Below are 210858 nucleotides of genomic sequence, written 5' to 3' on the forward strand. Positions count from 1 at the left end.
CACCAACCTCCACATTTAATACTAGACCAGGCTGCCCAGGGTCCCATCCAGCCTGGCTTTGAACACCTCTAGGGATGGGGCATCCATAACCCCTCTGGGCAGCCTATTCCAGCACCTCACCACTCTCATAGTAGAGAACTTCCCCCTGACATCCAACCTAAATCTTCCCTCTCTCAACTTAAAAGCCATTTCCCCTTGTCCTGCCATTATCTACCCTTTCCAAGAATTGGCTCCCATCCTGTTTATAGTCTCCCTTTAGGTACTGAAAGGCTGCAATTAGATCACTCAGTAGCCTTTTCTCCAGGCTGAACAAGCCCAACTCCCTCAGCCTGTCTTTGTAGAGGAGGTGCTCCCAGTCCTCTGTTCACCTTTGTGGTCTTCCTCTGGATTCTCTCCAACAGCTCTCTGTTTTTCTTGTATTGTTTTTACAAAATAGGTCAAGCTATTTGCTAACAGATTTTAATGCAAAACTCTACTGTTTAGAGCTACTCAAAAGAATATGTGTATTATTGAAAGTTTCAGTTAAACATTCCTGTGCTTCTTAAGCCATCTAAATATTGCCATTTTTACTACACATCCTTAAACTCTTCAATACTAGCTGTGGTTGGAATGGGTTAAAAGAGTAAGATTGGCGAGGAGGATAAGAATTGAAGACTAGTGAGGAGGACTGTAAACATGCTCAAGTGACCTTGCAGCTGCAATGACCTGAAGTCTGGAGAGCAGTCATGGAGGAAAACATATATTTTTTGTTTATCCTGTGTATTTGACAAGCTAACATCTGTATATAGATCACACAGGTGTGTGGTAGGCTTGGAGGCACCTGTTGGACACACTTGAGCCCCCTGCCTTGTTACAGAGAAGATCAGACCACAGTGAAGATCGGGGCATAGTGGTAAACAACGTCTGCAGAAACCCTTGATCAGCAGGTGAAAATAACAGGATCTAATAGCATGGACTGAGCTTAGCAGTACCTGCAGCCCCACTTGCAAACCTCTACCCAGGTGCTGCTTCATGAATCCCCTGGTTGGTGAAGTAACAAAAATATTTTTTCTTTGCATTTCAGCAGTGGGTCTGTGGTGTTTCTGCTACCTATCTGTGTGGACTTGACACATTGGGTGTAATTGGTAGGATCACAGAGCTGCCAGAGGTGACTTTCCACATTCTGGAATGTTCCAGCACTTTCCTAGCTACCACAGTTCTGATGGAACCATGGCCTGAAACAGATGTCAAGGTAGTGGTTACCCCCCAGACGATTGAGACAGCTATGTATGGATTGCCATGGAAATTAGAATGGTTGTTAGTTGCCAGTCTTAGAGCTCATGACTGTGAAGTTGTCACATTATGGAGTAAAATGAGAGAGTGGGAAAGGGTAGTCAAGACTTTACAAGATGTGATGGCCATCATACAAGAACTAATTACTACTGAAGCAGAGCACTGCTGTGGACTGCAAGGCATTGCAGAACAGCGCATGGAAGGCACAGGTATGGAAAATGGTTTTGATTTCCATGAAACCTTCATGGGATCCCAAGGAACAGTATAGAAGTTTCTGAATGAGTCCTTGGATCCTGAGATTGAGTCTGAGTCAGAGTTAGAAGATCAGGGAGTGGTAGTGGCACAGCAGTTGCTTTGGCAGCAAATGTCAAAACAGCAGAAATTAAAGTTTAAAGTTTGGCAGATCCCCCTGCACTACTGTTACTGTAGCCCCTTACCATGAGGGAAAGCGATGACCCCATGTTCTTTTAGCTATCAGATGGTGATCTGGATGAATTTTAAAAGCGTTAGCTCTAGTAGATACTGGGGCTGAAAATTCTGTGTTATGTAGCAGTAATAATGATAAAGAAACTACACGCAGATCCATGATTTGGAAGTAAATCCAATCCCTGCCCTATAAAATGAGATTGCCTTAACAATAGTAAATACTATTCTATTTACCACAACAGTGTTAATTGCCTCAATTAACAACTATCTTTGGGGTATCGATGCATTGGCAGGATGGACAGTTGAAACATTAAACAATCACTTCTGCTTTGGGTCTTTGCAAGTGGAATATATTATATATTATTTGATCTGTGCATATTATGCATGAGTTCCCAAAAGATCCCACTGTGCTGCCCATGACTACCAAGGTGGTGACAATAAAACAATATTACATCTTGGGGAGAAGAGGAAGTTAGTAAAACCATCCAGACACTTCAACAAGTGGGAATAGTTAAAGAAGTCATGACTACTTGTAATGATCCTATTTGACTTGTTCAGAAATCAGACAGCACTTAGGCTGTAGATTATAGAGAATCAAATAGTCACCCAACACTTGCAGTTATGGTATTAGACCTAGTTATTCTCATAGAAAAAATTAACAAAAATGTACAATGCTGAAAGGTGGTGATATATCTTGCTAATGCTTTCTCTTAAACAGTGATTGGTTCAGAAAGCTAAGGCTACTTTTCAAGAACTACCTTGGGAAATAAACAGTCTCTCTATTTGCCATCAAATGATAGTGGCTAATGTCTGGCTGTTTATCTTTCTATTGATTATCTATTGATTACAGTGGAGTCACAACAAGAAATTGAAGTAGCTGCTGAAAGGCTGAAACTGCACTTACAGGACTAAGGCTGGGCAATTAATCCAAACAAAATACAGGAAGCTCCTATTTATTTTATTTCAGATATCTTTGATGAACATATGTCTTACCTAGGAGCCGTAGTATTGGAACAATAGTATTGGTGTCATAAACCCAACATCAAATTGAAGTTCATTCTGAAAAAGCACAGGCCATAGCGCTTCAGTTTGTGTGAACAAATTACCGTATCTCAAGTTACCAAACACAGAATAATATTAGCTGAAGGAGCTGGTATAAGAGAGTATGTATTACTGAAAGGAGATGACATTCCTATTTTCCTCCTCTATTACAGGCAGGCTTATCATGCTTCATAGTCTTGTACTACAAGCATATACCCTAGATAGATTTCTGCAAGATCAATGTGTAAATATTTGAGTTTGGTTAGCCTCTATTCTTATTCTTTCAAGTAGCAAATACAGAACACCTGGCACATGCTCCCATGAAAATATTTACACTGGACATCAAAAGTAATTGCTGCCTTAAATTTGGAAGTAATGGTTGTATGCCAAAGAACCTTATAACATCGATTTGCAGTGGTCTGCCACCCTCTTCAACAACATAAAATGCTGTTCTGAGTTTGGAGGCATGCATTGGTCCAACATAACTGATGGAGTAGCTAGCATGGAGGATGACATGACATTCAGCATCTCTAGGACTTAATACATCAAGTGAAACAATCTACCAGTGGTGCCTGGTGAGCTGAGTGGTTCAATGGCTTTGGTGAGACGTTTAATTCAAAACAGTATTGTAGGGATATATTTATTCCTTTTCCTATATGTTACACATCTCTGTAAATTACCCTCTCCCACACTGCCACCCCCAGCAGTAGTGGTCTCTCAAGCAAAGGGGGTCAAATGGAGGAAGAAATGAATTAAAAGTGGAAGAGTGACAAGGAGGATTGTAAACACACTTCCAGCTGGCAGTACGCAGTCTGGAGAGTAATCATAAAGGAAAATACATAAATGATGTTTATCCTTTGAGTGTGTTTGACAAGTAGAACATGAGTTATGTATAGGTAACATAGGTAGGGGAGCTCTATTAAACTTGGTTGAGATCCCTACTTTACTAAGGAGAAGATCAAAGCACAGAAGTAAACTACACCTCAGCAGGCATAAACAGTAAGCTTATAATTCTTTATCATGGACCAAGCACGGACACAGTGCCTGTGTCTCTGCCTGTGTGCCTTGGTCTGAGTGCTGCTGTAGGGATCCCCAGGCTGGCAATGAAAATACATGTACTCTGCCTTTTAGCTGTAGGTCTGTGGTGGTTCCTGCTGCCTGCGCTGCTAGCTCACATCAACACAAGCGAAGTTTGCAGTTTTAGGAAGGTGCTGAGAAACAACGAAGGCTTTCTGAAGAGATTTCTTCAAAGATCTGATTGTACTACTGTGAAGGTAAAAAATTGCACTATCCTTTCCTGACAGTGAGTAACAGCCAACCAAATAAATAAATAAGTACTGCTGAGTTTGATTGATTGTAAAGAACAATGAATATACTACAGCTTGCACAAGCTGCCTAAGAGAATATAGTGACTTTAGAACTTGTTAGGAGCAGGAATGCAGACTAGGAAATTGCAGTTTTCTGATAGTCCTGCAGAGACAAACTTTGTAAGGAGAGAGAATAGCTGCTTGCTTTTCATCTCTTCCCCTCTTCTTGTCCTCCACCTGAGGACAGCAGTGGCTTTCTCATAGAGCAGAAACTACCATACTAACATTTCAAATGGGGAAAGAAGTCGAGTGCCCCAGAAAGGCTCTTCTTGGGTCCCCATCTCTTACTTAACTTCACACTCCCCACAAAACCCACCCTTTCCTAGAAGTAGCACAGAAAAAACTGGAAAAACACAAATTGGGTTCAATTTCTTAAATGTTTTAAGGTTAATACTAGGATAGGTAATGACTTCAGTACCAATAGAGACCAACATCTCTTGCAAGGTACAGAGAAAATCATCTGAGGACTTGCTAAGTGTATGGTAATTTTATTTATTTAGGGGGGGAGAGAGGATTTTTGTACTTACTGCTGGACTGACATAATTCGAAGAATAAATAGGCAAACAGTGCTGTTAAGATAGTTCCCTGGGAAACTGAAACAAGACAGGTCCAAAGGAAAGAAATTGCTTTTATTAAAAACATTCTAAAAGGTTATTTATAAAATGCATTTCATCATCTGCATTGGAAACAATTCAAGAACATACTGCTGGTGAGGCAGCTTAGATATTCCGAATTTCAACTCGCAACACAAGCTTTAACTGTATAAATTTCTCATACACTTAACACCACAGGTAACTGTACTCAAGATTTCCAGGAGAGGTTGTAGAAAGATTTCAGCCTTTGAATATCAATTTATTTAAACAAAGACTTCTAATAAGCAGTACATCTGCATACCTAGAAATGTCCACTTAGTGCAGCGTCCCACTCATCTTTCAAATATGATGGTTTGTGCCAAAATACAGTAGTAAGATCAAAGATAAAATAGATAACTTGATTGCAGAATTCAGAAAAATTAATAAATAAGGATGCATTGGGAGATATCTGATGTACTTTTTGACTTCAATCTGCATAGAAAACTAAAAGAATAAATACCCTTTTGTGATTTTTTTTTAAAATTATTTTTCTTAATAAACAACTCACCCTACCCTTACAACTCCCAGATTAAAAATAGAGGTTTTATTTTTAATCTCTTCCAGACTGAAGGAATATGCTAAAGTACTTTTTTTGTTTGCATTGTTTAAACAGTTTAAAGTTACACCTTCACTTCTGCCTAACTTTTCCCAAAACTGCAAAAAGCTTTTAACAGTTTAGCTCAACTGCAATGTGGTTTTATTTTAATCTATTTTATTGCACTGTGTAAAATAAGCAGACCTGCATTAAACAAACAAAAAACAACCTAAGTCCTACAAGAATTCCACTATATTTTGAAATGAATTTGCAGCAGGGCAGCAGAAAGGCCACAATGACTCCAAATACTCTGGAAAAAAATATACTGAATGTACACAAATATATCTGCAAGGCAACTGCATATGAGAACTGTACTGCATATTGGCATCGACTTCACTAAAAAGACTTCTTTCAACTGAGAAGTTTTAGTTCTATTCACCTTAGTCCCTTACCTCACTCACTTTTATAAACATGCAATATTTTATTTTAATACATTATCAGATTTTATGAGAATTCCCATACAGATGTAAAGACAAAACTAAAATTCAAGAGGTTTTTAATAGGATTACTTCAAAGGTATGTTTAGACCACAGTTATGCAAACAGCTTCATCAGCAGAATTGGGAAGGCAGTGTCATAGATCTGATTTATGCCAGGAGAATAACAGGCCTATTTTAATGTGGTCAGAGGTTAAACCATAGATCTAAGCCCACACTTGATGTCTTGGCATGCTTATCAAAGTTATTTTTTGGAGCATACAAGAAAATGCTTAAAATTACCTATTACTAAAGCTTACCTGATGCTGTGCTGATGGATGATAGACAATCCTTAGTTTAATGCCTTCACTGGAGAGTTCTAAACAGATAGAAAATTCCTTGGCCCATTAAGTAATGTTTTAACTTTCCCAAAAAAAAAAAAAAAAAAAGCTGAGCTTCACAATTATTTTTTTCAATTTTATCATCCTTTTCTCCTCTTTCATTTGCTAGATAGATGAGTGGCAAAGTATTTGCCTAAAATAAAGACTGAAGAAACTTTACCTCTAATCCTTAGTTACAGGCACTGCTTCCTTCTTGAATGAACAGCTACCATCTCTTATCTATGCTGAGCTTAGAGTAGGAATATGACACAACTTGAAGCACAGATACTACTAAAATGTAAAGACAAAGCTGGATGACTTTTCATCAACGAGAGGAACTAGATTTCATCTAAGCAGTTCATTTGGTCCCACATTTCTTCCCCTGAAAACAGTAGATCTGGGGGGGGTAGAGGAGGGAACATGTCATATGCTTGTAATTGTGCAACAATTTAATTCAAGGGAAAATATACACATGTAGCTTCAAGATACATAAAATTAATAGGGTTTTCAAATAATGTGGAGAGAGGTATAAACAGTTGGTGATATGCACTTGTTCTTAAGTGTAAGACAGCAGCACCTATACGTTAACCATCCAGAATGTTTCAGGAATTTAGTCATTGCAGACACGCTAAGCAACTCCACATTACCAAGAGCTAAATTTCTTAATATGTTTTGACTCAAACATGAGACAGTAATTTGCCAAGTGGTCTTCGTAAAACTAGTATGCTGTTATGAACAGCAGAAGATTCAAGTGGATGTATAAATCTCATTCAAGCTGCAGTATGCCTTTTAGAAAGGTTTTTAAATGCTCAAATGATTCATTTTAATAAATAAATTTTAGCTCAACACTGCTAGTACACGTGCATTAACACTGCTTCACATTCTTCCAAATAAAGTATACTTGACACAGGAACATCCATACTACAATGCTGTATTATTTCTAAACTTTGGTCACACTCTCTTTAATTTTTAAACAAACACCTCTTCCAGATTTGCTAATAAAATTTAGCAAAAGAATATGAGTGTGTCATCTTCAGGATTTTCATTCCGTATCCAATCTAGAGGCAAATACAACTTCAAAGACAACTCCAGAGCTTTAAAAATCACTTGTACCTTTAAGATAACATTTAACCCAAACAGATTACAAAAAAAAAAAAAAAAGAATATTATATGGCTAAGGTTAGGCTCCACTGACAGTCAGATAGGTATGCACCATCTGAGTATGCTTTTGGAGAGATGGGATGCAATGGGAAAGAGTTTATCTTTAACTAAAATTAGTCTTTCGTAAATGCTTATTGGGAATTTCTATTGCGCTTACTTGGAGAGGCCAGGACCCACCAACAATTCCTGCTTGGATAGCTACACCCATTACAACTGCTAGATCAGGGTCTACAGAGGTATTGGGTTCCTTTCCAAAGAAATCCCGAATAACTTCACGTATTTTAGGAATCCGGGTGGAGCCCCCAACTAACACAATTTCATCCACTTCCTCTTCGTGTAGGTGGCCTTCCTTCAACACCTGTTCAATGGGAACAAGGATTTTCTTAAAAAGGTCTTCATTCAACATTTCAAATAGTTTCCTAGAAATTTCTCTTTCAAACACAACTTTGACAAAGTTGTTTTCTCCACCTGAAGCATCTCCAAGATTTTTCAAGTCTTTTGTTTTCTGTGAAGGCTTGCTGTTAGGAACAGTATTTGGCTTTACCTCACTGGCAGGCAGTTCTTTTGTAAGCTTCCTTTCTGGCATGGTCAACAACACCCTTAATGTAGATGCCTCATGAATAGTCAAATTTAACTTAACTGCTTCCACAGCCTGTCTGAGCCGATGTATTTCTTCTTTTCTTGATGGCAGAGAACCATATACTTGATTGAGTTGATTGTATAAATGCTGCATCAACCTCTGATTAAAATCTTGTCCTCCAAGTTTGTTGTTACCTAAAACATCAGAACAGAGTGCATCAGATATCACCTCTGAAAATTCAGAAAGCAGCTCACATCTCCTCTTTTCTGGCAAATAGAACTCAAGGGCCAGAACAATACCAGGACTGTAAGCACAGAACAAGAGCTAACAGAACAAGGAAAACAGAATTATCATCCACTGAAGAGTACATGATTCTAATTCTTCTTTTTTCCTACAGACAAAAATAAATAACAAGAAAAATCTGTAGCTGGTAGCATGTCACTGAAGTGCAGTAACTCACAGCAAATTATTTTCCCAGCTAAGATTCCCAGAAAATTTACATCTCTCTCCCTGCCCAGATGGATTTTTCTGTTAGTACTACCACAGTGCAGCTTTATAGGAGTTACTGTTCTAACATTTTCAAGTTATTCAATGGTTTCATCTATTCGCATGAAAAAGCTGCATACCACTGAAGCATATGGAAATATCCTAAAAAAAGCAAAAGAAAGTAAGTGCAAGTAGTGAGGTTCAAGTTCTATTAACAGGTATGTCTTACGTTAGCCTTCAGTAGTCTATATTCCCCATATAGACTACTCACAGTAGTCTATATTCTCCATTATTTTTAGAAGATTATTCTTGCACCTTATTTCCAAAACCTTTCAAAGAGTTGTTCATGCTTTACATTAAACAGATTTAAAAGTGGCCTGCCAGTTTTCATCTGTGTTGAATAGTACTCTCAAAGTTTCTACCTGTCTGCTATGAGTGAAAACAGGAATTCACTTAACGGACATCCATCCAAATAAGTCAGAAAGAAGTACTTAAGTATTGCTATTCCACTCTTACTGGACATCAAATGTTCATCATTCAAGGCAATGCTAAAAGTAGCACACCATCTCAGATCTGTCCAAATCTGGGTCATCTGCAAAGCAGTTGTGCATTCACTCCAGTTTTACTAAATGTTGCTGTCAAAGCTCTTTCCCAAGTGATGAATCACTGTGGCATATATGTATTAAAAAAACTAAACTTCTGGTTAACACAATGCAGTTATCAAGCCCTACACAACTGCACTGGAGCCAAATGCAAGGCAAAGATGTTCTAAAGCACTCAGCTTTAGTAAACTGACTTGGTAAATACTCTCAGCTCAAACAAAGATGATAGAAAGCTTTAGAACAAAGTATTTTCTGTAAGCAGCAGCTTACACTAGTAAATATCAACAGCCTCAGATAAAATTAAACCACAGTTTATAACTCGGAGTCACTTTAAAACTGAATTTCTCTTAACTGGTGAAACCAATTGCAGCCCTGGTTGCATACGAAAGGCAATTATGAACACTTCGTTGTGAGACTGGTATGTTTTAAATAACCTCCCTAAAGGCGATGTGAGGCGTTATCTTTCCTTTCCTACTACTCCTTCAGAAAAGTAAAGCATTTTTCTCACCTGCCATGGCTCGTGTGAGGAACATCCCTCCCTGCTTGTTCAGCAGAGACACATCCAAAGTTCCTCCACCCAAATCTACCACCAGGACATTAAACACATCAGCTTTGTGGAGTCCATAAGCCATAGCCGCAGCTGTGGGTTCATTGATTACTCGCAGGATTTCTAGCCCTAAAAAGAGCAAAGCAATAGTCACACACAATTCCAAAAACTATATTTCTCACTGTCACGACATTTACCACTAGTTATTTAGAACTAACCTTAAGTGAAATGTCAGCTATAAGGAAATAGTTCATCAAGTATTATTGCTTAGAAAATTATTTTCCTTATTTCAGCCAGAAGTAATACTATTTCACTGTCAGGATGAAGGCATCTACACAAATATGTTTGAGAGACCCTTTGGCTAAGTAGATTCCACAACCTATTTGTGTTTTAATTATTGTCCAATTGTGCTCAGTATGCTCTCTCTATTTGGAGATGACAAAAAACAGCTAACATCCTTAGACCAAGGGTCAATTCTCCTAGCCACCTATGCTTGCATTAGTCTGCTGCATCTGTTGGTACCCAAGAGTTCTATGCTGTTCTTCACAATTGTTAGCAGTCTTAAAGAAAAAAAAAAAACAAATCCATTCTAAGGCTTTCTATTCTCCCTAGACTTTACCACTAGTGAAATAAACATAAAGATAATGTAAGGCTCCACAGAGCAATTCTGGAATAAAAAGACAACACCTGCAAGGTTAGCAGCCTTAACAGTGGCATTCCGTTGCCTTTCATCAAACTCTGCTGGCACAGAGATGACTGCCTTCGAAATGGGCACACCAAGATGGTCTTCTGCCATTCTCTTCAATTTCAGTAGCAGCTGAGAGCCAATATGTTCCGGAGTGACACGAAAGGTTTCATTAGTTGTCACAGAAAATTCAGCTGATCCATTGTTGTTGAAAATCTATGAGGAAAAGCGACACAACTCACATGTCAAACATCTTTTTCTTACATTCCCTCCTCTGCTACCACCAAATATTAGATTCGTATATTGCTTGTTTATTCTGGGAAAGATATGGATGTATCTATCCAGTGAGGCTGTGGACACCCCCTCCCTGGAAACATTCAAGGCTAGGCTGGATGGGATTTTGAGCAACATGGATGACTGGGAGATGTCCCTGCCTATAGCAGGAGGTTGGAACTAGTGATCTTAAAGGTCCTTTTCAACCCAAACCATTCTACGTCTCTGATTCTTTGTGCTTTCTCCACTTCATTAATCACTTTTATTCCTTGACTGTAAACAACTGCTTAATCATCCTTAATGCTACGTGGTACAACCACACATTTGAAGATGAAAGCAACGCTTCTTAATCATTAAGTTAATCCTACTCACAAAGCTTCCCATGGGTTCTTTATTTTGAAAGGAGGTAAATAATCTGGTTCCTCTTTATAAGAATTCAAAGACTGTTTGTAGTAACCGAAAAAGTGTCTCTTCTCAGCAACTACTGCATCAGGCTAAATGAACACTTTTTTTTTTTTTTTAATTAAAAAAATGCAGTTTTCAAGATCTGCTGCTACTCAAACTAGCACTAGAAAAGTGCCAGGAAAAAGTGGACTGGGACAGGAAAGAAGTCAACTTTTACACATATGTCAAAGTAAAATAAGGTACAGTTAAAATTTTGAGTTGGAGCTTACGCTGGAACATAACCTAGAAACACATTTCAAAGTGGAGGACAGGGTTCCCTAGAAAATCATCAGCTCTCATGCTGAAGTACACCACTTCCACCAGCATTTCCTCCTCTTCTCTCTGGGTACATCTTATGGTTTTCCAGCCGTATCAGATTTAGCCAAATGACTCAGAGTCAGAAGAACTGGTTCTGCATTACATATTTCAAGCTTCCTACATATCACTGGCCTGGAGAGAAGCAAAGATGATGTTTGCTCACCTTAAATGGATACCTGCTACTTTCACTCTTCAGTTCTTCTGAAGTGAAGATTTTCCCAATGAATCTTTTTGCATCATATATAGTATTCTGAGGATTTGCATCAGCAAGTTCTAGGCCATCATATCCGACGTATACATCTCTGTCTGTGAAAGACACTATACTTGGAATGCTGTTGTGCCCGTTTTCATCTGCAATAACCTTCACCTGCCCTGTTCCAGGAAGAAAGACACCGACAGAGCAGTAAGTTGTGCCAAGATCAATCCCAATTACTTTTGGTGTGGGCATCGGTAAATACTGTTGAGCTAGGTAGCCAGCTAGCAGAAGAGCCAGAATTGCCGAACCTGAAAGACAAATCAATAGGTCAGCTACTATTCTGGGGGAAACTGCTTATGAACAATTCTCACAGGAGACCTAGTTAATGAGGCTGTACAAGAATCACACACAGCTAGCTCCTGCTTCAGCCCCAGCTCCCTAAGAGCACCCTCCCACAGCCCTGAGTCTTCCTTACGCCTCGAAACAAACAGGTAAACTAGCTTAGGAACAAAGAATGATTTTACCATTTTACACGTAACCGATGCAAAAAAGAAATCGAACGCGGCAAGGACGGTCACGGCTGTCTTTCAACAGAGCAGAGAGCGCAGGTTTCTGCCAGCTACTTCCCCGCACAACACCTATCTCCACAAGAAGCAAGGAAACACCCCGAAACCATAACGGAGCCATCATGAAAAGCCGCTCCATCCTGGCAACGCACCCACCAACCCTGCACAGCCCGAGCGACGAGACCCGCCCGGCTCAGGCCAGGCCAGGCCACCCTTCCGTACCCGCTCCCAGTCTTCCTGCCGACCCCAGCACTGCCCCGGCCCCCTCGGCTGCCCGTACGTACCCAGCACCGCCATCTGCCCGGCCATCGCTGCTCACCGGCTGCCGCAGTACCGGCCAACTCCGACTGCTGACGGTTCCTTCCGGGCCGCGCCGCGTGGCACGCCGGGAATTGTAGTGCGCGCTTCCCACGCGGCCTGCCGGCGCTCACGTGCTGTTTGTAGGGAAAAAAACTACACCTCCCAGGAAGCACGTGGAAACGTGGCCCTTTCCTGCTGGTGCTGGCCAATGGGCTGAGAAGAGGGATCGCAAACCAACGAGTCGACAGGGAGGATGCGTGGTGTTTACTTTCGGCATGCGCAGAACGGGTCCGGCTGCCTCGTGGTGCTTACTGGGAGTGGTAGTTCTGTTGGGGGGGGCGCGGCGCCCTCTGGGCGCGACGGCCATCATTGCGGCCTGACGCTTGTGGCGGGGAGGGCGCGCTTTGCGACGCCGCCGTGAGGCGGTGGGCTGGCAGGCAGCCCTATGGGCCCTACATAACTTATTTTCCCTACATTGGTGTTGAATACTTCCATTGCGTCTCTTTAAATGGCATCATTGTACAAGTGGCCATTCTAAAACTAATTGAGTGGAGGAGAGCTTGTATTACAGAATCACAGAATCATTAAGGTTGGAAAAGACCACTGATGCCATCTGGTCCAACCACAAATACGTCACACCATGCCCACTGACCACGTCCCTCAGTGCCACATCCACACGGCTCTTGGACACCTCCAGGGACAGCGAGCCCACGTCCTCCCTGGACTGCATGTGCCAATGGTCGTTTTACTTCACCTCTGTGAAGCTAGCACTTTTACATATAGTAAAATTACAAAAGCAGAAGCTTGCTGAAATTTTGATATTTGATAGTCACCACATGCTTTAGTACATATGGACCCTATTGAAATCTCACACTTCTGAAGACTGACGTGCAGGGATGCTTTAAAAATACTGTGACAGATTTCATCCTTTCTGAAGCGCAGGCCAGGCTCTGTTTTTATACCTGAGGTTAAAACTCTGAGAGGCATTGGGGTCACTCAGTGAGCTGCATGCTGAAGGAGAGAATTCACATGCCCTCTCCTATACTGCTTCTGTTCCATCTCCTCAAAATAAAGCTGCCTCATAAACACAGCGGATCAGCCAAGGCCTCTCTGCCTGACTGTCTCCCAGGAGGCCTGCCTGCTCCCTACAGAATTACACAGCACAGGACACCTGCCTGGGAGTCAAACCAAGGAGAACGTCGCTGCTCACTGCAGCAATTGCACATCACACCAGACACTTCTTCAGGAGACACCTTGCGTCTGTTTTTGACTTTTGTCTCATTGAAGCCTGTATCCACCCATTTTTTTCTGTGATACTTTGAAGGCAACTTTTGTTCTTCAGCACCTGAACTTAAATGAAGTCCAGAAGTAGTGCCTATTTTTAATCCTACATCTCCATGACGTATCAGGGTCTACTTAGGGCTAATCCATGACCTACAGAAAGATGATTCCTCTTGCATTTGCAGAATAGCCAGAAATAAGCCTAGCGAGCTTGCATTTTTTTCTGGGGCAGAGTGTCTTCTGGATGGAGTTCTTAGTGATGTTAAAGCCACTTCTTTTATTTACCGTCACACAGCTCTCATTTTCTTCCCTTACCTCAGGGCATGCTGCATTCAGGGTTTCTTGAGAAAAGTTTGACTTTGCACAGAGTAATTTTTTTTTTTCATTGGTCCAGAGGAAGAGGCTTATTTAGTTGGAAAGGGAAGACTGTGGGTAGTTCCTGCCCCTCTGACTGCCTGGTGAACACAAGCATGGTTAGGAGCAGACACTGGAAGGTAGATCTTTTTTTCCTGAAATGATCTGTTAGCCACATCCCTGTAATGGCAGGCAACGCCTATATTGCAGTGCTTAGCACTCACCCAAAGGTAGGCAATGCAAGCTCAGACCATACACCTCAACTCCAGTAGATCAGGGCCTCTGACGACACTTTCTGGTATCTATGCTGATTTGTCTGTTTGTGCTGGCTGTACAGCGCTGATAAACCCTTGGGAACAGCACACCAGGCTATCAACATTACCTGCCACTTGATGTGAGCCAAAGGTAGACATGTGATCTGTCTCTGGGGGTCTGGGCCGAGAGCCTAGTTAGGTTTATTAGTGTATCTATTCGCTCTGGTAGTAAGCTTTTTAAAACATTTCAAAAGCTTTTGGGGGATTAATTTCCTTCAAGGGGATAATGTTTTTTCCTGTGCTTTAACAGGTGAAAGTAAACACATTTATGTCTACAAATAGCTTGAGGGGGAGAATTGTTCTTACAGTGTAAGTGCAGAGACTGGTTTTAAAGCAATCTCGCATCAGATGGGAACTAGTATCTGCAGGAAGAAACTATTACACCAAGGAGTACCCATGAAAACAGACCTATAATGTGTTAAACACAGTTCAAGCATTTATTGAATCAAATAAAGCTTGTTTTCATTTCTAGAACGCTTTGCATCAGCTGTATTCCTGCGCTTTGAGAAAAGGGAACTGAGTTTGCAAAGCATTCTCTTTCCTGCCATTGCACAGAATGGGGCTTCCCCTTCCTAGGGAAGACTCAGTGAATTCTTTCTGCACCATTGCAGTAATCTCCAAAACATTGTCCAAAATCGAAACACAGAGTACCAGAGTTTGCTCCCAGCAGTACTGTTTGATCAAAGTGTTTGTACTGTGCAGGAACAAGCATGAGTGAGATTGGAAGCCGCTTCCAAGGTGGAGGGTGTGGTAAATGTCTCCTTGAGAAAACAGACAGTTTACTTAAATGCTATAATATGAAATCTCATGTTTGAATTTTAAATTCGATAAAGGTGGCTTCTTAGCCTTGGTGCAATCATATCACCGAAATTGCAGAAATGCAGAGTACTGTCTCCTCTACATAATTAAAACATTGACCTTCTCTGGCTGTATCTAGTTGGGGAAAGAAAGGATTTCATCAGTGTCCAATCTTCCTCTGTGACAGACAGTTCAATGTCAGGCAGTTGGAAGAAAAGTATAACCTTCAATTGAGATGCAAAAGTTTCCATTTAAATTCCCGAGTATAGCTTAAAGATTTTTTGCTCCCACTGCCTGGATGTTGTGAAGGTGTGCAGCGAATCTTTAATTAGTCAGGAGCTGGCTCTCCGGCTGGCGGCACTGTGAGTTGCTGCAGGGCTTCTCAGAGATTCATAGCCAAAAGCAGGGGTGAGACACTGGCGTCAAGCTTCCAGCAGATGTCCCTGCTATGCTGGATTGCTTTTTATATTTAAGGGTAACCTGCAGATTCATATAAGGCATATTAACCTTTTGCAGTCGTTATCCAAATTCTTGTAAAGGCATAAGTCATGAAAATGGTGTCTCATTTTTCAGTGCAGTTTGTTTAATTCTCTTAACATCTCCATTTCACTGAACCCTTGTGAAATCATTTTGAGGTTAACAATGAAATTTTTATTTCCTCTCTCATGAATACAGCTGCAGTCATAGAAGCAGTTCAGGAAAAAAAGTCTGCGAGCAGAATGGGATTTTTACTGGTCTCTCTCCTGCCTCTATACTTGAATTTTTTTGGTCTACACACTGATTACGGCTTGCTGTGATGTAGGGGAAAAAAAGAAAAAAAAAAAGCTAAAAGCAGAGACCTCTTTATTTAAGAGATGAGACAAGTTTGGCATTTACTGGTCTAATAACTGGGACATTCTCTCTTGCTTCACTGCAGTGTCGTTTATGGCAGATGTTGCAAGACCAAGAGCTGAATGCCACTGTGAGATCAGCTACTTCCTCCCCACCCACCAGCAGCCTGACTTGGTGGGCCTGGATCTTGGATTAAATTTGTCCGTAGGTCTGGAGCACATAATTCAACTTCTGCTCAGCTGAGGTGTCCCATCTAGAAGCAGAGACAGCCATATTGCAGTAACTGTGTGACAGGAAAATCAATCACTCGTACAGTGGTTTGGTGGAAACAATGTGCTGCATATCACAACCTGGAGCACAGGAATGAGGATATGATTGGAAGTCTCATCATCTGCTTGAATCATGAGAGTGATAATGATAATGAACAAGAGTCCTAGAGTCTCCCAGGAGGCCGTTTTCTCATTTGTGTTGTGATGTGTATATGAAATCCATACAGATGTCAGTCATACGTATCAATTTTATCTATTGGGTGACCACAAAAAGATAAACAGAGGAATGCACTCAGATATAACTACTTTAACACACAGCTCCCCAGGCCAAGGTTGAGAGGTTTTGCAAAATGTTTGGATAGAGCAAAGTCCTTCTTTTCTGTTTGTGGGGTACTAATGCTGATGTCTCGGAATATTTATTTTACAGTGATTCTGTTATTTTCCTGAAAGTATCACCAAGAAGACATCAGTGAGTTTGTACATGGGATGGGAACATTTGGGTCTTTCTGATGAATCACTGGCACATAGACAAACTATTTCATTTAACACTTAGAAATAGTATTCTGATACGCTAGGAGCAACTGTGCTGTGTCATACCTACTTTCACAGAAGAGTTATTCCACGGCCTAAATTATTTCTAATCTAAGTATACAAAAGAAACAATAAGAAATAGAATAGAATAGGTTGTTCTTTGCACAGTGTGCAGTGGAGGAACACAGAAATTGACTATACAACTCAAGAACAGACAAGGAGTGTGGAGACCAAGTATGGTTTGAAATGAGCTGTATCAAACACCACTCAAGAGAAGTCCTTACAGAATCAACTTTCTTCGATTCCTTTAAGGAAAGAGACTTGTATCAAGGGTAGCCATCAAAAACCTAATGGGTCAGAAGTGTCCACATTTATTGCTCTTTGGGGAAAGTGGTATTGGCGTTCCCTAATTGTCTTTAGAGTACAGGAACTAGAGCTTTGTGCAGGAACTGGAGTTGTCATTATTTTCTGAATGTCCAGCATACTTCAGTGTAACCGAGACATAGTTCAGATATGACTAAGACGTGAGCAAGCGCATCTAGCGTTATACAAACTCAGTCTGGTTTTATTTCTGAAAGCAGTATGTGGAACCAATAGCACTTGACAGCATATCCCACAATGTCTCTTACGTACTCTAGTCTATCTGAAATGGAGAAAGAAATTTTGAGAGCGCACAAAAAGAAAACTCAAGCTCATCAGCCTGAGTCAAGGTCCTTAATGTTGCTTCCTACCTTCCCTGCACCTCTAGTCAATTGATGTCTGCTTTGCCTATGCTGAGGCTTACAACATACCTGCAGGGTTCTTAAACCTATTTCTGACAATGTTGATGGAATCATTCCGACATTAGTCAGATTACTCTTACAAGACAAGCAAAGATGTTAGCCACGGCATGTCTTCTTTTCTCAACATCATTCCCCCACACACTGTCATGTGAGTAGCAAGTGTCTGTTTAGCCTGAAGAAAAGTTTGTTGGAAGCAGATACTGTAAAGTTAGAGCCATTTTAGAAAAAAAGAGTGCTTTGCTGCTGAAAATGATCCATCCACCAAAGCAGAAATGAGCCTCTCTTTGCAATCACAATAAAATAAAAGCTCCGTGCCAGCTCTCCCTCTCTTTCTTGAATGATTGTGCTGTGTATAGGTCTGCTGGACTGCATCAATACCTTCTTACAGCCAATAATTCATCCTCATGCTTTTGGCTCAGTCCTGCTGCTCAAATATGCAAGTGCATGCTTCTGCCCATTTGAAAAATCAGCTGCTACGTATGCACACACCAGCACCATAGTAGCTTTAGAAGATATGTGCAATCTGCATGCCAGCAGATCTGTGGGCACTGAGCCCTTAAGCTTCAGAATTTTTTTGCAGAATACAAAGTAGTGTTAAAAATGTAACAGTATGTTTACGTTATCATTCTGAGAAACATTTTGATAATGTGCAAACAGTCTGATTGAGCAGGGAGGGTCTGTTTTTCTTTTTTTGCTCTTTTTAGCACATAGCAAAAAAGGGCCTGGGGCTGTCAGCATGCCTAGGTGCTCCCGCAGTACCAATAATAAGAATTAAACAGTAGAATGAGGGAGACAGAGGGATTTTACAATCTCAGAAGAATGTAATAGAAGTATATTAATTTCCACTGAATTGCTGGGCAGAGAATGCATCTCTGTCTGGACAAGCATCTATGTCTGGACAAGCTCCAAATATTTCTAGTCTCAGTATAATAGCTCATTTCTTGCTGTCAGTCAGTCCCAAAGTGAACAGAGCTGACGGATGTTGATTCTTTCAGATTTTCCCTTTGCCAAGGACCTTGACAGCTTATGCTGCAGGAAAAACAAGCTTATTTCATTTTTCTCCTTACCTGTTACCTCCCCCAATAGCTGTTTTCTCTCTCACAAGGTGTCACAGATTTGGTTTGTATCAAGAAACACCAGTACCTTAGCCCTGGTTCAGTAAAAGGGATCCGAGGAACAATGCAATGTGCTATCTGTCCTCTCTCTGCTGTGTGCTACAGCAACCAACTTCCATGCTTTCATTTCAAAAGTAGTTAGGTATGACAGGAAAAGTGTAGGGTAGATGTAGATACATAACGATGCTTTACTTAAAAAAAAAAAAAAAAAAATAGTTAGATGGCAGCTACAAATGTATAGTACCTGCAATAGATATACTGGTAGGTATTGTAGGTGAATTAGCAAAATAAAAGCAAATGATAAAGAAAGGTTTTGCAAGTTCAGTGGCGATAAATAGTCTGAATTGAAAGATCTGCATCAGAATCCTTGTTGCTATTTCATTCATTTAAAGCAAAACAGAATTTGTATATCATATATCATCCTGTGTGTGCACAGTCAGTAGCACGCAGCTTTTTGAAGTTCTATTAAATGTTTTTTTGCTGAATCCAAGGGGAAACATGGCATGTCTAGATAGTTCCAAAGAGTACATGACTAGCAGCCAAATAGTTAAGCCTCTTTGGTAATTTAATTTCCTATGGTAGATCTTCCATAAAATAACACTGAACTGAGTGTTACCTGCAGCCACTGGAGGCTGGTAATTCATTGCCATTCCATTTCTTCCTTCTGACTTCTGTGTGTGAGTACAGATGTTATGGATTAGCCTTATTCTGTGTGAGTGGTTTAGATAGTTTAGTTTAGTTCATCAAGACAAGCAAAGCATATCCACTTTTTTTCTGGAATTTTCATTAGGCAAAAGCTTCACTAGCTTAAACCTTTCCCCACTTCTCAGAAGAGCTCTATTATTATTTTTTAAGTGCAAATTGGTAGATTTTAGCTGAAAATTGTGATCAACAATTAGGAGCAGAGCTCTTCCTGTATAAGGATGTCCTGAGAAAAATGCAGTTTTGTATACAGCCTATGATAATCTTAATGAGATAATTCATGGAGAGTCTGTGAGGAAAACAAGCTTAGCATCTCTATGCTGTTTTTAAACAATATATATAATCTATCATTTTTTTTTATTTTTTAATTTTTTTTAGCTGAAGCATGATGCTTTCCTTGTCCGAAAGGACAGCAAAGGCAACAGAAGCAATAACAGTTTTCTTTTTATGCACAAGTTCAGGGAAGAGATTTCTTCTGGGAAACTCTTCTGCGCCTCTGTTCTTCCTACTATTGGTCTCCATGCAGCTTAGCCTCTGCACCCTCCCTAGTGCTGTGTGCTGCCAGCAGCTTTCCAGTTCACAGAGCATGGGAAGTCCAATGCACCCAGCATCCTGATTCACCTGCCTGCCTCTCTGAAGGAGCACAGCACCTTCGGTAACACTCAGCCTGGCTCCTTTTGGAGCACTTTACTACTCAGCAGTTAACCAGCCCTTTGCAAACCCATCTATGCAACAGTATTTAGAGCCTGACAAAATTCTAGAAGTCAGGATTGGGGAAAAAGTTGTTCACGGTGAAGGAAAAAGACTGTATTTGTTGGATAGTAACCACCACTATGCCTTTCTACATCTGTTTTCTAACTCTTCTATTAATTTAGAATAAATGGTCTCAATCTGCCTTTACATTTAAGTTATTCTATCTGACTATAATATCTGCTTTTCTGTCTGAACAGGCACTCTTCTGTGTGAATGGTAAAATGGATAGAAGATCACAGTCGTTAGAGGAGGAAAAGCTGTATTAGACTGGAGTCCATCATCCTGTAAGGGGCTGCTATAGTACCATGAAAGAGGCTGTATCAGATATTAAATTGATATTAATATAGAAGCATTTTACATTATCTGAAATAATGAGAGAGCAGCCTGGGAATGGATTTTTCACTGGCGTAGTCCCATGAGCAAGAAGCAGTGCCCGGGCCATTACCAGGAGTGGGCTGCCAGGTGAGCTGGTGCTGCTTGTGCCTGTCCAGCCTCAGCCTTGGTGCCTGGGGCTGCCAGCCCTCCTGGATGGCTCCCTCACCACCCCATGTTCTCGCTGCACAAGTGAGAATGGGCAGATTGTGTCCTTAGGATTTGATCTAAAATCCATCGGAGGCGGAGGGAGTGGAACTTAGATTTATGAGCAAGGTTCAGTGCTTCAATAGTTGTCATTGCCCAAGAAAATCACTCCTCTGACCCCACAACCCTGCAGGCGGCAGGGGGCAACTGCAAGCAGTAGGACCTGCTTAGTCTCTGAAGGTTTGCTGGGAGCATGAAAAATCTCGTGGCATTTTTGCAGAAGAATGGATATAAACCTTTTGGCATCCTGGCTATATTTAAAATCAAAAGGATTTTTTTTTTTTTGCTTAATTCAAATTTCTCCCACATTTTAATTGATGCAGCTTTAATTAATTCCTTGCTTCTTCCAGAAGAAGGCTGAAGAAGATTTGAAACAGCCCTTCAAATGTTCCCTTACTTCCTCTCCCCCCATAGATGTCAGGTAAAACATAGTACTTAACAGTATTTAAAATTTGTATTGCACTTTATGACAGTTTTAGAAACTGGCATCATAGAAATATCCTCTTTCATAACTATTTTCTGTAGATTTTTGTCATTGGAATATGAAACCATGGGAAATAAATGCTTTTATTAATGGGGTTAGAATTACGAGACAAGGAATATCTTTAGTGAAGTGCTTTAAACATTCGGAACAATTTTTTTCTCTCAAAATATTTGCAACGAAGTACATTACACCTGGTGCCCTGCTTTCATTTCTGCATGCTGTCTTCTTAGAGGTTTCACATAGCTTACAAATGGAAAGTCTGGCTACACACATACATTTGCTGCTGATGGCATAAATAGTGGGTAGAGTAACAACAATACCACATTTCTTCTCAGTATAAATTTCCTGTTCTGAGTAAATACTAAACACAGTGGATGAGGTATCCTGTTACTAAGGCAACCAATTCCTGTGTTATCTTTAAATATATATATATAAATTCCCTGTGCTATTCAATAAAAAAAAAAAAAAAGTACCTGTCAAGACCTAGTGAACTGAATTCTTGATGTGAGCTGTCTTGTATAAGACTAAAAGTTGTGGATGCCTCAGACTGGACTTTCAGATTGACAGTAAGAGTAAATATAAGCAGTGATGACTTTCAAGTTGCAGTGTTGGCCAACTTGTACAAAACAGGCATTAGGACTAACTTTTCTAGGGCCTTCGTATGCTATACATACCTTCCAACAATTTATGTATTTTAGTGTTTCATAGCACCTCCGGAGGCAGTTCTTTTGCTCATTGCATTAGACAGACCAGTATGTTCCTCAAGAACGGTAATTTTTATTAATAATGAGCAAAACCAAGAGAATTATCAGCTGCATTGGTTATCATATGTAATCTCTAAGCCTTGATGTTTATTTTTATTTCCATGTACGTATTTTTAACACTAGAATGAATCATTCCATAAAGAAATGCACATAACTCAATGCCATTTCATAAAGAAATGCACATAACTCAATGCTGCTCCAAAAGAGTAACTATAGCCCTACTTACACAGCAGTTCTCATGTTCTCTGTCTCTCTTTTACCCCAAGAGAAGTGTCTGTCCGTTCTCTCATCATTCCATAATGCCAGGAGGTTTTTATCAATGTCCCTCAATGGGTTGCTTTCTTTCCATGGCTGGAGTCCAAGTAATTTCAGCTTTTTCTAACGTCTCAGAGGTGATGTCTATTTTCAGAAGATGTCAGTGATACATCAAAACTGAGAAGAATCCTTGCTCCTGATGAGTCTGTTCTTGAAGAAACTTTCCTTATCCTGACTCGATCTCATCCTTTTCAGATATATCCCTTGTGTGGTCATAAAGGTGGTGCTTGTAATTAGGGAAACCCTTCATTCCAAGCACAATTGATGCAGTTCTTTGGCCAATTATCTCCCAACAGGGATAACAGTATTTCATGACCCTTCAATTCAAAAGTTAAATATATTTTAAGCGACATGCTCAAAGCCAGTACTTTACTGCAGTGTAAATGAATTGTGTCTCACACATCCCTTTCCTTGCTCACTCTCAGATGCTGGAGCAGAGCTCCCTCCCCTTTGAGGTCTCTATCTGTCTGGAGTTCCCAAACAGCCCTCAGGCTGTACTTCTCCCTTTTCATAAACAATAAACTCCTTGCTCTCAAAACCTACGGGGAACATGGATTACACATGCATGGAAATGGAGTTTTTAATAACAAGTGGCCAAATCCTCAGACGTTTCCTCTACAGATATTTGTGCATCTAGTAAAATAAAGATAGAAAATAGAAAAATAAAAAAGGCATGATCCCAATAAGGAATGTGTTTCTAAATTAATAATTATTTTTAAAAACCCTCAAGTCTGAGATATATTAAAATTTAAGGTGATGTTTGAACACGTACTGTGGGTCAGGCTCTGGTGCTTTAAGGTGCATTGAGCAGTGTTTTACTTGCAAGCAGTTCCATTAATTTCAGTGACCCAGTTATAGAATAAGACACCACTCAGCGAGAGAAAAGATGTTAAAAATCAGCCCACAATATTTGATGATAATTTGATTTCTGTACTGCCTACCAGACCCAGTCACCCCGTTCCGCTTTCACCACAGTGCAGCATTTCTTTCATAGATGCTGACATCTCTAGACGGCTGTCAGCCTTTGTAATGAAGAATATTAGAATAACACTGTATCTCTTTCAATAAAGCCCATATGCATCCATTCATGAGCAGGATATTCTTTCAGTGATTCTTGTAAAACTCCATGGCATTTTTAAGTTTGATATTCAGGTTTCTGTGACTGTGGTAACTTCTATGCATTTACATATTGTAGGCTGTGCAGCTACAAAGCTGCATAGAGATAATTGATTTTCTCCCTCAAGGAATTTGGTGCTCCACTTCAGAGATTGTCCTTTGGATTATCGACTCCTTATTATTAGTCATTTCCAAAATTATTGCCATGGCTATGAGATTCGCAAACCTGTCAGACTTCTGTCTGCTTTTCCTCAGGGTTTGCTTCTTGACCAGGCAGGTTTTAATCCTCTTATACTTATTAGAAACAAAGCTAGCTAGTTCTGCTGGCACTTTCTCCCATAAGGCTGACATTTCAAATCAGTTTTTTATCAACACATGCTTCTTGCTTGCCTTTACGATAGCCTCAAAAACGTTGCAAAGAGCTTGGTCAGTGATGATAACCTCTGTGGTGCACTGACCTACGGCAAGGAGAGGAGCCTTTCCAAATGACTCCTGCATATTAGCAAATAAGTAGTTTGTGCTTGCACTTGGCCCCACTGTCGCCATTTTCAGTGTTTCATGGTTGGGCTAACAGTTCGTTTATAATACCTTCATCCCCATTTTCATTTTTCAAATGATTTTCTAACTCCAGAATAAACCCTCACTCTAGGCTAAATACTGCATACACTGCCTGCCCGTGATTAATTGAATTATTTACTCCAAAATATCAAAATGATTCAAATAGCCCTTGAAGATCCACTGGAATGGGTGTGTGTTTTTGTTTTGGATTGGATGGTCTTTTAATGACAAAGGATGAAATTCATGTTTTATAAATATTTCACCAAACACGTTGACAGCTATTTACCTTCTAAAGCATAGTAGTTTTTTATGTTGATTTTCAAAGCATTTAGGACTTCACAGAAGTGGTAGTGATCATGCAAATGTAATACAGTATCTGAGTTTAAGATACTGCTATTTCTCTGTGTTTTCATGCTGTTTTCATAGCAAAAAAGTGCTGTTTATCAGTGCAGTCTCTGCAGTTTTCAAACACCACAGGTAGCAATAGGAGTGACTCAGTGCTTCCATTAAAGTCTGCGGTTTCCCCTTTTGTACCGTTCATGAATTCTGGCTTACATTTAAGGTAATCGTTGAGTGGGAAGGATCTGGTTTTCATTTTGCTCTTGTATCTGACCAAGGCATAAGGCTGAACATGATGGAGCTACAGCAATATGTCCCATGGCGGTAGTTTGTTAGTTTCCATGTTATATGTTCTTTTGTTTGCAATCAGCTCCAGCTACTACTGGAGCTACTACTGGTCCCCTACTGAGCTTGTCATCCTCTGGAGACATAAAAGCAGAATTGGGATTCAAAAATGTAGTGACAATTTCAGAGTCATTGTTTCAATAGCACAAGAGAAAGATTGATATGAAGGCATGGTGTTTTGGGACAAAACAATAAGGGCTGTGACTATAAAGAACTCTTAGCTGTATAACGTCAGCAGTATTCGTGTACATGCACATGTTCGTATAAATGAACCCCACATTTTTCGTGGGATGGTTTTCTATTTACAATGCCTCTGCTCATCTAACTGCAAGGGAGTCCAGAATGTCCCTGTATACTAGAAAAGGATTCTGAACTTTGCTGTTAGTCTTAAACTAGCCATGACAGATGAGTGTCTGTTCTCAGCCTCATATTTCTCTGGTAGTGGCAATTCTGCAGTCTTCTCAGTTAACTTGTTCCATTGCCTAACTTTTCAAATAGTTACAGTGTTTTCCTAATATTAAATCTAAATTACTCCTTGCTGCATCTTCAACCCATTAGTTCTTGTTCTGTCCTTGTTCTCTAATGAGAATAATTGGTCTACGTCCTTTCTGTAACAACCCTTTACATATTTGTAGACAGTAATGCTTCCCCTCAGTCCTCTTTTCTCTAGACTGAACAGGCCCCGTTCTCTCCAACTTTTCTCAGAGGTCTTATTTACTAACCCTTTCATCATTTTTGTTGCTCTCACATGAACTCACTCCAATTTCTCTGTCTGTTTTAAAATGTGGTGCCCCCAAACGAATGCTGTTCTCCATATGAGGCCTAACCAATGCTAAGTAGAGCAGAATAATTATCTTGCTTGTTTAACATGAGATACTCCTGAACATGGCTCTCATCTCCTCTTTGAAAGCTTGGTGATCTTGACTCATGTCCCATTTATCATCCTTTATAACCCCACAGAAAACAGAAGCTTGCTAATGCAACCATTTTTACAGCAAAGAAAAATAGATTAACTACTGACTTCCTAAGTATCCCCTTTTCCAAAGGAGAGGCTTTCCCCTTCCTGCTGGCTTACACTGCCGACAACCACAAAACGGTCAAGGAGACTTTGACATCCCTCACCCCACCGCACAGGTGCTCCTCACCATAAAGCTGTGGCTTCACATTACTCCTCCCTACACTTGCATGGGGCCTTAGGCTGCCACTCCTTCGTCTTATGTGTCCCCCAAGGTCTCTTTCTGCCATCTGTGGCTTCTCTTGATGGAGACCAGCACTCCTCTGAACGGCCACAGTGGACAAGAGCAGTGACAGCTGCCAGCCTTCACCAGGTTTTGCTCAGCAAGGTTGTTTCAGCTTGAACAAACTTGCAGGCATGCATGAGAAGGAAAGTGCATTAAGTGCAACTACGTTTTAAGGATGGCTGCTGCAAGCCCAGTGCACAGAGTGGTGCCTGGGCAGCACTACTGAGAGCCCACCTGCAAGCATCAGCCATTCACACAGCAATTTTTAGTGAGGATTCACTACTGCTCTTGGTTTTGTTTGTACCCAAGCTATCATAAATGCAGGAAACATCAATGAATTGTATTTAAAAGAAAAAAAGTTCATTAAAGAGTAAAAGAATACAGCCTCTATAATGCAAAGGTGCTTGCCTGTTTTTCACATTGATAGAGGAGCTTGCACGCTGATGTATGAGGGCTGTTCTGAAAGTAATGCCTCTTGTTTTATTATGTTTGTCCACACTGTCTAAGGTGGATATTGGTGATATGGCAGCAGATGCTGAACCTTCCTGCCAATATCCCATTACATTTTGTTGCCATGTCACAGATAGCAGCAGAGGGGCAGTCTGACAAAGTGGCATCTGACATGGAAGCACATCTGAATCAAAGGTGTGTAGTTGAATTCTTCCACACGATAAATGGCACCCACTGGCATTCATCAACACCTGCTGAACGTTGTTGGAAACCAAGGAGTGGATGTGAGCACAGTGAGATGGTGAGTGGTGCATTTCAGCAGAGCGACGGTGACAGTGGGTCACCTCCCCTGGTGAAGATTTGTATGAGTACGGCATGCAGGCTCTTGTCCATCGCTGGTGAAAATGCATAGCTAATGATGATGGCTATGTTGGAAAATAGTATTTTGTAGGTGAAAATTTGCTCTATCAAATAGTGTTATTGTGATTTTTGTATTTCTTGTAGTTTCCACTGAAATTAATAGGAGGCATTAATTTTGGAGTGACCTACATATATTAATGTGCTCCTCATGCTTCTAATTCTATTGGGCTGCAATTAGTGCTTTGTTCCACGTAGAGTACAGGCTTTTAGCTAGGAAATTCAAGACACCCACCATATGACATTGCTGGTCTTTAGTTTGTTTTTTTTTTCTGGATTATCTGAAGGTTTGGCTTTTGAAAGAGCTCCAGTTCAGCTGCTTGGGGCTGTGCAAGCACCCCTGTTCACATGCCAGAAGTCAAGCCTTGTGACTTGCCTATCTGTTTTCCAAGTCCACTTTAGCTGTGGAAGCCTGCAATGAGCAGATGAGCAGAGGTCTGGGGGCTGGGGGGGTGGGAAGGGAGGGGAGGTCAAAGAACTGCAGCCAGTGTGCTAGTGACAGAAATAGTAGCAAGAGGAGGAAGAGCACACTACTGTTTTGAGTCACACTCAGGGAGCGGAGGATGCATTTATCTTTATCTTTACTCTGAAATGGTTATCGAGGCTGTGGTTTTGTTTTGTTTCCGTGTCTGTGCTGTGAATTCTTTGCCTAAGCATCATTCCTGATGCTTGTTTGGGTACTTTAGTAGGAAGGATTTGGGAGAAACTGCTCTGGGCTTTGAGGTGCTGCAGTAAGTGGATGCTTCATCAGTGTAAGCACTTTTCCAGGATTCCCTCACAGGCAGCTGAGAGGTTACCCCTAAATCCTGCCCCAGTTCTCCTGCCAGTGAGGGCTGAGGTGCTGACACCCCCAGAACTCCCCTGCAGGGAGAAGGAAGCCTGATATCCCACTGTAATGCCAACTGCTACCATTTTACTTTGGAGTCTTAACCAAAACATGGTCTCCTTACCTTCCAATGTATGCATGTGATGCAGGGACAGCAATGCTTTCCAAAGACTCTGTGTGATACTAAATGTCTACCAGACTTTGGGGTTGGACCCAGACACCCCATTGCCTTTGCTGAGCTTAGACTCAGCCCTGGAAATCCCCCCACCTGAAGGTACTGCTGAAGATTACTTTTTTTCAGAGAGCAAGGCTTAATCTGCTAACACACCAATTTGTCTGCAAATAATCAAAAACTCAGCGAGTGAATCCTGAAGAAATGTTTCACTTTTGGACTTGGAGGAAGGATGCAAGTGGCACAAATCCACCTACCTCCCCGCCCCTGCAGTCAGCAGAGGTGCTGGGCCAGAGCCTTCACTTTGCTGAATCTGTGTTTCCCAAGGAGGGCGAGGCACTCTGACTTCTTTGCCTGGCTCTCGATCTACAGTGCAGCTGCCAGGAGCTGCTTTGGCATGCAGTCTTCAGCAGCTCCTCCAAGGTCATAGCCACAATGAGTACAGGCAAATAGTGGTATGGGTTGGGTGCTTCTCTGTGCCCTTCTTTCTCCTGCCTATCTCTGCCTGCCTTACCAGTGTGCCCCTCAGAGCGAAGGGGCAAAGAAGCGTGAAGGTATGCATTGGTGCTGATGATCACTCGTGCATGCAGGTAGCACATCTCTCTTTTACCTCAGCACCTTATAAGCAATGAAGAGAACATGCCCATGATTTACAATGCTCGTGCTGAATGTAGCGGCATCATTGGCTGCTACATTTTTCCAGATCGGTGCACCAGTATGTTGCTTAATAGACCTCTAGCGTAATGTGCAGCGGTACACAGCTTACACAGCTCTGTACCTTGGAGCTAAAGCTTAGGAGATAGAACAGTGCAGTTGTTTTTCATACTGCATAGAGTGAAATTATACAGGAAGTAAGCCACCTCATGAAGAGACTAGATACCAGAGGAGTTATTTTTCTCAGATAAATTAAAAAGAACGATTAAATGCCAGATAGGTAGGTCACATGAATACTATAGAAGTGCTTTTCTTGCTGGGGAACTGGCCATATACGTTACCTACTGACTCTGAAATGACTGGAAAAGTGTACTTACAAAAATCGCTACTGCCGATTTATTTTCTGACAGAAGAAATAGAAATGAGGTTTGGTTACACCACATAGTGCTAAAATACTGTGGCTTGTAAAGACCGCCTGAATATGTGAGGACACGATGACTGGGTTGCTCTGCGCTTGACTGATGAGCTTGCATGGCCTAGCAAAAACCTCATGCATTGAGCAAGGAACCATGAAACACAGACCCATCTGTCTGCAGTCTGCAGTCTTTTTTGGCTTTGCAGTGCAGTGCCTTGTATGTATGGGATGTTGAATGCAAATAAACCTGACTGAAAGCAGGAAAGGTGTCCCCAAACTTTTCAAATCCAGCATCTTTTTGGCATCTCTTGTTGGCCAAGGTCAATACAACTCCTGGGGAATTTCTCCTGCCATCAAAACTCTGATCCTGTTTTGGGCCAGTCACACAGACATTGAGGCCCTGCAGCAAAGCTGGTGAGGGGTCTGGAGCACAAACCTTATGAGGAGCAGCTTAGGGAACTGGAATTGTTCAGTCTGGAGGAGGCTTGGGGTAGACCTTATTGCCCTCTACAGCAGCCTGAATAAAGGCAGAAAGGAGGCTGTGGTGAGGTGGGAGCTGGCCTCCCAGGTAACAGTGGTAGGATGAGAGATAATGGCCTCAAGTTGCCCAAGGAAAAGTTCAGTTTGAGTATTAGAGAAAAATTACTATCAGAAGGAGTTGTCAGGCACTGGAATGGGCTGCCTAGGGAGGTAGTGGAACCACAGTCCCTGGAGGTGCTCAAAAAACATTTGGATGTGGCACTAAAGGACATGGATTGGTGGGCAGTATTGGTTGGCAGGTGGATGGTTGGACTAGGTGATCTTACAGGTTTTTTCCAACCTTAATGATTCTATGACTCTATGAACTTTTTCTGTATGAATCATCATATAAGTAGACCAGAATGGTCCCTTGGTCTACATAACAAATATATTTAAATCAGATCTTGTAGACAGTGAGATTTTTTTTCACCTCTCTGATTTTGTCTCTTTCATTTGTCTCCAGATAGGAAGTAGCACGTTACTCAGAGGACAAGTACAATTCATTTTAAAGACCATCCCACACTGTATCAAAACCTTTTCATTCATCTCAGCAAATGTTGGCAATTTGTAATCCTGACTATTGGCAACTCTATAGAAAGAACTTCTTGTGTCGTGCGTACTCATGCCGTCTCTAAACTCTCTGATTGTGGAGTTTAGCAATTTCCTCTTTGCAAAGATTTGCCTCCCACTCAAAATACATACCTGAATATTGTAATAGTCTGGGGCTTAACTGGAATTAATCACCACAACACTAGTTTCTTGAAAAATAGGAAAGAATAAGTGTGTCACAGCAGAGTATAGTTGTCTGCATAGAGACCTGGTGCAGTATTGCTGTCCCATATGGGTCTGCTTCATGCAGACACACCTTATGTTAGGATCTGATACCTACATATGGACTTCCCATTCAGTGGGAAGTTTGGTGGAATTTCTTTACGGGATCCTGCTCTTTCAGACTTTCAGTGTTCAGAGTTCAAATTCTCTGACTCAGTGGAATAGAAGTTAAAAATAAAAGAAGGGGCTCTGAACGTGTCTGCCTCGTGTTCTGGGATGGGAAGAGAAGTGGAAAAGCTTTGTTGTTCAAATGAGTAACGTGCAAACACCATTCTTCCCTGTTTGTTTTTAGTTCTCTGACTGCTGTTAGTGCAAAAGAGGAAGCAGAAAGACCACAGCCTAGTCTTCTGAGTTCACATCAACAGCTAACCAAGCCAACTTGGCCTTTCTCCCCACACTTGAAAGTGACGGAGATAACCTTTGTGGAATGGGGAGGGATCAAACAGTTGTTATCATACCACACTCCTTTGAAATATGTTCAGTTGGTCACGTCTACTTTGATACTCAGTTCTTAACAACTTGATAGGCAATCCATAACTTTAAAAAAAATCTTTAAAGTGTGAGTGTGACAAGAAGCCCCTCAATCTTTTAGAGACCAGCTTCAAAAGCAAATTCCTTCTAAATCCAGCTATTCCAGTTAGCATGATGGCACAACACTGTTCACTCTCTCAGACCTTAAAAGATAATATATTGGAGCCTTGAATATTTCCTGGCTCAATGCATTTTTTAATATCATTTGCTTCAGTGTCTCTGTTCACCTTATATTTCATGAGCAAGTAAACTGTGGAATGTTAACCTTTTCTGTAAAAAAAAATTAGCGCTTTAAGTGGAAGTCAATATTGGCACAGTCTACAAAAAAACTGTCTCAGCTGTCTGGGTGAATGCTTTGTCTGGTCTTCCTTGCAATTCTTTGGGTTGTATTCGATGTTCTTTCTACTCCTTCTTCTTTTAAGGCTGGAAAAAAAGAAGTTTCACAAACTAATATTAGTATCAAACTCTCTAAATTGTCAAGTCATGCTCTGGCTAGTTTTTCTCCTCTACAGCGCTATGTGCCACATTGAGCATTTATGCTTACAGTACATCTCTTCTTGTGTAATTTATAGTATTTAAAAGCTCAGATGATCCTGTGGCTTCTTAGTTCCTCAGTGCTTAAGTGGACTCTTGGCTCTGTAACAGTGATTCCAAATCTAACAGGCAGCCACTTGCCATTACACTGCTTGATGGCTCCCATACTCCAAGAACGTAACTAGCAGTACGAAAGATTTCTCCAAAGACTGATGCATGCAATTAACTGAATTACTTCAACAGGGCGCAGATAGGACAGATTTAAAGTGGAGCCTGTTACTGTGCCAGTGGCTGGATGACAATCCTGCTGTACCAGTCGAGGGAGAAGAAAACCCTTCTCTGCCAGTTCTCAATGAGGAAATTCATGCTGTGACAGCAGATCTAGCGTGCATGCTTGATTTAATGCCCTCAATTACCATATCTTTGTAATTATCATCCATGCCTTGTGGAAACTATCAGGTCTTGAGTAGAGGATCTAGGAGTCTTGTAAGAATATAATGTCTTGAATTGATCTTTGTTTAATGTTTCACCGCTCTGCTACCAACTGATCATTCTTTGAATAAAATGGTAGCATAGCTGTATGCCAACAGCTGTGATTCATTTTCACTTAGATAATCAAAATGTTGTTTCACAAGACCCTGATGATGTTCAGGATGCCTTTTAGGAGGTATTACCTTACTCCAAGCTGACTTAGATAGTCTGTTTCTTATAACTCTATCAGACTAATCCTATGGTTTATGAGGCATTCTTTTCTCTTGCAAAAAGTTCTGATGGGTGCAAAACTGTTTCATTGCAAAGTATTTCAACCTGATACTGAGGAATCAGAGTAATTTTGCTTTTTTCTCCGCTTGAAGGATCTCAGCATATCCTATACCAATATCTATATGTTGGAACTTTTTTCAATAAATTTAAGGGTATGCATCCTGTTCCATGTGGATCAATCATTCATCCAAGCATCTGTTTTCTCTCTATCACATTAAAACCATAATGCTAAGACTCAAACATTGACTTTTTTTCAGGAGGGCATCTTTCAGCACTGCCAACAAACTAAAATTAAGTTTCTCTCTCCTCTAGCAGTTATGAACAATAGCTTTCCTGTTTGTAGCTGAATTTTGAAAGCACATATCCATCTGCCAGGGTATGTGCTTTTGTTATTACTATTGTTTAATCCCAATTAAATAATTAACTTAAATAGCAATGGAGTTTGAAGCTTGCATAGTAATAAAATGATATGCAAAGATCACTTTTAGGAGGATTTGAGCTTAGAAGCAGGAAGGACCAATGAATCTGGATCCTTTAATGTAGTTAAGAGACCTTGTAGTTCTCAGGTTGCTATAGTAAGCAGGTATTTCATAGACTTAGGTTAGGGACAAGTGAATTTTACCTAGGAAACAATTTTCCTACAGTTTTATGTCTGAACGTAATGATATGCTCTCGTGTTTTAGCATACTTTTTTGATATTACATGAGACGCAGTAGCATCAGGAAAATTGCACTGTAGCACAGACTGCTGTCTGCCTCCAGCAAAGACAAAGTTCGTATAGGACACAGAAGGCACAGAGCCCCTGCTGACCTTCTGTGAATGAAGTTTTAAGTACACTCCAAGAAAGCAATCTTTCTCCCCATGGATCTTTGTAGTATCTTGTCTGCATCGCCTTTTTTTCCTCTAAAGAGAGAGGACACCGCTGTAATTTTATAAGAACTATCAGCATCAAAAAGACTCTAAAAGCATCTGAAAAGGTCAGAATTGTTATTTATTATGTCAGCCACTTCCTTTCACTTTAACACAGACCAATTGGAAATCAGCCTGACTTGGTGGTTGGTGTGGTCAGCCTGAGTGGTGTGACTCAATAGCTGTGGCTGGCATGGCCAATTGTTTGGGTCAGGTAGCGCAATCAATATTCAATACTGGGGTTTGTTTTTGTAATATTATTATTTTTTACTGAGCAATGTAGTTTTATTAACATCTGATAAAGCAAGCTTTCCTCTTTGGCTAGTGAGTCTCCTGTATTTTCGTGAATGCAATTGCAAATATTCTCACTTGAAGTGCCACCATCTACCTCTTTCAGAGACCGATATGTTGAGCTTCTCGCCACTCACCTTTGCTTTCTACAACATTGATGGTCCTTTGAGTTAGTGATGCTTGTATAATTCCAGATGATAGCTTCTCATAGCCACGTGATACCATTTCTTCCTGATTAAGCAGAACAACTGAGCACTTGATTGACTTTTACCATAAATGCTGACATTCTGCAGCCAAAGGGGGACACAGGGAAAAAACACTTTGATAGCCTTTAATGCATACAGACCATTTTCAACAAAGATTTCCATTTCAAGAGATTTGTTAGTATAGTCTTGGATTAGTGTATGCATTGAAATCTTTACTTAGGAAGATTTTCATCCTCTGAGGCACACACATCACAGCACCTTGTTGTTCAGAATCCATATGACTATATGCTGAATAATGAATATTTTTAAAAGCTTTATCCAGCCACACTGTGACACTTTACCAATTTCAGCTAATCTGAAACCCTTGCTTTATATTTTTTTTTTTTTTTGACATTTCCCAACATAAAACTTTTAGCAAAGACTTCTAGCTATTTAGAAATTCTTCAGTCCCAGGCCAATGAAGTGCTAAGATGGTGATTAAAAAAAAAATAAAAATACGGTATGCTGAATTTGTTTTAGAACAAGCTGACTAGCTGCAATTGAGGTTAATTGACCTTTATAATGGATACACAGGACAGTACTAAAGCTATATACATAAACCACAAGTTTATTTGAAAGCAAATTGTGTTAATTGACATTCATTGTGCATCTTTCTGTTGTTTATTGCTAGTTGCTCATGTGAATAGTTTGTTGATATTACAGATAGGGCAAACATTTGTTTCAGACAAATAGGATTTTCAGTTGAATAGGTTTTAATTAAATGATCTCCTGTACTCAATTTTGAAATTGTGAAGTACTGTACAGTATGTAGCTAATCCTGTTGTCTAGGATCTTAAATTGTTGACTCACATCTCACACAAATTTGTTAATTTTTGGCAAATAATATCTAACATTTCTGGCAGTTGCACAAGATTCAGGTCTTTTCCCAGAGTTAAACATGAGATTATGGTGCTGTAGGGACAGTTAATGCCAGAATTATAGGTGGCTTGTCCATCTCACAGGACAAATCAGTGTTATAGTAAATGTGCATTCACCACTATTTAAAAGCGTAAGTTAAGAGTATATGCAGCTGCTCTCATGTACTGTTCTGTTGGACACCTAGCTGTTGTCTTTCCTTTCATAGACCTCACTAACCATCTGCACAGCCTCACAAACATAGCCATAGCATTGATGTTTTTATTAGCATACAATATTTTTATGATACCTAATTTTTTTTTTTTTCTAATGAAGGGAAACAGTGATTACAAAGTTGCTGTTCATATGGCCACTTCCATTAGTGATAGCTTTCTCTTCACTTTGAGAGAAAAAATAAGTACCCCTTCAAAGCACCAGATAGAAGCCTTTTCTAGGTTACAAAGCACATTTTGCTTAAAAAAGTTAAAGTGAGAAAAGATTGCTAATACAGCTAATACATTTTTTCTAAAAATAAAGCTGAACTAAGAAGAAAGGTAGATGTCCTGTAGGCATGTTCATGGCATTAATTCAGTGGCACAGAGCTATCAGTTACGCTAATAATCTAGATCCTTCCGATTCTACTTCACTGTCTTTAAATAGCCGCATAGCTAGACATTGTCAAGAAAGTAAAAGAAGTATTTTCTGTACATTTTCCCCACAGAAGTATTTAAAGAGAAGTAACTGTTGCACCACTTCAGTTTGTGTTCCAGTGAGTAGTTCTAGGACTGGGTAAAAGAAGGAGCTCGACAGAATCAGTGGTTCGTTGTCAACCTGCAGCAAGTATGCTAGTGCCAGCCCTTAGGCCAGCCCTCAGGACATCATGGTCAAACAAGCAGCTACAGACTGATAGGTTCATCATATGGAACAAATACTAGAGGAATACAAGCTGAATGCCATGCACACTCACTTTACAGCACACTCTTCCACATTCACAGGAGTTGTAGGGGATGATCTGCTCATTACCTACCAGACACAAAAGATCAGGGATGGAAACTCCATGCAGAGGGAAATATTGGACAAAATATGCTTATACTCATCTTAAGTAACTTATTTCTGGAATTGATCAAAGACCGTCATTGCATAAAGCAATTGTAAAGCATACACAGCCAACAGGCATAACAGTTTGATGCAAATAACCTCTTCGGTGTGTAATGTAACCCATAACCTCAGTTTTGAGCTGTGAATAGGAGGCAGAGGCATTGCCATTCTGTTACTAGATATGAAAGATCCACCTCCCTCTGATATTAAAGAAGGTGAAACCATTCATGATGATATATGAATCATTTGGGAAACTGGCATTAAGACTGTTAGGATAGACTCAAAGCTGCTAACAAGGCTTTGAAAAGGCTTCTTTCTTCCATTATATTTGCATCGCAGAGTTTTGCGTGTGTGTACCTGTGGACAAAGAGCTAGACTGACCCTGACCTGCTGGAACAGCTAACTCCAAGGGAAAGGGGCAGGTTGTTCTCATACTCAGAACCTAGTTTTCCGAGAAACAAGGCTACCTGGTCAAAAGCACCTGAGGTATTTCTTTTTTCAGCATTGTCTTGGGCTCTCACCACCACCTTTTGCATCATCACCAATCATGCAGGTACCCTGATACCAGAAATTATTTTGATTGCCACTGTAACTTTGTTATGAAGGTCTTTTTTATTTTATAGACGGTAAGCCGTGGACTTCCCCACATCACAGGAGAAATTGATCACTCAGTGAGAGGTGTCAGGGAACCCAGAAAGTAAGGGTTTCTCAAAAATATTCTTTTGCAGCAAAGCAAGTCTTGTCTTCTAGCACCAATTATCTCATCCTAATGTTAAGCAACCATTGGATGCAAATGTGTTAATCCAGAAAGGGTACAAATTATCTTCTCCCAGTTTCATCGCTGAATGGGAGACAGTGAATCCACTTGTGTTTCTGCCATTACGGTCTAGAGCAGGGTATTTTGACTAGCAAGACTTTTGACATAGTTTCCTATGGCTCCCTCATCAGACTGGTGAATTATATATAACTGGGAGATAAGGGAAATGCAAAACTGACTGGACTTCTGAGCTCAAAGTGTTGTGTAAGTGTTCCAGTTGGTGGCCACTTGAATCCCTCAGAGACCAACTGGTACTAATGCAGTTTAATGTCTTCATTGATGATCTGGATAATGGGGTAGAGTGTGCTCTTAGCAGGTTAGCAGACACCACCAAATTGGAGGAGATTATTTAATATCCTGGAGGGCAGGGCTGCTTTTCAGAGATACCTGGATGGCTGAAGAAATAGGCTGATGAGAGCTTCATAACAGTAAACAGAAATAAATGTGAAATAGTAATTTAACTACTTCACTGCAATAGAGCAGATTGTCTGTAGGGGAATTTCTATGGGAAAGCTGCTCTGCAGGAGAGGCTCTGGGTGCCCTGGTGGATAAGAAGATGAATGCGAGCCAGCAAAGAGATCTTAAAATAAAGTTGGTAAAAAAACTGGTATGTGTTGCCTAGAAAAGCTGTGTGATTTCCATCCTTGAAGGACTGCTGGACATGATCTGAGAAACCAGATCTAGCTGGACTCAGATCTCTATATTAGACTAGAGACTCCCAAAAGTTGCTACCTGCTGTGCTGTTCTTTGACTAGAATAAAGGTAAAGACAACATCTGTAGAGGGTCATTTGTAGCAGTCTTTGATACCTAACGTACATTAGAAAGTAAGGATATGAACCTTTCATGTAAATTATATTTTGACATTGCAGGTTTTGTATTGCCCCATAATTTTGACATTGCAGGTTTTGTATTGCCCCATAATAGCAGTAACAAGCAATATGCTATTGGATAGTGGAAAGCTGTACACAGGGAGACATTGAGGACCACAAGGTAAGTGAAGCATGGGGTTGGGTGCACAATATGGGCACAATTATTACAGTAGAGTTCAAATAAGCATAGTTGGCTGATGCAAGTTTTCTTCTGATGAAAATTCAGCGAGAAACAAAAGAACGTGTAGACTTCCTAGCACTGAAAACATTTCAGATTTGCATACAGACAATGAAGTATTAGAAAAAAAAAATGACTTGCTGAAGGGAGTCAGAGAATAAGGAAATCTGCACTTTCTGATCTGATGTACTAGCAATACTGCAATGGTATCCACCAATACACTTAGTGCTCTGCTGCAGATAGGAAAGGGGAGCAATGGGCACAAAGCTTGAAACAGAGGTAAATGACCCAAATGCAAGAGGCAAGAATTATATTTACATTGTGTACAATCAATGAATATACAGATGTTATAGTATAGCAGAGAGCTTAGCTATGTAGTTGCTACACCAAAGCAGAAAACAGAAAAGACAGGGACGCTTACCCATATCCTGGGCTCACTTAGGAAACTCCAGCAGAGTGGATCTCCAGAAAAGACCCTTCCCCACTGGCAGTCAGCTCTTAAATGGGTTTAGGAGAGGTGCAGCCAGGCTCCACCTGTTCCGGCAGCACAGGTGAATTGCCTTCACCTGTGCTCCAGTGGCTGACTCATTGCTCGCCTCAGGTGGTCAATGAGAGGTTCAGGCTGTGATTCAGCAGTTCCCATACACATTTGAATTCCAAGTGTTCAACTATAATAAAGTGCTCAGTAATGTTTGAATACGTTTGTTTTCATAAGCAATTGCATCAAAGGAAGTCCCTTCAAATCAGCTCTCTCCACATCTGGATTAACAGTGAAATAAAAACACACTGTATTTTATGTAGCAAGAGAAAGGAAGGTTCTTAATTTCAATTGCATATGATTTATACAAATGCATTTTATTGTATTTCGACAACAATTTCAGGAATTTCAAGTTTAAGAATGACCTTGTTCATTTCACAGTCCTTGTCCTTCCTTCCTTAACAACTGTCTGAATACACTTATACATGCTTCAAGCTTTCCTCTCCAACCTGTTTGTTTTTAGGTTATTTGCTTTCTTTTGTGTGTTTATAGCTGTAGTTGAAAAAGAATAAAGGAAAAAAGTTTCCTGTAGATTTTCCTTTGGAATATCTGCATCCAAGTATTCATTCATAACTCTGCAAAATGAATGCAAATGCTCCTCATTTCTAACCTCTGTGCTGATCCTTTTATGTCTACCAGCCCTCAGAATTTTGGTGGCAAAACCTAGAGAAGGGGATGCTGATTCAGGACCTGCAGGCCAGCCTGCCTTGACTTTGGGACTACAGTCCAGCACACTGCCATTCCTTTTGGTGACAGAACAGCCCTCCTTTAACGTACTGCCAGCTGGGATGGCAAACAGGGCTGAACATGAGGCAACAGTGCAAACAGCAGTGTTAATTTTGACCAAAGGTGATGCATCCTTTGAGGATGTGGGGTCATCAGCACCTCAACTTTTTTGCTTTCTGTACCCACTGGCTTTCTGCTGAGGACGAGTGGCTGCACACGTGCCAGCAGTGAGCCCTGAACCACAGCCCCAAGGGAAGTCACTGCACCTGCGCTGCAATCTCTGCGGTGGGGAAATCCCCACCAGCTGAAGTCCACCACTGGCCGCAGAGAGATTGGCCTTCTTGGCCTCGTCTCTACAGTTCCAGGCTGGTTTTGCATCTTACTGTATGCTTTATAATTACAAGGAAGAGCATACTCTCAGCTACCTCTGAAAGAAAGACTTACGGATCTTGTATTCCCTCTCAATCACAGAGGAAGGTTTATAGAAATGAACAGGGGCTTGACACCACTGAGCAAACGGTAGAGAGGAACAAAACCCTATCCACTTGCTTCTTTTCTGTGTCTCTGGGACGTTGCAAAGATTCCTCAAAAGCAGCTCAGTTCTCCTACAGATCCTAGAATTGGAACGGGTTTAAAAAGAAATACATATGTATATCTACATAAAAATTATACAGATTAGTCAGCATGAAAGCCAGCCAGAGAACTGTTTATGCTCAGGCAGCTTAATCCAAGATCAGAGTGATTAAGACGACCACTGAGAGATGAAAGGAGGTTGGTACGCTTCACGTAAAAAACACATTTTTTTCCTTTGTGGTACAAAATTTCCTCTTTTTCTCGGAATAGCTTGAGAGAGCGGAAGTTTCTCAGTTTGAGATCTAATCTGCTCTGCCGTCACAGGAGGTTACAGACGCGTTGAATAGACTTTCATTTGACACATTTATCTCAATAAAAAGCCCTTTGGACAAAGTCTTGCTAAATAGAAGCTGAAGCGGTTAAACTAAAGCTTATGCTCATGGTTAATGACTAGTTAACCTCAAATGTTAGCTAACCTCTTGCCATCAGTCTAAGTTCGTGCAGGGTTTGACTCTGTGAAAAAATAACAGCTGTTGGGTGTTTTGCTCTGTAGGTGCCTTGCCTGTCTCTTTGTAACAAGCTAAGGAGACCTATCCTCGTTTGCAAACTCACGGAAATAAACATTCCTCAGAGCACGTCATTGCACATCTCTGGTCTCTGTGGTTGATCCAGCTAGCTTATAGCTGTGTCGGAATCATATTTACATGCACCTCAAGGTATTTTTTACACGTTTAGTATTTTCACAGATGTCTAGAGAAGGAATACAAAGACTAAGCATTTCTGCTGCAAAAGCCAAAACATATGCTCATGTTAGATGAACTCAAGCAAAGTTATTTTCAGTAGTCCTTCTCTATGATGAAGAGATGGCAGAAGCTAATCCAACAACATTATTTCAGGAAATGTTATTCAAGTCATATTAAGTCAGCACTATGTGTGATGACACAATAAAGGTTAGAAACACTTAAGAGAAAATACAGCTGCCTGATACAGTTTGTCACAAATTTCATCCCTTGAAAGGCCTGTTCATTTCCAGGTACACCTGGAAATATGGGGTCATTGCTGCTAAATAATGACAATTGTTGACAGCCAAAGTATAAAATGAGAGTTAAAAACAGAAAAAAAATCAAGCAGCTCCCAAGCTTGTTTATTCTACTAAGCCAAGTTTATTTACACCAAGTCTTTGAAATTTCTAGAATTAATGTTTTTATACTGTAACCCTCAAAGCAGATCTGTCTGTTAGGAGTCTGACAGCAGTACCCTTTTGAGGAGTCACGAAACTGCAGAAAGCATTGCCCATGGGGAAAAAAAGGATAAGAATTTTCCACTTGTTTACAGTTTCTTTAGAAGTACTCTTCTGGGGTGGAACTTTCCGTGTTTCATCTCTTGTGAAAGTGATTTAAATTGTCAGGAGTCTGTGGAAACTTTTTAGCATGAATGCAAAATGCTTTAAATTATGAAAATGGTGTGACTAATTGGTGAGCAGGAAGTTTCTGTATTGATTTGATACCAAGATGATTATGCATGATAAAAATGCTCAGTGGATTTGCCATTTACTGTGCTAGTGTTAGAACAGAGCAATCTTTAAAATGTAATGACCACATTAAAAATCAAGTCGTTTTTAAATATAAGATTTTGTTTATTTTTGAAGGAAGACAGGCAGATGTAATGTGTATTCCAGTGCAAAATATCGTGGGAGATGACAATTAAATCCCATATAAAAGACAATACTGCATGATAACCACGTTAGCTTCTGAGTTCTGTACACAAACAAAAATACCCAATGAACAAGCATGACATCACGCACAAAAGGCAAAAGTTGCACAAAAAAACAATAATAAAAGCATAGCATTGAAACTGCTGTGTTTGTTTGTTTGTTTGTTTTGTTGTTCCAAGCTTGCATTGTCTTCAGAATGCTTGGAAAGAAATGAGAACAGCTGTGAAAATTACAATATACACATTGGCAATGCATGAGGAATTCAGATGACTACACTCTCTAGAAGATGACAAACACAAAGAGCTTGATTCAGACTGACACGACAGTTCTTTTGTACATCCAGGATAAAATGTAAGACAGCCTCTTTAGAGACCATTTTGGAGAAGAATAGCATTTAAAAGCTTTAATATTAACAGGAATTAGGTTAGTACTTTTCAAAGTAGGATGTGAATGTATCTAGTTTTTTATTATGATGATACATCAATGCAAATATTTTCTGTACAAATCTCAGCAAAACCCATCTGAAAAAAGAGACAGTGCGATTAATCAATCTTTTAAAAATAAATATATACAGTATTTACATTTTGGAGAGTTCCACAGCTTAATATTTAGACAATGTATCACTATCCAAAACAATTCCCTATCATTATACAAAATGCATTTGCTGTACAAATATATATAAATATATATGCATCAACTTTTTCAGTGAAATGTCGGTGGATTCGTTGAAAAGCATGAGATACTGTTATTATCAGCAAAGATTTAGTTCTCAAATGTCCGCATATTAAGCAGTCTAGAGCATTATATATCAGACAGAAGTAGATTTTCAGTGTTGAGAAATGTTTTGTGTTCTGCTTCTGTACCAGCAAATCAGCTTCACTTATCTGATTGTCTTTTCTGAGCATCTGCAGAAACAGCTTAACAGAATCAGTTTGACTCAGTGATTGTTATTGACTGCACCATGTCAGACAGGGTTTCTGGGTCTACTTCTTCTTTACCATTATCTGAATTTTCTGATGAGATGTAACAGCCGGAATCTCTTGGGCAGTCATTTAACTGTGATTTGTCAAAACTGTGCTGAGGGCTTAAGCTCCGTGTCTCCTGACCACCCTCGCTTATCTGCTCTTGTTCATCTGGAAAGAACAAAATAAGAAAGAAGTAAAGTGTCAGAATAAGTATCCTGTAAAACAGTTTGAGACAGCAATGTGGCTGATCTTGAAGAGCTGTAGAAGCAGAGTTAGTAACATACACACGCTAGATCAATATCTTCTGTCTATTGGAAACAGAAAACAGCATCAAAGAACTAAAAATGTGATGACACAAGCACCTAAGTTCCTGTTGAGGTTGGCTTTGATCCTGTGCTGTGCTGCTCAGATGTGAATGCCTGAGGCTTTGCCTACATCCTTTAGGCTGTGCCCAGGTGCACCAGTCACCATGCACAGTCTGAAGATGTGTGGCAATCGGATCTTCAAAAGCACTTGACTTATCAGTGGGAATGGATGGCTGATAGGAACTTCCTAGAAATTTCATTTTTGGTGTCCAAAAAGATATTTTCCAAAATACAAAGGCCTCAGAGAAAACCAAGATGCTTAATTCTTGCTGCATGTTTTTTGAATACTGTCCAAAAAAACTAAGTAGAAGCAGATAAACTTGCAAATAATTCGTCCTTGTTTAACTGCTGCATGTCTAATCTGCTCAGGCACAACAATCTGCACCTCAGGAAGAGCTCAGTGAGCCAGCATTTTGTGGACAGGATATCCCTGTATATCATGTATCAAATATATCTCATGGTTAAAATTCACGCTCATATTTTCTGTAAAACACGTGATGTTCACTCACAGTAAATTTCTTCAGAAAACATGCTATAAAATATTACATCTCTCTCTTTCATTCTCTTTCATTCCCTATGGCTCTCCTGTAACTGTGTTTTTTTACTTCAAGCTGTATCTTACTTTCCAATCAAAGTAGGAGAACCAGGTGATACAGGAATAGATTGCTTCACCTCAGATTTCAAGCCTCAAGAAAATGATGTCTTTTTTATTTGGGGGAAAAAAAAAAAAAAAAAAAGGTATTTTATTTCAGCCAACTTGTTCCTTCATGGTTATGTCAGGAAGGATTTTATTCCTCCTGAAAATCTAAATCTAATTCAGTTCCAGGGTAACAGCCTAAAATTATCACATTTCTGAAAGGAAAGTGTCTAAAGTGTCTAGACATTCGTTTAAACTGTTAGAAATTATAACATGAGAAAGGTTTTCACTGTGATTTGTTTGTTTTAAATATTGCGTAATTAAGAATAAATTAGAAATTATATAAAAAAAAAAATAAACCTGCTATGAAAATGTTGAAATGGAATAGTCAGGGCCTTTCTTTGTTGTGTAAACGAGATTCCAGAGAAATCATTTCACAAGGCATTTTGATATATTTGACAACACTTGCAGGTCCTCATGACCCTACTCTTGTAGATCTGTTGGGACTTATTAATTCTATTTAATATTTTCTACATTTTAATTACCTAATTAAGTTAATAAACTAATCCAGATTTTGAAGAAAAGAATCCAAAGTCTCAATGTAGTCATTTTTCATTAAGTCTGAGGTTATAGGCATAACCTTACGTATTTTAAAAAATGATTTCTGATTACTTTAAACATTTTCCAAGGAATAAAAGTCCCACCTTCTCCCCACATAAATTAATGGTTAATTGCACTTGCATGTACAAATACACATTTCAGCAAATTCAGTAAAGATCTGTAACTATTTGATCTCCTTCTCACCTTAGGGAACGTAGTCCACCACATCAAATGCTACCTATCTTTGTAGGGAAAATATGTGATCAGATAGGCTCCAACTGATTTCTGATTTAAGTCAGAAAAGAATTACAAAATGAATTACACCACTGAAGGTATTACTGCTGCTATTAGTAGCAACATGAATAGTTTAGCACAAACAGCAGATGCCCCAGTAAAGCCCTTCTAAACTGTGTCATTAGCCCCTTGCTCCCATTCCACCAGTGCCAATAGGTCCCAGGCCTTGGTCACTGTGGGCTGACAGAGCTCAGGTGGTGGCTGCAGGCAGGGCTCCCCTTCCCCCTGCTGTAATCCCCGATCAGCCCTAATGCTGCTTGCTAGGACTTTTATCAGCTTCTGGGGCATCATCTGCTGCCCTGGAAAGCAGTGACCTAAAAAGAGTTAATCCTGTTTACATTTTCAAGGTCAAAGTGGAATCTCCATTCACTTTGTTTGTTTTGCAGTGGAAAAGAAGACCAAGTAACTCGTCTGCTGCTGTCAGTATATTAGTAGCCTGCAAGTAGCTGCAGTCATCTAAGTAGTTTCCTACCTGAAAAACAGATTCTGTCTTATTTTTTAGCAATGCTTTTCCTTCTGTGTTCCAGGGACAGATGCTTCATATGGAACTTAGATTTTTTAAAATCTGAGTTTAAATAATTTTCAGGAGAATGTATATTTAAGAAACATGCAGACATGTAAAACTTCTGTCTCCTCCCAAAATACTATCAGATTTTTTTTAACATCAAAAACCGAAAACCAAAAATGTTCAGGTGCTTGAGAAAGTGAAAATGTTATATTTTTGCTTTTCATTACAAACAGAAAAAGTTGAAGAAAAAGAACATATTTCAGAAGAGAGGACTGAAATCACTCTTCAGCTTTTTTCTTTGCTTTTGATTCTTTTAATGATGGGACTTAAATATAGCATAGCAACTACTAAACAACTTAAAAGGATACTGAGTATTATAAATATGTGTAGCATACAGCTTTAGGTGTTCTGAGAAAAACAGCTGCTTTTGCCTTCTACATTCAGTTCTATTTAACTCCTTTCCCTAGCAAATACGTGTTCAAGTCCCATACTAGTAAAGGTAAGTTTACTGCCTTAATCATTTGGACATCAGAAAAAAGATATAACGCACAGGAAACAGGAATTGATAAAATTAAACTGCCGCTAAAAGCTGCAGAATCATCAGAAACCACTACCTTATCAACAAATGGAAGCCCTGTTATTTTTCTACAGTAAAGCAGTTTCATAGAAGATAAGTAGCTTTCAGTCACTGTTATCAATGATATTTTACAAAAGTGTCTAAAATATGCATCATTTTGACACGTATTTTCTTCTGACTGCAGGATTATATGCAGACTCGTGAAAAAAATGTTAGGGCTCTAGACTTGATAATGAATGCGTGACACACGTGTATCTTCCTTGCTATTAAGATTTTAGAAATTAACATTTTTTATCCAGTGGCACAGTTGTGTACGACAAAGATTTCCCTTTTCCTTCACCAGCTTTTCCCACTTCTTAAAATCAGGTTAGAGTCCTGGTTCTGAAAGCACTTTAAGCTTAGGACTAAGTCAATGCTGCTTAAGAATATACTGAGGTCACTAACTCCAGTGCCATTATTATGTCAGTTTAAACCAGATGAGTGGTGGAAGGCGTAGATTTTGTCTTGGAGAAATAAGGTCAGCCTGCATTAAGCTGTATTTCATAACCATGCCCTCTGAGAGTTTGCATTTATGAGCTTAGCCCAGAAGATGAAAGGGGCTATGAGCATGATACTTTAGGTTGAGTTGCCTTCCTGGATGGTGCAGTAGTGACCTATTGAGAAGCACAACAGAATAACTAGAATGACACATTTCATTAAGGCTGAAGTTAGACCTCCTAGTGAGGTATGAAGAACACATACCAACCTGCAGTACCTGTGACAGTTAGACCACTTGATGATAGGAAGAAACAAAACCTAATAGAACACCAAACTCAGATAGGATGATTTTAAAGTAGTAAGTGTACCCGAAGGAGAGAAATGTTAAGTGGGACTGTATACACATGCAATACTTCAGGGAATCAAAGGAATAAACTTTTGGTGGGTAACTACAAACAAACAAGGTGAAAAAAAACCACCTCGCTGAAGTCAATGTCATATCCAGGAGTTGGATTTTATGACTTTTGGGGGTCCCTTCCAGCAGGCTGCTCTATGATTTTGTGATTTATGATGATTCTTCTGCTTTCAGTAGCAGAGGTTGCACTGGCATCAGTTGGCCCTTCTCTTCCCACTGGCAAAGATTCTGCAGCACTCAGAGTACAAGTGGGAGGGATACTGAACTGGTATGAGAGGAGAGCCTATGGTGAAAACAGAGGTGAGAAGCTTCTTTATCTCTAAATTCAGGAATCAAACAGACATGTCTGGAAAAAGGTGAAAAACACTAATATTCATAAAAGGCTGCTTTTCCTGGGAAAATCTAAGGTCTTCATGTAAGGAATGCAACTGAGAACTGAATGTTGTGTTATTAGCTAACTGCTAACTTGCTGTTCAAATACAATAAATAAGAAACAAATCTTATATGATACTTGCAGAGGGATTTGGAGTATGATCAGAGACTTAAAATTGAAAAATATAATAAGGAGATTGGATTTGGGGAAATAAGAGTAAAATAATTATCCCCAAGATTGCATGTACATATCTTTTTTTTTTTCCTATATATGAACTGTATGTATACATCCAAAGGAATCAAGTTTATTTTACAGACACAAAAATGTGTGTCCTAGGAAGCAGTCAAGAAAAAAAAGTTACAAACTTCTTTTATTACTTTATTCATTAACCGTTCAGCAACTGCTTCACTTTAAAAATAGCATCCTACAAAAGCACGGACATCCATCTCCTGTCTAGAAGCCATCTGGGAGAAGAATGAAACGCTATTAAGAAATACTTTATGAAAAAGAACTTTTTTTTTTTTTTCTTCTCCAGACATGAATTCATGGAAGCCAACCACTTTGTACCAAAATATATAGGTCTGATCAATTTATGGCAGATCTAAAAAGAGATCTGTGGGGGTGGGGAAAGGTCAAGAGGAGCTCAAAAGATCTTGCAGTTTTACAGTAATCTTGCTATATGACATACTTGAAGATGGTGAATTTGGTTCTTGGCTCATAGGAAAGGTAGAAAGCAGGCAGTATAGTATCAAGAAGAAAAAACTGTTTTAAAAACACAGAGTAGTAGCATTTTCTAAATAAAAGTTAGTTTTTAATTCCTGTTGTGAGATGAGCAAAATTATTATCTCAAATTCATTTGGATCTAAACCAAATGTAAGATGAAAAATTCTTACTGCCCAGAATCCTGCATTTTGGACAGTCTTAAGAAGCACATAATATGAAAACTATTTGTGCAAGTACTTTTGCTGGAAAACACAATAACTTTATTCTGCAATATGAATTCTACAGTCTCAAGCATACAGCATAAAGAAACTACTTAGTATAACATAAAATAAATGTCAAGAAAAAAAAAAGACAAAAAAGGAAAAAAATGAATAGGCTGTAAAAACAACTGTCCATTTTCACTACATCAGGTATTGCATTAAAGAAATATTAAATCATGTTTGATTACATCTATAGTAGAAACAGGTAAAATGAGGCTACCTTCCTCCATACTTAGCCTTTATGAATAGTATTAGAGTCACAAAAACTCATAAACCTTGCATTTCAAATCTGGAGCATACCTTCATGGATGAGACTCCATCCATGAGTCAAACACATGCTTCATGGAAGCATAGATATAATGCAAAGAAATGGAACTGTTCCAAGCTCTGTGAGAAAGATGGGATTAGAATAGTAAATATCATCTATGACCTTAGAATTATTATTATTTTCTTAAACAAAGCTCGTTAGAAAAATGAACTTTTACCTGGAAAAGTGCAGAACTTCTATCCAGAACACTCTAGGCCAGTAAACAGATTACCTTGTAGCTGTGGGTAATTATGCTGCTCACTTCTAAGCAGTGCAGAAAATCAATTTTAATTAAGAAATCATTTATGCTGGACTCAGTCATGCCCATTTAGGAAAAAAAATATTGACCTAGGAAAGTTCAGTTCAGATGCAGAATTCACTTTCACAGTAACACTCAGCTCTTTCAACTCAATTTTCCAATTGGACTGACAGAAGCACAGAGAGGTCAAATGATTTGGACAAGGTCAGACACATGCTGAGCTTTTGCCCAAGATCATCTTGACTCTCCATCTTTCATTATAACTACCTGACAGATGGCTTCCATCAACTTTAGTCTTTAATATCTTCTTTTTTTAGAGCAAGCTGTTAAATGTTGTTTTTGTTTGCTTGCTTGCTGGAGAAAAGTGACTTAATCCCATACTCCCAATTTGTAAGAACTCTATTTTGATAACTAAGGTAAATTTGCTGATGTTCAACATACAGGATACATAAGAACCTTCTAAAATTTGCTCCTTGCATGAATGTATGTAGAATATTAAATGGTTAAGACATTTTCAAAATAAGAAAACTTTGGTGTCATCTTTTAAAAATGCAACATGCCTGCTTGCTCTACTTTTTGCTCTACAGGGAGTATAAATAGTAAACCACATCCTCACAGTCCCAGAATACTTTGGCACTTTGGTTGTCTGTTAAAAATCGTATGTTTTGGTTTTGTTTTTCACTCTGATACAGAACTGTAAATTTACAAATGAGCCTTTTTCTGTAATTCTTTTTGTTAAACACTGATAAAGAAACACCTGCAATAAAAGACGCAGAAAATGTGGTAAAGCTATAATTAACAAGAAGTACATACTATTCAAGGGCAAACTAAGGAAATTAATGTATTCTCGCATGATTTCCAGCTCAACTTCTGCAACACAATACTTGGGAAATTTAACCTTTTCTTTCCCACATTCACTCTATCACAGCCTCTATGTAGACAGCCCTTCAAGAGTTCTCTTCTAGCCACTCATCTCACAAAGCTATAGACAAGAAAGTAGTACTGATCCTACTGGCAAAGAACACCATTTAAATGCTTCTCAAATGTGTTTGCAAGAAACTTATATTTCTGTGGATGCTGAAATATGATGTAGAAATGGGGAACAGAAAGACCCCAGTGTAGAATGAAAAACAAGGTCAGCAAAGAAACCAAGAGAATTAGAGAAAATCTTTGAGGGAAGTTGAATGATGAGGATGAGGCAGCCAAAAATATTCTTAGAAATTCAGAAAGATTAATGTACAGAAAAATTTGAATATATCTGTGTCTTCAGGTATGTGCATATGTATTGTACATGTTCTGGAGTGAGAAATGGAAAGCCACCAATACTGAGGACAGAAAAACCAAACAGTAAACAAGAACTAATATTAAAACATCCCAGGAAGGAAAGGATACCTGTTTTTCCAGGTATCCTTTTTTTCTCCTTAAGATGCTTCTCAGTTGAGAAACACATCAGATAAAATAACTGCTCATGATAGAGTTGAGTATGCACAAAGATTAAGAAAATATTTCCTTTTTTGGCCGAGTATCTAGTTAAGCTGAAGTTTCTAGTCATTGTCATAAATTCTTTATTGTACTTATTCTTGTTAAGTACTAAACCCAGAGTTTGGAAAGTTTGATTTTCTGCAGTTGCAGAGATCTTTTGACTTAGGGGAAATCATTTAACCTCTCTTGGGTTTGGTTTCCCCATTAGAAAAAGAATTGCTTCCAAGCAGCAGTTGCTGTCAACCTCTAGATTAGGACCTATCAATGGAAAATCTTAAATCATTTATGTGTTACTAGGATAGTAATCATGTATATGTCTAGAAGAGATGTAGTTATCCATCAGGACAAATAAGGAAACTATTCAACTCAATTTTTCACATTTAAAAGAAAAATCATTAAATAGATCAATGTGAGAATCACTATTTCTTTGTCTTTCTTAGATAAAACGTGCACATGACTCTTAATGCTTAAACACTTACTGTCATTGTCCTGTAGATTTTCAATTGCTGATAACAATCTTGCCCTGTCCTCTGGGTTTGAAATATTCAATTCAATCAGGTGACTCTCGTGTAGATCTTTTAAATCCTCAAGAGTTTCATAGCCATTTAGCAAGAGGGTTGAGGTGTATTCCTACGAAAAGAAATGAGCAAATCCATCACTTAAACAAGCACTATGTTTAGTAGATGAATAGGCACAATTTTTCTTTTCCTCTTTCATCAGGTTGAAATGGGCTCTACTTTTCAGCCAGTTGAAGATGTCTTTTGAACAAAATTAGAGATTGAGAGTGAGAGGAAACAGGCAGAGATGTCTTGAGATTCTCTTGACCATCCTTCACCTGCAGCTGAGTTATCTACCAGAACCTGGCAGCAGATTGGATCAAGATAGGGTCTGGACATAGGGAGCCACTGAAGGAGAAAGGCACAACAAGAGCATAGTGCAAAAAAAAAATACTGCTTCCACAGTTCATGCAAAATTGGAAACTTATATTCTAAACATTAGCAGCTGAGTTACACTGCAGTTCCGCCCAAGATTTCCACATAGTTACACGTCTCCTGCCCTAAGGCACACAGTCACAGGCAAGTTAACAACGATTTAGCAAGTCATCATTGTGTCTCTCTGCAAGGACCATTTTAGCTTCACAAAATTTGTGATAAAATGTAGTTATATATGCCACTCGTATCAGAGACAAAGCTTCTTTGCATAGCTGACTGAAAAACTGCTGAAATCCTCCATTCCCATTCTACTTCTGCCTGTAAATTACATCCAACCCAAATGCACAGAAATTAAAGACTTCAGATACAACAGGGCAATGTTTGCTGACCTGCAGACGGACACGTTCCAAGAGCTCTTGCAGTGTTTTAGGCTTGTTCCTTTTGCTTCCTCTGTGCGGTTTTATCTTCCTGGGTGCAGCTTCCTCTTCCAAAATAATATCCACATAAATGAACTTGAAGTTTCCTACTTTGTTGTTCAGCATGCCTGTCCATATCCCCATGGGTGTTTTACAGATGATATCTATAATGTCTCCTTTCTAGAACAATAGAAATAAACACACCACTGCTTAACACCTGGTTTATGTGACATTTCCTCTGTAGAACAAAATCCACACAGAATCTTAGCTAGGCAATGTGAAGTAGCTTTTTAAAATTATCTGCATGTAGTTTTTTTTGCTTTTATAAAATCCCAGCAAAGTGTTACAGGAAATAGAGCTAGTCCTTATCTCCAGAGCTCTGTGAAGGAGAAGAGAGAATAAGCAACACCTTTCAACCTTTTGTGCTCCACTTTGGCCCTGAAAAGGCATAGCATTGCATCCAGAAAGCAACTTTTGCCATCAGTAATGGGCATAGCTTTGGTAAAAAGCAGGGGAGCACAGTGAGGTTACTTTCCAAATGCTTTACGCAGCTTCTCACCTAGTTCTTTTACCCTAATCCACTTATGCAATTATCTTAATATCCATTGTCCCAGGGATCTTCTAAAACTAATAGCTGAACTAGATGAAAAATGGCCTCTTACCCATTTTACGCTCAGAAACACCAGCTACTTTTCTCAAAGGCAATAAAGAACATTTAACTCTCTAAATACTTAATATCTTCATGGCAATGGTTCCCAAAGGACTGAAAATGAGTGGGAAAATAAGGAAAATACCTCATCAGACAGACTTAAAAACTTCACTTCTCCAAGTTTGTTCATGCACTCAAAAAGGCAAGGGAAAAAGATGAGTAACAATATAGCAACTTCAGGAAGGCTTGTTCCTAAAGGTGTCCACACCAAGATGTGGGAATTGGATTCTCAACTCAAAACAACAGTAATTCTGAGTAGTTTGGTAGTAAAAAGACTCCCTTGTAAGTCATATCCTCTACAGAGCTTGCTCCCATGATGGTAGACTTGAGTCTGCTCTTCTGGTCAGACACTACAGAACTTACAAAACCACTGAATATAGAGTTCTACAACAAATCACAGAATCACACCCTTACATACATACTTAATTTGGCAGATTGTTGTAAAACTGAAAAATTGAACTCAGTTTATCAACAATATCTTTTATTATCTCTGAGATTTTTCAATGTTTCTGTTCTGGGCAAGAAATAGTGAGTAAATAAAGCTGTCACCCTAGTCTGGTACAAACCCAAGTGTGAAATTCGCTGTGTTCAAATGATTTCATTAAAATATGAAGCTGAAAGCTATGAGCATGTTTGGAATGGAAACTAAGCAAACATTTGTTTAAAGCTCTATAAGCACATATATTGCTTTACTTATTTATATAGTGCTCAGGAACTTTAGATGTGGAAACAGATCAGGATTAGGTGGTATCTTTAAGGCAAGCTGTAGATGCAACCTGAATTCAGATTCAGGGTACTGGAATTTATTGCGATATTCTTAGGGCATTTCAACGCTAAGTATTAGCTTATAATTATAAAATACACTACCCCATTGATTTTAAAAGTAACTGAGATAAGGCAGCAGAAATTTACTGTTTCATGAATTATTAAACTGTTCTGAAAGAAAGGCCATGGACATGTGTGGAAGTGGAGGGCACGTGGTGAAAACTGCAAGTATTCACTGAGCAATTGTAATATAGGCCTGAGAGAAAAAGAAGACTGCAGTGAGATATGAATGAGGATCTGGACAAGAAGAGGCTATGAAGAAGGGAAAAAGATGTTGAAGTGTGGATGTAGTCTTGGTAGGAAGGTGTTTACAGAGAGAAAAGGAAGTTGTTCAGATTACATAGCTATGCATAGTTTGAACAATAATGTTACTGATTGTATCTGTGCATGGATGAAGAAGGAAAAAAGATGGATCTTCTTAGTACTGTTCACGTATCTGGATCTCCTTTTTCTCACTCCCTCATTCTGGACACCTCTGCCATGATATCAGAGCCAGAGAAAATCCATAGTTCAAAAGTATGCTTAAATGAAGGCCTAGTGGAAAGATGGGCTGTTTGGATTAAAGTCAATGAGTACCACCATGATTTTGAGACATCCTAGCTGGGGAAGAAACTTCACATCCCATGAGACTCATGTTTTTCTTCCTCCAAATCTCCTAGTATGTGGAGCAACATGAATTTTACCCAAGGAAAACCATGGTGAGGTACCTATTGAATCTATGCCTTAAAAATGTGCTGTCAGAACTAAGTCATTATAGAAGCCCAGCAGAAGCAGGTCTGTTCTGCTTTTAGAGTGGTACATGTGCTTAGCAGTTAAAAATGTTTTAGTAAACGTGTTCTCACACATAAAACATGCATCTCTGATGTTCTCACCAGAAAAGAAGAAATCCTGATGGTTATCTTACCTTAATTTTCAGAGAATCCGTGTCATAAGGACTTGGTGTGAAGTCAGTGTGCACTTTAGCTCGGCCGCAGAATGGCCCACTGTAAGGGACTTCATCATCAAACCGGAGGCTATCCCTGTTGCTTGTTCCATCAGAGCAGCTGGTCACCCCACCTTAAAGAGATTCAAGTGGAAATTGAGGTCTCCTGCACTAACTGTGCAGACATTCTATTCTGTATGGCAGCAGAGAGGGAGGTTTTTAAAGGCACAGAATTAAAAAGAACATACTTCACATGGTTTTGACACGTTCCAGGCAAAATACATGCAAAAAACCATAGTGTAAGAGACTAGTTGGAGATCATTCATTAACATCTTCCCTCCAATGATCTTTTTCTAGTGATGACACTAATACATTACACATTTTACACATACAGACTTTTTAAAATATTACTCTGCAGATAAATATCATGTACTCTAAATTTGCAATTTAGGGAATTAATTCTGCTGAACTTCTCCTGTTTATTGAGAGGAATGAAAACAAGTAGTGTAGAAGTTATTTTATTTCATTACAGAGCGAGCTAAAGCACTAAAGGAACCTGCACTGCAGAGGGAAATTTTAATCTTATCAACATTTCTGCCCGTCATTTTATCCAAGTTGAGCAATAAAATATCAGCAGAGTAATTCAAGCAAATTTGAGCAAGCTCTGCAATATCCCATCCAAATATGTTTTTAGATAAGAGCAGCAGTGTGTTGGAAGTAAACTCTCATATACAATTTTCACAAATCACATCATATAAAATGATCATAAAAATGGTTTTGTCTGAAGTGATTGCTTAAGTGTACAGCTCTGTCTCAGGGCCAGATAAAAGACTAAGTGCAAATGGCTGGGACTGCAACGCAGGGCTCCTCTCATAGCTCACGTGAAGCCTGCAGCGATGGCGTAGCAATGTCACCACGGACTGCTGTAACTTGCTGCCCATTGACTGTCCACATTTGAGCAATGGATAGACAGGTGGAGGTAAACTCCACTTCTCATCAGAAGTTCCAACAGCTCTGTTGGGGCACGGGATTTAGTGGATTTGCAGAGAAGCAGATTGTGTCAACATCATGATCTGAAGCCACCAGCTCAGGCTTTCATCATTCTTCATCTCAGACTATTTCTCACACTGTCTGTCTCACATCTGCAGAGTGAAGAATGAGCTCATAGCCACTACTGTCAGAGAAAATGCTTCTGTGGCTACACTCAGGATTTGTAACTCTGTGGATGCCAGTACTCCAGCAGTGCTAGCCCTCAAAAACATTCCTGGCATATATACCTGTATCATTCCCTATAATCCATGTAGTTTAAAAATAATAATAATAATAATATCTTCACTCTTAAAAACACTCTGTTTATTTCAGGAATTTCTTCCTTAGCTACCACCCGTTTGATCAGATTATACTTTTGTCTGCCAGACTGAAGAGTGCACTAGTATCACATTTTTAATCACTGGCTCTGATACCTCAGAATTCAGAAATAACCATATTGAAAATGTGACTGACTAAGAAGTCTGGATATCTTGTACTTACTAGATGAGCTCTGGCCACTGTTTAGACTATAGAGACTTTCCATAGAGTCACTGGCTTTCAGAGAGACCTTCTCAGTGTGTATTCCACCACCAGGATCACTGTCATCTTTTCCTTCTTCATTCTTTAACAAAAAGAATCAGTTATTAACCACCAAAAGATGTATTTTAGAAAATTTTATTTTCCTTTTCAATCGTCATTGCACTTGAGGATTTAATCATAATTACATTTTATTAAGAACCATTTTATTAAGAAGTTGATGACTGGACATCTATCCAGTACCAATCTATCCAGTAGCAAGGATGCTCAGTACCAGCACTTGCCTCTTCTCTGCCCCATTCAATTTCATTTCTGTTCAAGTAATTCTCCATCTCAGAAGATGCAATATATGACAGCAGCACAAAGGCTTAGAATGAGAAATTTACAGGTAGACAGATGTTTTTTTCTAATTGTCTCTGGAGAAGAAGTATAAAGATAATTCTGTAAGCTCATAATGAAGGGCAAGCTGAGACATCTATGGATTGTGTTGAACTTCTGAAAATCGTGGGCCCTTAGAGGTGAGCTGGCACCTAAGCAAGGGCATTTCAGAGACAGTTTGCACGCACATACGGCATCAGTGCTTTAGCACCATGCTCCCTACCTTGCTCAACCTATACACTTGCCTCAAAATCCAGGGCATTCCAGAATTAACAGATGCATGTTTCTCTTACAAAATCTAATGATGTATGAAATTGGTCCCTGGAGTTCGTAACATTAAATCACGCTTCAGAAATCACAGCTTATACACTTAAGGAATTTAAAACAACAAGGTCCACATTTCAATCACAGCTAAGTTAGGGATGATGTAACAGCTAAGTGAAATAATAATAAGCTTTCAAAAGTAGGACTTTCTTTAGCAGATTGCATCACGTTGTCAACGTGCGTAATATCTTCACGCAACTGAAAGATCATGCAGTACTTAAAATGTTACATCATACTTGGAACATGTTAATCATTCATCAGTTCACTGGTGGAGTCCATTTGGATGGAGTCAAGCAGGTATGAAGAAGAGACAGGTGCAAGTATATACAAGGCATAGCACTGAAATGAAAGACTAATGGTTTTCAGCAAGGACAGTGTTTGTTACACCAACCATTGGCCAAGCCATCCATTAATCAGTGGACCAGTATTGATTGTCACCATCTACTGCAGGAATGAAGATCACAGTAGATATGTGTCCAGCCATACAATTCATTGAATTCCTGTCATGTGAATAGTTGCTGTAAATGTCCAGAAGCTAAATGTCACAATTCTAATTTTTCTTTTCTATACTATAAAATTCATGGATTGCAACCTGCAGAATTTTAGCAAAAAAAAAAAAAAAAAGGCACCAAAAAAAAAAAAAAAAACCAAAAAACAACAACAACAAAAAAAAACAACTAAGCAAATGAATTATGAACTCTTGTCTTTGACCTCTAAAACTGCCTACCAATATCTGTTCAACACATTTTTTTCAATTTGCGAAGTTTTTTGCTTGTTTTCCCTTGTTATTTGATGTTGACACATGTATAAGATAGAATACAGATCAGCTAGATTTTTTAGGGACATTTCATTTTTCCTTATGTGCTTTAAAATTCAGAACTGAAAGACACGAGATAAGTGTAAAATAGATAATGTTTTTATATTTAATGAAGATAGCTTCACTTGGATTAAATAAAGTAAAAGCAGATAAGTCAAATGAGTTGTCATGCTGTAGGATGCTGGCTGACCTGTATAAAATGGACTTCGGAAAAAAAAATTGTATTTGAAGATTAATTCTCCTAATGAAATTTTTTGTACAGGTTGAGTATCAGACTGACAACTAAGTTCATCCAGTATTTCTGTGTTTCCATATTAAGAGATTTTTTTTTGTGATGCTTATGCAAATGTTCCATGATGACAAAGCAAAATTCAATGATATAAAAATCTTTTGTCTAACTTGATTCTTATCATGTGATGCTGTAATGGTGTCTGTGCATGTGTTTGTACGTGAGCATGCACGTGGAAGGAAAGCTATATACTAAAAGCTATTTTTATTCAGTACTTGTAACCATGTTTTCATGGAGTCTCACGACTGATAGCTGCCTGAAGCATGAATAAGTAAAATGCACATAACATTTTCAAATTGTATGTATTATTAAAGATTCTTAAGCTGTAATTACCATCTCCTCAGAGAGTGCCTTGATGTACTTTTTACCCATCTTTTTCTTCATGGTAAGGGAAATGGCTCTCATCTTCTTACCCAAGCTTCTTCCATTATACGCTGCTTTGGTCTGTGCTGCATCTCCAATGTCACTTACAGTCTCCAACTCAGACACCTGATTTGAAGTAAAAATGTATGCAACATACCATGAAAATAAAATCTGGTGCAGAAAAACAAGAATTACAGAAAAATTTTTAGGACACCAATGCAATTAAGATGACAAAAGTCAATCATGGCCATTTTATTGGGGAATACTAAAACAAGTTTGCAGCACACCACTGTACTGTGAATGTCAGAAAGAAAATACATTTTATGCTAGGAAACATTGTTTCCTACTGTTTATTATCTTTCATCCAAGCAACAATTGTGGGGATTTATGCAGGTTGCTTAAAACAAAAATGACACATCTGTGGGCTGCATCCAGGTTACTTTGGGAATACACCAGTCTGAAAAGCATTTTTGCCTTTTTGAAAAGTTGCTTCTGATATTCACATTGAAGCAGCAATGTTAAAATGTGATTCTTTTGTTCATTTTGGCAAGAACTCAATCATCCAGACAGACCTAGGTACACCAGCAAAGTTCTTCCAGTGTAAAATTCACACAGTGGTTACCCAAAGTTTTTGTACAATTGTCACGGGAAAGAGAACTGAAGAAAGCAAAACAAACTTTGTTTGATACAGACCTCAGCTGAATCGTCTGTCTTTGATACTGAGTGATATCTGAAACGGTCAAAGCTTCCAAAACTACTTGTGCGCTGTAAAGAAAAGAAGACAAATCTTGACTCACTGTTGGTAATTTGCTCTGTTATGAAGACTTAAATACTACCTCCAAGTCATTCATTTATGTTAAAAATTCCTCCCAAGTCAGTCGACCATGAGCTGCTACATCCAGCAGAAACAAACTAGGAAGTGACTGCAGGGAAAAGAATTATAGCTCTACTGCTGGAAGCAGAAAAATGAAGAGGAGCAATACTACTTCAAATACAAATTAGATAATGGGTGTGATTTGAGTTCTTTTCATCCATTCCACATTAATTATATGCAGATATTTATGAGAAGCTTCTGGGTTAGATAGCTGTCTGGAGCCTCAGAAAAAATCCCTACTTGCATAAGTACAAGAGGAGCCATAGAGCTGGTTATGGTGGTGGAAATTGTCACCACTGTTAAAAGTTTATGGTTGTGGCTGGGAAGCATGTCCAGGCTTCTTTACCAACAGGAATTGGCAAGGACTGCTGAGTAGCAGGAATGTGTTTTGGCCAAAAGACGTGTTGTGGGAGAGTAGCAGAATAATCAGGCCACACACTTTTGTTGCTGATATGTCAGAAGTCCGTTTAAGTGTGCTCCTAATAACAGCCAGAATTCACCAACTACACAGTGTTTTAACAGCTTGTTTTTACATCTTCTCTAATACTCAAAGCTAAATCTAGAATGAATCCATTTTTTAAAATTCTTCACTCTTGCATACTAAATGAACAGCTTTTAATGAGGCATCAGATTTCTCAAAGAGGATTTACTATCATATAATATGCAATATCATTTCTATTTATTTCTGAACACTCAAAATTCCTTCTAGGGTAAAACCTAAACAGTAATATACAAACAGACTATCTTGAAAGATTTAGTGTTTTCAGACTGTGGTTACAGACTTTCCTGTAAGGAAGGGACTTTTTTGAGCTGACATCCAAGTTACAATTTCAGCTTCTGGCAGCTTTGTGAGTGCCAGCTCTGCCCACAGACACCAAGCTGCGTTTGCTGCTCTGCTTCCTGACACTCTCTTTTCTGGCAGCAGTTAGTCCTCTGAGGGACTCATCGGTAACGCTGTCATACTCCCAATGCCGTGCAGGGTGATGAGCTGGCATCCAGGCTTCACAACTGTGGTCTTAAGGAAGGAGTTCATCTGAATGATACTGGCAACGCAGAGCACACGCGTACCTCCCCTGGGTATTTCCAGCCAGGAAGGACTCCATCTTATTCTGTCCCTGCTCATAAATCACAGGGTTACTATCCATATTAGCTTTTTTATCGCTTACACACAGTCACTTTTAAACTAAAAATAGTTACCAGAGGGGAAAAACAATAAGACGAAGAAAAGCTATGGGAAGCCAAGTGAGAATATTTTGTCTCTATTTGAGAGGAAAAAATTTGCCTCTCCTGAAGCACAGCTGAAAGTAAAAACTCCTAATTGTTGCAATATAAACATAGCAAGGGCAGAGACCTGAGCACAACTAAATAGGAGAGGATCCACATTTTGGGTCCACGTTTCAACCAACTGGAGCTTAAGAGAAAAAGAAATAATACCTTACAACTCTTTTTCTCATAGCTTTTTTTGTTTTGTTTTGTTTTGTTTTGTTTTGTTTTCCCCACTAGCCTTTCTGGTGCCAATCTGACCTGGAAAATATTTCAAGCCAAAGGTTATTTGTAGATGTTGACCCAGATTTGTGAATATTTTTGGACAAATGGCATTTATTATTCACTGGAGTGGAGGAAAAAAAAAAAAAAAAAGGAAAAGGAAAACCACACAGCTCTTCTCTTAATTGATTGTAATCTCCCAAGGAATCTCTGCTGGCTAAACACTGGTTTGTTTGTTTGTTTGTTTGTTTGTTTTTACCCCATGATAAGGGCAATGTAGACTGCACACCTTAATTTCATCTAAAATTTCCATGTAGAACTTTACTATTCCCTAGATTAACAATATCCTGTGACAAGGGGGTTAGCTCAATAGTATGATATGAAAACACAGCCCCAAGGATTATGGTTCTATTAGACAGGATTAACACCTTTCACTGGCTTGTCAACCCAGCCAAATGTGCCCTGAAGCACAAAGCAGGAGGCTGGGATTCACAGCAGTATTGGGGAAGTATAAAATCGTCTCTCTCACACAGTGATCTCTAAACATACACTGACCTTTCTGTTGCATTCAATCACTTGAGGATGTCTAGTAGGAATAACTGTATATTAAAGTGCAGATGTGCTGCAAATACTTTAAAAAGAACAAGAGGAAAAACATTGTTTATTGTTGATCTTACCTATAAACAGCCTGAGCACAGGGAAATCAGTTATTCTTTTTTTGACCCTTGAAACAACCTTATATCCTACACGGGCAGAAGCCTGGGGCTATTTTGTAGTATACTTCAGTGTTGCTTCATCCCTATTAAATATTAATAAGGGTTACAGGATGATTTCCACTCTTCTAGATAATGGTCTCGTTGCACTGGAGAGTACGAAATAGGGCTGCTTCAGCACTTCTCTATACTAACTTTTTCCATTAAGTAATCAATAGCTACCACCTTTTAAAAATGTATTCAACCCCATTATACTGATAACAAAAGACTGATTTAGGAGCTATGGGCTGCTGGGGAGCAGGACAGTGACTTTCAGTAGTTTCAGTCACTGCATTAATGTCAGGGAACACCAACCCTGTGAAGATACCACCAGGCCTTATTTCCAAGTGCAGGGAAGCTTTTAAAGTAAATGCAAAGCTACTAGGAGAAAATATGCATTGACTTTTGATACCACTGTTCTGCATCCTGTAAGATCAATCGACTTTACCGGCCGGATTCATTGAAGATCTACCAATGGATACATTAAGCAAATACAAATTTGCTCAGTAAAATCTAATGGAGACATGGCCAGGGACCTGGTGAAGGAACATATTTATTTTTCCACACAATGACCAATCAACTAATTTCTAGAAGTCAAAGCTCAAATCCTTATTCTTGTCTCTCTGGTATACCTTGTTAGCATAATGGAAAATGTCAAAGGTGTTTCAATATTTCAAATCGGCCTTCTGTCCTTTCCAGTATATTTACTTCTCTGATATCCGGGAACTTTAGATAATAATTTTAAAAGAGGCAAACAGCATCAAGTAAGAGGTAAATGGCATCTAATTGCTGTTGATTTTAATTTGGATAGTCTGCAGTTTGTGATCTGTTTTCTCTGCAAATAGTTAATAATTTTCCCCAGAAAATAGTACAGTATACAAATAGAAAAGCAGCAGCAAGAAGAGGTTCTGAAAACCATGTCTTCATATTAGAAAACATTCAAGATCAGGCTGGATGGGGCTCCGAGCAACCTGATCTAGCTGTAGGTATCCCTATTCATTGCAGTGGAGTTGAACTAGATGACCTTTAAGGGTCCTTTCCAACTCAAACAATTCTGTGATTCTATGATTCTGTGAATGCATCCTTCCATTGTAGAGCAAATCATCACAGAAGTCAGGTAGTTCTTGTCAAAGGACAATCTTCGAACCAAAGCTGACAGACGACATCCTGCTAAGTAATCATTATGGGTAATATTCATCTCATATTTTCCTTTGGACAATTTACACTGCTCAGAAATCTGGTTCCCTGCTGTGAGAAATTCTGGCTTGTTATTTTTTGCTTCAAGTCCCACTGAAAATAGAATTTAAGTTCAGCATGACGCAATGGCTTTGTACTGACCCTCTTACATAAATAAGTCTCTTCAGATTCCTCCGAGCATTTTCATTTTTAGCTTCCATTCATCCCTAGACTACTCAGAACATGTAAGCTGTAAAGGGGCAAATGCAGTTGCTGAGAGTAACAGAGACTTCAGCCTGTTGCAAGTTTCCTCGCCTGCCTCAAACACCTGTGTTTTTCCCTCTCTGCTCAGAAGGAGCCACAGCAGCTCCCAGGAGGACAATCGCTTGCTTCTTGGATCAATGAAGATAAGTGGAGCTCAGGATCTGATTCAATTCACCTGTTCCCTCATGCTACTAGTCCCTTCAGAATCAGGGGACTATGCTGGGAATGAAATTAAGAGCCATCAACATAGGGGTGATATAATCACTATGCTACCTTATCTTATTTCTGTCACAGATAATCAAGAAAATTGTCTCCTACGTTCCCTGAAGGCAAGGATGTAAATTTCTGCTTTCAGGATGTTCTAAAGAAAAAAAAAAAAAAAAAAAAAAAAAACACAACAAAACACAAACCACCACCACCATCAAGAGCCCTTCTCACTTCTTTACAGAGAATGGGAATTTGCATACAAGATTTAGTAACTCAGAAGTGTAATAAAGAAGTTAAAAAAAAGAGACATAATGACCTCTCTACCTCAGACATTTTTCCTATTTACACATTAGTTACACATATAGAACATCTGACCACTAACCACGCTATTAATATAACTTTATAGTCAACACGAAACATGGCCTAAACCTTGTACTTGGCCAGTCAAAAGCAATAAAAAAGATACAGCTTGTTCCTGCTAACTCAAATAGGGCAATCTACTGAAATGGCATTTTTAACTGGCTTAAAAATGACTCCATAAAAGACTCTGGTTGTTAATGTGGTCTGGTATTCTGCTCCTGCGTGGAGGTGGGGAGCAAAGAGAGCAGAGCGGGCTTAGAGCAAGGCTGCTACCTTGGAACTTCAGAGCAAAAACCCTAATTTTAATGGCAGAAAATGACTGGAAAATAAAAGCTGTATAAAACAACAAATCATACTAGTGCTCTCCCAGGTCAATACATTTCACTTTTGGAAGTAAACACCAAGCAGATGTTTTATCAAGACCTCTGATGGGTACCAGCCTTGGCCACTCCAGCCTGGACTGACAGTGCACCACAGCTGGTGATCCATTTGTCAGGGCTTCTACCCAAACACCAGCTCTCCAGTGATATCAGAGACCGGGTGGGTATGAGACACAGAGCTGGGGTTGAGCTGCTGTTCATGAGGGTAAACAAGAGTGCAACAGTTCACAAGGTCAGCTCTCCGCTTGTAAGTTTTTCTTGGGAAGGGGCAAGATGCACGGAGAGGCTGAGCAAAAAAGGAGTGATTTTCACCAGTTGTGCTGGTGAAACTAGTTCGTGAGGAACAAAATGAGGAAGCGATTTAAAAAATGTCGATTGCAGCGCTAAGAATGGTCTGTTTGCAGCCACGTTTTGCAAAATGTGCAAGGGGAAGTGAAGGGGCCTGTATTTTCCTTTAAATGCACACAGGCCCTGCATGTTAACCAGCAGCACTTACTGCAGAGCGCTCTAAGATCCCATTGAAAAAGGCAGTACAAGTGCTCTGCTGGCAAGCTGTCCAACCCTGGGAGCGTGCACATGGGTATCTGCAATAATTATGTAATTAAGACTTTATTATTTATATGACATTTAATTAAAAGTGACTTTCAGTGGCACACAAAACCATGAAAAGAAAATGACTTTAAAAGAAGGTTAAGGATGTGTGACAAACTCAGAGGAGCTATGAAAGTGACAGTTAAGGACTTGGCATGATGTGCACCTCTCCTGCACCATTATCCCTTTCTACCTTTCACTTACATGTGGGCAGAGACACCGAAGCCTGGAATCCATCTTCCATAAGCCCTGACTGCAGCAAAGGGGAGCAGCACTGTCTGAGCAAAGAGGGGTTAAACTCTGGGTAAGCATGGCAGGCTTTGGTCTGTAATCCCTTAAATAATGTAATAATAAAATCCCTTAAATAACTTCTTTTTTCCTATCCTGAACCTTCCTCCCCCTGAATCAGAGAAACTCACATGCAAATTTTTGTATTTTAAAAACAAATCACCTTATTTCAATTTAAGTCCCATCTCTGCTTCCATATACAGCATGATTTTATTAATGCTGTGCGTTATCCAGGCCCCGACCTTGCAGGGTTCCATTTGATTTCTCATGTGAGAGGAATTATTCACATGTGTGTTTGTAAGACGGGCTTTAGGAGAAGATGAAAATATAACTGCCAAAAGAGAAGCTGAGGAATACCCAGGGAGCCAGCTCTGAGGGAGCCCCGTGCCTGTCCTGCACGTGACGTAGGATGGGTGCTTGGCTAGTGTCCCTCCCAGAGGTAGGAGTCTGCTATGTGCAGTGATCACAAAAGCTCCTGCAGTTGGAAAATTCCTTCAGATGACCTTCCAAAGGGGAACAAGATGACAAAATGACCTCTAAGTCACGGTTAAATCTGACCATCCCAAAAGCTCATTTGTTTTTTTGAAGAGTAAGCAAACTTTTGAAAGCCCTTGTACAAGTTTTACTGCAGTCCTGCAGCCTTACCCTTGACAACAGGTAATGACCAACAATAAGCTAATTCTAAGAAACTTGGGGGGCAGGGAAGGAGGAAAGGGAGTTAGTTTTTATTACTTTTAAATGAGTGTTTGATACATCATGTTGGTTCCTCTGATTAATGTTCACAGCAAAGTCAGCCATTGGAGTTGTAATGTTTCTGCAAGCTTCCCTACAGCAAAGCTTAGCCATTAATTCAGTGGCATATGTCAGCTCAGCAGAGCAAGGTCACTCTTCTCTTTCAAGGGGAACCTTTTTAGAAATAATAAAACTGACAGAAAGTTCTTTTTTGCATGCTTTATGTCACCTGAGGTTGAGTGCTGCAGTTAATATCACAGAGCTTATAAACATTCCCATCTTCAGCAGACTCCAGCCCCACTGGGCTCTTGGAACCTAAACTTTTTTTTTTTTTTTTTTTTTTTTTTGAGTAATATAGCGACAGCTTTATGTGAGGCAGATATACAGTATATAATCCTAAATGAGTAAAAATGAGTAAAAAATGAACAAATCTTTTCTTAGGTTCTTTAGAGGAGAAATTTTGGAAGTCACTAAGAGACTGCTGATACTGCAGTATAGATTTAGGATGCTAGCGCTTAGAGGAAAAGATTAAGGACTTTGACAGTTAGGCTCCATGAATGCTTGCACCTTTGGCTAAAAGGGGGGAAATTTTGAAATGTTTCTGGTCCAGTCTCTTTCCATTTCATTGTCAACTGATGCTGCCAGCTGGAAATTTGTATAGGCATGTAATGTAAAGGAGAACACAAAGTTAATTGATGTGTTTACGGAATCATTTTGAACTTGCAAGTAAATAAAGATATTTTAGTCATCTGTTACGACCACTAATTGCAACTTGAACTTATTTATCGGTATACATGTATTATGAGACATGAGAAACAAACTAACTACTGAAGAATAAGATCCCAACAATAGGTCAACTTCTACCCCCTCATTATCTCCCTTCAGACATCCTGACTACACTTGATTAATGAACCCATAGTGAGATTAGCTGAAATTACCTTAATGGAGATGCAGTGCAGTGGAGAAGCAAAACATAGTGTAGTATCTATCGTCAGTCACTGTGAATTTTATGTTTCATCAAAACTATATGTCCATTTATTTATATTAGTTTTATCTTGAGGAACAATTAAAATCAGAGAAAAGACTTTTCTCATTACAGTGGGTTACCTTTGACTCTTTTAAAATGATGACCAGTGTCACCAATTTTTTTTTCCCTTCATATAACCTCCCTTGTCAGAAGGCTGAACTCCAGTGTTGGCTTATTGCCATCAATTGGCCAAAGTTATTTTTATTGTCCACTTGAATAAAGTACGATTAGCATTTCATTACAGCCTCACAGGCTTTAAAAACTAGACAAGCTTGCAGAAAATATGCTTGGGAATCTGTGGCATGCTTATTAGAATTTTGAGTGTAAATAAATTCTTTGTTGTTGTTATTTTAAACCAGTAAGTAAGCTGAAAAACTGTTTCCAACTCAGATTTTCCTATTGATTTAGCATTGTCTTAGTGTACAAGATACGTAGATTCTGGGTATTCTTTGTAGTGCAAGTTCTATCACTGCAGTCCTGGTGTGGGTAAAAATGTCTAGTCTCTCAAGGCGAGATAGCATCATGATTTTGTTCAGGTAATTTTCATGCCAGATAGGAATGAATGCAATCAACAGCTCATTGCGAGCACTGGTTATGGCAAATAGTACTCATCTAGTATCATCAATTCCCCTTTCTCTATTTGATTATCTCTGTTGGGTGTATCTGGCAGTTGGGTGATTGTGAGCACAGCTCAGTGGAAAACGGAAATTTCATTACATAAAAAACAAATCCACCAAACATTTGGAGTGGTTTTTTGTTGTTGTTGTTGTTTGTTTGTTTGTTTGTTTTTCTTTTCATTCTGATGCGGGTCAAAATTAAGGCTAAGCTTCTGCACCTTCTAGGAAAACCATGCATAGTTGAGAGATACTAACCAAGGCACAGATAGCAGCAAAGGCTTTGTGGGGTTATATGAAGTCAATTCAAAGCTATGCTTGAAATCCTCTGCAAATCTAGCCTATCACTAGAAAGTAAAGTGGATTGCATTAGCTACAAGGTTGCAAGCTTTCATGAATGGTAGGAATGTCTACTTTTCTCCATTCCTTCAGACAATAACCAAAATCCCAAACAAACAGTTTTCAAATGTTTTACCAATGTAGACACAATTAGCAAGAGACAGTAATCAAGTAAATATAAATTCCATTAGAGAGAAAAAGAAAATCATGGAAATTCAACCAACAATGTCAGCAGAGCCTTGCCAGGTACTTGTGGATAGAGCTGAATGACCTTTCTGTCACCATCAGTCATTTCAAGCACTCACTACACAGTCTCTGAGCTGTTCATACATCACTGAACCATATCCCCTTTTCAGCTTTGTGAAGCAGTTGTTGGAGTTAACATATGATCTTTAAAAAGAGGCAGACACACAGAAGAATGAGAGAAATAGTGCAGCTGTGGAAAATGAAAGCAGTCCATGAGTGGTAATACTCAAGATCCTTTTTGGACAGGTGAAGGCAGCAGAGAGTCAAGCTTTGTAAACTCATTCAGCTGTCCTGGTTACTTTGTCATCTCATCTTCACCCATCTGTGTTTGGCTGTGCTGCCAAAGCGAAGCTGATTTCTTTATCTTATTACCACAGGCTGACAGTTACAAAGATCCATCTCAAACACAACAGCAGAGGGAAAGTATGAGACAGCACCATAGCTTTTCCATGCTTTTCTCATCGAGCAATGCTCCTACAGAGCTTTTCTTATCCCTGAAGAAGCCATTAGAAACCCAGCAGGAAAACCTAAGCTAATATAGTATTGGCCCCAGCTCTTGCTTGTCTGTGAACATACCCGAAGGCACAGCCAACTTACCACACCTTCTGAATGTAATCAGCATGACCAAGTAGAGGAGCTCACCACTTCCTACAGTTCTCACTAAGTAACCTTTTAGCATCTTATGGAAATCAAGTGTGGGGTTACTTGGTTGTTCTTGTGAAGACAATAGATTAAGACATAAAAGGTTAGAAAAAGGGCTAAGACTCCATTCAAAAGATCTAAAGGTGCAAACATTAGATGGATCACTTGATTTTTTTCTCAGAGAAGGGCTTCCTTGTTGGTCTCAAAGCTAGTGATGAAAGATCTTTCACTGTCAGTAGATCCAAACCAAATAAAAAGTGACAGTATGGTGCATAATACATATAGTCAAAGAAGCAGCTTCACAGAAGTAGTTCAAAATCTCCAGACATTTTCAGAACTGGAATTGCAGCCTCAAGTTTGAGGAAAAAAAAATAAGAAAGAAGACTATGCACATCCACTGTGCCAGTACAATAAGATATAAACAGCTAAAATTGCATGAGCAAGCAAATACAGAAAAGATTTCACTTGGGAAAAAGGTAAGAAATCTTTCATCCTCCTCTGGAGTACCAAAACACACGCACACAAATTCCTTCCTTCATGAAGTACAAGCAAAGGTTTCCATTATGATGGTTCTGAGGACATGTGACTTGCTAAATATGCAGAGCATGTATAATCTGTAGCTTGGTATCAAGCAGAAAAATGACTAGAGCAAAACCACTGACATTGCTAATTTGTGGAAATGAGTAAAACTACTTCTAACTACTGAAGTAAATCCACTGTCACTCTCATAAGCTTTCAGAAGATAAAAGTTAAGGGATATTGTGATTTCAGAGGCCCAGAAGACTTTTATTTTTATTTCCTGGAGTGGGTGAGAACTCCTTTAGTGAGAACTATTGGTGATAGGTGGATGGTTGGACTGGATGATCTTGTAGGTCTTTTCCAACCTTGGTGTTTCTATGATTCTGTATTGCCAGAGATTTTCACAGCAAGGGGTTGATTCTTCTGGCTTAAGTGTTTGTAGCCAGCCATAAATAGCTTAGACCTGCAGCTTTACAATTACTTCAGTGTGGACTTATACAAAACACAGATTTCTAGAAGTGTTGAAACCTACAAAGAACTTTAGGCCACATCCTCTAGCCTGCCCTTACACAGCTACTGCTTTTTACAAGCGATGATGGGTATCCTGGACAGTGTTTCATTTAGAGTACTTTGTGTTTCCTAGAAACACAGTACTGAAGCAATCAAATGCTCAATAAAGATAATTAAAGAATTAGAAGAGAACTAATACTGATTTATATCACCTTGGTGTTTGTCCCACCACACTTATCAGAGAGTACAGTCACAGCTATTGTGATCGAGTTTCCAGGAATGTGTGGAGAATGAAATTTGGACAAACTTCTTAAAATGCTATTGCTTGGTTGGAAAAAAAAAAAAAGAACTGATAGTGCTTTTCACTATAAGCAAATTTCACATTATAGGTGCCATAGTAAGGCAACTCTGCCACAAAAGAGGCCAGGATGAGAACAGGACAAAGATGCCTTTTCTATTATTTTATATGAGAGCTACTCAATAATTGCATGAGTCCTAAAGGAACCTTTATGTTGATCTGAGCATCAAAATATGGTTTGTATATCCTAATCAGCCTCCTGGCAAAGGGGAGAGAGATGGCTGTTGTTTCACCACAAAAAACCTGGACCCTTACTTAATGTTTACTGAGAAAATCAAATTCCAGGAATTTCAAACTCTTATTAGAAGAGATATACTAATGTATATGTTAGGACAGAAAAGGTCTCAAAAAAAGCTTTCCATGCCTGAGCAAAGGGAAAAGATTTTTCTTTTTTCCTGATAATCAATAGTTAGAAATAAAATGTGGATATAAAGAAGGAAAAAAAGAAAACAGTTACGAGAGGAGCTGCAATATGGTTGCAGAACTTTCCACTCGTGCAAGAAAAATACCCCAAGGTTAACTCTAACCTTGTTCTTGTTTTTCCGAAGTCTGACGGAGACAGGAAACACCTTCTGACGTGTCACCTGCAATCCCTTTTTCCCCGTCTGCTCATACATGGTTATAACAGTATCAATTTTTCTTTCTCTGAACACTTCCTGAAAAAGGCCCACAGGTATTTCCACTACAAACCAGATTCTTAAAACTACTCCTCAGATGTTGTCATCTGCTTCTGCTTATCTAACAATGTTAAAATGGATTTTGACAAACACTCCTTCTTCAAGAGGCAATGGAGTAAAGACCTTTAATGACAGAACTACGTGTCATCTTTGCCTATGAGCATAAATTTGCACAGCGGGCAGTATGGTGAAAACAGCTTATCGCCTCGCATCACTGTTAGAATGAAATGCAAATGGAAACGAACATCACTTCAGTCATGGCTGTGAAAATTAGCATCTGTGACATTAGCAGTGGTTCATTTATTATACACTCCAAATTTCAGGGAGAAAGAAAAGAATTTTAAACTTGCTATATTTTCAGAAATCTGCCTGTCCTTACCTTTGAAATAAAATTAAAACCCTCAGTTTTTACCACTCAAAGATAAAACCTAGTTAATATTCATTAGCAATGAGCAATCTATTCACTGCAGATCTTGTCCTACAAAAGATATAATTATATGCTGAATTATTTTTGGCTTTTAGATTTGCTGTACCTATCTCCTATTTTCTCTTCAAGTATTTCCCAGTACAGAGTATTGCACAAGCCATCGTCTCAGAAAGCTGCACCAAAAAAACTTGCTTATAGCATTTGTCTACACTACAGACTCCAAACACAGGCAAGTGATAAACATGACTTAGATTACGAAGCCCATAGAAATCAATAGGATCCCAGCTAATTTATTCATTTACATGTTTTGGGGATCAGGCTTTCTGTGACGAATATATACAAAAGGGAAATCTGGGCCTCATTAAGTCCATGGCCAAAATGTGCATGGATTTCTGTGGAGACAAGCTTTTGTGTGAAGCTTATAAAAAGGAAAACTAATGATATGAAATACTACTAGAGAATAAGGTTGCACAGTAAATGTGTGCAGTTTACACATTTAAATTGTAAAGTGTGTAAACACAATGGAAGTAAAAATTGCCTTCCACTGGATTTGCCACTAATTTCTTATGAGGCTGAAATTAAGTTTATCACATTAGTAAGAGATTATTGATTTAATTAGAAGCTTGGACATATTTTTGCCTAAACAAAATGCACAAGCATTGACCCTGAATTGTCTTACACCAGAAGTAAGCTGAGTTCCAAGCATCAAACACATTTGGAAGCAGAATAAGGAAACAAAAATGTCTCAAACCTTTAGCATAAACATAGATCATCTGTCATGTAAAATAATGACACAAGACTTTCTTCAGTCAAGCCAGAAAAAAAAAAAAAGCACAAAATCTTATTTGCTTCAGCTTGAAGTAAAGCCAAGAAAATCATCAGGCAGTTCTCAAGTTTTCAGTGTGTATAGGAATTTGAAAGAGAGAGACAAAAGAAAACCTGCTGCCCAGAACATTACATTGTGTGAAGTGCGCGGTGCAGTGCAGGGATGTTTTACAGATTATTTGCACCTTTCACTCTTATTTACACCTGGTCAAAAGTGTTAAACAGTGCAAAGTGGAATGCACCCTTGCTGCAAAATGTTTTTGTTTTTGTTTTTGTTTTTTAGCATTGTTTTATTTGTACGGTGCTGCCTGGAGCACATCAGAGAGACCATGTTTAATTTCTTTGAATGTTTTTCTTACCATTTTTCTAAACCTACTTCATGCTATTCCCCAGATGCACAGAGATCTGTAGTGCCATTGGGGCAGTGAAGATACAATCCAGGTGATGTTAGGGGTCCTTGACATCTTCTGAGTGAGCCACTCTCCTCTCCCCCAGCTTTGTGAGCACTCTGGGGTAGGCTGTAACAAGCCCTGGCTGAAACACATCTGGCAGCAATATGTTGCTGCAGACCTCTCCTACCAGTGCTGCAGCAGTGCAGATGGAATACACTCTGCTCTGCCCATAGTACTCCAGCTATCAACGTGGGCACCAACTGCAAAGCTGGGTGCTCGACCTTGTGCGCATGACCTCAGCTGCCCACTGGTAACTGTGCAGCCCAGAGGGCCACACCATATAAACCGAGTCACATTCAGCTGATGGAAAAGGACAGTGATGGCTGAAGTGAAGCACCAAAAGAGAGCTGTGGTGGATGGGCCGATTGGAAGCGCTCAGCCTGCACCACGATATAAAGTCATTTCAGGACCTGGACAGACAGAGGTGGGTTAGGGAGAGGACAGGCTTGAAATAGAGAGGTTAGCCCTTTGATAAGGTTGAATTTCTTCTATTTTAGTCTGAGTATTTTTAAGCCTTGGTACTTCTCCTTTATAATTCAGCTACCTGGGCCCTCAGCTTTTGTAAAATTTGTGTGTGCAGGCCCATAGCAGTACATGGAGCTACAAGGACAAACGTCAGCAAAGGATCACAATCCTTCTGGTGCCTCTTTTGAAAACATTTATCTCCCCATTTTCTCTGGAATGACAAGTGGTGTCGATTTTTTTTGCTCACAAATGAATATTTATTTAGTTTCTGCTGCATACAGATCATATAGTAGCTATATGCACAAATACGCATACACAAAAGCTGCAAGATGAGCATAGAAATTATGAGCACGATTGCGGTGCCACAGAAATCCTTGATGTGTAAAGAAAAACTGCAACACCAGTTCTTCATGGCAATGTACAGGTATCGAAGTTTTAATAATAAACACCAAGAGTTTCAAGTCGTTTCTTTTTGCCTATGTAGCACCTAACACATCTGCAGAAGTCTCTGAAGCAACGCAATAATAAAGCAAATGCATTGCACACAGAGAACAGGCAGTTAAATATTGAGAATCTGTATTGCTCCACTAGCCACCTTTCCACCACTAGCAGTGGCTTTGTACAGGGACAGAGAATTGTCTGGGATAAGGTTTCAGCATCAGCTTTACATGGTATTCTTCCATCTTTATCAAAAGGCATAACTGTATGCCAGATACTGTTCATGGGCATTAAGTAATTTCACATTAGAAAACAATAAAAGCAGGAGGATTAAAAATAAAATCTAGGTGTAACACTTGAATAATGCACAGAACTTCCCACAAATGTGATAGAGACCAATGGTCACTATCAGCAAAACTCAGCTGCCTAAAAAGATATTTTGGTTGTTCTGTTCGCAGGTCTCTGGCAGCAATACAGATTTTCACTGAATAATCTAGACTGATGACTTTCTCCTTTATTATATCCAGGACAGCCACCTAAAGATGAGATGAGACAGCCCAAGACCTCCACACTGATGATGACATCCCTCCCTGTGCGTACAAGAAGACGTCAAATACTGCCTACGCAGAACAGTGGTAGCCAGGAAACCATCCAGGGGCACCACTTGTGAAATTTTGTAATTTCTGTTTGGAGGTGAAGACTTGCACCCCATGTTACTCAATTCTGTATTGAGCAAGTTAGGTATTTGCATTGCTTACACATGCATATTTCAAAACATGCTGCAAAATTTCTCTTCTATGGGAGGGGGAAACTGTCTCCTCCCATGACATTTCTGTCAATAGCACATTCAGCAAAAGATTGTAATTGTGGAAAGTTTACAGAATTCTGTGCAAAAATGGGACTACAGTAGGTGAAGTGTTTCAAAGTACGTTACTAAGGCAGAAAGAAATCCTGATCTGCTTCACCAAAACCTTGCATTTTTTTGCATAAGAATTTACAAGAAGTCTAAGTCAGTCCAACAAAATCATGCAAGTCTGACAATCAGTCAAGTGTTTAGACTCTTTTTATCCCTGCTTTATACACACAGTGAATCAATATATATATATATGTACACCATATTCACAGAATTTATATTCACATAGATTCACAGGTTTGAGAAGCCATAACACTAGCATTTTAGTAGCATGGAGTGAATTCATGAATGAATAACCAGCTGTGTGAAAGGAAAAAAAATAAATCATAGAATCATTAAGGTTGGAAAAGACATCTAAGATCATCTAGTCCAACCATCAATTCATCACCACCATGCCTACTAAACCATGTCTCTCAAATCATATCATTTGTTAAGGAAGATGTTATTCTGGAAGAAAAAAGTAACCAAAACTTAATTTTGCGAGTATTCAGTGGGGAGGAAAAAACAATGCTCATCTACAGGATCTATTGTGATCTTTTCACCTGACCTATAGCGTAACTAGATATTAACTATGCTTCTTTCCTGGCTTTAAGACATGAACAGAAGAAAACACATATACCATGTAAACAAGCCTAATGCTTAAAAAATGTAAATCTATGGAGAAAGTAATTAAAGTATGTTTCAAATTCATGAAAAAAAACCAGCAAAAACATTAATTGTTTACAAATCATAGTCTAAAACTATGTGCAAGTGGGACACATAAAAGCCAATGTCATGTAAAAACAAATGACATTCCTTCTACAGAACTGCCTGCAATAGTCTCTTAGGATACAGATGTCACACTGCAAGGTGTGCTCCCAAACAAAGACAAGAAGGATCAGTAAACTATTTCTCACTGCATTTCTTGGGATAGCATCAGTTTGTCATAAATTCAGGGGGTAGAGGAAATTTTTGTGAGTGTCTCTGATAAAAGACTGATGAAGAACATGCAACAACAAACTCCAGTAGCAAGGCTCTTCAACACAATAGCAGCTTTGTAATGATTTCCTGGATTGGACTGTTACATTTATAAAGTGAGTATATAAAAATAGATTGTTGAAGTTATAGTACTGAAAGAGTGCTGCGGAAATCCTGAAGCATTCAAGGTCTTATTTTTCAACTTCACATTTTCTGTAGAAGCTGCAAAATCTTAGGAATTATTCCACTGCATTACAACCAGTCCTGGGCCTTTCAAGTACCTAAGCACTTCTTTTAGGAATTCCTGTTATAATTTACTGGCAATAAAAATTAAACTTTCTTACCTTAGGTTTTTGACTTTTCTCCTTATCAGACACATTAGATGGTTTTCTCTTCAACATTTTAAATTTAAGATTGTCTGACTGATGTGCAAAGTCTACAAGCTTGCAACTTAACAAAGATAGCAACGCGTGCCGCACAAGGGTACACCGTTTACTGCAGTTCCTTGTTCAGTCAGGATGTGACCGTGCAGCTGCTTTGTAGAAAGGGCGAGCAAGTTGAAATAGCAGTCTGGGGAGGGAGTGAGGAAGGAGAGGAGGAAGTGACTGCGGAGAGAGAGGTGCACTAGAGATGAGTTGAAAATGAGTACAGAGTGCAGAGTGAGAAACTCTTCAATATGTATTCTCCTTTATGTCACCATGAGACCTCAGGAAGATTTTTGCACAACCTCAAGAAATCAGGCTCTTTTCCCCTCTCATTTACCACACTCAACCTCATGGCACTAAAAGCACCCTCCATTTCAACTTGTGCTGAGACTTGAATGTGAAGGAGTGCTGCACTCAGGAGCATCCAAGGATTTTATTGCCCAGCAGGTGTGTGCTGTGCTGTGACACACGGTCTAGCTGGTCCCTAATGCCTCCCACTCATTGCTCTATAGCCATTCAATAAATGCAGCAAGGTTAAAGACCACTACGTGGAAGAGAAGAGAAAATTTCTAAGGCCATCTTCTTTTCTATGGTCAAATAATTTTTTGCCTTTCGTCAGGGAATTTGGACATCCTGAAATAGCTTTTTCAGTTCTCTGCTGTCACTGATTAGGTGAAAAGTAGAAGGGAGAAGGATCAACTCTAGCAGGAGGTTTACAGCAGAGAGGCTACAATGAAAGTAGAGGTACTAAGTGAGTTCTGATTGTCTGCTTCATCTTGTTTGATATTATTTGCCAAATTCAAACAAACAATTATTGAGTATCCTAAGTAAAACTACTTTGTTGTGAATCATGCAGTATAAAATCTGAAACTATGAAAAAAACCCATTGCCTTTTTATTGAGATTCAGGCAAATTTCAAACTTAAATTTGAGCCACCCACAGAGTTTCAATGCTGCAGATGAACAAAGAAAACTATTTCTAAGTAAGCTGCAGAGCTGAAAAAGTGAAGAAGAATTAGGTTAAAAATACATTTTTTTTCAAAAATTTCTGACATTTTTTCAGAAAAAAAATGGTTTTCAAGAAAATCTATTTGAAGTAATTTCCTCATACATTTTGCAGTTAAAACTTCTTTTAGCAAGCCTGTGAAAACGTCTTCCATCAGATAGCAATTCATGAATCCTTGTGGATCCAAACACTCAGTGCACACACCCTGGTAAAGCCCTGTCTGTTTTTTCTGTATATGTATTGAACCTTAGCCCAGCACCCAAAATGTCTTACTTCACATTTTAACTAGAACTACATTCCTTCTGTATAGAGCTGAATTTTATTATCAATATGATATCCCTCAGAGTTCATCAGCATTATTATTAATTAAATATTGATTATTAATAATAATTATTATAAACTCCAAGGGATATATAATTCATTATTATTACTAATAGTAATTGTTAATAAAACTGATGAACTCTAAGGTATATTTTTCTTTCATATATCTGATAACAGCACTTGAAAAGTCTATTTAAGTTTCTAACCCTAAGGAGGTTTTACCATTGATATTTAATCAGCCTTAGTAATTCAGTAAAGCCATATGTTATTAAAAATGCTGTACGTGTGTTTTACAGTAATTAAACCCTATTATTTATCTACATAGCTGTACATTGCAGTATATTGCTTTTCTTTTTTATCTGATCCAAAGCTGAGGATTAAATAAGACTGTGCAGATCATTAGAATGTGATTTCCTGTCTCAGACCACTATTAAAATCTTCATGATTAATAAAATGGGAACTCATCTGAAGAGTAATATATGAGCTTCCTTTCTGTAGAATATTTATTGTTAAACAGGAAGAAAGAGGCCATTTCAAGAGATATAGTGCCCACCCATATCTATTTCCTTTCCTCATCCACATATCAGAAAAATTATAGCAGCTTGAAAGCTGACCTGATTATGTTCTTGCCCTTGGAAGGTTGACCCACACTAGTTTTAAAAAGTAACTAAGTGAAAAAAAAAAACAAACGTATAACAGTAAGTTAACCAATACATTTCAAAGAGGGCCCTTCTCTATTAAAAAATAATAAAAAGCTTGGTGCTTGTATTCTCTGTATTTCAAGATGTATTTTCGAAGAGGAATGAATACCTACGTAAAACAGCAATTAAAATTCTCGTACCTAATTTTCTATTGGACATAATTGCACATAACTTATTTCATTTCCTTGCTGGTCTTTGGACCTGATCCAAACTGCAGCAAAATCAATAGAAGTTTTGAAGATTAATTTTATTGGGCTCAGATTTGAATCCTCCATCCTGAAATACTCAGGTAATGCTGCTCTCCACTCTGCAAAGTCCAATGGGAAGAAAAGTGTTCCACTTAGTAATTAAGATGACCCCATGAAAATGATTCCTTTTATAAAAGGCAATATACGTTATAGCTTATTATTATTATCATTATTCAGTTTTAATGAGTGGTCCATGATAAATAGTCCTGGATACTCGAGTGCTTTATGTGTCTTCCACCCACACAGTATCAAATGCCACAATAGTGTCAAAGTCCTCAGTGGCTCCATCCAGTTACCTTACCTTGAAAGAAAAAACTACCTATTACCTACACTGTAAGCTCATCCTTTCAGTATTTGATTATTTTTATATTACCAAAAAGTAGAGCAAAATTAGAATAAAGAAGTTAGCATAGTAGCCAAAAAGCAAACGAGGAAAATTTTATATCAGTCCATCACAGAAATCTGGCCCAAGTTTAAATGGAGACTTAGATACCTTACATTACTTTCCCTTATGCTAAGCAATTCTGAAGTGTGTTAGGCTATTTATTTCAATTAACATAGGGCTTCTATAATGTACCCTTTGCTTTTATGTCCATGCCTATACTCTGTCTGGTCTAGGGTGCCTAGATATAGCAGAAATCTCAGAATAGCAAATGGAACTGAGAGAATAATTTGCAGTGAATAATTTACTTAACAATTTTAGTCTTTATTTCCTCAAGGAATGTTCAGGAGCAGAACACAATTTCCTCAAATGTACGTACTAATAATGGGTCATAACACAGCTAGATACTTCCCTCTCCTGGTCTAATCTGTGCAAGAGCCAGTCATGGTTGCAGTCACTGTTATTTGTCAGTGCAGTTCTCTCCATGAACCACCACAGCAAAGATGTAAAGAAAGAAAGTAAAGAAACAAGTGTGAAAAAGCCTTCCCACCCACAATAATAATCCATGAAAAAAGCCAGATATTGCTGCCTGCGTTGATTGTATAAGTATTTAAATTAAACACTGAACATTGAAGCTCTGACTTTTCCTTGAGCTTCTGGGGAATGGAGTTGGAGTTCCATTTTATATCTATCCAACACTCAGTGCAGTCTCATCATTGTGAGCACCCAGCACTGAAAATTGGTCCATAATGCCTAGAGGTTTTTATTCATGAAATGAGGTCTGTAATTTCCCGGTGAATAGGCTCCTCGCTGCTTTTTGTCATGAGGAAAAAATGAAGTAATATAAACTCAAAATTTTTTGAGAGACGAGACAGGATAAAAATATTCTAAGCTTACACTCTCAATGTGGCAGAGGGTTGACACTATATCACGAACACTCACTTTCTGTACTAAGTATGATAATTCTTATGGAACCTGTATAAAGTGGCTATTCAGCAAACTACAGGGCTGTTCAGAAAGTGACACCTCCTATTTTACTATGTCAGCCCACAACATCAGAGGCGGTTGGTGGTATGGCAGTAGAGGCTGAACCTTCCCACCAATTTTCCATTACATGTTGCTGCTGTGAGACAGATGGCAGCAGAAGGGTAGTCTGACGGAACTGCATCTGACATGGAAGTCCATTTGAAGCAAAGGTGTGTCAATCAATTCCTCCATGTAAAAAAAATGGCACCCACTGACATTCATTTATGCTTGCTGAATGTTTCTGGACACCAACCAGTGGATGTGACCATAGTGATGCAGAGGGTGACAGCAACATTTCATCATTTCAGCACGGTGACAGCGACAGAGGAGCACTTCCACTGGTACAGATCTTTACAAGTGTGGCATGCAGGCTTTTGTTCATTGCTGGCAAAAATGCATAGCTAGTGGTAGTGAGAATGCCAAAAAATAGTGTTTTGTACCTGAGAATTTGATTTATCAAAGTGTCATTGTGCTTGTAATTTCCATGGAAATAAATAAGAGACATCGCTTTTGGAGTGACCTACATAATAACTGAAGTTTGCTACAAAAAACTTTATCTTGTCCAAATAATTAACATTAGAAACAGAGCTTTTTTTTCTTAATGCCATATGCCTACTGAAATAGCATCAGGGAACAACAGAGTGGACTCCAAACTTGTTTAAGAAACAGAGCACAAAGAAGCAGAAATATCGTCATCTTGTTGAGTCTTGGGAAATTGTGAATTCAACTTTCCTGAGACTCTCAAGCTTCCTTTTCTACCTGAAAAAATATTTTCGCAATTCTTTCTTTTCTTATGCTAATCCTTTGCCTTTAAGGTCAATGGAGTCACAAAGAAATATGGCAGGGACAGGCTGTAGAACATCTCTACTAAAACTCCACTGAATTGAAAGACATGTCTAGTACAAAAAGCCGTGCCTAGTGGGTAAGAAAAAAAAGATGTTTCATGGCCAGGCCCTCCAACTATGTCCTTGGCATGCTCCCAGTATCACCTGGCCTAAAGGGAAAATGAAGCACCAAGAACTTATCTCAAACTTTGATCCCAGCACATCGTCTTGTATGAGCAGTAGATGAACAGATCACTCATACCTGCACCGTCAGGTTAGCACTAACACCAATAAAAATCTATACTATTGTGACAGAAGGATTTTCAAGGAGATTCGTTTTCACCTATTGAACAAATCCCTTTCTTATTATCTTTAAGAGTAAAGCCAAAGTTGTATCTATATCTTCCAGGTTGTCCTGTTGGGAAAACTCAGAGTCAGCAAGGTTGGTATCTTGTAAAACAGCCACAAGCTTACCCAGCATCTGTGTAGTAATTTCCATCAAAAATATGTGCGTCACTGGTGGTTTTCTTGTACAATTTATTGTAAGCAGAGCACAGTTTACAGCCTGTGAATTATAGAAAGTAAGTGGTGAGACGCTGCTGCTGTGGGTTCAGGCATGCTGGTGAATTGCATGTTGTTTCTCAGAGTGAATGTTAAGTTGTAGCTCAAAGCTACATTGCAGTGTTTGTGCCTGAGACATCTCAGTGGATTCTGTTAGTGAACACTGGGATTACAAATCAGACATGAGGACATTTTACTCCACGTAATTTGCAGGCTTATACAACTGTTGTTTTATAATTATTCAGCTGATGTTTAGCCTCCCAGAAATGCATTTACAGATAAAGAATGACAGTTGCCTTGTGTATCTATTCAAAAAGCTCAAATATGAGATTTGTGATAAAGGGAACGAATACAACAATAAATTCAGGCTCTCCATTCTAATCTCTCACACAGAACATGACATGCTTCATTCAGCATTTAGAGGACCAGCTTAATGCATCAGCATTGTCGGTGCAGCAGGGGATTTTCTCAAGGTATGTACATGATGTCTGCCTATCTCTGATTAGAATCAAGATCAACAAAAGTAAATTCTGATAAACTGTAATGTGCAGCCTGCTGTCAGGAAACTCTGTAGTTTGAGCTATCTTTTACTAGTAAACATCTCCTGCTGAATTTCTTCACTCATGTCAGAACGTCAAGATGCTGTGCCACCACAGCATTAGGATGGTTCTTTAGATCATAACATGAAAAGGAATAAAGGTTGGCATTCACTTGCAGGGCTTCACTTTCATTTTGTTAACCAAAGAAAAGGTTATTTCTCCTTTATTTCTTGAACATGTTTTAAAGTGGGAGAAAATAAAATTTGAAAGTGAAAGAGGGGGACAAATTTGCTTTACATATAAATCTTACGAGCAGGAGGTGGATCAACTTTTTACACGATCTGATAGTGATAGGACAAAGAGGAATGGCTTGAAACTAAAAGAGGAGAAATTTAGGTTATTTGTTAGGAAGAAATTCTTTATTCAGAGGGTGGTGAGACACTGGCACAGGCTACCCATAGAAGTTGTGGTGTCCCATACCTGGAGGCACTCAAAGCCAGATTGGATGGGGTCCTGGGCATCCTGAGCTGATGGGGGCAGCCCTGTCCATGGCTCTCACTTCAACGCCTGAATCTCACTGCAGGGATCTCTGTCTTCTGCTCTGGCAGGCATAGATAGTTCACCCAATCTGTCAGCCATCTCTCCACTGAACGGTGACACAGGATGGGCAATCTGTAGCCAAGCTGAGCTCTACCATGCAGAAGAGAAGCTCTTTTCCTGCTGGAGTTCTGTCAGGTGATCTCTCCCTTTGCCATTCATGGTTCTGCCCTGCTTGTCTTGCTCAGGTCTTCATGGGATACTTCAGGCTGAATGATCATAATTGAGCAAGTTGCCCCAGGCCAGCTGAGCCACACTGGCGGGGAAGAAAAATGGTCTTAGCCCATCACTGAGATGAAGCACATTCTCATACATTTGTTTCATTAAGATCTGAGATAATGTGTGTTATCTCAACCTGTCTGTTGGCTAAAAGCACTCAAAGGAACAGTCACAGTACTCAGTAGCTGTAAGGTAATGACCTACGTGTCAGTAACTTGTCTTTGGGGAGAGAAGGGAATGTGCAAGGGAGGATATCTCCAAAACTCTGCTTTGTGGAGAGAGCTGGAGTGCTTTGCCCCTTCACAAACACCCCACTTTTCTTCAGGATTTCCTTTACCACCCTTGATTTTTTTCAGAGTATTATTCACTCCTTCCCCTCTCACTTTCCCACAAAGGGTATGAGCTTTCAAACTCAATCCTTGCAAATCAGGAGTCTTCTAATTACTTCTTACTCTCACTTATGTGATCCCTGTTATTTCTTCCACACAAATTGTCCTGGGTGTTTTCTATCTCCTTGTCCTTGCTGCTGCCAATGAAAGCAGAAGTTGATGTAAAAGAGATGAAATTTCTCTCTCCAACAGCTCCATGATTTGCTACAAGCTCTCCTGAGCTACACACCAGGAATTCCTGGAGAGGAAACAAGTTTGGGTTCAAGCACCCCCATAAACCTAAATTATAAAAAAAAAAAGTAGCACTCTCAGGTAACATAATCCATTAGATTGAAAAAATAAAAATCAAACCCAAGAATGCAGGATTTAGGGAAAGCAGAATTAAATGCTATCTATGATACTTCAGTTTCACTCCTTTGCACATATATTTTATGATGAAGTTTTAATAATGTTATTATTTACTATATTTTCTCTGCTGTTTGATTCAGTGCAAAGGACGAATCTGAATGGAGGTGTCAGAGTCTGAACTCCTGCCTGTGCCACAAGTTGGAATGTGCATTCTTGCTGGTGCAACAACTATCTGATGTGTAAAATAACATGCTGTCTCCATTTGCCAAACAAAGCCTGAGGCAGACAAGTTATTTGTCTAATATCACACAGGAGGTCGTAGAAGTGCAGGGAATTGAATTGGCAGTGTCTACATCCTTAATAACTGGATCTTGATGCACAGAGTTAAGATAGCTGAGTGCTACTATGGATTACTGGAATATTTATTTCACCACTATTTTTCAGTGAAAAGCTAAGAAAGTTTGTTACTACTTGTTCATCTCACCATTTACCACTGACTGCCTGCTGTACTCCTCAGTTTTTGGCCCTGTGGTTGGACAAGCAGAAAATTTCAGTGAACATAACTGCAAACAAAGTTTTAGGCGTTTGACTTCAAGGCTTTTGGACTGAAAAATCTGAATAACATCCTGGCTATTTTAAAATGTCATCTAGATCAGTTGATTTCACCATTTTCCACTTGTATAAATCTATCTGTAGGATGTGAGCCATCATCTGTATGTATCTGTGATCTGTCTTGTGAACTAGTGCAGTGGCTAACACAACAGTCAATAACCGAGGCCACATGTACTCCTGTATTGTTACACTGATTAATTTTTACAGCAGTAATTAGGAAGCACAGTTCATTTGTGAGACAGGAAATTGTGTTTTAAAACACCTACAAAACCCAGAATTAAATATCGAAAGCCCATAAAGATACACAATATTGTCTGCCTCTGTCTGAACTCCTGCTTTTCCCACTTCCCACGCACTATTTGTTGTCATTTCTTATAGAATGCTATTAAGTGTAAGTTGTACGTAGAAGTGAAAAAGAATTTTCATGTCACTTACCTAATTAATTTGGTTCTTTCATGAAAAATAGTCAGCCAGATTTCTTCAAATGGATTAGAATGTGAGCACTTCCAACAAGAATTATGCTATGTTAAAGTTTCCAATTCATTTTCCCCATATATTAGTGAAGGCAAACTTTTTCAAGCAATTAAACATCTACAGAAAGTCAGTCCAGAAATTTCATTACTATAGGTGAATTCCTTTCAAAATAATATTCAAGTAAAAGTAATTTACTAATTTTTTAATGAGTTTTTGAAAAAAACAAACCTAAGCTCTATATTTTAATGATTTTAATGATATTTAAATAACAAAATTTAAAATGTGTAGCAACAGTTTCATTTCAAATCTTGTTATTTAGAAGCCGTTCTTCATTTTACTCACAATTATTTTTTCAAAGCTGGATGAAAAGCCAGTATTCAAATTCCATTTTCAGTTTCTAAAAAGATGTTTGAAATTATGCAAAAAATGCCCTGTTTTTGGACAGTGTCAGAACAGAAGAATTTCTCCACTTGGACTCAAAAATAGATAGGTCACTCCAGAAGTAATGCCTCTTATTTATTTCCACAGAAACAACAGCAGATACAAAGAGTACAATAACGCTATTTCTTAAAACAAATTCTCAGCTACAAAACACTATTTTTGCAACACAGTCATCACTGTTAGCTATGCATTTTCATCAGCAATGAACAAAAGCCTGCATGCCACACTTTCAAAGAGCTGTACCAGTGGAAGTAACCCACTGTCACTGTCACCACTGCTGAAATGTACCACACTTTGCATCACTGTGCTCATACCACTAGTTAGTCTCCAGAAATATTCAGCAAGCATTGATGAATATCAGTGGGTGCCACTTTTTCACATGGAGGAATTCAGTGAAACACCTTTGCTTCATACATACTTCCATGTCAGACACCATTTTTTCAGACTGCCCCTCAACTGCCACCTGTCACATGGCAACAAAATATAATGGAATATTGATGGGAAGGTTCAGCCTCTACTGCCATATCACCAACATCTGCCTCTGATGTCATGGGCTGACATAATAAAATAGGAGGCATTACTTTTGAAGCAGCCCTGTACTTTTATTCTAATAACGCAGCAGCCCTAGAAATCTTAATGTCTTTCTGGCATTGAAAATCCTTGCTAGTCCATTTATGCGCTGCTGAGAACTGGTATCATGCAACATAACCAACACTTCTATGTGAGGGAGACAAAATCCGAGCCAATTTCCTCTAATTTATAAAAAGCTTATTTCACAAATAACCTTTAGCAGAGTACTTTAAAGTATAAAAAGGTGTCTTACCAAAGAGAATAACTAGCCTAATCAACACTCACAAAACAAGACAGGAAACATGATAATCTCCTGAGCCAATTTAGTAGTTCCAGAAAATTAATGTTCCTTAAATAGTTCCAGAAAATTAATGTTCCTTAAATGGAGTCATTTACATTAGTTGGGGAAGTAGACAAAGAATATGAGACATTTTTATATGCACCTACCACCTATGTATTCTTGTAAATTAAGGCAAATAAGGATCCTTGAGTCATCCTAGGTTGTGGCTTCCTTAGTCCTACATTCAGTCAAATCCCTACCAAGTTTGTCAAGAATAAGGTATACTGAACTAATGAAGACTTAATATTTTGACTACAGAAGGGGAGTTTTTCACCGATTTAGTAAGCACAAAATTGGGCCGAAATTTAAGTTTCAAAAGTGAATCTACGCAGAAGTAAAACTTCATTATGCTGTGTAAGGAGATAAATTGTGCTTAAAAAGTTCCAGTATTGGGTAGATCTGAAGGCACATGATGGCTTCATTGGTCACAAGGTTCCTGCCAACATCAGGAACTAATGCATTATCACAGCATAGGAACAAAATACAGCCTATAGCAGCTGATTTTCAATAGGAACACTACTCAAGCAGAGTAACGTATACTTTGTTTTGCTGTGTATGACATATGGGAAGAAGGGACAACTTTTAATGTTTTTTAATATTAAAAAAGAAGAAAAATACCATTTATAAAATATTGGACTGAATGAAGATAGTGATCTGCAAGACGGATAATATTATCATAGCATAGGTATATGAAGCAGCAGACAGGCAGTACATCTAATTTTCTCTTGGTATGCAAAAGTGCATCATTTTGGCAATTCTAAAGGATGCTAACAGGAAGTCATCCTTTCATCAGACAGTTGGTTATCAAAAAATGCACTTAGCTTAATTATATTTTGACTCTTAATCATGTTTCATGAAGCAGGTACCATTTCTTTTTCCTATTATGAATTCATATGCAATTTACAAAGAATAAATATCTGAAATGCACAATTTTCCCAGCACTTTTAACAATTACATTTCCTTTCATACTTTATGCACAACAGCAATCAAAAATAACCTTTCATTTCTCTCTCCAGCTATAGCTCTGCATTACATAACAGCTACATTGAAAGCAACACCATGAAATCAGCTGAGGTGAAGTGAAATGCTCTTCTGCAGCTATCTGAAACAATATTAAAGACGCTGTGGTATTTTAAAGTACCTTTGCTGTAAATAAATTCACTTAATTCTCATTTAGCCATATATATTCTAGCAAGTACTACCTATCAAAACATACAGAACAGCCCAGCAATATTAAGGAGAAGCTTGAAATTGTTAAGCTTTTTAGTAGTCGGGTACATATACTTCTGAGATTAACAGAAAATGTGGCATAATTCCCTACATAGCTATGAAAATTTCAGTAAGGTATTAAAAATATAAAGTAGGACAACAGTTACCATAGTGAAGTAGCATCAAATTTTTCATGTTTTTAAAACCTGCTCTGAGAGTGCATATTCAAAGTCATTGCAGAGAAAGACACTACTAATTTCTAAATTTTTCATGCTGCTATGTAAGAAGGTGGCTAGAATCATTTTGGGAAGCAGAATGGCAGCAGCAGGCATACCATACCAGCGCAGCTCAGTGATGCAACTATAGCTAGGCTGGAAGAGTGAATATTGAGTGATGCCATCCCAAACTCCCCTCCTCCATGTACAAAGCCTGAGGGATGAGTCCTCACTTTAAGAGGTGATTTTCACTCTGTATATTGTACTAAAGCAATCCATATGATATTTAACAACTTGGTATAACATTTTCTTAAATAAAGCTCCCGATGATAGGAGATGTAGTAAGATTCCATAGATGCTGGAAATGAGAGATCTACAGACATTAGGAAAGACTGCAGACATGAGGAAAAATAAGAGCTCTCAACTTCATTAGTATTCATGTCTTTTCAGGTAAGTTAATATTTTGCTTAATATGTCTAAGAAAAGTAAACAGTGAAATTTCAGGCATGGATCTTGACTTTCCTCCAATTTTAAAATCAGTGCCACTCCAAGTTCACAAACATTTGCCTTTAACAGACACATATAAATATACCTCAATCCCCATCCTCCTCACAGGGCTTAAAATTCAAAATAACCTTTAACAGAGCTATGGAACAGGGTTTGAATCAGGAAATATTGAGTGCCTTTGAATTTAACCACGTGCTAGATTTAGATGTAGCAATATTCTCTTTTGTCTATCAGCTCAGAGAACACCAAGGGGTTTCTAGCTATCTCTCGGCCCTGTAAGAGAGGTGCAAAGTAAAAAAAGGTAAAAGGCTGAGCTGTGGTACACCGATGGGGACATCATAGTAGCATTTGAACTTAGGTCAAAAAAGAAACAGGAAACCTGATGGGGGCTTACAAGTGAAGATATGATAGAGAAGCAGCTGGAGACAGTTTCATTTCTTAGAAAACCAGTCCTGTATTCTTTCAGGTCTCAGCCACAGCTTACCAGCTGAACACCCATCATGGTCCTGACTGCTTTCAGCAGCTGTTTGCTTCTTTTCAGGGCAAAGACTTTGAGCCTCAACAAAGGTACAAGTGAACTGGACTTTCATAACACCAGCAGAACAAGGAATTCGTAATAGGTGAGGATCTGGCTTCCTATTCCACCACTGAAATAGAACAAGAGCTGCAGATTTGAAAAATACCACTTATTAGTGGTACTGAAATAACTAGAAAAACTGGAATTGTTTAAAACTGGTGTCTCAGAAATGCAATTTTATGTATTCCAGGCATTCTTATGGTGTTATGTTTGCACCAAATAGTGATTCCACATATAACTGAGAAAACTTTGCTAAGATCTGTATGGACCTCTCAACAGAAAGACATAAATGAAAGCAATACGATCAGAAAACAGTGAAACTTCTTCAGAAAACTGAGCACACACACACACACAAAAAAAAAGCACATTAAAAACAGTAGTGTTCTAGTGCACAGGAAAGACTGTTGCCTGGAATGAAGAAGAAATCCCTCAGCCATTCTCTGAGCAGAACGGGTCAAATGCAGGTTTCAGTTTCGAAAACATTTTGCTGGAGAAGAGCACTTTTTGTCCCTGGTCATTACTGGCTGTCCATACATTCATATCCTTCCTCCCTACTCCACTAACCTAGAAAATAATGATCCCTAGAACACAAGAGATCCAACAACCTGCTTAGGCCTCTAGGCATTACACAGCACCTCTTGGAGAGCCATGATGATCAGGAGCAGCAGTCATGGCACAGAGTGCAAGATGTGAGCAATCATATCAAGCAAGCAAAGCTGTGAGAAGGAATCAGGAATCAGGGCCTATTAAGTAGACCATGTTTGGAGAAGTTTGTATGTCAGTAAATAGAGCTGAGGAGAAGAGTGTTTCTTCAACAAAGAAATTAGTGTCAGAATGTACGTGTCTACTAAGGGTAATGCTGAGAAATGGTTTGTCCGGAAAGCAAGCAAGTCAGATCAGAAAAGCAAAAAGCCACGTAGTCACTGAAATAGAAAATAGAAAAGCAATAATTACAAGGCTATTTCTCTCTCCAGTACACTCTGGTAATATAAAACAATCTTCAGCATAGCAATTTCTTTATCTAGGACAAATTGCTTCTTTTTTGCTTTTTTCAGTATTTTCTTAAATATATTCATCTACATTCCACAGAAGAACTATTTACAAATTACTTTTTATACCTAAAATAGCAGTGATGTCTTTAGCACAATTTTGACCAGTCCCCAATTATATTGTAAACACCTGAACAATCCAGGAAAAAAATGACCTATGTCTAATCTAACTTTTCAGAGAGCTGCTAATGGTGGCACTGTGGCTATAAAATGGTAGCATAGCATATTTGGTTCATTATTTAATTAAGGGCCAGAAATACAGACTCCTAAAATGTTTTCATGTGGGCAGGATGGGTGAGACAGGACCTAACACAGGCATTTAATGTGTGCTCTGAAGGAAGACTAGCTGGAGGAGTTTGGTGAGTGTTGTAGCTGACAGTGCAGGCCTGTTCTCACAGTTCTTGCTTAGGCGACCAGTGTGGATGACCTCTGCCAGCCTTTTGCTGATTTAGGTGAAACAAACGTTGGCAATATAGAATGCCATAAGGAAGGCTGTGTAAAGAGCAAGGGAGTAAGAAAGGAAAGAAGTCTGAGGAAAAAACTAGGAGAAGGGAATTAAGATCATTCATTAAGTTTTCTCCAAATAGCAGTTTCTCTCTAAGAGATCCAGGTCCTTTTTTCTTATGACTGTGGGAGAGCATTAATGATTTACTATGTATACATCAAGCTTTATAAATCCTAGGCTCCATTAGATTTGTACGGGTTGACAGGATGAGTCGAGATAGTACGCATCCAACCTAGAGATCTATTTCTGCCCTAAATAAATCAGCCACAGTTTGCTAAAAGAATAGGCAAATCTTGAACCTTAGTCTTACATATTCCAGTGTTGCCAATTTTCCTTAAGTTAGGATGTAATTATTAGCATTTCAGTATTACCTCAGACTATCTACTCTGTATCATGCTACAGACAATAGAGCAGTAGCCAAGCCAAGATCAGCCAGGAAAATGAAATGTTGCTTTACTTTTAGAATCAGAAAGAGTATTATGCAAAATATTGGGTTTACTCTAGTAAGTAAATCAACATCAGAAAGAACATCTGCATCATCCTTTGTGCCTAATCCTCTCATAGCAAAACCATCAGTGCTGGCTTTTTTGATTCTTAAAAAGCAAAACTGAAAATCCAGTCTTCATAATCTTCAATTGAGCCAGTTGGTAGAATGCAAATGCAAAGAATAAGATGTCTTGCCTGTAATCTAAATCTGAAGAGACTAAGCCCAGAGAGTTTTACATTAAAGTCAGGAAACAAACTGTCCATCAGGAAAGCAGATGGCAAAATAAACAATAATGCAGAAAAAAAAAAAAAAGCACTAAAGCTCTTGCTGGCACTTAATAGTAACATGGGTAGGATAAATCTCAACAATGTAGAGAATGTTAACAGACTGTTTGCAGCAAAATGAAATAGAATTATTTGAATCAACATTTACGCTCTCATAAATCTGACCCACACATCAATACTATTAGCATTTTGCAGTGGGGCTTCATTCAGTCTTAGCTTGAGATGCTGAGTTTCTTTCACTAGGATAAAGCATATGATGGAGCCCAGCGTTCCTCACACAACCTGGTTTCTATAGGGAATCCTGCTTACTTGTAGATGGGGACTCACACAGCACAACAGTCTTTCGTGCACAGCTTCCATCCTATTTCTACCAAAACTCTGCCCCAAAAGTCTGTTTACAGGGCTCTCCCTGAGAGTCTGCACTGCTGAGGCTATCTGGGATTTCACTACAGCACCTTCATTATCTTTTTTTGGGGAACAATTTTCTTTCTGTCCTAATTACAGAATCATCAATCAATGCTTTGGCTTTTCTGTTTTCTATGCCAAATCCCAGGAAAATCTTCCATGCTACATTTTGCTCTACAAATCCCATATATCAGGTACTGCTTTTTGTTGTGCAGGCTACAGCATCATTTAAAAAAAGCTAAATGACTACTTCAGTATATTCAAGAATATGGTTGCTATATTGACCTACTTCACTGCAGCAACGATGTATGTGTGTGTACCTTTCCTAATGATATAAAAGCACACATTAAAGACAGTGCTGTTTTCAGCATATACCAGAAACTGATTCAGATCAGGCTCTGGTTACTCAGGTCTCTATTTGCACACACAGCTTGCAGGTGCCTGCAGCTATCTTGCCTCCTGTGATTTAGATTCACATTCCTGAGAGCTGGTGTTATTGCAGAGCGTGAACCATCTCTGTCCCTGGAGCACAGCATGAGGGAATGAATGAAAAGGCAAAGGAGTCTGCTGTTTGCTTTTTCCCTGATAGTTTTCAGTCAGTTGATCACTTTCCACGTGTTTACCATCACTTTGTGCAATGCCAGAAGACCTGCTGTTTCCAGTATTGAGGGGCAGAAAAACCTCACAGCAGTGTCCATTGTTTATATATCTCTCCAACTAAAGTTTATGTTTGGTTTTTTCCTAGTTTTAAATTGCACTTAAAAACAAAACAAAACAACAACAACAACAACAACAACAAGAACAACAAAAAACAGTAGTTGAAACAGAAAAGCCTCTTCTAGATGGCTGTTCAGAAAGACTGTTTTAGAACAAGATCGAACTCTGCTCCCCTGCATCCATCCCTAAGAACTTGTTGCCACAAAGGTAATTGCAAAAACAGGTTTCACCAGCTGACCTGATCCAAGAAGACAGATACATCAATACTTCTTCAGCCTCTGACCTTTCTCCAAATAACTCTAGTGTCCCTTACTAGAATTGCAGTGACCTCTAGGGGCCTGATCCAACACCGCTTGTTTCATTGACCCTTACTGACTTCAGTTTACCCCAGACTTTCAAAAAGTTTTCCAAGCCTGGATGAGTATTTAACGTACAGCTGAAAAAGCCAGTGTGTCTGATGAGAAACAAAATGATCTAAAGCTGGTTCAATGCTGCCAATGCCTGCACGGTTGAAAATGAACGACCTCAGGATAAGGAACCCCTGGTATTACTCTGACTGACGTGTCCATTCACCTGAAATCCAGATCTGATTTACTGCATTCCAGAACTATATGTAAAATGACAGCATCTTTTAATGGTGAACCAGAGCAAAAAGCTTCTAATTTTTACCCATTTCAGTACAAAAAGAACCACTTCCACTTACCCAGGAGTACTGCAGATCCATATCAGTTAAGGAATTTGTAAGATGTGGCTGATGAGAAGCACAAGTACATTTTTCCCATTCTTCTATTTTTGAAATCAAGAAATCACAAGGACAGAGCTGGTTATCAGGAAATGGCTTCCAGTCACTCCACAAATGAAATTCAGTTTCTGAATGGATTGAAATCATTCCTAAGTTACTAAATTTGGAAGTATACGATCGGCCCAAAGATGCAGAAATAAACTCTGCCCTAGTCTCAGTCTCTTCTTTTCTCCTCACATTGTCTTTCCAGGCTTTCTTTTCCTGAGGTTTTGCCAGTTTCATGCAAGAAGTTAGTGCCTCTTCATCCTCTTCTGAAAGATAAGTATCTTCTAATGTATCTTTAAAAATACAAATACTTCTGTTATGATATATTGCAAAACCTACAGAAAATAGCGTAATACTTTTCTTAAATATTGTCTTTTGCATTCTATGTAATGAAATAGCCAAAGACTCCATTAAAAAAAAACATATAATAACTACAAAGACAAAAAGACATCTGAGCCAACAGCAAGATTTATTCTCCTCTTGGCTTATTTGTGTTCCCTCAAAATCCTGGAAATTTTTACTGTTTTTGCAATGAATACAAAAATTTACTAAGTCAATGTCATATTATTGCAATAATTGCGGAGAGTATATGCTTAGTTTAAATACTGGAAAGGTTCAGAAAGTTTTTCTACATAATTAGTCTCCTACCCCTTCCTGTTATGTATGTTTGAATTACAAAGTAGTTGCTGAAATCTATCCCACATCTAAATTTCTTCACAGTGATTTGATTGGAGTAGTAATTAATCAGATCACTAAAAGTCATTTGCTGGGATTTGTTTAAAAAATATCTCTATACCAAATGCATGCAAGGTTAAATAAATGTTGGCAAAATAAATTTGGATTAAGAGCTGCTGCACAGTCAGATCAGTAATTTATAGGAGGAGACCCAACATCATACCTTAGGCATCATACCTTAGGCAATCAGGTATGATGAGAGACTGACTGATGCAGCAGACCTTCTTGCACTCCCAGCTGCTACTGACTCATGGATGAACACTGACTGTTAACTTTGCTTTTGTAAGCTTTGCCTTCCTGATATGAAATGAGATGCAAAACCAAGAACTCGTTTTAGAAACACTGTCCTTAGCACGGAGGCCCCACTGTTTAGCTGAAATTCCCACTTGCAAGATATACTGTTACAAAACTCAAGCCAACATGACAGGAAACAGGTTTTCACACTATGAGGATGTCACCACAAAGTGCTATCACAGTAACATCTCAGCTGGGGTTTGAAAATCGTGGGTGGTGAATGACAGATCAGGAGAGGATTGTTCATAGTTATGTTCAATACAGTGACATTTGGCACATATTGGAAAGAATGCTGATCTGATGTTTTACTTACTAAGGGGGATCAAAACATGTTTGACATCCTCCAAGCTTTGTGTATTGGCTTTTTTGGTTCGGACCAATTTCTGCAATCGTTTTAATGTTCCCATGGACTCTGCTTTATCATTTGGTTCTGCACCCTGCCAAAAAAACAAAGATGTTAAAAGTAAGTATTAAAAATTCACAGAAAAAAGTACCAATTACCTCAGTCTTTCTTCATACGATTGGTGCTCCAGACTTTTGATTATCTCTGTGGCCCTCCTCTAGACCTGTTCCAACAACTCCACATCTTTCTTGTGCTGGGAGCTACAGGCTGGAGGCAGCACTCCAGATTTTGTCTTAGAAGAACAACGTATAAGGGACAATAACCTCCTTCTCTCTGCTGGTCACTCCTCTTTTGAAGGAACCCAGGTTACCACTGGCCTTCCAGGCTGCAAAGGCACACTGCTGGCTCATGCCCAGCTTTTTTGTCCACTAGAACCCCCATAACCTTCTCCACACAGCTGTTCTCAATGAGTTCTTCTCCCAGTTTGTATACATATCTGAGATTTCCCTGATCCAAGGAGAGCACCTTGCACTTGGCCTTTCAAACATCATTAGGTTCTTGTTGGCCCACATTTCAAGCCTGTCCAGGTCCCTCTGGATGCTGTCCCTTTTTTCTTTTGTATCTCAGCTTATAGTTGCTGAGTGCGCACCCAATTCCACTGTCCGGGTCACTGATAAAGATGTTAAAGAGCACCTGTCCACAGATGGACTCCTGTGGGACACACTTGTGACCAGACTCCACCTGGACATAGAGCCATTGACTGCAACCCTCTGGCTGCAATAATCCCACCGTCTCGAAATACTCAAGTTCTCTTCCAATCTGATTGTGAACTTCTCTTTAAGAGAGACATGTCATACAGCAAATAACTTATCTTCCACAGTCATGTGCTGTATTTCACATAGGATATCTGATTTTCATTAGAGACAAGGAAAAGTAAGTATACTAGAAGTGCGTAAAAACAGTTCAGCAATGACTATTTTATGGAAAAATAATGGCTGCTGTGTATATTCATCTATTTACATCAATAATTAATTTGGCCTTTTTAATGTATCTTTACTGATATTATGAGTGATTAAGTGCTAGCGCTGATGTTACGGTAGGAATGCAGAAACCTTTAGTGCACTCTCCCCAACAATTAGGTCACACATCATAGCTCCTTTCTGCTTTCTCATAGACATAATCTTTTGAGACAGAGTCATCAGGGAGGCTTGCCAGTACAGTCTAATGTAGATTGGGTAGGCTACTTAGGGGTGAATCTTGAGAGACTGAACTTCTCTGCTTTCATTTATTAAAGGTTTGTTTAAATGGGTTAAAGGTTTTTTTGCAAAGCCTTAGCAAGAAGCACTTCTAATTCACATTTACAAGTTACATCCATCCAGTGATAAGGGAGAGTAGAGTGTGTATGTTACTTTCATGTGAAGAAAAGACACAGTTCATTTGACAGATAACTGCTTAACTTGAAGTTGCCAAAGAGCTAGATATTTTTTTATGAAGATGTGAGGTTCTATAAGCAGAAAGAGAAGTCCAGGAAAAAGGCAAAGGCATTTTCATGTGTATTTACTCAGTTTCATGTCACTAGGTGTGAGAATACAAGAAAAACTGTTCAGAGCAGAAGCTGTGGAGCAAGATAAACTGCATGAGAACCAAGGACACCTCTAGAAGAAAAAAGAACATCTCACAGCTCTGATTGGATAAGCTCCTGCATGAACAGTTGAAGAGTGTTTTGTAGAATGCTCTGTTGACATGTAAAGGTGGATGGGAAAGTTGTAGGGGTGGATGGGAAAGCTAGAAAAAGAAAACTTGTGAAGATATATAAGTGATGTGAGAACTTGTAATAAACAATTTGGATCGTTCACATCTGAGTCTGTGCTTCAGACGCTGCAACTAGACAATTGCATTAAAACTATGAATTAACCCATCTCTAGACTCAACTTCAGCTGATTCCATTATGGCTGTTACAAATTAATATGGTTTCATGGACTAACATAGAGCTATGCTGACCTCCTTCCTAAGGACAGGACCTTACAATTCACAAATACACAAACAGTATGTAATGCAGGAGGTCCCATCATGGACAGCACTTGAGTTTATACTCCCTTGTTCTTAGTGGCACATTACATTCCTTTAAGAGTAGCAGAAGGGGTATGATCAAGGGAACAGGGGCTTTACTGAGCTTGCTGACCACAGGTCTTGTGAGCAGTAAAAGAAGATAAGAGAGTCCAGAGAGGCAGGTGTAGGCTTGCAGCTCAGCAGAGGTATGGTGGCTGCTGTAAGAAGTGGTGAACATAGCTGGCATGACTGGAGACAAGACTTTTCCAGAAGTGGAACAGATAGCCTTCAGGCTGTCCTGGATACTGAGACTCACTGACAGAGACAGAATTTTATGTAAATACTTTTTGGTATTTGCAGTGTCTTTCGCAAGTTCACAGAATCATAGAATAGCTTGGGTTGGAAGGTACCCCAAGAATCAGCAAGTTCCAACCCCCCTGCCACAGGCAGAGTTGTCAGCTGCTAGATCAAGTACTAGACCAGGCTGCTCAGGGCCCCCTCCAACCTAGCCTTAAATACCTCCACAGACGGGGCATCCACAACCTCACTGGGCAACTTGTTCCAGCTTCTCACTACTCTTTCAGCAAACAACTTCCCCCTGACATCTAATCTAAATCTCCCTTCTTTTAGTTTAAAACCATAGCCCCTCGTCCTATCTTCCCTTGAAAAAAGTTGATTTCCCTCATGTTTATAAACTTCTTTTAAATACTGGAAGGCAGCAATGAGGTTTTCCCACAGCTTTCTCTTTCCCAGGCTGAACAAGCCCAGTTCCTTCAGCCTATCTTCATAGGAGAGGTGCTCCAGCCCTTATATAATCTTTGTGGTCCTCTGGATCCTCTGCAAAAGTTCCACATCTTTCCTGTGTTAGGGCCCCAGACCTACATGCAGTGCTCTAGCTGGGATCTCATGAGGGAAGAGTAGAGGGAGACAGTCACCTCCTCTGCACTGCTGGCCATCCCTCTTCTGATGAAACCCAGGATACCACCTGCCTTTGGGGCTGCAATAGCACACTGATGGCTCATATTAAGTTTTTCATCAACAAGAACCCTTTAGTCCTTCTCAGCAGGGGTAGTCTCAAGGAGTTCTTCACCCAGTTTGTATACATAACTGGGATTTCCCTGATCCAAGGAGAGCACCTTGCACTTGGCCTTTCCAAACATCATTAGATTCTTGTTGGCCCTCTTTACAAGCCTGCCCAGGTCCCTCTGGACACTATCCCTTCTTTCTATCGTATCTCAGCTTATTGTCACCAGCAAATTTGCTGAGGGTACACCCAGTCCCTGGGCATCAGGTCTTCAGAATGAACTGTTTTACTGGTCTGATACTTATATTTCCCAGTGCTAGTTAATAGACAAAAACTGGTTCCTTCAATTTTTTTGCCATTTGAAGAATTAATTATTTCACAGACCAATAAGATCTAGTGTCTTTGAGTTTCTGTCTTCTGTCTTCTTAAGGATCTTGTAGGATAAGGACTAGGCAGATCCACCTTAAAGCTTTTGTCAGCTTACAGTCCTTTTACAACTTCTATCTGAATATTCATCATCAACTGTGGGCCAAATCCAAACATCCTTAGATTAGTCATGACTTGTTCAAAGCCCCTTCTCCCATCCTCCAAATTCAGGAGAACAGGACTGCAGTTTTAGTTTATTTGAAGACAGAAATTGAGGTGTAATTTTTCAGTCTCCTACTGTGAGATGTCTTTGCAAAATGAATCACAATGGGTTTAAAATGCTAATATGGCTCAGATAGATAAGAATTCTCACAGAAATAATCATTTGTTCACTTATAAGTAATGATACAAAAGCAACACAATGACTTGAGTTATGATCTAGGATTTCCATCATGGAGACATGAAGATAAACAAATGATAATCTATTCAGATAATTTTATTAATGGCAAACTCTAATCCTCTTTACTTTAAGAGCATTCACTGTTAGTTAGTCTTATGTACTTAAATACAGCAACTCCCCTTTTTACAGAGAAAATATAATCTCATACAGTACCACTGATGGGACAATTTTTAAATTGAAAGCAGTTTATTTTGCTTTACCTAAGTATCAAAATCCAGAATTTTAGCTGCCTACTCATATGGTAAATTAAGTAAAACACTATTTTGTGTAGATAGACTACCAGGTGAACTGATCATCCTTGTTCTCATTGTTTTGGTGTGTTGTCTTGACTCAGTCAGACTTTTTGAAAACATGCATGAAAGTGAGAAAAACTTGAATTTTATTCTGTGATTTCAAGCAATTTTCTTCTCTCTGTCTGTGTTATCTGGAAGCTAGCATCTTTGGCTGCTACTCTATAGAATATAACAGAAGGAAGAAATTGTTACTGACCGGACAAGTAATTTGTTTGACTAATTTGGAGTATGCTACTTTCCAGTACCTTCTTTCTCTATAGGAAGCAAATGATATTTAGCAATACTGGGGGGATAGTGAAACCTAGTTCACAGAGCAATAAGACTACTCGCAAAAACTGTTAATTTCAAACATGTTTAAAGAACTTCTAACTTTCTTTTTCCTTCATGTTTTAGGGTCAGAGTAGGGTACCTGCTTTAGGAGGGGTTGGATTTGATAATCTCTTAAGGTCCCTCTCAACCCGTGCAATTCTGTGATTCTGTGATTACAACACAATTTGTGGTGTAAGCAAAGGATTCTTTCATGAACAAGAATATTCTTTATTTCCACGCTTAAGGGATTTCAGTCATGAAAAATGGTGTCACATCATGAATAAAAAAATAAATTGCCTAAGAAAATAAATAACAGGCTGCATTTTAGTTGAAAATAATTTGCATGAAGTGTACATGAACAGTTATGGTCAAAAGTGTACATTTTAAAATGTCCTTATAAAATTGGATTGCAGACAGAAATAGCTAAATTGTGTCTGACAAACAGTTTGTAGTTTGTCCTAATGCTTTCTAAATACCTCAGAAATCTTTGTTCACTGAGATGCTATGAGGATTAACCTGGTGACAGAAATACAGCAATTTGAAAGCTTAATGAAAAAGACTGTTGGCCTGACTCCAGCTATCTCAGTCCTGTTGAGCACCCCTTTTCCTGGGTTAACTGCATTAATTTCAATAAAAGTACTTGCACAGCACGTCACTTCTCAGTGTAAAGAATTTAGTCATGGCAGAGCCAAGTCTCTGTGATTTTCCCTGAACTGGTTTATCTCTCCTAAAGAACTGCAATGATTTAATCATGAATAGTTATGCATTCATATTCACAGTATAGTATAATAGCAAGAAGAGAAAAATCACTATGTGTTTATCACATCTGTGGTATTACTGTTACAGTACCACAGAAATTTTTCAAAAGTATCAGTAATATCCCTGCTGCATATAATGAATATTAAAATAGTACACTGGAATAGAGAACATTCTGCTCTATTTATACAAAGGGTCAGCTCTGTAAAAGGCACTGATTTTGGATAAACTTTATGTTAAAAAATGTCAGTAAAGCCACAGTCAGCCAGTATATAGACAAGTACTGTGGAAACTTCTTTCATATGCTCCTGGCCATAGATATCAGCCTGACCTTTAAATATCCCCATTATTTCGGTCTGGTTTTCTGTCTGCTCAAAAATGATTTCAGAGTCAAACTAACAGGCTAAAAGTTTAGATAGATTTTCCCTTGGGAAATCACAGAGCAATTATAATTTGTTCTATAAAAGATAAAGAAACATAATGATTAAAAGCATGGATATTTCAACTTTTGGGAAAGCAACATGCAGTAAAGGAAACCATTTTAAAACAGCATGTTCTTCATGTGGCTGCCAGCCACTGTTGAAATAAAGTGAACAATATTCATGGCAACTCACCATTTCACCATTACTTGCCACTCGTGGATTGTAAACTCGTGGTGGAATCCATTGCTCGTAATTTATCACCTAGATGGTAAGAAAAGTTAAAAAAAAATCCAATGTAAATAAGATGAATAGGTATAAATTACCTATGTTACTATCATGTCATTAAATGAAGGTTGAAAGCTCAGCAGTCTTTCAACCAAACACTGTGTGCGTACAAACGTGATGGCTGATAGACACCAGCTGACACACACTGAAATCAGTTTGAAACCAAGCTGTCTTCATTTCATCAGCTGCCTGGGATGCCCTATAAGCATCACAGTGCTTGCATTATACCATGGGATGCTTGGATTGCATTCTACATCCTGTCTCTTTTTTCTATGAGCAGGAAAGCCCCATAAGTCTTTCTTCAGCATCAATTCCTCCGCTGAGGAGCAAATGTCACTGATGCAGTTCTAAAAAGAACCTCATTCAGTTTGTCTAATTTTGCCTCTGATGCTGAGCCCCAGGGATGTGAGTTTGATTTGAATTAACAAAGCAGAGAAAATGGGAGGATCTTCAGAACTAAGCAAAGACAAGACTATATACTCTTTCATCATCTGCTCATAATCCATTTCTTGGTCAGAATGTCCTCATGACAGGAACATCAGGAGAATACTTTCCCTAGGGCACTGGTGCAGTCCCTGGTGGGTAAGCCTGACAGTGCTTATAGCTTATCAGTGAAAGTAATGAATGCTAGCCTTTTTTTCTTCATGAATATGAATGACACTTTGAAGGCTGAATGCAACCTAAGAATTTACGTGAGAAATGAGGCATGAAACATTTTTGAAAATGTATTAGCCCAAAGACTGCATTACTTCATATTTTATGTCCTTCTCAATATGCTACAAAGGGTTTGAGCCATCAAGGGGGCCCTGCTAGACTTGAACAAACAAGAGCAAAGACAAGAAAAATAAATGCAAAAGGTACAGTTATTTTCTTATGGTAAAGCTCAATTATTACAGTGTTGTTCTTGTTGTGTCTGTCAACCTGTGCTTCTGCTCCAGGCCTCTTTTTGCTAGTGCTTTAAGATGGAATGGAATGGAACAGAATGGAATGAGCACCTACTTAGGAAATGGATGGGGAATCTCAGTTTTCCTGAAGCACTTATAGAAGCTTGATTTTCTGGGAGAGAGAGTGCTAAAATACTCATTTCTTTAATAGCTCTTTCTTGTAAACGTGGCTCTTTTATGTCTCATAGAATCACAGATGCACTTGGGATGGCTGAGACAGGAAGTTACTTCTGGGGAACTTCTAGTCGGAACAGGTCTGCTAGCCCAGGTCTGTGTCCTGGCAAGTTTGAATCATTTCCAATCATTTCCAATGATGGACATTCCACAGATTATATGAGCAACCTCTTCCAGCGTTTGCTCATCTTTGTAGCAAAAAAAAAAAAAAAAAAAAAACTTTCTTTACGTTAGAAGGAATTTTCTGTATCTATATTCCAGTTTGTTCCTATTGCCTCTTGTACTGTTCTTGGGCATCCCTGACAGGAGTCTGACTCTTTTCTTTACTCTCCCAGAAGGTATTTATACACTTGGGTCAGATCTCCCTGATCCTTCTCTGCTGCAGGCAGAACTTGAGGTCTCTCAATTTCTCTATGTATGACAGATACTCCAGTTTCTCAATCATTTTTGTGGCCCTTCACAGGATTTACTTCAGTATTTCCTTGTATTGGCCCTTGGACTGGAGGGCCAATAATTGGACCCAACACTCACAGGTGGTGGGTCAGCTCACCAATGCTGAGTACAGGGCAAAGATCACCCTCTTCAATCTGCTAGCAGTGCTCTGCTTAAGGCAGCCCAGGAGGTTGTTGACCTTCTTTGCTCCAAGGACACATTTCTGGCTCATGGTCAAGTTGGTGTACACCAGGAATCACTGGTTCTTTTCTGTAAAGCTGCTTTCCAGTCAGTTACCCCTGAACCTGTACTGGGAGAAGGTGTCATCCATCCCCAGGTTCAGTACTTTCACTTGCATTTATTGAACTTGATGAGGTTCTTTTTGGCCCATTTCTCAGAACTGTTGAAGTCCATTTGAAGGGCAATGTAACCCCATCACTTTCTTTTCTGGCTCTCTGCTGCTCACTTCTCACCAGCTGATGTGTTGTTAACTACTTTTATATTACAATTATTATGCAAACCCAGGGGTCAGAACTCTTTAATTGCTCATAGTAGTGGCCTAATTAATGTAATATTCAGAAGGGGAGACACAGTATACATTTATATAAATTAAGATAGTGTTAGATATACATGTGCCAACATGGATCACACAAAACTAATACAAACACTTACTTGTTTGTAAGTAAGGTCTTGCTTGTTACAATTCAAGCACATCAATTTAACAGAAATGTGTTTGTTCAAGAAGACAGGAAGTTTTTTAAGTAATAAAACCTATTTGTTCTGCATAATGAAAATAGTGCACAGCTCAGATAGCCAAGTTCTTTTAAACTTGGCTTCTGAAATACATACAGGTATACTGACCATGAAGTGCATGCTTCGCAAATTCATATAGAATGGAAGCAAGAAATATGCTTTTTGTTTGAATGAAATTTTAGAAGCTGAAGACTAGTTCTTTTACCTGGCATGTTGTTTCTTCTATCTTCTTTCCTTGCAGCAAATGTATCCCATCACCAACAATATTATCTTCTATGAATAATGAAAAAAGCAACAAAAGACATGCTTTCAAATGTCCTGTTTTCAGGTTTTTTTTCTGACGAACATCATTTGAATTGCACTTGATAGTTTGAGCTGACTCTCTGAAGTTAACGCTGTATCATGTAAACATGCGTTTTTATCTCAAACTAATTTGCAGTAAGACTACAGAGCAAACTGACAAGATGATGTACATAAATATAATTCATTCATGCTTACTTCTTCATCTGAACTTAGTCCTCAGTTTACTAATGCAGAATCCCACCAAGCACTTCCTCGAGTATTTCAGTGCAGAAGCATGTGAAATATTTATATAAAAATTTGAAGTTACTAGACGAAAATGGTCATTACAGTTGAGATATGTTTAATTTCAATCTTTGAAATAGTTGGATGAGCATGAAATTAATGCTTTGTTTGGGAAGAATGTTTACTTTCATTACAACAATGCACAATAATTAGTCACATGACTTTAAAAGTCTACATTTTAATAAGACTATTTTGAAAGATCTACTCTCACTTCCATTTTTAAGTCAAGGCAAAGCATCCACCATCACCTAGTGAGTGACCCTAGTGATTACATTCGATCAACACAGATATCACCCTGATTATGATTTTCTAATCACAGAATTAAGTGCTACCTTGGCTTTCCAAAATTAATAGAAAATAATCTTAACTTGGTCTTATTTTTGCCGCTGAGGAATGCCTTGCAACATTGATAATAATTCTTGAAAAGCGATGGCTAACTTAACATATAGATTTACAAATGTTAACTGTAGGCAGGCAAGACCAATTGCATTATTTTCTCTCTAATCAACAGAAAATTTAAAAACTGACTGAAATTCTTCAGCTATAATATGAAGGAAGACTTTTAACATAAGCATGCAACTTTATATTCAGAGAGGTAAGACCCCAGTCCTCAAAATGTCTATACTTATGTTGGAATTAAAAAAAACAGAAGGTGAATAAAGTTGGTCAAAAAAACTTGTAAACTCATGTCAGTGAAATAATCAAAGCATCACTGTACAGACAAGTTAATACCTATATTTTTATGTGATTTATAAAGAAAATTCTGAATCAAAGAAATACTTAGTATTGTTAATTTTCTTAAAAGACAATACTTTGTAAATAAAACCAAAAACATTCAGTGCTTCCGTAATTTTGCTACTTGGATATTGTAAGACTGAGTTAAAATCTGATCTGAGCATCAGGCATAAAAGAGCAAAATTCAGTTCATGCATTACTTCCACCCTCAAATCATAGGTCAGTTGCACAGGAAACCCCATTAAGCAATTTCCTTTATTTAGCATATGCATCAAAAGGAAGAAGGAAAATGAGTCACTTTTTTTTTTTTTTTTAAATTTGTTTTAGAGGTTTCTATAAGAGTTTAAATAAACTTAGAAGACAGTATCTTTCTCCTGCATACCTGATTGTTACAGCAATACCAACAACTTTCTCATAAGCATATTAGAGTCCAAAATCTAACATGACCAGATGTCTCAAGCACCTACAAATCTCCTTGAAGTCACTGAAGGCCAGGTGTCTGATAACCCACCCATTTATTTGAATGCAGAGCTAGTTAGACTTCCAGAGGCACTGCAACTCATGTCAAGCAGTGCTTATGCAGTCAGATTAACATAACTGGGAAGTTTCTAGTCACTTTACTGTGGAGGGAATTAGGAGCAGGGGAGAGTCATGTCCACTATTTCTGCAAGGTGTCCGTCCTTTTCTGTTCGTCTCAGGAATGCATTTGCATGGAAGCTCAATGACTATGACTCTCATAGTCAACTTTTTCAACAATGTCATTTTCAGGCTGGCAAATCTGGTTCTGATGATTTGGATTTGGGCTTGTAAGTGAAGATAGGTATTCCCACTATTCTGTCTGTGAGATATATATGGTCTCATTGTACTATTATAAGTAAAACTGAATTTTTAGAGATTTTGCACACAGCCACACTAAGGACCTAATGCAAAGGCTACCAGAGTCATTGGATGTCTTTTCATTGATCAGGTTTGGATCAGGCCCATGAATATAATTCTGAAGTAAGCAGAGGATTCTACGCTGGCCACCACACACGGCCTATTGCATCTAACAGAAAATCATATTATGCAATAGATCTGCAGACCTTGAAGGATTATCTCTCTTAAGAGAAGGTTTTAATCAATAGTGACAAATTATCTTGATCAATAGTGAAACACTTTAAATCTCCTTGTAATGGTTTTCACCACTGTGTGAAGGGGACTTCCCTTTTAATAATTTTACTGCAGAGGGGGAAAGGGAGATTTTTATTTAGCTGCCAGCTTTGCTTCCTGTTCCCTCTGGGCCCCTGCCCTTCAATTACAACACTTGTCAGCTTTTAAAATGTGCACTGCTTCTTTTGCATGCTTTGGATATTTAAAAGGGTAAAAAAAAAAAGTCTTGAGTAGGAAGGACTGGAGGAAGGTCAAAAAGTTCTCTTCTCTGATTCAACTTTTTTTCCACCTCCAAACTGACAATCTGTACAGTAGGTTGAAGAATAATTTTGAAATATTTTTTGTTACAAGTAAGACTTGTTCAGAAAGAAACTCTAATTTTTTTTTTTCAGTTATCATTAGAATCCTTTCCCTTTGAAGCCAGCGAGACTCCTTTTCTGCCCATTGGTTCATCACAAGGGCAGAGTTCCTCCTTAGCAGGGTCTATTGTGATAATGCAAGGAGAAATTATTTCAAACTAAAAGATGAGAGATTTGGTTTGGATATGAGAAAAAGTTTTTTATGACAAGGGTAGTGAAGCATTGGCACAAGTTGCCCAGAGAAGTGATGGATGCCTTATGCCTGGAGACATCCAAGTTCAGGTTGGATGGGGCTCCACGTCCACATTGGATGGGGCTCTGAGCAACCTGATCTATCTGTAGGTGTCCCTGTTCACTACAGGGGAGTTGGACTAGATGATGTTTAAGGGTCCCTTCCATCTGAATCGATTCTGTGATTCTCTGATTCTGTAAATTTTCTTGTCATCTTTTCATTCTGGCTCTGGTTTGTAGAAATCCAGCCTACTCATACACAAGCAAATGCAATAGCATTTACAATTTCAAATCCATTATTTTTCAAGCATTTAAGAATTCATCTTCAAGTGGTGAAGCAAATCCAGAGGGATACCTGGCACTTTGTCCTTTGCTATCTTTGGCATATCCTATTAACAGTAGAATCATTGAACAATGGATGATTTCTGGACCATTTTTACAAGAATTATTAGAAATAAAGGTACTTCTCCTCTTGCCACTGTGTTGGCTTAAGTAGAGAATGAAAGATACATCCAATTTTATCTCACATATCAAAGATTCTGTTTATGCTAATACAGATGTTGAACTTTGACTGCTTTAGCCTCATAAGGCAGCTGTATCGGGTCTACCTTGACTTTAGAAAGTACAAATACAAATTCAATTCCTGGAAGCAACATTAATCAGGTTGTCAAAACATTTTGATTTTTTTAAAGTCTAGTTTAAATAAACAAAGTGAATGCTCACATGTTATTTTTTCTAATTTAATGAATTTATACTCGTTAGTTCATAAATAGCATCACTAGCAAATTCCCATACACTAGCTGTAAGATTGTTTCAATTAAAGTTAGTTGAAACACACCTTAAAAAGCAAATTGGATAAGAGTAGCCTAGAAAATTTGTACCTACCACTTGGAGCAGCGTAAAGTACACAGGGAACCATAGGATCATATTACATTTGCCAAGTCCTGTACAACCCAAAAATGACAATTTACCATAGGGGAAGTCTTTTTTTGCACATGGACCACAGAGAGAATTATTCACATAACATGTTCTCAGCTTCCCAGTTTTAAAGTAAGCTTTATTTAAACTACTTTTTTCCCCCCTTTAGGACAAAGTAGATCTCAAAAGGATTTGACAAATTATTTAGTTTGATTATTCGTGAAAAATAAGAGATTTTCCTAGGTGCCCTTTAAAATACTTCGTGAAAAATGCAAAATCAGCTGAAATACATTTAGCAATTACCTTCAAGCTGACAGGGCCTTCTGATGTACGAATCATTCTCCGGCTTCCTGGAACCCTGCCAAAGTGTGCCATTCACATTTTTCCTGTCTAAAGTAAAAGCACAGACAGCAGTCACCTAAATTCATAGCAAACCTGTGAAATAACAGGAATGTCTATAAAAATAGAATAAGAATGCAAACCAAACAGGTTTGCAGAATACTGTAGAATCTCAAACATGGAAATAAGTAGATGATTTTGCAATATAGGAAATCTGACAGATGGATGGGCAGACTTCAAATTTTGTTGTCTTTTGTCCCTGTCTAGGACCTCATCTAACACTGTTAAAATCTGATCAGAATAATTTTTATCTTAACCTTGATTTTAATACCTTGCAGCCCAGAGAACATGTGTGCCTTTATTTGCTTCCAGGAATTGCACAGAAAAGACTGAATTTGATTCTACCAGAGTGATTTACATTTTTTTTATTTAAATGTTTAAAGAATCACTGAACATGCTAAGTATTTTCTTATGCTGTTCCATTATAGGTTCTTAAGTATAGGAACTAAACTGAAATTAAAATAGTTTTGGTTCCAGTATCTAACAACCAATGTATGTGTAGAAAGCAGAGTGGGGGGAGGAATATGTTGGTATCTTAGGTGTATTCTTCCTTTCCTTTGCATTTGCTCCAAGAGTTGTAAAGCAAATCAGACCCTTAATTAAATCTGGCTCTGTGAGATTAATAAGTATATAGTGAATGATTTAAATAGTTACTAACCAAATGCTTCATTTTCAGACAGAGACTTCTGGATGGATCTAAAAGAATTAAAAGAATTAACCATTAGCTAAAAGTCAGAATGACAAATGAAAGCACATTTAATCAAATATGGTTATTTTCAACCTAATTCTTCAATTCCCAGGGATTTGGCTGTGCAATTCATACTGGCTTCAATTGGAGTTAGTTGTCTTTCTTCATTTACCCAGTCATTACTTCCGCATGCCACAGAGGGCTCTGAAATCTTTTGAATTTTCACTTTGTAGAAGTATTTTATTCAAGTTTCTTTTTGTAACAGGGATCTCATGAATGAATCAGGGAGGCCATCAGAAGGAGAATAAGAGATACATTTCTTTAGACATGATATGAAATATCCTGCAACTTACAGAAATTACTACCATCTGAAGTTTGGTGACATGATAATAAATCAAAGCAAACAGCTACAGGAGAACATACAAAACCCACAGGCTATGCAGGGACATTTTATTGCTCCAATAAACCTTGAGCTCTTTGCATGTTTGCATCAAGATATAATGCTAACTCATGCTTCCATCTGCAGTGAGCGGTTCAAAGATCCTTACACAAAGAATACGTTAACAGAAGAAAAAAAATCTCAGAATGAACATTGATTTATCCTGTATATTAATTTGTTTCTCTTTACCCATTAAAAAACAAAAACGAAAAAAAAACAAAAAACAACCAACTTATAGTAATTTGTGAGCTAGAGGATGAATCTAGACGATTATACTACTTAAGTTTGGAGACTCTTCTATCTGTGACAATAAGCAGAAGGGAAAGAGCACAAAAAATGAGATCCCTCTCCCCTACTCAAGCAGGTGGTGAAGGGTTTTCTGAATGAGAGGATACAACTGAACTATTGTTTCATCTGTGAACACTAGTTCCTTTTGAAACTGCTTAGAATTTTTTTCATTTCCAGAGATTCACTATTATTTTACTGTTTATAAAAAGCATACTTCTGTTACTTCTGCTACTGATATTCATTTTTCTCTTCCTTGTTGCCCTGATGTAAGGAAGAGAATGATCATTTGCCTGCTATAAGTGAAGATCAGGTTCAAGACCATCTAAAGAATCTGAAGGTGCACAAGCTCATGGGACCCAATGAGATCCATCCCTGGGTTCTGAGGGAAGACGAAGTTGCCAAGCCATCACATTTGAAAAATCATGGCAGTCTAGTGACCCAGACTGTTTGGAAAAGGAGAAACATAACCCCCACTGTCAAGAAGGGAAAAAAAAGAAGATCCAGGAAACTACAGGCCAGTCAGTCTCACCTTTGTGCCTGGCATAGTCGTGGAGCAGATCTTCCTTAAGGTTCTACTAAGGCACATGGAAATTAAAGACAAGGTGATTGGTGGTAACCACGGTTTCACCAAGGGCAAATAATGTCTGACCAACCTGGTGGCCTTTTATGGTGGAGTTACAGTGTCAATGGATAAAGGAAGAGCAACTGATATAATCTACCTGGACATGTGCAAAGTGTTTGATACTGTCCCACATGACATTGTGGTCACCAAAGTGGAAAAAAAATGGATTTGATGGGTGGATTATCCTCTGGATAAGGAACTGGCTGGACGGTCGCACTCGGAGAATTGCAGTCAGTGGCTCAGTGTCCAAGTGGAAACCGGTGATGAGTGACGTTCCTCAAGGTATTGGGACTGGTGCTATTTAATATCGTTTTAAGCAACATGGACAGTGGGATCGAGTGCACTCTCAGCACGTTTGCAGATTACACCAAACTGAGTGATGCAGTTGACACATAAGAGGGAAAGGATGCCACCCAGAAGAACCTGGATAGTCTTGAGAGGTGGGCCTACCTCATGAAGCTCAACAAAGGCCAAGTGCAAGGTCCTGCATCTCAGTCAGGGCAATCTCAAGCACAGGTGCAGGCTGGGGAGAGAATGGCTTGAGAGCAGGCCTGAGGAGAAGGATTTAAGGGTACTGATGAAAGATTCAACATGAATGGGCAATGTGTGCTTGCAGCCCAGAAAGCCAACCGTATCCTGGGTTGCATCAAGAGAATTGTCACCAGCAGGTTGAGGGAGGTGATTCTGCCCCTCTTGTGAGACCCCACCTGGAGTACTGCATCCAGTTCTGGAGCCCTAAACACAAATAGGACATGTAGTTGTTAGAACAGGTCCAGAGAAGGGCCACAAAGACGAGCAGAGGGTTAGAGAAACTCCCCTATGAGGACGGGCTGAGAGAGCTGGGGCTCTTCAGCCTGGAGAAGAGAAGGCCTGAGAAGACCTTATAGCGGCCTTCCAGTACCTGAAGGAGGCCTACAGGAAAGCTGGGGAGGGGCTTTTTGTAAGGGCACGTAGTGACAAGATGAGGGGAAATGGTTTTAAACTAGAAGAGGGTAGACTGAGACTAGATATCAGGAAGAAATTCTTTAATGTGAGAGTAGGAACAGGATGCCCAGTTTGGTTGTGGATGCCTCCTCCCTAGAGGCATTCAAGGCAAGGCTGGATGGGGCTTTGAGCAACATGGTCTAGAGGGAGGTGTCAATGCTTATAGCAGGGGAGATGGAACTAGATGATCTTGAAGGTGCTTTCTAACCCAAACCATTCTATGATTCTATGTGATTTCTCACTGACTTTCTCCGTATCTATGGAAAAGGCCAATCAAAAATTTCTACATTGTCAAGTAGGAGTTTGATACCAGTTGTAAAAGATTATTCTTTTACATCATTGTCTCAAAGCTTGCTGGGGACACAGATGGACAAGTCCAAGCAAGTCCCGGGCAAGGGTTGAGAAATCCTTTGTCTGAGGGACACAGATGGACAAGGCCAGGGGCAACAAGAGAGATAAGCCACAGCTTAATGGCCGTGAAGTGGTCTTTTGTGTGGGCTTATCTCGAGGAAGATGGCCACCTCAGGAGGTGCTGCACATGACTCTTGCTCAGGTGCCCAGGAATGCCACACTGGCAGAAGAAGAAGGATAAAAAGTGGACCTACAACCATGAGGTTGAGGTTTTCTGGCAACAGATTCCTCATGAAGAAGAACAGAGGTTTTCTGGCAATAGATTCCTCATGAAGAACAGGTTTCTGCCATGAGAAGCCTCACGAGCTGCACTCTCTCCCTCCTGGACTTGCTCTGTGCTCTACCACGATGCTGAAGAAGAACAAAGGTGTCTGCCATCAGATTCCTCACTGCAGAATTCCTGCATGCTGACGGACTCTCCTGGGCCTGCTACCTGAGTCCTGCTGCTTCCTTCCAGATTGGCTCTGTGACTTCTTCCTGCTACCTGCTTGCTACCCAAGGCCGGCCACGCTGCTGCTCTGTTGGTCTTCCCCTTCCCCCTCCTCCCCCTGCTGCTTCTACCTCGGACCTTCGAAACATCATGCAACAGGACGGCTGCTGGATCCTGGTGGTGACTATCCCCGCTTTACACAATTCTTGCTTCTTTCCTATCTTTTCTATCGCCCTCCTTCCCTTCCCCGTCTCCCTGATTAGGATTTATAATAAACTGGTTGGACCAACATTTGAACCATTGTTTCTTAATCTCATGCCGGGTATACAGATATTAAAAGAACCTCATCTCCCTCCTATAAATCGGAGCAAGACACCAGTACAGTGATGTCTGGACATTCATAGCAAAATAATATTTGAATGCAATTGACATTGGGTGAAATTGTCTTAATCTTATTTATTATTTATATTGATTATTCAAGTGACCAAGACAACCTTTCTAAATTCTGATTAGTTAAGTGGAATTGAGTTAGTTTTAGAATAAAATAATATTATTTGTATTGTAAGGTTTGAGAGTGGAGCCACAGATTCCTATTCCTATCACTAGGGTAGACTTGGTACTGAACTAAGCAGGTGTCTCAGGCAGCTTGGTGATAGCATCATATTTGGTAGAGCTATTATAAATTATTTATGCTGTGGTAATTCCATGCCAGCATACACAGCAGTTTAGCTTCTTTAAAAGTATTAAATGGTGATCAGAAAAAATGTGAATAACAGAATTATATCCATACTTAGATAAATGGAATTTTGGAAAGGAAGAGCATTTTCACAAAGCCCCTTCTGGTCACAGATAACTAAGATCTCAAAGCTCTGAGTGTGCATGTCTGTGTTTCGAGCCAAGAAGTTACTAGTAGTTGTAACTGACAACGAAAACTAGATGAAAACTGTCTATTAAGACAAATGAGATTTTCAATGAAGTTATTATCTATTTTGAAATTTATTAGCAACATACAGAGATGGCATTGATGATCTGAATTTAATGATGCCCCTCCTAAAAAAGAAAAAAATAGAATGACGTCTAAGCATTTTCATGCCACAGCCAGACAGATAAGATCTGTGTTTATCATTCCATTAGGCAGGATTTCATTTGAAGGGAACTTCAACGGTAATGCAAAAACTGCTGATCTCAAGACAAAAAAAGAAATTTTCAAAATAAACTCCTCTGCTTGCTAATATATTAGTCCAAACTGGTATCGTGCCTTAACAAATGGACATGAAGTATGCTGCTGCCTCAAATGTATTTGATTAAATAAGGTTTGTCCTGCTTAATCTGAATCATTTTGCAAACTAATTTTTTATTTGGATTAAAGAACACAACTCTCCAGAAGATTATCAGGTCAATGGTACAAACATTCTGTAAAATAGTTTACTACTTCAATCTTTCAGAAAAGTGGACATACGGTTAAAACAAACTTAGATTAACTGCATTTGATTTCAGCTATCCTGGTCCCAATATTTTGTAAGATTTATGTATATAAAAAAAATAACAGCAAAAAAGCTTTACTAATATTACAAGCCTGTTACTTGCTTCCCAAATGCAATATTAATACATGTACTCTGTGAAAATTAAGGTAACATTGGCAAACACATTAACAAAACAACAAGGGTGAAAAGAACAGATAAATATAGTGACACTGTATAGACCTTGAATTGGTCTCAACTTACTTTCTCTTTTTGGTCACTGTGTTCTCAAAATCAGGAAATTCCTTTTAAAAAGAAAACAGAGAAAAGATATGAAAATCATAATTTTTTAATCAAAATATAATATTTTCCTCACTGTAAGGACAATGTAAGATAGTTTTATGCACATTTGATATGTGTTTTTAATATCCACTAATATTCAACAAGTGAAGCTATAGAGGACACAGTGCAGGAGAGAATATACATAAGTAAGTGTCCTGGATTCTCAGAGATTTCAATATCAATGGCTCCCAAGAAGTTGACACTGAGAGCTGTAATAGGGCTGAAAAATCAGAGCACAGTACTCTTACATCAAAAATGGGTATTTCCAGCATAATATAATTCTTTTAAATACTGCCTACAAAATGTAAAATTTTATGAGGATAAAATGCTCACAAATTACAATGGGATGAATCTTTCTAATGGACACTCTCTAATGCAGACTCTCTAATTCCCTTACATGCAGAGGATGTGATCATCTCTCTGTACTCAGCACTGGTGAGACCGCACCTCGAGTACTGTGTTCAGTTTTGGGCCCTTCACTGCAAGAAAGATATTGAGGCCCTGGAACATGTTCAGAGAAGGGCAACGAAGCTGGTGAGTGGTCTGGAGCACAAATCTTATGGGGAGCAGCTGAAGGAACTAGGATTATTCAAGTCTGGAGGAGGCCTCTTCTCCCATGCAACTAAGAATAGGGATAGAGGGAATGGTCTTAGGTTGTGCCACAGTAGATTCAGGTTGGAAATTAGGAAATACTACTGCTCCAAAAGAGTAGTCAGGCACTGGAATGGGCTGCTCCGGGAGGTAGTAGAGTCACCAATACTGGAGGTGTTCAAGAAATGTTTAGATGATGTACCAAGAGACATGGTTTAGTGGGAACTATGGGTGATAGGCGGACTGTTTGACAGGATGATCTTGGAGATCTTTTCCAATCTTGTTGATGCTGTGATTCTATAATAGAGTAGGAAGCAAGGCAAATAAAACTGAAAGCTGTGTAAGTCAGCCTAAGTGGCACAAAAGCAGAATGTAGCACTGGGCTTGAAAGAAGATCATACAGCTGCAGGTGCTCAGCTGCTGGGCTCATGCCTGTTTTTGATGAGCATGAGCATTGGCTGAATATGTGCTTGAATGTTTTTTCATCATCTGGTTCCTGTTCTCCCCCTGTGCCACTCAGAAATTCTCAGAACCTAGTTATCTGGATCATAATGGATTAGCTAGTCCTTTTTTGGAGACCAAGCATCATGGGCTGGCAAGTGCAGAATCTAGGGCTTTCTTTAAATGTAGAAAAAGGAAAGAGGTGGCAAGATGTGGAAAGGAAGAGAAAGGTTATGTGTGTGTTGAAAGACTGAACAAAAGGATACCTCACTCCACAAGGAATGCTGTAATTTCTCACTGCTATCATAGACACCTTGGAACTTGAAGTTAATTTTAACTTTGAGAAAACCTGAGGATGTCATTCTAGGGTAGAAGAGATCTCTGAGTGCAGTACTATTTTGATATTTCTTAAGACAGAGTATCAAAGCAATGTATCACTTTCATATCTATTTCTTCCAGCCTGGAAAACAGAAACCGGGGTAAAAATGTCCATGAGGAATGTCATTTAGATCTGCTGGGCAACAACACACATTTAAAAAAATAAATATGAAAACGTCAATTTATAGATCTATTTCTCATATTCTTACGTTTAATTTTTTTCCTTTATGTAATATCATCTAAACAGCTCTGACCACAGTAATTTAAAAAATACCAATCAGCTTGCAGGATGAAAAGCCAAAAACACATACTACATAAAATGATGCAAGTGTATAACTGAGAATTTTATATTTTTTTCCTTCTCTTGGTATAATCCATCAGAGATTTTTTAAGCTTCTTCTGAGAAGGCTTTTCCATTAGGAAAAGGCTGTTTTATTGCACTGAGTTTATTTTAGCAGAGTGCAGGAGGCCCCAGTAGTATCTGGATATCTTTGAAAACTAATAATTGTAGGCAGTTTCCACAAAATATTTTTGCAAGTATAGTTTCACTCTCAGATACTGTATGCGGATCAAAAGAGTATATACCTTTTATCCTGAAATATTGCAAGCAATGGAAGACAAAGTTCTTACTGAAATAAAAAACAAACCTCTCAGCATGTCTTAGGACAATCTTTTCAATGGTTGAAAGATGTTGAAAAAGTGATTTTGAGGCTCTTTAAAAAGGGTAGCATCAACATCTCCTTTAAAAACATCAACCTTTTTATCTCAAAAAGGCTCATTAAAGGAAACAGTATGCATGAAGGTCAGAGACCACACAGGGAACATTGTTAAGTTAGAATCTCTATAAGAACCAGAGCAAAAAACTGAGATATGGCATTCTCTGAAGTTCAGTGTGGTCTCATACTTGGAAACATTATTAATTCAAGTCTAGACAAGCCAAATATCTGGTGTGGAACATGTAGGTTTAATATTTGCTCCACAATTTCAAACAAATGCTTCACTACCTGTTTCCTAAAATGCAGTAAAAGATGCATGTATCGCATTGCTTCACATGTTGAGGCATTACTGAAGAATTCATTAGATGTCATGGGATGCAGTGTCACCATGGAATATGATGGTGGCTTTCTATGGACATTTAAAAATGGGTCCTTTTATTCAGTGCACCTCTTTTTGTGATGTCTGAATCAGCCATCTGACTGGGGTACAAAATAAATTATTCTTGTTAGTACTTACTTTTTAAGTTTTTACAGTACTTGAATACACTAGAAAATCCTACAACTGTGATCTGTGACTAAGAATTAAGCAGTTTTGCAAACATGTTTTACCTTTAATTGTAAAGAAAGTTTCTTCTAAAATCTCATCTCTATATTCTCTGAAGTTTGTTATTACCTTTTCAATGGAAACTAGAAAAGTTTCCCTATTCCAAATATGAATGATTTATTTCTTAAAAATAAACTAAATGTATGTGGAAACTCAGCATTATGAAATTGCAGTAAAGTCCTTTCCTCCCTGTTTTCATCAAATAGCTCTGAATTAAGGAAACCTCTGATGTTTACAAGTAAGCTGAAAAAGCTAGAGCTCCTCTGTTTGTTAGACTTAAACAGGGAAATAATGAGTTCAGGTAACTAGACCTCTTCTTTCCCCCAGTGGAATCAAATGCCAATTATAAAGTAGGTAACTTAACTGCTTGTGGTTTTGATGACAGTAGCTTAGAAAGACTGATAAATTATTTGGCATTTTTCTGATACACAGGGTAGTCACTCATATCACAATTAACAGTTGAAAAATATGTGGACATTTGTGATTTCAATCTGACAGGAAATGTATGAAAATATTTTTCATGTAGAAGATTTTTCTTGTGAAGCTTAACACAGACCATGAGGTAGAATATGAAGAAATTCGGTTTTTCAGTTAACAACACTGTTAAGCACAAACTGTACCCATATGATTCATTATGCACTTTTGGCTACCAGCTATATCTGAAGAAGACTTGTTTCAACACTGCTAAACTTAAGATTCAGAAAGAGCTCTGTAAATCTAGTTTTTGCTCTCTGTTTGAGAAGACAACTGAAAAACTACTGAGAAAGTACCCCAAAAGTTAACAGACATACCCCTGTGAGAATTAAAATCAATAAACAAGTGTGTATAACAGGCACAAGCCATTACTAGAGGAATCCAGATTGGGAACACCTCAGGCAAAACACTGCATGTACTAAATAAGATAAAGAGAGTACATGAAAGATTATTCTTCATCAACAGTGTGTCGGCATGTATTTGGCAGAAGCAAAAATAATCACTGTTCAAAAAGGTATTCAAAGAGTGTGCTTTCTGAATTATGTCCTGCACAGCTCCAGTTGCCACAACATCCTGTATTTTCCACATCTCTGGTGGAACATCACAACCCAACTATGACTGAGACAAATCACAAGAGACAAGATAACAGCAAGAAAATAACTGCTTTGCTGCAGTAAGAGGAAAAATTTCCACTAGTTCTAACTTCCATCTTCTGAATTGAGGAGAGCAGAACTTGAATGCCTTCTATGGTGATGTAATACGGAAAAAAGAAAGGGGGAAAATTCTCCCAAGAAAGACAAGCGTCATGTCAAGCTGCTCCATCCTGAGGAAATATAACAGCTCTATGGAATCTACACGGCCATGGCTCAGCCGATCATTTAAACATACTCTCAAGCCCATATCCATTAGCGATGCACTTAAGTATATGCATTACTGAATAATGATAGATGGCTGAATCAGGGCCTGAGGGAGCCAATAATGCTCTGAATTTATCATGCTATGGGGGCCGCCCTGCAGCATGGAACTAAGTGACGGAATTAAAAATGGGAGAGAAGTACAAATGGGCTCAGTTAATAAGCTTAACGGCTTCATCCAAGGTGTAGGTCTAATAACTCACATGCTAGAAATAGCAGATAAGATTACACATAGTCCTTTGGCCTTAGCAGCATTTTTCCATAGGTCTTACCGCTGACACGTCATCACTAATCTTGTTTCCCATTTCTAGAGAGTATTTTATAAATAACCACGTTGATTCTACAGCCAGCACAGTGACACAGCATTGAGCTGTTATTTTTAGTTAAGTGCTGAGCTGAATATTCTCTCAAAACATAAAAAATAAAGCTCACAACCAGTCTTATGGGGATTCTTGTTAATATTTAGTGAGCCAACAGGTTGCTTCCCGCTTACCCTTGCTTTTATTGATGATGAATTTAAATTTATGATGAATAAGTGTGCCGTCACTAAAATATCTCCTTTAGGAAAACAGAAATATATTATTTGAGTTAGCAGAAAAGAAAGCGCTGGATTCTTCTATTCACTGCTGTATGTATCTTCATGGTCTTGGCACTACCACAAAAACAGCACTGAGTAATATGAGAACTTTGTTTTTTTCAGATTGATATCTATCATTTTCTGATCCTACACTAGCAACTTATCTGCTTCTCTAGGCTGGCTCAATGAAAATAAAGCTGCATTGGACAGGTTGTTTACTTGTATAGGGTTTAAAATTTATGAAGTTTCACTATATATAAAGGTAATAAAGAGTCTGAAGGAAAGTTGCTGAATCAGAAAACAGAGCAAAATAGGGAAAAAAAGCAAGAAATAAAAAGCGTGAGGTCACTGCATCTTTAAATTTTAGTCTTACTCGCTGTAATTAACCTAGTGCTGAGCACAGTGTTATGGATATGACTCTCCCATACCTTGGCAAGATACAGGACAAGTCACGGTAGTTATCTGTTGTAAAGTACCGTGCCACATCCTGGACACAAACCAAAGAACAATTCTATTCTTCGCTTTGTCTAAATCCAGTTCCTAGCAGATAAGCAAAGGACAAAGAAATAGCACAGCTGCCATTAGTTGGTCAGCTGGTTTGACATCATACAGAAAGAGAAACATTCTGAATGGACGTAGGAGCTGAATGTCACATATTCATTAGAATAACAGCATGTTTCAATACTGTTGTGTACCACAGCCCTAGCCAAATAGCTAGATCTTTACATATCTGAAATACTACAAGCATACTAGGATCAGGTCACAGCCATATTTCACAACCATGATTAAAGACACTTAGGTGAAATGGTGAAGAAGTGGCTCATTTTTCTAGTAACGAGGTCACAATCAGATAATGGAGAGAAACCTGTCACACAAGAAAACATCTCCCACTTCCTGTGACAAAACTGTAACTCAGGCACATCCCAGAGCCCAGGCTCACAGATCTGTGCTGATGAGATCTCTTGAGATCTCCGCGCTACTATGCTCTCAAAACCAAACCATTGCACAAAGCATCAAGCTGATAATCCAGAAGAGAGCACGCACAGAATAAAACAGGTCTGGGAAGAATAAGTTATTTCCATTCCTTCAGGACTCAACAAATGCATGCAACAATTTCCCAGCCATTTTCCTGTTTCACTTGCTCAGATACTCTCTCCACACAAGTCCCATTCACATATCTTCTTTGCATCACTGCAACACCATAGGCCCAACAAACATACTGGTATGTGGTAACTAAACCCCAGCACACAAGGGTAAAGGCTGGTATAATTTGTGCTGGCAGGACAGTCTCTCTTCCTTTAATAATGAACATTCTGGTTTCTTTTTATTCCATCACGAGGCTGCATCATATGTCACTATTTTGCAAAGTTAGAGACAGTAATTACAAATAAAGGAGGCACTGTTAAGCAGAAGAAAAAAAAAAAGATTATTAAATGAAATAGAAGAAATTATTTGATGAAATAAATGAGATTATAAAATGTAATATTATCCCTATTATTCCTACTACTTAGGAAGAAAAAAATACAGAAGACAATTTCCTTCACATTTGCCTAATGATTTTTTATCAAATGTAATGGTTATCCCACAAAAGTTTTACAAAATTTATTAACATTTACAAAATTCATACAACTACTCTTTAAAAATGTAGTTTTGTTAATAAAAAGGACAGCTAAAGGCACAGATACAAACACAGAAACCAGGTGATTGGGTTCAGGGATGAGATATCACAGAATCACAGAATCGTAGGGACCTCCAGAGATCATCGAGTCCAACCCCCCTGCCAAAGCAGGTTCCCTACACCAGGTCGCACAGGTAGGTGTCCAGGCAGGTCTTGAATATCTCCAGAGAAGGAGACTCCACAACCTCCCTGGGCAGCCTGTTCCAGTGCTCCGTCACCCTCACCGTAAAGAAATTCTTACGCACATTTGTGCAGAACTTCCTATTCTGGCCATTTCCCCTTGTCCTGTCTCCACACACTGCTGAAAGGAGTCTGGCCTCACCACTCTGCCCCCCACACTTCAGATATTTATAGACCTGGATCAGGTCCCCTCTCAGTTGTCTTTTCTCAAGGCTAAACAGACCCAGTTCACTTAGCCTTTCTTCATAGCAGAGATGCTGAACAAGACCGGATCCAGCACCGACCCCTGAGGAACACCATTAGTTACAGGTCTCCAACCAGACTCTGCACTGCCAACAACGACCCTCTGTGCTCTGCCAGTCAGCCAGTTCTCAACCCACCTCACTGTCCACTTATCTATCCCACAGTTCCTCAGCTTTGTTATAAGGATGTCGTGGGAGACAGACAGTATCAAATGTCTTGCTGAAATCAAGGTAGACTACATCCACTGCTCTCCCCCCATCTACCCAGCCAGTGACAACATCATAGAAGGCTACCAGGCTGGTCAAGCATGACCTCCCCCTTGTGAACCCATGCTGACTACTCCTGATAACCTTCTTTTCTTCTAGTTGTCTGGAGACGGCATCCAGCACAAGCTGTTCCATCACATTTACAGGGACAGGGGTGAGGCTGACTGGCCTATAATTACCTGGACCTTCCTTCTTGCCCTTTTTGAAGACCAGAGTGACATTGGCTATTCTCCAGTCTTCAGGCATCTCCCCCATTCTCCAAGATCTCTCAAAGATGACAGAGAGTGGTTCAGCAATCGCCTCTGCCAGCTCCATCAGCACCCATGGATGCATCCCATCGGGTCCCATGGATTTATGAACATTTGTGTTGCCTAGATGCTCTTGGACCGCCTCTTCCCTGACTAAAGGAAAGTCTTCCATTCTCCAGACCCTCTCACTAACCTCCAGGGTCTGGGATTCCTGAGGCAGAGCTTTTTCACTGAGGACAGAAGCAAAGAAAGCATTCAGTATGTCCGCCTTCTCAGCATTCCCCGTTACCAGAACACCCCTCTCATTTAGTAGGGGAGACACATTCTCCCTGGTCTTCCTTTTACTATTAACATACTTAAAAAAGCCTTTTTTATTACCCTTTATCACCTTTGCCAGATTCAATTCCAGGCGGGCATTAGCCTTTCTCATCGCATCCCTGCAGGCCCTGACAACATTTCCATATTCTTCCCAAGTGGTCAGACCCTTTTTTCACATTTCATGGACCTTCTTCTTTCCTTTGACTTTGTGCACTAGCTCCTTGCTCACTAGCTCCTTGCTCATCCACACAAGTCTCCTGCCACCCTTTCCTGATTTCTTGCTCACAAGGATGCACTGATCCTGAGCTTGGAAGAAGAGCTGTTGAAATGCTGATCAGCTCTCAGAGGCCCCCTTACCTTCTAACACCCGAGCCCACGGGATAGCTCCAAGTAGGTCCCGGAAGAGATCGAAGTTGGTTCTCCTAAAGTCCAGGGTAGCAATCCTACTTTTTGCTTTGCTTCTTCCAGTCAGGATCTTGAACTCCACCATCTCATGGTCACTACAACCCAAGCTGCCCCCGACCTTTACTTCCTTGACAAGCCCTTCCTCTTTAGTGAGAATAAGGTCCAGCAACACCCTCCCCTCGTTAGTTCCTCCACCACCTGCATCAGAAAGTTGTCTTCAACACATTGCAGGAACCGTCTGGACCGTGTTGTTTACCCAGCAAATATCTGGATAATTGAAGTCCCCCATAAGCACCAGTGCCTGGGATCATGACGCTACTTCCAGTTGCTTATGGAAGGCCTCATCAACCTCCTCATCCTGATGAGGGGGCCTGTAGTACACACCCACAACAGTGTCTCCCATACCAGCCCACCCCTTGATTCTCACCCACAAGCTCTCCACTGCTACACCATTCTCCCCCAGGTGGATTTCAATACATTCTAGGTGCTCTCTCACATAAAGAGCAACTCCACCACCCCGCCTCACCAGCCGATCTTTCCTAAAAAGCACACAGCCCTCCATTACAATATTCCAGTCACGCGAGCTGCCCCACCACGTCTCCGTGATTGCAATGAGATTGTAGCCGTGTGACTGCACGCACATCTCCAACTCTTCCTGTTTATTTCCCATACTGTGCGGATTAGTGTAGAGACACTTTAGGGAAGCAGCATCCCCCTGCCCCTCTCCATCTCTTTGAACTCCACCCTCATCACCAATCAAGCTCTGTTTTGAGCCTTGAACTACCCGCTCAACCCCAGTGGCCCTCATTTTGTCCCCTTTCCCCTTCTTACCTAGTTTAAACACCTTTTAATGAGCCCCGCCAGTTCCTGGGCTAGGATACTTTTACCCCTTGCAGACAGGTGAGTTCTATCTGCATCCGTCATGCCAGGTGCCGAGTAAATTGCCCCATGGTCAAAAAAAACCCAAATTCTTGTGCCTCCACCAACCTCTAAGCCATTTATTTATGAGGAGGGTTTTTTTGATCCTCTCAGTATCCTTCCCTGCCACTGAAGGGATATAAGAGAAAACTACCTGCAGGCTCACTCCATCAAGTACTCTCCCCAGTCCCTTGAAGTCATTTTTGATAGGCGTCAGGCTTCTCTCAGCAGCATCATCACTGCTGACCTGAACTACCAGTAAGGGATAGTAATCAGATGGGCGAAAAAGCCCAGAAAGATTTCTAGAGATATTCCTGACCCGTGCCCTAGGGAGGCAGCACACTTCCCTCCAGGTGGGGTCAGGCTGACATATTGGGCCCTCAGTTCCTTTTAGAAGGGAATCACCTACGACTACCACCCTCCTTTCTTTACTGGAGGAGGCAGTCTTCAAACATGGAGCCGACCGCCTCTCCTTAGAAAAGCTTGGAGGCTGTCCCTCCACCTCATTCTCAGCCATCTCACCCTCCAGTTTCAGGGCTCCAAACCTATTACACAGAGGCACCTGAGGAACCGAGGTAGGTCGGGATGGGCACCGCCTGCATCGCTGAGGCCACTCCTCCTCTCTTCTCAAGTTGGCTCTCTTGGTTTGACCATGTCTGAACGTTGGCTATAAAAAGCCTAAATATTTCAAACTAACATCCAAGCCAGCCGAACACACATGAATCTGGATACACAGTAATGTTTTTTATTATTATTATTTTTCAAAATACACTTCATACTTTACAATTACAGTTTACTTACCAAAGACATAGACCTATCAGGCAGTCCACAGTTTGCACGTGTGCTCACTGGAGTGCTGGGCTGGCTGGAAGTACTGATTGTATCCTTGGGTTCTTGACGTTCGGGGACAGGCTCATACAAGCTGTCCATTGAACCCTCCTAAAATAGATTGAAACAGAATTATAAAGATGAATACTTGTAAGTCCACTTAAAAACAAACAAAAACATTCATTTTGCATGATTTGTAAAATATAAAGACTGATTTTCCTCCATTATCTTTCAAAAAACTTAATTTCCTCTCTCTGTAAAAAACATATAATGCTTATGGTAAATACCAGAATTTTGGAGTTCACAATATCAAAACACAGATTCCACAGATTGGCAGGAATAAATATGAAAGTACAGTGAAAATGAGACTTACCTGCTCAGAAGGAATTTAATCTGCTTTGAATATTTTCCCAGTGAATTTTAATCATTGACTTTAACTGCATTAATTAAGGAATAAATAAAATTTTTCGCAGTATGACTTACAGCAGAAAAATGCAATTGAAATTAATGTGATATATTCTATAAAAACATTTATTCCTCTACAGAAGATAAATACAGATGCAGCTTCGAAGCTAGGCTGCTGATACATAATGTTTGACCTACTGACCACACTCCTTTTAATGCACTCCGGAATTCCATTGGCCTTCTTGGTCACCACGGCACAGCTGGCTCACGGCCAACCTGTCATCCACCAGGACCCCCAGGTCCTTCTGCACAGAGCTCCTCTCCAGCAGCTCATGCCTCAACCTGTACTGTTACTTGTGGTTACTCCTTCCCAGGTGCAAGACTCTACTCTTGCTTTTGTTAAACCCCATCTGGTTTCTTAGTGCCCAGCTCTCCAGCCTGTCCACCAGGTCTTGCTGAATGGCAGCACAGTCTTCTGGCATGTCAGCCACTCCCAGCTTTGTATTGTCAGTATATTTACTGAGGTTGAACACTATCCCCTCATCAAGGTCGACAATGAAGACACTGAACAAGACTGGACCCAGCACCAACCCCTAGGGAGCACTGCTTGTCACAGGTCTCCAACCAGACTCTGCACTGCTGATCATCACACTCTGAGCTTGGCCAGTCAACCAGTTCTCAATCCACCTCACTGTCCACTCGTCTATCCCATGCTTTATCAGCTTTGTTAGGATGAATAAAAGATAAAGCACTTGATTTTGTAGCGAGGACTGCAATTCAGATGGCTTCAAGAACATCACTGATTTTGTGAGACTGCTTTCTAAATTTCTAAAATATCAAATAAAAACACAGGAACCAAATAGAAGAACAGACGAGTTGTACATCTCCTGTTCATTCAAACAGCAAAATGTACTTTGTGTCTTTTCTAGTTGGACCTACAGAGCAGCTTCTGGGAGACCACTGACATGGCAGAGCAGTGCCTGTGCACACAGCTACTCCCTTACAGAAGCTGTGCAATTGAAATAAAAATACATTTGCAAGAAATTGTGTCAGACTGGGAAGAGACTGCTATTTTCTTCTGTTGCACAGAAAATGATTTCCACTCCCATCTGGAGAACCCGAAGGACACCGTGGAGTCCAGAAGGGAGAAATTCAGGGAACCAAACAGGGAGGGGAAAGCAAGGTCTGGACAAGGAGTGATCCCATTCAGGTACAGTTTTATTTGCTCCTTGATTCAAGTGAAAATACCCATGGCTCTGTGTAGGACCAGCAACAAGGGCAGGTCAGTAACGCCTGCTCTGACTGCTGCACTAGATGGGCCATAGACACTGCAGTGATGTCACCATGATGACACATGGGCACCATGGTGATTTTTGAGCCTCTCCCACTGTAGCCCCTTGACAGGTCTGTGGGATTTCACTTGCTAGCTGGGAGGGTAAAAGGTAGTTCCCTGCAGAATTGGCTGCAAGCACAAACCACAGACTGAGACAGTAAGGGAAGCTGTCTGCAGGACAGGAACTTCTGGTTCTGATCCAGAGGCTCCGGCTGCATTCCCAGGCTCTCCTTCTGATCTTCTGGATCAGGATAAAGGAACAGTCTGGGCATCAAATATGGATGAAAAGGATGCACTAACTTATCCTCATCACGAGGAAATCAGAAGTATAGCCCCTACTTCTTACAAGGAGAGCACACGCAGAGGCACTATTATCTCTGCAGCCCTCACTTTTCCTGAGAAACTCTGGGTACTGGCTGAAAATCACCAATTTAAGAGCATTTGGTGGGGTCAGAATGGAAGCTGCGTTGTAACTGACCAAGCAATGTTTCAGATCGAAGTACTGGGAAAGAAAGGATCTTTGAGAGTATTTGGGACAGAAAGTATGAAATACTTTATTCGTCAGCTTAATGTGTACAGATTCACAAAAGCACAGCTTGACTCCAGAAGATCTCCCTCGCTTCCCGAGTTTCTGGCAGAAGAGGCATTTGTGGCTCACAGGAAGGTACATCAGCTGCTGCGCACACCAACCAACCCTCATAATATTCTCCTGGAAGAGATGAAGGGGTCCAATAAAATAAACCTTGGTAACAGAGGAGATGAGGATGACAGGAAATGTTCTGATCCTAATTTCTTCCTCTGGCTGTTTGCAGGAATTTTAGAGGTAGCATTGCTGAGTACGAGTAATGTGGGAAAAATATATTTGGGTTTTATCCAGTGAGTCTGAACCATGGAACAGAAAGATATATAAATGAGGGTATGAAGAGTCTGTTACTTCAACATATCTTGCTTTAGTCAGCCTAGATTTAAAATGACAGACATTTTAATACCCATGTTTGTCTTTAGCAATTAAAAGTTAAAGTTTCTGTTTCTTGCTGTCTTTCAAATCACAGCTCTTCTGCTTTGTATTTTCAGTTACTTTGCTACTACAACCCATACTTCAGGAAAGATCACCCAGAGCTGCTAGAACTCTGCAAGCACAGAGTTGCCCAAAAGAGAAGAGCTGTGGCTGCCCACAACCCACAGGAAGAGCTGAATGAGCGGCCCCCAAGAAGCAGCCCAGATGCCCAGCCCATGAAAAGAATGGCTGCTGGGCCAGAGCAGAGCCTGCTGACAGCAGATCCACAAGCAGGCACACAGCCAGTGCCATCCATGGGGCCTCCTCCACCCAAGCAACCCAAGAAAGCCCGTACCCAAGCCCAAAAAGGCAGTGCTGCAACTCCACCAGACCCTGCTGCTGCACCAGAGAGAGAAGAATGCCAGCCTCTGCCCCCTCCCCCCACTGCCACCTAGCAGCAGCCCCATCTTGGGTGCAGTTTCAGCTCCTCCAGCTTACAACTCTCTGCCCTTCAAGGCACCCACTTTTACACCTGGCTTAGTGTGACAGGCATTTGCCCAGCCCCAACAGGAATCAGAGCTGCAGGATCCTGGGGCTGCCCTGCATTACCTCAGCCACTGTTTTGCCATGGCCATGTTGGCAGCAGCCAAGGTGACATCAGCTAACTGGGAACCCTGGGCTGTCTCACATTGCCCAACATGCACCTGCAGCTCCCACAAAGCAGCCCTGCATTGCCCAACATGCACCTGTGGCTCTGACAGAGCAGATGCAGAAGAGCAGCACGCATTTATAGGTTTATAACTTCATACTTCATAGACAGGTATTTCTGGAAATAGGAAGTTAGAATAATAAATCCTTTCTGTTGCCATGTCCTTTTCATTTACTCGTTCTGGTGAAATCTCAGATCACATTTTTATTTTATTTTCAAAAAGAAATGGAAACAATGGTTCTCTAACATCAAATAAACAGTTTTCTGTAACAGTGAAGCTCTAGACCCTTAGCCATAGAGAGTAAAAGATTGGATGGTGTTTGCATGCTGCGTGCACAGAGAATGCTCTTCTTAATGACTTCTGAGGGAAAGTAGAGACAAATTAAATAGCAGCTTTTTAATTATTGAAGACTCAGAAAGAGAATGCCAGCTTCGTAGGATGACTGCTCACAAGATACTGCTCTACACTGTCAGGCAATAATAACTCTTGGTTTAATTTCTGGGCTAACATTTACCAAGGGTCTGACAAACCAAGTGCTTTGGAGAGGCCTTCTCTGGAAAATCAGAGAACATTGTTCAGAAGACCTGGAAAGATATTTGGCCTTACTTGCTACAGAAGGGTAATGGATATAAATTTGGCAACTCTCTTATATTTTTAAATCTCATTTATTTAACATCCTAAACCCTTTGTATTGTACTAAGAAGGCAGTACAAGAAATAACTGAAGACAGCATAAGGCAGCATTGCCACAGACTGACTGCTGCCGTGGATTTTGCATATCCACGTAGTGAGCAGGAAAGCTGAAAGCTGGCCAGGCTTTTGGGGGGTTAGTTTTAGAGCAGATCATTTCTCTCATCAAGTGCACCACTGGATCAACACTGCCTTGGTGACCAAATGTTTGGCAAGAGAGAATTTGAATGGAAGTGAAATGCAGAGGTGAAACAAGACAGACTTCTTAACCCTTCTTTGGACGCTCTACAATAGTTTTACATCCTTGTATTTTCAACTTGGATACGAATTATAAAACAGCATACACGTGAATCAAGTCATTAAAATTATTTTAGCACAGCTTTTAAGAAAGAATTTATTATAATGTTGTTAGATATGTGAAAATACAGTAAATAAGGCAGCTGTTGGAAGCATACAAAACGCATTAGAATCATCCAATATAGTCACTTTTATAGATCTGCTGATCATGTGAATAAACAGAAATGGAGGGGAAAAAAGAGTTCTGATGGTTTCATTAGAAAAGGGCATTTTTTTCCCTCAGGCAATCTCAGTATAAGAAGGTAACTGCACTGAATGAAACTTGCTTTGTTTTCAAAGTAGTTTTAAGTCTTAAATGTATCAACATCTAGAAAAATATTTCACTGCTTTTACCTGCACCGTTCTACTCACTAAAAATACCACTATCTTGTGGTCAGTGACAATCGCATTAGCTATAGTTCTCAAATATGCTGGCATACATCCTCAATGAAAGTACTGTTTCCAAAATATATGGAACATTTGCATTTCATATCTAATATGAAGGAAATGAACAATATGGGATTCCAGTCTCTGCACAAAACAACCAAAATTGTAAAGCATTAACCTTATATATGCACACTATATAATTTCCAGATCTTGAAAAGTTACTTAGATATTCCCAAATAATGTCTTTCAGATAACACATGTACTATTTTCCTTAAATTATAGACTTACACATAACTTCAGAAAGAAATTCTACCATACAAAAAAAGTATGCCAGTTTGCATACATATTTAAGTCATGGCATCTTCAGCCAAGCTTTGGGTTCTTTTTTATTTGGTTGGTTTGTTTTGTTCTTGTTGCTTGTTTGTTTTGTTTTCTATTTATTTTTGTGGGTGGGCTTTTTTAAATCTTTACCTCCTTTATTCCTTAATACATAAATTAATCTGCACAGTGTGAATATACAATTACTCTTCCTGTAAGGGACATCCTTATTTCATTCTGTCTTGCACCCAGACACCATCTTCATATCATCTCCATGTGAGATGTGGGATTGAAAAATGTGAAGGTATTGAAAAAGTGAGGACATGAGAAAGAAAGTGTGGAGCATACAAGCAAGAACAAGTGTACATAAGGAATAATGCAAGGGAAAGTTAATGCTCAAGAAAGAAAGCATGCAGGAAAGATCCAGAGGTTTGTGGCCCAGCCTGTGGCAGGGGGGTTGGAACTTGATGATCCTTGGGGTCACTTCCAACCCAAACCATTCCATGATTCTATGAGAGGGTGAAGAAGAGGAAGAAGAGAGAAAGAGCAAGGGAGAGAAAAGCAGAGAGAGAAAGAGTGTGAGATCTGAGCAGTGACTGGGAAGTGCTTGAGAAAAGGAAAGAGGAAGAAACGGGATGAGAGAGAAAGCTTGTATGAGAAAGGGTGAGCACAAGTGGTGCGAGAAAAGGTGTAATCCTGTGAGAACACATGAGTGTGTGAGATTGAGAGTATGCGTGAGAAACAGCAAGTACATGGGAGGGAGAGTGATAGCATGAGAAAGCATGAGAAAGAGGGTGCAAAAAAAAAAAAAAAAAAGGTAAGGACATGGAAAGGAGCAAGGCTGCAGTAAGGGGGAGCACTCAAAAGAGTGAGTAAAAACACACAAGTGTGGCCAAGAGAGAGCAAGATAACAGCAAGCATGTGAGTAAGAGTGTGTGTGCGCAAGAGAAAGCATGTGGGAAAAGCACACAAGAAAGAGTGTGCAGGAAAGAGTGAGGAGACAAAAGGAAGAGATGGTATGGGTAAGAAAGCAAGCACAAGGGCATGAGAAAGAGCAAGCCCGAGGTTGCAGGAAAGGAAGTCAGAGAGAGACAAACAGCATAACAAAGGGAGCATGGGCCATGAGGAAAGAATGGGCTTGGCAAAAAGGATGTCAAAATTAAGAGAAAGTGAATGGGGGAGAAATAAAGAGAACGAGAATGAGTGAGAAAGAACAAGGGAAAAGGAAAATTTAAAAAAGAGAAAGGAAAGCAGCAAGGGAAAAAAAGGCATGTGATTCTATGATTCTATGTGGGAAAAAGAGAAAAAAAGGTTGCAAGAATTGATGCAGGGTCGCAGGAAAGAGGATGAGGTCACAAGAATGAGCTGTCAGAAAGGGTGTGTGGATGTGAGGAGATACTTAAGAGTGCAAGAAAAGGAGTGCGGTTGAGGGAAAGGGAATGAACGCACAAAAGTGCATTGTTGTACATGGGACTGCACAAGTTTGTGTGGGAGAGAAATTGAGAGAGGAAAAGCAAGATGGTGAGGAGCTGGGCAGCGTTAGCAAGGGCTTCCAAGAAAGGGCCTGTAGGCCTGCCCTTTGCCCCCAGGATTAATGAGAGAAAATAATTTACAGATTTGAGCTCGTGCAGACTTAGAATTTATTCAAATCTTTAGTAGTTCTGAGCACATTAAACAGCACAAGGCAATGTGATAACAGGAAAAAAACACTTATTTCTGTAATGCCTGCTACTTTTTCCTTATGACAGAAAAGATCCTAAGTCAGAGCTAGAGGAAAATAATTTTCTGCATTTCTTTGCATGTTATTTCTATCATCATGTGCAGAGACTATGTGGATCATAAGATGGAGAGAAAAACAGCTGTTTTAGTTTACAACTTTAAATATAATACATTTTACTGAGTTGTCAGCACATCTTTCTATCAGCTATCAAAATAAAACACATAACTAGTTCTATGCTACTGAAAATCACTAAAACTATTAGACTCTCATTCAGTACTTTATGTTTCACTAGCAAAACTGGTAGCTAGAAAGCTATGTATGGAAGAGAAATAGACAAATGTAAGGAAACCTATTTGGCTTACACCAAATTGGTGCTCAACTTGAATATCTGATCCGAGACCATGTAATTAGGAGTGTTGTTTACTTTTCCTAGCTCCCTTCTCTTGTAGGTTTCTGACATATTTGATGTTGGCAGCGCTTCAGCAGGGAAGAAAATTCTTCCCTGTCTTCATCACTTCCATTGCTATCAATACTGTTTCATATCAAATAAGGTTGTAATTATCCTTTAAATATCACCTTCTATAAGAAGGGGTTTTTTGTTCCTCACATATCCACTGGAAATTTTCCTGAAATTCAGTTTTTCTTTGAACCAGAAACATATCTGGATGTACCTCTCAGCAAATTAAATTACAGACAAGAATGGTCCAAGGCACTGTAATGTGATCCTTTGCACTGATGTCCCCTTGCCTGCGCAGTCCCTTGCTCACACTCGTCTTATGGCAACTAAAAGGCAGCCAAACTAGTCCTGAGCACAGTTCTTGAAACACCATTGAGGCAATACTCAACAGTCAGGTTGTATGCAGCCTCTTTGTTTTGGAGAGTTTGGTAGAAAAGACCTATGTTCTTGGGTACCAAGAAGTCTCAATATCTGGACATACTCCTGGATATGTGTACCTTTCTTCAGAGGTGGTTCTTTGTCTTTCTTGTGGCTCCAAAAGTAGAGAAATAACAAAAAGCCTGTAATCTGTGTTAAGTGCATGTTCATGTTCAAAGGGGATCCCATCAAAGAGAATATTCTGCTGTTTTCCGGGAGAATGCTATCAAATAAGTAATAAAAGTATACTTTCTCAGAAGAAAAGAACCAGCTAGGCCAGGATTAATTAACAGAGTGTTCCTGGTGAACTAATGCTAGCAGCAGAGTGTTGATGTAAACCTAATGATTAAAAGAGAAAGTATTATAGGAAGCATATCTACCTTAATTGAAGGACTATAATAGAAATATAATATTTCTCTTTCTCAGGTTTGTAGGATGTTGTCATTTAGTAGACAAGCTATCAAAACAGATAATTTGGAGACATAACATCTTGCAATTGATACAAAAGCACTGCTTGATTTGGGCACCTCTCTATATAAAGTCCAGAAACAAACAGTAGTGTTCTGATTTAATCATTTGACATGCTAAGCACCCTACGGTGGAAAAAACACTACAAATTTGGAGTCTAAGGTTGATATTTGAACATAATATGTCTACAAAAACTGAGACAGTTATACTTTAGACTGTTCCGTAAAATGGAGAAGGGACATAAGATTTTGAAGGAAAATTTAATTTTTCTGCAGGTTTCCTTAGACTATGTTAAGGAATCCAGTGCAAAGTTGATCTCAATTTACAAGCCAAATCACTCTGAAATTAAGTCAGGACAAGATATACTGCAGAGGAAACAACTCATGCTGGAGCACCACCAACAAAACCAACAATGATAATAATGAGAAGAGCTGGAGATCATTGGACTCCCACAGCAACAGGCATGGATAATTTCTATCTGCTTCCCTCGGAAGGGCATAGTACCATCCAGGCTGAACAACTGCTTACAGCCACCTTGTGAATCTTGACTGTATTCAGCCTCCTTGACATCACTTGCAGGACTGGCCTGTCACACTGGGTTTCTCATGCGAAAAATCTGTCTCAGCAGTTTTTAAAGTCCAAAAGCAAATCCAAAGAAAGTCATATCTGACTGTATAAACCAATCTTGTTCCTTTAATTACCACTTATTCCACCACTTTGAATCTGCCAAAAGCTGCTTCTACCATACCTTTAAACAAAACATTCTTGGCATTCCCTAAGATTATAGCTTACTTTATTCAGTATGCTCAGTAAGGGAGAAAATAATTGTTCAACCTATAAAACAGTGTCTTTAAAATAAGTATTCATGTGTACATACACACACACACACACACACACAAGCACACACTCACTGCAGGCAGTCTTCTCAATCTATGTGAGGAAAACATTCATGAGATACCATTTTTGCAAAACTACTTCTGTTCCATTTGCAGTCAGAGAATCTCTTCTGTGGTTTCAGGTTGAATACTTACTCCAGGTATTCATTTGGTTTAAATCAGAAGTGATTTCAATTGATCGGTGTCCATTTACATCTGCAAAACAGCTGGCTCCTCTAATGTCTTTTAATGTTGTTTTGAAACCTAATTATTTTGTTATTATGTGTTATTTTTGGCTTGCCTTTCTCGAAGAGAAAAATATCCTCCTATCTTGTTTGCTAGCTCAACCACTGTGCCGCCAGCCTTTTCACAGCCACAGACTGACATGGTAAAAGTAGCCAGTGTACATACTTGGGTCACTAGCTCATTTCTAAGCTAGACAATCTGATTACAGAAAGCAATTGCACTACGTTGCATGCACAGGGAGGAGTACACAGGGCTCTGATTTTTATGAAATATAGATCCATGCTAGTGACTTCTGAATTATCTTTAGATCTTGATAACTTGTAAGATGTTTTGCCAGCTGCTCAAGAGATTACTGCAACGGACAGAATGGCTCCCATGGAAAGCTTGTAAAGAAAGGAGGTTATCTTCTTAGCAGCAATCTTTAAACAGAACTAATTATTTCATTACAGAAACTATCATGGCAGTAGCTTTCACTTGTCTGAACCATCCATAATTACTGCCCACAGCATGTCTCTCACAGAAACTTTAGTTGCTGCCCACCCTACAGAACAGGGATACCGTGACCCGACTTGCTCTTGCCCACACTTGCTCTATCCCACATTGTATCTATAAGCTGATTTCTCAACTGATACAGCGAGCAATACATACTTTAAAAGTCAACTATGCAGAAAGCAACAAGCTGTCCCAATGGAAAAAAATTTAATAGAATAATTCTGACCCAAAGAACTGCAGAAATGAGTGTTTTCAAGCTGTTACAGACTATGCCAAAAAGCCATTGCTAACTTTGAACAAAGTCACAGACTCTTTAAACTGTGATCAAAAGTGTCCCTGAATTCACATGGAATTATTTTTTATGAAGGGACACTAGTCACAGAATCTCAGTATATCACTGCACTTTAAGTACTCCAAAACAGTTTTTAATCCTTATAATCTGGAGGGCACCCATACTCTGTGCTTAGATAGCATTAGCAACCAGTAACAATGGTTCCTTATTTGAATTTGTATCAGTGTGGTTTTAATACTGACCTTTATTTTTCTTTTAAAACACATGGGGAAGATACACTAAACATCTGTACAACAGATGAGAAAAAGGGCCAATAGATCTCCTTTGCTGTATAAATATACAGCAAATATACTCACCTAATTACCATTACTAATACCGAGCATTGGTACTGGCAGATGGTTAAGCTCTGAAAACAGAAGCAGTTTCTGTGGATTTCCTATCCTCATTTACCTGTTCATTCTGACCAATTGTGTTGGAGTAAGAAAGAAGGACAATTTAAAAAAAAAAAAAATCAAAGAAAGAAAGAAAAAAAAAAAAAACAAAGAAAATCTGGAGGTCTTAGATTCTTAGATCAACTCTTCTGTCCTTGAGTACATAACATCATATGACTGGATCAGCCCAGATGGCTATGTATTCACGCTTGGCTACTAGAAAACTAAGGTTTGAAAAGTTCTAGCAGTTTTCCCAGACTACTATAAAAGGAAATCAAACTCCACTATCTCAAACAAAATAGCATAAAGCAAATTATTTGCTTACATATATCTAGCAATTTTAAGACACATAATGAGATGTTTCACTGTGCTGGGTCAAATGCTTCATGTTTAAATCTGCAGATTTTTGTAATAGTCTCGGCACACAGCATATTTATAATAATTTTTTTCCTTCATCTTATTTTCACTGAATCATGATTTGTGATGTGTAATTTCTCATACATAAAGTCTTTCCTCTATACTACAGGGTCTCACTGTCATTAGACAATTCTTGCACAATTGGTGATTAAAACCTTGATTTTTTTCCTTCCATACACACCCACCAGTTCAGATTGACAATTCAGCAACCCAGTAAAGAAAAATATGTGGTGGTACACTTACCAGAGAGAAACAGAAGAGATTCATGTTGCTACTGAGATCTACTCCAGCACCCCAAAATTCTGCTCCAGAGAACTCCTGCTGCACAATGCAGTTCCTCCTTACTCTCCCAGCTGTTTGTACATTTCTCCCTGGAGATTACTGCAAGATAAAATCCCTGCAATAATCCAGTGGATTCAGAGCCCATTATCAAATGAGACAGGCTTTCTCAGGACAGTACAAGCAGTTTTCTGAATTAATGAATAACATTTACCCATGGAACAAAAGCATGGTCTGAATGATTATGATGGACTTGGGATATGTTCTCTTGCAGGCTGTTGTTTCCATTTAGTTTCTAAATAAAATAAAATTACTTATGCTTAAGGCCACTGGAACATATAGCTAACTCCAAATCTCATCGTGCTCGTATTTTCCAAAGACACAGAAATTCTTGGACAATGCTACATTTCTGTGCAAATAAACTAATTTATAAAATACAGCAGCTACTGTTGACTGCATTTTGAATGGAAGCATCTTACTTATATACCTTAAAAAGAAGGGATCATGCCATGATCAAATTATATAAAATAAAATAAAAAAAAAAGTACTCCATTTGGGGCTGTATATGACAGAATAATTACCAAACCTGTTACTGTTTTGACTGCTTGATTATGCAGATTAGGAATAAAACAAATTTGCTATTGGAAAATATGTCAAATTTGAAAAATTAAAAAACTGAACATACTCAAAGCAGATTTATGGGTTATAATGAAAGGCATTATAGTATATACAGGAAAGCAGATGAGAGATAAGAAATCTGAAATAAAAACAGTAGCCCATGTGATTAAATCAACAAAAATATCATTGTATAAATTGACAAAATACCACTAGACAAAGGAATTCCTATGTATTTCTCTGATATGGAGTAGAGCTATAGTCTGAGAAAGAAATAAAGACATATAGACTGTGAGTCTCAAATTGTTTCAGATTACGAAACACATAGAATTATATTGTTCTTGGAATAATGTTCCTTCCCAGTTATTTTCCCACAGCTTACATGTGAACAGGATACTATTTGGTTACGTGAATAAGCAGTAGCTGATACCAAAGAGCAGAGCAGAACTTTCCTCGAAATGAGAGATACTCTGAGATACTCTCATTTTGTGGCCAAGATCTCAATTTCCTTTTTCTTATTGTAGAAATTTGTATTTGTAAATGTCAAGTATCTCTTTTATTGCTCATACATCTCACTACACTGGTTTGTTCCAGTCATTTTGCAATTTGATTCTGCACTGCAGTGAATTCAAAGCCCCCAATTTTATCAAGATAACTAAATTTTAACATATTCTCTATCGTGAACAATACCCAAACAAGACACATAAAGGCATTGAAGGCAAACACAAGAAGATAAGATTCACAACTTCAAAATGAGAAGATCTTCAGTTTGTGCTTCACCTGTTTGCTTGACATACATAAAAGTCTTGAAGGTTTTTTCCAGGCCTTCTTCGCAGTTATAATTTTAGGAACACTAACAGACTTTGCTACCACCAAGTGACACTCCCCTAACATGATTATGAACGTGTATGAGAGTCTTGGCTTACCGCAGATGGGCAGATGGGTTTGTGGCTCACTCACTTGTCTCCTCAAGGGAGCAAACTTTGGTCATTCCTGTTCCTCGGCTTCTTCAGGTGAAAAAAATGAAATAATATCAAAAACTTCATGTGCAAAGTACTATGAAAGAATTGTGATCTATGGTGGTGAACATGCTTTAGCGGGGGAATTGGACTTAATGATTCCCTGAGGTCCCTTCCAACCCCTAGAATTATGTGATTCTGTAATGATGAAAAGCACTATGACCCAATTACAGAGAATTACTTTTTTTTTAAACATCAATTATAGCAACAGCTATCTGGAAGACACTAGGAAGACTAGAAAGCTGGTGAGATGACGAGATACACTATGGAATCAAGCCCCAAGAAACTCAGGGTGATGTGTTTTTCATTCAGACTGGTTTAATCTCTGGATTTGGGTTTTGAGGTTTTGTTTTGTTTGTTTCGTGTATGTGTGTGTGTTTGGTTTTTTTTGTTTGTTTTGAAGGGACTGTGCATATTTACTTGCAAGCACTTCGGATGAGGATTTCATACTATAGATCCTCAAGGTAAGCATAGCTAAGAGTCTGGATGTTAAACTGAGCTATTCAGTTTACATTTTGCTTGTATGAGCAGACACACTGAAAAGAGCATAGTTGAAGGTAAAAAAAACAAAGATAAAAAGCAGCCTGTATCCATGCTTACAAGCATACACATATATGGCAAGAAGTACTATAGCAAGGCAAAAATGCAGAGCTGTACAAGGAAATATTTTATAAAGAGAGATAAATGTTCATCTAGTAACTTTCTAAGGCATTGGGCCAAATCTTGTTTCAGTTGTTCTTGATTCACCATTTGGACAGGTGCAATTCATCATATTAAACTTGAAATCATGTGAGCTAGGCACTAGTCTACTAAAGTAAAATGTGAACAGCAGAAGCAGACTTTACTCAAAAGCAAGCTGGAGTCATACAGGTTTAGATTCTGCAAACATGCATACTGAGTGCATGACCCAGATGGCTTGTCTTCCTGCATTCCCTTCTTCATTCTCCAAAAGGCAGATCTCCAACATTCAGTTCCTCTCATTTCATGTCGTGGTGGATTAATCCTTCAGTTTCCAACTGTACTAGCTATATCTATATATCTATATTGAAAACACTGCAGTAATGAATTAAAGTTATTCAATTTGGGTGTAAAATATTGTTCAGTATTGAAAAAAAAAGTTCAAATATCCTGCTTAAGAAGCAGAGATAATTAAACCTCAAATTTCCATTCTGTTACCATAAAGCTTTACAACTAATAGCCAAAGCACAGCTACAGATATTCTAGATACTAAGCCAATAAGACCCCTAAACAAAAGACTGCAAACTTATTATTATATGTTTTTAAGTAATTGTAGGTGACTTTTACAAAAGTTAACATTTTAGACCTATACTAATTCACTGATACAGCCATCTGTAAGGGACAAGTTGATATTTCTAAACTATAAATGGCATTACTCATCAGATTCCTTTACTTGACTAATGCATAAATTAGTAACTGTGAGGAATCATCTATTATAATAATTAAAATAAGGTGCAGTACCTTATAATTTTGTTGGTCAGGATGGATAATACAAAAAAAAACCACTCAGCATGACTTTTTAATGATACTCGACACCACAGCTGTCTCTGTAAAGAAACTGAACTTTATAAAGAAAAAACAAACAAACAAACAAAAACCAAAAAGTAAAAAGAACAAATTAGAAGGTAAAATCAGTGTTTTTAATTTTACCTGGCATAAACAGAGCCATTTGCTGCAGCATCAATGCAGTGTCTGAAGCATGGACTCAGATGTGAACGGTCCAAATCGTTTATTACAAGTTCTCACATCACTTATATACCTTCACAAGTTTTCTTTTTCTAGCTTTCCCATCCCCCCTTACAACTTTCCCATCCACCTTTACATGTCAACAGAGCATTCTACAAAACACTCTTCAACCGTTCACACAGGTGCTTATCCAATCAGAGCTGTGAGATGTTCTTTCTTCTTCTAGAGGTGTCCTTGGTTCTCATGCTGTTTATCTTGCTCCACAGCTTCTGCTCTGAACAGTTTTTCTTGTTTTCCTACATAGCAACACACCAGAACAGTAAAATCACACGTTAAGAGGGGTAGAGAAATCAGTTTCACCAAACAGGAACCATGTGAAACCTTCACTTTCTAACTCTTATCTTGCCAATCCATGGTTTCTAAACAGTTGGGATTTACATCTACGCAAGTTGTTCGAACACCACTAAAAAATAAAAAATGCCCACAAATTGAGACTTTCATATATTGAGGTTTCTATTCCTGCACAATGAAAAAACTGCATAGCTGAGATCTTTGGGCATCCTTGGCCTCTTCAGGAGGCTTGGTATCAGCTGTGTATTCACAGTAAGTGGCAACATACAATTTAGCCTGTCATACAAGTAGTCAAGGTCAAGCTATGAATCAAATACCTAAAATTCAGTCTCAGCTGCAGGCTCCTAGACGTATGCTAGCCATTCTAATGGTGCAGTTTCATCTGTCACTGTGAAAACCCACCAGCAGAGTGACTCAGATTTATTTGGTTTTCTGGATAAATAAACCCCTCTAGAATAATATATACAATAATAGTTAACCCAGACACATTTCAGTAAGCCTGGAACTAATTATCCTTTGTCTTCCCCCTGCTTTTTTTCCTCCTACAGCACACCTACCTTTAATGAAAATGTGCATCACCTATTTGTTATCTGAGCATCTTCACATAGATTTAAAATGAAGATCAACAATGCTATTGTAAGATAAAGTATGAGTGTTAAATATAATCAGGTGGTAAGCATTTCCTTATTTCCTCCACATAAAGAATATGAATTACTACTTCATCGTGAGTTCTAAGTAAATGTTGTGCAGTACGACTTTGCTCCAGAGGCTATGTTGGTAAAACTTAGGAGTCAATTATATAATAAAAATAAATATAATAAAAATAATGAGTCAATTATAGGCTTCCTCTTGGTTCTGCCATTTCTTTGGAAAGGGGCTGTGTATTTACATTCACAGAATCATAGAATCACAGAACCATAAACCAATAAACCATGTCCTTTAGTACCACATCTACATGTTTCTTGAACACTTCCAAGAATGGTAACTCCACCACTCCTCCATGCAGCCTGTTCCAATGTCCAACCACTCTTTCAAAGAATTTTTTTCTTAATATCCAATCTGAACCTCCACTGAAACAACTTGAAGCCATTCCCACTAGTTCTATTGCAAGGTATGGGGGAAAGAGGCTGACTCCCACCTCGCCACAACTCCTTTCATGGAGTTGTAGAGAGCAGTAAAGTCTCCACTGAGCCTCCTCTGCTCCAGACTAAACAATCCGAGCTGCCTCAGCTGCTCTTCATAAGATTGTGCTCCAGACTCCTTACCAGCTTCATTGCCCTTTTCTGGACACACTCCAGGGCCCTAATGTCTTTTGTTTATTGTGAGGTATTCAAAACTGAACACAGAACTCAAGATGAGGCCTCATCAGGGCAAAGTACAGGGGAATGATCACCTCCCTGCTCTTTCTGGCTACACTATTTCTGATACAAGCCCAGATCCATTGGCCTTCTTGGCCACTTGAGCACAGAAGCAGCTCATGTTTAAATGAGCATCAACCAATACCTCCAGATCATTCTCCTCTGCACAACTTTCCAGCCACTCTGCCCCAGGCCTGTAGGACTGCATAGGGTTGTTGTGAGCGGCATGCAAGACCCAGCACTTGGTCTTGTTGAACTTCACCATTGATCCAGCCTGTCCAGATCCCTCTGGAGGGCCTTCCTATTCTCAGGTAGATGAATGCTTCTCCCCAGCCTGGTGAGGGTGCACTCAATCTCATCTAGATTATCAGTAAAGGTATCAAACAGAACAAGCTCCAGTACTGACCCTTGGGGAATACACTCATGACCAGTGGATTTAACTCCCTTCAGCAGCACTCTCTGGGCCTGCCAGTTTTTTACCTAGCACAGTCTGTACTCATCCAAGCCATGGGCTGCCAGATTCTCCAGGAGAACAGTGTGGGAGACACTGTCAAAGGCTTTGCTAAGGTCTACAGGTGTCTACTCAGCAAGTGCCTACTCAATGTTCTTTAAAATATGAGGGCAACCTTGTATTGACAAAATGAATAAAATCCCCTGACTTATTTTACCTCTTTCTATTCACTTTCAACATGGAGATAACTAAGTTATTTGCAGAATACTTTTTATGTTGATCCATTGCCCACGTTGAGTGCTCTTTGATAAACCACTTTTTGATCCTTGGAAACTGCTGTTAGAAAGTAAGTTTTACCGTGAACATCCTCTGAATGTATTCCAAATAGTAGAAAGCTCCATCTCAAACCACAAACACAACAGTAGCTCTAATTGATACTAACGTTTGATATTCCAGATCAAATGTTTCAGTGTTCCAATCACTGTCTCTAAATTACAACTACTTAATAGTTTGGAAAGGACTCATGAAGTACTAACTAAAAATCCGATTCTTTAAATGTTATTGATTTTTTTTTCTTTTAGACTCTCCTTCAATTTAGAGACAACTCCTTCATTTCCTCTTTTTACATTCAGCAAATAATTAAAAATTGGTAAGAAAAATGCTTCTCAACTGTTCTTACCCCTGCCAAATTGCAGTCCTCCCTTTCTGCTTTGAAAAGACAATTTTACAGTTGAAATGATTGATTCAACACAGCAGCTTTTACACATTTGCAACAAGAATCTACAACAGTGCTTAGCTCAGTTAAAGATGATTTTAAGCTCACTCAGCACAAATAGCCATAACATTTACTTCAGCTCAGAAAATCAAGCAAAATAAGACACAGAGAGCCAATATTCAATAAGTCAAAGAGGCAAAGTAGAATGCTTTCACATTTCCAGAATCCCAATGAAGGTCTATGCCTATTAAAGTCACTGGCAAAATTCCCATCAAATTCTGTGCAATCAGAATTTCATGTACCTTCTGCTAACGGATTACATTTAGTTACAATATTATAAACGCACATGGTGTTTCCCATGTATTCATTACAATACTCTGTGATATCTGGAAGCCAAGATTCCTTTTTAGATAAACAATCACATTGTTCATTCCTCTGCCCCAGAAGATTTACTTTTTTTGTAGCAGTTATATTTTAATTAATGTTTGAGAGAGAAAAAGTGTATTTCTTAAAATGGAGGGACAGATCCTTTGCTCTATAATTTTACTGAAACTCCATGAATCAGGCCCAAACATTCTTTATTACTATCTCGATATTGAAATTTAGAGTGAAAACTGCTAGCTTCTCTCCTCAGGTCAATTTATACATTACCAGACAAAACTGATGTCTACAGTGAATTATGGGTATAGGAGTCATTATCTTCCAGAAGCACCTTGAAAACGAGATGTCTAATCTCAATAATGTAAGTTTCCTGGTTAAATAAATCCCCTGTGCTTAGTAATTCTATGCATTTATAGAAGAGATGTCAACCCTCCACCTCTTTAGACCTTAAAAAACAATTTAAAGCCTCAAGGGGATTTGAACCCTCACTAACAGAATTGGTTTTTGTACTTACTACTTAGTATTCTTAATCACACAGTTAATACATTTTTGTTATGTAATGGGTAAGAAAATTGAAAGAAACAGATTATTTTGCAAACATTTGACTTTACTTCACTTTTACGTTATTTTTTGTTGTTGTTTTGTGGTTGGCACTGGATTTGTTGGTTGGTTGTTTTCTTTTAATATGAAGATGATTGCCTTAACAAGAACACCCTGGAAGAACTGGCTCTTTCATTATTGCCCTATGAGTTTGTAGCTAGCCAGTCCTTGTGTGGGCATTTAAGAACAGAATTTTGAAAGGCCAGCAAAGGTTTTCCAATCCACTCTCAAGAAAAATTGCCTCATCACTTTTTCCTAGGAGAATTTAAGTTAAGGATTTTAATCATCTATTCCTTCCTTGAGGGACTGATCCAAAGCTAAATGAAGCCAAACGGAATCCATCTATTGAACTGAGTACTTCTGGCAACTTCAAATACAGTAGAGTTCCTCTACTTTAGTTAGAGGGTACATGCTAAATCAGATGCAGCCTGAGGAGAGTCTTTCTAACTTAACTTACACCCATTGTAGCCTACTCCTGTTCTTACACATTGCCTGACCTCCAGGAGATACCCGCAGGCAGCTGTTGAAAGACCCAAACTCCAAATGAAATAGAAAAGAGCCAGCTGGCTTACATAGCCAACCAGATAAGTAGCCTTGGATGAGAATATAAAATTTTATAGACACTGTCCCATAGGTGCTCAAGAAAAGGGTAAATGTGGCACTGAATGACATGGTTAATGGTCATGGTGGTGATGGTTTGATGGTTGGTCTAGATGATCCGACTAGTGTTTTACAGTTTTAATGATTCTATGATTCTATGATTTTGTCCACACCACCACCTCATCTGCAGTTTTCTGGCCTGGAGCTGGTTCATAGCCGGACAATTTGAACTTGCATCTGCCTGTATCTATAGACACAACACCAGATTAAAAATCCCCTTCTGTCCTTAAGGAGTCTATACTAAGTCTCTGGTCCTGTCTCTGCTCTCGCTCATACAAATCAGGAGGAATTCACTGAAAGCCAATGAAACCATTACAGCATCTACAAAAGAAAAACTAAAGCTTAACAATTTTATTGGTGACCTCCTACTAAGTGTCTTAATTTTCATGTTTGTGTGAGTTTTGTCTTTTTGAAAACAGAAAATAGAGACTCAGAAATTCCTAATTTGGTTTTCAAATACTTCATGGTTTCATATCTGACTGAGATATGCACCTGCTGCCAGTAGCAGTAGTTCTACAAATCGTTCCAAACGAATTCTGCTGTACAAGCATTGCATTTTGATCACACTAAGTTTGGCTCACTAGCTTTTTAAAACCATTCTCCTGATAAAAAACAATTCTTTTTTACAGTCAGAGAAGACCAGCAATCCATACTAGTTATACATTAAAGGCTATGCAGCTGTTTTTGTGCCAAACAAAGCTTTTCTCTAACTTTCTGCAACTTAGGTTTCAATCTGTATTTAGTAAAATACAATGTTAAAACCCAATGTTCTAGACCAGTTATGAAGCTTGAGTACAAATGAATCAAGGAGTACAAAATTTGCTTAAGTCACAATTGTCTAAAACACTTCACTACCGCAAATACACCCGTTTGTTGGAATTAACCACATAAAGTTGTTCATGTATCAGAAAGAAATACACCCTGCTACACAAAGCATCAACAGCTACCCACTGTTTGGACAGACTTTTATGGTCTTCAGAAAACAACCTGAATAGATTCTTAGTAGATTGACACGAGTGTGGTTTTTTTCACCTCATTTATGTCAGCTTACCCAATGTCATCAAACTGTTACTGCTGTGCAGCTAATTTTTACAGTAGTGCTGCTTTTTAGAGGCAAGGATACATCAGCTGATGCAGTGGCAATTTGAGCTGTTTACATGTTTGTGCATGTGATTTGCAGAGCCTCCAGCTTGGAGTGTCCTCGTTTTTGACTATCTATCACCCTGGTATACCATCTTCCTGACTCTCCATGTGTTACAGCACTTTCATTTCTACGAATATACTGTGCCATGTGAAATACAAACTCTCTTTGCCACTTAGGACCCTTTTAAAAAACAAATGTCAACCCTTATTCCCTGTAGCAATTCACTCCTTTATGTTCCTGCAAAATAGGCTCTATCTATATCCACTCTTGTGTAAGTTACTGGGATTTATTAAGATAATGAGCATGCAGAAAAGGTGGATGCTAAGGGGAAGAAGTCTGTGCACTGCCATCAGGGCATGTCACAAGAACTACACATAGAATATCAGTGTGTTCTAAAATATTTGGGGAAAACAAAATTTAAATTTGATTATCACATGCCAGTAAAATTGACATCAGCTACACACTGTCCTCACCAATCACATTAAAACTAGGCTTATACAGTGGGAACCGTAGATGCCATCTGCAGCCCTAGAATAACCTTGGCAGCATACCAGCATATATTCTTTTCAGTGGGGAACTGCCTTCCTTGATGTAGCTGAGTCCTCATGGTACCTCAGACTGCCAAATTGTCTCAGAGATAGTAACTGGATATTACCACACACTTAAATCCATTCTAGTTAAACAACATGCTTGGAGATGGTGGTTCCAGAAACTTTATTAAGGACTGAGTCGGTAATGTTTCTCCTACAGCTCTCCCCCGATGAACTTAGAAGAACATGATTACTCCAGACAACCCACCAAAAACCTAAGATGGATAGCTTGAAAACTGGAAAATACATGAAAAATCAATCCAGAAGAAGACCTGTTGAGGTAATTTCAGTGTTATTCTGCTTTAGGTAGAACAGAGTCTTTCAACAGGAACATTTTTTATCATTGTAATGAATTATAGATGGATTGAGAGTCTGAGAAGAGATTGTCATGCACAGCAGTATTGCTATATTTGCATAGAAACTTCTACCTGACTATTGAAGCTTTTTTAATCTATGAGAAAATGGAACAATCTAGAGACCTACAAAACTGTACAATAGGTATAGTTACAAATCAATGACCTATTTTCAAAGAATAACCCAGCCCCTGTGACTGCCCTGTTACTCTAACAGCTCACACACACAAAAAAACCCCACTGCTGATTGCAGAAATTTATGTCAACAAATAAGCCACAGATGTTCACCAGGAATAGACTGGTGAATCACACACACACAGTTGTTTAGTTCTACAGAAGCAGTTTTACCCTATGTGCTCATAGTGTAAATAGAACTTCAGAGATGGCTCTGCTTGACGTACATCATTGACTCACACATGGTATCATTATTATCACATCCAAAACCTAACAAACTTAAGCATACCTACCCTTTGAAAATCCCTATGACAAGAAAAGTGGTACTATTCCCATGATATCTCACAGCTGAGCCTATTGTCTGTATCACTGAAAGGTATAAACAGACACGTTGGTAAAGGGCACTGAACATAGAATGCCTGAATCCAAAACACCAATTTTCAAACATTCAGTTTGAATGGCTTCCTTGTTCTTTAGATGCTGAAACATACTTAGAAAAGTAAAATGTCTCTGTGAGGAAGTTCCATAGAAATCTTAACATTGCTAGCAGTTAGACATCTACCCTACATTTCAATTAATTTAAGATCTATTCATGTTTCTGTATTACTTCATCAATTAATCCAGCTGCCTTCCTCAGGGCAAACATACCCCCAAAATCTTTGTAGACAATATAAGAACGGCTGTGGATGGACTTCCTTCTCCTACTGCCTTATATTACAGAAGCATTGGACCATAGAATGGGTTAGATAGGAGAGGACCTTAAAGATTACTGAGCTCCAATCTTCTGCTGTGGATCCCAGTCAGATTGAGTGGATATGGGAAATCTTATTTAAGAGAAAACAATACCATGAGAAAAATTGAGTAGGAGAGGATAAATATCTGTGCATATGTCCCAGCACAGAGCCATAAACTGCTACTGCTACTAAGAGTAGTGCTATCTGCTGCCACAGCTTTGCTGGGTGTCAGTTTACACTTACTTAAAGAAGACATATTATTTATCCCGCATATCACAATCAAAGCAAAATTATTATGGGATTAGATAGTTAAAAAAAAAAAAAAAGCACAATATGAGGGCTGGAATTATCTTTCTGAATATGACTAACAACAATTACAGTCATTGTTGGAGACCAGATCCTGATCCGTTCTTGCTCACACATCTCTGTGTACCCTGGCATTATGTCTGCTGACATGGTCTTAGCATTCAAGAGATGTTTTTCTGCCATCAGAAGGTATCCTACACTTGCATATAAACTATTGATTTTATATTAATTCTACTAGTGAAAGATAAGACAGAGTTCAGCCTACAAAAAGCCAGTGGGAGCAAAGATGAATATCACAAAAAGTAGGAGCTGAGAAATAGATCTAGTAGCAAACATTTCCAGTGGAGGCTGAGGCAAAAAGCCCATCTAATAGTGAGATTCAAGGCAGCTCTGTATGATATTTCCAGTTTTCATACAGAAGTCTGACTTGAATTTCACAGAGAAACCTTACGGGTAATTTGTAAATAACCTTCTCTCTTTCAGGATGAAGGGTATACTTGTGAGGCAGAGAAGTATGTATATATGTATATATATGTATACACACTGAATTATACACTCTTATTTTGTAAAGCAGTTGAAAATAACAACTAGAAAACCTTGAAAGTATAGATCTGGTGCTCTGTCTTATTATGATGCATGTTATCTTAATAGGTTTACTGACAAACTGAACAATAACTCTGTGATGTCATCTGTTCTACCTAAAATCACAGCAAAGTTGCCATTTGAACATTATCACTTTGGGTTTGTAGAAATTCAGAAATAATTGAAAGGCTATGGAGTTTTGAAGCTCTGTGAAGTCTAAATCCGTAACTTGAACAGAAGTGTCTAGAAAAGATACAAAAGCTTGCAAGTGAAAATAAACACAAGGGGATATAATTACAAGGGATAACGAGACTTTGGATGTAATCTCTTGCATGTATTGGTATTACCAGCTGAATCTTTGGATAGGCCTGATCCAAAGTCTGCTAAATGTTAATGAGGGTATTTCTTTCAATTTTAATAGGTTCAGAACTTAATCCTGAAACAAATAATTTAGTTCAGTAAGTCATTATTTTGTAATGTGAAGCATGGTGTATGAACACAAACCCAGTATGACATAAAGTTCCACAAATAGTCCTCATTATTCTTTATTTCTGATACAGCAAAAACCTTTTTAGAAACATAGGCTGGAAAGATTACATTTCTCAGCAGTCTATTTTGTAGGTACATGCACTTAGAAGCACTATGATCAATATTTCCAGGTGAAGCAATTCATTTCCTGTTTGGCATGTACATAAACCTTGCATTGCAATTTTGGCTTTCATTTCAGTTGCAGTGTGTTATTGCTAATGAAAAAAAAAAAAAATTGCTAGCTTTTCTAATGTATAAGCTAGACAAATTGTTAACACTTAAGAACTCTCCAGGCAGTAATGAATGACACAGTTTTCTGTGTTATCCCTGATAAAGTTTAGGATATGGAAAGCAGTTTAATCCTCTTTCTACACTCTCCCATCTGTGCTTTAGAGCTACCATAGTAAATTGCTACATACTGAAGCATTGCTTCAGATGCAATTTCATATTTTCAAAGCTGAGATAATTTCATTCTATGGTGTATTTTTTAATCTTTGTGGAAAAAAAAAGAAAGTTGAATGTTTAGGGAAGCAGGTCAGATAGAACTGCTGAATTTAAGAAATAGATGGTAGTTTTTCTAGTAAAATAGATCTTTCATAAAGGTTGCTTGAAACACTGAGTTAAGTCAAACTAATCACTTTGTTTACAGAAAATCTGCAATGCAAACTGTTATGATTTAGCTCAATTGTAATCTTCTGTTAATTATAAGACACTTTTTATGCAGGAATAGTTGCTGACAAATATGGTTTGAGGGATTCTTTTTGTTTTACCTTAAACATGTCATTACTTATGCCTAATGTTTTTGATTCAGCTTTAATACTGCAGATTGTATTTACTTGGTGCAGTTTTGCCACTAACCTGTCCAGGTTAGGGCTCATTTTTTTTTAATCTGTGAGGGAAGCTTAAGTTTTGTGTTGATTTCTCCACGTTTTATCAGGTGTGCATTTTGCCCGTTCTGTAATCGTTATGGGTAAAGGGACTGATTTAATATCTGTTGGAATAAACTGACTACTCAGTTCAGAGAGTGAGCATAAGCAGCTGCTCCCAAGAGAAGTGAATGCATAGAAAGAGACTGATTCAATGAACTGTTTATGTTGCTTTTTTTTTTTTTTTTTTTTTTTTTTTCATCCATCTAAGAACCTACATTCAATAACACCACAGAAATTCATTCAATCCAGTGTCTTGGTTAGGTCACCAAATGGTTGTGGAACAGCTGGTTAATGTTAATCCTCCACAAAACTGAGATTATACTTACAGGAAGCTGCAGATACCTTGAAGAATCTGCAGCCACAGTGAGGCATCTACACATCCAGGGCAGTCAGCCATAAATCATCACAACACTGTCAGAGAAGAAGTTCCTCTGTAACCTTTATTATTTTGACTTCCAAAAAGACATCTTACAGTCTGTCTTATATCCTGGGACTAACCTGAAGAATACAGCTCATACAACCTGATCACCTAAACCCAGCTAAACAAATGCCTGTCACCTCTCAATCAGATTACAGAAGTCCTGCACTTTCTCTGAATCATCATAGGTGTTTCTGAGACTACCAAGTTATCAAAGTTAAGTTAAATCGCCTGAGTTCAGGCTGAAGATAAATCTTTGGCCCAGTGTCCTTTTTCAGCTACATTTGGGAGCCATGGATTATCTGAGTGAAGGTGAGATGCTTACTGGGATCCAGAGCAGCTCCAGCCATACAATCAGGCTGCAAGCTGTGGCTCCATTCCTCTTCTTTTAGTTGTCAAAAATATGCATGTGTCTGGAAGGCAGCCTGAGTTGCTGCAAAAAGAAATGGTGGGTCCATGACCTAGGGGAATATGCATAGGGAAGCAAAAAAAAAGCAGCTCCATGAGGGCCCCCAGTTCCTCAGCTCAAGAAAGATATCGGTATCGGATATGGAGTTTTTGGAAAAGGTCCAGAGAAGGGCCACGAAGATGATCAAGAGGTTGGAGAGCTCTCTTATGAAGGAGAAGAGAAGGCTCTGGGGAGACCTCATTGCAGCCTTCTGGTACTTAAAAAGAGCTTATAAAAAGGGGGAAGACCATCTTTTTACAGAGTCTGATAGTAATAGGATAAGGGGAAACAGTTTTAAACTAAAAGATGGGAGATTTAGATTGAATGTCTAGAGGAAGATTTTCACTGAGGGGGCAGTAAGGCACAGGCACGGATTGCCAAGGGAGGCTATGGATGCCCCATCCCTGGAGATGTTCAAGACCAGGCTGGATGGGGCCCTAGGCAGCCTCATCTGATGCCTGATCAACAGTTGGCAGCACTTGTGAAACCACAGAAATTCTGACTGGGAATTTAGTAGCCTATTTAATAGTAAACATTGATTATTATTAATGTTCTTTAACCTATATGTTGCTATATCTACCATGAAAGTGTGCCATATTTCCAAGCGTACACTTTTTAAATAGCATTCATGTAACTTTGTAGAAGGAAGAATTGCATTCAGAAACCATTAGAGATCTACCTAGCCTACAATTATCACACAAGCCACACTTCTTCACTGGGGCTTGGGACAACCAAAGATTGACTGTGAAACCATTAAGTATGGCATGAAAAGTTGAAAGGAAAAATGCTTAATAGAGTTAAATGACAGGCAAAAAGGTCTTGATAAAACTATGGATTTATTTATTTATTTATTTATTTATTTATTTATTTATGGTGGAAAATAAATTTGTGCTTCCTCTCAAAATGCTTTTCAGAAAATACTTATTTTCTAATCATCTCTAATCATAAGCTATTAAGGGCACTAGTCTTTTTTTTTCTGCGTCCGACAAGAAAGAAAAGCAATTAAATGACACAGATGTCACTTGTTCTCATGAGTCCAACTGTGCCAAAATAGTATTACCCATGAAAGACAGTAAGCAGCATCTCAAAATATTAGTGTAGCCAGCCAGGGACAGATTACAGTCAGGCTCATGAAGACACAAGAAGAATGGAAAGGAGGGGATGTATGTGCTTGGGTCATGAGGAGCAGGCTGGAGAGGAAGCAGGGGCAGAGGATACAAGAGAGCTCCATTGTTTTCAGCCTTGAGTTCACTTACAGACACAAGAGACAGTCTGTTTTTTGCAGCTTTGTAGAAACGTCAAGAGCATTGAAAACTGCATCCATCATTTCACCAGAGGGGACAGGGATTTGACCCTATTCACTCACACACTGGTCCGCAGAGCTAGTTACTTATATACACATTGTGTGCGTGGTACACTCTATTAAGAAGACTCTGTCAGGCTGCTAGGGGGCTTTCAGGAGAACTATGTAATGCTCTCCAAGTGACTGCCTCTGCTCTTTGGAGATGACGTGTCAAAGGGGTAGCTAGCCCAGACAGAAAGAAGTCTTGGACATCTTCATGTTGGTTAACAGTGTGTTTTTTATACAGCAGGTACAGTCAGTCTAGACACTACGTTGAACAACTGTGTTAATCAGTGCCAGCCTTATTTAAACTTCTGCAGAGCAAATTTAGTTAATCGTTCAAAACACATTTGTGAGATTCTCCAAAATGAGCAGCTTACCCTCCACCTTTGTGAAATTACTGTTAATCATTCACTAATGTCTGCATCATCCTATTTAAACCTTCCCCCTGTGGTTTTAGAATTCTTTCTGCTTACTCATCCACCACAGGGGAGTGATATGTAAACATGCAAACATATTTTATAGGCTTTTCCTGTTTGTGATGGTAGGTTCTATCAAGCCATATTTATAGCCTCACTGAGAATTATTTATAATTCATTTGCTTCACATTCAATTGAATTAATTTAAAGGTATAATTCAATTTAACAAACATGCAGTTCTGTTTACATGTGACCGAGAGACACTGCAGCTGTTTCAGGCATGCTGCACTTCACCCCATCTTTCTGTTTTCAGCCAGCGTCCTGGCTTAGTAGTATTCTTATATGGCAAACAAAAGGTACCACACCAGAACAATACTGGTTTTTAAACCTCCAAGATACGTAACTGTTAACTAGCTACCTAAAATTTCTCTGAATTCTCCTTCCCCATGAACAGTGTGTCCTTTACTGTGCAGCTATCTATTACAAAATCCTGTTCATATCAACTACTGCACTCTTGCTGCTAACTCTGCTGAAGTCCATTATAGCCAACCCTTTCCTGTGATTTATGCCTCATTATAAAAATCAAATTTCTTGGTTGTCAAAAGTAAATTGACTGCAGCACGCTGAAGGAACAAACTCCCTGAGACACAGAGTCATCACACCAGCCTGAGGGTGCAACTCCAAGTGTGACAGAAGGATATTCTATGAATACCATGTTCTCAGAAAAGAAAAACTGATTATCGGGCTGAGTAAAGAAAATGCAGACTGTCTCCTAACCCTAACCACTAACGTGGGCTGAGGCTCGGCCCACACCCACAAGCCACTACTCAGATAAAAAACTCTTGGGATAAATTGTTCAGCAGGATACTCCTCTCACCAGCCTTTTGGCAACTGCACTACAGCTGGATATCTAGACATCATCAGTCTCCTAACACTAAATCTAATCTTAGCCGCACTTTTAATCATATGCCTAAATTGTGTTATTCATCAAGTAACCTGACCCCCAAGTTGTGGTTGAGGTGAAAAAAATAATTCAGGAGATATCTTTCTGCAGCCTTCCCCATCCCTTAGCAATCCTCCGTGCAGTCACTCCACCCACAGCCCCAGAATGATCTCTGATCTCTCTCCTAACCCTTTGTCTAAATTTAAACACTGACAATGATCTACTGTATGGGGAATACTTTTAAAATGAAACAAAGGATCTAGCTTTATGTTTTTCCTTTAAAAAACAAAGATATGGTCATAAATTTGTTTTACTGGAAATAAATATTGCCACTGAAATTAATAAAAGCACTTGCATAAAGATACATAGTCTTTCTTTCACAAATACAAATACAGTCTGTCGCACCAGCATTTTTCCTCACATTTTTGGCCAGTGTCTATTGTCTATTTTTTGTCTACTGTCAGTTTTAAAACATTGGTCTCTTCTGCCATGTAACTAGTGATAAGACTTGAGCGGAATGGCCTGAAGTTGCACCAGGGGAGGTTCAGATTGGATGTTAGGAAATACTTCTCTGAGAGAGTGATCAGGCACTGGAACGGGCTGCCCAGGGAGATGATGGAGTCACCATCCCTGGAGGTGTTCAAGAAACATTTAGATGTTGTACGGAGGGCTGTGGATTAGTGGGAACTATTAGTCATAGGTGCATGATCAGACTGGATGATCTTAGTGGTCTTTTCCAACCTTGGTGATTCTATTTTTTTCTTCTATTTACTTTCAGGGCATGGAAGTTAAATGATTGAATGCACCAATACAATAGGTTATCCATATATCCCTGACACTTTGTTTTCAGTTGATATCACTCCACCTTCTGCAACTAATAGCTCTGAAAGTGTTATATAACCAGCTGCATTTCTGGTGCCTCTGACTTCTCCATGCACATGATCAAGAAGCTATTCACATTAAGGCTGTTAACACAGGGTCTGAATCTGGAACAAGCTATGATCTCGTACCTCTAGGTTCATAGTGAAACACCTCAACTTCTGGTCAAAAGGTCACAGTTACAGTAATATTACTTATTATTCTAAAAAGTATGTCCTTATTTACTTATATTACAGGATAATAGATACATAGACATGTAGAAAACATATTTTTCCTACTTTCTTGCTTGGAAAGGTTCAGCATACTTACATGATTCACATCGTGCTCCTTTTGCCCATATCTCCTTTTTCTCTGTTCATACGTAGATAAAATTGCTTACTAACTTCAGCCTCATTTTTTACTGTTGTTCTTTGTCACTGGCAATCTATCTTAGAAAACAGCATGTGTTACTGTTACTGTTCTGCGTATCCCACACCAACAGAGCAACTGACATAATCAAAGCAAAAAAGCTGAACATGTCAAATGTATAGCATGAAGCTCAATGAAAAAGAATACAACATTATGTCTACGTTGTTCTTTTACTTCTAGACTTATTATCACAACAGAGGGGACCATATTTATACCCTGATAAGCCATTCTTGAGTTGATATGCCCCTTCAAACTTTAAAGCCAGCCATTCCCTTAGCACGCATCCCTACTGTAGTAAAAACTGAAATTAGCAACTGTACTACAATTTGGACCAAAATGGTTTATTAGCACTCTGTCTCCTAACCCCATCATGTATGAATGATGCCATGGCCTTACAAGTGGCTCACATTTTGAATCCTTTCCAACTTCAGATATTTCCTCTCTCTTAATACCCACTGCTTGTGCATCAATTACAGCATGACCTAGAGCTACACTGGCAGTGAATATGATATAGACTGGAATTCATTTAAATGAATTTCTGATGTTAGAATAAAACTGTTAAAGAATAAATTTACTGCACAGATTTATACAAATCCTGTGTATGCACTGAAATCCTCTTAAAGAAAAAACTGATGGAAGATTAAAATGTTAAATGAATTAAAACCCAGCATCCTAGTGAAATATAATGATTATTTGACCTACTAAATGAGTAGCTCCAATGACCGTGTAGTGGTAAGTATTCAAATATATGTCAATTTTAAATATGTAGTGACAAAATGGAAGGCAAACAGTGATCAATGGGAATATCTATTAAAACAGTAAGCTTACTAAACAGCAGTGAAATGTTCTTGAAAAATCTGTTCACCTAGGCATGAAGCTTTCCATTTCTGTTGAGAAAGACAGACTTCTAATGACAATTAAAAGTTATTAATTGAATAGCAGCAATGTAATTTCCGCTTTGTCCAATTTCCACATACTGAAATGTCTGAGAAAGTCATTCTCTTCCCCTTCTGTTGGGTTCTCCACCTGGGGCAAATTTTTAGGGATCTGTTTTATGAAAGACATTGACCAACACCTGCCATTAGGGCTGGCTGTATTCTGTTTAATGGAAAGTATCTTTTAAAAAACACAAATCTATGGATGTTGTGATCACTATAATGTTTGTTTAGCTTTTGTAATGAACGTAGCATATAGATACATTTCTGACATATATACTAATGTATATATACCATGTATACCAAAAAAATATATATTGTTTTGTATTTCCCCATAAGAAGTGCTATTTTAAACAATAAAATGATTCCATTTTGTAGAAAAATATATGCTTTGCCCATATAACTTGGTTTTGGCCATCTCTTCAAGTAACTGGTTTCAGGTTTAAATCCCAGATTAAACCACTAAAAATTCTAAATCCCCTGCTATGAGTTTAAAACAATTTTATACATCAGCTTCCTACCTGAGAAGAGTTGAGCTCATAATCAGTCTAGGTCATAGGTGAAATGAGTTTGTCAGTCGCAATCTAGTCTGTAATGAGTTTATATCTTGATCACAAAAATTACTGTACTACCCAATTAAATATTGCCCGAAGCCACTGTTCATTAGAGATGGAGATTCAGTGGTGGATATTAGGAATTGAAGTGCATTTTCAGTGTATGAAGATCTGTAGTGTCCCTAGATAGTCCTGTAGCAAGACGCTGTGCTTGGAAACGGCATCCTTACTTCAGTCAAGTCTTCATATTTTTACTACATCATCTTTGTATGACCTTACTAATTTCAAAAATGGTACAATGAAATATTCAAACTTTCAGTCACAGCCTTGTTTGCAGGGTATGTTTTGCAGAAATTCAAGGTTTTTTTGTAGTGACTACTTCTGTGATTAGCTTTGTGCCGTTTAACACAAAGCCTGTATTTTTGAAAACAGGATGTCTGGATAAGACAAAGCCTTTACTGAAAGGTTCTGGCTGTCAGGGAAACAATCTGAAAGCTAGAACTTATCTGTACAGAAAGAACTAAGAATATATCTGAATGGCAAGCCACCACAGGAATGCACACAAAGGATGCAAATACAAAAGCTCTCGAACGCGAGTTCAACTTTGTGTCCTATGACTTTATCTGGTGACTCTCTTGTTAGTTTCAGCATAATGTGGGAAAGGGAAATTTTGACTGCCTCACTGACAAAATCCAAAGAAAATATATTGAAAGACATTGGGAAAAAGTTTGAAGGCAGAATTTCTTCTTGATTTTGACAATACTTCCCTTCTTTTCCACACATGCTGAGATAGTGAACTACAGATAAATTTTTAATTTACCAAAATGCCATTTATCATTATTTTCTGATATTGGATATACAGTAACACCCATAAACAAGAATGATAGAAACAACTGTGAAAACTCTCCACTCGTTTCTAAAACTGTGGTTTACTGTACCTTAGAGAGCAAAAACATACACTGAAAATACAGATGATAACAGGGAGATACAGAAGATTAACTCACAGAGACAGACATATTGTGTCTAGGTTTTGCAAATTAAGGTTTGATGAAGAGATTATCAGATTAGAAACATTTAAATTTAACATGTAAGTCTGTTCAGAAATGCATACGAGTTGAGAGCTGGGTGAAAACTAGTTCCTGTTGATAAGCTTCTGAAATAACATGAGATGGCTGGATAAAATCAGGAAGTATCCAAAGCCAACTAGCAGTTAGCAAGCCTCCGGTAAGAAGTTGACTGTTTTACAGAAGTCTGCTTTGGTGATGGTTTAAATGCAGTACACTGAATGAGCATTTTTCTTGATTTAATGACAAACTGGATGGAGTATGGAACATGTTATAAGGAGCAATACAAAGCAAGGATGGGGAGGATGCTGCACATGTTTGCAAGACTTAAACATGTTTTGAGATATACACAATTTTTTTTATTATTTTTTTATTTATTTATTTATTTATTTTTTTTTTTTTGCTTTATGAGACAGCAGTAAATCATTAATATAAGTTAGGTCTTGACTATTCGCTTGTCACATGTAAGTCACAGTTTGCACAGTATGATATTCAAAATAAAATCTTTGGCCATATTCCAGAGAAAACTGTATTTCCACCCTTGTCTCTCGGGACTCCTCCCAGAAGTCTCCTCCTTTTTAGTAAGTCAGCCCTCATCTCTTTCTGCAAATATAAAGAGGAGAGAGAGTCAGCACACTATCTCTGGCTGTCATGCTGCTGTTTCAGCACTAAGATCAGGTATTAGCAACATGTCTAACTCTTCACCAAACTCTTCTCTTGAATGCTTGCTTTTCAACATTGATGAAGAAGACAGAATCAACACAAGAAGGACTGCAACATCTTTTAGCTATAGGAAAAGAAATAACTGATTCAAGATCTTAAATTATGCATGGTGCTCAGTGACTTAATCCGAATCAGTACAAGAGAATCAGACTCAAACCATGCTCATTAAGAGTACTTGAATATTTAATTATTTTTTTAAACAACCTAGGAAACATTTGACCTTCCTGCCAATCATATCTCTGCAGTATTTATAAGCATTTTTGAAGGTGCTAATTACAATATTGAATGTCAAAAGGATTCTATCTACTTCTAATGTTCTTACAGGACTGAATGTCAATAAGATTCTATCTACTATTAATGTTATTATTATTATTGCTGCAGTACTGAAAAGGTGTAATTATAGAGCACGGCCTGATGCTACTTTGTGCTGCACAGACCTAGAGTAAATGACAGTTACTGTCAAAAGAGCAGTATGAGAGACATTAATACTTAACACAGAACTACATAAGGAAAAATGTAGAACAGTTAAGGTCAGATTGAAAGAATGCAGTTGGACCACCAGCGCCTTCATTAAAAAAGAGAATTTTAAGGAATATTTGAAGCATGATAGAACAATTTTTCTTATGTATTGGGATCATTGCCCAAGGATGAGAACAATCACAAGAAAGTTTTGAGATTGTAATTAGTGTTCAAAGGAGGCTGGGTATTTCTACTAGCTAGAAACAAAATGGGCATCTCAGTAACAATCAAGGTAAAGATAAGCAGCTTATATTTGATATCATAGAATTGTAGAATCTCCAAGGTAGAAAAAGACCTCCAAGATCTCCAACTGTTCACCTACCACCATTATTTCCCCACTAAACCATGTCCCTCAGGGCCACATCCACACGTTTCTTAAACACCTCCAGGAACAGTGACTCAATCACCTCCCTGGGCAGCCCATTTCAGCACCTAATCATTCTTTCAGAGAAGAAATTTTTCTTAATATTTAACCTGAACGTCCTCTGGCACAACTTGAGGCCATTCCCTTTAGCCCTGTCAGTGATAGGACAATCGGCAATAGGACTAGGGGGAATACAGATGGCAAAATGGAAAAAGGTGACAACATTTTAGCTGCATACTATGACAAGTTTAGTTCCATATCGACAAGATAGGCTGGAAATGGAAAGGTAATTATTAGAAACAGTAGTATCTGCATTTGCTGGTAAACTTAGAGAGTGCAGAGAGTAGAGGGAAAGAGAGCATGTTCTCCTTTTCAATGTATGTTCCAGATAACCAGAAAATTCACATGCTGAAAAGATGACTGAAGACTCCTACAGAAATCCAGAAGTAAAAAGCAACTAGGAATTTAGGGGATAATTTCAATAAAAGGAGATTTTTGTCAAAAGTAGTTGATATTTCAAGAAGAATGAAGGCTGAGTAACAGTTTGGAGCATTACAGAGAGAAAAGGTTTTAGTAAGTTTGGTGGGAGAGGACTGATGAAGCAAAAGTGGACAAAAAGTAAGGATATAGCAGGAAAAATGGACCTTCAACATTCTAAAATATACATTCAGTTGAACAGAAGAAAAAAAAGAGAAAGAAGACATAGAACATACTTGCACATGTGCACAGGCACATGAAGAAGAACAGAGTAAAGGGAATATATACAGAGACAAAATTAGGACAAAATAGGATGGTCTTGAGGCAGTGCAGATGATTCGAGAAGGTGCAGGACTGAAGATCTTGTACCTGAATCGGGGGAGAAGATGACACTCACAGACCAATATGAAGTTGGAAGGCACAACTTTGGTTGTGGTAGGACGAATTGTTACTTTATGGAATAAAGGCACAAACAGTTTTCATTGGAATAAGTTGCTGACAGTGTTTGCGGAGATGTCAATGGTGGGGGTACAAAAGTTAAGTGGGGCGGACCTTGCAATTAGAGAAGACACTGGAAGAACGTGTGGTAGAAGACATTGGAAGAACTTACAGTAAAGAGAATGAAAAGAAAACAACATGTACATGTATGTTAGGAGAAAAAAGGGCCTGAGAATAGATGACAGGGAAGGCTTTCAGGTGACACTGGCCTCACTACCTTGATAATAAATACATTCTCCATTTCCATACTTCAGTTCTATTAATGAAGAACAGCAACGTGTAATGATTAAATGATTTGTGTGATGTCACATAGAAATCACACCAAATATTCACCTCAAGACTCTAAACTCCCATGTGATCCCAAGTGTATTGGTTGGTATGAACACAAGTCTGATATTCTCCTCTTCTCTGCAAAGTACCTATTTCTTTTCTCAGTATGGGTCTATTTCAAGAAGGATATCTTAATGAAGATGCTATTCAAGTTTAAGACCAGAATAGGCAAAATATTTTGAGATATTTCTCCATTTTCTGTATTCCTTTTGAGCTCCAAAATGATAAGAACAAACATACATCCAGAAATCAATTTGTTTATTTTTTTAAATCTGTTGATAGATGGGCAGAGAGGAAAACATACTGTATTCCATCATATCACAGACTTTAATGCTTCCCATAGTATAGACAAAAGGTAAAAATTTACTACTAGTGAAGTATCTACCTATGCTGACAGTTAATTTAGGCACAATATACATGCTATGCAGAGAGAATAAATTCTTATGACATCAAGTCTGGAATCCAGGGCAGGCTGCTAGTGATACTGAAGCAATACACTGTTTGCATACTGATCTCCATGGCATTGCTGTTTGTTTGAAAAAAGCTATACATAGGCAGTTTCAGCGGGACCATCGGTGTCATATCCAAATAAATTAGGAAACCCAACCAGAGTAACCAGTTTGTTAGCAGCTCATTATGTAACTGGGAGAGACACATTCTGTAGCTTTGGGGTTCAAAATCTGTTTTTAAAATATAATTTAGGAAGCTTTTTTTTTTTTAACTCCTTTCAGATTATGAAGATATAAAATATCTCATCATCTAGTCATACAGTTTTATAGATTCTGATTGAGTATCCTATGGATTCATTTTGCATATAATTTTGATTTACTGATAATTTGCTGAACATTTAGAAAAATTTCACTAGCTTTTTTATTTAAATGATCTTTGAGACTTTTAATCTGCTTTTTAGACAAGTACTTCTTTAGCCTTTTGTGTTCAGTATTTTGAGAGCTGCTTTTAATAGATCTGATCTTGCATGCATTTCATTTGCAGGACTCCTCCTCAAAAAATCTGCAGCATAATAAACACTAAGGTGAAGTTCTTTTATTTGTATCTCCTTGTGCTTTCGCATGACTTTTACTTCACCTCTTGAACCTCTTCAGCACACTGTCAAACTGACTGTACTTTCTGCTTATCTGAGATTACTTTCTCTATACTGAAATGCAGTTCATTACTTTCTTCAATAGAATTCTAAATCTGTTCCCTAATAGATTTCTAATCCTTAGCAAGCCCACGCATTACAAAGCAACCACCATGTTTGCCATATGGCTAACCTGATTTTCAGTGACCCTGCCACATAATTTTCATTAAGAGCATGTGATTAGGAAAATACCACCCCACTCCACCAGCAATGTGATTTCCCCTTCCAGCTTTCCCATATTACTCTGAGTAGATTCAGACAGTTACACAGTCTCTAGTCTCTATGGAGAACTGCAAGTGCTTTCCCTCAGAAATGTTATTTACTTGTACGTATATTTGAGAGTATCATAAGACGTTGCTTCTAAAGCTTAGGATGATGAGTGCACCATTCCCTGGACACTTGTTGTTCACCTGCTGATAGAAGAAAAGAGATCAATAGATTTCCTATATTTTCCAATAGCAGTGAGACTACAATGGGAAACATCTTCCCATACTAGCATACTGTTAAAATAGAAATACTGTATGCTGTTTTATCGTATTTCTAATCACACACAACAATCTTGTGCAGCTATCCAAAGAAATAGAGGATTTCATCAAAGTGTTTTTGGAGAATTCCTACTAATATAGCTGTACATCACTTAATTACATCCTTATTTCACGCGCTGTGGGGAGGCACATCCTGCCATTTCCAAGATACTGGATATTGTTCAATTGTACCAGCTGCTAACTTCAAAAGTACAGGATTTTCTGCACTAGAAAAAGCAAACAAACACATATGCACTAAAAATATTGTAGTATCTGTTGGAATATGAACACAGTATTGAATCAGAATAAGTTGTATGCTTGATGTTTGAAGAAAAATATGTCTACAAAAACACAAATGAAGAATGCTTAGAACAACCACACTTAGCAAGTGCTTTGAGATCTTTGGGTTTAATATACATAAAATATTTTGTCTAATTTTTTATTTGTTCATTTGTATTGGGGTGGAGTTTTTGAATTAGTTACTTTGATATTAGTTTTAGAGCTTGTCTTAGTTTCAGCTAGGACAGAATTGTTTCCTTCAGAGTGTCTGGTTCTAAGAGAAAAGCAATGCTGATAACACACAGATGTTTATAGTTGCTGCTAAATAGTACTGTACAGAGACAAAGCCATTTGCAGCAAAGGGCCCAAGGAGCTGGGAGGGAACAGAATTGGGACAGCTGAAAAACTGGCCAAAGGGATATTCTATACCATATGACATCATATAGAAGGAGTTTCATAGAGAATGGAATTTATCTCTCTCTCTTCTGCCACTCAGGAGGTAAGCTGGGCACCGATCGGAGTGATGCTTGTGCATCACTTGTTATATGCAGTCATATATATATATATACACTCATAACTACTATTCTTTTCCTTTTCTCTTAGTAAACAGAGAATCTCACTGCTGCCTCAGTAAAGGCATTGCTAGGCTACCTCAGGCATCTTGGGAATGGGTCCTACTTAAGACAGAAAGAAATTAAGTACTCATATTTGTGAATATATTGTTCTTTTCAACATTAAAAGAATAGAACTTGGCTTACAGTGAATGTTCTGTTACTATGACTTAAAAACTTCCCATCAAAGAAAAAGTTCAAGATGCAAGCCTCAGTGTGTAAAGTTATGTACGCTGTCTTTAGGGATAGGAAAGCGGTTATTCTTGAAGTACATTGCCCATCTTGGCTGGACTGTCCTACCCCCACCATATAGCCTGGAGTTGACACCTGATTTCCATCTGTTCAAACCAACAAAAGAGACTGTGTAGGCAACACTTTCCTAGCAGTGACACTGTTGTATCAGCTGTGAAGCAGTGTGTCACCTCCACTGGTGCAGATTTTTATGAGCAAGGTTCATAAAGGCTCTTTTTCATTGATGGTTAAAATGCATAGCAGATGGCGGTGACTATGTGGAAAAATAATGCTTTGTAGCTGAGAATTTGTTCTGTCGAATAGGATGAATTACTTTCAGACTCACCTACATAGCACTGACTGCAGTGGAGGAGGTTTCAGCACTAAAAGTTGCTATCAAGAACTACCTGCCTTATAGATACAAGAACAATTGTCTGCCTCTCTTGGCTTCATTAATGCCTCATTGAACCCAGCTTGGACACGAGATTCCAGAGCCTTCTACTTTTAGAAAGTTTTTTCCTGTCAGAACCTCACACTTCCCAGGCAGGAAGTATCAATTTCTATGAAAACTGAAAGGCATGGGTAGCTTATGATATAAAGTATATATGAAATAATATGAAATAATAATTATGAAATAAAGTATATGTATATATTTTTTATATGCATCCTTCATTTATGCTGGTAACCCTTATATGTGAGGAAAATAAGATGATCCACAGACCCTAAAAGACTCACACACACATTAAAGAGTCTTCTTCTACATACCTTGCTGACAAGTTAAAGTATGAATTATGTACAGGAGCAATTTGACAATTAGTTTAAGGTGAGGAACAACTGAGAAAACTGCAATGTCTTCCACAGACAATTCATGAAGAAATGAACAGAAAAATAAACATTCATCTGTTACATTATTAATGAATAATTTACTCCTACAGTTCACTTCTTTCTCCATTCACTGCCACTAGAGTATATGCCATAACTAAATTTTTCTCGTTCTGTATTTTTATATCTTACAGATATAACTCGCCTTTTTTTTTTTTTTTTTTTTTTTTTTTTTTTTTGGTATTGTTTTGTTTGCTTCTGCACTTTATCCAGCTCTCCTCCGATGGCAGCTGTGCTTGTGGATGCATTCAGATTCATCAAGAACTCAGAGAAAAGGCATCCTCTGAGACCTTACAGATTTTATATGAGACTTTGACCTTTGTGGATATCTCAGTATGTCCAAATGATGGTACACTGGAAATCATGATTCATCTCACTATCTCTCTGTATCACTGGATATCCGCTAAATGCATGCCTAGCGTCACTACTCCTAGCAGGACTTCCCTTCTCCTCTGAAGGAATGCAGCACACACAACATTTGCAAAATAAGCACCATTTCTGCCAGCATCTCATTCTTAGAGGCTTCTTGGCCGCTAAGGAGCACACAGAAGCCTGAGTTTAAAACTGTAAAATGTAGCCAGCTGCCATCAGGTGAGCTTAAGGTGCATTTAATCTGCAGCATCTGATTGCCTTCCTCTTCATTTCAGATGCAAAAAGAATTACTGTGCGAGACAGGAATTTTTTTCAATTTCTCGCAGGAGAATTATCCATTGCTTATAGTCTCTGAAAACAAGCCTGTCCTATGAACCTGTAGGCAGAAAGAAGCCAAAGGTACCACAAGATTAAGCATTCAAGTTCTTAAATGGTGAGGCCAGAAGGTGGCCATTACATTAAGGAGGCTAGCCCGTACTTAGGTCAGATAACTATCCACAGCCTTTTTGCCTGTTAACATTTTTGCACTGCTGCCAGAAAGGCACTAAAGCATCAGGAGTTGGTAAGCCCACTGCCAATAGATCTTGCAACAACTACTGAAATCCATGAAGTGTGCCTTCTGGATTTTTTTCCCCCTCCAGCATTACCTTTGGTGACATTATTAAGGGAAGAGGATCACTGGATTAACAGGTTATACAACCAGCAGCAGCTTGGAGTAATTGAAATACAAAGCTGAGCTCAAGACCCAGAGTGGAAGGTGAAGACTTCTCATTGAGCTAGGGCAGCTTTAAGATCTCTTGAAGCTACGCTGAGTTGGTTCGTGTCAGCGCATCTCACAGATATTTTAAATTGGAGTCTGCCAAAATCTCTAAGGGGCCATTATGACAGAGATCACCACTGAATAAAGATTTCTGGTCTGTCCCCTTTATAATACTTGCTGCGGGGTTGTAGGATGAAAATTAAGGACACTATTTCCTTAAAGCTCTCCCATGTTTTCTGACTTCTCAGATAATCTTTCTCTTCCTCAAATCCCTTTATCATTTTATCTCACTTCCCCTGGCTCCTTCCTTTGGCCTGACCCCTGGTTTGTTCTACGATCTGCATGCTTCCACTCTCTTCCTGCCCTCAGCTGCTCCTTTTCTCACTGAAAGCTCTCTCCAGCACTAGATCTCAGATTTGCCCGGTATCCTTTAGGCTGCTGTCAGGTTTATTCACATCTTTTGCCCTTCTCCCTATGTCTTTCCCTCCACACCCATCAGCTGCTGTAAATTTTCACAAGCTTCCCTCATGAGCTTCTTCAAAATATGAGCTGCAGTTTCTTTCTCTTTAGTATCTTCAATAACCTGCATTCACAATTCTCAGACTGTCTGCACCCAACAGGTGTTCACTTCAACTGCCTAAAACTATTTATTGTCTGAATTATTCTCTCTTTTCTTCTTTGAAATTATCAGTTGTCTTAAAACACTTTGTACAGCCCTCCTGTCTGCTGTCTCCTGAAATCACAGTCTTCTTTAATGGATGAGTTGGAGTTAGTACAGTCCAGTATAAAGCTTTAATTTGCCTATACCATTTGTGCTTTAGAGGTTTCAATTATATTCAACAACAACACTTTCCAAGAAAAATGAATATTCTGAAGCACGCTCTATTTACACCTGTGTTCTAATGCAGTGCCTCAGCTGGATAGCCAGGCATGTTCCCACATCACTTTGATGTCACAGAAACTTTCATTCTCATTCCTTGTTTCATGTTCCTAAAGTACTGTAGCAGAAATGCTAAGTCACAGCCTGAAGCAGTGATTAAGCACCTGGTGGGAAGGCAGGGCCAACCCAGGGGAGCTCAGGTGCAAGCAATGCAGCTGACTGATTGGAAGGGGTGGAGCCAGGATCCACTTCTTCCTAGACCTCATTTAAAGGTTGACAGTGGAGATTCCTGCCTATCTGAGGCCTTCCAGCTGTAAGCAGTTTTTTTTTCTTTTTGGTTCTTGTCCACAGTTGCTGAATTTGAGCGTATCCTCACTTGCTGCAGCCTAGGATTTTGCTACCCTGCTATTATTGCTGTGCTTTCCATTGCGTTACAAATACTCCACTTAATTTTAGTTTTTGTTTTAATATCTCCTAGGATAAAGTTGTCTTAAAAAAAAAAAAAAATTAAGTATATCACACCAGAAAAAATAAGGAAATAAACAGATCTCTTCTTAGTTAGACCCATTAAAAAGCACCACTAAATGATAAAAACACTCAAGGGATTGTGAGCATCCTACATATTTTAACTATTTTTGAAGCCCTCTCTCATTTACAGTAGTAAAATGTGTGTTAGTCTGAAAGTAATACCTCCTGTTTGTTTCCATGGGAACTGCAACGAAGAGTACAATAACACTAATTGATAAAGAAAATTCTCAGCTACTAACCACTGTTTTCTTCACTGCAGTCACCACCATCAGCTATGCATTGTCACCATCAGTAAACAAGAGAGAGTGTATTCTGTACTCATACAAATTTGCACCAGCAGAGGTGACCCACTGTTTCACAGCTGCTATGATAGCATAATTGCCAGGAAAACGTTGTCTATGCAGTCTGTCTTTCATTGGCCTGAACAGATAGAAGTCAAAAGGTGTCAAATCTGGACTATATGATGGTTGTGGTAAGACAGTCCTGCCAAGGCTGACAAGATGCTCCACGGTCTATAAAGTAGTATGGGACCTGGAATTATTGTGGTACAAGAGAAAGGTTGTTGTCTTCTCTTTCTTGACTCTGGATGTTCAAGGTTTTAGCTTAGTCAGAATTGTGATGTAGTGATCAGAGATGACATTTTTTCTGGGTACCAGGGAATCCAGAAGTATCCCCCCTTTCCTATCCAAAAAGATACTACACATTGCTTTACCTGCTGAAGGCTTTGTTGTGATTTTTTTCTTCAACAGACAGTTCACATGTTGATGCTCCACTGTTTGTTGATTTGACTCTGGCTCATAGTTGTGACATCACATCTTGTCACTGCTAATGATACAATCCAGAAAACTGTCACGTTCAGCCTTGTATTGGTTCAGTAGGTCCTGACAAAACTGCACATTATGTGTGAGGATTCACAGGACCCATTTGGAGTGAAGTTATTGGTATTCCAACAATGCCACCACTGTTTCCAATGCACTGAAGCTGATATTCACTTCCATGCACGGTTCCCTGGTCATATTCTGCTGATTCATTCAGATGAGCTGATCAAAACACTGCTCATTTTGTGGTGCAATAGCTGTGCAAGGCCATCCAGAAAATGATATGTCTTTCACGTTGCTGTCGCCACTGCTGAAACACACTACCCACTGCCTCACTGTATTCAAACATCTACTGTTTGGTCTCCATCAACATTCAGCAAGCATTGATGAATGTCGATTGTTGCCATTTTTTCTGCATGGAGGAATTCAGTGACACATCTTTGCTTGCATTCATGTGATGTCATTTTGTCAGACTGCCCTCCTACCGCCCTCTGTTACACAGCAGTAAAAAGTAATGGAATATTGTCAGAAAGGTTCAACCTCTAGTGCTAGAACCAACATCCACCTCTGATGTCGTGGGCCAACATAATTAAATAGGAGGCATTGCTTTCAGAGTAGCCCTACCTTACAGTATTTTCCTAAAGATAACGGAACAGTGCAATACTGTTTTCTGTCCTTCCTTCAGTGGATTTATTCTTTCAATGATATGATCCAAAATGGAGCTCTAAAAGCACCATCTCTCTTTTCTGCTCAGCACCACATGAAGTTTAGTTCAGTCCCACCAAAGTTGAGTGAGCGCTGATTCTGCAAGAACCAGATGTGGCCCAGAATAGTTACCTGGAGCTAAATCAACTCCTTGAAGTTTTCTGTTTAGAGGAGCATTCACATCTGATGTTACTTTATCAAAACAGGAGCCCTACTAAAAAAATCTTTCCTACTGTCTCACTGCTTTTACCTATCTCTTTAAATAAACATTCCTACTAAAAACAAACAAAAAATACACCTGAGATAAAGATAGGACTGCAACTGTTTGATATTTTCTCTAACACTTAGTGAGGTACCTGGGAGTTCTTTTTCTCACTCAGTGGCCTTTTAACATCAAACAGAGTATCTATTTTAGGACAAATAACCCAAAATCTGACTTTACTGCAAATCTGAGTGCTATCTCTTTCAAATGGCAATGTGCTTGCTTATTAAGTCCTTTCCTTTTTGCCTCTTTATAATAGAAATTGCTTAATGCAAAAAAATGCAAAGAAAAACTGTCTAATATTATTCAACAAAAGATTGGAGCACTAAATCTTTCTTAACTATGTCAATTTGATTTTTCAACACAGAGGTCAGCTGTTCTTTTTTTTTTTTTCTTTTTTTTTCTTTTTTCTTTTTTTTTCCCTGCTGTGAAAACCCATGCAAAAATTTCTAGTAGAAACTAACTTTCTGAAATGTTAATAAACCAATGTATAGCAGAAGCATGGAAGGTAGAGCTCTTATTAATCCTTAAAAATATTCCTTTAGAAATGTAGTTATCACAATGGTATCTCATTGCCAGCTTCTTGCTGCCTTATTGCCACCTCCTTCCTTGCTTATCTTCTACATTTTTCTTCCCAGACAATGCAAATACATTGTGTGAAAAAATGATGGGGAAAATTCATTCTCCTAGTGAAATAAATAAAAATTCTGGGTGCTAAAATCAAAGTCAGTCTTCTACTTTTTAAATGTCCTTTCTGGTAAAAATCAGCATGAACTATGCAAAACCTGAAATAGTCAGGAAATGTTCCACTTACACTGACATCTTCGATGAAGCAAATCATTGGTGGATAAGGGTGCCATTCACATTTTTTATTCTTGTTCTCATAGGAGATGAAAACTGATGATTTGGCAGAAGACAAAGCCAGTATTGCTGTTACATCAGGGGAGAATACTGAGAAAAAAGGTCTAAACTTCTAAAAGGAGAAGACTTGTCCAACGAGAAAAACCGTTTTCAGAGGCTGTAGAAACAGGACACACTGTTTCCTAAAGCATGAGGTAGAGGGTGAATCATTTGAGCTTGAATGTTTATCCAATACACTTGTGATCCAAGTAGAGTTACTTTAGACCTGAGAATGCTTTTTTTCAAGTGAGGAAGAGATATGGGGCAAAAATTCATTGTTCATTAAAAGACTCACTCTTGGGCTGCTCTTAGAAGAACCTGTTAATAAATTTAAACTGTTTGCCTCTAACTTGCTACACTGAGCTCAGCTGGGTTCTTCTGCTGTTGGGTTCCTCCAACTACTGTATTCCTACTTAAGCTGGTGCTTGAGTAACACTATCAGATAAAGAAGATACAGGACAGCAAATCCATATTGTCAGAAGTTCCGCGTGTTCCACACAGCAAGGGGATGAATTATTTTTTTCTTTTCACTGCTTTTTTTTTTTTTTTTTTTTTTTTTTCACCCATCAGCTGAAAATCATTAGAACTGCCACCAACAAGGGCAGCTTCAGAAAGAGTTGGAAATTTAGCACCAGCAATAAAGCTGCTGCAGCCACCTCTGACCAGTTAGTTGACTGGCAGTATGTAGAGAGCTTACAGGAGCTCTCTAATTACTTTTTTTTCCCCAAAAATATTTGTAAGAAAGTTTAAAAGATAAAATGCAAGAAACAAATTATGCAGGGAGACTCACATCATCTCTGCTGAAAAACCAGGAGCTTATGACTCATGACACAGTCAGATGTTGCAGTGGGAAGGGGAAGAGTTGGTCTTCTCATGTCATTAACAACACCCTCAAGAGCAAGACACACAGGGACAGGCAAGTTAAAACCAGAGCCTGGGTTTCAGATCAGACATTACTGATCCTGCTCTTTACTTGAAAAGCAGGGGCAAAAAGCTGCACTGCCAGGGATATGTAGGTCAGCATGGAAGAAGGTGGCATTGTGGCTATCTCGGTCAAAATTTCTCCCTGGCTGGGGCAAGCACAGGAGGGTACAGGCTTGATGGCTGAGGAGAGTGGTCATGACTCATATTCATTCTCTGATCTCTTTCGGGGGCAGCTCTGGTATAATCTAACCCTTAATATGCAAGTTACTGTCGGATAATACTATAAATATGGAACATCAAAATGTCATTTGCACAGTCACTTTAAACAGATATGTCCTAGCACTCTCTTTCTTCTGTGCAGGAAAGATAATAATCTGTTAAACTTTCTCCTGGAACCATATTTTAGCATTTTAATTAGAGACCCAACACATGCACTAAACACACTCTCAATAAAGGGCACACCTTAATAAAGTCAGTACAGCATGCCTCTGTAACCCAGCAAGGTCGCTACCTGAGCAGAATTGCCAACAAGGCAACGGGCTTACTGGCAGGATCACCAGCAAAGTTAGCAGGGCCCATTTCAGGAGGCCGCTGCTGCTGTTGGCCAACGGAGAAGTGCAGAGAGGTGATGAGCTCCCAATTATTTACACCGGTGCTTATCCACACATAACGGAGCAAATTAATTTAGTTATAATTTTTATTTCTTTCCAATGGAGGGCTGCTGCTGGCCTGAACGCAAATCACTGAGTGGTTACTGGTGGCGGCTGCACTGTGGAGGCAGTCCAAACCTTTCTTCCTCTTTTGAGCACTACCTCCCTCTGCTGTCCTGCCGCAGCTCCACACTTTGATTGCAGAAGGTGACCTCCGAAGCATAACCAAAAGAAGTAAGTGGAAAACTTGGACAAAACCCTTGTAACATTTTTGCTTAACAATTTTTTTTTTTTTCATCAGAAACACTTCAATGTCAGGAAGGGTCAGTCCAAAACACTGGAGGCTTTCCAGTGGAAAATGCATAAATAAAGAACAGTTAGGAAATACATTTTCCCTTACATAGCTCCCCAATCAGGTTTCCATTTCTAGTAAGAAATAATAAGCAATAACAGCTTCTTCTCTGGGAGGGAAGTAACATGAATTTCTAAGCAGCTTAGATCCTCTGAGGAGAAGTGAATATGAGAAGTGTTCTCAGCTTTTTGACGGAAAGAAATCATGAGCTGAATGTCTGCCCAAAGCATGGGGCAGTTGTTGAATGTAATTGTATCTGTACACAAAATATGAGGACTCAGGGGGATCAATCCTGAATATGGCCTTAGAGGTATATGAGACTGGATAACACCTCTGAGAAACCTCAAATAAAGTTTGAAAAAGATGTTACTCTGACACTTTTCATTGGCTTAAGTTCCCTGTGAGTTCGGTAATCTTCATCCCTGCTTCAGACAGCATATTAACAGCTTCTCCCAGAGACCGGGGTGCTTCTTTCTTTGTAGATCAGCAGAACTCCCAAGTCAATCTCAGTTCTGAAAGGTAAAGGGATGACTCTCTGAGGATTTTGCTTTGATTGATGTTTTTCCATCTTTTTGATGAGAAAATCCAAAAGTTCATTTCCTTTCATAAGCTCACAATGGATATCATACTCTTAAAGCAACAAAGTGAGCTCACGTTAGGTTTGCAGTGTCAATAGCTATTTTTATGTTTCCTATACCACAGTGGATGAACCATGACAATAAGGTCCTAAGTGATAAAAATGCTAATTAAATCAGATTGCAAGCATGAGGCTACAGTCTAGATATTTTGCTCTTTCAAATCCAAGTAAGGTAAAAATTTGCTGATTGCACAGCATTGAATTCTTTCCAATTTTATTCTAAGTTCTATCATAATTTCATAAGGACCAAAATTTATACTCGTTTAGTTATGAATCTTTCAGCACAGTCACTGTATGCATGTGAGGGCACATGTCGATCCTTGCTATTTAATAGCTATATATTTTTCAGATTCTTCTCTCAAATTCTCAATTAGTGCAAGACACAGTGAATGATATTTTGTTTACACTAGCATTGGGTTAGATGTTGAAAATGTCATTATTCCAGTTTTTAAGAGTGTTGAAAAAGAAATGTTATATTTCTCAGTCAGCACCATTTTTTTTTCCTGTGACATCTAAGCAGAAGCACTGGGAGAATCTTGCTCCATACAAATTCGGGCAGAGACTGGAGCAGAGGTTCAGCATAATTCTATAACTTTGTTTTGTATGTCATACATCTTAAACTTAGTTAATGATATCTGAAAAAGAAAAAAATATCTTCTGCTTAGAACATTCCCAGTTTGCATCTGACCAAAGTCTTCAAAAACCAGTACACTGCCCTAATGAAGCTACAACATAAATAAACCAGGGTGCCATGTCAGACTATAGAGAAACCTGACCCACAGAAATTAATCTGGTCGCATGGATCCAGGAGAGCAAGGAGTTTTCAGATCCCTTTGCCTTGCTGTGAATCCCAATATCTCTTTAGTAGAAGTCTGAACTCCATACAAGAGCCTTCTCAGAACAGCTTCCTCAGGCTTCTGGTGCCTATGTAACCTAACAATAGTGTATTCTTTCTGACACTATGAATAGTTTTCCCTAAAAATTGCTCAGGTTTAATTCAGGTATTTGGTGGCTGGCTTAGCATTCTTACCTTTACCCCAGATTGTATGCAATCCCAGAAAAATTTAAAGCAAGTAACAGAAGCAATGCCATTGCAATGTTTTTCTAGTATACACAGAACCAATGTTTGATCTAGTATACTAATGATGTTACTGCTTTAATTAACTATGCTGCTGTGCCTACACTGTACTCTTTCCCAAGAGCTGTTCAGGTTACAGCATAAGGCAAAGACAGTAATTTTCTTTTAAGTCTTCTTTTTTCTTTCTTTATTTATTGACAGGCCTGCCAAGCTTACAGAAGAATCAATAACCAAGGATATTCACATAGGATAAGATTTACAATGCATGTTTTGCAGGCAGTAACAACTGAGACCTCAGAGCACTTACTGAAACCAGCAAAATGACAACTGATATGTCCTCCAGTGAATCCATGGTAAGACGTTCTGTCTGCAGTAATTAAAAACCAGGTAACCTCACCTGTGCGAAAAGCCTACCATAAAATCAACTCTACTTAATAGAATAATTTGACATACTGACTTTTTACATCAGTTGCCATGTCCTCAAAGCCAGATACTCTCCCCTCTATGCTAAGTAGTACCCTCCTTAATACAGAGCTTACTCAAATAGAGTAATCTGCTATTCAGTGTGTATATTCTTTTCAAGTGATCCCTCTTACATTTTCTGCTATTTTTTCCTTCAGTATTATCTATGTGATGGTCTGGTAACCCACTAATTAATTACACTCAAAATATTTTACCTCAGTTATTTTTATCTTTGACATAGTAATGTAGTAATTATATATATTTTTCAATTCTTTGGGTGTATTTAAGGAAGTATGCTTGCTGTAAGCAAAGCAGCCAGGTTCTCTGCTGTGTACTAATAGATGAGCAAGGTCTAGAGATCACTGAGCACAAAGATTCCCTGTGCAGAGTGCATAATAGCAAATGAAATGGATTCTATTTCTTCCTATACTCCAAAAGCACCCTTAAATTTTTGTCAAAATCTGAACAAATGCACTTAAACAAAGAATCCTCTCCATACCACTTTTATATGTATATTTGTACATGTATGGATGCAACAACTTCTATGCAAAGAAATACTGGAGAGAAAAAAAAAAAAAGACAACGAACTAACCTCATCATAGGTTATTGCATGTAGGAAGTATTATAAATATTATTAATTACTTGGCTCTCTTCCTTCTCTGTCATATTTCCCTCAGGTCTCTGTTCCATACTCAAGGCCATTATTTGATGGGGGAGGTATAAAGTCATAACAGGCTGATGTAAATTTCCTTTGAGATGTCTTATATATCACAGATAACACAAGGGAGATGAAACAGCAATTTTGCTCCCTTTCATAAGGTGGAAGAAATGCTTCATCTGAAGAGAGCTAAACTGATGCTCATTCTCTAATTGAGGCCAGTGTAGTATATTATTCTTCAGATAAATCTTTGATAACACTTATTGCCTTTTCAAGATCCCTTCTGGAAGGATGGTTTGGAATTCTGAGGAGGAAATGAATAACTCCAAAACTGAAGGAGATAAAAAGGATGTCTATGTCAAGATTCTTAGACGTGCTTCACCAGTCTTCTGAATATTATGTTTCTGCTAAATTAAAATCAGAAATTCATTAGAGATATTGAAAAAAGAAAGTAGCTCAGGCAGTCACTTTTGAAGATCACCATCAGTCTCTGAGCAGTTCAGAAATGTTTTGCCAATCTGGAGTAGACATTTGGGTTGCAGGTATGAAAAAGTGCTGATCCAGATCTCTGTCATGGATAATTTTGGCACCTTGGCTTTCAGCAATAAAGCAGATCCTGTGCAGTTATAGGTCTGTGTAAGTCTACAGCATTAAGGGAGATACTCTATTTCTTTACACATTCAAGGTTCTATTCCAGAAAAAAAATTAGGCTTTGATCCATGTGTAACTGTCACAGCTTATTTTCAGTTGAGCTAATTCATCTGAATTAAATCAGGAAGGGAAAAATTATACTGTTTGTCCTAAAGCTGTCTTCAAAATTGGGTAGTAAGTACCAACTTTGCTACAGTTAAGACTGTATAGTGCAGCTCAGAGAATCTGTTGAAATCCAGTTCTTGGTCAGCTATGACCAAGAAGCTGCTTCTGTGCACAGGTTTTTACTTATAACAGTTTAATTGGTGAGGCAGAAATATCTTTAGTCAGCTAAGTAATGTTTTATCCATGATGGGAAGGATTGTTATATATTCAATGTACATAGAGATAATCACAGTATTTTGCTATCAGAAACAATGGCAGTACATTATGAGCAGAGTAAAACTAAGGATGAAAATGAGTGTCAAAATCTAAGTGGGTTAATATAGTATGGAAAGTAGGAGGGAGGGGAACTACACAGTCATTTATAATAGAGTATCAAGAATTGATGAGAAATGAGTTGAGGAGCCAGGAAAGCATCTCAGTAGCACAAGTTGGCATAGATTATTATTGAGCTACATAATCAAGAAGATAAAATATATATGCATAGTTCCTGGAGAATGGGTTTCCCAGAATTTTGTGTGCTATTGATTTTTATTTCACTCTAAATGACATATTTGGTTTTCTAAACTGCTTTCACTTAGACATTGTAGTGGTAAAACCAGAATTGGCTGGGGAAAAAAAAAGCTGTTGATGCATTCAAATATGACAGTGAAATGGACCGTATAAGCACTTGAACAGACAGAAACTGGCAATATTGTAGATGTTCTTAAAACTTCAAGGGTCAGGCTCCACCAACACATTTAATCCTATTAATTTCAGTGGGAATCTTCACTGATAAAGATACTAATCAGTAAAACTATGAAGAACAGCAAGCAACCTTTTAAAGGTAATATCACTATAAGACTTCTGGGTCTAATACAGAGCCATTATAACAATTCTAATACATTTATCTTTCTTGGCATATAACATTTTTAAAATTACTTAGCTTTATATTATTGAGGTCTTAACCCTATATATTTGCAATCTCAAAATTTATCTTTTGTGCTAAATATTTTCACTGTATGGTGCTGAACTGTAGGGGACTATCGTATCTCCATCTTTAAGACATACTTTCAAAATGCTGATAACACCGTATGATAAGACTGTCATATATAATTACCATGCCAGCAGTTATGAGGACATTGGTATCTGATTCCCTTAGGTTTCAAATGTATGACCATAATGTTGGAAACAGCTGTCCATCAACAGCTCTTCTTATCAACATCTCTGTGGAAGAGTTTAAATATCTTTTCTCAGTGCTTGCAAACTAATGTTCTCTGCTCCTCTTTCTGTGACACACAAGGGCAGCCTCACTGCCAGTCCATGCTCTAATCTCAGTGAGAAGGAAGAACTGCCCTGTCTAGAAAGATATTGAAGGTCAGGTTAATCAATCTAAAACAAAAATGACTCTGCATGAAAATGCTTATTTTGTCTGAATCCATATTCATTCCTCTCTATTCGAACACTGATCTTAAGGTCCGCATTTCACAAAACAAGTCTCATTGCTGTTTCCAGCAATAGCTCTGCTATAATCAGCTGATTAGGTATGCTCAGTGTCTGTACTTGTTCATTCCATGCCATACAAAATGTCATACTGCAAGCATCATAATGTCATCCATTTCAGTCGCACTGCTAACATCATCTCCATTTTCTGTGAGCCTGTCCTGTAGGAACCCAATCCTGTCAGTGTATAGCAGCAGATAGTTGGCCCCTAGTTTCTCAGGCTTTTAGTAAATAAGTTCCTTGGAACACTAAGAAGAACCATTATTATAGAAATGCAAAAAATAGTTACATTTTTACAGCTAACTCCTTGGCTGGTGTGAATTAGAAAAGATTGATTGATTTTGTGTTAATTCAACCATCACTGCCCTTACAGAATAATGCTGACTGGGGATCTGACCCTGACCAGACAATTCTCTGAAAGCTGCAGAACCACATTTTAAGAGGAGCGGCACTCTGAAGTACATCCTAAGTTTAAAAAAATGTATAAAAATAAAAAAATTATGGAGATAGCTTGAGGGACGTCTGCCACAGTGGGACAGCCGTAACAGAATTTACCCATAGAGTACAGCACGGAATTCCCTTGCAAGATAGTATATATGGTTCATCCCAGAGCAAGTCCTTCATTAAAGACCTTCTCAGATCCAATCACCAGAGACAGGGAAGCCAGGCTTCATGTGTTTTACCACCTGCAGACTCACTTCTTATGCTATCTTGTCATTATTTTTTTGATCAGTGAAGCTTAACTCATATTAATTACCATGAAAAATAGCCTTTCTTGCATGTTTTTCATTACTGTTCTTTCAAACATTGTCCCTGTAGAGTCTAACACATATTCCATCCCTGTTATAGTTGCTAATAAAATTCTTTCCTATTTTATCATTTTTGGTGGGTTATGAAATCTGTTTCTATAATAAAACTGAAGTTTTAGCTTGACAATTTATGAAGAGCTTCCTTGAAATTTAGAGGCATTACAAACTGTCAATGTCAATCTTGAGTGTAATCTTATAAAAAAAACTTGAGGTTAATTAGGAAGGATCTCATCCTTCTAAATCCATATAAGCTTAACATAATAATTGAGAGTTGAGATCAATTACTCATGGCATGTCAAGGGTACGAACTTATATGGTAATGATTGAGTGCTTGGCCTGAATGTTCAAAAGTCAAGGTTAGAAAGCATGCCAAATGCACATTTAAAATTTCTTGAAGTCACAAGTGGGAAGAGGGACTGGGGGAAGGGGATGAAATTCTGCTATGGAGGTCTAATGGCCTGGATGCATACTGATGTGAACCTTTGAGGCCAAGTTCAAAAGACAGTGGAATAGTAAATACAGAGAGAAGCTGGGAATTACTGAGTCTGAAAATGGGACTGGCAGCAGTTCAGAAACATTTTCTTGCGTCTCACAAGAAGAACTATCTAGTATCTAGTTTTTTCAGTTGGTTAATAACTGTAGCTAATGTAAGACCCTTTGTCTTATGCAGTGCATGAGACATTTGTTGTGCCACAGACTGACATTAACATGACACTGACCCTCCCTTCCAAGCACAATCTTCATAACATTCTCCAGTCCTCTGGAAACACGCTGCCACTCCTACTTTAATCATATCAAGACAAGGAGAAAAGGAGAGTCCTAAGGCAGTCTTGCTCACCCTGAGAGGCAAAAGCAAGCAAGAAAAAAAAAGATTGGAAAAGACTCGTCTTGTTTTCTTTTACTATACTTCCTGATTTTCTTCTTTTTTTTCTTATTATTTTTCACTATTAGTTTTTTTGTTTTTTTTTTTTTTTTTTTTTTTTTTGCACAGGGTGGATGGGGGAGAGTTGCTTTTTTGTGTTTATCTTGTGTTTATTTCTCTCCTCCCTTTTTTTTTTTAAAAAAAAAAAAAAGCCAGTCTGTAAAATCATACTGTCACCAATATCCTTGAAGGAGCTGGCTCCCACAACTGGGCTGGATGTGTACGAGTGTATCTCACTGTACCAGAAGTCAGGAATAAAATCCCAGGGATACAAAATTATAACATTTCTTAAAGCCTTATAAATGACTAAATTGCAGTTGGGATTTTAACTATATTAAGCAGGTTCTGCAGACTTATTCTGTAGGTCAGAAGAGATGAGGGATTCCAGACGGGAGTTAATCTTGAGCCGCTCAGACACACTGGCACAGGTAGTTTGCTGTGCCTAATTTCCCCCATCCTAAGAATGGGATGGTCTAAAAGCTACGTTGTGAGACTAAACACACTGAGAGGCTCTCTCCACTGATGCGTTGCAGTCTACTGCACTCCTTTTAAGTCAGCTCCAAACAAATCAGCTCAGCTACCAGGAGAAAAATAAATGCGTTAGCTCAGCCTGCATTCCACTAGGGCAATTTGCACTGCTAGCTAATGCCTGTTCTACAGAGCACTACCTTGACCGGGCTATACTGTCCTGGTACCAGGCTACCCCAGTAAGGAGTACTGACCCTCTGAGTAGCTCAGGACTCTAACAGCAACATAGTGTTGGCATAGCCTTTAAGAAGTGAGATGTTTTGGTTTGGCAGCATGCAGAGCACATATGGTAAGAAAAGTACTTGTGAGACTTGTGGAATATTTCAGCTTTTTTGTTATCACATGTTATCACAACCTTTCTACACAGGAAGATTTCTGGTGAGCATTCCCTGGAAGCTAGTGCTTCTCCCTCAATATGCTCACAAAATCTAAGCCACCTGAGACCACTAGCTCAAAGAGCATCATGGCTATGGGAAGTTTGTCAACTTTGTTATTATGTATGTGGAGGCCACTCTGATTAGAGCTTTCAGTGAGCTAACTTCCACATTGCATGCTATTGTATCTGCCACACAATAACCCAGGATTAGGCTTATGATCAAGTTGCTGCATGACAGCTGTGCTGGTGCAAAGTCTGGTTTTTGTGTTCCCAGCCAGATGACAGTGTTTTGCCTCTGCATTTGGTGCGAGGCAAGGGCATGTACCGTGATGGCACAGCTGATGTCATTTAACTTGTCAAGCCACAGTAGCTTCATCATGTGTTTGCACTGTAGGGAGCACAGGGAATGAAGGAAATACGCAATGAAGTGGTACAAGAGTGAGAACAGGAATCAGGGATAAACGAGGAAAGGGAAGAAAAGAAGCATACTGTGTTAAGAAACAGGGTAAGTGATGAAAACTTCTTAGTAGCTTCATATGGACCTCCCTCAGAAGCAGTTCATCCCTAAAAACATATTTTCTGTTTGCTGTTTTTTTTCCCTATAAATCTAGAATACAATTCATGTCTTCATTTCTGAACCTATTACTTCAAACCATATAAATGCTTAAATATTTACAACAATACAAACCTCAGAGAAGCCGGAGCTCTGATTTTTTCCATATCCAGAAAATACATTTTCCATATCCAGAAAATACATTTTAAAAATTAGTCCGAAAGCCTTTTTGAAAGTCTATCTTCTGCTATTATCATTGCAAATCTAGAGTCTATATCTTGGCTCATGGAAAACCTCAAGCAAGTCTTTATTAGAATAGAGGCAGCTTAGTCTGTGGAGTAACTGTATTTTCTCAGCAATCAGCTAATTCATATAACACCATTAAGAAATTAGTCTGAATCTTTAGTTATCATCTGTAGATTAGAGGCTTCCAGACATCTTTGTTATCAGCTAGTTCTGCAATTGTCAGCTCACAGCATGATTTAAGGTCTGTGGAACAGTTCTGGAATACCGTCCCATGCTAATGCTTGGCAACTACAGTTGTCATGACTACTCAGCACCTCTGAGAGCGCTGTGTAGGACAGCTGTTGCAATGATTCCTTGGCATTTTCCCTAAAAATTGCCGTCCCATATTCAGACTTCTCTTATATTTTCTAAGATCACACACAGAGGCAATTTTGCCTTCCAGTGGAGAAGACACTCACTACATTGTCAATCTGAGGCTGATCATTGTGCCTAACCACAAGGCTCTTTCAGGCACAGAACTGTTCCAAATGACATTTCTCTGCTAGCAACCTAACACAAAACCCATGGGCCTTATAGAGAGCCAATATGCCATTGCCACACTATTCCAATCAAGACTACCTACCATGTTTACCATGTATAATACAGGTCAAGTCACTTCTCTGCAAATTTTCCAGACATGTTACTGGCTTGTACGAGTCTGTTTAAGAGGAAGAGTCAGGTTAGAGACCTATATTGTGAAGCTTGCCCTCTAAAAATAAAACCCTTCTTATTTCCATGGATAAGGTCAGATGAGATACACTCACAGTCTCTCCATGTATTCTTTCACCAGCATCTAATCCAAACACTCTTCAGAAACCAAGTTCCATAACTGTCTCCACAACACTTTCTGGCTTTCAGAGGTACATAACCACGTCCTGATATACTAGAGCCTTAGGTTCAAGATTAATGTTTTCATACTAAAAGTAACAGCAGAACGGTGCTTCTAGACTGGGTTGTAACTCTATCTTAACAGTGATTAACTCACAAATCAAAGACTGTCTTTGAGAAAACTTTCTGCGGGGTTGACAGACAGCTAGTGTACTTTGTGGCATTTTATTCCTTGTTAATTGACAGGATGCCTGAGACAGTTTGAACAACACTATGTACAGCGTACCCAACTCAGCCAAAACTCATTAAGAATCTCGTCTTCTCTCATGTGTTTTGTCATGCACATTGCTGCACCCCTAATGGGCAGTAGTTATGCTGAGATTAAAGATCACCAAATACCTTCAAATATACCAGTCAAATTGCATTTCTCAACTGTTTACATATTGGTGAATGTTCAGCTGCTTTACCAGATGAATGATGAAGATGAAATGGCTGTTCTCCAGCACCTGAACTTAGTTAAAAAGTGACTCTGAAACCAGTTTCAAGGGGGGATAATTTCAGTAGAATGTGAGACAGATGCCAAAAGATACGCATGTTCATAACTACACTGATCTGGTTGCTATTGAAAGATTCCTCTGTGCCAAACAATATAAGGTATATTCATCTTTGATCACTTTTGAACATATTTTTAAAGAATTAGTCTGGATTTTGTCCTGGGAGTCCCACTGATTTGCAATGCAATCACTTAAGTTAAAATTCCATTCACAGTTGAGAGCACTGCTGACCTGCAGAACTACAGATTAGATGGGGAATGTATCACTGTATTTCTTCTAAACTGGTTATTACATCTTTCCTCCCTTGAGGACTTTAAAGCTGGTGGAATGTTAAGCTGCTGTAATATTTGCTAACTGATTTTGTTGTTTTAATACTGCCAAACAAAAACCACCACCCCACCTTTTGATGCTTACAGAAGTAGACTTTCCTGGCTATACGTCAGGAAGTTCACAATAGAGGAGCCTTAAGCAAAAACAGTCTTCTTGATAAAGGATGGTTGTCAGATCATGGCCTTTTTTTTATTTCTTGCATTTAGGAAAAAAAAAAAAAGGAAAACCATTTTTAGAACTGGTACTTTCTGAAAACTTCCCACATTGGATTTCTGTGACTTAGAGCATTTGCAACAAATCAGTAAGTGATTAATATTTTAAGCAGTAATGAGAAGAATATCAAAACATAGTTAAAGCCAGTGAACACTCCTATCAGCAGACTTATGGAGGGATAACAGGTTACAATAGTTAGAGTAAGATACGTGTCAGCAGCAGAAGCGAATGGGTTGGCCTTATGTAAACTCTGTGCCTGCTAATACATAGGACAACAGCAGATGAACTGGGGGTGTGAAGAGGAGTGAGTAAATTCTGCCAGAAGCATTTGCTCTAAGCATTCTTACTTTTCTTGTTTTCAATACTGCAAATTTCCCTCTCCCCCTGCCTTCCCATCTACAGATCAGCTGGGGTGAGTAGCAGCTGTAGGAACCATTACATTGGTAACTTCAAATTCACTTTTTTGTTGTTGTTTTTAGGAAAGTAACATGAGCCTGGTCCTTCACTCAGTGAGTTTGTACTGATTAACATTGGCCAGGGCCATCCCTTAAGCATCATTCAGAGTGATTCTGCCAGCAGTAAATAAGAAAAATAATTCAATGAGTGCTCAAATGCTATGAAAATGACAGATGAAAGCAGTCTCTGCTTGAGGTATCAAAGAAAACATTTTTGCCTTGACTGGTTAAATCATAGAACAGAAATATAAAAAACAGCTACAAGACATCCAAAGTAAAACTTGCCAAGAAATGGACATGATTCAAGAACAGACAAGTCAAGAGGATGTACAATATGAGAAGGATTTCAGCCAAATATGGGTAGCTCAAGAGGAGCCAGAAAGCATAACAGAGATTTTTAAGAACAGATTTGACAAGGATCTTCAAGGCACACCGTCTTTGTCGTAGCTGATAGGAGTCTTGTCAAAGTCAAGTAGTGACAGACTTTCTTCACCATGTAATGCAGAGGTATCTCAGTCTCAGCATCAGCAGACTGAGACAAAATACCCACAGAGCATATCAGGTTAATCACCCAGTTCCAGAATGAATCAGGCTTGCAGGAAAATCAGCTAGGGGAAGATGGTGTTACTAAAATTGTTCTAAATTAAGTGAGAAGGGAAGAGAGGAAGGGAAAACATCACTGTTTTTAATGATATAAGCATTTTGTTGTTTTGTTTTTAGGCTTAAAGGACTTTCTATGTGTTACAGTAATTAATTAACAACAGAAAGCAAAAAAGAATTAGCTGGAATTAGTAGCTGCACTCACCATTCAATTTGGAGTTATGTACGAAAGCAACACTCAAGATGCAGTTTAAAAATTGTACACAAGATGGCATGAGGATGCTCCACCAGAATTAGCTTAGTATTTGGTGCACCAACCCCAATGCCCTTATATGACTCTAATGTTGGAAACACACAAGGACAGGAGCTTAAAGAATAAGCTGTTTACTCAGAGCTGTACCATGGTTAACAAACATACATACAGTAATATCCTGAATCTACCTTGACCTTTAACCAAGAAGCTCTGTTGTGTTTGAGAGATCCAAGCTCATCTTTTGCAAGCACAGCTAACCCCAAATTGTATGCGATCCACAGGTTTTAAGGGTGCACTACTGAAAGTAGAACCAAGGGCTATGTCAGGCAAAGTTCAGGGTGTGAAAAGCTTTAATTTGTGTATTGCACAATTATTAATAGGCTCATGAAATCATTTTGAGAATCAAGTAGAGCAAAGAGGACGTGAAAATAATTGACTCATTTACACTAGGATTAAATTTGGAAAATAACACAATAAGCCTCTGGAAACATGCAAGGAAGAAGAAATATTACAAACAAAACACTCAGCTTTAACCACAGATAGTGCCTTCAGACAATGCCTATTGTAGTGCTTCTGTTGAGAAGAACAAAAACCACAGGCTCACACAGAACAGCCAAGGCAGGAGATTACAGAATCTAATCATCTAATCCAACCTTCTGCTCAGAGCAGGGTCATTTGCAGGAAGTTTTCAGGTTTTGTATGACTTTGCAGTCTCTCTGGAAAGCTTCTTCCAGTATTTAACTATTCTCACAGTAGAAAACTTCTTTCTAACATTAAATAGATTTTCCTCCATTTCAGCATATGCTCACTGCCTCCTGCTTTGTCACGAGGTACCACCAAGAAAAGTTTGGCTCCCTCTCTCATCAAGTGTTTATACACATCTTCCAAATCTGTCCAAGCCTCAGGGAGCCTTCTCTCCTTCAGACTCAACAGTCCCAGCTCACTCAGCAGCCCCTCAGAAAACAGATGCTCTGGTCCCTTAATCATCTTTGTTGACTCACTCCATGTCCCTGTTTCTCTTGTACTGGGTAGTCCACCACTGGACCTGGCACTCCAGATATATCCCTCATTATGCTTGAGCATCCCCCTTCACCAGCTGGCAGTGCTGTTACTAACAAAACCCAAGAGGCTGCTGACTTTCTCTGTAGCAAGGATAGACTGCTGGTCTATCTCCTGGTCAGCTTGGCATCCACCAAGCTAACTTCTTCAGAGCTGCTTTCCATCTCACTGGAATCCAGACAGTATGGGTGCCTGAGATGCAGGATTTTATTGAACTTTGAGACTTCTGTTTGCCCATTTCTCCAGATACCCGAGGTCCTTTTGGCTGACACAATATGTCTATCAACAGCTCCTCCCAACTATGCAACACATACAGACTTGCTGAGGGTGCTCTCTGCCCCATCACCCACATCATTAACAAAGATGTTAAACAGCACTGGACCCGTAACTGACCCCTGGTTTGCACCACAAAAGACTGTCCTCCAGTTAGACTTTGCACCACTGATTACATGAAAGAAGAATGTACCAGTAAACAAGGATATTTCAGTCAGTGTTAGAAAGGCAGCATTGCTGTTACTTTAGAAGAATTGCTGAAATATACTATAGACAGGTTTCTCCAGTCATTGTTTCAGGTCTGAAAAAGACCTGAACTTAATGCTCTCAAATATCACTAATGTCAGATCAGGTGTGATAAAGATAAATGACAGTGTCAGGATTCGTAAAAAACAACAACAAATACCAGGCATAAATGGATTGTGCTTAAAATACTGAGTACAAGCATGTGGGGAAAATGCTAAGCTTTCCACAGAAACAAGTATGTCCTCTATAGTTTTAGGCAGTAATAAATTTCTTGGTTATTCACCAGATAGTCGTTTTCTCGAAAAACGATTATCACTATAGTCAGATGACAAGATTTGGAGACCTCAGGAAACATATGGATTTTATAATAAGAGCAAAAACATCAAGTGACTTATTCACATTTAATTCCCAGTAAGGGCTATAAATTTAATAGAAAAAAATAAGGTTATTAACTACAGCAACATAATTTTCCATGTGCATCAGTGAACTGTGTAAAACATCTGAAGGGAAACTTGCTATTGAGGAGACTGCAAACTAGATACACTGAGAAATCTTCTGCTGTCCTTGCTTACCTATCCTTTAAGCAGCCCTACTTCACATCACTGAAACATAAAATATAAATATTATTATTTAATGTTAGGAAGTATTTGTAATTGGAGATGAAGAAAAGGAAGATCTGTAGGAAGATTAGTACATGAAAAGTAAAAAAAAAAAAAAAAAAAAAAGAGAAAAGTAGGATGAAAATGAAATCAAAAGGCAAAAGCACCCTACCCTACAATAATATATTGACTAACAGCATCGATGAAGAACATCCTAACAGACAGAAGTATGATTTTGTGAAATTTGGATATCAGTGATGAGGCCGGTTTCCACCTCTCTCTTTCCATTGCCTGCTTTCATCCTCACTTTTTATCTGTTCCTTGGGTTCCTGAGACGTGCTAATGCATGGGTGTGTTTTGAAACCCTTTCGAACCCAGAACCAAAGTCATTTCGCTGCAGCATCACTCCTGGCTGTACTGAGGGCTTAGTACTGAGACAGAGCTACAGAAAGGTGGGAACTGGAGCTAAGACTGTCCTTGTAAAGCTAGATCTCTTAAGCATCAAAAGTTTAATGCTTGTTGCAGAAATCTAGTCAACAAAAGACTTCAGCTAACAGGTGTTAGCTCAACTTTAAGAAGCAATTAAAATAAGATCCAACCTAAAACATCTGAATAGTAGCTTCTGCCCAGTATTTGCCTCAGACAGGAAAGTCCTGAAGGCAAGCCTGAGAAGACAGCAGCTATTACCTGTTTCTGTATCTTGAAGCACAGGTAGTACTGTCAACCACAGTTCCCATTCCTTGAAGATTTCCTGGATAGGGAGCACCATTTAAGAATTCATTAATCTTTACTTTGTTTTCATACTTTGCTGAAGATTAGGCATTAGTCAGTGATTAGGTTGTGAAATCTAAGTAAGTCATTAGATTACAATCCAAAACTTTGAGAAATTTCTTTATTATATCCTTACTAATTAAAATAAAATGGCAAACCAGAATCAGAACAAAATTTTCTTTCAGTACCCATTAGATTTGAATAAAGCTGTAATTTAGTGAGATATCTAAGCAGTTTGTCATATTAACATTATAATTACTCCTTAATAAAAGCCTGCACATAGCAAAAAGCAACAGCAAATTGAGGGGAAAATCCGCCAGTTTGACTCAATAGCAGCACGAGAGTACCTGACTTTTGTCAGTTACCTACTCTCACATCTAGAAATATATCATTGCTCTTGAATTTGCTGTCTCTTCAGAGAATATCAGCATGAAGGAACGTGCAAAGGTCTGCCTTCAGTTCAGACTGTATGACTAGTATATTTGAACTAGGACAAGTAAAAAATATAATTGGCTAAAAATACAGGTAAGCAGTAATACAGAGAGAAAGAAAGAAAAAGAAAACATAGAAAGAATCATGCTTTAAGTCAGCTCCCAGAAACCCATACGCTCCAATGCTGCTTCCAAGGGAAGATGATTTATGCAGCTCAGGCTTCAAGATAAAGGTATTATTGCAGGCTGCTGTTCCTTGTGCAGCATAGGAGAGCCCTCCAGGCAACCTGCTGTGATTTTCTTCTATTTCTTTCATTCCTTAACTTTCAGCTGAACTTATTTAATTAGCTCTCCAGCTCTAACATGAAGATCCTTTGCCTCCTCTCACCTTTTCCAGTTCCTGAAGTACAAACCCAGCTGTCTCTCAGTGTTCCCTAACAAAGTGCCTCGTGAGTATCCTTGTTTGGAGTTTATGTCCCAGCTCTTCCTTTCTATCAGCTGTCAACACTCCAGAAGTCCATATAGTCCAGTCTGCTGCTAATTCCCAGAGGTCACCCTAGAAACATCAGTTCAAAGGAAATTCCTACTTCCCCCTCTTTATGGTTCTTCTGCCTTGGGAGCTGTGATAAAATAAAGTTGATCACTTCCTATGGTTTTGGCCCGATTTATCTTTCCAGAACATCTCTTCAACTGACTGTCACCACCAAAGCTGTTTCTGAAGACCCTCCTTAATTTGTTGTCTTTCTCTGGAGAGTCTTTGAAGGTCTCTCACTCATTTTTGTCACTTTCTCTTTGGAAAGAGATAGTACAATTCCCCTTTGTGACTGTGTTTCATCCGTGACAGACTTTCCCTTGGTGGCCTGCTAGTGTCAGCTCTTCCTCTTCCTGAGCGTTAGAGTCATACAACTCAACTCCCAGTGAGCTCTACTCATCTTTTCAGTACTTTCTTATAAAGAGGTCACAACATGAACCCCGTTCTTCAGACTCTAGAAGCTCTAAAGAAAACCGACTACTAAGAGACAAGATTGGTGACTTAAGCAGAGCTCATCCATTTAAATTAATCACTCAGTTAAAATCAATGGTGCAAAAAAAAGTGGTTCAGTGGAAATTCATTGTCATCTGGAAGCATATATACCTAAATGTGATGAGGTTATCTGCACCACCAAAATACTTGTTTACCACTCAAAAAAGGCACGGTGGTTTGGATGGATACCTCAGTACTGCATACATTTAAAGATGTGTCACAGGAATGGAAACCAAAATTACTCTAAGTTAACAAGCACTCTGTCTTCAGCATCTTCCTCTTAAGATGATCAAAGATCTTATTTCATATTATTCATATCACATAGCAGCTCAGAAGGCCAATGATATTCTGGGCTCCATCAGAAGAGGGGTGGCCAGCAGGGACAGGGAGGTGATTGTCCCTCTCTACTCTGCCCTCACAAGGCCCCATCTGGAGTACTGTGTCCAGGTCTGGGGCCTCCATACAGGAAAGATGTGGAACTGTTGGAGAGAGCCCAGAGGAGGGCCACTAAGATGATCAGAGGTCTGGAGCACCTCCCCTTTGAAGACAGGCTGAGGGAGCTGGGCTTGTTCAGCCTGGAGAAGAGAAGGCTACAAGAAGACCTCATTGCAGTCTTCCAGTATTTAAAAGGGGATTATAAAAAGGAGGGGACTCAGCTTTTTACAAGGGTAGACAGTGATAGAACAAGGGGGATGGTTTTAAGCTCAAGAAGGGAAGGTTCTGATTGGATGTGAGGGGGAAGTTCTTTACAGAGAGAGTGGTGAGGTGCTGGAACAGGCTGCCCAGAGAGGCTGTGAATGCTCCATCCCCGGATGTGTTCAAGACCAGGTTGGATGGGGCTCTGAGTAGCCTAGTCTAGTAGCAGATCTGGAGATCGGTGGCCCTGCCTGTGGCAGATGGATTGGAACTTGATGATCCCTGAGATCTCTTCCAGCCCAAGCCATTCTATAATTCTATATTATTTCTTCATTCAGCTTTGCATATGCTGCCAGAGATGGCAGAAACATTTGAAATATCTTAATTGTTCAAGCAGAATAAGGACACATTTTCCAGAATTGTTTTAGGCCATCTCAGCTAGCTCTGCACACTACTGTATATGCTACACCGGTTGAGGGGTTATAAACACATTCAGTAATTAATTTTATGTCCTTGTAACACTTTTTACTCACCAGCAGATGTTATGTCATGTGAGTATATCCATCTGTCCCACATACGTTTCTAAAACACAAAAGTCAAAGGCCAAGTGCTCCCACCAGTGTGGGTACACAAGGTTACTGCTAACATGTACTACTGTTATTTTTTAGACAAACACATTTATACATAAAAAGCCAATTACATGGCATGTGTGAAAATAGTTATATTAAATCTAGATGCATTGTAAATCTAAGATTTTTATAATGTAGATATATCTCCGTTCCTAAAGTAAGTAGAAGTTTAACTACACACTCTGGCATGACCAGAAGCATGAAAAACATGACCTTTGAGAGAGTAGTTTTTTCAAATATGTAAAAGACTGATGCAGAAATGAAAGGAAATAAACTGTTCTCCTTATGCATTGTGAAGAGGGCAAAAAATAATGGCCTTAAATTGCACCAAGAAACTTTCAGTTTGACATTACAAAAACCTTTTCTAAGTGTAAAGCCACACTGCTTGGGCTGGCAATGGAGTCTCCTCTGGCAGTTTTTAGGAACGAGCCTGACAAATATCTGTCAGAGCTGGTGTAAGTAGAGCTGATCCAGTGTCAGAGCAGAAGGAATAACCCTTCAAGATCCATCCCACCTCTCTTCTGTATTCATCTATACCATTGAGAACCAGCATTAGGCAAAGCTTGACTACCTTCTTGAAAAATCTTTCTTACAATGTTTTTCATAGAATCAACATGTTTAGAAAAGCCCACTAAGATCATCTAGTCCAACCATTCATGCTTCAACATAACCACAATCCACTAATTACCATATTTCATCAGACAAATACAAAACTGGCTGCAGCACAAAATGAAGCTTTTGCCACAGTGGAGCCACCTGTTTGGTGAACACAGAGCTGCTCATGCCCACAGAGCTCAACAGCTCTTGACCTGCTTGTCTCCTTGCTAGGGATGCTCAGACAGCTCAACCAGGCAATCAGATAAGGTCTATCCTTGAGAACACATAATTCTCAGATATTATTAAGACAGTCCCTTCTATAAAATCAATGTGTGGCTCTCTGAATATGTTTATGCTTTGTAAGATCCATTGTAATACCACAACAAATTTCCCTAAATTTGAAAGCAAATACATAGCAGAAGACAGAATATTTACACTCATATGAGTAACGAGTTTGTAGTATTCTGTTCTGTAAGCATCTCTGTTTTTGTAGTGGTGAACTTGAAGGGTAAAATAAAAACCTCTTGTGCTAGGCAAAGCAAATGCTCTGAATTTAGAGTGAAAGAATTCTACAGTGTATTTTCTTAAGAAATGGATCACATGCAATTCAGTGATAGAAATACTGTTTCCTAACCTAATTTAATAATGCAATCAGAATGACCTCTCCTTCACACGTTAATTGAGAAAAAAGAAGAGTCTCCAACAGACTAAACAGAAGCTACTCTAGTTTTTAATCAATAGTCCTATTCCCACTGGCTATGTATTTCAGTTCAGAACATTGTAATTAAATACAGTGATGAGCTATGTTTCTTTATGAATGAAGCCTCTTGTTCCCATCTATATAGATACATATATATATATATGTAACACTAGAACGAGTTTGCTGCTTAAATCAAATGATGAGTCTAAATAAAATTACACTAATGACCTTTTGGAAGAAACCTTCAATTTGATGAAAAACCCCTTTAACACTGTCAATGAAATACTTTATTATGGGTTTGGGTTTGGTTTTTTGCTTTTTTTTTTTTGCTTTTTTTTTTTTTTTTTTTCCTATTCAGAATACTGGAATGATACAATAATAGTAGCATTTGGATTGAAAAAAAAGTACATGTTATAAAAGTATATTATAACATTCCACTAAAAATTTGAGAGCCTACAGATATCATATTCAATATCATATTCAACTAATTCTACATAGTTGAGGTTAATAGCATTTCAGTCCTACATAAATATTTTGAACTTATTTTCCCTTGAAATATGCAGGTTTAAAGTAATTCATATGAATGCTCAAGCCTAAATAGGTAGACTGGAAAGTTCACATACAGCATACCATTTTGCCCATAGGCAATTTATGAAATTGTCATTAGGATTACTATTGCTTAGCAATCACATGTACAAAAGTACTAAAAGATTTAGGAAACATAATTGCATTTCACCACTTTGCAGTAATAGACCAAACTATGATTTTTTCTCATAAGCAAGAGAAAATAATCCTTGTTATTTTGCTATTTAAACAGGGCATACAGGCTATTTAAAAAGCCATACAGAGGTGCTACGAGGACAGGGATATCCTCATTCTAATCCTAAGTGATTAGTCATGTATCTCCAGTGATTCTGCTTTGCATAAGAATATTCGTTTGCCCTTGACTTTATCGCAGGCTAAAGTTAATGGGCCAAACGCATCCGTCGACTAAAGTGGTCTTAACTCCAAGGGTAAGTTTGGCTTACCATAAAGAAACACTGTTGGTAGAAGCCTAGAGAAGTGTAATCGTAAGAAATACATCCTGGCATCATCTTGTACCAGTGTTGCTGGGATATATTCAAATGTGCAAATAAAAAAGAATAAGTGTTGTTTTCAAAGTGCTATTTCTTTGTTTAGTGAGGAACACATTGATTTACTTAATTTTACAGCTCTAATGCTCTCAGAGCTAAATATTTCTTACTAAGGACTCACTTGTCTAAGAATCACATGCACAGAACTATGCTGTATTTTCCACATGTTCATACAGATTTCATGAAGAAAATTAAACAATGGAAAGCTTAAAACACTGAAAGTGATGCAAGCTTCAGCTGTTTGTACTTAGAAAACAAGAAGTATGTTGAAAAGTTTTCCATTTATTACAAAGAAACCAATAGTTATTACAGGATGCTAAAGCCTCTCTTACTTGTGATACATTTTAAGATTTTATGAAAGATGGGAAGTTCAGAAGGAAATGCTTTCCTCTTTAAAAGAAAGAGAAGAAGCTTCTGGAAAGAGCCTGCAGAAGGATGCATTAGAAAGCAAGAGCCCCATCAGGCAACAGAACTCTCCTTAGCACAGAAACTCAGGGCATTCATTAGCTCAGAATATTAGGTTGTGAGGATATAGTTCCAACCCAAAACGTTACCTATCTCACAAAAGGTAAACTGATTCAGAGGATCACAAAAGTTCTTCTTCAATAAATCACAGAAAGATCAGCTCAGCTGAATATACAGCTAGCAGACTCTTCTAGGTCTCTTTAAGATCTAGAAAATCATAGAATCATAGAATCACCAAGGTTGGAAAAGACCTCTAACATCATCCAGTCAAACAATCCACATATCAGCAATATTTCCCACTAAACCACGTCTCTCAGTACAACATCTAAAGGTTTCTTGAACACTTTCGAGGATGGTGACTCCACCACTTCCCCGGGCAGCCCATTCCAGCACATGACCACTCTTTTAGAGAAGTAGTATTTCCTAACATCCATCCTGAACCTGCCCTGGCACAACAGTACATTCTCTCTATTCCTATTGCTACTTACCTGAGAGAGGAGACTGACTCTCACCTCATCATAACCTCCCTTCAAGTAGTTATAGAGAGTGATAAGGTCACCTGAGTCTCCTCTTCTCCAGACTGAACAATCCAAGCTCCCTCAGCCGCTCCTCATAAGACTTGTGCTCCAGACCCCTTCTCAGCTTTGCTGCCGTTCTCTGGACATGCTCCAAAACATCTTTCTTGTAGCGAGGGGCCCCAAACTGAACATAGTACTTGAAGTGCAGCCTCACCAGGGCTGAATACAAAGGGATGATCACTTCCCTGCTCCTGCTGACAAAGTTATTTCTGATACAAGCCAGGATGCCATTGGCCTCCTTGACCATGTCAGCATACTGCTGGTTCATATTCAGCCAAGCATCAACCAATACCCCCAGGTCCATTTCCTTTACACAGTCTTCCAGCCACTCTGCCCCAAGCCTGTAGCCTGGGGTTATTGTGGCTCAAGTGCAGGATCCAGCACTTTGTCTTGTTGATCTTCATCCTATTGGCTTCAGCCCAGCTTCCCAGCCTGTCCAGATCCCTCTGGAGAGCCTTTGTACCCCCCAGACAGATTGACACTTCCTCTCAAGTTGATGTCACTTGAAAACTTATGGAAGGTACGCTTAATGCCCCCATCCAGGTCATCAATAAAGATACTGAACAGGACAGGCCCCAGTATCAACCTCTGGGGAACACCACATATGACCAGCCACTCCATTCACCACTACTCTCTGGGCCTGGCCAGCCAGCCAGTTCTTTGCCCAACAACAAGTGTATCTGTACAAGCCACGGGCTGCCAACTTCTCCAGGAGAATACTGTGGAAGACAGTGTTGAAGGCTTTGCTGAAGTCTAAGTAGACTATGCGAACAGCCTTTCCCTCATCCACCAGGCAGGTCACTTGATCATAGAAGGGGATCAGCTGCCCGCACAAACTGCCGCACTGCACCCTTCTGACGTGCCTCTGTGATGTCACAACGCTGCCGCCACACGGAGGACAATGGCGCCTGGAGCTGCCACCTGACAGGGCAGCTCCTCGGCCAGCTGAGGCCATTCCATGTTTCGCCATACAATGCGTTCCCTCCAGAGCTGATTGCCTTGCCTGTGCCACAATAATTCAAACTGTATTTTGAATTCTTTTTGCCAAAACATGTTTCTGTCTAACAGTAACATACCAAAGGTCTTGACAACAGGTGACCTACCGCAATATTATTTTTTATGATAAGTCTATAAAATAATGTAGTTAAAATAATCCTTAAACTACTGAAGTTTTTCACAGCAATTCATTCGTTCCTTGACAGAGAGGAACAAGAAATAAAAATCACACATAGCCCTTAGAGATGCCATACCGTGGTTGTGTCTCTGTTAAGGATGACAGTAGATAATAGAGAACAGCAGTTCAACCTGATCTCCTTAGAAATACTGACTAACACAATTTTTGTATGCACCAGGAGAGGTCATTCGGCAGGAGTATGGCCAATTAACTTACCCTGGTGAATCAGACCACTGAGATATATTCCTGGATGCTACATACAGGTCTAATGCTTACATTTTAAAGTCAGAATCCAAACATTATTTGAAGGAAAGAGAAGGTCGCTCTTAAAACGAGGGACTTAAAGTCATCTTTTCTTCTTATCTTGAAGCTCAGGAGCTGATTTGATTTCAGTTAAAGACCCTTTACTCTGAAGAATTTACCTGTAAGGAAGGAGCTCACTGATTTAGCAAAGAAAATCATAATTAAAAAAAAAAAAACAAAGGCGGGAGTCTGAAGCCTAAGTAATTCCTATTAGGGATAAGGAACATATAGTTAAAAGTCAAATCAGATGGGAGTCTGTGCATGGATATATTAGGTTCTCCTCTTTCTGGGGTATTTGAGAAAACACTGGCTGCATGTATGGGAGCTTTTCTTCATTTAATAAAAACTATTGGGCTTGTATCAAAGAACACTTTATTGTCAAAGCTAGACAATAGCATGAAAGTACTCACCTTACTTAAGATATAGGATCTGATCAGCTCTCCTGAAAGCTAAAAATGCTCAGAAATGAAGGTATTACTAAAATATGTATATATATACATATATAAAAGAATAACTAAACTTTTAGGTAAGTAAGAATCTCACATGCCAAGCAGAACACAGTAAGTGTTCACAGAGCGCTCTCACTTCTGCCCACACTATCCTTGCAGGCAGGTAGGTCTTGCTTTTAGTCTTGAGCTACTCAGTAATTTTTTTAGTGGTGCAAACTCAGTCAAGCCCTGGTGGCACATGGTGAGATATTTCTATTTCTCTGAGGGCAGATTTTCCCTCTCTAGATGACCTGCCCTTTCCATTCCTCAAACCATACACCCCAAGCAGGTTTAATTCCTTATAACAGCAAGAATTAACACATTTCTTTTTTCCCCAAAGGTTTCAATTTAATCAATTTAAGGAGCATAATTCATCTTTGAACAAGTATATATGTATGTATATATACATGGATATTAGACTACTTAAATGGTACATATACTACTATAAATATATGTATGTATATATACAGAGAGATATAGATATCTCCTTACACACAGACTTTTGAGCACCATGAGATAAGACATATAAAATTTCTTCCTCAGATTAGACAAAATGGTTTAAGCCTAAGGGCTTCTTCTGGCTTCTGATGTTGGTCTGTGTTGTAATTTGCTCCCTATACCTCAACATTTCATAGCAATTGTTGTTGTTTAAGTGAGGAAGTTAGAAGTTTCCTAATAAATAGTTTTTAACAAATTCCCCAAACTCCTGTTCTTTAAAACAAAGATTATAATTGTTATAGCACTGAGTTACAATGAGATTGCTATGGCAGATCTGTCAGCATATGAGTAGATAAATCTGAATTACTCCCATGTCATCAAACATTGCTTGAGGAAGAAACAGGCTTCACCATGCTTTCTTATCATATATTTTAAATACAGAAATAAACACACCTAGTTCCTAACTACCAACTACACGAGGAGGAGGTAGGTCCTCCTAACACCACTGTCTTCAAGTGATTTTAAAAGATCCCTATATTACAAAATAGCGATAGTATTTAATGATACCTCAGTGGATCGGCCACTAAAGGAAAATGGTACGCACACTTATCATAGCATTATTATCACAATAATATGTCTATACTTGTACACAATTATCTACTCTGGAACCCTGAACTATTTTTGTTCCCCTGTCTGCTCAGGGAGTGCTGCCTCTTCTGCTTACTTTTCCAACAGAAGATGGCATTTTCACTGAACCATGAACCTGCTTTGGCATAACAAATGCTCCTGGATGCTTCTCAAAATGTGTCACAAAGTGAACATCCTTTGTCTACTCCAATTATATCAGCATTATTCCCTTCTTCTAGCTGTCATTAGAGTATCTTCTATTTTCAGAATTTCTTGTAAGTGTTAAGACCTTTCTTTCTCAATCATTGCACTTGTGTCTGATCACAGAAAAAAGTCACCATGTGGCATGATGAAGAAAGGGGAAGTTGCTATTTCCTTAGCCTTTGTTATGTCTTTTACCTATGAGAGGATCTGATCCTGCATTACTAATGGATCAAAGGTCTTCTACTGACTTCAGTCAGAATTTCTAAGTCTAAAAATGCATACAGGCTGAGACCATAAAACTTACTATAATTTTTGGAGTCAGCCAAGCTAAGTTCAATATTCAAGATGTTTGTTGGAAGAATGTTTTTCTCTACAAAGAGAGCGCTTGGAATAATGCAACTTTTCTAAATAGCAATGTACTTTTATTTACACACCCTGGAATATTCCAGCTCCATTTACACTGTATTAATTCATTTAGGTCTGTTACCAGAATAACTTGTTCAATTCAAAGGGCAGGCCTGGCTGCCACAAGGCTTTTTGAGAGGAAAAGCTGTGCAACTATAATGCTGTGATTATTTCATATTGCTGGAGGCTCACTTGCATTGGCGACACAGGGCTGTGGATTGGAGAGGGGGTGATCTGGACACCACAAAAATAATTTTTCTGCATATAAGTATGGGAGGCTAAATGTCAGTCCCAATACCAAATTTCCTTGCCCTCCACATACATGTATTTGAACAAATTTAGGTAATTTCACTGCAATTTTTAGTGAGCACCAGTAACTTCAGGGTATTAACACCAGCCCCCAAAATGCCCTGCTGTAGTGATAACAACAGTTCTCCTGGCAGCTGAGATGCTGGAGCTTGCAGGCTTAGCTATGTGACAGAGAAGTAAGGAGCAGAAATAACTCATCCATGCATTCTCATAACTCTTCTGTACATTTTCACAATCCACATTCCTAACATAAGGAAATTTGAACAGCATGCAGTGTTTTATAGTCACTGCACACAGTGAGTCCAACAGACAAGAGCATGCCACCTTCACTTCATGGAAATCTCTTTGCCAAACTCTGACAGCAAGACTGGACCCTGGTTTTTGTACAGAGTATAGGAACTACACAGAGAGTCTCACCCTGATAAACTGTCTACATTCCCTTGTATACTGCAGACAAAGAATATTTTCTGCATCAACTATGGGCAATTTCTCAAAAGAAAGCATCCAGCACAAATTCAAAGCATCTTCATGGATCTGTGGTCCCCACTTCAGAGAGTACAGATGTTCCCATCTTTCCCCTGTACCTCCAATACCCCGAGATCTTCAGGATGCAGGATCAGACTGCCCCTCTTTCATTCCAGTGCATCTTAACACGTAACAGACATGCATAAAAAAATGGTGAGGTTCATTTAACCTGGATTAAAGCCAAGGTTCAGAAGTATGCATACAAGGGCTGGAAACAAAAAGGCTGCAGGAAAAACAGAATACAATCTTGTTTGCAATACTTCATTAAGATATTTACCCAAAAACATAGTCCTTGGACTCCTGATCGCTAGTTTACATAAGCTTCTCCTATTCTCATCTGCTAGTCTAGATGATTTCCTTCTGTGCCATTTTTGATGGCTTTTCCTAGAGACTTCAGAGACCCCTTCCCATTTTTCCACCTTTTGCTTCATTTCAGATTAAATGTTTTCCTGAAGGCATGCATGACCTGTGGGCATCTATGAGAACTTTTGAGCTGAAAAGCACCCCATATATCAGACTGTACATATTTTAACTGCATTTTGTTATTTTCTTATCAAAACAATTCCAGACATAAGAATGGGAGACTTGATGAGATGAATCTCAAAGCTGATGGCTCCCTGCAGCTCCAATTTCCTGTCAGGTCTTGGAGATTTCTAAAGAAATCAAGGAGGTAGGAGATATTACATGAACTCAGTTATTTCTGGTTGAAATAAAACTATCTGCTTTAGACTGCATCTATTTAATAAAACATCAGCCTTTAAATTACTTGAATTATCTCATTTGTAATTTCTATATTCAGAGAGCTTCCCTGCGTAGCTATCAGTTTACGATGTCCTTGTTTTCAGAACACCTGAAGTATCTGTTATATTTAATTAAAATAAAAGGAATATGTTAACGGCACCTCTGTGAGACATATTTTTCTAGCATTCTCCTTTAAAGCTAAGGAGTAGTGGCATATGTTCAATAAAATAATCTTTATTACTCAGTTTTGCACTGTAAACTCTATAAAATATCATAAAAAGAAAGTAGGAGAAAGTGAAATCTCAATAATGTTAAAGGTTTCAGACTCTCTGGAAAATGAGTTACTTCCTGAAGCTGTAGGCTTAGAAAAAGGCCCTTTTCACCAAAAGATTTAAACGTCAGTACAGCCAGTTCTGCCTTGCACTTCCTGTACTGTAAAGGTTATGGTACGCCAGCTAGAATCAACACAGAGTCAAACTGCAAATTAGATTACAGAGCTGAAAATAATTAAGCAATAATGACAGAGTAACAGGGTATTTCCTGGGGCTTAATGACCTGCAGGGAGGAGCTGAGGCTAAACATCAGGAAGAAAACTGCTACAGTATATTTTTTCTGGCCCTTGCATGTACAAAGGGCAATGCCACTCTGCTGCTACTCCCAGAGAATTAATGCTCACAGGGCTAGTCCATCAGATTTATTTATTTGCCACCAGACCCAGACTGGGGCACTGCAGTGCCCTGGCTATGGCAAAGTAATTGGAGACAAGATAACAGAAAGACAGCTCTGTGTCAGCCAGTTTTTGTCGTGTAGGGATAGGGGAATTAAATCAGTTGTTCATTGAAAGCTTTCTTGCTACATGGCGTGGGCGATTCCAGCCATCTCCTCTCTGCACCAAGTCCCACAGCCTCTTCCCAGGCACCTCACCTGACCTTTCTTTCAATCCCACACTCCATAAATAATCTAATTCCTTTTATTTTTCTTCCCAGCCAGCCCCAGCCCTCTCCCCACAGCTTCCCCTTCACCTCCCACACAGGGCAGGCAGCTCCCTGCTTGTGACCCACTTGCACAGAGCACACAAGGTTTGTTTCCCTTTGCTCCTTCCCCTGCCCCTAGCAGACTCTTGGTGCTCATACTTTGGACTCTCTCTGTGGGGTGCTGGGGTGAGCATATCCCCCTTCATGCTAATGGCTACCCCGTGCTCCCGGCTCAGAGAGAGAGCACTAAGCCAAAGGAACCCAATCTTCTCTTATGTTTGCAGCAGAACTAAATCTATGCTTTCACCGAAGAATGACATTGCTAAGATGTGATATTTATTTTTTCTTCTGGTTTAGGCTTTTCCTCCTAAACTGTTATCCTTTGCAGTCTTAGTTCTGCACAGTGGATAGAAAGTAGATGAAATGTATGCCTTTTTCCTTTTCATTTTCATCTTTTACTTCCTTCTTTCTTTCTTTCTCTGTCTTTCTAATATAAACAATGTTTATGCCAGCTCCTGTTAATGTCCATTAAAAAAAAAAAAATTAAAGCATATATTATGCCAGCAAGATAAAGACTCCTCCCAAATACTATTTTTTATCCCTAATCAAAACAGAATTACTACAGACTTAATAACCTAAAGTCATCTCTTGTGCAACTGTTCTGGAGTCAAGGGAGTCACACTGGGAATGGATTTGGCCCATTCTGTGGAAAACAGAGCTCAGAGGTCAGGGTGACCTGATTTGCAGCAAGAATGTAAATACAAGTGATAGAGTATTTATATTTTAATCTCTGAAATGCAGAATAATAATCTAATTTTTAGGCCTGGATTTTTGCTCACTGTGACTCAGAAACATAAACCCAAAGTTGTGTAATAAACCAATAATAAATTGTACATCAAAATGTGTCATCATTACTTTTTACCAAACGAAGATCGGTATTATTAAGTACTATTTACACACCTGGATCTACCAAGTGCTTCACAAGCCAGTTGAACAAGCTGGAGAGCAGAAATCTCATTGCCTATTCCTAAAATGCAGCCACTTTTGTGATGAAAACCAGCAGCTGTTAACACCACACAGCTGTACCGGACAAAGGCTTGGGGCATAAAATGAAGATGATGACTCTACTTATACTAAATTGCAAGTGAAGTGTGAGTAGGTAGAAGGCACAGTAATAACCCAAATACAGAGAGTAATACACTGCCATTCTCTTGACAGAAGTGGGAGGTTGTACTTACAAAAGCATCAGCCTTATCCAAAACTCCTGCAGATCTTTGCCCATTAATGTCACAGACAGTGATCAGCTCAGCACTGGTAGATAGAAAAGATCACAGTGGCCAACCTGAGAACTGTATCTTATCCTTAGAGCACTTCAGCATTCTGTGAGGAGAACTTAACTCCTTAAACCAGCCCCTTTAATTTGTGAGTTCTCACAGCTCAGTGCTTTGTGGGCATTTCCCACCTTTCTCTCCAGCACAGTCTCCTCCTATTTTGGTTAGTTTGGATGCTTGATGTAGACCTGGCTGATGGAGATACCCTGTCATCTTCTCCAAGCCTCCTCCCTCTGTAGGAAAACAAATTGTTCAGAAGCAGTGACAGCATAAAGGGGAAAATCTGCCATCTTTCTTCCCCATTAAATCAGTTATCTTAAAATAACATAGCTAGGGATTTCTTTAAAGCCTATGGGTTCCTCATGAGGGGAGTGGAGGCACAGAGCTGAGCTCTACTCTCTGGTGACAGGACACAAGGAAATGCATCAAGTGTGCCAGGGGAGGGTCAGGGCTGGTGTCAGGAAAAAATTCTTCACCAGAGGGTGGCTGGGCCCTGGAACAGGTTCCCCAGGGCAGTGGTCATGGCCCCAAGACTGACAGAGTTCAAGGAGTGTCTGAACAACGCTCTCAAACAGAGAATCTGACTTTTCAGTGGTGTTATGTGAAGCCAGGAGTTGGACTTCATGATCCCTATAGGTCCCTTCCAACTTGGGATATTCTTTGATTCTACGAAATACTGGCATGTATGTTAGCATGTACGTACTCTAAATGCATGACAAGTGCATGGTGCTTTATCTCCCAGCCAGGACTGTAGGCCCTACTTCAGATATTGCTGATATCACATCAAGCAAGTGAATTCTCCAGTAAATTTCATTAATTCTTTAAACAAGACAAGTCACAAAAGATGTTTTTCAGCCACGTTTGTAAGAGCAGCCTGCTGCTAAACTTTTCATTCCACATGTGCCATCTCCAGACGCAAACTGCATAACATGATATTTTTCCCAGCTCTCTTCAGATCCTGTTTGTCAGGAAGTAATTTCAACGGGCTCACAAGATGAGAAAATACAAAAGCCTGGTAACGTTTTCATTGTCAGAAAGGCACAAGCTCCCTGGATGTCCCTGCAAAACATGGCATTCCTTTAAGTTCCCTTTTCTCCCCTCCCCAGTGGCCCCAAAGCCTCTGGAGAGGCCCAGTCCCCTCCCTCCCTGTGACAGACATCCCGGCAGCAGGGAGAACATCACCACAAAGCAGCCTGCTAAAAAAGTATCTGCCTGGCTTGATAATAATAAGAAGAAGAAAGGGAAAATTTTCCTAAGAACCATGAGACAGATGAAAACGTCCTTGGGTCTGTCAGGCAGCAGAGTAGAAAACGTCTTACAGTCAAAAAGACAAAAGCAGGGAGTAAAAATGCCATGCCAGCAGGTGAAAGCAAAGCTTTTTTGCTTTTTATCTCCTAGGGATAGGGTGGAGAGACATGCATTTCTCCATGGGTTTTTTACCCCCCCTCTTGTTTATGCACCTCCAGCTGACCTGATTATGTCAATGCCTCCTGAAACTCTTTCTAACAACTTCTCTCCATCGCAGTGACACTTCTGATGAAAGCAACATTGAGCTGACCCGGGGAGCCGCAGCAAATTCCTGGAACTGGCTGTGGCTCCTGTGCCACTGTGAACTTTGCAGATTGGGATTTGCTACCCTAAAAGGAGAAAATGGCAGGAGGCAGGAGGAGAGCACTACACTGTGCCCATCACCACTGGGGAGAAAGGGCAGCTCAGCCTGGTCCTAACCCAGCTTTCATGCAGAGCTTTTTGCATTCCTCCTTTTTTCATCTCCTCTTTAGGGAGGGCTGTTTACATTAGGGCTATCAGTGTTGGAAACAAAGCATGAAGTTTCTTATGACATTAAAATTACCCTTCTTCAGCGAACAGGGCACTTGTAAACAGGAACATCTTAAGACATAACATAAACTCATTTTGTTAAGTGTAGTGCGCATCAGCTAATAAAGAAATCAAGTCACATTTACAATTGGGACTACAAATATGAAGGGATTTTTTTTTTTTAGGTGATAATATGCTTTAGAAGGAAATCTGCTTTTCTTGGTGGGGAAAGCTGGGAAGCAGCCAGAAAACAAATCAGAAATCAGATGATGACTCCTGCTGTTCCTTCACTTGGTCAGACTCAGCTCCCCTTTCTGATTTTGTTGACATGCTTACTACAGTTTACTTTGATTTCCCTAAACAGTGACAAGTTATGAAACTCACCAATTCCGTAATTTGCCTCTTCTTTTGGACTATACATGATGGCGAACAAATATTAACTCACTATAGTGATATATGCCACCAGAATAATAAAAGTATTTTACAAGGCGAAGTAAAGCATACATTTCTGAGCTACCATCAGTGATTTTTCAGCACTGTGGAGTCCATATTTTTTTTTCTGTAGTACCTGTGATCTCTTATTTTATTGTATCTTCACCAAGGTCAAATATCACTGTTTTGTGTTTTGATTTGACTTTTGTGGCATGTCCAGAAATCAGATCTTGGGTACTAGTAACAAATATTCAAAATCTTACACGTTCCAAAGAAGTACCCAGCAATCCTGATGACTGTATGTCTAGTAAGGTAGGATTTGAGGTCAAGATGTTAAGTCAGCATAAATTTCTGAACTGCCTCCATAATACCATCCTGTGCTCCAGGTAACAAACAAAACCAAAACCCTTAACAACATGAGCTACTTATTAATGTCACTTTTTATACATTATTTTCAGTTCCTTGCTCTAATACTTGACACTGGGAACACTATCTACCTCATGTAATAATGTACAATGGACAGAGGAAAAGTTTTAAGGATATTTCCGATAAAATAGCATAAAAGGTATTGCACATCTGAGAAAAAACCCTCTGTTGTCTCAGTGGACAGATTGAAATGTGTCAGAGGAGCAGCATATTCTCAGATCAAATAGGCTGTGCTCTTAAACATTAGCTTATTTTTTTTAATCGAAGAAGCCGCGCAATCAAGAAAATTCTACAAAAATAAAAATCTGATCATCCATGATTCATTCATTTTCTATTTAGTATGTCTTACATTGAAGCCAGAACACTCCTGTTGCTTTTTCCTATTCATTAGTACCTCTGATTTAAACCAGTATATATTTCTTATAAATATATATATATTTATATATATATACATTTTTATATTATTTATATTATAAATATAAATAAATATATATATATATATATATATATATACACGATTTTTGCCTCACAGCTCTTCACCAAGGAGTATAAGGAGTAATTACCTGGCTTTGGCTAGGCATAAGGCATGAGACAAGAGCACGCTTTGTTCCTTATGCAAGTAGTCACATTGCTGAGAGAAAAATAATAAGCAAATAATAAGCAATTTTGACATGAAGATGAGAAGGATTATTCTATAATAGAGTTATATGTTATCACCTTCTGACAAGACAATACCAAGAGAGGAAGATTTCTCTCTCAGTAGCCAGCTTAGCCAACAAAGTCTGCAATGTGATTGTCAACCTGACTGGGAGGCTCTTCTGTTAAGCTGTTGGAGGTACAGCCATGGCACAAGAAAAGCAAAAACAAACAGGTGAGGTGTTCTCTGTCATGGTGCTGGCTTACAAGAAGTACAGCAATAGAACATGAGTTGGATCTTTAATTAAACATTTTCTTTGATTTGCATGCAGCTATCTGCTTGTCCATTTCACAAACACAGTGTTTTCAGTGGGATCGATCCCATGGGCCTAGCTCAATTTAAAAAATAAAAATGACACGGGTTTTCCAGCTCACCTTAAAGAAGGTAGGCTCTGATGAGCATGCAGTCTGTTTTGCCAATAAAATGCCTGCTCAGCTTACAACTATTCACCATGTGTCTTGCCATCCCTCACTATGAAGTCTCAAATTTGACTGCAAGCACTTTTCAGCAGACATCATGTCCTTTTTATCCCTGAATAAACTACAACATCTTCTCTGCAGAGTCAAAGAATGAAAAACATTCCATCAACCAACCTGGCCTAAGTAATATTCACTATAGACAACTCTTTGCAGTTATCAGTCTTATGTATAATCCAAGAAAACAAGAGCAAAGGAACAAGAAGAAATCCATGGTGGAATTTTTCAAGCTCGTCCTTGAGAAACACAGAGAGGGTATAAATGCACACCTTCAGAGGAGACTGATTTCAGGCTGTTGAACAACCACTCGACCTCTTCTTGTTGGCAGGATTTCCTTCTTGCAAAAACCCCTCATGTCTGGCACTTTGAATTAGAGTCTTCCCATCAACAGGCTGCCCAGAGAAGCTGTAGTGCCCCATCTCTGGACGCATTCAAGGCCAGGTTGGATGGGGCCCTGGGCAGCCTGAGCTGGTGGGGGGCATCCCTGCTCATGGCAGGGATTGCAGGTGGGGCTGGGTGGGCTTTAAAATTCCTTCCAACCCAAACCATTCTGTGATTCCATGGTATGATTCTATGACCACAGTGTGAGGAAAAAAATGACTCAGGCATAAAAAAGAGCTGCAGGGGACTCTGAGCACGATTCAGTTCCACCTACAGATTTGGCATTTGGCACTGAGTGTGTCGGTCAGACACCTACGGCTGTGCTCAGACCAGCCAGCAGCTGCTGCAGGCAGCACTCAGCCACACAGTGAAGAGATGGATATGTTCCCTGCCAGTTTTTACAGCTATCATGTTAAAACTACTGTGGTGTGACTGGTTCAAAAGTGCACCCAGCATGGCTAAGTAGACCAGTCAATTCAAGGCAGGTGAAACTGTATCCTCCCTGAAGACAGGGGAATCTTGCCAGTGAAGGGCACAGGGTTTCAGCACTCTCTCCAACAGTGGGAAGGAGGTACCCTGATTAACTGCATGTTATTTAGAGCTACATCTTTCCATTCAGCCACAGTAGGTAGGGCGTACTCCACCTAAATGCACTTGCAGGGATTGTAGTTCAATTATTTCTCCTTTCTGGCTCTCACTTTGACCAGAATTAAACCTTGGTGTCTCTTTGCAAGGTGGAGCAGGTTTTCTTTTCCTCTTCCTTCTCTCTGCACAAGACGTTTCAGCCTCGATCATTTGGACTTGAAGGACTGAAGGGCAGATTGTGTGAGATGTGACATTTATCAGAACTCCTCTTTTATTCATGGTTCAATGTGCAGGGCCAGGGGAGAATTTTGCTGTTAAATTTTGACAAATTCTGTCCACTACACACCTATTTAGAATGCAAGGAAAAGAAAAACAACCTACATTTTTCACACGAGGGTGCAGGACCGAGAACAAAAGTCATTCAAATCTTATTCTGACAAGGTTTATTCCTGAAGTGCATGTAAACCACTTAACTAACTCTCTCAATTTGTCTGCAAGAGGAAATAATTGTTAGGTTTATATTTTATATTTTCCCATCACACTTGTATGCTCCATCCTGGAAAAAATATAGTGCACTTTTATCCTAGCAATATATCCCTATATCATGTGGTTACTGTGAGGATTAATCGAACTTCCAAAAGAAGCCCTGTGTGAGTGCTACATATCCCTATTGCTGGGTTGTTTTTTTTTCCTACTGACATCTCCATCTCCAATAAAACCTGAACATATCTCCATGCTCAAGAGGCAAGTCTGTGAGAACAGATGAGTCTGCTCTTTGCTCTGAGGGACAGCAAACGCAGGTCAGCCAAGCTGAAGGACTTGTGGGGAGGGACTGGTGTTTGTCCACCACTGAAATCTGAGGGAAAGCAGAAGTTCACTGCTTTCATGGGCACAGTGCTGCATAGAGACAAATAAATTTGTAGAGGTCTGATAGAGGGAGGCGCCGCCAGTGTCTAAGCATGCCTAATTACCTTCTTAATCCCTGCCTAGGGACAGGCTCTGATACTTTCTCACCCAAGTAGTTCTGCAGTACACAAACTCATGCAGGTTGACACTTTCCATTCATCCACACACCAACATACATATACACTCATGCTGATTTTACACATCCTGTGCCTGTGCACTCGTGGTGAAATTGCAGGAGGTGCTGGTAGAAAGGTTTCTCAATGCTTGTTATGATAAACATCCTGCTATCAGTTGCCTGTAACTTTGCCAAATTTCCCTTGTCTAGCTCCAGTTGAAATTTTCTGTGCCAAGTGCATACCACAAGTCAAATGCTTTTTGGAAAACCTTTACACTGAAGCATTTCAGACAGTTCAGTGATCTGAATCAAGCAAAAAATGCAGTAATGTCTGTGCTTAAAAAAAAAAAGAGAGAGAGAGAGAGAGAAAATCTTAGTAACCTGCTTTAGAAATGCTCTTACTAGACCACATTTTGCAGCAGGAATTTAAGCTTGACTGGAGGACACAGATATTTACTTTTACTAGCCCCATGAAATATTGCTCATATTCTTCCTAGTGACTGGTCTCTGAAGCATCCTACCTTGCAGTGGAAAATCTGAAAAACCTTCAGAGCTAAAGGTTACTGAAGGAGCAGAGGAAATCCTACCTAGTCTCCTGGTCTCCTGAAGGTGATGAGCCTAGTCAGCCTAAATAGGCTGTGATTTTCATGCTGTCCCTTGAGGACAAAGCAGGATTCAGCCTGGCCCAAAGGTGCAGCAGAAGGAAGCTGGATTTCGTAAGTACAAAATGATTTGTCCTCTATACCAGCATGTACTAGAGTGGGCTAACAAGGCTCCCATAAATCTAATTTGCTTTTTGCCCTACTTGGGCTAAACTTTAGAGGCTAGAAGCAGGAGCCAGGAGGAGAAAAAGACAGATGGAGTGCAATCCTCTGTCACCTTCAGAAAAAAAGGACACTGCTACCTGTGAAGCTCCCCTTCCCAGCCCCTATGTCCTGATGGAACTGACATGAGGATGACGGAGGCCCTCAAGCCTGTAGGGGCCTTACTCTCCAACCCTGCATAGTAGAGGCTCCACTGTGACCCAGAGCCTTTCCTACCACTTCTCCTCTCACCATGAAGAGTAAGCCCGTCCTCATCCAGGAGGAAGGCACTTGGCTGGCCAGGGGCTCAACATGACCTACTTTGTTGCAGGCTTCACAAAATAAGATTCATATTTATATCTTTAACTAAAAACCAAACATTTTATGAATTTTCTAATGTGTAAAAACTCAAGTGTTCTTCCTTCAAGCATGGGTTCTGTTTAGCAGCAGTATCTGCTCAAAATTTCACTTCTTCAGTGTATAAACAATAGCCTAAATCCTTTCCAGGGTCAAAACTCAGGAAGGTAGGCAAAGAACAGCATTCTTTCCAGATTTAATACAGGTATATTTAATTCAGATTTTCTATGACAGTCCTAATCCAAACAGAAAACATCAGAAACCTCTGTGGTGCTTTGAGTTTCTAGCCACTGTGCCCAAGTGTCATTCTCTCTTCCTATAGATTTGGATCCCATACAACCCAATGTAGATCTCTGTGAAAACTACTAAGTGGCACGTGTGATGTCCCCAGTTGGTGGTAGCATAAGATTAATATTAAATAGCCATTTATTATTCTTCTCACACATCAACCCTTACAGTCACACATTTGGAAGCAGGGCTATGAGGCAGCTCTTTCCCAGCTACCAGATCACTTCCCAGCTACCGCAGATTTCCCAAGGATGCCCACTCCTCTATCCACCAATATAGGCACTGCCCATTCTGTACATGCCTGCACCCACATGGATGTGCTTCTGCTGATGTGGGTGTCCAGCTAATGGGATCAGATCAATGCTAGTCTGAAATGTACCTGTACAAACCCAGAGTGTGACTGTCAGGTCCTGACACTACCGATTTCACTCTGCAGAGCTACTTGAATTGTATCACTCTATGTGATAGCATAGCCAGTGTTTTTAAGCAGTAGAAAAACAACTATAAACAACAGGCTAATCTGATGACTCTCAAAGCAAATGTGCATTTTTGCCAAACTTTTCGAGACCTGTGCTTTTCAGAATTCTTTTCGACAGGATATATTGGGTGATCCCCTAAATAACTCTGTGATTTGTGTCTTTGTTATTGAAGTTTGTAGTTTCTTTTTTTTTTTTTTTCAATGCTCAGCTGGCTTCAATCAAGTGGTTTGAAAAATCATACAAATTCACAAGTTTGAGATGCATGCACCCATCCTTATTGCAACATCTAGCCAGCCTCAAACAAATCCTTCTAATCTTCTAAAGGTCCTAAAATAGCAATTCCATGCTCAAGCACATCTGCTTCCAGAAGTTGCTTTGCTTTATTTTTTGGGCTGTTTTTCTACGTCCAAACATAAATGAAACAAATTTTACAATTCTCACGGAGCACTGCTGAGTTCCTTGTGGAGTAGACAAATGATTGCTATGATTGAGAACACCATGATATGGAAGAAGTGTTTAGAGAATCAAAAGATATTAACTCACTTGTGTTCTTTCTTTTGCTATGGCACAAACATGGAGAGGTTACTGAGATTTCACTCCAGAAGTTTACAGCTTTCTCCAACAGGCAACATTTTAATTCAACATTCTTGTATTTTTTTCCAGCTAAGTTGTTCCACATCCAGCTATGTGGCTTCAATATAATTCTGCTTTACACTCCAATAATACTAATGCTGGGAGATTTAAATGAAGGTTTTACTGCTTTCCAAATTGTTCCCCAGTCTAGTTCACAGTCAATAGTATACCTGATGAACAGATGACCAAAAATAATCTTTGTCTTGCTGAGACAAGAAGCAAAGATTTTTCTTCCACTCATGTGAATGTATGATTTCTGCTCTCACATACAGAACTCACAAAACTACTTGTTTGGTTATTTTCTACTCAATAAATCTATAATCTCCTGGGCTGCTGAGTATCGCTATGTTTAAAGCTTGAGGAAGTAAAAGCCCAGTCGAATAAAGAGATAAAATACCTCACTCTGTAAGGAAAATTTTGCTCAGAGGCAATGCTAAAATATTGCTGCATGTCTTAAAGGTAAAGACCAACACAGTCTGAATTACAAACCCTCCTGCAGTACCTAACAGATTCATGGCTTCTTCTCCCTTTTGCTTGCTTACTGTACTTGCCAGTTCCTGGAAAATAGTTGTCTGTGTCACGTTGTCTAACCAAACAATATCTCCCTTGAGTTTTAACTGTTACACAAATAAAAATATGACATGAAGGACGGAGGATAATTTTGGCCCACTGACATTTTTTGTGTCTGTGGGTTAAAGAAAGTTAATAAGAGAGTTTACTGTGTATACCACTTCCACACTAAAAATGTTCTTCAAGAGGTTAAAAGTTCAAAGTTGAGTCAAAGTCTGCACTGCCTCCGCTCTTCCCTTTTAATTATCCGAGGTCAGGAAGTTAATAATACCAGAAATCCCCAGTAGAGACCTCTTGCTCAGTGCATGAACTTTAAACTTGTTCAGTTTTTTTCAAAGGGTAAAAAGTTCAGTGAAAACACAGTGGATTTTCCCTCTGGTCTATACCAATTCAACCTCAAGGGTTAAAAGTTTAACTGTAAAAGAGAAACCTTTGTTCTCTGAGCTACATTTAAGGAGATCACTTATTAAAAGGTAAAGAATTCAAGTAGCAGCTAAAGTCCAAAGTTATTCTATTCTATAATAGTGAAAATATCGCAATAAAAGGAAGTTCTTTGATCTGTTATCACTCCTCTCAGAAGCAACTGTCAAAACTTATTTTTCTCTTTATTTTGAACTTTGGACGAGTAATGGAGCCACATGGGTCCCTAAGGCCACGTGTATCCGTTAAACAGGAACATGACGCATTTGTGAATTTGTCCTACATTTTTCTGCCAGACAATATCTTTTCCCTGTTGAAACATTTACGGCAGATGTTTCTCCACCAAGACTTTTTGCACAGTTTATTTCACACAAGATCAGGTTCACAGGTTCCGTCAATGGTGAAAGTGTCAAGTGTAGGTGTTTTTGTTATTTTCATTCTCTGAAGAGTAAGATTTGCAAGCTGACCATAGCAACCATACAGGTGGAAAATATACAAAACAGAATATAAAATAGATGTGCTTTTGTATAACACTGTTCAGGTTTGTGCTGTCAGAGCTCCCTGAGGGGTATTCAATAGGTGGAAAGGGACTGACACTAATCAGTGTGGCTCAAAAGGTTTCTGAAAGAGGAGAACTAAATAAAAATGTTATTTTTTGTTTTTTGTCTTTGTTCCCGTGCAATGGTCAGTACAAGCATTTATGAAACTCAAGTAAGAAATGCCCTTGACTTGAAAAATAACAGATTGTAACACATGAACTTGGGACAATTTCAGCCTTGAGAAACAACAATTTCTAATTTGGATTATCATTAGGGAATTTCTCATAACGTGAGTTTCAGATAACTATGATGTCAGTGGTCTTTTCACTGAAGATCAGTTTGGTACTGCTTCACTTACTTAAAAAGAAGATGAATCTCGGCATGTTGGTCCTGATGTATCTGCAAGCAAAAATATCTCAGTATGTTTGAAAGTGCTGCTTTGGCCAATACCTGTGATTGTGACCTCTGATACAAACCTCAGCAAAATTCAGATGAGCTCTCACTTCAGGGTTCTTTAGATCTGATCGCTCTCAGAACATAACTGTAGACAACTTCTCATTCTGTTCCACCCAGCCCAAACCTTGGAGGATTATTCAGTTTTGAGAAATGTAGTTTTACATCTAACACAGCTCTTGAATTTCTTTCAATTGGATGTGATATACACTTCACCTTTCTCATAGAGTAATGTTCACTACCGTTTCTATAAAATAACATGCACTTCACAATCTAAGTGCAAATATTCATTATTAAGAAGTTTATCTTAAATTACCCTTTCAATTTTATTTTTCCTACAGATTTTGTTCCGTTTAATCTGTCATTCATCAAGTACTTCTAACAAGCATCGTTCTTTCATCATTTTGGTCACTTTTACACTGCCATTAGATAAGGATTAGGGCAAATGTAAGTTTTCTTTAAATATTCTGAGATAAATTTTCCCTTTTTATGTGGTTAGCAATTGACTGTGACACATCAGCTATTTCAAGTTCAGCTCGGTAGGACAGCTTTACTGTTTTGGCAGAACTGCTTGACTAGTCTCAGAGATCCGGAAGTCCAGCTAGTGATACTGACCTAACGAGAGGGTCTATTTGGATCAGCTCAGCCATATTTACATCACTCTTTCCAAAGGCATTTTGGAAAAAAAAAAAAAAAAAAAAAAAAAAAAAGCCATAAAAGCCATACAACTACCTCAACGTGACCTTCCCAGCACGCTCTGCTCGAACTCCAAACTTATAAATTAATAACAGATTCTGTAGGTTACAGGCCATCCAGGTGCAGGAAAGGATGACTGAATCTGATTATGAAACCATTTATGAAACTTGCAATAGATAGGATAGCATAACTTTTTATTGGAAGATGTCCCTTCTGGGACCTCTTAGTAAAATTAGTAAAATTGTCATTTTACTAATTCTAATTATACTTAATATCAAAAGAAAGTCAGACTGCTCAATATAGCTGACATTAACAATATTTGTGCAAAGCATAACTCTTTCATGAACACAATCTGAGTTCAAGTGATTCCAGGACCAAATTGAATACCTGGCAGTCAAACCTCCATAAATTATGATTTTAAAAGGAGCTTATTTTTCAGCTTCAGTGTCACAAGCACTATTCTAGTTCACTTTTGCTACTCTGTCTACACATATGCTTTTTTGCCTTTAATCCTAGGTGTTTCATGTCTCAGGTCTGCCTCTCTACAGGCTAACTCAAATAGGCTCTTGTTGTGTCTTAACCTGCAGGCTAAAAAACTATCACTTTTCTTTTTAGTAAATAAAATTATTGGCAAGATAACTAAAAAATATTTTACTCTCTTGAAGTTGGGCTTCTTTGGTAGTGCAATTCTAGCCACAGAATTCAAAGACACTACTTCAGATAGTTTCTTTACTCATGTCTGCTATCACGTTCATCCCCTACATACACATACATCCCATACAAAAGCACTTCCGAGTGCAAAAATTCAGCCTCTGACCAATAGGATAGTAGTTCTTTCTGAAATAAGAGCTCTGAGTCCCAACCACCATTGAGTTGCATTAGAAAGAACAGAAGATTACGCTTTCCACCTATCCTCTTAGCTGGCAAAACAGTCAAGTGTTTCTGCTTCTCTGTTTTGTCTCAACCTACAACACTTTGCAGTATTATACTATGCAGCAGTTCAAAGCAAATGAACCTGTCATGAACTGTGGGAGCTTATATGCCTTTACACATGCAGACACATAGCCCCCTGCATCAGGAATGATGAACCTCCCACTGCAGAACAAGGAAGGGCAGAAACCTCTGAAATTTCACCCAAGTGAGTAATTAACCAGCATTTGTGAGAAATGTCCTGAATGACACAGCATACTTGTTCTTGGATATTTTTATCATTTGTGCACTTTGTCAAGACTCTACAATGTTTCATCTATAATTCTTCCTTTTAATTCTCTGCTCAGTCATTATGCCCATTTACTGTAAACTCAACTGATAAAGATCTGTTCCTTGCCCTGCAGGAACATACTGCCATGTTAGAAACTAGAAAAAAAAAAAATCAAAGTTATTTGAATGCATTTCCTACAGGGAAAGCTCTTCTGGAGGAGCTGCTCCATATTTTGACATATTCCGTATGAGAAGAGGAGAGAACATAGATTCAATCATCATGAAAAAAAGAAGTCACCCATGGATGACACATAGTCTGATGCTATAGCCCCTAAGTTTAGATAATGGATCTCTTTGAACAAATGGACCTTCTCTCATAATGTTGCCTCTGCTTATCTAAAACATAAATAGACAATAGCTAGATGCCAGTTTAGCAAGGTATATTTCAGATAAAATCTGTTAAAAAAAAATCAGTGACAAGGCAGTGAATAGCATACTGCTTTTTACAGATAACATTAAGAAATTTTTTGGCTTATTATTATTATTTATTATTATTTTGGTGTAGCTTTTTCATGCATATTATTTTACTAGACTGGAGCCATCTAATCAAAAGAAAATGCATCTTGTGAGAGAATGATCAGACGAGCTACCTGACAGCTGCAGACAAAGGTGACATGCAAAGTTAGAGTCTCCTTTACACCTGAATCCTTCTATAGGCGATTCATCTGCAACCTCTGTAGCCACAAACAACATATCTTATGGGATTTAGTTAATATTAATGACTGATTACTTTAGAGGTAAAAATCTCTTCTGAGCTCAGAATAAGGTATGTTGACCACCATTAGTCCCACTGTAACTAGTGCCAAACTTGTGTATCGTACAACCAAGAGGAATGAAAGGAATAAAACAGGAATAACATCAGAGTTTTCAAAATAATCTCTCAAGACTCAAAGCCCTAAGGAATAAGCCTTTTTTTCCTTTCAAAACAGGAACAAAGGGAAATTCTTGTGAAAAAAAACTGAAGCAAGCTTTACAAATGAAAACATATGGCTCATCCCTTTCCCCCTCAGAGAACCCACATGTAGGGAACAGCTCATTCCAGATTTGAATGTATTGGACACTGAAGTACAGTTCCTTCCAAAGATGCAGACAAGCTGGAGAGAAGACCTCAATTAAAGCAGAGGAGCGAGCATAGAACAACACAAAAATGGCTGTGCATTCTTGTCAGAACCAACTGACATGAGTAGACAATGGATTCCTTCTAAAAACCCACAAAATAGCTTAAGAACACAGCTTTTGCAACTAACTTGTGTGTTAGCCCTCTTATTCTTTTACAGAAAAAGAAATTTGAGGGTCATTATGGAAAAGAGCTTCAGGCAGATTTCTCAAAGAAGCTCACAGCCTCTCATGAAGACAATTCACTACCAAAAATTATTGGATGATAACTGGTATGAACATTTAAAAGATTTGGGCAGTACCCAATGGAAGAAAAAAATCTTTAAACTATCCAAAAATATGAGTAAGCTATGTAGAAACTATTAATTATATGCAATCCATTACAATTTAAAGTTTGTTCTTAAATATCTTCTTGACTGAGAACAAATGCCTCATTAATCTGGAACATATCAACTCAGGACCACAAGAAATGTCAAGTAGTGAATGATAACTGATATGACATGGGACTCAACATGCTGTGTGTGCTCCATCCCAAAGGCTCCGAGAGAGAAAACAATCAATGCAAAGGTCAGTGGATGTGGTGAGTTGGAAAAAAATCCAATGACATTTGATTTTTTTGTTGTTTAAAGTCATACTATTTCTCTGTGGAGTTCTAAAATGGTGACATATCATCACATCTGAACATTTTTTGGGAAATGGATGTTCTATCCCAACATTTCTGCAGGCGTGCCTGTCCTGTGACCGTTTTTAAAAGAGTCTTGCTGCAGCTGCACCCTACTGTATAACCACATAATACTTTCCAGGCAAATGCAATATTACTCTGTACAATACAAGTGAATTAAGAGCGGTGCAATTACACTGGAACTCCAGAACCCATGCTATGCAACTTACCTCTCAGCAGGGTACTCTGTCCTAGGCTTTGTACCTTGTCATTTAGGAGACAGCTACGTTCCTCAGAACAATGCAAGCCCTTGGAAAGCGCCAGAAATACTTAAACATAAGCTTTAAAGTTGCTTCAACTTTCAACATATTTTAAAAAGGTCAGTGCTGATTTTCAGGGACCACAGTTTAATATAGAAATCCTTCACTGTTAGAACATTACAGTTTAGAGAGAAAATGTTTATTTCAACAATACTTTCTAATTAGAACTTCTGGTGCAAATGCAAATCTCTGCTGTAAATTACAAACAAGATAGAAGTGCTTTTTCCTTAAAAAATTTTATTCCGTCTGTAGATTTCATTCAGCAACTCAGAACTGGCAATGCAGCCAAAAACTATCTTTTGAGGTCTACTCTGAAGTACTACCAGGAGGAGAGGGTAACAGCAGTATTAGCAAACCTCTTTCAGCGGTGATTTCAGCCTTAAACAATTAGACCATTTGGTCTCTACGCCATGGTTTGAAATGAAGAGATTTGAGTAGCTTTTCTGTTGTTCTAACAACTTACCTTTCCAGGAGTCTATATAAGTAAAGCCCTAAAGTATCCAGTTATTACCTGCAACTGCCACCAACCGTATGCTGCCTTGATCCCTCTATGGCAAGAGGCCTCCTTTGACTAAAGTGCAGGTTCACATCACACTTCCCATTTTAACAAAGGATCCTGCATAGCAGCTATGATCAGATAAAATCATTTATTGTAATGAATTGTTTCCCAAGGGAAAGGGAATTTTCTGTAATAACCAAAACCACAAATGGAGAAAAAAGTGCACTTTACCCAAAAGTTGTTTTGTCATTCAGAAATAAAACCACTCTACTAACATTCTCCTTCTAACTGAACTTCAGCAACAGACCACTAGAGTTATTCAGTGAACTATTTAAGGGAGCTGCAGATGAGCTATCTCATATCTTTAATCTCCTGTATGTCCCAAATTATATTTGCTATTACACACAGTAAAGTTCAGGAGATTTTTTGAGAAGAGATAACACCTGCTGCTATTTCAAAATGTTTTAAAATTTAATTTGTGTGTTAACTTCTAAATATACTTTTGCAATCGTGTTTGTAATTGTATTGAAAGGGAGGTTTATAGAAAAATAAGAAAAAGAAGAGGCACTGGAGAACTGTCTTGACTGCACTAGCTGCCCAGATTATAATGCAGTACAACATAACATATCTTTTGTATATAAACAATAGAGCTTCAAAAGAAAGAATTAAAATCAAAATCTCTCAGAGAACTTGACTGAAATGAAAAACAATGAAATAACACTTTGTCAAATATCTCTTAACTACAAATGCAACAAAGGACATGGCAGATTTCACAGAGTCTGGAAGAGAATTTGAAGAGAGTATAGCTACATTCATCAAATAAAGCACAAATTGCATGTAAGTCATTCTAACCTCTCTGGGTGCTGCAGCAGGAATTTTTTTCTTACCATTCCTTCATTTTTAAGTGGCATAGTTAAAAATAAAAATGTTAAAAGCGTATTCTGAAAATGGTACCATAAATGGATTGTGCAGTCAATTTTACTGTAGCTGTTAGTCGTCCCTCATGCTTTTCCAGCCTACTAGTTCTCTTTGGGGAGAGACTTAACTCCCAGCACTCACTCGCCATCACAGAGATTGCTGAGTTTCAACTGGTGACTGGGGAAATTGTCAAGAATACTGCATTCTAAATACGCTGGGTGCAAGCAAAAAGGTTCTCAGGAATAATTGTGCAGGTAGATTCTTGCACAGGTGAAATGCGAGATGCAAGATCACAAAAGGGTTTAGTAGCTATGAGCTTAGAGATAATACATTCACACTGCAGTTAGTGTAGGAACTCCAGGTAGCAAGGTGAGTGGCAAGGGAGAAGTGTGCAGTCAGTTCAGGGATGTCCCTGCCTCAACATATACAACTTTGTTTTTGATGGTAGATTACATTTATCATACCCACATGGTTACACATCAAACAACACAGCACTGCGATAATTAGCAGCGAGGGTCACTATGACCTGATGATCATCTGCAGTGGCAGAATGTTCAGTTCATGAGCTGAGGCTAGGCCATGCACTCTGAGCCATGTCCTTGACTCCTTGCCAACCTCCCGAGTCCTCCCTTTTGCACTGACGAGGATATATCTTACTAAATCGAGTTCAAGACTTCAGACAAAGTGTAGGGAAAGTGAATGAAATTGTGACCTGTTCCATATATCTTAATCTGTAACAATCCCCTCAGTGTATTGAATCAATCTCCCTTGTGTTTCTATTGCAATTCTCTCCTTCCAAACAACCTCCAAACATTGCCTCTCCTATACGATTCCCAGTGGATATGTCTGTTTTGGCTCCATCAGTTCATCACCAAGAACTGACCAATTATCTGCCATGACTCCTCTTGTATCTAATAACATTTATCAGTAATTTGAACAAGTGTGCATATTTTAAAAGCATACTTCATTTTCACAATTCCACCTAGACTATAATAAGTTGTAGTTTAAAATAAGTCCTCAGATAATCTGTTGCTTCAATTAAAACTAATTCTTTAAATAAACTGCAGAAAACCAGAGACAAAGGTGAGAATGCTGCTGAAGCAGAAGTCTCCAGAGAGATGATATGCAAAGAAACTAATGAGAGCTTTCTCGTGTACTACCCACAGATGTCACTTGCACTCCTTTTAAATCAGGTTTTGAATGTTTTTCTGATATTTGAGTTTTAAGGAAACCATATTTGGCAGACTACAGTTGCTTTCTTCTCCTTTGGTGGATCCAAATTTGGTTATGCTAAATACAGTGCACAGAAACTCATCAAATCAAACATGCTGACCCTCAAGCAAGTGAAGCATATATGCCTGCCTCACCAGAAAGGATCAAACTGCAGCACTTTAAAGGGAACAGTCTTGGCTCTTCAATTCCTGGTAGATCCTCATCATTTTGCTAACAAGAATTTTAAAGGGTGACACTGGTTTTTTTCATGTTCTATTGCTTTTTAGTTTTTATTTCACTTTATTTTTGTGCATGTGTGCTGAACTATTTTCTTTCTTTTGTCTGAAGCAGTCCAATAATTTAATCTTCATGAATACTTTTGGTGTTCATTATGGTAGCATTAATCACGAGAGTCACATTTGGTATCAATCTAAGTGTCATGTATGCTTTTCCAGGAATTCCACTGTAATCCAGCATTAATTAATTTATTGTTC

At 38.9% G+C, this 210858-nt stretch overlaps 2 protein-coding genes and 1 long non-coding RNA gene across 5 annotated transcripts; 1 reads left to right on the top strand and 2 right to left on the bottom strand.

Moving 5' to 3' along the window:
* Positions 1–4716: 4716 nt before the first annotated feature.
* On the bottom strand, positions 4717–12428 carry HSPA13 (heat shock protein family A (Hsp70) member 13). Its single transcript, XM_003202861.5, has 5 exons — positions 12271–12428; positions 11388–11728; positions 10192–10405; positions 9466–9633; positions 4717–8063 (listed from the first exon to the last, which is right to left on the bottom strand). Exons 1-5 carry the CDS (start codon positions 12293–12295, stop codon positions 7393–7395), a joined length of 1419 nt encoding a protein of 472 aa, XP_003202909.2. The 5' UTR covers positions 12296–12428; the 3' UTR covers positions 4717–7392.
* A 28155-nt stretch (positions 12429–40583) lies between these two features.
* SAMSN1 (SAM domain, SH3 domain and nuclear localization signals 1) lies at positions 40584–194948 on the bottom strand. 3 transcript variants are annotated; one of them, XM_085241259.1, is made up of 18 exons: positions 194776–194948; positions 132016–132096; positions 130439–130576; positions 119179–119316; positions 109349–109389; positions 104421–104458; positions 103667–103753; positions 99592–99659; positions 96991–97059; positions 91090–91213; positions 89664–90040; positions 57159–57230; positions 56436–56591; positions 54259–54379; positions 52711–52862; positions 50246–50452; positions 49404–49554; positions 40584–41815 (listed from the first exon to the last, which is right to left on the bottom strand). In XM_085241259.1, exons 3-18 carry the CDS (start codon positions 130460–130462, stop codon positions 41610–41612), a joined length of 2031 nt encoding a protein of 676 aa, XP_085097385.1. In that variant the 5' UTR covers positions 130463–130576; positions 132016–132096; positions 194776–194948; the 3' UTR covers positions 40584–41609. The 3 variants fall into 3 exon arrangements, with proteins under 3 accessions (XP_085097385.1, XP_085097394.1, XP_003202910.1); XM_085241268.1 differs by lacking the exon at positions 103667–103753 and having other exon boundaries at positions 194776–194947; XM_003202862.5 differs by lacking the exons at positions 89664–90040; positions 91090–91213; positions 96991–97059; ... (6 more) ...; positions 132016–132096; positions 194776–194948 and adding an exon at positions 73328–73615.
* LOC146545528 (uncharacterized) lies at positions 90188–92974 on the top strand. Its single transcript, XR_014887666.1, has 2 exons — positions 90188–91239; positions 92699–92974. It is a non-coding gene; the product is annotated as an uncharacterized LOC146545528 (long non-coding RNA).
* Positions 194949–210858: the final 15910 nt, after the last annotated feature.

The sequence above is a fragment of the Meleagris gallopavo genome, chromosome 1 (genome assembly GCF_905368555.1).
Source record: "Meleagris gallopavo chromosome 1, MGAL_WU_HG_1.1, whole genome shotgun sequence".
In the NCBI taxonomy this organism is placed as follows: domain Eukaryota; kingdom Metazoa; phylum Chordata; class Aves; order Galliformes; family Phasianidae; genus Meleagris; species Meleagris gallopavo.

Excerpts from the sequence above, each read along its gene's own strand:
- HSPA13 (XM_003202861.5), bottom strand. The coding sequence starts at position 12,295 with ATGGCCGGGCAGATGGCGGTGCTGG. Across the intron at positions 11,729-12,270 it reads CGGGCAGATGGCGGTGCTGG|GTTCGGCAATTCTGGCTCTT; the intron begins GTACGTACGGGC and ends TTTGTCTTTCAG. Across the intron at positions 9,634-10,191 it reads TAAGGCTGCTAACCTTGCAG|GGCTAGAAATCCTGCGAGTA; the intron begins GTGTTGTCTTTT and ends TGCTCTTTTTAG.
- SAMSN1 (XM_085241259.1), bottom strand. The coding sequence starts at position 130,462 with ATGAATCTCTTCTGTTTCTCTCTG. Across the intron at positions 57,231-89,663 it reads TGGATCTGCAGTACTCCTGG|CGCACAAGTAGTTTTGGAAG; the intron begins GTAAGTGGAAGT and ends TTTTCTTTACAG. Across the intron at positions 49,555-50,245 it reads TGGAACGTGTCCGTCTGCAG|GAATACACCTCAACCCTCTT; the intron begins GTCAGCAAACAT and ends TTCTTTTCGTAG.